Source organism: Equus przewalskii, chromosome 2 (assembly GCF_037783145.1).
Source record: "Equus przewalskii isolate Varuska chromosome 2, EquPr2, whole genome shotgun sequence".
Taxonomy (NCBI): Eukaryota; Metazoa; Chordata; class Mammalia; order Perissodactyla; family Equidae; genus Equus; species Equus przewalskii.
This window is the reverse complement of record NC_091832.1, coordinates 75,640,299-75,878,805: the sequence shown is the minus strand read 5'-3', so window position 1 is coordinate 75,878,805 and position 238,507 is coordinate 75,640,299. Positions and strand designations below refer to the sequence as shown.

Below are 238,507 nucleotides of genomic sequence, written 5' to 3'. Positions count from 1 at the left end.
GAAACTAAGAAAAGGAAGAAAAGTTGTGTGCTATTGTGACAGTCAGAGGAAAAGAAGGAAGCCCTAGCATCAGATTGAAGAGAAGGCATGGAAAAGAGAAAACCAATTCTTGGGCACCTTGCAGACTAAAATCTTCAGAATGTGGATTTGAGGGAGAAAGAAAAGCCTAGAAGTCTAATATGACTGAAATCTTGATTGTTGAGAGGATGGTAAAAGTGTAGTTAAGGAAGAGATAAGGAAGACCTGGTTTAGGGAGGAGAATAATTTGGATCCGGACATGCTGAATTTAGGTCCCGGGGGGACCAGTATAAACCAGTATAAACAGTATAAACTCTCCAGCCAAGCGATCAAAATACTGATTCAGAACATGAAGAGAAACATACTCAGTTATATAGTATAATTTTCAAACAGAAGAACAAATTGAATTGTTCACAGATAATAAGAACTCGGGTAATACTAATTCAGGTAATGGCTTTTGAGATTCGGAAGATGTTTCCGTGTTTTGTGCTCCTCCTCTGAACAGGCTTGTAAATGCCTTTGTCTTCCCAGGCTGTACCCCTAGACTAGGCTTGAAGGGTGCTTCATGTAGGCAACAGATAAAAACATTGAGCAATTTGCTGGATGCAGTGTGCCTTAAAAAAAACTTTTTCATGCCTGAAATCTTTTCCATTTGTAGTATTTTCTTAAAGCTATTTTTTCTTTTAAACATAGCAAATATTCAAAGTAATGATATTAGCTCTGAACAAATAACAAGGCACTAGATAGAAAAAATGTATTCATACGTCTCTATAAAAAGTACCTCTATCAAACATTGCCTTCATGAACTGAGAAGTAATTAAACAGCATGTTGGCTTCTGTATTACAGACAAATGTGAAAATAATTCACCATCCTGCTGTAGATTAGTGGTTGGGAAAATGGCAAAATCATAAGAAAGTATGTGAAAGCTCTTTATTGCACTGCAGATGTGAGATCTAAGTGTGAACAAAAGTGCCAGCATTACTGAACTTCATTTCTTCTCAATGGTGTGATTATCATGGCACTGGGGGAAAAGTCCTTCAAGATGCATCCTTGACCAGGACAAATGAGTACAGTGAGGCGAAATATCGTGACCCCTATCCAAGTCTTTTTTCTCTAGGGGCTTACGCTGTCATAGAGAAAAATGAATGTACATTTCTCATGAATTACAAACATATCTTGTATTCCATGAGACATAAAAGAAGCAAGCAGTATTTCTTTGTTTAGTTGAAATTGTAGACTGATCATTATCATCTTTTCATGTATTGTAGTATTCAAAGGGATAACTATACTTTCTTTGTAAAAAAAATATGGAACAAGAAAAAAATTACCCACTGTGACTGTGTAATAGTTTCGCCACTTTTAAGTAACTGTTGAAGTAGGTCATGGAACTAGGAGGAAATGGAGGAAGCAGATAACTGGTAAATGTAATCTATTTTGTTTGATATAGGGTTATTCATGAGAAAAATTAAATCACTAAAACATAAAAAGTTTTTGCAATTTTACACTTAACACTGGGGGTGTGATTTTTTTTGTTTTATTTTTATTTACTTACAATTTACATATAATAAATTATACAGGTTTTAAGTTTGTTGAGTTCTGAGAAATGTGTACATTCATGTAACTGAAACATATACACATGTAACTACGCCCAAAAGAGCCTGATATTTAGTCTTGTGCTCTGCTGTTATTGTTTTCTTGAATTCTCTCTTTTAATAATTAATAATTTTCTCTTTGAACTTGTGTTTTATAAATTGAGTCTGATTAGACAATGGGAGGATAGGTGTGTCTGCTGTTCCTGTCACCCATTCACAAAGGGACTTTGCAGTGCCTCACTGCGGCGTCTAGTGCAGTGTCTAGAGGACAGAATTCCGGGGCAAGAAAAATGAGTGGGATTTCTGTGAGACTCAGAGAGGTAAGCACATTTGTACCTCTAGGAATGAGTAAGTACAGGCACCCACAGCCTCAGAGGCCATGCTTTCCATTCCAACCAGAGCTTGCTTCAAACACAGAAAGAAAGCAATGGTGTTCTAAGAAACACCAATGACCACGGAACCCTATCATATCCCTTCCTTTCACGTCACTTCCTTGTATTGGCCAACCAAAATGATGACATAAAAGGAAAGGAAAGACAGGGCAGAGTGAAACCCATAGTTCCTTGACCCTCAGACCTTACTCATGGTTAAGATGAAGGTACAGAGTGTTAATAGGATGTTCATGTATCAAGAAGTGAAATAAAAATGGTTAAATTAGTTTTGTCCAGCATTTCCAGTGTTGGGTAGAACAAAATACATATGCATGTGTGAATTACAAAATATGAATTGTATAATTTCAGTTTCTCAGCACAAGAGATAAATGTTCTTATATTTGCATTTAAAACTGGCAGTACATGATATAAAGATGAACAATAAATTTTAATATTTAGTATGAATTTAAACTATTTTAATTTTAGTTTTTCTTTACTTAGAATAACATTACATGCCAAATAAAATGCCATGACAATACAAAAGACTGTCAAAGAGAAAGCTTTATATCTTAGTACTTTTAATGGCACTTTTCTCCTGCTTTTTGAGCTCTGGCCTCACATTTCCATTTTGCATTGGGCTGTACAGATTGTGTAGGCAATCCTGCTGCATATAAACAGAATCTTACAGTGTTGCTTTTGTGTCTTGTTTTTAGTTCAACATAAAGCTTTTACGAGACTCGTCCATGTTGTTAAGTGTAGCAGCAGTTCAGTTCTTTTTGTTGTTGAGTAGCACTCCATCGTATGAGCAGACCATTTCCCCGTTGATGGACATTTTGTATTATTTCAAGTTTAGCGGAATTAAGAATACAGCTGCTATGAACATGCTTGTATAAGTCTTTCATTTCTCACGGTAAACGTCTTTCAACCTCATTGTAAAAGTCCTTCAATCTCCTAGGTAAATACGTAGGAGTAGAACTTCTGGAGTATAAAAAATAAATATATGACAGATACAGAAGGAAAGCATTCTATAAAATGCTAGAAAAGATTATTTATACTCATATCCCTACCATCCTGATTTTTAAAACATTGACATTTTCCCCTTTTTGCTTCGGATTCCTTCTTTCAAGGAATAAAACATTTGATACAACTAAGACTCCACCTCAAGCTAGTTTCCCAGCTTCCCCAGATGTAACATGAAACTGTAGTTGGTTTGTGTCATTTTAAGCATATTTTATGCTGGTAGACATCTGCAGACTACATATACACTGAAGTGTTGTAGAATTCACATAGGCACGGTATCCCTCCATATGTCATTCTGTAGCTATTGTTATTGAGATTTAGCCATTTTGATAACTTTCTTCTTTATTTCATGTTTTCCTTCAGCAAAATCTTTACTTGTAAGACTAAACCAGAGCGTTCTTAGTCATTTCTCTACTGACAAACAATTTGGCTGATCCCACATTTATCATTTTCACAATTACACAACATTGAAATACTCATCCTCGCACCTATCACATCGTCCGTGTATGAGAGTCTATTTAACTTCAATAGAAGGAAGTAAATTCCTGATTTGCAGAGTATGTGCATCTTTGACTTTATTGAGAATCATGAAATCATCCTCCAAAACATTGTGCTAATTTACATTCCCATAAGCAATGTGGGAATTCTCATTCACCCCACATTCTCACCAACAGGTGGTATAATCGGACTTTAAATTTTTGCTGATTTATGGGTGCACTTCCCAGATTACTGGAATTTTGAAAATCTTTGCATATGGTTATTGGCTAGATACGTTTCCTCTTTTGTGAATTGTCTATTCATATCCTATACCTATTTTTTTCTATTTCTGGCGTTTTTCCAATTCATTTGTATCTGTTATTTATTTATTCTGGACACAAAATTTTTTGTCCATTATGAGCGTTAAAAATAGAATCTTCCAGTAAGGAGTTTAGCTCTTAATTTTGTTTATAATTTCTTGAGTCATACAGAAATTTTTCATTTTAGTGTAGTCAAAAACTTCCAATTTTTCTCGAACTTGTGCTTCATTTGTCTTAAGAAATCTTTTCCTATCTCAATGTCATGTAGATATTCTCCCATATTTTCTTTTAAAGTTTTAAGGTTTCGATTTTCACAATCTAGGTCTATAATCTACTAGAACATTATTTATTTTATAGAGAATGTGAAGTTGGTATCTAATTGTATTGTTTCCCATTTGGTTAACAATTGTCCACCCCATTTAATAGTCTTTTTCCCCCAATGGTCTACAATGTTATCTCTGTTATATTCCAATTTCTGTGTGTGTGGTGATGTGTGTATGTGTGTGTGCGCGTGTGTGGAGTCTGTCTGCATCTCCTGATATCAAAAGCACACTGATTTAGTCACCATTATTTTATGAGAAGTCCTGAAATCTAGTGAGACAAATTAATCTTTTCTATAAGTTCTTTCATGTTTAGAATAGTTTCTAATTAATTGTTCCAAAGGGAGAATTTTGTAACTATTCAGTACTCTCTTTTGACTATATTAAATTTACTGTTGTCCCAGCCCTACACATGGAAACCAGTTTTTCATAACTCGTTCTCAGAATTCCCATTAGTAACATATTCTTCTGTCATAGAAGATATTGCAGCAAATAAAAATATACTTGCAGGTCACTGTAAACTTTACAAAGCATTTTTCAAAATATCTTCTTAAGATTTATATTAGGTCTGCAAAATAGATTTTACCCCATTTTACAATGAGAAATCTCCAGAACACTTAAGTAAATTGCCCAAGCTCACACTAATTTGCTGCTAATTAGCAGCAAGTCCACATGTCTAATCCTAAATTATGACCTTTCCGATGCATCCTATTGTCCTTTTACAATGACCATCATGGACTTTGCTATCACTTTTTATAAGTTCACTTTCATGTGTGTATCTCTTGCCTCTCAATTATATTATAAGATTATAAAGCCCAGGAAGTTAATACAGTGCCTTCCATATAAAATGTACATAATAAACATTTGCGGATTAATTACCCGTAACATATAGTCATGCACCGCATAATGATGTTTTGGTCAATGATGAACCACATACCTGATGGTGGTCCCATAAGATTAGTACCATATAGCCTAGGTGTGTTGTAGGCTACACCATCCAGGTTTGTGTAAGTGCACTCCATCATGCTCACACAACAATGAAATTGCCTAATGATGCATTTCTCAGAACATATCTCAGTTGTGAAGTGAGGTGTGGCTGTATAGACATAACCCTTAAGTTATTGATTTTTTAAAAAATAAGCTCTATAAATAATAGAAATGAGAGCATTCCAAGTCTGTGTTATGTGGTGTCATAGTGGAGTGGAGACAATGAAGATCTTGAAATGGAAAGGAATATGGAGGGCATTTTAAGAGAGCCACGCCCACAGTGTCCTTGAAGTAAAATGAATAAACTTCTTGGCCTCCAGTGGGTATTTCTCAAGAAGATCAATTTACAGGCCAGCTGGCTAGAGCTGGACTGTACAGGATAATCCCAAACTTTGAAGTTTACCCTGTAAGTAACTGTATGATATGAAGTCATAGGTGAAAAAGAAGTAAGTCATGAAGAAACGAAAAGTTGCGGTCTAATTTAGTCCTAATATATTGTCATGTCCACATACCACTTGTACTACTGTGTAATATTTATCTTTAAAATTGATTCACGTTTAAAACTTGGCAATAATGTATGTGAAATCACAAGCTAGAGGCACTTGTCATAGCTTTTGCAACATATTAAAATAAATATAGTACAAGAAAAATAAAAAGGACTACCATCCTTTGCATCACGTATGAGGTACACAACCATCTATAGTGAAAAGCTTTGCCTTGCCACTCACTAGTTATGTGATCTGTGCCGATTACCTAATGTTCCGAAGCTTCAGTTTCCTCATCTGTGAAATGGGGATAACACCGACCGTCAAAGCTGCTTGATGTTTACATGATTACAAAATTGCAGGCCCAATGCTGGGCACGTGGTAAGCACGAGCAAATGCTACATTCTGCCTTCACACTCACTTAGTTCCTTCAATTGCGGATTAAGTATTGAGGCACATACATGTGCACACGTGTTCTCTATCTTGTCTTTATAATATCTGTTTGGTGCCATATCTACTATTTTGTCTATTTGCTATACATTTTAAAGAGAAAATAATTTTCAAGGCAGGTTTACAAAGGGAGAAGTATTAACATTACATCAAATATTTTTTCAATGCATTGTACTCAAGTACAGGTATAATTTGCTTTATTTCAGAAGTGCGTTTTATTTACGGTAATGGCATTCAGAAGCAATTGTTGCAGCCAAATGTATTTCCTTAATTTATTCAGCAGAGGAACAATGGCTAGGCCATTTTTATGGTGCTGTATGCCATTTTAATTCTCAGTTGCACTGATAATTCCATAGATGGCAGATAATCCTTCATTTTAATGCACAATTTTGGGGTAGACTACAGAAGGAAACTCTCGGAAAGAAGCTAGAAGAAGAAAGTGAATTAAAGCCCCATGGTTTATTGTATGATTTTTAGCATGTATATACAAATTCAAGAAAAGAGACTTTTTAATAATCTTGATCTAATGAATTGTATGTTATTAAGAAAGTAATATAGATATTTTCCTATTGATTACTCTCATAGAAATTATATAAACAAAATTTGTTGTTAGTTAGCCCAATAAGCCAGGAATGATGCTAACAGAGGAACCACAGGTAAGGAAAGATTAAACTACACTCTTCTTTGGGAATCATTCTCATACTTTGGACATTTATGAGGTACAATATAGTTTTGTTTTGTTTTGAAACGTTGTCTTGACTCAGTTTTGATGCCCTGGTTAGAGGCCCATCAGTTCCCCCTTTTGAACAGCTGATTAAGTCCACATCCCAAACACTTCCCTTACCTTCCAGAGCTTTCACACTCCAGGGCCAAAATGCACCTGCCCTAATCTTCCCAGGGCCTGCTGCCAGGCCGCTAGGGCAGCCCCTATGCCAGCAGCCCTGGAAACTATTCAAATTAGCCAAGCCACACAGAGCCCATGAAACCTAGCTAACCTCACCTTACTTAAGTCACTTCCTGCGGCTCCATCTCGCTGTGACCATGTCCCTGTGTGGCCCAGTGTTACAGCTCCTCTCATTTGGAGCTGTATGTAACAACGAGCTCCGCATTTCGTTTATCCCTGTGCCTTTGTGTCGTGTTTCGCTATCCAAAAATCCTCCGATCCCACCTAATATTTTATCATTATAAAACATGAGGTAACAACAAACAGTGTTGTATTTTTTCCCTCATTTGTTAGTCTGCAGTGGCTATTTCCTCTCTAAGGCAGACTTCATTTGAATTTTTTGTGTGTGTGAGAAAGATTGGCCCTGAGCAAATGTTTGTTGCCAATCTTCCTCTCTTTGCTTGAGGAAGATTGTTCCTGAGCTAACATCTATGCCAATCTTCTCTATTTTGTATGTGGGATGCTGCCACAGCATGGCTTGATGAGTGGTGCATAGGTCCACGCCCAGGATCCAAACCTACGAACCCTAGGCCACCAAAGCAGAGTGTGCCAATCCAACTACTATGCCACTCAGCAAGCCCCTGAATTATTTTTATAATTGTAATTCCCAGAGACTTAAAGCCCTCAACTGGAAAACATCCAAGAGATGAACTCTGGACACAAATGCAGCAGCTAATATTTTCTCAAATAAACAAAAATAATTCATATGATCTTAAAACCCCAGATCCTAAGAAAAAAAAGGTGAAGAAAGTGATAAGTGTAAAAATACAATCAATAAGAACTCTCTCATACCTACCACTGATAGCAACCTTACTTAATAGGGGAAAGGCAGGTGAAATTTTTAAATGAAGGTTAAATTTTATTTTTTAAGTTCCTCCAGAATCAGAGCATTCCACTACTGTGCCCAATCTTTCGACTGACCAAAAAATAACATATTTGTTGATATCTCTGACCATATTTGTAAACAAAGAAAGCCTGGAATAGTGGAAAGAACTAGAGCTGTGACAACAGACAATCTGAGTTCCAATCTTGATTTAGGTATTATCTACCTTATGATGTTGGGCACATCATTCAAGTTACTTTTTAAGTTTTATGTATTTCTAATTTTACATAAATGCATGAATGTGATGATATCATTCACACATATTTAAAACACTCTTTTTTTTAATCTTTTCCTTTTGGGTGTGCTCCTCTATTATCCCCAGGCTCCAACCAATGTCACCTGCCCCTCAACCACCTGCACACCTCCAGGTACTAGCATTAGTTAGAATTTATCATCTATAGTTTTTCAGGTTTATACAAGACATACAAATATACACACATACACATGTAACATATATATATATATTAGCACATAGACTATATATATAAAACCCCTGTGTAAAATAATAACCATCTCAATAACACACACACACACGTTTCTTACTTTTTTCACTCATCTCACAAAAATTCCAGTATGTTTAGTAGTATAGTTGTAATTATTTTTAATTGTGTGTCTATATTGTAACTTATTCAGCCATTCTTCTATTGATGAGTATTTACTTTGCTTTATTTATTTACTCATGTATTCATTTATTCCTTTATTCACTTGCTTATTCATTTATTTTTGCCATGACAAGCAATGCAGCAATAGACATCTTTGAAAATATATTCTTTTGTACTGAGACTCATGGGATGAGCTCTGCCTGTGTCATTTTTATCTTATTCTTACAAAAACATACTCAAATCCCTTCCAATATGTAATCAGGAATTCCATATACATGATGAAATAATGTAAAGGAGAGGAAATCATCTATTTTCATTACTTCAGACTTCCAGAAAGCAGGGGGTGGGGGTAAGGGGGCAGAAAAACATGAAGATGTAGAACTAATTCTGAAAGGCTCATGTTACAATTGATAGCTGGGTCAGTTAGAAATGAAGTTAACTGCAAGCAGCAAGAAGCCTGAGTATAAGTGGCTTAAACACATAGGGGTCTGTTTGTTTCCCATCACATGAAGTTTGGAGCCCAATACACATTCATGCAATCGTGGACCCAGTCTCTCCATCTTTCTACTTTGCATTCCTTTGCATGTGATTTTCATCCTTTCCTCATGCTCATAAGGTGGTAGCTCCACCTTCAGCCTCACATCCATGTTCCAGGCAAGAAAAAAAGTGGGGAGGAGGAAGTGCTGGCACCAGATCTGAGACGCAACAGCTTTTCCAGGAACCCTCAGCAGACTGTTATTTATTTCTCATTGGCCAAAATTATATCACTTTGCTATCCATAGCTGCAAGGGAATCTGAGAAAACTAGAATTTTTTTTTTAGTGAGGCACATTTTCCCTGAATCAAATAGCAGTTTAGTTACTAAAGCAAAGGGAGAAAAACTGTTGCTTGTGTAAAATCCCAAGTCTTTCACAAGTGCTTGAACTTCCAGTTCTATTTAGTGATAGCCAACAATCCACTCACCAATTCATCCTTCTTCCGTATTCCCTGCTCAGGAAGGAAGAGCAGTCTCTGAATCTCAGCATTTCTTCAATATATCCTTGGAAAGGATCCTTACTAGAAAGAGTCAAGGATAAGTTCTGAAAACATATCCCCTTTATGTTGCCCTCAGGACCAGATAGTTTGAGCCTGCCTTAAGCCTTAAAAGACTTAGTGACAATTCATACATGTGGAATGCATGTCTGAGCTGGATGCCACTACGCATGTCACCACCATACCCTGTACTTCCCCTCCATCACAGTGAATACGCTGAATTCTAGTACAGTTCACTCTAGCCACCTGTTTCCTTTTCTCTCGCCTCCTAAAGATTGCAAGTTCCATGAGTTCACTGAAAAAAAATATAAAAGGAGTTTGATAAATATTTATTGAATGGGTACATAAATGTGTCCATTCAATAGAATATAAGACACAGCCCTTTCCTCAGGAAATCTATGTTCCAAAGAAGGGGACTGACATGTGAATTACTAAGTATAATGCTGGCATGATGAATTAAGTGCTTTGGCTGAGGTAAAAGCAGAGGACTGTGAGAGTCAAGAAGAAAGGACAGCTCACTTTCATTGAGACAGAAAAAGAAAAGGCTTCGTGCAGAAAACGGCATTGGAGTTAATCCCAAACAATTAATAGGTGAAAGAAGGTAGAGGGGAATTCCAAAGTGACAGAATAATGCTGGCAAGTCACAGAGGTGTTAAAAGCTTTGAAAAGATTAACCATTTACCTAAACTCTCTTGACTCAGAGTCGAGAAAGAACAAACATCTCAGCCAGTGACTTCCCTCAGATCACCTACAACAGCCTTCACCAAGAGTTACTCCAGGCCGCCTTGCCCTGTAACAAGCTTTGGAGAAATGATGAGTCTGCATATGGACAAAAGATGAGACTGACAACATGATGTAAGCTCTTCCAAGGAGCATGGTTAGCTTTCATTTGAAGCATCGCTTATTGAAACCTAAAATTTATTAGCTCTCTCTTTCTTGGAATACACCTGGCCAGGGTGGTTGTAATGGTCCTTTATATATATAGTTCAGTCACCCACAATGCAAATTGCGGAACCTGCTTGGAAATGCTAGATGGAACACACTAATCAATTGGTGCAACTGTGCACCAGGTGATCTGGAAATGGATTTCTAAAATCACCCTAAGACCAAAATTGTACACTGAGAGAAGACATTAAGATATGTGGTTAATTGTTTGTGGGTAGCTGTGTGCTGAAACAGCTTGAGGAATCCCTGTTGTGTACAAAGGAGAGAAACATCAGGAAGGAACTGATAGCAAATAATGGGTGTGAAGGCCATTGGACCCATCCTTCATTCCTCTTTGTCAACCAGGGATTATACCAGAATTAGCATTTTCCTTTACAAATTTGGCCCATAAACCTGTCTCATGGCCATTTCTCACAGCAGAAAACTCAGAGTGGTTGACAGAGCTAACAGAGACCTAGAAAGAGTAAAGGACCCAGCAAACACACACACAAACACACACACACACAAACACACAACGGTGCCCTACACCAAGTAAACATCGTTTAGTTAGTATGCTTGGTTGATTATGCATTCTTAAAGGTAAATATTTTTTGAGATAGCTAAATCTCTTGGTATTTTGCCCCATATTGTGAATTACATATGACAAATAAGTATGCAATAGGAAAAACTCTGTTGTAACACCCAAGTGGCAGAGAGTTTACATCTTGGTAACTAGAAGACTCTATTTTGCTGGATCTCCATATTAGTATGCAAGTGAATAGGTAATAACCGAGGAAGAGGCTAGATTGCTTCCTCAATAAAATAAAATTTGAAGGTCCCGAAAAAATATGGAAGGAATGAGACTAAAGTTATAAATTTGAGCGCTAAATCAGGGAAGGAGGCAAGCAACAGGACACTTGATAGTTTTGTGGCAAAGAAAAGGACTTCAGAGAAAATAAATGTTTAAGGAGTACTTCAGACTTTTGGCTATAGTCATAATGCAATATGACTCCGCTCTTCCAAATCAAATGTGAAATAACCAATAAATTCTGTATAGCTCACTAATGTTGTTTTCTGAAGCAAATTCTTTTGGGGGAACTTCACAGAAGGCAATGAAGGAACAGCTGACATCTGAGTCAACACTGAATTGAAAACTGCAGGAATTAGAGTCTCAACTGGAGGTCGTCTCAAAATGGAAGAAATAACCGGGGAGCCTGAGTCTTTTGGGAGAGAGGAAATCTAGACAGAGTATCACAGGTGGGTACTGTGGATATCCAGAAGGCAGCATGAGGACACTGATTATTTAAAACCTGAGTGAGGGGCACAAAAAGGAGGAAGAGATGTGATCAGAAAATAAGTATGTTGGGTCTTGACATACCATCATTTACAAGATGGCTTGGCCAAAAATCTAGGAATCATTCCTTATTCCTCTCTTTCTTTTACCCCTACAATCCATCTTTCACCCCATCCAATCCAACTGCAACTTCTGGAAACTCTGCCTTCCAAGCATTTTCTCAATCTCACTACTTCTCACAGCCACTGCTGCTGCCACACCAGTCGAGGCCACCATCAGTTGCCCTCTCTAATGAACCCTTCAATGGCTTCCTAACTTATCCACTCCTTCCCTCTCACCTCACTCTAGTCGGAGGTGTTCGCCTCCCTCCTATTGTGGAAGAGCCTTAAAGGCAAGGATTTCGTCCTGCTCGCCTCTGCCTCTCCAGTGTCTAGACCAGAGCCTGGCATACAGTAGGTGCTCAATAGTTATTGAGTAAATGAGTCAGCACTACATTGCAAGTTCAGGACTAGAGCATTCTACACATCAGACTAATCCCTGAGTTTCTAAGAAACGACTGAAGTTGTAAAACTATGAACGCAGAGCTATGGGTTTTTTTTCTCCCAAGAAGATGAGTTAATAGACTGCACTTTCTCAATTTAGGTTTTTCTTCTGTAAGCTTTTCTTAACCAATTGTGCCTGCTATCACTGGACACTACAAGGTGTCTGTGGGTTATTTTACCACAAAATGATTTGTTTGGTTTTTATTTGATGTATCAGCTTTCACGGTACTGGAAAAAAAAATACTTTCAGGCATTCCACCAGCGGAAGAGATATGAGAACTGCTAGTTTACACTCATCTTTTAATTCTCAAAATACTCCTGTGAAATGGATAGTATTGTCTCCATTTTACAGACAAGAAAACTCGAGTGTCAAAGATGTCACGATCTCACAGCTGTGAGCTGGTGAAGCTGGGATTCAAGCCCAGACTCTCTGATCCCAAAGTCCAAGGGGAAAAAGAAAGGGAAAAGAAAGGGGCATCAAAGTACTCTTTACCAAATTGACCTTGAGCCTTGGCCAGATAGAAATCACTTATGCAAGCTTAAAAGCACTGGGGCCCCCTTTGCCGTAATGTTATAGCTTGTCTCCACCTACAATGCCATGAGTATGTGTGAGTTATCACTAATTACACTTTTTAAATATATATAAATAAACATTATACTTCTATAATTTGAGGTCTGACTGTAAAAGGAGGCTTATATGAGCTAAAAAGACTATTCTTGGCAGGTCCTTTTCTGACCCTAACAACACCTCTGTACTATTTAGCAAAGACTCCTACTCTTCAAGACAATTTACTACCATCGTAAAATATGATTTTGTTAAAACAAGACACTGTACTGCCATCCACCAGGGAACTGTCACGCACACATACAAATTTGCAATGCCTTTGGTGCTCATCCCTCCTCTCTCCTGATTTACTCAATGGCATAACCTGTGCTCCTGACTCAGGGCACCAGGAGTATGTAAATTAGGTAAATGTTTCCTCTGATAAAAGTGAGTATTTACCAAGTACCATTTTCATCTAAGATTTACAGGTAAAGTGCTCAGAACATTGCCAAGAACACAGTAAGTGGTGGTGATATCAGAGATTATTACAGTATTAACACATTTGATCCACAAACAAATTCTATGAAGTAGATGTACTAAATACTAAATAGATACAAAAATGCGATACATATGTTCCTGAAAACATCCCATTCTATAAAATTTTTCGCTAGACCTAGCAGGGCTTATGGTGGAGACAGAGTTAAAAGAAGACCATTCAAAATATATGCAACTTTCTAAGCACAACATTAATAAAAATTAATTTAAAATAGCACATTTTTAGAACCAGCCCTGATTGCCTAGTGGGTAGAGTTCGGTGCGCTCTGCTTTGGCAACCCTGGTTCCATTCTCAGCCGTGAAACCACACCACTTGCCTTGTCAGTAGCCACGCTGTGGTGGTGGCTCACATAGAAGAACTAGAATGATGTACAACTAGAACATACAACTATGTACTGAGGCTTTGGGGAGGAAAAAAAAGAGAGAGAGGAAGATTGGTTACAGATGTTAGCTCAGGGTGAATCTTTCCCAGCAAAAAAATAAAACAAAATACATTTTTAAAAGGTGATAAATAGGGGCTGGCCCAGTGGCACAGCAGTTAAGTGCGCATGTTCCACCTCTCGGCAGCCCAGGGTTCGCCGGTTCGGATCCCAGGTTCGGACATGGCACCGCTTGGCACACCATGCCGTGGTAGGCGTCCCACATATGAAGTAGAGGAAGATGGGCACGGATGTTAGCTCAGGGCCAGTCTTCCTCAGCAAAAAAGAGGAGGACTGGCAGTAGCTTCCTTAAAAAAAAAGGTGATAAATACCTAATAATTAAAGAAATGATAGTTTATGTGTAGCTTGCCTCCTTCTCAATAACGTAGAAGAAATGCTATAGAAAACACAGGAGTTTGCCTTTCTGAAAGTGTGGAGTTTGCTGGACTGACAGGAGTATAAGAAGGGATGGAGGCTGCCTACAGAGCTGGTATGCACCACAGGCACGAAGAGGCATTCAAACAATGATGGCCCGCCTGATCGTGTGGTCAAACTGACCCAAGAGGAAGATGGGTCACCGGTCTGCACCATTCACAGCCCTACGTTCCTCCACAGCTCACTGCATCCGGGGTCTTCATACACTTCGTGTTCAGCTGCTGATAGTTAGTGATGCAAAACATGAACGTGCAGGGAAAAATCTCATGTGAGCCAACTCTGCATTATACTGACACTATTCTCTCATTTATGAATCAACTGCATTACATAAACTCATGTTGTAGCAGAACAAAGGTATTATCCTCATTTTGCAAATGAGGAAACTGAGGTATAGAAAGGTTGAGAAACTTACCTAAGAGTAACAACCAGTAAGTACTGGAAACAAAATTTGAACCTAAACTGTTAGGTCCAACACCTTAATCACTAGGCCAACCCAATGCAGGCGAACCCAAACTCTTAATCACTTTGGTAAACTGCCCCTTTCAGATTTCATAAATGATTTCAAGAACAAAACCGTCCCTTATATCAAAGAAGGCAATAGGTACTCAGTAAATAGTAATTGATTGAGTCATTGAAATTTTTCATATGCTGAAGGGATATACATTTCCCTTTCTACCTCCAGGTCCATCACTATAATAATGTACTACAGTAACTCCTAAGGGCTTTGGAGGGTTTTTTTTTTTTGGTTTTTTATGAATTTTTCCATTGACTTCTTTTCTTCAGCTTTATTGAGGTATAATTGACAAATATAATTGTAAGATATTTGAAGTGTACACAATGATGATTTGATATCCATGTACAATGTGAGAAGATTTGCCCCCATGGAGTTAATTAACACATCCATGACCTCACAGATTTACCTTTTATTTTGGCGAGAACATTTACCTTCTACTCTCTTGGCAATTTCAATTTTACAGTACAGCATTATCAACTATAGTCACCATGTAGTACACTAGATCCTCAGGCCTTATTCATCTTATAATGGAGAGTTTGTACCTTTTATCAACCTCTCTCTATTTCCTTAGCCCCCCGGCAACCATTTTTCTACTTTTTGTTTCTACGTTTTGACTTTTTTATTAGATTCCACATATAAGTGACACCATGCAGTATTTGTCTTTCTCTATCTGGCTTATTTTATTTAGCTTAACACCCTCCAAGTTCACCCATGTTGCAAATGACAGGATTTCCTTTCTTTTTTAAGGCTGAATAATATTCCATTGTATTTATATACCACATTTTCTTTATTCATTCATCCTCTGACAGACCCTTAGGTTGTTTTCTTACCTTAGCTATTGTGAATAATGCTGCAATGAACATGGGAGTACAAATATCTCTTCAAGATAGTGATTTCATTTCTTTTGGATATACACTCACATGTCACTTAACAAGGAGGATGTGCTCTGAGAGATGTGTCGTTAGGCGATGTTGTTGTTCTATGAACATCACAGAGCGTACTTACAGAAACCTAGATGGTACGGCCTGCTACACACCTAGGCTGTATGTTACTAACCTTATGAGACCATTTTGTATACGCAGTCTGTCATTGACCAAAACGTCGTTATGCAACACCTCACTGTACACCCCAAAATGGGAGTGCTGCATCATATGGTAGTTCTATTTTTAATTTCCTGAGGAATCTCCATACTATTTTCCATGGTGGCTGCACCAATTTATATTCCCACCAGCAGTGCAGAAGTTTTCCCTTTTCCCCACATCCCCAACTAGCATTTGTTATCTTTTGTCTCTTTGAAAGTAGCCATCCTAACAGGTGTGAGATGATATCTCATTGTGGTTTTGATTTGCATTTCCCTGATGATTAGTGATGTTGAGCACCTTTTCGTGTACCTGTTGGTTATTTATCTGTCTTCTTTGAAAAAATGTCTATTAAGGTCCCTAAGGGTCTTGTTTATAACAGTTAGTTAGGATAGGCGAAAACCCTGCGTGGATTGCCTCTGTACATTCTGAATGCAGAGGGAGCATTCATTACAGTCAAGAGTTTTACCCGGCTTGGAAAACTAATCCAGTAATATTATTGTAGATCCAAGAGCGAAATTCAGTCATTACAGCAGATCTGAAAGAGAGCTTAATAATTCTCCTGTAAATTGGTACTCCAATTTATTCCACATACTTATATGTAGAAATATCTTCTGGTCTAATTTTAGTAGGTTTTATACTATCTTATTCATTTCATTGGTGTTCTTTGAAATGAAGTACCCGCTTTACCGTCAGCAGCAAGAGTTGCTGTTTATTCTCTGCCCCAAGGATGACTCCTGGGAGACAGGAAATCACCTATCTTTCTCACAGTGGCTTACCACGCACCCAAAGTATTGTGAAGCTTTGATCTGAAGGCAAGATGTGCTGCAATAGCCTATGCTCTGCTCCCTCCACCTCCTTCAGTTTCTCTCCCTTTCTTTTCTGTTTAGGCATAACATAAATTTGTAGAGTACAAAGAAGAAGAAGCGGTACACACAGAGTCATTCATTATAGCTCATGTGTTTGTTTATTTTTTTTTAAGAAAATGTATTATAGGCCTGGCCTGGTGAAGTAATGGTTAAGTTCACGTGCTCCGCTTCTTCAGCAGCCTGGGTTTGCAGGTTCAGATCCCGGGAACAGACCTACGTACCACTCATCAAGCCATGCTGTGGCAGGCGTCCCACATATAAAGTAGAGGAAGATGGGCACAGATGTTAGCTCAGGGCCAATCTTCCTCTGCAAAGAGGGGAGGATTGGCAAAGGATGTTAGCTCAGGACTAATTTTCCTCAAAAACATAAACAAATAATTTTACATTCCTTGTTACAAATATAAACATATAAACCAATATCTTCCCTCCCACAAACAACTGCACCATTTATAACTCTGAATCTCTCTATTTATTGGCACTTACAAAACAAAAGAGATAAAGAAACATGTAATATTATGCCTTGCCTTTCAGTTTTGAACTAAGCAATTTTTAGTGTTTTTATTAAAATTAGAGACTTTCACAAAATACACGCACATATACAAAAACTATGCCCAGCAAAATAACTTTGTTGCTGTGAGATGTTCTCCACCTTGTTGCTCTCTCCAGCCTCACATCACCATTCTGACCGATGTCAGATGAGGCAGAAAAAGAGGTCATGGAAGGCCATACTACTGAAGCTTCTTCCAATTTTAAACATCCTCAGCCATTTCACAAGGGATTGGAATTTTAAGCACACAAGTCAGATGAGTTTGAGACTGGCTCCATGATGCTCTGCATAGTAATTGAAAAGTTCTGTTAAGTTGTATCACTTGCCAAGAAACCTCTGAGTCTCACTAGATCTGACTTTGAGTCTGCATAAGCAGAACCAGAGTATTATCAAACAATTGTTTACCTGTTTGAGTCAAATTCAGTAGCTATTTTTCATTTATCTTTTATGGAGCTGCAATAGTATAGTGGCTAAGAATATAAGCTCTCAGGTTACACTGTCGTTCAGCCACTGGCCAGTTGAGTGAGGTTAAGCATGTTACTTAAGCTCCCCAAGTTTTAGTTTTATCAATAAAATAGGGAATCAGAGTTGATCATTTGTGTAAAGCATTTAACACAGTGCCTGTCAATAGTAAGCATTCAACAAATTTTATTTGTTAAAATAACAAAGCAAATCACACTTACATTCTTTGCTAATATACACAGTATGATCAGATCATAGTCATCAAAACATTGGAAAGTAACTCCTAGAATTATTCTGCAAGTGATCATTTGCCATGAGTTAGACACAGCCTGGGGAAATATATTGTAGTCCAAGCTGAATAAAACTAAAATTCCTCAGATTGATTGAAAAATTCATGAAGGGCAAGCAATGAAAGTTTTACACATTGTGATTTTACTCTCTATAACTCTTTTTAAAATATAATTTTTGCACAGAATGGGCAAAAAGTCTCTCAATAAATGCAACCTGTTTTTATAACTACAATATTTGTAACAATATTAAATATTCTAGGTATTTAAATCATGAAAACTATAAACGTACACAGATATTTTAAATATCACTACAAAAATTTAAACTAATACATTGAAAACTTTTGCACTAGCCATTGTCAAACTCCTAAGGCATCCATCAAGCCAGGATATTTAGTGCTATAAAAAAGGAAGAACATGATTCCATGAAGTGTACAAACCTTAATAAGAATTCAATGTATCTCAAGTTGTGTGCTGGAAAGTGAAAATCATAAGATTGAATCCTAGTCTTCACAGAATTCACAATCTAAAAAAAGGCAATAGACAAACAAATAATAATTTAAATGGACCTTTTAAGTCCTATAATAAAGACATGCTTAAACACCTAAGGTAAGCAAAAAGAGAGACAGGAGGAATCAAAGCGGAATGAGGAGATGGTATGAACCTAGAAAGCTAGAGAAAACTGATCATCTTTGAACTGTACCTTAAAGAATGAGACAGAATGTTCCAGGCTGTATTTTCCAGGCTGTAGGGTAAATATGGGACAGAGAAATGAAAGTACATGGCATGCTTCTTTCCTCCTGACACACCGTCCTTTAAACCAGACCAAACACCCACACGCAATTTTACCACATGGCTCAGAAATGCAAGTTTAAAGATGAACGGAGCTTCTCGACTTCATCTCTCCTCCCACACCAATACTAATTCCTTCCTGACTTGCTTATCCGTGGACTTCTGTTCCACATCCTGACTGTTGTATCTACATCTTTCCAAATTTGGTATCTGTCACCTGATAGATGATTAGCAAATTCTTAGAAGCTGGTACACCTACAAAGTTTTGGACATCATTGGTTCCTTGCATGCATAGATAATTACAATCAATGTTTTAGAATTTTCCCTTCCAGTTTATTTTTTAAATAAAATTACATATATATATAGATAGATTTAGATATGTATACACATATATGATGAGGAGAAAAGAAGTTTGCTGCTTAAAAACACACTACCCTTCAACCTGGGCAGACCATGGGAAAATTAAGACACTTTTGTTCTGCTAAGCACCTTAATCGATTGGGATATATAAATTTGAGGCTGAAAGAACTTCAGATTTAATCATAGTGAAATAAGTTAAATGTTGCCCCTTCTATAAGTAATATGAGATAGAAACAAAAATCTGTCTTTAATTAAACTAGAGAAATCTGAAGCTCCGAATCATAAAACAAAAGAAGGGATAGAAAAAGTTGTGACGGTCAAAGAGAAAGTACAGGAAGATATGAAGAGAGGACAATCACAGCTGAAAAGGCCAAAAGGCCAGCAGAGCATACGTCTCTAAAGCAAGTGCCATGCCGTAAGGTATTTTAAAGAATTATTTCATACTTAAAACAAGATAAATGAGGTGTATAAGCTAATAGTGGAAGCCTCTTTGGATCCTATTGCCATCAAGTCTAAAATAGCTGAGGGAGTGGAGCTAATTTAGGAAACACATAGACAAGCTGTATTTTGGCAATGATCTGAGTGGGAGACAAAGAAGAAGATTAAAACAGCCTATAGTGCCATTTTTAATGGACTAGAGAGGAATAAAAGCCAAAAGAATTTATACAGCCCATGTCATAAATAGAATTCCTATTAGTCTGGATCATAACACTGCCCTCTCTTTATCAAACTCTTCTGCAAGTAGATTATCCTCATTCAAAAAAGAAGAAGAAGAAAAAGGAAACTGCATAAGATCTATTTTTTAAAAAGGAGAAAACCAGCAAGGAAAATAAAAGGTGTGTAGACCAATTACCCAAGAAATAATGACATAGAGCAAATAAAAATTGTAGTCAGATATAGTGTACTACATATAAAAAGCATAATGAAGCAAGTGCCTCTTTAAAACAAAAACACAAATCAGAGATACTAGAGTCAGAGCAGCCATGGTAAAACAATAATAGAAGGTGGAAGATAAGCAAGATCAGCTCAAGAAAGAAGTAGAAGATAAAAAAAAAAGCCATCACAGAAATGAGAATCAAACTGGAAGCAGCACAGAGAAAAATAAACTCACTGAAAGAAAGCACAGAAGGAAACAGAACCCAGCTATACAAAAATTGAGTAAAACGAAAGAAGCAAAGATTTTAAAACATTAGAAAAGAAGTGGGGGTTTAGGAAGATAGAGAAAGGAGATCCAACATTTGCATAAATAGTGTTAACAAAGAAGAAAATCAAAGGACTAGAAAAGAAAAAAAATAAGATGTAAATTAAGGAAATGTCTCAGAAATAAGAGAATTAAATCACAGATGGAAAAGAACATTTCCATAAGAAAATGGGACCAGATTAATAAATTATGATAATAATAACAGTAATCATTCACGTTTGTTTTATATGTGACACCTCATTTAATCCTCACAACCCTGAGATAGTCACTATTATTATCTGCATTTTACAATTGTAATGAGACAGAGTTAGAGAAAGGTAACTAAGCAAATGCTCAACTAACCTCTATAGTAAAAATTCTAACTAGCTCTGACTTCCCTGGAAAAAACAGTAGACTAACACCAACAAAGTCCTCAAACAAAGAAAGTACAAGCTGAGAATTCTATATCTAGTCAAACTGTCATTCGAGCATAAAGTCAACCAAAAACTACTATATGTTAAAACTCAGAGAACATAATTTACATAAGTCTTTGTTTAAGGAACTACTAGAAGATAAACTTTCACCAAACAAGAAATGAATGGATAAATTACTGCAAACGGATTGGCATTGAATGTTGACTCCACTTAATTATAGGATCAAAAACAAAAACTATATTTTTAGTCTACATTCCCAAGACCTAGCCAAAAGGTAAATTAAAACCTGGCAAAAAATATCAATTCAAAACACAAAGCAATAATTTCTATGTAATATGGAGATTTCTCCTATACCATAATCTAAGTGTGATAAATTGAATTCATTTTCAAAATATTCAATTCTCCTCCTATGGGACAATTAGGCATCCCTGCCCTGTTGAATGTAGGTGGAGCCACCTTTGCTTTGACCAGTGGTATATGGGCAGAATTGACATGTGTCACTTCCATGCAATATGTTCTCTTTTTTGTTTGACTTCTTTTGCTAGACACAAGATTTTTGAGATTTGCTCATGTTGTTACATATATCAGTAGTTTGTTCCTTTTCATTGCTAATTAGTATTCCACTGTATGAGTATGCCACAATGTATGAGTCTGTTTTCCAGTTGATGAACATTTGGATTGTTTCTAGTTTAGGCTGTTATGAATAATGCTGCTTTGGACATTCTTATGCAAGTCTTTTTGTGGACATGTGTCTCAGTTCTCTCGGGTAAATACTTAGGAGTAGAATTACCAGGTCATAAGATAAATTTGTGTTTAATGTTATATGAAACTACCTAACTATTGGAGGAGGTCATCAGGAGGACATGACCTTGATTGATCTTCAAGCTAGACTCAGGCAATCAGAGGTTCCTTATCCCCTCCCCTGTCCTTGGAATGTACGTTCAGCCCACCATTCTCATAACCATTTCAAGGACATAACCTTGAGACAGTAATGTGTTATTGAGATCGTCTGGACTGAATACGTGACTGAACTCCATTAACCTCTCTATATAAACTTTTAAGATTCTGGTGGGTGGATGTGGAGCTCTGCTAGTCTTATGGCCGCCCAAGACAAGCCTATTAAACCTGCCACCTTCCAGTCTGGAGTGGTCTGCCTCTTTCTTCAGTCTTTCCTTGAACTCCGTGTGCAGGAACCACTTTCAAATTTCACCTGAGGAACTCCCAAGGTTGAAAACCAACACTAACAAATTTCCAAGGTGAGAGTTCCTATTGTACTTCTTCGTCATTAATATTTGGTGTTATTGGTCTTTTCAATTTTAACCATTCCAGTGGGAGTTAAGTGGTAATTCTTGTGGCCGTAATTCGCATTTCCCTGATCACTAATGATGTTGAATACCTCTTCTCTTGTTGATTAGCCATTTGAATAACCTCTTCAGTGAGGTGTCTATTCAAGAGCTTTGCTCATTTTCTTTAGGCTGTTTATCTTTTTACTATTGAGTTGTTATTCTTTCTATATTAATTTCAATAAGATAAATTTCTTAATTTTATTTCTATTACAGTTGTTGGATTTATTGTCCTCTCTAAGAAATTTTTGCCTACCTCAAGATCGTGAAGATATTGTAGAGGATTTTATTCTTATGAAAGAAGCTTTTTCCCCTAGAAACTTTACAATTTTAGTTTTTATGTTAGATTCATGCTTCACATTAATTTTGAGTGCAGTGTGAGATGAGAGTCAAGGTTACCTTTTTCTCCGTATATTTACCAGTTATTACCAGCCTCATTTGTTGAGAAGACTTTTCTTTACCCATTGAATTGAATTGGGAACGTTTCCAAAAATCAATTGATGTCTGTGTGTCTACTTGTGGTCTTTGTATTCTGTTCCATTAATCTATTTACCTATCCTTATGTCAATACCACTCTGTCTTGATGATGTAGCTTTATAGTAATTCTTGAAATCAGATGGTGAAAGTCCTCTACCTTTGTTCCCTTGCAATACTCCTTTAACTATTTTAAGTTCTTTTAAAGAATTTTAAGTTCTCTATATGGAGAAAAAATTGATGATTCAAGAGAGGAAACAATTGTCCATGGTATGTATATGAGATTACCCATAATCACTATATTGACTATACTTTCTTATTTTCTGTATTCTTGATGTTCTGGTATCTGGGTACCTGCTGGTGGGGAGGAATTACCCCTCCCAGGGTTAGCTAAATCCTAGAGATAGTAAAGGACTTGCCTGGGAGCTTATCTTTGGTATGCAAACCAATCAATCTGAGTTCATACCCCCATCTGCCTCATTTTATCAGGCTCTTTCAGTCTAGAAACACTGTCCCCCTACCCTGATCACCCCAAGGCCAGTTTCTGAACAACTAGGAACCACCCCTAACAGCCTAGAGTTCACCAAAAGTATTCAAGCTGTCCAATCCTAAACCTACTGAGCTTGCTTACCTTGTCTCACCCAGTCCTTCCCACGAAGAACATAATAAAGGCTCCCACCCCACGGCTCCTCCCTCTCTCTGCCTGCCCATCTTGCCTCGCTGCTTTCCTGTGTGGCCCTGCATGGCATGCCGTACCTCCTGCTTGTAAGCAATTGTGAGTATAAGAAAAACTTCTTCCTTCATGACAATCATTTCTGGGTCTGCATGCCTTACCACAGCTGATTAAAACAAATCCCAGGTACCATTAAAACAATCGCACATCATCAATGCTAGAATTTCTTATTTTAAAATTTTATATCAATATGATATTTGAAATTGATATGTTATTGTTATAATTAGCATGACTTGATTACCAGGTATTTTACAGTTTTCTCTATATTTTTGGGTTTTCATATTTCTTTATTACAAAATTCTTTTAATGTTCTTTGTCCATTATTTTATTATGCTTTTGCATTTTTTCCCTTTTACCTCAGATTGAGAATGCCCAGTCCTCTCCTGGACTCTCTCAAATGGTGCCAGAATTCAAACTTGTTGGGTTACAGTAAATAGTACATTATGGCAGAAAAATTGTGTGTTTGGAGAGCAGATGGAGATGCAGATAGAAATCAATAAATGAAAAATCATATATTGCATGTAAGGAAATTGCCTGAGAGAGTACCAACGTGAAAGCTGAAGGGATGGGCAAGACTGGAATGAAGAAAACAAGTCAGTAAGTAGTTATTACAACACTGAGAGAGACTGAGACTTTTTTAAGGGAACCATATCCAATAACAAAAACAAAAACCATATCAAACAAAACCCAAATCACAGGGATACAAACAAAACTACAAGAGGACTACAGAGACTGGAACAAAGTAACAAAAGATGAAGTCAGAATGAAGAAACAGAGGCATGGAGGCCAATAAAGACTTAGGATGACCCAAGTGAATCAAGCTAATTATGACTGAATTCAGACATGGAGAGGATCCCAGGTCATTAGGACAGAAATGGACAAATCCAACCTCAGGAAATGACTGTAACAAGAAACATGTACCCACGAATTAGTAGCAAAAATAATAATAAATCAGTAAGTAAATAGAACAGGAGGAAACTTTTGGAGGTGATGAATATGTTTATGGCATACATTGTGGGGTTTCACAGATGTATACTTACCTCCAAACTCATCAAGCTGTATACATTAAATAGTAACAGCTTTTTTTTTAATGTCAATCATATCTCAATAAAGTGATTTTAAAAAAAAAGAACTAATGCAGGGATGGGAGGGGGTGAGAAGGAAGTGAGACAGTTGTGAGAAATATGAAAAGAAATTGAAGAGAATTAAGTCAGAGTGTGTTGAAGACAGATGAAGTAGGAATTCATAGATGTGCAATGGAGTCAATCATTACAGTTTTGCAATGTTCTCTACCAACATTCAGAATATCAGGAGGAACAATGAAGAAAGTGGGAAAGTAAATTCCAAGTTAAAACGGAATGAATTCTCTAACTATTGTGAAGTTTTTTTGTCTTTTCTAACCAACCAGACTGTAAGCTCCTTGAGAATGGGGACCTGTATTAGACAACTTCTAATGCTTATATCTCCTTGTTCAGTGCTATGTACAAATGAGTGCTTAATATGTAAATATTAATAAATATGATACTGATATTTCTATCCTATTTCTTTAAGTGCACACTACACTAGCTTTGAAAATGTCTAATGTCACAGGAAGTTCATATGTTCATTCCCGTCATATGAACTATCTTCCTCATCTATTTGCATATATTGTAGTCAAAGTTTTCAACTCCAAACAGAATAAAATTCATCTAACAATAAACACCTCAGATGTATAAAGAGTCAAAAACTACTCTCTGAACTCCTTCCCAAATACATAATAGTAGTTACCCAGGCCCCGGTAAATATGCCAGGCAGAATGGGTATCAGGTAGAGGAAGAATACTAATTCCTGTAGCCCATGACAAAATGGAGGAAGTAAGAGACCCAGATGGATGGGTAGAGAGACCCAGAGACTGGACAAAAGAAACTCAGAGGAGAGAGGAAGAGTAGGGTATTAACACATCGAGGAAAGAAAACACATCAGGTAGAAAGCATCTCTGGCAACTGTTTATCATAAAAGTGTGGTTTCCGGCAAACAGATAGAGTTTTGGGTAAATAGCATGGATTTTTAAATCCTGTGAATTGGGGATCTTGAGCTGGGTTCTGACCATGAGCCATACTATGACCAAGACTCAAAGACAGTTCAATTAAATGGTAGAGTATCAAACTCACGCCACAAACAAGAATAAGTTTTCTGTTCTTCTAATTTAAACTACACAATAATTTTTCTTATTTAAAACACATTCCAATTTGGGATGAATCACATTAACATGTTGTGTGAGGCTTGAATATAAAAAAAGGCACTAATAAAGTTCATGATAAGCATAAGCCAGACATCAAACTTGGAAAATAGAATTTCAGTATCAATAACTATCTGTACCACTCAACCATCAGAGATATTTAAGGTAACATTGTGTGCAGCCTTTGTGTTCACAGACCATCTATTCTTGGCCGTAGTAACTACAGAAATAAGACATAATGAATAGGAAACTTCTGAAGGTCATTTTGACTTCACTCAGCTTTACAAAATCCCCATTCCACATCGTTCAGGGCCTCTTAAGCAAACTATCTTAATGTAAGTGGAGATAGGAAATGACAATATGTGAGATCAGTGCATGGAACAGAGGTGACCAGAGGTTACCTCTATTTTGGATCAAGTTATTATTATAGAAGTTATCAGAATATCAGGAGTAACAATGATGAAAGTGGGAAAGTAAAATTAAATGTTCTACAGAAATAATTAAGAACTGTGCTGTTGTAGTTTTTAAACACCATGTTCATTATAAACAGCGCATGAAGAAATTTTTGTGAGAACTGGCTATATTCTGAGGCAATTAGAAAATACAGAAGTTGGTGCCAATCAGTCTTTTAAGGTAGTTGCTCCTCCCGCTCCTCCTGCTCCTCCTCCTCCTGCTCCTCCTCCAATTCCTTCACCTCCTCTTCCTCCTCCTCTCCCTGCTTCTTATATGTATATCTCTTTTCCTCGGCAAACATAGCAATACTATGCAGTGATTTTTCAACCCTGGCTTTGCATCAAAATTACTTGCAAAACTTTTTTTAAATATCGATTCTGGACCTTTACTGCCAGATATTCTGATTCTGTGGAATATTTATACATTTTTCCATAGGAGAGTCTGTGGCAAACTAGGATAAAAACTCCTGTCTTAATTTTCACATTGAACAATCTGCAGGTACTACATAAATTGAGAGGAACAGATATCCAAATGGTTTATGTGAATATCATTTTAGTCCCAGGAATGGATCAACTGAGATGTATATAACAGTAGTAGTGACAGTATTTGAGAATCGGTGGGTTCACATAAATACAACTCCTCATAAATCCTCAGATCTGATTGATGATGAGGTCTCAGTGAAGAGATTTGATAGCACACTTTGCGTCTACTGAGCCAGTATAGACTGATAGCCAGCCTTCTCAAAGTTCTTGACAAAAGCATTCTCTAAAGATTTAAGGAATTTACTGACCGACCAAGGAGGACACAGAGTAAATTAAGCTCTCCTCCCTCAGACAATGATTTCTGGAGAGTGTGCTTGTCTCTCTTTTCTGAGAATAATGTGAATAATTCCCTGAGAACTAGTGTGTTTTCTCTTTGTAGATGACATTTGTAATATTTTCTTGTTTTCTTTGAAAACCAGGGAGACTAGAGCCAAATTTGCTGTTCAACTTCAGTAGCTATGTAGAACACCATGACCTCATGCTTTCTTCCTCGTCTTGTGTTATTTTATATTTTCCCTCATTCAGATTTTATTTAAAGATTTTTCATTTTATTACATGAATTAATTTAATTTTCCATTGAGTTGGCTCAATATGGAAAGTGTTTGATGTTATTGGAATCATTCCTAAATACTGCTACATAATTAGCAAAATGTTTTAATTCTCAGCCAAAGAAATACTGAAAGGTCATCATAATGAGCCTTCCTGAGTCTCTTCAAAACTAAAGCAATTTAGAGGTAAATTCTGCAATCAGAAGGCGTCAGCATCACCTTCACAGCTAACTTCAGTTGCAGGTCACTCTAAACTCAAATTTCTTCAAATTGGGAACTGGTAGCAATCATGTTACTGGGTTACAAGCAAGAGGCTGGGAGATGAGATGACAGTCAGTCACTCAGGTATACAGAGCACAAAGCACCCAGATCACATTTGTAATTGCATGTGATTTATAAACACTGATTTATGCCAGCTTTCCTATTTTTATTTTCTAGAGTAGCAGCTCTTATTTTTATTAAAGGATGCAATGATTTGACTTATCACTGGCTAGGAATGAACCTGGTGTATTTTATGAATAATTATGCTATGTGAAAGCCACTCCAGCTTTGTTCAGAAATTTTTCAAAATCTTTCTAGAACAAAATTCTCTCAGACTCTTATAAATATTAAAAATTTATGACAAAGAAAGCAAGTTTTTTCATTATACCTAAAAGAAAAACTGCTCTCAAAGATTTCTAAAGAGAAATCACGCTGAAGTCTTAGAAAATGCTTTTATTCTCCCATTATTTTGTGATGCTATTGCCAGAAGACTGTGATTAGAAAAGACCAAAAGTTTATTCCCACCCATTTTACAAAAACACAGAAAACGTACACACCAGGAATTAGATAAACCCTCCAGCAGCCTAGGACGATTTCATCACAGCCAATCCAAGGTTGTATTTTACAAGGTCAAATCTTCTGGATGAGAAGAATAAAGTATAATCTGCCATCTTGAAGCTTCATCTTAGCTGGAAGTGGTGTGGAAAATGTAATGTTTACCCACTCTTTTGTTCCTTATCCTTAGGTACTTTACTCTATTTAATGAAGGTTATTGTTGGGGCTGATGTCTTTTTTATTTTTCTAATTTTAAGAGTTTATTTGAGCAAAAAACAGTTCTAATTGGGCAGCACCAAGCTGCAAGTGGTTAGGAGCACTCTACAAGCAGGAAGTACGGGAAGGATTTTTATAGAGAAAAGATGGGCACAAAGACAGAAAATTATTCATTGACTGTAGCTTAAAGCCTGGTTAGTTAGTGGTGATTGGCTGTCCTTAGGTTTCAATTTTATAACCTGGAGATGTTTACAGGCTCAGATTTTGGTATGTTTATGTAGGCCGCCATGGCATTAGAGCCACATCAGTCTAATGGTCTCCTTGTTTAATTAATTTAATAATTCCCGCCTTTTGGTTGTCCTCTCATACAAGGGAGATTGACCAAAACTTTGGTATTGGTGCCACTCTCAATCACCATCAGAGTTAAGTTGCATTTCTCTGGTCCTAAAACTCATAGGTTATGATGTCAAGAGCTCATGTCTTTTGATTTCCAACCATGTCTTGTCTCTAGACCCATGGCTGCATATTAGAATCACCTGGTGAGCTCTTAAAACTTCCTATACCAAAGCCAAATACAGACTAATTGGATCAGAGTATCTGGAAGAAAGAATTATGCATCAAATTTTAAGCTCCCCAGATGATTCCATTAAGCAGCCAAACTTGACGTCCACCTTCACATAAAACCAATTAATTAAATTATTTTTAAGTTATATGTAATTGGAATCAAGAATCTCACTATGTAATTGGTAAAATAAAACAAAGACTCAACGATTTAATTTAGAGATCACTCTTGGTAATGTGTCCTCTTGTTCTACTGATTTCTCTTTGTCCTGAAGTTACCCAGAGAACATGAATCAGTGTTTTAATGGTAAAATATGAAGCAAATTCTATAAGATATTTTATTACTAATTTTATGCAGGATGATTTTTGAGAAATATTATACTCAGTTTAAATTTTAGAGAAGGATCTCAGAGTCAAATCATTATTCTAAAATAAAGGAAGGACAACAATCTCAATCAAAAAGGAAAAATTTGCTTATAAAATATTAAGAGGGAGGACCTCTTTAAAAACACATAATTTGTTTAGAATAAAAACACAATGAGCAAATTCTTGAAAAATAAATTGAAAGAAGAAGCAGTTTCTGTTTTGTGCAAGAAAACTTGGTATTTTGGAGGAAACAAAGGCAATGGGTACCAAACTTCATTTACCTGCCATGGATCAGTTTCAAAGAAGAAATAAACAGGACTTGCCATTTCTGTGTCTAATTCTTCTGAAATCTGATTGATTTATGAATTCATTTGGAAGACAGACAATGTTATAAGTAAATACAAAATACCTGAAGATGCAGGGATTAGAAACAAGCTCTTATTTGTACTGTGTGTCAACTTAATTTACATTTTCAAAAAGAGGAATTGAGGTACAAAGACATTAAATGACTCATTTAAGGTCATCCAGTAAATTCAATCAGTAGGAGAAAGAGAAATAATGTATCAGTTTACTAATTTAGTATTATGATACTGACATTAACTCAGTAGTCCAGAATCCCAGTAGTTTGTACAATACCCTCTTTTTCCGTGAATGTATCCCAACTTATAGAAATTATAGTTCAAGACCCTTGCCAGAGTTTCAAATATCTTTTAAAAAAAAGAAAGCCCTTGTACCTCTTTTAAAGTTCTGCTCTTTAACATTTCCAAAACTAATGGGAAGATTTAGTTTTCTGACACTGGCAAATGGAAACATTCATCCTTGAAGGAGAAGACTACCATAGCCAATAAACCAAATAAATTTTTCAAGAACGATTCATGTTTATGAAAAGATCCACATGTAGTGTTCCAAAGTCTGCCTTTCTGAGCCATCTGCTGCATCTGTCATCAGACCAGTTGCACAAACCAGCACCTGGCCTTTCCAAAAATTGCCTGTTTTGCATCCATGAATCATATTGCTGACCTCATCAAGTGGTTGGTAACTCTAATCTCACCATCAGAATTGGAGTTTTCTGACACAGCAAGGGTGATGAGTGCTGATTAGGAATGGGTTGTACAGGGAAAATAGACTACTTATTTTCATGAAAACACTAGCCTCAAACTGGAATTTCTATAGTAATTTTATGGTTTCCTCTTTGCTTACTACAGAGATACACTTTAAGATTATTTAAAAGCAAAATCCAATATTGCTATTTAAAAGATGGGCAAATATTTATAGCCGAGACTTCCGATCATGGACAATTTAGCCGGTATGTGGCATCAAAAAGATTAGCACGATGCTTATTTTGCGGCATAATTCCCAAGAAAGCCTTACCTATTATCAATATTATATCACTATTCCCCAGAATATACCAGTCAAGAAGCCAATATCCCAGGAGGAATTAGCCTTCCTCTTACTGAAATGATTTACTGTCATGCCTTTGTCTAGGCTGGAAGTACCACTCAACTTCCAGACATTATCCTTCCCTTTTCCAGAAATGAGGAATTATATCTATATAAGACAACTGCATGGACCCACCAGTTGTTATTGGACTCCAAGACTCATCCTGGTCTCTGCATTCTTGTTCTGTTAAATCCTATTTACTGGTCTCTTGTGCTAATTGTACCACCACCTCCAAATCTCTGCTCCAACTCTTCAATAGCCTTCTCATGACACATTTGACTCTGCTGTTACCACCACTTAACTCCGATGTCAGTTTCGTCCTCTGAATTTATGGTACTTGCTTTTCTCATATACGGTGTTAACCCACTTTGCTTTCTCCAGCTTGTAACCTCGTGCTTCCCTCTCTGTGCCTCATCTACCAAATTCTCTGGGTATTTGTGCCATTTTGTCCTGACAGACCTTCCCTGCAATCCACCACCCAGGACTGACAGCTATACGTGAAAAGCCATGTCATATACAAGCTGGGAATTGTGCGTATTTACCAAGTGGGATGATGGTGATCCTTTAAAAGACAGTAGTCTTTATTTCACATGCAAACATGATTATCTCTATACATAATTAAATGGGCAACTCACTGAAAGACGACTTTAAAAGTAATAAATAAATAAAACCTAGAGAGAAAAACAATGTGTTAAAAACAACAGATGGTCAAATAATACAGTATGTATAAAACGTTTGGCTAAAAACTAATTTGCTGAGTTGAGTGGGTAGAAAAGGCCAAATAAAATGTACTAGAGATCTTTGCAAACAAGAAGAGATGTGCATTTGTCAGAAAATCATTTCATTGAAATAGAAGGACACTCAACCTGCAGTGATTTTAAATAGAATTATTTGACTCCTTGTGGAAATAACTTTTACAAAAATCATATGTTTTCCTCATACTCAATCTTTTAATGAATAATGTAAACCCAAAACATTTTAATGGATGCACTACTCAGTGTGACCTTCTGTAATTAGTTTCACAAGTGACTCTTGATCAATTACTAAAGAAAATGAAGCGATCTTAAGGTTAACAACAATTTATCATGTTTTGTCTTTGCTCCCCCAATGTGTATGCACACACAGGTATGCACACATAAACTCTAAAATCACCCTGGGAATAATAACCAGGGTCATGTAAGTTTATCTCTTTTGTGGGGGTGGGGTCAGGGTAGGTTACGCAGCAATTGCGTAAGGAAACCTCGGATGTCCTTTTATTCTTACGTAGCAGGGATGCTAAGGCAGAAATCACTCCCTCAGGTCAAACCAGTGTTATAACCTTTGAAGGGAACATAGCACAAGGACAGTCAACCTAAAACTGGAAACACTTATAGGAAATGCCTAAGAATGTGAGGCAGAGTTAAATAAATACCCAAGACCAAGCTGGAGAAGGAAACTGAGTCTTTAGAGGCGATTACTGACGGTTGTCTGAGCAATGCTGCTGAGATATTTCCTCGCTGACAGAAGCTGAATGCACCACTTCTCAAACATAACAATAACAAAGAGTATCTCCCTGGTTGCGACCGCATGCTATAAATTTAGATGGACCCAGGTTCAAATACTGACCATTTCAATGCCATTTAAGCTCTGTGACTTTGACCAAGTTGCTTAATTCTTTAAGCCTTAACTTCTTCACCTGAAAATAGAGATAATAATACCTTCCCCATAATTACTGTTAAATGTAAAGCCCTTGGCTCTGGTGTTTGGCACAAAGTAAGTGTTCAACAAATATTAGCTAAAATAATAAACATGAATAACATTCATAACCTCATATTAAGAAGCATTCCATTTGTTTCTCATCAGGTTTCCTTTGGTTCTCAAATCACCTGACTGCCCCCATATTTGTGAGTCAGGTGGGAGAGACCCATTGAACTGCAAGCTGCCTAAGCAACCTCAGTCTAGTTGCCAAACTCTTTAACTGTTTGAACACAACCTGTGTTCAGGCAGTTAATTACACAAACATCATTCTATATTTCTGCAACATCTGCATTGTCTACTGTGTGTCTAGCAATTTGGTAGATCTTTTGGGGGTGACAAAAAGACCTTGCCTCAGAGATTGTAGGCTGAATTCATCAAACAGGCTAAGGCAAGTGGTATTATTATCCAAATAAGAAAGGGAGATACAGGTGAAAAATAGACATAAGTCTACTCCAGGTCAAGAGACTACAAACCAGAAGATCATGGTTTAGTTAGGAAAGCTGTAACTGGTTAACTATGTAACATTACTTAGTGACTTGTTGAATAGCAAAAAGTTCTAGAGAGAAGGAAGCTTCATAGGTTGAGTAGTTGTGATGGTTAATTTTATGAGTCAACTTGACTGGGCCAAGAGATGACCAGATAGCTGGTTAAACATTATTTCTTGATGTGTCTGTGAAGGCATTTCCAGAAGAGATTATCACCAGAATTGATAGACTAAGTAAAGCAGATGGCCCTCCCCAGTGTAGGTGGACATGGTCCAATCTATTGAGGGCCTGAAAAGACAAAAAGGAAGAGGAACGTTGAATTTGCTCTCTGCCTGACAATTAAGTTGGGACATCAATCTTCTCCTGCCCTTGGCACTCCTGGTTCTCAGGGCTTCTAACTCAGATAGGAATCTGCGCCATCAGACCTCGAGCTCTCAGGCCTTTGAAGTATACCATCGGCATTCCCGGGTCTCCAACTTGCAAATGGCAGATTGCAGGAAATAGATAAATATACTGGGACTAACAGTAGTGTAGCATATTTTCCCTTATATTCCATGTTAAAGGATGGGTTTTGGTAGCTCTCCAAGATCTACCAAAGAAGAAACAGGTTTCGATGACTTCCCAGAGCAGGCAAACCATGTTAATTATCTGCACCAACATGAGAAGTTGACACTAGCTCTAAAATTTTCTCATAGATTACCTACCTCCCAGGCTAATGAGCCTGCCATAGGAGTAAACAGGTTAACGCATGTTTTCTGTATGCTCCCTCTGGATGGGAGTCAGTTGTGTGACTTCAAGAGACAATTTTTTTAAGTTAGCTCTATAATACTAGAAACATAATTGCAGTGGAAGAACAGAAACGAGAAATAGGAAGCCTTTTCCAATAAGAAGAACCCAAGCCCAATAAACGGCAGCACCTCCAGGTCACTGAGAATCTAGCATGGGGACTTTCCAAAGCTCAATGAGCACCATGCTGCAGGGTCCACTGGTGTCCCTGAGGCTGTAAAGACACACAAAAGATCCGTTATTCAAAGTTATAACCATAGCGTCCACTCTTCCATAAGTCCGACCTCACCTTGTAAATATTTTCCTATGGGACCAAAATGTAAACATAACATAAGCTACATTTATAACCTAGTATCTTATTTCTTAATATGTTGTTATTTTCAATGACAAGGTAAGGCACTTATCACTTGTTATTCACTTTTACAGATATTGCCTATAAAACACATCTTTGAAACTTAATGACTACATTCTGACATTTATTACCTAGAAGGCATTTGTACTTTTCTCTTGGCTTCTACAATCTATCACCACCTCTGCAAAGCACTTAAGAAGATGTGAAGAAGGACATCGGAAATCATTCACAATGTTATCAAGTTAGACAAAAGGAAAACATACAAAGGATCTATCCAAAAAGAATGCCAAAATTATCAAAGTAGGAATATTAGTATACGTACACATCTTTGTGCTCCTGGCTTGACACCCAACTACTTTGTGGATGCTGGTAGGTTAAAAGAGATCTGCTTGAGTACTTCAAGAACTTGTCAATGAATATGAGATCTAGCACAGCAAAGATAATGAGCATTTTTTATAAAACATCCCCAGCTGCTCACTTTGTTAAAGGTTCACTTTTTCCAATTCCCCTTTAATTCAATTGGATAGGAAAAATGGTTTATCCTTAGCTTGCTCCATCTCATCACTTCTAAACCATTAATTTATCACCTTCCTTCTATCTTCCTTTGAATTTCAAATTTACTATTTTCTCCAAATCATCAACTGAACTCTGTGAACTATTTAGACCCTCTGGGATAACCTAACAAACGATTGAAATTTCTCTTCTTCTGCTCAACCCTGAGAGGCATTTACCCACTTATCCATGCATTTATTTGTTCGTTCATCCATTTGATTCACCATGTATTGACTTCCTACTACCGTGACCAGTTTGTTTGCTTGCTGGGGTTGCCATGATAAAGTATCGCAGACTGAGTGGTTTAAGTCACAGAAATTTATTGCTCATAGTTGTGAAGGCTAGAAGTCCAAAATCCAGATGTCAGGAGGGTTGATTCTCTCTGAGGGCTATAAAGGAAAGATCTGTTCTACTCGTCTCTCCTTGGCTTGTAGATGACCATCTTTTCCCTATGTCTCTTCACATCATTTTTCTTCTACGTGTGACTGTGTCCAAATTTTCCCTTTTGTAAGGACGTCAGTCATATTGGATTAGGGGCCCACCCTACTCCAGCATGACTTCATCTTAACTAAGTACATCTGCAAGTACCCTATTTCCAAATAAAGTCACATTCTGAGGTGCTGGGGATCAGAATTTCAACATATGAATTTGGGTGAGGGCAGGAGACAGTTTAACCCATAATAGGCAGGTGCAGTTCTAAACACAGAGCAGAAAAGATCCTGTGTAGCACCTCCTTCCTCCAGTCTAACCAAAGGCCTTTGCCTCCTGCTTTGTTGTAAAAACAAGGCTCATTCCATGGAAGTTCCATCAACTATCATCTTCTTCTCTTCTTTATTGTGTACAATTCCTTATGTATTCTTTGTCCTTCCATCTTCTCTAAAGTGAATCCCTCCCATGTCTTAGATTCCAAACTTCCCCAGCTCTTAAGAGACCTGAAAACCCACTTAAATCTTCTCTCTCTAGCATTTTCACCTCTCCATTGATTCATCTCCCTATGCTTGTAAAGAAGCAAAGATTTTTCCATCCTGAAAAATCCATTTTGGGGGCTCTCTAGGTACACCAGAAACTACCCAGAAATAAACCTCACTAAGTAGAGGCTTCCAAATGGTTTTGACAGTGATCCCATCATTTTTTTTTCTCAGGCAATGTTCACACTTTTTTGTTTTGTCCTCCACCCTGTTACGTTAATTTCCTGGAGGCCTGCAAATTTAACTGACAAAAGATGGATTAACAGGACAAAAAGAGCACAAATTTTATTAATATTTTACATGCACAGGATTTCACAGAAAATGAGTGAAACTCAAGCACTTAACTCAAGGTTTTATACACCATTTTAGCAAAGGAGAAGGGGTTTGGGCAAAAGGGTTAATAAAGTGTCTAGGAAATACATGGGGAACTAATGGAAGATAAGGATTATTTTAGCAAGGCTTGTTTATGCAGACTCATCTTGTTGCCAATTCTCCATCTCTGGTGATAAGAGTTGCTCTCCTCTTCCTAAAATAGGAGAAGGGGACATCTTCACAAAGGAAAATTTATGCTCTGCTTTTAGGCAGAAAAGAGGAGGGAAAAGAACTCTTCCCTCGTCTGTTGATTGTCAATTGCCTTCAGCTCAAAATAATCCTTATGACAGAGTAGCATATGTTGGAGTGGTATGTCCTGATCCCTTCAGTTTCCACATATTTGATTTTTTTTTTCCTTAGGAAGATTCACCCTGAGATAACATCTGTGCGAATCTTCCTCTGTTTTGTATGTGAGTTGCCAGTAGAGCATGGCCACCCACAAGTGGTGTAGGTCTGTACCTGGGTACCGAACCCAGGCTGCTGAAACACGGTGTGCTGAACTTAACCACTAGGCCAAGGGGCTGACCGCCACGTATCTGATATATTTTAAAGTCATTTCTAAAAGTGACTTTATATACTGTGTTGTTTTGTTGATATTTCCTACTCTGAATGAAATAGTTTTCAGTGTGCACCAGGATATAACTTTTCTAACCTATGTTAAGTGTTGTTACGTTATGCATCTATCATGCCATCACATGTTTATCATTCTGTGTATTAAATTCATGACAGAAAAATTTCTAATTTTAGAAATTAAATATTAAATATTTAGAATATGCTTGATTAAGATAATCATTCAAAGATTCAAAGGTTTACCATAGAATATATCCGAATTTGTCAGGTGTACTTCCAAGGTTTTTAATTTCTATTCAATTATATTTTGCCTGTGTAGATGAACCCTTTACTATACTTCAAATTGAAAATTTATCTTCATGAATTTAAAAAAAAATGACAATTATTACAAAAGAGTACTGAGAAAAGAGGAGGCCCCAGAGAACAGCAAATGATACACATTCACAACCCTGATAAGTAGGAAGTAAAATAAATTTGAAAGTGAGAGATGCTTTTGCAGGCCATGAAAGAAAAACTCCATTCATGAGTGAAATTCAAGTTAATGGGTGTTTAATAACCAAATGAGACATGTATTAGTCAAGGGCTGTCTCTTGGTACATGATTAACCTAATTTGATATTCAGACACTGAAAAGATCAAAATGGGAAAAGAGCTTCCAAAGAAATACTAAACATAACATTCATTCATTTGTTCAATACTCAAAAATATTAAGCCTCTGCTATGTCCTAGACATTGTGCTAGGCACCAAGAACACAATACTGAGTGAGATAGATGCAATTTTAATTATCAATAGAACAGACAAGCAGAGGAAAATTATTCTACAAAGCGAGATACTGCTACAGATAGGAGAGGCTTGAGGTGATGTGGAAATACTTAGCAAGAACACCTAACCTCATATATAGGGTTCTCTTCCATCTTCCTAAAAGAAAACTGCCAGACAGATGAATAGGGATTAGTCAGAGAAAATGGAGGGGGAAATGCATCCCAGGCAGAAGTAATGAAAGTCAAAGAAACCTGTGAGGAAGCTATTGGAATAATTCAGATGGTGGCATCAGTTAAAGTGGTGGCAATGGGGATTAAGAAATGCAAGGAATTTGAGAAAGATTTATGGGATAAATTTGACAGCAATTAATGGTTGTTGAGATCCAGCAGAGTGAAGAAATGGAAGGAGTCAAGAGTGACTCCCAGATCCCTGGCTTGAGGAAATAAACAATGTTTTTTGTTTTTGTTTTTAATTTATAACCCGTTCAACCATTTCTCCCGCCTCCCACTCCCCACCTCTGGCAACCACCAATCTCTTCTCTTTATCTATGAGCTTGGTTTGTTTTCGTTTGTTTGTTTGTTTTTAGAGTCCACATATAAGAGAGATTTTTTACAGTATTTCTCTTTCTCTGTCTGACTTATTTCACTTCGCATAATGCCCTCGAGGTCCGTCAATGTTGTAGCAAATGGCAAGATTTCATTCTTTTTTATGGATGAATTCCACGTATATATATACCACAGTCTCTTTATCCATTCATTTATTGATGGACGCTTGGATTGTTTCAATATCTTGGCTATCATAAATAATGCTGCAGTGAACATGGGGGTGAATGTCTCTTTTCGAGTTAGTGTTTTCATTTTCTTTGGATAAATACCCAAAAGTAGAATTGCTGGATTATATGAGAGTTCTATTTTTAATTTTTTGAGTAACCTCCATACTGTTTTCCATAGTGACTACACCAATTTACATTTCCACCAACGGTACGTAAGAGTTTCCTTTTCTCCACATCCTTTCTGACACTTGTTAGCTTTGATAATAGCTATATAACAGGTGTGAGGTGATGTCTCATCGTGGTTTTGGGTTGCATTTCCCTGATGGTCGATAATGTTGAGCATCTTTTCATGTACATGTTGGCTATCTGTGTACCTCCTTTGGAAAAATGTCTATTCTGATCTTCTGCCCATTTTTTAATCAGATTGCTTTTTTGATATTGAATTGTATGAGTTCTTTATATATTTTGGATATTAGCCCCTTATCAGATATATGATTGCAAATATTTTCTCCCATTGAATAAGTGGCCTTTTCATTTTGTTGATGGTTTCCTTTGCTGTGCAGTGCTTTTCAGTATGATGTAGTCCCACTTATTTATTTTTGCTTTTGTTGCTTTTTCTTTTGGTGTCAGATTCAAAAAATCATTGTCAAGACCTATTTTAAGGACCTTACCATCTATGTATTCTTCTAGGAGTCGTACGACTTCAGGTCTTACATTCAAGTCTTTAATCCATTTTGAGTTAATTTTGTGTATGGTGTAAGATAGTAGTAGAGATTTGTTCTTTTGCATGTGGCTGTCCTGTTTTCCCAACACAATTTATTTTTTATTTATTTAATTGAGGTCATATTGGCTTATAACATTGTGCAAACTCCAGATGTACATTATTATATATCAATTTCTGTAGAGAGCGTATCATGTTTACCACAATAGTCTAGATTTTATCTGTCGCCATGATTGTCCTGTTACCCCTTTCACCCTCCCCCATCCCTGTCCCCTCTGGTAACCACTGATCTTTTCTCCTTATCCCTATGTTTATTTATCTTTCACATATAAGTGAAATCATATGGTGTTTGCCTTTCTCTGTCTGGCTTATTTCACTTAGCATAACATCCTCAAGGTCCATCCATGTTGTTGCAAATGGCACAATTCTGTCTTTTTTGATGGTTGAATACTATTCCGTTGTGTATATATACTACATCTTCTTTATGCATTCATCTGTTGATGGGTACTTGGGTTGCTTCCATGTCTTGGCTATTGTGAATAATTCTGCACTGAACACATGGGCGCATAAATCTCTTTAAATTGTTGATTTCATGTTCTTTGGATAAATACCCCGAACTAGGATAGCTGGATAATATGATATTTCTATTTTTAAATTTTTGAGGAATCTCAATACTGTTTTCGATAGTGGCTGCACCAGTTTACATTCCCACCAGCAGTGTATGAGTGTTCCCTTTTCTCCACATCCTCTCCAACATTTCTTATTTCTTGTGCCAGTTAGCCAAGTTGTGAATGCAAAGGAAAAGTTCTTAAAGGAAATTAAAAGTGCTACTCCAGTGAACATATGAATGATAAGGAAGCAAAATAGTCTATTGCTGATATGGAGAAAGTTTTAGGGGTCTGGATAGAAGACCAAACCAGCCACAACATTCCCTTAAACTAAAGCTTAATGCAGAGCAGGTCCTAACCCTCTTCAATTCTCTGAAGGCTGAGAGAGGTGAGGAAGCTGCAGAAGAAAAGTTTGAAGCTAGCACAGGCTGGCTCATGAGGTTTAAGGAAAGAAGCCATCTCCATAACATAAAAATGCAAGGTGAAGAAACAAGTGCTGATGTAGAAGCTGCAGCAAGTTATCCAGAAGATCTAGCAAAGATAATTCATGAAGATGGCTACACTAAATAACAGATTTAGCAATTTTTAACAATAAAGGATTTTTCAACTAAGGTATATATGTGGTCTTTTTAGGCACAATGCTATTGCACACTTAATAGATTACAGTACAGTGTAAACATAACTTTTATATGCACTGGGAAGCTGAAAAATTTGTGTTACTCACTTTATGGTGATATTCACTTTGTTGCAGTGGTTTGGAACTGAACCCACAATATCACCAAGGTATACCTGTGTTTCTGGGCTCTCTCTTCTGTTCCATTGATCTATGTGTCTGTTTTTAAGCTAATATCACACTGCTTTAATTACTATAGCTTTGTAATACAGTTTGAAAACAGGGAACGTGATGCTTTCAGCTTTGTTTTTCTTCCTCAAGATTACTTTGGCTTTTTGGGATCTTTCTGGTTCTATACAAATTTTAGCATTAGTTGTTCTTTTCTTTGAAAAATGCCATTGGAATTTTAATAGAGATTGCATTGAATCTGCAGATTGCTTTGGGTAGTATGGACATTTTAACAATATTGATTCTTCCCATCTATGAACACAGAATATCTTTCCATTTATTTGTGCCATCTTCAATTTTTTTCATTAATATCTTGTAGTTTTCAATAGTCAAGTATTTCACTTCCTTGGTTAAATTTATTTCTAAGTAATTTATTCTTTTGGTATAATTGTAAATAGGATTTTTTTCTTTATTTCTCTTTTGTATAGAATTAGTGTATAGAAACACAACAGATTTTTGTGTACTGATTTTGTATTCTATAACTTTATTCAATTTGTTTATTAGTTCTAACAGTTTTTTGATGGAGTCTTTAGGGTTTTCTATATATAACATCATGTCATCTGCAAATAGTGACAGTTTTACTTCTTCCTTTCCAATTGGATGACTTCTATATCTTTTCTTGCCTAATTACTGACTAGGACTTCTAATACTACATTGAATAGAAGTGGCGAGGGTAGACATTCTTGTCTTGTCCCTGATCTTAAAGGAAAGGCTTTCACCCTTTCATCATTGAATATGATGTTAACTGTGGCTTGTCACATATGGCCTTTATTATATTGAGGTACCTTCTTCTATACCCACTTTGTTGAGAGTTTTTATCATAAATGGCTGTTGAATTTCGTCAAATGCGTTTTCTGCACCTATTGAGATGACCATATGACTTTTATCCTTTGTTTTGTTAATGTGGTGTATCACTTTGACTGATTGGCAGATATTGAACCATCCCTGCATCCTTGGAATAAACCCCACTTGATCATGGTGTATGATCTTTTTGATGTATTGTTGGATTTGATTTGTTAATATTTTGTTGAGGATATTTGCATCTATGTTCATCAGAGATATTGGCTTGTAATTTTTTTTCTTGTGCTGTCTTTGTCTGGCATTGGTATCAAGGCAAGGCTGGCCTTATAAAATGAGTTTGGAAGAGTTCCTTTTTCTTCTATTTTTTTGAAAAGTCTGAGAAATATTGATATTAATTCTTCTTTGAATGTTTAGTAGAATTCACCGATGAAGCCATTTGATCCCGAGCTTTTGTTTCCTGGGAAATTTTTAGCTATTGATTCAATGTCCTTACCAGTCGTCGGTCTGTTCAGATTTTCTATTTCATCATGATTCAGTCTTGGTAGGTTGTACATTTCTAGGAATTTATCCATTTCTTCTAGGTTGTCCAGTTTGTTGACGTACAATTGTTCATAGTAGTCTCTTATGAGCTTTTGAATTTCTGTGCTATCAGTTGTAACATCTTGTCTTTCATTTCTGATTTTATTTGAACCCTCTCTCCTTTTTCCTTGATAAGTCTGGCTAAAGCCTTGTCAATTTTGTAAATAAATGATGGTTCTACTTGATGAGGTCAAGACCACATGAAGAGAAGCAGATTCAGGAGGAAAGATGATGATGGGACTTTGTACATACTGAGGACACGTCTAATAGGCAAGAAAGAAGCTTAAAGGAGATCTCAGCTGGAGATGCTGATGTGGGACTTATCAGCAAATAGATGGTAGCTGAAACTAGGATATGATGAGATTTCCCTGAGACTCTAAAAATAAGATGTGAATAGGCCTAGCAAAGCACCTTGAGAGTGAGAGAGATTTAACTCATTTGGAAACATTTGCATTTTAAAGAGGTGCAAGTTAGGATAGGGATTGGGTAGAAAATGAGTTCTGTTTCATACATACAGTTTTAGGAGACTGAAAAACCAAAGTAAAAGGTAGGTTGGAAGTACCCTCCAGCAAGCATCTTCCTGCTTCAATAAATGTCACACAAGTCCTTATCTTTACTATTCTTCAAGATCCCTTAAATTGTTATAAGGACTAAAATAGGTATAAACTGAGTGCAAAACTTATGGCAGGAAAATACAGGTTTCCAGGAGGAAGCTATCTGGGGAAAATATTTATAGACTTGATATTTTTCTTGAGAAGTTAGTAAGAACTTCAAAATGTTGTAGAAACAGACAATGCAACAAATTAGAAACATGAGTAAAATCTTCAGAAAAAACCAAAAAGATGCCTTAAAAGGAAAATATAATCATACCATAATGGTAACTAGAGCAAACATAGTTACATAGCTATGACATAGTAGATGGTATTTACTGATTTTCAAATTTCAGAATTAATCACTAAAAAAAACCCAGAAGAATTAATTATGATTACTAAACAAAATTTCTTGTCAACCTTAGTAATTTCAAGGGAAAGTGAAATGCCAGAAATTTTATGAAAGGGGGGACAAAAGGTGAAAGAAATTCACATTACTATGTGAGAAGTCGAGATTCATTACCTGTAGTATGGAACAAGAATTAAAAATAAGTTTATTGTTTAAGTTTACCATGAAGAATAAAAGTAGAATAATAACTATATTGGTATGAGGTAAAAAGAAATTGAGCAAGTTATGTAAGTTGGCTGAATTTTGTCTATCATAGAAGAAAGCCAATAAATCATGTCTAAAATTAATAAATCAAGTAATAATGATACATGTATACAATATGCAATATGTTGAAACTGCAAGAAGAAACAGTTTAAAAGTAGCTTCCTCTAGGGAGGAAGAAGTAGAGAATGGAAAGAGGTATGGCTAAGAGATTTTCATTTTGAATCTTTAGCTACTCTTTGATTATCAACCATGTACATGCTTTGTTTTTGAGAAAAATTTAAAATATTCTTTAAAAATGTAATGAGGTCTGTAAAATTCTACCTCCAAACTCCTTGTCTAACTTTCTTTGTCCTCTCTCTCTCAATCTCTTTCTCTCTCACTCTCTTGAACCCTAGATGCAATCAAAATTGACTATCCAACAGAATCGAGTCAGACTCTGTTCCCTGAGGCACACTGTGGAGGAGCACTATGTGGTGCTGAAGAAAATTAAAGCCAGCCAGAATATCATTTATGTTGCCAATAGAATTTTTCTAGTCTTCTTGCTTGTAGCTGCAAAAACACACACACACACACACACACACACACACACACACACAACCCCGCCCCACCACCACCTCCACCCACTATAACAACACATTCGTAAGAATTGGTGCCATTTAGTCTTTGGCTTAGCTTAGACCTATAGCTTTTAAACTCTCTGCTACTTCTCAGCTACTGTGGTTGCTTTTGGTATTCAGCTCTGCGTAACCCTCTTCCCCTGCTTTAGTCATGCTCTCTTCTGCTAACATAACACGCCACTTCACACTCTTGGTCTGCCCCCAGTCCTCAGATTCTGCTAACTTCACATATAGGTCACCATGTGACTTGTTGACTTCTTCCCCATCTGTCAGAATATTGCACATTCTTTAAGACCCACATCACATACCAACTCATAATTTCTTCTCTGTGTTCCATTGAACTTTGCTTCCTATCTATAATAGCAGAGGTCACCATGACTTTTATTACAAATTTATTGTTTATGTATATTTTTACACTTGTTTCAACTTTAAATTCTTTGAAGGTGACTACTACATCTTGCTCATCTCTTATCTAACATAGTAAATGGGATAATTCAATGCATATAATGCTCGTTAGATGAATATTTAACTGCATTTAATTTTAGTCAGTCAATCTCAGATTTTTATGCACTGGGAAATTAAGGGTTATTTTCTGTAGATTTGAGTGGGGAGGCTCTTTCATTTTCTTCACAAGAATTTACTGAATGATACAGTTTTTATATTGAATGGCTGGTGAAATAATAACATAGTTAATGAGGTTAATAAAATTGAAACCAAAATTTTAAGTGTGAAAAGGAATCACACATGCAAAATATATTTTCTGTGATTGAACCTTAACTTTGTTGGGGTTTTTTTTTTCAGCTTTCTAACATCCAGAGCAAAAAGGGAAATACTCTTTAATATCATCCTACATCCTACATCTCTAGATGTGCTCCATTTGGAAACTAGACAGACTTCCCAGAGAAATTTCAAACAGAATGAAGGGCATATCAAAAGGTCCAACATATGGGTAATTGCAATCCCAGAAGCAGAAAATAGGACAGAAAAAAATATTTTATGAAATAATGAATGAATGATCCAAAATTTAATGAAAATCATAAGTTAACAGATTTAAGAAAGTCAGAAAACTCCAAGCAGGATAAATTCAAAATAAATGCACCTAAACATACCTTAGTCAAACTGCAGAACCCAAAAGTAAGGAGAAAATCTTGAAAGTAGTCAGAAGAAACAACGCTTACATACATTTGAACAATGATTTATTTGACTGCTTATTTCTCATCAGAAATGATGGCGATCAAAAGTGAATGGGTCGACATCTCTAAAGTGCTGAAAGAAAAAAACAGAAATCCTAAATTCTAAATCCAATGGAAATATCCTTAAGAATGAAGCTGAAACAAAGACACATCCAAACAAAAATAAAATTAGTAGAATTAATTAGCAGCTACTCTGCACTAAAATAAAAGTTAAAGAGAATTTTTTAGGTTAAAGAGAAATAATACCAGAAGGAAATTCAAATCTTCAGGAAGGAATGAAGAGCATCGAAAATTGTAAATGTCTGTTTCAACATAATAGATAAGTATATTCTCTTAATTTCTTTAAAATGCATATAATTTTAAAGCAAAAACTATAACACTCTTCTTTGAGATTTATAGCATAAGCAGACATAATACATATGACAATTCTAGCACAACAGATGGGAGGGTAATAAATGGATGTATAGAGTTGCAAAGCATCCCCATTTTACATGAAGTCATACAATATTAAATTTAAGTAGACTGTGAAAGTTAGGGATATATATTGTAATCCCAAGAGCAACCACTAAAACTAATGCGAAGAGGTATAACTAAAACCCAATAGATAAATTGAAATGGAATTAATATATATATATATTCAACTAATATAAAAGAAAGCAAGAAAGGAAAAACAGAGGAACAAAAAGAAGGGACAAACAGAAAAAAAAAAATAGTAAAATGGGAAACCTAAATTTAATCATGCCAATAATTGCATTAATGTTATTGAACTAAACACCCCAATTATAAGACAGAGATTATCAGAATGAATATTTAAAAGACCCAGATATACGCTATTTTAAGGAGGTGCACTTTAAATATAAATATGCAAGTAGATTGAAATTAAATAGTTGGAGAAAATATGCTATGCAAACTGCAAGCATGAGAAAGTGTAGGGTGTCTATATTAACATCAGATAAATTAGATTTCAAGACAAGGAGTATTATCAGAGATAAGGAGTGACATTTCATAATGGTAAAAGGACCGGTATATTAGATATAATAATCATAAATGTATATGTGCATAATAACAGAGTTTTAAAATACATGAATAAAAAACTGACAATTAAAGGAGCAATAGAAAATTCTAGAACCAAAGTTGGAGATTTTAACATTCCTCTTTCAACAACTGAGAGAAGAATGATTCAAAAATTTCAGGAAAGAATAAATGACACTATTTCTGCAAAAAAGCTAATAGCTAATTTAGACCATAAAAGATAGTTATACTAATGTTGTTGCTAATATCAATCTATGGAACAATGTTTGCTGATGATCAACAAATGTGCATAATTAGGTCTGTTTAGGCTTTCAATATCAATGTATTGGTGTCTACTTACTGCTATTTTATTCTTAAATCATTGAAGAACCATTAAAGACTTTTGAGCAAGAGAGTAACACGATATAATTAGCATTTAAGAGCAATCATTCAGACTTCAAGACTGAGGTAGGGAGACCAACTTGGTGGCTGTCAGAATAATCCAAACGGATGAGCGTGCCTTCAGTAAAGAAGGGGTGGTAGAGTAAAGAGAAGTAGATAGATTCAACATATTGTTAGGACATAAAACTGACAACTTGGACAAGAGAAAGAGAAGTCACATACCCAATTTCCAGCATAGGCAGTAAGGTGGGTCATGGTGCTATTTCCAGTGTTTCACAGAAGAGGCAGACTGGCACAGAAGATGATGTTCTCACTTCAGGACGTGCTGACTTCGAGGTGCTGTGAGCATATGCATGTAAATATGTAGCTGGTTGCTGGAAATAAAGTCTCTGAAGCTTAGGAGGAAGACAGGACTTGAAGATAAAATTTTGGGAGTTACCAGCATATGGAACAAGCTTATAGCCATGGGAAGAGATGAAGATTATATTACACAGAGAAGAGCCTTGTATAGAACTTTTAGGAACACCAACATTCAAGAAGGGGTAGAGGAATAGAGGTTCTCAAAGGGAATGTGAATGAGAAAGCGAAAAAACAAAGAGAGACCGGGAACGTGGGTTATCACAGAAGCCAAGGGAAGAGCGCACCAAGAGAGAGGGAGGGATCAACACTGCTCAAGTTTAGGGGGTCATGGCGGTGCATAAAGACTGCAGTGGGCTGAAGAATGGGCTGAGTATAGATGCTTGAAGTAACCTTTAAGGAGAATACGAAAGCAAGTTGACTTGAGAAAATAGAAAAATTGTGTAGACTTGAGTACTTATGTGAGGTTGGAGACAATGAATTTGTAGTGATGCAAATATACATAGTTATGCAATATTCTCCAGCAGCCCAGAATAGCAGAGACATCAGCAAAATAGCACATAGTTAGACTAATCCCAATCTGTGATTTTTCCCAGCAGGAGGGAGATAAAGACAAAGGTTCAAGTGGTTCAAGATTAGCAAGACAGAGTTAGCCAAGGAATCAAAACTGAGTACAGAAAAGTGTGAAGAAGGTTGACAGGGGAAGATTAAGGAAATAGATACTTAGTTATTAATAATAATCAGAGCAATACTGGCTGTTATAACAAACACCAATATTTAAATTACTTAATACAATAACTTGCTCACTTGAGTGTTCCTGATTAAGATAGATGAGGGGTTCTGCTTCGACAGTCATTCCAAGCCCTAGGTTAACAGGTAACCTGATATTTTCAACATATGCTTTCCAAGGTCACTTATGGGCATGACATTCAGCCAGCAACCTGGAGAAAGTACATTTTCTTCTTAACCACCTGGACTTGGAATTATCACACATCACTTACACTCAGGGTCTTTGGCAAGAATTAGGACCTCCACCTAAATGCAAGAGGAGCTAAGAAATATAATACTTGGCTGGGCAGCCACTTTCTAGCATAAACCCTGCATTAAGGAAAGAGAACATGAATCTTTGATACATAGCTAGCTGCCTCAGTCACAAATTTCCTATAAGGTTGAAGGGTATAGATTGAAGACCATGTCAATAAGGTATCTAGAAAGACTGGTGGATTGATCCAAAATGGGATGTTTGTTTTTAGTCAGAGGTGGAACAGTTCTAGGTGATGTCTGAGATATATCTATCTACAGAGAGTCGGCTAAAGTGAAGTAGAAAGGAAAGTTAATGGAAGTGAAAAAGTCAAGAAACTTGTAGAAAATGCTATGGGTTGTTCATATAGACCTGGAAGTAACCCAGGATAATGGTAAGACTTAAGGTAGAGAGGAAGAGAATTAGCTAGTTGGTTGGTCTTCATTGAATGAGAGCAAGCAACTGGGAGGGTGATAAATGACAGCAACATAGAGAAGCAGGGAGAGGGGTAGCAGATAGGATAAGCCTCAGAAGGGCAGAGATAAGATGTAATCAGGAGGTACTATGATCAGCAAGTGGCACTAGGAAAAAGAAAGATGTAAGATGGGTTTCCAATGCCTTCCTGAAGTGTATAGTCTTTTAGGTGGCTGCAAGGGAGCAGTAACGACAAAATGAGAGCCACTTCCTATTAAAGAAAAGAAAAAAGGAAAATAGTTATTAAAGAAATAAAAAAATGATGACACCTAGCAAATAAGTAATATATTACCCCCATATTGAAATTGTGGCAATTTAATCAACTGATTTGTTCATATTTGCTGGATGTTAGCAAAGTGTTCAAGATGAGAATACTCAAGCATATTTAATGAAAAATCTATACAATTGTACATGTAAGATCTAATTTCATTGGCACTCATTCTTGGACAAGTCATTTCTCTGAGTCTTGAATATGACATCTGTAAAATGGAGATAATTATAACTTACCCACCAAAGTCAGAAAGGTGGCCCAGACATTGCCTTGGGTTTTCTTTCACCGCTAAAGTCTATGATTCTCCAAAATTACAGCTAGGAAAAATGAAAGAAATTTTTCACTTAAGACTCAAACATTAAAATCTTGTAAACCTTAGAACTCTCAACAGACACATCATAAAGTCATACAGTAAACACAAATAATGCTACCTGGAATAAAATTTTAACATTCTGAATTTTGAGGGAAGGATCCAAACAATCAAAAGAAACATTTTGGGTAGAGAGTTATTTACATCATCCATGACAATGATTTCCCTTTTTTTCTTTCCTGACACTCCACATTTAAATGCAATCTTATAGAGAAGACAAATACGTAAAACAAATGAAACCAGATTGCTCCTGTGGAAGTGAGAGATAAGAGCCCAGATTTCATTCCACTTGGGGGAAAATCAGAGCACAGCTCTTTCCTCAGGGTGCCTCCTCAGAGCGCAGCTCAAGACTAAAGCACAAGTGGAAGCGTCACAGGAAAGGAGTCTTCTCAGGCGGCCATTCTTTTAACAGCCGCAGTAGTTTCCCCTGAAGACTTCCCTGAAACCAGGAATCACTGATCTGCATATAGTCAACCCGTAATCAATAGTTTATCATTGGTCTCACTTTTTTCTACCCATCTCAATGCCAGACATATTGACCATATATTTTTATCAATGTTATTATTAAATTCTCTATTGTATTGCCTTAAATTGTTTTGCCTAATCGTATCATGTGTAATTATAATCAACATTCCCTAACAACCTCCTACCACAAGATTTCCAATTTTTTGAGGGCAAGGAATATATAATTGTTGAATAGATGAAGTTACCAGGATCAACACCTAGTTCTGAATTAAATATTAATATGTATGAGGAAAATATTGAAAGGATTCAAAAGAGAAATACAGATGAAAATATGTGGAAATTAAAAGAAGTGAACCTGTTTTACTGGTCAATGAAAAGACAATGAGAAAACTAATAACTGTCTTTGGGTTGGGGGAAAAAAAACATTATTCATTTATAACTTTGTAACTCTTGCACTTTCATGAAAGGTTTAAGTCAGGAAAAAGGGAGCAAATTCCTTTTTAATGACTCCTGCCTAGACCACCAGTGCTACTCAGCAATCCCAAATCAGCAAACTCCCTCATTTCTCTGAATAGCTTCTATCCTACCCCCACTCTCTGATAGTGTCCAAGAAGGAGATTAAAAGGCATAGATAAAGGCAATGAGAGTAGAATTACAGAGCAAATGTGGCATTGAGAATGAAGAAAGGATGATAGATGCGGCAGCTTCTTGGAACAAGAAAGGATGGTTGATTCAGAATGCACAGGAAGAGGGACAGAAATGCCAGCAGACACCCAGGATTCTAGACCGCACAGCTCAGTGAACAATGTAGCTGTTCATGAAGACACAACATGTAGAAAAAGGCAGAAGGGGGAAGAGGAAGGAAGAAATGGTGGTGACTGGGGGAGAAGTATGTTCCCTGTTAAACATGCTGAGTTGAGACGGCTTGGGACGTGCGGTGGAAATGTCTGGAAGGCAGTCAGATATACAGAGCTGAAGCTGGCCTGAGGACACAGATTTTGGAGTTGTTGGTGTGACTAACACCGTAGCTGTGGTTGAAATTGACCAGGAAGAGCAGGTAAAGGAGAGATTCCCAACTTGGGCTCCAGGTGCCCCTGGAGTTCCCATGCGCATTCTACAGGGAGTTCTTTTAATTTCCTAAAAATTATATAAGATTTTGTGAGCATGTTCCTTTTATCTGGGGACAGGATTTACGTCTTTCTTCAGATTCTCAAAAATCCGTTACCTGAATAGGTAGTGAACCTTTTCAAAGGTGTTAATTAAGAACTAAAGATCTCTACGAAGCATACCCTAAAGAATAAAGTGTTCATGCACAGAAAGAGAATCAGGAGCCGAGATGGAGCCTGAAGAAAGGAGGAGAAGAGAGTAGGAGAAGCAGAAAGATGCAGGGCTGGTTCCAAGAGAAGAAAGGGTGACAAGTATGAAATCGCCCCTTTTGCCATTCAGGGTACAGCTCGAATGTCAACTCTCAGCGAGGCCTTCTCTGACCACTTGCCTCCAGCTCACAGACGTGTTTATTGTGTAGCTCCACTGCGAAAAAGAAAGCTCCCCATGGGCAGGAACCCTGAGTTCCCAGTGCCTGAAACATAAGGAATATAATATAATTATTGAGTGATTATTTGACTGACAGTTATTGGAGACAATCTGCAATTTTTTAAACTTGATTTTTGCCTTTCCTGTACCAAAAATAGATTAGATCCAGTTGGTCCATAAACGGTTTTTGATTGAATGACTCAATAAAAAAGTGAGCAAATGTTTTCCCATTTATGTCCTAACACTACAAATAACAACTCAGGCAGAGTGCCACCACAGAATACAGATAAAAAGGAAGAGGAGAAAAACAAAACAGATAACTAAACAACACAGTAACTAAAGGATTAGTCACTGAAATTTATGCTCATTAGTCAGGTTTCTTTTCCACTAATAAAAATAATGATTATTTATGTGATATACACCTTTTCTTTTAGTCTATAGTCTATAATGCTAGATGGGAACACATGTAGTAGTTGTCAAAAATTGCTGAATCTAAAAAAGCCAACCAAATTAGACAATTCAAAAGGTCTTTATTATGTGCCAAACGCTGTGAAACAAAATGCACTAAGCCGCTTTGACTGTAAATATTTACTGAGGAAAAATGAAGTTGCTTTACTAGCCAATTTGAGTTACAACATTAAAGTCATTAAACAAGATAAGTCATTTCAGCAATTTTAACATGATGCTACACACTCATCTCCAATAAAATATATTATTTCTTAGAATTATTATAGAAAATTACATGATTGAATATAGACATGTTTTCTTCTTTTTAGTGTTTAAGCCATGCTTACTGTTTCCTATAAATAAACTGCAAAATAGGAAGAAACCCCACCTTGGGAAAAGTATTTTACACTTCCAATCTCAGATATTCATAACAATATTTAAGTTAGAGTTTACAATATTAAATTCACCTTCTGAGATGCAGGTGTGACAAACACGTCAACCTGACAACAAGGAAAAGAATTTCTATGTATTAAACAGTGCAGGTAGAAGATGGTCTCTGCAATCAGATGGCGTGTACACTGATGCATTTTTTAAAGATTCATCTTGAATGAATACTGTGGGGGACAGCAGTATTTCCAAAGTGGCTGCCATGTCCTTGTTCACGAACAGACTCGAGAGCCAAGGAAAGAAAAATGAAAGCTGACGTCTGTGCACAGTTTAATGTTGGCGCAGGCACAGGGCCAGCTACATAATTTGCAAAGCCCAATGCAAAATGAAAAGGTAGGACTCTTGAAAAAGTAGGGGAAGCTACCGTTAAAAGGTACAAAAATATAAAGCCTTTTGCTTTCTTCCACTGTCTCTGTCTCTCTGATTTCTCTCTCTCTCGGTCTCTCTCGACTTGACACCGTGTTTTTATTTGTTATTTAATGTTGTTTTAATTAAAGAAAAATCAAAATTTTAAATTATTAGCATGAATTTTGCCATCCATCTTTATATTGGACAATGCTGGCTTTAAATACAAATATAAGAACATTTAACTCATATGTGAAATCACCAAAATTACATGATTTGTGTTTCCTAGCTCATACATTAATACTTAGCAAAACAGTGGAAACATTGTATAAAACTAATTTCACTGTTTTTATTTCACTGCTTGATACATTTTACCAATTTTACCAATACTCTCTGCCTTTGGCTTACTGAAAAATAAGAAATGACTGAAAAGAAAAGGAACTGTGAGTCGCCCTGCTTTCACTTTCCTTCTATGTCATGATGTTCGGGGTAAATGGTTAGTTAGGATATGGAAGTGACAGGAGTAAGAAAGGATATGTTGGTCTCCTAGGACATTGGTGTTTCTTAGAAGCCACTACCTGCTTTCAAAACAAGTTCCGGTTAGAAAGGAAAGTGAGCCTCTGGAGCTGTCAGCACCACATTTCCTCAGTCCTAGATGTGATGCACTCACTTTGTACTCCCTTTGTGACTCACTGAACTCCCTTTTCCTAAAGAATGACCAAATCTTTCTGTTCTCAGTCTTAAATTGATTGGCAGGAGAAGAAAAATTACCTCTTTGTATTTTAGAAAGTTCTCCTTTTAAAATAAAAGCCTTCTTTGGGCCGGCCTCACGGCCTAGTGATTAAGTTCAGTGCACACCGCTTTGGTGGCCCACGTTCCCAGGTTCGGATCCCAGGCAACAGACCTATACCGCTCATCAAGCCATGCTGTGGCCATGTCCCACATACGAAATAGAGGAAGATTGGCAAAGGTGTGAGCTCAGGGCCAATATTCCTCACCAAAACAGAAAAGCCTTTCTGGGCCAATCCAAGAAATGCTGGAGTTCAGTGGCCACTGAGGGAAATGTAGGGAGACCAGCTACTCTAGACCAGAAGAGGGAGAGAATTTGAGGCTCGTGTGAGGCGTTTGGTTTCTGCAAGACGGGGAGGTCCATGGAATGGCAGGCTCTGTAAGTGCTGGGACATGTGCCCAACTCATAAGCAGCATCTCAAGAGGGAAGAGAAGTTCTAACAGAGAAAGTAGAACTGGGTTCTGAGCCTTACTCACTTGGCTTTGAGACCAAGGGCAAATGTCAAACTGACAGAGGAGCTGGGCCCTGAAAGCAGCATCATTGTCTCAAGAAACAGAGCTGCAAAATTGCTGACATTAGAAATCACATAGCAAAAAACCAATGGTAACTATGGTGACCACCCTGGACATCCAGGGTCCAGGATTCCTGTGCTGTTCAGTAAAGGGAAGGATGAAGCCAGGAGAGAGTGGACATAGAAACAGATTTAATTTATTTAGAAAAATAAAGGAAGGTAACATTTCCTGCCTTGGTCTCATAACCACCTCTTATTTGAGCTCAAAAAAAAAAAAAATCCATCTCAGCCTTTTTTTTTTGACTGGGGAAGAGTCACCCTAAGCTAACCTCTGTGCCAATCTTCCTCTGTCTTGTATGTGGGTTGTCATCACAGCATGACCACTGACAAGTTGTGTAAGTGCACGCCCAGGAGCTGAACCCGGGCCACCAAAGTGGACCACACCGAACTTAACCACTAGACCACAGGGCCAGCCCTATTCTTTTTTGATTGAGATATAGTTTACATATAATATTGTATAAATTTAAGGTGCACAACGTGCTGATTTGATACGTTTATAAATCGCAATATGATTACCACCACAGCTCTAGCTTTACCACATCACATAATTACCATTTCTTTTTTGTGTTGAGAACATTTAAGACCTAGTCTCTTAGCAATTTTGAAGTACAGTCGTGCATCGCTTAATGACGGGGATGAATTCTGACAAGTGCATCATTAGGCAATTTCATCATTGTATGAACATCATAGGATGTACTTACACGGTCCTAGATGGTATAGCCCACCACACACCTAGGCTAAGTGGTCTAGCCTGTTGCTCCTGGGCTACAAACCTGGACAGCATGTCACTGTACTAAATACTGTAGACAACTGTAACACGATGGTATTTGTGTATTTAAACATACCCAAACGCAGAAAATGTACAGTAAAAATGCAGTATAAATGGGCCAGCCCAGTGGCACAGTGGTTAAGTTCGCACATTCTGCTTCGGTGACAGAGGTTGGCTGGTTCAGATCCCGAGTGTGAACTTATGCACTGCTTATCAAGCCACGCCGTGGCAGGTGTCCCACATATAAAATAGAGGAAGATGAGCATTGTGTGCGCTTAGGGCCAATCTTCCTCAGCAAAAAGAGGAGGATTGGTGGCGGATGTTAGCTCAGGGCTAATCGTCCTCAAAAAAATAAGTAATAATACAGTATAAAAGATAAAAAATGGTACAACTGAATAGGGCACTTACCACAAACGGAGCTTGCAGAACTGGAAGTTGCTCTGGGTGAGTCAGTGAGTGAGTGGTGAGTGAAAGTGAAGGCCCAGGCCATTACTGTACGCTACTGTAGACCTCATAAACTGTGCACTTAGGCTACACTAAATTTATTTTAAAAATAACTTTCTTTATTCAATAATAAATTAACCTTAGCTTACTGTAACTTTTTTACTTTAAAAATTTTTTAAACTTTTTGACTCTTTTATAATAATATTTAGCTTAAAACAAATACATTGTACTATACAAAAATATTTTCTTGGGGCCAGTCCCATGGCGTACTGGTTGAGTTCAGAGTGCTCCACTTCTGTGGCCTGGGTTTGCAGGTTCGGATCCCAGGCATGGACCTACACCACTCATCAGCCACACTGTGGCAGCAACCTACACACAAAATAGAGGAAGATTGGCACAGATGTTAGCTCACAGCAAATCTTCCTTAGCAAAAAATATAAACATATTTTTCTTTCTTTATATCTTTATTCTATCAGCTATTTTCTATTTTTAAAAAACTTATTTTTTTTTACTTTTTAACAACTTTTGTTAAAAAATAAGACACAAGCACACACATTAGACTAAGCCTACACAGGGTCAGCATCATCAATATCCCTGTCTTCCACCCCCACATCTTGTCCCACTGGAAGGTCTTCAGGGGCAATAACATGTATGGAGCTGTCATCTCCTATGATAACAGCGCCTTCTCCTGGAATGGCTCCTTAAGGACTCGCCTGAGGCTCTTGTTGAGGAAGTATCACTCTTTTCAGATATATGTCCATAGTGATCTGTTTCCTTTTTTCATCATAGATTTGCTTCTAAGCATATAATGCATCATGAAATTCCTCTCTATAAATGAAAGCCTTTTGGTGTTGGGGTCCATGTTTTCAAACTTTTTAAGGAGATGTTGAGGTCTGCAAAGCTTCTGCTAAACCTTTCATTGTGAATTTCCTTGGAGGTTCTTCTTTTTTTCTCCTGCAATTTCCCTTTCTCTTGCCTCTTCTTCAACTATGTGCTCCTGTTCCAGTTCCAACAACTCCTCATTAGTCAGTTCCTCAGGAACCCCTTGTAGGAGCTGCTCAATATCATCCTCACCCACACCCAGGGTAAAGTTGTTTGTCATCTCAACCACAGCCTTGCTGATTTTTGCAACCCCTCATCCTCGGGAAACCCTTGGAAGTTATGGATGAACCTCTTGAGTGCCTTTTTCCAGATGCCATTCATACACTCCTTAGTGACATCACTCCAGACCCAAGCAAGGTACTTGAGGCAGTCACAGATGTTGTAATCCTTCCAGAATTACATCAGTGTCTTCTCAGTGTCTGCCTCAGTTGCAGCAGTAGCCTGGGCAAAGGTCCTCCTCAGGTAGTAAGCTTTAAAAGCTGCTATAACTTGTTAACCTATTGGTTGGATCAAAGAGGTGGTGTTTGGAGGGAGAAACACCACTTTGGTATTGGGATAAAGATCATGAATAAAAGGAGGGTGACCAGGAATATTATCAACAGTAAGCAAAATCTTAAAAGGTATGTTATTCTCCAAATAGTACTTCTCCATTTTGCTGGCCTAGCATTTCAGGAGGGCATCTTGGAAGAGGAGCTGGGTCATCCATGACTTCTTACTGCTCCTGTAGTACACTGAACGTGTATGCTTGTTGATATGTATGAAGGCCATGGGGTTCTCACTGGGCTAGATCAGGAAGGGTTTCAATTTGTAGCCTGCAACATTGCCCCCAAGTGGCTGTTATCCCCTCCTTAAAAGCCTTGAGGTCTAGCGTTGATTTGGCCTCCTTGTGGATGAAAGTCCTTTCATGCATCCATGTTCAGAATAGGGAGGTTTCATCCATATTGAATAATTGCTCTGGCAAGTAATTTTCCTCCACAATCAGCTAATCTAGAGTTTCCAAAAATTCTTCAGCTGCCTTCACATCAGCACTCACAGACCCACCACTCGCTATCACATTATCTGGTGAATAACGATTCTTGAATTGTTTAAACTATCCAGAGCTAGAGGTAAATCCAATGTCATAGTTGCATCCAGCCTTTTCTTTCAACATTGCAAACAAACTATTTGCTTTGGCCACGATCATGATGGTGCTGATCGGGCTACACTTCTGTGTCTGGTCTTCAATCCAGGTCATTAGAATTTTCTCCACATCTGAAATACACCCTTTTCAAATTTTTGTTAGTCTTATTGCCTTTAGTGAAACAGTGAACAGCTTCTGTCACTTTGTTCTTGCCCTTCAAGATGGCAGCTATGGTGGAATGGGACATGCCTGACTGGCAAGCAATAACCATCACTGATTTTCCACCTCCGTAGGCCTTAATCACTTTTCATTTCATTTCCAGGTGAATCACTCTACGTGGCCTCTTACTGGCAACATTAGCAGTGGATTTTGTATGCTTAGGGACAATAATGAAGAAAACAACATGAGATTAAATCAAGCACAAGAGAAAATGATGCAATCAAGAGACGCAGTAAACATGAGATGTATGAGGCTGCTGCTGGCATAACACAGCAAACTGCTTTACAGTGAACTTTTTACAAGAGTACTCACTAAAATAATGATAAAAAGTATAGTATAATAAATACATAAACCAATAACGTAATTGTTTATTATTGTTATCCAATATTATGTACTGTACATAATTGTATGCGCTATAGTTTTATACAACTGGCCGCACAGTAAGTTTGTTTACACCAGTAACCTCACAAACGTGTGAGTAATGAATTGTACTACTGTGTTAAAATGGCTACATCATCACTAGGTGATAGGAATTTTTCAGTTCAATTATAATCTTATGGGACCACCACCGTTTATGCTGTTTGACATTGACTGAAACGTCATCATGCAGCACATGACTATATATAATACGGTATTATTTACTATAATCACCATGCTGTGCATTAGATCTCCAGAACTTATTCATCTTTCAGCTGCAGGTTTGTACCCTTAAACAACATCTCTCCAATTACCCCATGTCCTAGCCCCTGGTGACCACCATTTTACTGTTTCTACGAGTTCAGCTTTTTTAGATTCCGCATATAAGTGATATCATCCAATGCTTGTCTTTTTCTGTCTGTCTGTGTATTCCTACCTTTTCAAATTAGACATTTTCAACTTAAATCCCAAGTCACACAATTTCTTTTAACTGCAAAATTCTGAAACCTCTTTTAAATAGCGTAGGTAGGTATTACCTATAAATTAAAGTTCAGAACTCAGCAAGGACGAACCTCTTTATACACTACACTTTCAGTAACTATTACTTATATCATTTGCTTCTAAACAAAGAAAATCTGTTCAGCCAGTGACCAACGCCTATTTAAACAATTGGAATCACTTTAGCAATTCAGCGGGAGAAGCCATGCAATAACTTGGAGATTCTTTAAGAACTGTGTATATTTTTTCAAATAAAGTAGTTTATGTAAATTAGTTTGGTAAATATTTCACGGAGGTGCAATATGACATTTGGCAATACTCCCTACTCCTATAACTACTCGAGTCCCTCTGCAAGAGATCTTCACAATTGCATTTGCCTCACCGTGCTTAAAATGACAACGTGACCTAAGAACAGATGTTTAACTTGGAATTAAAGATACAGCAGGCCCAGGTTTGTTCCAACAATAGAGCTTGGCTTTAGGTCTTCATAGCAGAACTTTCTAGAATCACTGGGCCTCATGGATTCTGTTCAAAATACAAGATTTTCTTGTTCCCATCCAAAATAGGCAATGTAAAACCAGTCTCTGTCTCTAGTATACAATACATATTTTGCCCTATTGCTCCCTAGTTACTGATTTAACAGAATATTTAACATTCTTGAATTCTTTCATAGATTCTTAAGATGTTTTCCCAAAATAAACAATTAAAAAGACAAATAGCTTTTATTTTAGGTCACTGATCCATCTTCTTCTAGACCACCTTGATTTCTTTCTAGCACCTGGCACAAAGCCCAGTGACCATTTTTAACCATTTTCAAAAATTCATTTTTCTGGAAATTAAATAAATGTGCTTTTTCCCTGCAGTCCTCTTGCCTTATTACTGTGATTTGTCTTCCTAATTGCCAACTTGGAAAGCCACCCTAAGAGGAACTCTCATTGTTTTTGTCTAATGGTCAGTGCTGGTGGATGTTCTTCAGCAACTTGGTTTTACTCATTCAAAGAAACAGGACCGATGCCCAAGGACAAAAATTCTTTATTATTTTTTCCTGTCTCAAGTGAGACAAGAAAGATCTCATTCCTTCTAGACCTCTGGTTCTCAAACTTGAGTGTGTATCAGAATCACCTGGAAGTCTTGTTAAACCGTAGACTGCTGGGCTCCGCTCCTAAGTTTCTGCTTCAGTAGATGCGGCTGGAGCCTGAGAATTTGTATTTCTAACCAGTTCCCAGACCCATACGATGAAAACCACTGTTATAGACTGTCCTCGAGGTCCAATAAGAAACAAAAATTGTTACAAAAATAACGTTAAATTACTACGAAAGAAAATTAAAACACTCATGCTTCTGACTCTGAAATTTATCTTATCATGCTCTCACAATATTTCTTAAAAGAATTTTCATCAGTAATAGTATTACAAATACCTATTTTTCAAACTGTCAGAAACATGTCTAACATTATTATACTGTATCTATTTTTGCCTTCATATTTGTAACTTTCAGCACAGCTCTTTATTTTATTTTAGCTTGCAGACAGTTTTCCAAAGAACATATGTGTCTTTCATTTCAGAATAACACAAAATTAAAGACACTGCATTACCTTTCAAAAAACAACTAAATTAAAATTGACTTCACATATGTTTATAGATTTTCCAAAAATTGCAAAGCGAACTCTGACTACATATCAAGTTAAGTTTTTCTAAAATCAGATGTGATTATATGGGTGTGGTTTGCCACCAATAGCTTGTACCTTCTGTTAAAACAAAGCCACATTTTTTTAAATACCCTATTTGCACTATCTATTATTATATCACCATTTATGTGATAACGTAAGAAATAGCATTTAATCAAAAATAAATTTACTTTTAGAGTCCTAAATACATACTATATTAGAGAAAAAATAAGATTAGCTCTTGTAATAAACTAATGCCTCACATTAGTTTCCTAAATCTTATGATGTAACTTAACATCCAAAGGAAATATTTTTCATTCATTAGTTGAAGATTTGAAATTGCAAATCATTAAACATGTGTGCCTAAGAATTTAATTTTAATTGGTTTTAGGTCCTGTATATTAAAAATGTTTATGTGAAGCACTTTGAAAAATTAGCAACATATATTTGTTTACTGCCTCTCATTGTTCTGCTCTCTCAATACCAGCTCGTCTACTACACGTTGACTAGTGCAAATAAAGGGAACTTTGTGGTAACAAGGATACCTTCGGACAAGGCTACTTTTTGGGACTTTGGGTTGCTTTTCTTATTGCATCATTTAATAATCAAGCATGGTCTTAATAACAATCCTGCTCAGATACTTATTTTAATGAAGCTGGGAACACCAGTTCTCCCAGGCTTTCAAAAGCATATAAATTACTACTGTGATGTGGAGACTTAGAAAGCACTTGGGCAAAATTAACAAAAATGAATAAATTGCTGGAGTTAAAGAATAATTACTATTTATCCTAGAGAAAAAAAAAGACGAATCCAATATTGATCATCAAGGATATGCAAGTAAATAAAGTTTCCCATCAATTGACTAATTTGACATAATACATGTGGATTCATCTTCTCTCCAACTCTACTCTTCCTGATCCTTTAATGCACCACTATCTTCCCAGGCTCCTCTCCTCCAGCCAATCACTGGATATCAGGTACCAGACAGAATGTCTAAGGTGTCCCATCAGTTGGCTAATAATAGTCTCAGAGACAAGAGGTCCAGCACACCAGGTTGACCCATTTCATGTTCACTTCCAGAGCCTCATCCTCCTCCTGCCTGCCCTTTTCCCTCTGTATCAATCATTAGTGCCCAATAGTCCACTAAGCTTTTGTCAAGTCCCTGTTTCATTCTTGGTGTTTCCAATTTGAATTCTCATGATCTCACTTGGCTTTATTCCAGGATTTGCCTCTTTGTGCCTGGTTGAAGCTGCCATTTCTCTAGTACCTCCTCTCTACCTCCCCTTGGTGCCAACACTTGCACATCCCGCAATATTCCACCAAGAAAATTTCTTATCCCCCTATAGCAATCTGGTAAGATATTTGACCTTTATAAATACATGACTACTTGTATTTGATATATTTACAGATTGACAAGTTGTAGAGAAAACTCAACTCCACATTTCAAAAGGTGAATAGCAACCTATAAACGTGATAGGAATGAGGAGCCGCCAAAATCTGTCTTCATTAAGTTTTTACACCCAGACCCACTTGTCTGTTGTGTTTGATCAGTCTCTGGAAGATACAATAGCTGAGAAATCCCCTGGAGCTGTTTCGTGGCATGCTAACATGAGCAATAGCCAGTTATCTGGAACATAATTTAGAAATCTCAGGAACTCAGATGAACTCTAGGAATTCTAAAAGAAGATTAAATGAGAAATGGGAAACACATTTTTGTTTTCACAACTAGGATTTCTTATTCTAACACCTTCTTATGTCACTAGCACAGTCTGAAGAGTGTTATCTCACCAGGAGGAAAGTGAATATGACAAAATCGATCTGCCTTCACATAACAAAATCATAAACTTAATGGCATAATTATATATTACTTTATAATATTTACATTTATGATATTGTGATAATAGCAGTTACTTTTAATGTTCTTCACAAGCTCCACATACACCAACTCATAAAGCCTGACAATATTCTCATTCAACTTATATTCGTTAGTTATCCATTTATCTGTCTTTTCCTTTGCCAATTTTTCTTTTCCTCAGTTCTCACCTCCTCCTCTGCCTATTGCCTGTACTCACTAACTCTGAACATCTCTGAAGACTTTTTCAGCCTTGGTACTATTTCCTTCTATACTCACTGGCATAAGAACTTTGGGGTGGTGGGTGACTGTGGATCTGCCCACCAATCCTCCCCATTCCCCATCTTCTGCTCATGTGGCCTATACTACCTTCTAATCATCAAGATAAATACATAATCTAGTCTCAGATAATTTTAAGACCCTGTTCCCCCAGATACAGTGCTTAATTCAACACTGAGCATGTAGCTTAAAATCATAGACTTGCACGAATAGCTCATTAATTAGACTAGGAGATGTTTCCTTGCTTTGGGGATCGTGGATCACGGACCTGAAAAGATAAGAACCAGGGATTACCAGCAGCCATTATCTCAACCACACAGAGAAAGTCTGTCTGAGGTAATAAAGTAGAGAGAATCAGAGACAAAAAATAAAGAGAGAGTGAAGGAGAAAGAGACAGACAGAAACAGAGACAGATAGATAGAGACTTGATGACCTCAGATGGGTTGTATATTAAGTGGAGAGTGAAAGAGAGAGGCATGGGGGCAGTAAAAGCAGCATAGTAAATCAGGGAATTATGTCCACAAAACTTTTCTAAGAAAAGAACTATAGAGTTGGCTATTAACACATGAAATTAATTAGCACCAAATAAATAAAAACACAACTAAGTCCTTGAGAGAGTTGTACAACTACAAGGACTATTAGCCTGAGCTAAAATAAAATTTTTTTTTTAAAAAAAAACAGTGATTGTTCTATAACCTTGGAGGCCAGTGGTTAAGTTTAGTGTGCTCCACTTCGGTGGCCCAGGTTCGGTTCCCAGGCGTGGACCTACACCACTCCTCTATTGGTGGCCATGCTGTGGCAGCAGCTCACAAACAAAAAGAGGAAGATGGGCAGTGGATATTAGCTCAGGGCAAATCTTCCTCAGCCAAAAAATGAAATCCTTGGGTGCCCAACCAACTGAAGGCAAAAAGGAGTCTGTGAAGTCTGCTTAGCCCCCAACTCTAGACACTGGAGGGCATATTCTCCGGAGTGTCTACTTTAGATGTGGAGAATTCAGATAATGCAAAGGAAGGTCATCCAGAGTGCAGACCAAATGCCAGAGTGGACAACGGACTAGGAAGCCCCTCCCAGGGAGCAGACTCAGCCTAATCAAGGAGCATTCCCCATCCTCAAGGTAAGATGCCTCACCTCATCTGCCCAGCAGGGTTTCAGATCTGCTACACACAACTCTCTGAAGGTTTCTCCTAACCTTCCCCTTTCTGTTGAGAACGGTTATTGCAATTATCTTGTCCCCGTTTCACCATTGCATACTGGGGGCAGATAACTTGTCTTTTTAATTCAGAAATGTTTAGTCAAGAGAACCCACAGCTAGGTATCCTGTCAAAACTACCTACCATACATCATCCAGAGACCCTGAACTATGAACCTGGTACTGTGACTGGATGTAACTCCTGGAATGTCTCTCTTGGAAAAGAGGTTAGTGTATTATGCCTACAGGTGATCAGGAAGGCAGATTGAAGTTGTCATTCATACTGTTCATCAAAATATTTCTGCTCTCCTCCTTCTAGGCACAGGGCTGGACTGTCCTTCCCTTACCGCTTTGAAGTCAAGCCAATAAAATGTGAGGAGACATGATGTGTATTACTTCCAGATAGAATCTTTAAGAGCCAGTGTGCAATTTGCCATATTGTCTTTTTCCTGCCTTGATGATCATGGATGCATGTGTCAATACAGAACCTCCAACAGCCTGGTACCTGAGAGACTATGATGATCAGAGGCCGCTACTGACCCATGATGGTCATGTAAAGGGAGAAAGAAATTTCTGTTGATTCAAATGACTGAGATTCTGTGATTGCATTTTATCGCAGCATAATCCAGCCTATACTGACTGATAGACCTTCTAAAAACAAATGGGAAAAACGACTTTGTTAAGAAAGGCTTTTTCTGCAAAGATTGCTATAAGGCAGATAATGATATTTTTCACATCATTGCAAAAATCCAGCTCTGTACCCAAACCAAAAGTTAGTCCCCTGGCTAGGAAGGGTAATACCTGGAAGAGGCCAAAAGAATGAGGAAACTCTGACTTCCCAACCAACCTTTCTCCAAGATGCCCCACAGGACAACCTCTGAATTACAGAGGTAACAAGGTCCTCCTTCATCAAGTGCCAATCACTGGAATGTATCATGGAGTTGTGTGACATAAACTCTGCCACACGAACCCACCTAGCATTCTCCTGGCCTTGAAGTGAAAACCAAGACAGCAGCCTTTAAACTAAGGGTTAGAGACTCCAGCAGATGCCAAAAGGGAGACCTACAAAGGCAGTGCCTGGACTCATTGAAAAAGACTTCAAAACCTGGTTAATAGCAAACTGAGTGTCCCAAAGTTGAAACCATTGGCAGTCTACCAGGGTTTTAAAGGACTTGTGCTACCAGAGAGGCTTTGAGCCTGGACTGGATCAGTTGTTCCCACATCATGATCCATAGACGGAGTCTGGGGAATTTTTACTCATCTGCAGTGAAATGAGAAAAAATAAAGGCAATGTAATTTTTTCTTTTTTTTTTTTTTCTTTTTTTGCTGAGGAAGAGTCACCCTGAGCTAACCCCATTGCCAATCTTCCCTGTTTTTTTGCTTGAGGAAGATTTGCCCTGAGCTAACATCTGTGCCAGTCTTCCTCTATTTTATATGTGGGTCGCCACCACAACATGGCCACGAATGAGTGGTGTAGATCCACACCCAGGAACCAAACCCCAGCCACTGAAGCAGAGCACACCAAACTTAACCACTAGGCCATAGGGCCAGCCCCTGTAATCATTTTTAATGAAAGTAAATGTATTCAGTTTAGAGAACTGTTCTGTTTCAACATTGTATTTTCCTTCATTTTGTGGTATTCGAATGTCCTTACATTTATGAAATGATGGTGAAAGATAATGGTAAGTAAGCCTTTTATTGCTGTTATTAATGTTTTTACTTGACAAAATTAAGTCTGGCAAACTTATGTTGTCTCCATTGTTTTTATTAAAATTCTACGTAATTATGAAACAATTATTTTTATTTGACCATCAGATCTAAAAACTTCTGAAGGACTATAAATATTTATACATGTAATATCTGATGATTATTTTTAATATAATAAAATGTAACCTGACAGAATCTTAGAGAAACCTTTTGTGCCATACTCTAGAGCTGCACTGTGCAATATGGTAGCCACAAGTGACGTGCGGCTATTGAGCACTTGAAATGTGGCTAGTCCAGATTGAGATGCGCTGCATGTGTAAAATACATACCAGATTTAAAAGACAGTAAAAAGAAAGGAATAAAATATCCCTTTAATAATTTTTATATTGACTACCTGTTGAAATGGTAATAATTTGGATATAATGAGTTAAATAAAACATATTATTAAAATCAATTTCACCTGTTTCTTTTTATTTTTTTAATGTGGCTACTAGAAAATTTTAAATTGCATGTGTGCCATGCCTTGTGTTTTTATTAGACATCCCTCTTCTAAAGTCAAAGTGTGTTCATGATTAACCATGATTAAGACTGTGTTCTTTCCGGCAATAGCTTGTGTTGGCATGCCTTTCCAGTCACACGAAGCCATAAGAGCTGACTTACATCTGTTACACAGCAGTCTCATCTCCCTGACTGAAGTCTCTGCTCTCTCTCATTTTTCGCATCACATGGTCATGAGACTAGTCTTTTTTATTAATCTCCTTTTGATTATATCAATTCATTGTTCAGAAATTAATATCAAATTTTATTTCCTCCTTTCGGATATCTAAATTAATCAACCTAATGTCTGACACCCTCCAACAACTCATTACCCTGTAGCTCTCCAAAACTGTTTCTTGTTATTTTCTGGCATAGACTCAGCCAGACCTACTGTTTGCATGTGCTTATTCTTTGCATGCACTTGTCTTTGAAGGGAAATGTTGTTTCTACTACTGTCTATCAGTCCGTGACCTTCTCTGTCTCCCACACTCATGACACAGATTTTTCTTACCTAAAAAATCTTCCATAGTTGACCCCACCTAGCTCTCTGTACCAGTTTCCTTAATGCCCTCTTGTATCTCCTTTACTAGATTATGTTCATGGCATCAATTTGCAATCACTGAGAGATTTTATAAAAATGTGTTTTAGGTAACTCATATACACGCATTCTGTCTCCATACTAATTTATAAATTACTTTGAAGTAGAGTATTACAGTCATGTGTTGCTTAACAACAGGTATACATTCTGAGAAATGCGTTGTTAGGTGTGTTTCCTTGTGATTTCCTTGCTATGTGAACATCATGGAGTGTACTTACACAAACCTAGATGGTATAGCCTAATATACACCTAAGTTGTATGGCACTAATCTTATGGGATCACCATCGATATGTGGTCCATCATGGACCACAACATCATCATGTGCTGCATGACTGTATTTCATAAAACGACAGAAATATAATGCATCTAAAAGATCAGCTATTTGTTTTACAAGTGAGGCAACTGAGGACCAGAGCATTTAAGTGACTTATCAGAGGTTACATGGCTAATCAGTGGCAAAACTGGGACTAGAACTCCCTACCTTTTACTGGTACTCCTGGAACAAGCCACTCTTACTTTTCTAATTTATTCTTTCATCCAACATGTAGAAGATGCCCCTTGCCTAAATCGGGTAGTCTCAAGTGAGCCACACAGAGGCATTAGCAGCAGACTGAGAGTGGCTAAAGGGGAGAACACTGGGATTGTTAGCATAGGGCTAAGAGCGCTAAACCTCCTGTAGGGTTGACCCCATGGAGTGAAGAACAAGCTAAATCACGCGCAAATGAGCTGGGATTAGAGGCAAGTCTCCTACTGCAGCAGAGGAGCTGAACTGCAATCTATCAACCTGAAGCAGCTGAAGCCTAACTATAATGACTGGTCATGTGCAATGGGTTTGCAAGGAAAGAAAGAAGGAAGATGGCTGCTGGAGAGCATGCAGGTTGCCAGATATGAAACAGCAAGTTTAGTTTCCAGGTCCTATCCACCAGCTCAATCAGCAGACTATATTGCTCTTTTTGTAATGTCTGTCTTGAATGAGGTAGGCTCAATCTAGATAGAATAAATCTGAAACTTGACTATCTTCAGTTACAATGGTTTGAGGGAACTAAGTAAGGCAAGATTAATAATAATGAGCTCTGCGCAGAGTTTGCACTTAACAAATGCTGTCAACTGGTATTTATTGCATAAGATGATGATAATGGTGATAACAGATAGATAGATAGTAGACAGATAGATGGAATTGAGCTTGTTAACCCTGTTCTCGTGTTCTTCATACTGTCAATTTTGCAGAAAATCACTAAATTCAATGTCCCTATTATATCCCTCAAAGGCAACACATGAATCCACATGAGACTAGTTTACCATCTAACGGTTGATGTTCTGCTAAAATGATATAATAGCTTCTGATCACTTCCATCTAGGGTGGAATTGTTAAGATTTTGTATAAATATCTTTCAACATACCTGTACCTATTAATTGCTCTGTCCCAGTTGCACATTATGCTTGATATCATTCCCCAGAAGTAATTTCATCTCAGAATTGTTTAATTAATGCTAAATCAAGACAGCTAAAATTGTCTTTTGGCATGACTTAGAGATGATGAGTATCTCAAGAGTGTTGCCTGATGGACAGCTGTCAATTAGAAATGGATCTGTAGGATGAACAATTTGACAGCGTGCGTTTTAGCCCTTGGATTGCAGTTATTCTTACTTTATGGGTTGGTTTACTGTTATCTGAATATCGCTACATCGTGAGCCTCTGACTGAGATCTTCCCAACCTCTTTCACTGGAACTTTCCCAGGTCTACAATCAAAGAAACATTTAATAAAATGGCTATTTCTACTGTTGAAAATGATGGTGGTAAATAGGTTCAGAAGTATGGACAAAAGCCCTTACGTGTCATTATCTAATTTTAAAATATGATGCTGAAAACAGAGTAGTGTATTTCAGTGGTGGTGGGGTAGAAAAGCCACAAGGTTAGAAACTTGAATCTAAATAGTGCAGAATCTGTATAACGCTTGTCTGGCTTAACTCACTAGGTTGTTTTGAGAAGTAGTTTTCAAATTGAAGCTTTTGTTATTATTCAGAGAGCCTCAATAAGGTTTTAAGAAGAGGTTCCAAGATAAGAAAGGGTGTTAACCTCTATTAGCCTGTGTCAGTAAGAAATCTAGGGTGGAACCCCCTGACGTGCTCAGCCTGGCAGAGGCAGTGACACCGCAGATTCTACAGGGCCCATAGGGCAAGTTTGTAACAGAACAATGTGGGCAGGAAGGGAAGGTTAGGAATACATGATCTGTTTGTTTTTAAAACTCTTTAACGTATGTCTTCAAACTGCAAAACAAGAAAATGAGAAAACATCTTTTAAATTTTAGGTGAGAAAAATTCTTATTTTAATTATCCGGCAAAAATCAATCCTTAAACATTATTCAGGGAAGTCTTTTGCTACAATGCAGCTTTTCTGAACCAAGAGCAAGTTTGCTCCCCAGGGGACATTTGCCAATGTCTGGAGACATTTTTAATTGTCACAACTAGGGAGTGCTATCGACATCTAGTGGGTAGAGGCCAGGAACGCTGCTAAACATCCTGCAGTGGTAAGGACAGCACCTCACAGGAAAGAATTCTCTGACCGAAAATACCAATAGCGCCTGCTGCAGTGTGTTATCGGGTTACTCTATGTTCACTGTTGGGGTTTGTCCACCAATATACTTATATGAAACTAACATTCCAGATTCACTGTCTTTGCCAAAAATAAGAAAGAAGTGGTATCCTGCAAAAACAAGTGTCTAACATTGTTCCTTCTGCTAAATATCTATTTTGGAAATCTAATATAGTCTTAGTGAAATGAGAAATTATTTTCAAGTTTTGCACTGATAATTTCAGATTAAAAGTATGTTGTGTGTATATATGGTTAAAGAGGACCTCCTGCGTACTGGCCCACTAATTGTATATGTCTGTGATATCGGCTCAGGCAAAATATTAAAAGCTAACCAAATAACATCAGGATTACTTTGAAAACCTCTGTATCAACAGCTTGCATTTTGACGGACAATTCCCAAAGCAAGTTCCTCAGCTTTATTGTTGAGAAGCTTCTTATGGGTCCCCCTTCAGATGCTGCCCTTGACATGTCCCACAGCATCCTTCCAGAAAACACTATTTCTAAAATAAATAAAAAGTCATTAACCCCTGAAAACATTTCGAGTACTATTATAAATAATAAACACTTATTGAACATTAAATGAGCGTTCAAATTCAGTTAACTGTAAGCATTTCTATCAAAAGAACCGTGTCTTTATTAAATACATCTACTGATAAATGAATAAGGACTTGTGAAGATTCCTATACCTCATTTCTTCTTTCATGGTATTAATCACTTCTACAGGAAAAAAAAAAAAAGAAAAGCAGTGTTAATATAACCTTTTAGCCACCATTTAAAAATAGACTTCTTATGTTGAAGTCAATGATACAAAGACATGTGATTTAAATAGATTCTACGTGTGGGGTGGTTAGAAGGCATTAACCTCAGAAACAAATTTCTCATGTCAAGGTGCTGCCCATTTGTTCTAGCAATAAATTATCAAGTTGCAAAATAAGAATGATACGGCCTGGTTACAAGAAAATGCATTTCCTGGACATGTTCTTTGCATTTGCAGGCTTTTTCCCCCCTGATAAAAATAATAAAAATCATATGAATAGCTGCCATTTAGTAATCACCTATTATGCGCTAGGACCTCTGCCAGACACTCAGTGTGCACTGTGCTGATCATCACAGCTACCTTGCTAGATAGATGTTTTCCTCCGGAAAGCCCAGGTTCCGCCAAGAATAAAGAACGACGCCACTCCAAAGTAACAGACCGTGGATCAAACCCAGGAAGGCTTTACTCCACAACCAATGGCATGTCGTGGTCTCCACCGTAGTAAAACTCATGAACTCAAGAAACTTTAAGGTTTGATTTTTATTCCTTTGTATTTTCTTTGAACAATAGCCTCTCGTTCAAATGCCTAAACTCAGACAGATCATAAAAGATTGCTGTAATTACACTTCTATTGTTGCCTTATAGTTAATTCCACAAGGCATTTTGTTCTATGTAGTTCTGTTCTTTTCCTCTTCCCAAGTTTTGGGGGGAAAAATATTTCTGTTTGTAATATATCTCTAGTTTAATTTCTTTCTCGTAGCGTGACTTCCATCATTCAGACATTTGTCAGGGATCATACGCACCCTCATTTGTAGACTGTCACAGGACATGGAAACGAGATGTTTACCGTCAGTGAGAAGAGCCTGTGTATCCCTGTCTGAAACTTTCCTTCGCTGCTCAGCTTTGTCTGTGTTCCTGTGGGTGTGTGTGTGCGCGCATGGTGTGTGTGTGGTGTGCGTGTGTGTGTGTGTGTGTGTGTGTAAAGAAGGATATTAAGACTTTCAGAGAAAGAGGGTGGGGAGGAGAGATTCTGAGAGGAAAGGAAGAAAGAAAAGAGGGAATGGAAAGAGAGAGGGAGAGGAAATGAGAGAGGAAGGAGGGAGGATTGCTTTATAGCTGCTAAGATTGCAGACAGAAATAGCACACAACCACCGTGAGCTGTACGCGCCTCGGAAACCAAGACCAAATTGTATTCACTTTTATTAATCAGTTGCTCAGAAAGAAGGAAATGACATCTGGTCCTGTCTTCTTCTACATCTTGATTTTTGGAGAATATTGTAAGTATGTCCGGCATTTAATTCTGTATACCTTAGTATTTTATGAAATAATCACAAGTACAAATGTGTATTACTTACATGTATGCTTTTAAGATAAAAATGTTTTTTCTGATAAAACTAATCTCTCTTCAAAATTATCCTTCTTAATACATTTCTGGTATTTATATTAAAAACTGGAATATATTGTCAGAGTCAATAGTCAAGCAAGACTAAGGTGTCATATAAACCTATGCTTCTTAACAACCAATTTGCCTAATTGATATTAACAATTAATAATTTTATAACATTTCGAAAGGAGTAGTCTGTGAGGGGATTGTGTTCAAGGAATATGCCCATTGAAATATTCTGGGGAAGTCTTTCCATTTGTCCCAGTTTCTGTGTAATTGTAACACTTCGTTGTCCTAGTCCTGTGTGATTACATATCACAGGTGTGCCTCCCCACGGAGACATGCATTCATAAAACTCCTTTTTTATTTAGCAAGGTTTCTCACTGTTCCTTGAAAGAAAAACAAGGGAAAGCACAAAGCAGTGACAAACACAGACACACAAAGAGCCCAAATGGATTTCCTACTTTTGCCATAATGACAATTTTTGCGTTCTCCATGTGTGTCGTGGTTTATCATTCAGAAAATCTGTTTTTTTAATCAAGGGACAGAGTCATTTTGCATTTAGCCCTATTTAAATTGTATTATGTAAATAGAAACAAAATGTTTATGTTCCTTAGGCAATAATGAGAAAGTCAAAGCAAATCAAGACATAAAACTTTCTGGGTACATTTAATGTCTTATGATGCTGGGAATAATTAAACTTTAAAAATTTTAGAATTCAGAAGCATGTTTACATGGCTCTGTCTCTCAAAAATTTGTAAAAGTTTGTTTACACTAAGATATTCTATTGGGGAATGTCTCAGAGTAAAATTCAGCCCTAACTCTCCCAATTCTGATGGCTTGTACTGTACCAAAGTGATTTTCTTTTCCTTTCTCTCTTTCTCTCCTTCTGACCTCTACTGTACCTCACTTTAATGGCCAAATGTGGGAAAGAGCATCAAAACCAAAAAAAAGACTCAGAATCCTGAAGAAACATTCTCGTTCCATCTCTAAACTTGATTAGTGACATTCGCATTTTATAACTAGAGGGGGAAAAGTCAAATTGCAAACCACCACCAAAAAGTGAATGTTTCTAATTATAATCCAAGGGTTTAAGCTATCAGTTTTTGACATTTGCAGCCAACAGTCACATAAATCAACAACATATTTTGCCATTTCCTACTCCATTTCAATGAATAAACCTTCCAAAATAGACACTGTAGAATGAGTAATTCAAGGGTATGCAAAAGGTGTTCAGGGCAAGTCGAGAAGCAACTTCGACTAATGTGTTACCAGTCATTTCAGGTTAGTAAAAAAGTTGCATGTTTACGTGTTCTCTTTTGTTATAAAAAATTATTTTCATGAGCAAAACCTAGATAATAATGATGATTACAATAATGTCAAAATCCTCCAACTTTTTAAATTTATCTTTTGATTTAAAAAAATTTTGATAATGCCATGTAAGTACCTGAGAGCTCAGAGTCTCACTCTTCCATGCTTTCCATTGGGGATGAGGGTTTAAACAGCTGATGCTGAGTTTGGCAAGCAAGGTTCCAGGCTATATTGGTGTCAACTGGGTGGGTGGGGTGGAGGGGCATTTGACAGGGACCCACTGAAACAGCAACTCACACCTGCGACTCACCTTTTAGTTTATCTCATCACCCAGCCCCACCTAAAAGAGGCTTTCCTATACATATAACAAAAGGAGTCAACAACTACATAAAGACAAGGTCTTAAATCTCTATAACCATCCCATGGTTGTTGTGGCTTGTTTGTTTGTTTTTAATCCACTCTCCTGTTGCCTGGGAAAGGCAATATGATATCATGGAAGACAGCTGACCTAAGGTGCTTAGCAGCACTACCGTGTACTAGCTTTATGATTTTTGACAATGACTTACCCTCTCTGAGCCTTAGTTTATAAAATGGCAATAAAATTTTTTACCCTTAGTTTGTAAAACACAAATCTTTTACCCTACCTACCACCCAGAGCCCCTATTTATTACATAAATTACCTCCTTGAATCTTCACAACTCTGCTATGTAGATACAATGAAGCACAAGAGAAAGGCAAGACCCAAGGACACTCAGCACCTCGTCGCAAGACTCAAGCTAATGAACGCCAAGATTTGAATGATCTCAAAGTCTATGCTCTTTCCCCTAGACCAGAACATTCTCTGTAGAGATAACATGTATAAAAGGGCTTTGAAAATGTAAAGCCCTTTATAGAATTAAGCAACTATTAGTCACCCTTTTAACCAAAAATACTTATTGAATGCCAGTTACTTTAATGAGCAATAGGACTAAGGGGTGACTGCACCACAGTCCCTGCTCTGAAAGGATGGAGTGGAGAAGACAGAAAGTTAATCTAAGACTACCAAACAGTGAGACAAGGGCAAAAGCTTAAGTGCACCCAGAGAGGGGACACATTAAGATTCAGAAAAGGTTTCCTATTGGCCTTGATAATTTTTCATTCCTTAAAAGTTCTCCTGTCTGTAGCCTGGTTAGCCATATTGTGCCAGCGTTACTTTCTTAGTTCTGATAGTGTACTATGGTTACATAAGATTTTACCATTAGAGGAAGCTGGGTGAAGGGTATATGGGACCTCTTTGTACTATTTTTGCAACTTCTTGTGAGCCTACAATTATTTCCAAATTAAAAGTTAAAAAACAATCCCCAGGAAGAGTTGTATCACAAGTCGCTATCAGCAAATGCTTTACTCATTACTGCAACAGTATCATTAAGCAAAAACAATCATTTTACATAATACTTTGGACAATCAGGGAACAAGTGAGGAAACAGGAAATAGAAGGGGCCCAAACAGAATGTTGATCCACTTTAGCATTTTGCCAAGGACTAGCCCAGCTGGTAAGGTCCTCACTTTTAGGTTCCAAGTGAATACTTACAAGACCACTTGGTCCTTGCCTTGGATCCTGGCACTGACATATCTTCTAGCAATTCTCTTCTCTAACCATGCAGGGGGGAAGGGAAGAGGCTTTCCCAGAACAAATCACTAATACATGAAAAACAGACCATTCATACATGAAAAAGGAGAATACTGACATATTTCCCACCTCCAAAAAATGGGAGAATAAACTTTCCAATATGCAGACTACAGAAGTATCTAATATCCCACCTTATATTTTTGAAAGTTGCTAACAATTTTGTATTGTTCTTACTATGAATTTGGAATCACACTTTTAAGTTTCACATAGAATTAAAATTGGTGTTTGGGGCCGGCCCAGTGGCGCAGAGGTTAAGTTCGCAGGTTCCGCTTCGGCTGCCCAGGGTTCACCGGTTCAGATCCCAGGTGCAGACATGGCGCCGCTTGGCAAGCGGTAGGCTTCCCACATATAAAAAGTAGAGGAAGATGGGTACAGACATGAGCTCAGGGCCAGTCTTCCTCAACAGAAAGAGGAGGATTGGTGGCAGATGTTAGCTCAGGGCTAACCTTCCTAAAAAAAAAAATCGATGTTTGCATTATCATAATCTGTATAAAGGTAAACTAATTATTATGTTTAAGAGCTAAATCATTTTACAAGCATAATTTCACACCTTAGGACAAACTTGTTAAACTGAAACATCTGGAGTTGGGTATTCTAGTTAGGTTTATTTTTATTTTTTAGTCTGAAAAAACTGTAAGCATTTATACCCTTTTGATCTCAAGCCCTATGTTTGTGGTTATGGGTGTGGTTGTTTTCATATTTACCATTTATCAAGAGCTGTCCATGGACCATGAACTGTGCTAACTGTTTTACAAACATTGTCTAATTTTATCCTTGTAACAACTCTAAGAGATATTCTCATTTTGCAAAATAGGAAACAAAAAATGAGAAATATTAAGTAGCATGAGTGGCATCCTCCTCTAGGAAGTGTTGGAAAAGAGATTTTAATCCAAGTCAGTCTCCTTGAAACGCCTATGCTAGTAAAACATGATGCAGTTCTAACACTTTCTAAAACTATAGTATCTTAGAACTAAAAGGGACCTTAACAGATCCCCTGACCTAGCCTACTGGTCTTTAGGCAAGTTAGACATATCTCCATTTCAGACATAAAGCAATAAAGAAATATTGACCAACCCAAGGTCACAAAACTGGTAAATCCAAAGAAACTTTCCATGAGCTGTAGCGAGGTCCTCCCCATCCCAGAGAAGTTCAGCAAGTCCATGCTCAGTATTTATGGATCTCCTCCTATGGGCTGGTGCCATCTGCTTTCCATACATTTCTCAGTGCACACCAACAAATGATGAATTAGGGTGCACATGTAAATAATTTGAATGTACAGAAAACTAGACTTAACCAGCATTGACCACAGGATTTTGCTTACAAAGCAGTTTTGTTTGCATCACTTGGCACAGAGCTAGATACATAGGAAGTACCGATAAACATTGACTTAATTCCTATATGAGCTTACCTCCCCCCACCTCCTGGATATATTCTCCCCTCATTAACTCCACAACCCGAGTAGCTCTATTTCCTGTCTTATATGTAGTGATCCAACACCCTCTTGTCTTCTTCACTTCTGCTCCTTCACCCATCACCCTGATCAGAACCAAAACCAAAATCACCTTCCTTCTTTGGAGATAAGCTGGGGCAAGTTGTGAATATTTCAAATGTAGATTTCTTTCTCTGTCACCACACAGATAAAGGTCAAATAGAAAAAAGGACAATATAAAGTGAGATCTCCTGTTACTTGTGTTAGAAATTGATATTTTCCTGTTAAACAGCTGTATTTCATAGTAATTTGGACATTTGATTTTTTGTTAAATAGATTCATCTTATAATTATTTTAGTATCACCTGAATTAACTAGAGTCACTTTATTTCTTAAATCTTCTATGATAATGAATATGTCTTTCTAAAATGATCACTGCTCTCAAAAAATTCTCTGAGAATTCTTTTTCGGGAAGGGGACTCTCAGGGCTTTTTCAGGAGCTGCTCCAGGCCACACGGAGCACTTGCCTCCGGTCATTGGGCCAGCTCGTCGCTGCACCTCTCTCTCCCCATCATTCTTCCTCAAATTCCCCTCCCATATCGCCCCAGGAACCCCAGTTCTTATTCTAGAATGAAGAAAAACGCAGCTCTCTCTCCTTAGCCCATGTCTCCAAATTCAATTGTAGGGCCATATTTAGTCAAGGTCTCACTTGAACCAAAATGTCACCCACGTGATTAGCTACAAAGAGGGACAGCAGATAATCTGACATATTCTTTAATAGTAAGATTAACCCTTTTTAAAGGAAGTTGAGATTTTAAATAATTTTTGTATTTTTGTTAGACGATTGAGTATGCACTTGACTGAGCAGCCATACAATTACTGAGCTAATTCATTGATGAAAACATGTAGTTATGCTATTGTCTCCTAATACTCTGTTCTCTTGATTCTCGCCTAATTCATTTAAAGAAAAATAATGCAAAGATTTCTTTCTGCCTCCAGCACTCTGAGTCGCGAGTGAATTGCCATCTAGTTTGACATTTCTCTTTTATGTCTCTCAAGTACTTTTTTCATTTAAGTTTCATAAAATTAGACTTTTTTGAGTTTGAAGGAATCTTAAAGCTTATAGAGTACAATGTCCTCACTTCTTACACAGGAAGAAAACGATGCCACAAAGCAGTGTTCCCTTTTGTTCTCGGTTCTATTGTTCTTTAATCGCTTTAAAAGTGGGCCTCCAAATTTTGTACATAGGAAAAGAAGGGCAGGAAATATCAGAAGGGTAAAACATCACCTTCAAATGGAAAACAAACTAGACTGGGGTTATTAAAATAAGTTTATTATCCACCCAAATTCTAGCCTCAAAGATTAAGACTTTGCCAATACATTAAGCAAGGATAATTGTTTTTCACATAACTGCCTGGTAGATAAACATTTTAAATCCTTCTCACAACCAAGGAGAGAATGGCCAGGGGAAAGAAGGGTTCTGATTACACCTCCCCAGGTCCCTGCTGGCAGTCAGGTCCAAAAGCAACGAAAGGGGCTTTTAAAATTCTCCGAGTAGATTAACATCCAGTGGATGTTTTCACCATCTACATTCCCTCTCCAGTCCGTGCTCCTCTGCTATTCCCCAGACAGCTAAAGTGTTTTTAAAGATACAGCCTTTCCATCACACGCAGATAATGAATCTGGCCCTCGGGGCCATCATCCTTCTATGGAAGGGAGCCTTTATGTGCTGCAGGTTGAAACATGAGACTGAGCGTTGCTTTACAGGTGTGCAGGGAAGCTCCAGTGGAAGAAACTTTGCCAACTTCTCAGGAGTAATTTGTGGACCATCAGAATTTCCCTGACACTTCTAGTTTCCAGACAGATGCTTTCTTTTCTGTGCTTAGCCCCATATACTTTGGGCACCAAATACCTATGTGTTTAACCTCTCCCGTAATCCCTTCCTCCCCCCAGAAAAGAATACCATGTTTTCTGTCTTTCTGCCTGTGCTGAGGCTGCTGCCAGAGAGGAGGGACAGTTGAGACTTTGTTCCTCTTGTGTAGAGTCACCTTAAATTTGCTCTTTCATCCCTCTCCCCACCTCAGCACACATACCATTTCCTGAGGTGGAATAACATGTTTTCCAATTTTGTGGGGATTGAAAGGACACTTAGAGGAGCAATGCAATGCATCTTCACTGTTGTGTAAAACTACCCAAAAGTGTTAACAATTTATGATTTGGTAGCAAATAAGTCCCACACTGGTGGTAAACTATCCATTACCATGCCAGTCTGATTCCCTATTTATCTTGCGGGATGAGACTGTCTTTGCATGTGGGTTCCAGATACTGAGATGAAGTGGGTACATGAAAATTCAGCGAGTCTTCCTGGCCACTTTCCCAGCTCCTTCAAGCTTTCATCCCGCTATGTGCTCAGTTTCTCCTCCTTTTCATCTCTCCCACATAGAGTTTGTTTAGGGCCAAGTGGAATCTCCTTTCCTGGCCTCCGAGTAGCCCAGATATTGATTTCCAACCCTAATCAACCAGTTCCTCTTTCTCCCCTGGCACTGATGTCTCCTTTTTTATCTTGACTGTTCTCTCTATTCCTTAGCCTCACCATGCCTCCTGACAAATACAAAGAGAAACTCTCCTCTCTTGGTCCCAAATCTTACAACCAGAGTTCTTATTTCTACCTACCACTTCTCCCTAATATTCCCTCCTCAAGAGTTAGGACTTTCTTAGAATATAGTTGCCAATGAAACATACTTTATGCAGGTTGAAAACACATACCCAGGGCCACCCCAGTGGCGCAGCAGTTAAGTGTGCACGTTCCGCTTCAGCAGTGCATGGTTTGTCAGTTCAGATCCTGGGTGGGGACCGCTGCACAGCTAGTCAAGCCATGCTGTGGTAGGCAGCCCACATATAAAGTAGAGGAAGATGGCCACCGATGTTAGCTCAGGGCCAGTCTTCCTCAGCCAAAAAGAGGAGGATTGGTGGCGGATGTTAGCTCAGGGCTAATCTTCCTGAAAAAAAATACCCATTTTGCAGTTACCTGCATTCATGGACATTTTGGCTAATTTTTGCATCATTTAGTAAGATGATTGCAATACCTGATCCTCAGAGTGCAAGGAAGTTATGACCCCGCAGGTTTCTGTAGTTGTGGCCACTTTACAGATAAATCTTACGTTATAGATTAGAAATTGAAATGTTCTAGAATAAAATATGCAAATGGACATGAATTGACAAATTTTGAACAAAACTTATAAATGTAAGTGCCTGGATCTACTGAGAGAAATCAGATAAGCTACCCCCATAAAGCTTTTTGGGAGCTTTTATCCAGCCCTCATATTGCGAGTATAAATTAATGAAAACAACTAATGGAGTCCTCAGGTGCCTCAGACCCTGGCTTTGGAGATAGCACAGCATTCACACTGCCTTAACGTTCACTCACAAAACCTCTGCCCCTTGTCTTTCTTTTTCATCCTCTTCTCTCCTCCTCCCTCTCTCACCCCAGCCTTTGGATATTTTAACAGGTTTTTCCCAGAGCGGGCTAGGAGTGTTTGACTCATTTTCAATAGTCTAGAAGATTAGCCATTTTTATTTTCCAAGTTGTGGCTGATTTCTTGGAAATTGCAAAAATGCCTCATGGTTTATAAATGTTTCTACTTTCTCACACATTTCAAACTTAGACAAGACGTCATCAGTCACGCTTTCTGTTAAGCTCTCTTAACCTCCATGTAACCTCCCTCTTTGTGTTCGGATCAAGGGAGGTGGCTCTTTTGGCTAAGTTAAATGTAGATTTGTATTTCTGCCTTTCTGATTGCAGTCTTTGCCCCTGATCTTGTGAGCTTACAGCACAATTTATGATCCCTGGAAAGCGGGATTGTTTTTGTTTGTTGAAATTCAAGAACTTTTCTCGGGAACTGAGCATTCATCCCCAGTGTTGACCTGAAAGGATGTGGTAAATAATTTGTCCATGAAATTCATTTTAATGGGAAAAATCTGTACAAATCTTTCTGTAGTGCTGGCGGCTCGTTGGCATCTTTTTTCAAAGTTTCTATGCCAGCATATGTAGCAAATTCAATATTCTTCTCATAGTCCATTAGAGCCATTACTCAGAAGGAGCTGTGCAAAAGAAATTAAATAGACTTATTCTTTTTCCTCTAGGAGTTCACAGTCTAAGATAGATAGATATGAATAGACACAGGCTAGAATTATTAAATGAAAATGTGAACGGATAGGTCACGGCCAAGCATTTTATCATGATTATATCCCCTCAACGTTTTGCCTATGGTATAGCTATAATGAATGCCTGCACAGATAAATGAAGAAGGAATGAATGAATGCGGTACTGATCAAGAAGAACGGAACTTAATAAGGCAATGTATTATGGAGGAATCAAAGAAAGAATGGTGCTAAACGGTGCTGAATAAAAATAAATAGTGTTCACAGACAGAGAGTAGGCCTTCAGAGATAGAAGAAGAATTCAGTGAAATCACTCAGCAGTCTAAATATAGCTGCAGGCTGAGGAAGGAACTAAGGCATATGTGTGTTGGTGATGATGTTGGTGTAACCCTTATAAAGCCATTATACGCAATCCAGTCCCAGAATGTGTTCACAGGTAAAGGAACTCATCTAGAACAAGGGTATTCATAATCATTCATGCCACTCAAAAGATTTCATATAACGGAATAGTCCATTCTGCATGATCTACACAAGTCTCATTAAAGTTCCCTGCCCTCTCCTCTTCTCTATCGCTCTTCAATCCCCAAGACTCTGACTCTTTCATCCAGAAGAGTTCTCTCTCTTTGATCTCAAGCAGCATGGCCTCTTTATTTACCTCTTGTTTCTCCCATAACTCAGCCCTCACTCCTTTTGCGCTCTTGACACAACACCCTCCTCTGCTGCTCAGTCTTCTTGGGCACAAAGTTTTTTTCTATTCTGACTAATTTTTTCAAGGAGAATTCACCTCTCGGGTGTTGTCCTTTTTTTCCCCTCAGAAAGCACAGGTGAGGGAGGGATTCAGAGAAGAAGGTTAAGAAGGCAATGCCAGCATTCTCTGTCAAGAAATTTGAGAGTGGAAGGAAATGTTGTAAACTATTGCACACGCACACACACACTTTAATATTTTTGTCCCATCGTTAAGTATATCAAAACAAGGTACAGTATATAAAATAGAAATTTTCATATTTTTAGGCCACAAATCTCATGTTAAAAGATAAACTGAGGCATATTAAAAATTTTTAGAGTTGAGCAAAAATGCATTTGAACTGGGCAATGCTAAACCACGAGTGGTTGTGGGTGGGGTAGGGTGTGACATATAGAGAAAGTGCAAAAGCAAAGAAAGGAAATTATTTGGCTACAGCTTAAAGCCTGGTTGACTGTTTGTGATTAATTGTCATTAGCATTTTGATTTTGTAACCTTGAGGCATTTACAGGCTTAGATTTTTGTCTGATTATGTAACTCATCATGGCATTAGAGCCACCTCAGTCTAATGGCCACCTTGTTTAACTTAACACTCAGATGTGCAAAAACGAAATTTTATGTTTCCACGACTAAACTCAGAGCTCATGACTTGCATAAAATGATAACACATTTAAATTTGCTAATTCAAAGTAGCTTGGTTTAAAAATCAGGCACTTCTTTAAAATGCAATCTTAATCACTTAAGGATTCTTACTTGCTCCACCTTCTGCCCAACAGCATCTAGGTTCATTGGCAGCTTCTGAAACATCAAAGTGGAGGGGCAGATAGAGAGATGAACATCTACCGTAACTCTGTCAGCTTCCCATGAGGTTTAGCTCATTCCGGTGGGTGTTTAACTCATTCCAGCACCTACCAAAGCGTGCAAATACTTCCATATTCTCCTGCACCCAGGGCCAGATAAGCCGTAAATTTCTCCCCCAAACAACAATGCCACTCTACATTGCCTGCTCAGAGCCAGCCTTCTCTGGAGAGCAGAGGAAACCCTCCTCACCTGGGAGCCAAGATGGATTTGGAGCTGACTCAGACCCTGTCTCTACCTCACCCCTCGACCATAGCTATCTGGCCCCCCACATCAGGTAAGCCACGTGGCTTCTGCTAGAGACTTGCCCTTTCCTAGGGCTACATATTAGGATTTGAGACGAGAATTAACTCTGCTTCCGCAACCTCCCAAACTCTCTTGGTGATTCTGCTTCCTCCATTCCCCTTAGGAGTTTTAGATTCCAAAGAGAATGTTTCATTCTCATTTATCTCTCACCAAGTTCAGGAAAACCGCTGTGAGAGCATCACATGTGCTTACCCCTCTCTACAGGTTGTGGAAAGACTCGGTGCTCTGTGTCCTTCCATATTTGCTCTTGCTATTCAAAGCCAAGACGATGGAACTCAAAACAAAAAGAAAAAATGTTCTCTCTCTCAAGCGTCTGGCTTTTGCAGTTGAAAGCCATGACTTTTAAGCTTTGGGACTCAGGCAAGAATCTGAATATTCTAGAAAAGTTTTTTTGTGCTCTACCCTCCCTGGGTAATAAAGCACAGTCAAACGGCCTAGTTATAGTGGTGAAAGGGTAAAAAAGGGATAACTAGGAAGGAAGTATATTTGGATATGCAATCCACCTTCAATATCTGCACGTTCCAAATCTGCAGAGTCAACCAACTGCGGATTGTGTAATACTGTGTTTAGGATTCGCAGTTTGTTAAGTCAGAGGATACAAAGGGCCAACAAAGGGACTTGAGCATCTGTAGATTTTGGTGTCCACGGCGGGTCCTGGAACCAACTGAGGGAGGACTGTATCATAAAATCATGAAGCATTTGGTGAGCAGGAATTATGAACTCAAAGACTCAGTAATTTGAAATAATAATTATAATGAAGTACCTTAGTCAAATAATAACTTGAGAATTTCCAGAATGCTTAACATCAAATATTCAGCCGTATTCCCCAAGAGTGTTAAGTGGACATGAGTGAATACACATGTTTACCCTCACTTTCAAGAAACTTCAAAAAGAAAATCAGAATTTTCAAAACTTACAAAATGGTGGATAGTGTTATTCACTTTATCGAAGGAGTATCTTCATTCAGGAGTTTCTTTTAAGTCACACAAAAATGTGCCCAACCTCTTTGGATTCCAACTCAAATATCATAACACAACGTCCTACACTCTTTCCAGCACCATTTCCTCCCACTCTTCTATTTCTAATTCCCAAATTGGTTGCTCTTATTTCACTTCCACCTCCCTCTTGTGTAATTTTATTTTTACTTTCTTTTCCTTACCTTTTACTATATGCTTTCTTTTCCTGTTGTTCCTATCAACACTAATCACAATATTGTATACGAAAACACCAAAATATAAAAGCATTATTCAAATTGCAAAAAAAATCGCAAATCATTGTGTTTATCTGTCAAATTTCTTCCACAAATTTTTTCTAATGGAATGTCTAAAACAATAGAGTCTGTAACGAATATTAGGAAGGAGCAAAGAGTAGTCTGACGTGGTGCTCTCATCCTACTTAGAACCTGCAGATCACAAACACTCTTCTCTAATTAGTCCCCAGGAACCTACCCTATTTTTAAATTCATTCTGGAGAAATTGTTGCAAATTTTTAATATATATTATAATGTGCTTTATTTTGTGTTCTTAGATACACACAACATGCTAGGTCAAAGTAACCATATTCTGAATGTTAACATGAATTAGTTAGAGTGCTAAAGTTGTAATTAGACTCAGTTATGTCACTGAAGTTCTGGTTAGATGATAAATACTTGAAAGTGCTGTCTAATTAAATCCTCACCCGGACCTGGAACACTCATGTGTTCTCACTCTCCTGATAAGGACTGTCTCAGAGAGATTTAAGAATCTGCCAAAATCACAGCCTTCTAAATGCTTAATCCAGGACTTGAACTAAAGTTCATCTGACACCCAAGTCTGAGTTCTTTCCACTCACCATACCAACACCAAAGTCATGATGCCTCATTATAAGTATTATCTCTCATTTTATAGGGCAAATATTCTTATTTCCATTTACAGATGAGCAAACTACCCAAGCAAGTTGAACTCAATTCAGATCTACCACTCTTGCTTCCCAGGGAAAGAAGAGAAGGCACCGCAGGAACAGGGAGCATGTGGGCAAAGCCACAGAAACAGGAGAGGGCCTGGCGGGTTTAGGAAATGATAAGACATTCAGCGTGGTTTAAGAGTAGGACTGAAAGAAATGCTTGAAGAGGAAGAGAAGATCATTGGAACCAGATCATGAAGTCTTTGTAAGCCACACTCAAGAATGTCCTTCAGACGACAGAAAATAAGTAATCGGAATGGCGGTTTCTCACAGAATGACATAAAGAGATTTATTTCTTAGGAAGTAACTCTGGAAACTTACCAAAAATGGAGTAGAGAGTGAGGAACTGAAAGCGAGGCCTAAAGAAGGAATGACCATTGCACCCGAGTCCCTGCAGAGGCAGAGATTCTGACCAAGTCAGCTGCTGCTCTTTACATTGTTTTCCTAGGACCTTAATACATTTCTAATATATTTTCTCCCTGACTTGTACTTATGAAGTACACAAAATATGTGTGGAAGACAATACAAAGCTTTTGTTTAATACCCTGAATATAATCAGACTGGCTTTTTTGACATTACACTGCACAAATATCCAACTGTTATCTCCACTTATTCTAAAAGAGTCTTTTGATCTACTCTGTGCCTGTACTTTCCAGGCTTCCTATTTCTCTTATGTTGTTTTCTAACTCATTCTTTCTTTAACTGTGTAAAGCTTTCTGATCCGATTTGCAAACAGGCAAAAGATTAAACATAAAACATTGTTCATGAAGGCGCATACTATAGCGAACAATAGGTGGACAAAGTGTTTATAGACACGGTCATTTGAATCAAATGAAAGGTCCTGACTATCTAGGAGTACAATCTGTACTCCTTAATCAATGAGTAACTTGGCAACACAAGGCTCTTACTAAGAAAACGTCAAAATTGAGAGATTTTACTCAGCAACTGTAAACTGCAACAACTTTTCACAACAGTGGAAAAACAGCACATATATAAATAATTTAAAATAATGTGTTCATAGGGCCAACGCATAATATCTACAAGAATATAACTTTACTCTCTCTGTTTTAATACGTTTACATTTTAATCAGTAACGTGACCCATGATCAGTTTTATGCACAGTGTACATTCATTACTCTATTTCTTGGAGCTCCTTTATGAAGGGCACAATAAGAGTAAAATGAAATGGTCTGAAAATTTAAGGTGCATCTCTGAAAATACATCAGCACATTTTTAGTCTCCCTAAAAATTGCAGAACTGTGTTCATGCTATCTAAAAAAATAGCTTGCCCAGGGCCAAGCCAGTGGAGTAGTGGCTACACACTGCTCATCAAGCCATGCTGTGGCAGGCGGCCCACATATAAAATAGAGGAAGATGGGCACGGACGTTAGCTGAGGGCCAATCTTCCTCAGCAAAAAGAGGGTTGGTGATGGGTGTTAGCTCAGGGTTAATCCTCCTCAGAAATTTTTTTAAATTTTTAAAATAAATAAATAAAACAGCTTGCCCAGAACATCTTTAAAATAAGAATACATTATATTATTTTTGCAGGTAATTATTAACTCAAGTATTGAACTAAAAGAGATACATGATTGAAAATGGGCTCTTTTAGAAAATACTGTATACATTCTAATGTATTGGCTAATGGCTTCCAACATGATTAGAAATGTTATAACTACAGTCACAAAAAAACTAAAAAATAGGTTCAGTACATTTATGAAAAGACAAGTGATTCCCCTACAGCTGGACTAAGTTATGTTCTTCCACTGGATGAATTACTTTCTAGTGTAAATTAAATGCACATTTGGAAACTGTGTGAACTCTTTAAAAATAGTGCAGTCAGAAAGTCATATACATTCTGGAGTTGCAATATTGGTGTACTAAATAGGGGTTACACTGGTGGGCTGAAAGAATTCTGTACGTATAGAATGCCCAAAGTTTTCCCAAAAAGGCAAATTTCATGCCAATTTGTCAATTTATGGAAACCTCGCTAATCTAGGGAAATAGGCTTTTATTCACTTGACTAATACAGATGTATATTCTAGATTCTAAATCTAAAATCCAACCTCTTTTTAGGATTTTTTACTATCATTTGATGACAAAATACAGCTATGGTAAATACAGTATTATTCCCCCACTAGCATTACTGAAGAGCTGGTCTTAATTTCAAACAGTTCCTTTTTTTATCTCTTTTTTCCCTTAATTTTCTCTTCCTCTCATCCTTTCCTCCCCTTGCCCCCAAAAAACCACTGAATCACCTTAGTCTAGTTGTTCTGTAGACAAAATTTGCGGTCTCTGGAGTTGCTATGAGTCTGATAAAGGGCTTCTGTCCTTTCAGGAAACAAAGACTCGGTGGCTGACTACACTGGGATCAGGCCTAGGATGCCTTTGGGGGATATTTATAGAAATTTTGGCCCCTAACTAGCTGAAGCCAGAGTCTGGAGAGAAGAGCCCCATGCCATAGCCAATAATGAGATCTTCACAGCACCACCACATAAAAATCCTATTTTAAATGTTCCAACACATGGACAATTATTCATTCTCCATTTCCTTCAACTGATATTTTCTTTGGTTCCTATGCCTAGCACCAGTGCAGCCTACACCAATCAGAAATCAATGGTGGACAAAACAAGACAGATCCCTCACCTACAGCAATTTACATCCTGGTGGAGGTATTCAAATAACAATAAAAGTAAACTAATAAATAAAATGTCTCTGATAGTAATAAGTGTTGTGAAGAAGAAAAAAAAGAACGATGTAATAAGATAGTAACTAGAAAAGAATGTGGAGGGACTTTAGAGTGATCCCAGTCTCTCTCAGGGAGGACTCTCAGCTCTCCCTATGCTGAGACCTGAATAATGAGGAACAGCCCTCCATGACCCGGGGGAAGAAACATGCAGGCATTCAGGTGGATGAAACAGCTAACTCAAAGACCCTAAAGTAGGACCAAACTCAGCTCATCCAGAGGATGGTCAGTGTGGCTCCAATTAAGTGAGGCAGGAAATGTGGAAAGAAACCAAGTCAGTGAACAGGAGCAGCTCGTTCATGTGAGGTCAAAAGGTAAGGGTAAAAAGTTTGGATTTTATTCTAAGAACAAGAGAATGAAGATAGAAAATTTCAGAGGACATTTTCATGATCTAATTTATTTTTGAAAGATCTCTCTGGCTGCTGTTTGGAAAACAATTTGAAGAGGCAAGTGTGGAAGCAGGAAGTCTAAGTGAGAGACAATTGCAGCTAAGAAATGACAGTGGCCGACTTGGGGAAAGAAGCAGTGATGAGAAGTTGACACACTCAGGATAACTATAGAGAAAAAGTCACCAGCCCTTGCTGAAGGATCTCAGATGGGAGGTGAGGGGCAAAGAGAAAGAGAATCCTTTATCCCTAAAAGAATGACAGGATGCAAAAGGAATTATAAGAGTCAAAGAGAAGCTAAAGGAATTTTGTTTTAAAGGAGAGGCGAATACGTAGAAAAATGGTCATCTAATCTATGACTTCTTTGCTTAATAATTCAATTCCGGAGGAATGGTGCTTCCTGTTACCTGCCACAGATAAGCATCCAACCCATTTACTGGTCTAATGACCAGGGTACAGAGGGGCAGATCAGCCGGCAGCCACGCAGAGTCAGCCCAGGTGACAACAGCAATAACAGAGTATGACCAAAGAGGAGAGAATGAATCCTTCCTCACTGCTTAACTGGGTGACCTGAATTAGCAACCGCCTCTTATCACAGGCTTCACTCTTAATTTGAGATGGCAGCATGGACAGGAAGTCAGCAGTTAGCAACACAAACTAACCCACGGGTGGCTGTGTTCTTTAGAACTCAATCCTGAAAGGTTATTGAGGGAGGTGCTCTGCAAAAGATTAAGAAGATCATTAACTAGCTGCTGGCAGACATTTACAAGAAAAGAAGGACATAAGCAATATTTACTTGGTATCAGAGAGGGTCTTAGCGTCAAAGTGGACCACATGTGACTCTTGGTGTCTCCGCCAATATTCAGCCCATGGTGCTTACAATTTCCTGGATTGATGATTGACTGGATGGTATAGATTCTATTAAATTTATTTTTAGCACAGTTGTTAGTTACGATAGAAATAATCTGGAAAATTAAGACCAATGGATTTAGAATGAAAGGAAATTCCCAATTAGTCTGTGACTGCTGTGAAAGGCGGTGAGGGACTCTTTCCCATCTGTTAGCTTCATCTAATCGCACCAAAAAACGGGAGAGGGAGATATACTCATCCCTATGTTCTAGAAGAGGAAGCTAAGAAGCTACAAAACCTGCACAGAGACCACAATGACACAACTGGGGACTTCTAAGTGCCTGGAAGCAGCCACACTTAGCCTGTACTCTGAACCTGCAGTGCAGGTGTGTGGAGCATGCCTTTTGGGGACTGCTGTTGTGTGAGGCTGTGGTAATTCCAAGAAAAGGCAAAAGCAGGAAAATGCAGCATTCAGATTTAAATAAGCCTCTTTGATTTTACTGAATAATAAGTAGGTACATGGAAAAGCATTAAAATTAAGCCGGTGGTAGATGTTATTAACAAAACAATAGCCACCTCAGGAATTCTTAAAAAGAAGCAGTGACCCCTTGGCCTGTGTCTTGCAGACTAGCAGTCAGCCAACAGTCACTGCCCTGAGCTGCCCTTCATGACGTTCAGAGTCCTGTTTATTGTCTTTTCCCCCCTGAAAGGTAATATCCTCACTGTGCATCATGAAACATCTATGTCACATCCAAGAAAACCTTGTCCAATTCTCACAGCCTGTAAATGCCTTTGAAATTATCTTTTGGGCTAAAGATGGGGGAAAAAAATCATAGATTTCAAGTCATAAACACACAAATGATATGGAATGATATATCTTATGAATAATATTTCTGGCATTTAAATTTCTTTGTGTCTCACATTCATAATTCTCAGAAATCTTAAAGCACACATACATTACACACACACACACACACACACGCAAGTATATGGTGTCCAGGTAATTTCACACTTACTCAAAACTTGTGTGGATACATGCCCAGATACCACGCAGAGGGAGTTAAATATTCTTCAAATAATAAAAATTTTAAAACCTGGAAACTTTACAAACTGTTTCAGCTACAATAAGTGAAAAAGATTAAAATATTTTCCAAGCTTATTTTTTTAAATATAATATTCTGAAAAATTTCAAACCTACAAAAATGTTCCAAAAGTAGTACAATGAACACTCATGTAGCTTTTACCCGGATTCACCCATTGTTAACATTTTCCCACATTTACTTTCTAGCTCTCACCAAACATACATACACACATACTTTTTCTTGCTGGATGATTTGAGAGTAAGTTGCAGACGTCATGACCCTTCACTCCTAAGTACTTCAGCCTGTGTCTGCTAAAAATTACATTCTCTTAGCCCCCATACGATTACTAAATTTAGGAAATTTAACATTGATAAAATAAAGACTATCTAATATAAAATCCATATTCATATTTCATCAATTGTCCTAATTACGTCCTTTATAGAAAAAAATTATTTTTTTTTCAATCCAGGCTCCAATCCAGGATCACACCTTTCATTCAGCAGCTACAGCTCTCTAGCCTCCTTTAATCTGAAGACAGTGACGTGAGTTTTGAAGAATGTGGGCCAGTTGTTCTGTAGAATGTTCCTCAGTTTGGGTTTGTCTGCTCCAAGAATACTTTTTTACATATATCTAAAAGTACACCTTTTGCAAACACAAGACTGTTACAAAAGTTGTCATCGAAATGTGCTAGAAGAAAGCTACATGCTGTGTTTGGGGGCTAGTCTCCTGTTAAGGTGTCACGTCATAGTTGCATCAATTTTTCTTTAAAATTATGATTCACAGGACTTCCTGTTTTCACATTTCATTTGTTCTTCTAATTGTTCTCAGCCATTCTTCAAGCAAAAACATCAGAGTAATCTATCTTAACTTTCAAAATCATTTTCAAAGCCTTAACCCTACACCCACAGCTTGCCTTCACCTTTTGGCAATCATTTTCAGGGTTTCTTTACCTAGATACACTCATAGATCTGATGTTCACCTCCAGGGTAGGGTATCTGTTGCTATTTTTATCAATCCTCTCTGTATCAATTAGAAATGCATTCTAGATGCAACAAAGAGAAAGACCAAGCAACAGTGGCTTAAAGAAATAAGAATTTCCTTTTCTCACATAAACACAGTCCACAAGTAAGCGCTTGCTGGCATCACATCAGCTGTTCAGCCTTGCCAAGCTCCTAGGCTCTTTCCATCTTTCCACTCCACCATCCTTTGTGCATTTATTATGTTAAATGCTTATCTCCTAATGCATGGAAAGATGGCTACTGTAGCTCCAGGCATTAAGTCCATGTTTAAAGCAGGAAGACAGGGAAGAAGGGCATGAAGCTCTATCTTTCCCCTTTCATCAGGAAAGCAATGGTTTTTCCAGAAATTCCCCAAGAAGACTTCCACTTCGTAGATCAAATTATCTGAATTTGATCACATAGCCATGCCTAACTGCCAAGGCAGTGGGAAAGTGGGAAACAGAAGTACCATTATTGTTGAGACCGGTCCTCTCATCCTCCGGTACTGAACACATTATCACCACAAACAAAATGGGGATTCCATTATTAGAGGGAAAAGGGGAAATGGATAATGGATGGGCAACTAAATGTCTATGACATTTGACGTTGTGGGGAAATATCTTGGAACACCCAGGACAACACAAATATAAAATAGTCTGATGAAGCAGCATCTCATCCTTGTACTGAAAGATTTCAACAGAGGGACAGATACCCAGAACAGAAGTGGTCAGAGAGAAAGTCAGTTCGAAGATATAATAGACCTTGATCTTGAAAGGTAACAAGTGAAAAAGAATATATGCAGGGACACTGCCATAAGCCAAAAAAGAGATGCAGAAGTATGAAGGATTTTTCAGGGGCTCATGAACAGGTTGTTACGGGGAGACTAGTAGAGGCACGATGGTTAAGAACACATGTTCTGAAATCAGATGGACCTGGGCCTGAATCTCAGTTCTGCCACTTACTGGTTCTGGGATCCCCAAGGAGTTTACTCCTCTAAGCCTTACCTTCTAAACTGTAAAATTACAATAGTATTAATAATTATTTAATGTTATGAGGATGAAATGAAATAAGGCACGTAAAGTGCTTGGCCTAGTGCCTAAAGTATAGTCAGTGCTCAAAAATGTAAAAGAAAAACTACTGATCAGAGTGAAATGTTAATGTAACATACTCTTAGGTTTAAAAAAGCAAGTTGAGACCTTTGGGGATGCTTTGACTGTAAGGCTAAAGTGTAATCAAAAGGAAGTCATCAAAAATGTATTACCCAGACGTGAGATAATACAGATTAGAATCACAGTTGAGACAATAAGAATGGAAGTGAGGTGCTGGATGGAAGAGCTATTAAGAAGAAATACAATCGTCCTTGATTTCGGATCTTTATTTCTTGCCTACACTGCCAGCATAATCAATGAAACCAACTGTTATCACACTAGTGAGTAGGAATAAAATGGGGTGGTTGGATAGTCAAGAAAAGAGTTTTGTCATAGTTTAAGACATTTGCTGGAAACATATAAATACAAAATTTAGAAATTTTGGCTACTGTCTGTGTTGGGAAATATGTGCATTCATTCAAGAAATGCATACTGAATGCTTATTGTGACAAAATACTAAGCCCTAAGCAACGTTTGTAATAACATCTCACCCAACTGAAGATCACCTGTCCTAGAACCTCGAAGGCTTTGATTCTTGAAAACCCAGACATTAAAAAAAGAAAAAAATCTTATGCTTTCTCAGGCCCTCATTCGCAGCTCATTTGCTCACTCTTTACACAGAAGTCTGCCAAGTCTGAAGAGCTGCACTTAGCTACAGCAGAGAAAAGCAATGAATTAGAAATGGCAATTAGAATACTGAGACTACAGAGGCAGACAAATTAATGATAGTCAAAGTGACAGCTGGTGAAGAACAGTGAAGTGACACTATAAAATGTTGACAGGACTCCAAAAGCACAGGAGTCTGTGGTCAAATTTATAGGGCACGAGTCCCGTCGAAAGGCCCTGAAGGCATCACTGTCTGTTCAACCTGATGACCCACATTCACACAGGAAGATTAATAGTATTGTATTCAATAGATTTCCAAAACTTTAGAAGTAAAACTAAACAGAAAAATTAAGTCAGAGACACAAGTATAAAATTTCTTTTGGCAAGCTTTCCTAAAAAGAGGAGACAAGAAGTGGGGTTGTAACTGGTGTGGGAAATGAAATTCTTTTTTGTTTGTTTGTTTTCTTCTTTTTAAAAGGGAGACATAACAGCATGTTTTCGGGCTGTCAGGAATGACCCAGGAAAGACGCAAAAATTGATGGTGCTAAGAGAGAAGGGAGAATCATGGGAATGTGTCCTGAGTAGGAGAAAGGGGATGGAACCTGGAGCTCAAGTGAAGCAGTGACAGTAGACAGGAGCAGAGCCGCCTCATCCATCACAAAGGCCAGGAGGCAGAGCATGTGAGGGTGGTCTGTAGGGAGATGCAGTAGGGGGATTTGTGACACTCCTCTGATGACCTCAGCGTTATCACTGAAATAGGAAGATGGGAGTGGAAGTGCTGGAGATTGGAGGAAAGAATGAAAAAAATAATCATCTAGGAGACTAGGAGAGTAAATGGAAGAGGGAACAACTGCTGAGCAGCATTTTGGTCCTGATTTGAAATGGATCATATATTTTTCTCCTGCCAAGTTTAGCCACACAAGTGCAAATCCGGGAAAAACGGAGTTGGATGTCAGTGAGTGTGGCTTTGCCATAAAAGCACATCTGAAAAGGATAAGTTTTAAATGCTGCAAATCAGCAAAAGCCAGATTCATAAATCTCAACTACTCTGTTTGGAGATCTACTTATTCACTCAATAAAGATTTACCAAATGCTTCCCAGGTATAGGCCATCACTGAGGATGCAGGATAAACCAAGCAGCTCTTTGCCCAGTGATGGCAGATGAGCTAATCCTACACACTTAGCTTAAAGTGTTACCTTCCTCCAGAAAGGATTTGCATGGTAGCAGCTTAGTTGCCTTGAGTGGATAAAGGTTGGATTCATCTCAGTGATCTGTAATTCTAGAAAGAACCCATTTAAAACATATTTTGAACTCCACAATGCTTGATTTAAATCTGTTTTTAAAAACGCACACTCACAATAGAATACGCCATTTTTAAAATGTGGCTTCAACTAGTCATATTGAAAAGTAAACGATTTAGACACAAACGAAACAGAGATAGTAAAACTCCTTTTAGGAACTTAGGGGCAAAATCATGGGACTTCCTTTATTTCTCTATAATTAAAGTTAACTTGAATGCCCACTTCTGCATACAGCAGAAAACTTAATCTGCTTTCAGGTAATCCAATCACTTCTGTTTTCTTCTTACTTTTTTCCCTTCAATATCTTTTGGGTTAATAATTTGCCAATTCAAGGCTCTCCACCTCCTACATCTTGTCTTCTCTCTAGGAGTGCTCTAACTTTGACGGTACTTTTGGTGTCATCTGGGCTTTGGTGGGAAAGGCATCTGCTTTTGGTCCTTTTGTCCACTGCTGGGTCATCCACACAGGAAACCACACCACCTGTCCTGAGTTTCTGGTCCTCTGTCCCCGTCACATCTGTGTGGAGCCATCTGCTCCCCCACACTCTTCTGCTGCCTGCTTCGTTTAGTGCAGTCTCCATGTTTCTCCTCCCACTCATGAGTCCTCTCCAGGACTGCTAGCTAGTTCTTGGCTACTTCTGTCCCCTCTGGAAAGCACAGTAACTTCCAGACACTCTTTCACTCTCGTTCAAGATTTTATAAAGAGAGAGTACAAACTGGAGCCCTTGGGTCTCTGTCCTTAAACGCATCGCGTCTCTTTTTCTACCCTACTGTGGCTACACCACGTTTTGGAGGGTGGAGAAGATCCGCCGAGGTTTGCGATCACTGTTTGCTCGCCCAGGGCTGTTTCCTCCAGACTGTCTGTCTGGCCTCAGCCCAGGAGAATGGAGGTTCCCTCTAATCCATTTCCTCCTGCCTTCTAGTGAATTATTACATCTTTGGGGGTGCAAAAAGCTGCCTCATCGTGTGCTGAATCAGTCAAGTTCCTACCAGAGAAACAGAACCAGTAGGAACTATATATGAAATAAATCACCATATATATATACACACACATATAAAAAGTGATTTTTATGTTTAGATTTTTAACCTATATTTTTATATGTATGTATGTGTATATGCATATTTATATATAGATAAATGTAGATATAGATATAGAATGATCTATTTCAAGGAATCGGCTTACTCGACTGTGAGGTCTAACTGGGCAAGTCTGAAATCCATGGAAACTCCTGGGAAGGGCTGATACTGTGGTCCACAGGTAGAATTTCCTCTTCCTCAGAGAAACCTCAATTTTTGCTCTTAGGGCTTTCAGCTAATTGGGTGAAGCCCATGACATTATTGAGGGTAATCTCCTTTACTTAAACAGAACTGATTGTAGATGCTAACAGCATTTACAAAATGCCATCACAGTAATACCTAGATTCCTGTTAGATTGAATAACTGGGTACTATAGCCCAGACAAATTGACACATAAAATTATCCATCGCATATGCATTCTTCTCACTCTGTGGTTTATGTATAAACTCTATGTTCTAAGTCCTCCAGACAAGTCAACCTTTTTGAGCTTAAAGAAAAAGAAACTATTTCTCTCCTGAAAAGCTTGGCTCTTGCAATGGAAATCTAGACCTTCAATAACACTAAAAACTTATAAGTTAATTCAGGTAGTAATATAGTTCTTGTTTCTCAACTATAATTAGCCTCCCCATGAAACAAAGAGTATCACTGAATAAACTAGCAAAGGGCTCTGGCAACAAAAAAAATTAGAGAAAGAAAAAAGTTCAGTCATTATCATCAAATGTTATCCCACCAACTTATAAGACCCCCACAAATGAGCTAAGATTTTTTTAAAAATAAGATCAGATTTAATGGAAAGATATGAAAGATATGAACTTACTAAAAATTTAACATATTCTGCCTGGTTTTTCTAGGTTCTTTTGGCTTGGTCTTCATGGGAAGTTATTTGTAACGGGCACATCCCTATGTTGTCCTAGACTGACGATATAGGGAGAACATGAGTGGAATGCGGAATGGCCCTAGAGGTCTAGTGGTTAAGATTCACCGCTCTCATCCTGGGGCCCGGGTTCGTTTCCTGAAGAAAGTATAGGATATTGGCAGATAAATAAGGAAACCACACTGTCCACCCAACTGCCATTTCATTGGTAGGAGGCAGCAATACACCTGGCACATTTGGGGACTGCACACTCGTCTGTCCTGGGGTTAGTTCTGTGTGAGGCCTTAAGTCAGAATGGAATTGGGACAGGCATTGAGAGCTACATAATTCTTGGGAAACTAAGTGTCCAGTTTATCTGGAACAGCATAAGTTATGAGAAAGAACATAATAGAAGGTTTAAAATGAAAAGCTGTTCTGAGGTAACATCATGAAGAGATTTTGAGTACCTGGATTTTGTCAAGACAACTCAATTTTCCTTTTTTTCTTTAAAGATTGGCACCTGAGCTAAGAACTGTTGCCAATCTTCTTTTTTTTGTTTCTGCTTTTTCTCCCCAAACCTCCCCAGTACATAGTTGTATATTTTAGTTGTGGGTCCTTCTAGTTGTGGCATGTGGGATGCCGCCTCAGCATGGCCTAATCAGCAGTGCCATGTCCGCGCCCAGGATCCGAACCAGCGAAACCCTGGGCTGCTGAAGCGGAGCGCACTTGACCACTCGGCCACGGGGACAGTCCCCTCGATTTTCTTGTTTTGCTTTTTAATTTTTTTCAATTTTATTGAAGTACAAACAATTGAATTTTTTCAAAGTTTTTTTTTTTTTGTACACGGAGCACACACATCTCAAAATCTCAAATTTGAAGTCCAAATCCTCCTTTAAATGATAGCTTCTTTTAAACATCTGTTTATGTTATTCATAGATTTATGGAACTAGTTGAAGCAGCCTGAAAATATTTTGTGGCTGATTTCTTTACTTTTGGCAGAATATACTTAAATTATCTATCCAATTTTTCGAAACCTCCAGAGATTGTCTTAGTAACCTAATGCATTGTTTAACAATCCTTGTAGTTAAGAAATTATTCCTTGTAACTGGCATGAATAGCCTCCCTGGCTTTAGTGGACATAACAAACTGCAGCCTCTTTCCCAAGTTATTTGTCCAAAACAACAGCAATCACAACCCTCAAGAGCTACAGCAGCTGCCCTGGTCCCTCTGTTTGGTAATGTCTATCTGCTCCGGAAATCTCTTGAAATCAATTAGAAGATCTCCACTAGAAGATAAACAGCCGCAGAAGTAATTAACTGGTCCACCCGAGAGCTCACGTGTTAGTAGTCTGCGCCATGGAGCGTGTGCCCATTGATTCTTCACCAATGCCTAGTCCAGGGTCACTCAACCTGGGCACTACTAGCATTTTAGGACAGATAAATCTTCATTTTGGAGAGCGCTCCTGTGCATCGTGGGATGTTTAGCAGCATCCCTGAACTCTACCTGTTAGATACTAGTCGCACCCTCCAAGTCACGACAATAAAAAATGTCTCCAGACTTTGCCACACATCCGCTAGGCTGCCAAATTATCCCAGACTGAGAAGCAGTGGCCTGTTCCTACTTTGTTTCAAAAGGTCTAAAGAAAACTAATATTACAAATCAGTGTTTTTCTATCTATAACTAAGAAACCAAATTTTCACACATTTGAATTATCTGTAAAAAGCTTCAGATTATTTTTTATTGTTAAAGGAATATTCACTTTAAAAAAAAAGAGCCCAAATTTTCCTAAAGCTATAAATTGAAGAGTAAAATCTCCCCTTTTTCTTGTTGTTATTGATCCCACTTCCCAAAGATGACCGCTGTTAACAGTTTCTTGTAAATATATCAGAATTTTATAAACATAGGTATTATATATCCTTTATTACATATACGTGAGATCAAACTAGATAGACTGTTGTTCAAGATGCTTTCTGTAACGATGTGCCTTGAATATCTTATTATATCAGTAGATGTGTATCTACCTCATTTTTCAAATTGTTGAACTGAATATATCTGTATATGTATGAATATTTAGTTCTGTAATTGCACCATATAATTTATTTAAGAATTCTCTATTACTATTGATATCGCTGTTTCATTTTTAGATATCTGAAACAGTTATTGATAGTCATCATTTAAGATAGAAATTATCTTCAAAAATGGATGAATTGAAAGGAAAAGTTCGTCTTTGTGTTTGGGTTTTTGTGTTTTGTTTTTAAAATTTTAGTTCCTAATAAGGTATTTTAGCAAACTACCTCCACGCTTTTGATGCTGTAGGTAATTAAGAAAATAAGAATATTGCACACTTTCCGTAGATTGTAAAAAGGATTTCGAATGCTAGAAATAAGACAAGAATCCAATGAAACTCTTATCTTAGGGCTTGCACATGTCATAGCTTTATAAAAACATTACAAACATTTTAATTAAATGGCAATTACACTCACCTACTTTATTTTAAATTTAAATAAGCAGAACTCTTTAATGCAGTGACTCTATTGATTTCAGAGAAACTATGTTAAAATTTTCCACATTAACGTTTAATGCTGTTACAGAATGAGGGATATAATTTCACTGAGTTGGTGTTTTCATGAGTTCCCTAGACACAATTGCAAGTGCTTGTGCATTTCTGTCAAGCTCTGTCAAAAAGTAAAAGCTAAGTTTTATTCCATTAATGATAAATCACTGGGAACTTAGCTTCTAAGAAATGTTTATTGAAACCCTTAAGATTTTAGTTCTGTGAGAAGGAGTCAAGATTTGGATGTAACCCAGATTAAATCATGTCTCCCCCCAAAAATGACAGCCAGCCACAGAATAATCACCTTACTGTATGGAAACTGGTGAAATTTCCTCAAAACTACATTATAAAAATACTTCACTGTACTTGCTCTCTGACTTTGGCCCTTGAAATGATGGACCCAATTAAGTCAATGAGAAAGCTACAATACCTACACCAAGGCAAGACCATCTTTTCCTTCTCTGTGCACTAGAGTTCATGCAGACCCCAGGAAATGTGTACAAGGCTTATACATATTTTTCGGTCATAAGGGAATGACAATAATTCATTCTCTGGCAGGGAAAAAAAAAGTCACTAATATTGATTCTACTTGTGTATCGCTTGGCAATCAGCATACGTTACTGTTGCTCTGTTTTTCCATCCACTTAATTTCAAAGGATTTCCAGGAGAAGGAAGAGATTTAAGTGCTTCATCCAAAATGTTTCTGCTGTTGCTATTAAAATTGTTAAGCATTTTTTCCAAGTTGCCTCAAATTGTGACTGTAATATTTGAGTTCTTATGCATTAGAGTAATTTTTCAATGAGGGTGCTTTTTTAAATAATTGATAAACTTCCTAAATTCTGAGTGACTTTTATATGAGGTGAGAATATTCAAATTAAAAACTATAATCACAGAAATTTAATTTCAAGTACCACTAAAAGGAAGAGGCATTTATATCAACATTAAGTGTTAATTTTTATCTTACTAACAGACCCAAATGCCTCATCATTGCCACGTGGTCACCTTCCTCGACTGTCCACTGCATCACTGGAGATCTGCTAAGTGCTTTAATTCAGATCTGAGACCACTTTGCTACCCAGTCTCTGTTGAAATTGTTAATTTCCTGATCCCAGTGTCTTACAAACTCCTAGTGCATAAATACATGCAGATATATTTAATACTTTATTTATTTTAGTTAGAAATCCTCCAAAAACTTATTTAGAAATATGTCAACTTCTAAGCTACATATTTTCCCTGTGAGGTGAGCCTAACAACATTGACACTAAATCCCATTTTCTTAAACTTTTCTGTCCCATCTATTCATTCCTTATCTGAAAAGAGCTTGAAATCACCTTTAGGACTAAAGCTTAACGTAAAAATAAGCAAAAAATGATTCAAATGAAGCCATTGTCTTCCTATTGCTATCCTTATCTTTTGTGATTTAATACTAGGTGTGTATGTTTTTGTAAACACACACACACCCAAGAGGAACATGGACAGCAGGATTAAAAAGTATTTGCATCCTCCGTTTAGGGTTCACATCATTGAATCTTTTTTATTTTATAGCCAAATGACATGGAACCGTCTAAATAGAGATTCTCAATGAAGAGTAGCCTACCAGAATTGACGAATAGTTAAGGTAAGGTAGGTATGGTTTAGCATAGCATAGCTAATATTTTAATATAAGTTTATATTTGGAAAAGCCATTCCTTATTCCTTTTTTAACTACAAAAAATAGATCTGGACCAAATTTTCCTTGTCAGTGGGGAACCACAAAAGATACATAATCTTAAGCAAGGTATATATTCACCCCATGGGAAAAATATCAGAATCTGAGCAAAGGTGTGTAAAATATATTTTGTCCTCAAAACTGGGCATAGATTTTAAAAGTTTGTGAAACCTTGAGTTTATATGAATTCCACAATAGGCTGCTGCGGGTCGTGTGTAGAAAAATGAGGTTTTGGGTGCAGAAAAGCCATAGGCATCTAAGAGAGCAATTGAAGAAGCAAGCTAAGTGATCACTGGTATTAAAACTTCTTATTAAATTATCAAATATATCTATTATAGACTTAATCAATAAGAATAATGAGACCAAGCTGATGAACACAAAAATTTTGAACTAGTGGTTATGAGTATAATATCACAACTGCAATACTAGCCTCATCGGAATTTATATATTCAGCATCAAGACAAATACTGTGCACACATAAAGAGTTGCAAATGGTCCTAGTTTATTTTTTTCCTTTTTCTCCCCAAAGCCCCCTGGTACATAGTTGTGTATTCTTCGTTGTGGGTTCTTCTAGTTGTGGCATGTGGGACGCTGCCTCAGCGTGGTCTGATGAGCAGTGCCATGTCCGCGCCCAGGATTCGAACTAAGGAAACACTGGGCCGCCTGCTGCGGAGTGCGCGAACTTAACCACTCGGCCACGGGGCCAGCCCCCACAAATGGTCCTAGTTTAAAAACAAAAACTCACATTGCAATATGGCTCCTCATTTAAACAGAACCTGAAGGATTGTTATTCAAGGTCTGTGTAAAAATAAGTTAACCTCATTACATAAGTTAACATGCTGACAATTTACAGTGTTAAAAATTTTTATATGGTTATCACAGTTGTGTGCTTTTATCATGTTTTTAGCTTAAAATGTATTTTTAAAAATAAAATTCTACTCAAGGTCTTACAGAACGTCTGATGCACTTTCCCCAAACCCTAATTCTGTAAAACCACTGAAGTAATGTAACACTCACTTCCCAGATGATGGAACTTAAGCTCAAAAAATTTGCCCAAGGTCACAGATCTAGGGAGGTGACAAACAAAGGCTAGAACCTCCAATGCGTGATTTCCAATACTGACCTATTTTGGCTATACCAGAAATGGATGTGCTTTAAAAATAATCTCATATACCAATTGCACATCCAATATTAAAACAAGTGTTTGTGAATTCTAGTCCCATGGTTTGTACATTAACAACAAAAAGAAAGGCTGTTTTTTTTTTTCTACTTTAATATGAAGTGCAAGACTACATCATGCCAACTAGGAAGGCAAGAATCCATTCATGGAAATATATAGAGTTGTCTTTCCAATGGTAAATTAATATTCTTGCAAAATTCTACAATAATTTTTCTAAATACTTCTGTTGTTGTATTGATATTAGTGAATTGCAATAAACTTGGTAAATGAAATTAAATTACTTACTGTCAGCTTAGAGAAACCTCAGAACTATGGACATACGTGAATGCAAAACCAAGTTATTTTAGTCATTAAGGACTTCATTTCCCAAGAGTAAAGACAGGCTCTATTCCTCTATTCCAGGAAAGTTAAAATAATCTCTTTGGGAAGCAAATGAAGGTAAAGCTTTTCTCTGGTTTTCTCTCCTTCACTTGTACGGATGTAACTAACCCAGGTGACTGCAGGTGACAAAGCGGCAAGATTGCCAGAGACCATCCTGCCAAACTGAGCACATCACACAAAATATCTGTCTGCATGTCAGTCCCAACAATCTCTCCATACCCTAAACCATCTTCTTACTCCCCAGACATTTCCCTTGGGGCTTGCAGTAGGCTGGGTACCGAAGAAAGATTTGATAGCTCCATGATGCTTTTATTCCCACTTGATCTAAAGGGCCCAACAGAGATGGCTAATCCCACCAACTCTGAAGGAATGTGTAGGCAATTCCTACCTGAAGCTCAGGGATCACGGTCTCCTGCCACTGCTGTCCCAGCAAACCCCATCAGTCTTTCACTTACTCATTTCATCATTCACTCAAATAAATAGCCAATGTGGGATTTTTTCCTATCTGGAAACAGACTGTGTGCACGGAAAAGACACTTTGGGTTTGTGAGTATGTCAGTTAGGAACGCATTTTCTTGCAAATAAAGAAAACCTGACCCACCATGGCCTAAACAGAGAGGGGTTTGGTTTTCCCATGTAAAGAGGAGTCTAAGTAGGCTAATGATGTCAGGGCCGGCATTTCTCTGATTGCTGAGATGTTTCTTGGCCTTGCCAGCATGCTTCTTACCTCATAGTTGCAAGACCTTTGCTGCAATTCCACGTATTACATCATGTTCAAGGCAGGATGAAAGTGGAAAGCATGGCAACAACTCTATCTGCATCTTATATTGGGAAAGCTAACACCTCCAGGACTTCCTCAGCAGGTTGCTACCCATGTCTCATTGGCCAGAACTGTGCCTCTTAGCCACCTAGAAATTAGGGAGCTGGGAAAGAAGATATTTTGCTTTTCCAACCTCTATAATGGAAGGGCAGCAAGAGGACGGGTTTTGAGAATTACTATTAAGTAAGCAAATCAACAGTGTCTACAATACTTGAGTTTTAAATTAATACTAGTTTCTTATAGTAACAAATGCAAAAACCTAGTTTCCATTAAGCCTTTAACTTCAATTTACAAACCTTATATTCTATTTATGAATCTTGTAAAATAAAAACAATCACCTTCATTTTTTACTTTATTAATATTTAACTCAAGTTGAATAAACTGAATTCCTTTAACAACCAATCCCATTCAAGGCTAAGTTAGTTAAATATACTGAACTATTTTAAACAGCATTTTAAATGTAATGATTGAATTTTATTTTACATACTTAAATGCTTGCTTAAAAACTCTAGAAAATCCAATAAAATATATTTTAAATATAGTAAACGTAAAGTTCGCTTAAATATTCCTATGCTGCTTATTAACTTGGTCAAATTTTCTAACATAAAATTACAAGTTTAAACTCAGTATCTATTTTACATTGCAGTTACTAAGTTAACGTTATTCTTTAATTGCCTAATTCTCTTAAACTTTAAAAATACTTTAAATTTCATTAGTATAGATTATTCCTACATTAAAATACAGTACCATTACTATACATATTATCAATTTTATTACTTCTATATTTAATTCTAAAATTTATCACTGTTGAAAAAACATGTATCCATTAAGGGGAAAATTTTGCCAGACCAGATGAACAGAGGTTTTGTTTCAAACAAGCTGAAGCTGCTTTTGAGCCAGGATCTCTTTACTACAACACCGTATGTGGAGTTTCTTATGTCCGTGATAATTCTACCTGAAGCTCTAACAGTAGAGAACTCCAAGTGCACACCCATCAGAGCAGTTGGTCTGAAAGTCCACATCTTCTGTATTCAAGTTAGACCTGTGTAAGAAAGGAAAAACTTTTCCTCTGCCCCTCTTAGGTTCAGCCCTTGGGGACCTGTAAATTAAACTGGCAAAGGGCAGATTAACAAGGGAAAAAGTTTATTTGTGTGCATACCAACTGGAGCTAACAAAAGACGCTAGCTTTCTAAATGGTTAAAGTTAGGAGCTTTTATACCTGAGTTGGTAGGGAAATGGGAACCGGAAGAAAAGGCCTCTAGGGAAGAACAAATAAGTTTCTTTAGAAAAGACAAATGCGTTTTTAGGAGCATTTAAATGTGAGAGTAGATAGGTTGTGACAATGCTTGTTTATGCAGATACAACTGGTCTTTTCCTCTTCTTCTCGGCCATGAAACTTCCCCAGAGAGGGGATTTATGGTAGGTTTGTTCTTGGTCTCTTTCCTGGGGCTAGAGTCTTCCCAACAACCTCATTTCCCAGAAGTTCCTGCTTTTAGTCAGATAGGGGAAGATCCAAGAAGGCTTCTTTCTACATCTGTTGACTCTCAAATGTCTTTAGCCTAAAATAACCTGCATACCAACTCTGGGGTTCCAAATGAGTCCCCACACCTGTTAAATGATACTATAAAAAGAAGTAGAACGAGGAGGAGTAGGGGGAGAAGGGCATAAAATAATGACTCTCATACAAATAGAAACTGAAAATGTCTCAAAGACTTTATTTAACTCATTTACTAATGAGAGAATCAGTAAGATATTAGTCAATTCAAAGGAGAATTCAAAACACACACACACACACACACGTGTGTGTATATATAGACTAATAGAGTGCAGAAGTCAATTTGCTTAATAGATGTGAAAATGACCAAAGATCAATAATCTCTCAAAATCTGCATTTCTGTCTGTCACACACAATCTATACTTCTTTGGACAAAAGTCATTTGCATCACTACAAATTTTCCACAACTTACAGCGTTGTAAAATAGCTCAAAGACAATGTAAGATGGAGACAACCTGGCCCAGTGATCCTTAGGTTTTTTTGCCCATTTCAAAGTCTTTCACAGTTTTTTCTGTCATATCATTACCTCCTTTATCCATCACTTCTTTCACTTTCAGTAGGCAGAGTTCTGTGCCCCAACAAAGTTGAGGCCAACTTCCTTCACTAATCTCTTCAGTGTCATGTTCAGTTCTTATTCTTTTCTTATTCCTTCTGTCTAACAGGGCCACAACCCTTGTAAATATTTTAACGGATTTTGAGTATATCTTCCGCTTTCGTTCTGACTCTGCCTGCATTCACATCCCTGGAGACACACTAAAGACAAGTGCAAAGAACAACACAGAAACTTCACGGGCTTAGATTCTTCTCTCTCTTTTGTCTTGTGATTCTTGGTTATATAATAGATTTTCAGCTCCCAGCGTATAATATGTGGTTACTTAGAATTCTGCACCAGAACATGGGACTCTCCCAGGGGTTGTTAAGCGCTACATACTGGCTAGTCAGTAAACAATGACATTTTCTCAGCACTGCACAGTCTGTTCCAACCTTAGTTATCAAATACAGTCACTAAACTATCAAGATTCAATGCCCTGAGGAAGTTAGCGGTCTGGTCTTACCAATTTTCTTACTAGTTTGTCCAACTGGCAGCCGTTATAGGCCCATATGTGAGCCGATTCAAATACAAAACTATTCAAAAGTTAGCATTTCAACCTCACTTAAACAATCCTATCCAATGCAGCCAGCGATCCCTCACATTCAAATGACAGTAGCTTTTTGAGAAAGAAATCCTGCCATATGCAACATGAATGAACCTTGAGGACATTATGCTGAGTGAAATAAGCCAATCATGGAAGAACAACACTGCATGATTCCACTTATATGATGTGTCTAAAATAGTGAAACTCATAGAAGCAGAGAGTAGAATTGTGGTTTCCCAGGGGCTGCAGGAAGAGGGAAATGCGGAGTTGCTAACCAAAAGTATTAATAAGCTTCAGTTACGCAAGATGTATAAGTTCTAGAGGTCTGCTGTACAACATCGTGCCTGTAGATCACAATACTGTATCATACACTTAAAAATATGTTAAGAGGGTAGATCTCATGTTACATGGTCTTGCCAGAATAAAATAGAATTTTTTTTAAGTGGGAGAACTATAAAGACTCAGCAAAATAGAACTTGCTCAGTTAGATGGTCATATGAGAACAGCTATTTTCCTGTTTATTTAATGTATGAATACATCTTTTAAAGTGAAGTCGCAATAACCATGGCAGCTTTGGATCTAGACAAATAATTTGGGCATTATGTCATTCAAGAGGGTTTTCTAGATTTTTATGGAAGGACAGAAGGTTATCACTCCCCTTGACAAGGATGGAAGAGGCCCTCAGGTCTGCACAACATGTATATGGTTAAGGCATTGCCACCAACTTCATGGCATCTAACCATTTTTTTCAGTTTGAGATGATGGAAAAGTTCTGGAGATGGATGGTGCTGATGGCTGCACAACAATGTAAATGTACTTAATGTCACTAAAGTGTACACTCCAAAAGGGTTAAAATGGTAAATTTTATGTTATGTACATTTTGCCACAAAAAGTTTAATTTCAATAACAGTACTGTCAATGCAAAATAACCAATAACCATTCTAGAGATAAGAGAGAAAAGGTGCGTTTTACTTGAGCCAGGGTGAGGATTATGACCCAGGAAGACAGTTTGCACAAAAGAAGAAAGCGTCCTGGAGAAGCATGGTTTAGTACAGTCTTATACCTTTTTAGAAAAAAGAACATACATTAAACTTGCCCAAGATACATAGTCTTCAGTTTCAAAGAGGTATTCAGTTGCAAATCAGCAGGTCAACGTGACCCTGATGTTGAGAAAGGCACCGACATGGGCATTACCAGTAATGCATAAGAGAAGTAGTAAGCGTCTTATCTTAAGACGGCGCATTCTTTAATGTTTAAAGCAGATGTACAGTGTATGCTTGACAGACAATAAGGCAAGCTTCTTTAGTTCAAGCCAAATCAGTTTTGAACCAGAAGTCACCCCATATACCGCAATATGTAAAAATCTCTTGTCGATACTTGTTTGCGTTCCATTCCATATCCCAACAGTGCCAGGCATAGTGATCTTTTGGAAGCTTACAGAGGGTAGGGGGGATTTCTTAGTTGTTCTTTATAATCTCTACTGCCTGATAAGTAGACGTGGGCTCCTGGGTATGGCTATACATGTTTGGAAGAAGGCTAAGTTCCTCTGAGACACTCTACATGAGAAAGATCTAAGAGATATAGAGGTTGCAGGACATCCAAACCCCAAGAAGGCTACAGCCAGGGAGGCTGGAAGCTACTCAGCGGTGGAAAAGGTGACTCCTCCTTAGCACCCAAGGCTCAGAGACTTTCTGAGAAATGTCAGTCCAAAGAGGATAGTTCAGATAATTCACACTGAAATATAAACTCTCTTTTCTCTCATCCCTTTAAAATTGTCAACCACTGAAATATTTAGGCTAGAGCAGGGCAAAAACAGCACTCAGGGCAGCAGGATAGCTATGTTACGTGCCTGTAGCATGTTTACTTGCTCCACTGAACTATTACTTCTGTAACTCTGTGGGTATACTCTTCCAGAGAAATTCAATATCATTTAATCCAGATATTCCTGCTATTACAGTATGACTTGTTGTTGTTCTTAAAGACACGGTTCCACGACGAAACATAGTACAAAGGAAAAAAAATTTTTTCCACTTCTTTAGATTTTGCTTTTGACTTTGTAGGGAAAGAAAAATTTCCCTCTATCCTCTTATATTCTATAACGAAGACCTGAAAATTAAGCTGACAAAGGCAGATTAACAGAAAAAAAATTTACAAACTTTATTGATGTTAAGATTTTTAATTTCACATACATTAAGACTCTACAGAAAAGAAGAGAAAACTCAAAGAAGTAGTTAGACTTGAGGGCTTATATACCATCTTAACAAAGGGTGACAAATTGTGGAGAAGTGACTAGACAAAGAAAAGGGGGGTGGAGCTTCTAGCATGGCAAATTGTGGGAAGGTGTATATGTATGTGTAAACCAATGGAAGAAAAATGTTATTTTAGTAAGGTTTGTTTGTGCAGACTCATCTCTGTGCTGACTTTGCATCTCCAGTGATGAGATTGTTCTCCTGGTGTGGGAGAAAGGAGGGAAAGGGGAATCTATGCCTTGCTTTTAGGCAGATGGGGGAGGGTAGAGAGCTCTTCCTGTGTTTACTTTTTCTCAATTGCATTCAGCTCAAAATAATCCTATGCCAAAGTGGCATGTTTTGGGATAGCATATTCTGATCCCCTTCCCCTCCCCAAAATTTTCCTATAAACGTCACTTAGAGCCCCTTACTCTGCCACTTCTCTTCCTGAACAATTGAGTCCTAAAGCAATTTGGTAAATCAGAGAAAGGTATTCATCTGTGCTGGGAGTGATAGAGGAGCTGTGATAGCCCAGAGAGGAATTCTGGAGCCCCACTGGCATGAGGAGGTGTCACAGGTGGAGAGGGTGCCTGGCACCATGTATCAGATCCCAAACAGGGCAATGCTCATGTAGGAAAGATGGCCATGATAGGGGTCAGAGCTGAATGGGGTTGAGGAGGGCATCCATGTGGGAAGATTTGTCAAAATAACAACTGTATTAAAGATAGAGAGAAAGGAGTTCAGATATGTAAAGGGTGAAAACTAGATGGAATCCTACAGTGTTGGTTAGGATTTAGAAATGAAATCATAGATTTCTTTTCTTTCTTTCTTTTTATTTTCTGCGGAAGATTGTCCCTGAGCTAACATCTGTTGCCAATCTTCCTCTTTTTGCTTGAGGAATATTGTCACTGAGCTAACATGTGTGCCAGTCTTCCTCTGTTTTATGTGGGATGCCACCACAGTGTGGCTTGACACAGTGATAGATCCACACCCAGGATCTGAACCTGTGAACCCCAGGCTAGCAAAGCGGAGCATGCAAATTTAACCACTATGCCACCAGGTCAGCACCAAATCAGAGTTTTCTTATTCAGAGATAATATCAAGAAATAAATATAGATGTAACTGTGTGTATATATGACTAACTATACATAGATTTCCTAGTCTGTCTCCTGAGAGGGCCTGGTAGCAGTGATACTCCAGTATCAATGGGCATACCTAGGGCCTACGTCTTGGCTTCTATGTATCATTCTACTGTACAAGGAACCAGAGCTCCTTAGAGAAAAGGCTGATTACAGGGCTGTGACAGGGAAAGTACAAAAAGATCTTGAAACTTCTTATTGTGCAAAAAGCAAGGGCATGCACAAAGAACGATGGGTAAATGTCAAAAAGACACCAAAGCTAAGTTAAAGGAGTCCCCATTGGCCGAATCTTGGACAATGTGTACATCAAAGTAAATTATGATAATTAATGGATTTTACCACATTGAGTGAAGTACAAAACTATAAGTCTATCTGATAGAAATAAATAAATGAATCAATTACAATTTTGATGAATGAAGGGATTTGTACACAATCGCAAAGTACGCCTGTACAAAATGCTTATTAATTACAAAGGCTAGCTTTACAATTGAGAAGTTTGGGGCACATCACCTTAATCAGGTGGCTAAAGTGATCATCAGTAACAGGACAACTAAAAATCTTGCACTACCTGACAGGTTGAAATGAGCATCACTTCCGTGAATTTCTTGCCAAAGGTGCATAACCTAAATTTGTTTACGATGAAACATCAGACAACCCAAATTCAGGAATATTCTACAAAACAATTAATCCTCAATTTTCAAAAGTGTCAAGGTCCTGAAAGATGGGGAAAGTCTGAGAAACTGTTCCAGATCAAAAGAAATTAAAGAAATGTGACAATTAAATGCAGAGAGTGGTGTGAACTAGATCCTTTTACTATGAAGGACATTTTGCAGCCAATAAGTGACAGTTGAATGGATTCTGAGGTTTAAATGGTACTAAAGTGTCAGTGTTAATTTCCTGATTCCGGTGGTTCTAGTGTGATTATGTAGAAGAATGTCCTTTTTTAAGTAGGAAATGCACACCAAAGTTTTTAGGAGTGATTGAACATCTGATCAAGAACTTACTCTCAAATGGTTCAGATGGAGAGAAAAAAGTTCTTTATACTATATTTGCAACTTTATTTGAAATCAGCTCATTATTACATAAATTTGACTATTTACTGAATCAAATTATGTGCTCTGAAACAACTAAGTACAGTTGAAACCTGACACAGACAGATTGCTTCTCTTTGAGAATGTCACTTGCCCTGTTATTAAAATGTCCCACTATACCTTACAAAGGAAATAGTCACTTTTATTCTTTTCATGTTTTGATGATAGACCACAAATACATTTTTACATAATAAGCCTCATCAACTGCTCAAATTATTCTGTTTTTATCTCTTTGTAACTGACAATTATTCTAGAAAGTGTCAAAGATGTACAAACTTGGTAAGGATAATAAGCAAGAGAATTATACTTGGAGTCTACCATAGTCTGTGAAATTATATAAGTCTGAGATTTTAAAATAGCATAGTTAACTCATGTCCACACAAAAACTTGCACATGGATGTTTATAGCAGCTTTATTCATAATTGCCAAGACTTGGAGACAACCAAGACGTCCCTCAGGACATTCAGACAATGGAATATTATTCAGCACTAAAAATAATGAGTTATTAAATCAGAAAAAGACATGGAGGAACTCTTACTTCCTCCATGTTACTAAGTGAAAGAAGCCTATCTGAAAAGGGCGGGAACTCCGTTTTATTCAATGTTGTACACACAAAATCTTGCACAGGGCCTCACCTTTAGGAAGGAGCCTACATGTGAAAGAGCACGTGGCACATGCTTTCCTGATGTCCTCTATGTCTTCTTCCTCCTCTAGTACAAGAACAGCCTTGATTCTGAGCTAACAGTAAGAATGCAATAAATTCCTGATTTGTAAAGTTGGCAGAAAAATTTTCGAAAAAGAAGAGGGGAATTGAGCTAAATTGTAAAATACAGGCAGATACTTCATAGTAAAAGAGGCATGAGGAAGACATTCCAGGCAGGAAACAGCATGAGCAAAGGCAAAGAGAGGAGAATTCTGGCACCTTCTAAGGACATGAGAAAGAACATCCTATTGCAATGGAGGTTCTTGGAAAATAGTTGGCATCTGGCTAGTAAGCAGGGTGAAGCTGCCATACATAGGGTTGTACACGCCAGAATGAGAAGAGCAAATGTTGATAGGATATGGGGGGAAACCACTTTTTGCAATGCCTTTGTTTTAACTCTCTCCCGTCTTTCTTCATCACAGTTGCTCATGGGAGTGGGCAGCACGTCAAGTGCTCCCTCGGCTATTTCCCCTGTGGGAACATGACCAAGTGCTTGCCCCAGTTTCTTCATTGTAACGGTGTGGACGACTGTGGGAACCAGGCCGATGAGTACAACTGTGGTGAGTGAATGCCTGTAGTCACAGCAAGAAGCAGGGACGGAAGGACTGAAGGTGAAGTCGCTGAGAACGCTCATAACCGAAAGAGAAATAGGAGAAGAGAAAACTAAGTTCAAATACAAACTACATGCCGCTGAAGGAAATCTTACATTTGTTTCAATAACTTAAAATACCCATTCTTTTCTATGTATTTACATCACAGCCAATATTTCAGGAAAATAGTGATTGTGCACATAGTAAATTTTTTAACCCACAAATCTACCCAGTTAATGTCTTAGAGCAGAATGGTATAGAAATTGAGAATATGGGCTCCGAAACCAGACTGCCTGGTTTGAACCCTGGTGCAACAGTAACCAATTATGTAAACTTAAAAGTGTTTCTTAACTCTCTTTGCCTCAGTTTCCTCATGTTGCAGAAGGGTTTGAAAATTGTACCTCCACTAAGAGAATTGGGGGAAATTAAATGTAATGGGTTAGAAGAGTACAAGCATACAGCAGGTACTATTTAAGTGTTAGCTGCTATTACTTTCTTATCTTTTGCTTACTATAGTTATGACAGGAAAACGAGACCTAGAAAAGAAAAAAACAAAGTCCAGCTTACCTATTATATAACTGACAACCATATTTATGACTTTATGAAGGGCTTCTGGCCAATTAGAATACCTGGGGAAACTTGACTTTCAGTTAGGATATTGTTCAAATTTCCAAAGCCTCAAAAACACAGATTTATAAAAGGACTTGAATTGGCTGCGTCTGACTCATTGGAAAAAAAATAGCTTTGGTTAACAACGTAAAACTATGAGATTCTTCACTCACGGGGAAACAAGGTACTCTTTTTGGAGGACAAAGACACGTGCAACCATTCTAAGTATTGCATAAACAACTGATACACTGGAGACACCTTGCTGTTATCACTCTCTCAAGTATTACAGACCTTATAAGGCATCCTCTTGAAGATACTAACCTTCTCAGTTTGGAACATTGTCCCTAGGTGGTGGGGGTAACTAAACATTAAGCATGCTGTCTAAACTGGTGAGCTTAAGCCACAATTACCTTCGATTTGGATGCCTATACATATGTGTTTTCTTCTTTAAAAGAATACATACCATCTTGTTAAAATAACTGAAGACTACACAAGTGTTTTTAACCAAGATAAAAGTGTTCCGCCATTGTCAACCACTTCCCCCTCAAGCTGCCAGCAATTTTAGACAGGGAGAGTGACATGAGAGCTCCCTGCCAACTGACATGGTGGCAGGAAGCAGGAAAAGGAATCTGGTAGGAGCAGCAAATTCATCACCAAAAGTAGTCTCTCAGTGAAAAAGTTTTGCAAACTTGTGCCTTCATGCTAAAGTCAAAGAGACCAAGTAATAATTCGTAGTAATAATCCTTAAATTTATACAAGTTTCTTGGGATTCACCAACCAGAAAATTCAGACAGAGGCAATACACCATAGGAGTTTAAAGATCAGGTTTGGGACACCTGGCATAAATTCTAGCTATGAAGAGGTTAAAAGAGATGTTTTCTTTTCTGTGAAATGTGAATAATAAGCGCATCTGTGTCCGTGGGCTGTTGAGAAGATTCAGTGAGAAGTTATCTAAGATGCTTAGCAGAGGACCTGACATAGAATTCGCACTCAATAAATGTTAGCTGGGGTATCAGTCAGCTGTAGCTATGTTCAAACTTAGTGGCTTAAGAAGTAACCATTTGTTTAGCTCAGATTCTCTGGATCAGCAGCTCAGGCTGGGCTCAGCTGAGATCAGCTGCACAGTTCTTCTGGGCTGAGTTGGACTTTCTCATGCATCTGCAGTCATCTGTGGATCAGCTTTGTCATCATGCCTGGGACCTTGGCTGAGACAACGAGCATGACTCAGCTCTGGTTCTCCAGCAGGCTAAGCCAGGCATGGTAGAGACAGGGCACCCAAGAGCGAAGTGGAAGTGTGCAAGGCCTCTTGAAGTGTGGGCTCAGAAATGGCACACTGGCACTTCCACCACATCTTTGCCAAAGGAAGTCACCAGACCAGCCCTGTTTCAAGAGATGAAACAGACCCCTCCTCCTGCTGAGAGGAGCTGCAAAGTCACACTGCAAGGGGCTTGGAGAGAGGGTCACTGCGTGATTTTAGGGAGTCCTATCTGTAAACAATCTAAATATTTCTAGGAACAACTGTGATTTGTCTATTTACTTATCTTATTGAAACAGCAGCTGATAATTGAAGGAATGATATTTTTCTACACTCTTGATTTGGTAGTTATATGTATATGTAGGTACATGTGTGTGTATCCTATTGATTCTGGGATTGTTAGTCAGGGGTGGGTAAGCTTTCCCACAACTCCTGAAAATGTAACGATAGTTTATTTTGGCAAGAGACAAATTATGTAGATTGGTATATTTGGCCCTTAATTATATTCATTACTCTCAATCCTGGTAAATTTTAATAGAGAGAATGTAACACTAGGAAAAACATTAAGGCCTGTTTCTTTATACTTAGAATTGAATTCTGGTGACAAGTATGGGCTTAACTCTTGTGAAAACCATACATAATCGGAACAAACATCAGCTTAGAAATGTATCTATCCATAATGGCTTCTTCTTTTTCCACCTCTTTCACTTTCTCTTCCTCCCCGTGGTTTTTCCACTCTCTGTGGGTCTGTGAACCATTCTCTCTCTTTCTACTTCATTGTTTTCATGTCTCCCCATTTCCATTCTGCCTTTCTAACTGTCCCCTACCCCTTCCTTTACTCTCTCAACTTCTCTATTTCATGCTTGTCTTCTCTTCCCTTCTTTTCTCTTTCAAACCAAATCTACAACAAGAATCATAAATTAGATTCTAATTATTATTTGGCTCACTTTATTAAGTTTATAAGCTGGTTGTTATAAAGATTTTAACATCTTTACCTCCAAAGAAAAACTCCAAGCAGTTGCTTTTAGTTTCTATGTATTTGTAAAAAGATTCCTGCCACCAATACTCTACCCTTGAGCTGAGGATCCCAGAATGGAGGTTTTTATCTTACGGTCAGTGAACCCTTTGTGACTCAAGAAAATCTTCAGGGGGTCTGTGAATCCTCTGAAAACTATGAAATGTTCTGTATTTGTGTACCTGTGCATTTTTAATGAGAGAAGTGTCCATAATTTATCAGCTCTGCAAAAGGGTTTGTAGTTTTTAAAAGGCAAAGCTTACTAATCACTGTCATTGGCTAAAACAGAAATTTCCTAAAAAACTATTTAATCCTGAGTTGGAATCGATTTCTCACAATTAAGACTCCAAATTTATTAATATAAAATCATTATATTGTCAATAGTTTACCAAAATAATCACAACAAGAGTAAGAACTTTTCCTTACCTTCTTTGATTTCTTTTTAAAATAGAAACAGAGTTGTAGGAAGATTCCTCAACCAGGAGTCGGAAGGTTCAGGCTCCAATCCCAGAAGCGCCTCTTTCTATCTGTTGTTATTTGGGCAAGTCAGTTCTTTCGGCAAAGTCCCATTTTCCTTATTTGTGAAATTGCAATAATAAATTTATTATGAGGATTAAGTGAATTACATACATAAAAATGCTTGTCATATAATAGTCACTTAAGAACTCTGTGCAGATCAGATTTTTGACTACTCTACTTGGCAGTTCACATCTGGAGTTCACATCTTTTTAATTCTATCCCAGGAATTGTTTGCATTTGATTGGACTCCAAACCAGGGAAGTCCTGGTTTGTGTGGATGAAGGGAAATAGGAAGCAAGTCGAGTCAAGGTGGTATAAGCAACCTGTTCCCACAGTCCTGCTAATTTGTCATCGTAGGGCTCTCCCACATGAGCAGGGAATGGTGTGTACCACTAACTTTTATGAAAATGAAATATTCAGGTCATGGATGGAATAACTCAAGTTCTAGCTATATGTGCATATAAATACTTTAAACATTGACATATGAAAATGAATAGCATTTTGTTTAATCAACTATCACTAACTATTAAAAAAGCAGTTGACATTTGAAAAGCAATTAATATTAAAATATTGTTATTAAACAAAAAAAGAGTATGCTATTTTAAAACTTCCTTTATCCACCATTGTCAACATTTGAAAACCCAAAAGTCTAGTCTTGGAAATATGGGAAAATCGTAATCCACTCTTATGAAGATGTCTATATAACAAATACTGTATTAAACTCTTCCTCATCTTCTTATACCAGAATCACATAACTCTTGAAATTCACCTCAACCAGTGGACCTCCAAATGTAATTCTGGACCAAACTCATCAGCATCATCCACGAAGTTGGTAGAAATGTAGGTTCTCAGGCCACATGCCAGCCCTATGGAATCAGAAACTCTGCCAGTGGCTCGGCAATGTTTCTATAAGCTCTTCATGTCATTCTGATGAACACTAGATTTGGAGAACCACCAAACCAAGCCAGGTGAGCAGAAAATAAGGAATACATGCAAAATAGTAGCAACAGTAGAAATAAAGTAGAATCAAGTTTTCTGTATGGTATGCAAGCATTCTAACTCGCTAACAAACTCCATTATTACCACTGTTATCAAATTTTTTAGTTTCTATAAGAAAAACTGACACTCAACTAGTTGCAGGCATTAGAAATACAAAAAAATTGAACTTTACTAAAAACCTCAAAAATGGCCAATTGGCATCCTGCATGAGTAGGTTGGAACTTCCCAGGAAGGAGGGCAGAATTTCACCCCAATCTTTAGGATCCAGGTGACAAAAATTATGAGATGTAGTTATTTCTTCTAGTTTCTCCTTACATTAATTTCTTTCACCAGCTGTTCTTTTACCTTCATCTTATGGTATCTGGATAATTTATGCTCCCCAGGCTGTTCATTTTTAAGACATCCATATTTAAATTCTGTTTAATGCTAATTAAATTAAGTCAAAAAGTTGGTTCTTTTCAGAATGTATAAATCTCATGCATATTGGAATAAGCAGCATTAAATATATTTGCAATCACATAAAATACAATGACTTAACATACAAACAAAAAAAAAACCCACAGCTAAAAGTCACTTGTAGAGTGACCATTTACAACTTAATAGTACATTATCAAATAAAAAATCTTTTTCTAATGGAAGGGGGGGGACTTTTTCTTTAATTGGTCCTTTTAAGATACATCCTAAAAAATAGGTCCACAATCCTCTCCCTTATTCTATTAAGCTATTTAAACATTGACCCCAATAACAATTATTCAAGTGGAGAAATAAGTCAAATCGAACTAGTGGTAATAAGATCTAGGGCCATCACAAAGAAAAGAAACACCGTTCAATAAATTAAACTCATTCCTCAAGTATTGAACGAAGATATGAACTAATTATATTTATAAATACTGTTACTTTTTGTATTATCACAGGCATTTTAAACACTTATTTTAAATAAACACATTTCAAATACTCTTATTTGGCTATTAAGTTTCCAGTTTTCTTAGAAAACCCATAATTTCTCTGTAACAGAACAGCTTACTAAATGTAGAAAAATAAAATATCTCAGTCCAAAAAGCATAAGACATCATATCACTGAACATTTTTCATGAACACAATGCAAGCAAAAGTAAAAGGTTTAAAGTTTTCAGTTGAATTCACAGGAATCCCTTTCTTCCTAAAATATTTGGACAATACAGAATTTATATACAACTATAGACAAACATGTCAAAACTGATTGCACCATTTTTATAATAGCTTTGATCCTTACTGATAAACTTCAATATGCAAATGTACAAATTGTTTTCCCTGAGTTATGCCACTTGGTATAATTCCCATATAATTTCCATAGGTTTTTACCATGTATCGCTAACCCACTTTGCATCTCTACTCAGAACCGTCACAGGTACAATCACAACAGAGGCCAAAATAAGTCTTAAAGAGTCATTAGAGAAGTGTTTAGTGTGACGATGACAAACCAAAAAAGAAACGACCTTTCACTTTTGCAGCTAAAACTCTCAGACACTGGGGGGAATACGCCTGCGTATATATCAAGGAAACCTGATTACGGAAAGGTGATTCCTCATTCAGGAATATTTATGTCCATTTTAAACTGAGCGCTAACTCAGTAGTAAAAGTGAAACACTAAAGTAGCATCAAATTCTCAGATGCTATGGAATTTACTTACTACATGTAGATTTTTATTTAAAAGGAACTTGCATTTTCAGATTAGAATTTGCTAGGATTCCTTGTTTCATATTATAAACAAAAGGCTGTACCAAGAGGGCTCCCCCTCGCGGTTGCACTAACCCAACCCCGTCTCCCTGTTGGAGGCAGGTTTAATTACCCTACCGTGAAGACCTGAGTAATGAGGCCTCTTCTCTGCAGACTCGGAAGACCCCTTACCTGCTCGGTTAGCAGCCTGATCTGCAGGAAAAGGGTGAAGACACTAGTCACCCCGTTTCCATATTAATATTTCTATAATGTATAGGGGAAATGGAAAGCTCTTCAAATACGTTTTGAGTGGCGTAGTAGGTTAGTATCTGCCAAAAACTCACGCCCACCCAGAACCTCAGAATGCGACCTTATTTGAGAATAGGGTCTTTGCAGATGTACTGAAGGTAAAGTTTCTGGTTTCCCCCAGATTCAGCCCAGGGAGGAGGGCGGGAAAGAAGGCCCTTCCACTCTCCCTCTCTGGTCCAAGTCTCTTGTCCAGCCTAGAAACAGCAAAGCCTGGCTCTTCCTTCTTGTTTTTCCAAATCTATTTCCAATGCTCAAAGCTAGGCTTTTGAAAATCAAATACTAAGAATTTGACTCCTTTGTTATCTGCGCACTTCTGCGTCATTCCTTCCCCAAGGCAATGAAAGTGGAAAATTCTAGCTGCCTACTGTAGAAAAAAGGGCAGAGAGTGCAGAGAAGTCAAGAGAAGAATAACTGAGTTAATCCCCAGAATATTTTCCTGTCCCTGGCTTGGCGTTTACTCATCTATGAGAATTAGATAAACAGTATTTATTCGTAAGTGTGATGGTGATGATATATATTTTTAAATAGAATTATAAGAATGTTTGAAGTCTATTCAAGAACTCTTTTAATTTTTAATTGGGCCTGCATTGAAAATTCTGGAAACCTAAATATTCCTTCATTTCCTAAGTACAGCTTTTTATACAGCTGTCAGAATGATGGCAATGCCAAGCAGTTCAATGCAGAACTTAGCTATTCTCATTTTAGAATATTCCGTTAAAGTTAGTGGTTTGCCTTTTTTTTACTTTTTATTTTTATTCTTTTTACTGAGGAAGATTCGTCCTGAGCTAACATCCATGCCAATCTTCCTCTGCGTTTTAGTACGTGGCTCACCAGCACAGCATGGCCACTAACAGAGCAGTGTAGGTCCATGCCCAGGAACCGAACTGGGGCGGCCAAAGCGGAGAGTACTGAAGTTAACCACTAGGCCACTGGAGCTGGCTCTGATTTGTCTTTTTTAAGGTTAAAAACACAGGATGAGAAATGACATGAGTCACAAATATTTGTATTGATACAACCATGCATTGAATGTTCAAAAATGACTGGTTTTCTATTTATTATTCTCAAAGTAGCATCGGAAATGCCTAAGTAGCGGAACCCTTGACTTCTATAATTTCAAACTTCATTTTAACCTCAAATATGTTTATCTATGTTCATCCAACAATGCTTAAAGGATGTTTGGGTTAACTCCACAAAGACTTTCATCTCAGAACTCTTCCTACTAGATAGGACACAAAAGGTGATTTTTTTTAGTGGCCTTAATGTCCTTTAAAATAGGCCCTGGATAAGGTCACACCCCTTCATTTCTTCAAAGAGTTGCCTCCAAAGTTACTATGAGTCCAAAAAGAGATGTAAGCATTCTGTCTAACAAATTGCTATTGTCATTCAAATTCAAAGAGATTCCACACAACTAGTTTGATGAATTGCTCTGCCTGGCCAGGCTGCATCCCAAGGTTTATTCCAATGACCTAGGGCATCTCTACTCTGGGGATCTTTACTTTATGAGAAAAAGATGCTCCACTGGTCGGAAGAATGGGTGCTGAGAGTTGAGTAAATACGTGACAATCGGGAATGCTCCACTTTGCATAAATCTGATCTTTATAAATTAACCACTTATTCATTCATTAATCAATACTATGTATACTCTGTCACCAATAGGATTTATGTCTTCATTTTAATAAAAGAGGAGACCATTTAACACACAAGATCACCACACTCTCCTTTGTTCTGGCCTCCTCTCTGACAGAAGCACAAGTCCCTAAACTTTCGGTTATTCAAAATCCAAACATCCAGGGAACTTGAGAGTGGCTCCCAAAAATCTGTCAGCATGTTTGACAAATGTGCTCTGAGGACCCAGTTACAGCAGAGTCCCCCGGGGCTGTTGAAAGGTGCTGATCCTGAGCCCCATCCCCAGAAATGCTGATCCAGTAGGTAGGAGTGGAGGCCAGAAATCTGTATTTTTAACAAACACCACAGGTGAATATCACCCTATTAAGGTGTTGAAATGATTCACTTCCCAATGCAGACAATTTTATTACCCAGTTGAGAACACCTGATATTAATTAGCCTGGAGCAGTGGTTTTCAAGCACTGGCACACATCAGATCAGCTAGAGGGCGTGTTAAAACAGATTGCTGGGCCCTGACTACAGAGTTTCTGATTCAGTGCCTGTGGAGTGAGGCCCAAGAATTTGCTTTCCTTTGAAGTTCTCAAATGATGCTGATACTGCTGGTCCTGGTTCTACCCTTTGAAAACCACAGATCTCTGCATATTCTTTCTTGTGCAAATGTAAAAGCAAACACTTTCCAAAATGTATAGTACCTTATAAAAAAGGTTAAACAAAATTATAGATATTTCTTTAATGCCTGAGTTCTCCTTTCATCATACCAGCATGTATTATGAATTCCAAGTGGGGATATGGGATGCAGATTTTCCCAAACATATTTGACCACAGAACTCTTCTCAAGGAGAATCCTGGGAAACTAGTTGAGGAAAGCCTAATATAACACCATGACAAATTAGCTCATTCAGGAAACTCAGACCTTTCCATTCCCTTTCAGACCTCGTCTCTTAAACCCCACCACCACCGCTACCACCATGACAATGCCAGGGGCATCTGAGAGGATGGGAGATGGAGACGCATTGTCTAGAATTCAAATTGGTGTGTCTAATCTACTTTTCCATTAAACTAAATTATAATTAATGCTTCTTGCAAATGAAGTAATGTTTCAGTATTTTATATGCTTTATACACTTTATCAGAGCTAGTAAGAGCCATGTCTTAACTATATTAAAAGCACCTTAGTAGTCGCTGAAAGATGTAAAAGATATGTAGGCTAAGGGGCAGACCTGGCAACAAAGAGGTTAAGTTCACACACTCTGCTTCGGCAACACAGAGTTTGCCGGTTTGGATCCCAGGTGCAAACATACACACCACTCATCAAGCCATGCTGTGGCAGGTGTCCCACATATAAAATAGAGGAAAATGGGCACGGATGTTAGTTCAGGGCCAATCTTCCTCAAAAAAAAGAAAAACAAAGAAATACATAGGCTAAGAAGATTATTTCCTACCATACTCTTGTAACAAGATAAAATACATGTACAAATAAGCATAGTATGAAATGGATTATAGTAAGTGTAATAAGAAAGATCTAAGCAAAGTGCCCTTAAATTAGGGACCACTTGCATTCATCTTATTTGAGTGTTTTGGACTACCTGATTGTTAACAATCAGCAACTTTGCTAAAGAAAAGAAATATAGCTTCTTCTGATTGACAGGATTTTTCTGTTACTAACTCTAGCTGTCCTCCACTGCGCTGTGAGAGGGTCTCCAGCTGACTGGGGCAAATCTCACAATGCACTTCTTCCAAAACTTGTCCTAAGACTCACCTAGGGCACTTATGGAAAATGTAGATCCTCAGACCCCAGATATAAATCAAAATAGATCCAAATCTCCCCTAGAGGGGCCTGGAAACCTGTGCATTTGATAAGTGCTCCAGTTTCCAAATTTTGTTGTAGCGTAAGAGAGACTGGGTTTTCTCTGAAGTATCTTTGAGGACAGAGCCTCATTCATTCATTCAACTCTTAAATATTTACTGAGCTCATGCAACATGCAAGACCAGGCTTTTCTTGATCTATGTCATTAATTTTTATTCACAGTATTGTTACATCATTTTTTAACTAAAAAATATCTTTTTTATTAATTTTTTTTAATCAATGCTGTTTTGACAGTACTGCGAATACGTAATGGAAAACATATCCCCTTACACAATACTCCCTTAGTACAGAGCTCTTTACCCTCTGGTGACTCAAGAAAAATCAGAGAATCAAATTTCAATGGGCTCATTACTGAAGTATGAAAAACCGTTCTCACTGCCCCATACATAAAATATGAAGGCTACAGGATTTAAAATATAGAAACACGTATACCAAAAGCTGTTTTCTTTAAAAAGGTTAACTTTCCAACTTTGTGATTTTTGGCTACATTTTCTGTATTCTATATTCCTGCCTTCTGGTAGAAGGAAGTAATGAGTGAGAAGAAGAAAATGCTTTGGGAAGGCAGAAAGGAAGGTAAAAACTAATTACTGAAACGCTTGTTTGTTTGAAGATGCTGCTATTTAAAAAGAGATCTCCTCCACAAAATATATGCTCTGACTTGGAGAAATATAAACAGATTTGTCCTGTTTCTTTCTGCATCGTAAAATTCCCCACTTCCTTCCCAACATCACCTCTCTTTCTCCACCTTTCCGTCTTTCATGTGTGTGTGTTTGCATGTGTGTGTGTGGTGAGACACAACGAAGTAGAAAGGAGACAAAAGGAATAGGATTCAGAAAGAGACAGAGACGAGAAGCAGCATAAATAACTACATCATTTGAATTTCTTGGACTAAAAGATTACAACTCAGGCCATATATAGTGAATCCCTTAAAATAGAAGAAGGGCAAGAGAGCAATGGTGAGGGACAAAGAATTATTAGGAAAAGGCACAAAGCCCATGATTTTAAGCACTGTGCTATTAATGGTAAAAATGCAGCCAATTGAAACAGTTCATCTGTAAAAGCTCAGTTAAATATAGAGCCTGCTAAAGAACCAGAGTGAAAAGAAAATCAACATCTTCTGGCAGTTGCTCAACCTCCTTATCTCATAAATTTCATAGCGGCAGTGAAACACTACCCACAGAAATAACCCTGTGTTCTGGAATGTTGTCACCTCACCTAATTTCCATTGCTGTTTTCTGAGGTCTAGGTGGATGTGGCAGGAACATGAGCATGAACATGAAGTGTGCAATTCCTCCTCCCACAAAGTGCAACAAGACACTGCAGCCTGGAATGTTAAATCCTTCAGACACTTGCAAGCCCACCCTGGCTCTGTAGATACACAAAAAATTTGTTCATAAAAATAGTCAATATCACATCATATCCAGAGTCAAATGACTTATCTTATATGTTTTATCTATAACACTTATAAACATATAAAAATTTGTAACATTAATATGAAAATGATTTTGTTTCTTAAAATTAATATTTTTAGTAGTATCTTAATGATATTTAATACTTTCATTGATTTAGTGAATAACAACAATAGTGAACATAAATTCCAGTTAACAACTACTTCTGGTTCTTCTTTAAATGAATTTTTGTATAACTCACACAATTCTGCTGTAAGAGTCTCAGTAACAGATATGAAACAGAAAACAGAAAATAAGTAACAGAGCTTCCAGGTTGGTGAGCAAGTGGAGATTTGGGACGAGTGGCACCTGCAGGGGGCAAGGAAGCTCTGAACACTTCCCACATACCTTGCCCTATGCATCTCTTCAATCTGGCTATTCTTGCCTTATAGCCTTTTGCAATAAGCCAGTGATCTAAGTGACATCTGCAACATGGCAGAATGAGCTGTTCCCTTATCTCTCCTGCTTCAAACTACCATTAAATGGACACTCATTGATCAACAGAGATACCCACACAGCACAACAGGATGCCTGAGAGACCAATGCAGTTACACAGCTGAAGGTGGATGGACTGCCCCCAGGGAGGTGGCAGAGATAGGTGAGAATCTCCAGCCCCCTTGGAATCCCTCTGCGTGCATTTGACTGCTCTCCCAGCTGGAGCACCCATATGACCACTGCAGCCCTGATGGTGACTGTGGGAACAGGTGACAGGAGCCCTGAGCTTCAGCATGATCCCTTTCCCATCTGGTGGGAGAGCCCACAGTGCTGCTGCAGTCCCCGGGGAGTGGCCCAGGCTCAAACCCAGTGGGGAGGCCCCTCCCATCAAGCACAATGGCTAGTGCGATGTGGGAAGAGACAGCAATGGATCTTCCCACCCAGGCAAATGAGTTCCCAGCTGCCACAAATGCCTACAGTACCACTGCAGCCCTGAAGGTGGGGAGTGTGTCTCAGTGGGATTGTGGGAGCAGGCAGTGACAGCCCTGAGCCCCTGTGTGATCGCTTTTCCATTTGAGGGAACACCCACAGGGTTGCTGTGATCCCAAGGAGTAGCCTAGACTCAGACAGGCACAGCTGACAGGCATTGCAGCTGGCTCAGAATACACAGCTCCTGCATGCCACCCCCCCACCATGGCACTAGGTGGCAGTAGGTGGAATCTGCCACCAGAAGGCACAAATTCACCCCATCAAATAGTATGAAGAGATATATTAATACTCAAGACCAGAAGGGAAAAGACAAACACCAGAAATGAACCCTGAAGGCACAGAAATTTACAATATAAATGACAGAGAATTCAAAATAGTTATCATAAAAAAACTCAACAAGTTACAAAAGAACTCAGAAAGACAGTTCAATGAAATCAGGAATAAAATTAATGAATAGAGGGAAGTCTTCACAAAAGAGATTGAAACTATAAAGAAAATCCAATCAGAAATGTTGGAGATGAAAAACACAATGAATGAGACAAAGAAAAATCTGAAGTCCTTAAATAACAGAGCGGATATTATAGAGGACAGAATTAGCAATTTAGAGACTAGAAATATAGGAATGTTTCAGATCAAGGAGGAGAGAGAACTAAGACTAAAAAGAAATAAAGAAATTGTCTGAGAAGTATCCAATTCAATTAGGAAATGTGACAAGGATTTCAGGTATTCCAGAGGGAGAAGAGAGGGAGAAAAGAGTAAACAGCTTGTTCAAACAAATAATAGCTGAGGACTTCCCAAACCTGAGGAAGGAGCTGGAATTACAAGTAAAAGAAGCTAATAGAACTCCTAATTACATCAATGTAAAAAGACCTTCTGAAAGGCACATATTAATAAAACTGGCAAAAGTCAATGACAAAGAAAAAATATTAAGGGCAGCAAGGCAGAAGAAAATAACCTACGAAGGAACCCCTATCAGGCCTTCAGTGGATTTCTCAGCAGAAACCTTACAGGCTAGGAGAGAGTGGAATGATATATTGAAAACTCTGAAAGACCAAAAACCATCAGCCAAGAATACTCTATCCAGCAAAAATATTCTTCAAATATGATGGAGAAATAAAAACTTTCCCAGATAATTGAAAGCTGAGGGAGAACATCACCACAAGATTCCCCCTTTAGCCCTTTACAAAAAATGATCAAGACATCCCTCAAATCTAAGAAAAAGAAAGGGTTTACAAAGCCCTGAGCAAGGAGATAAATAGGCAGATAATATCCGAAAATTGCAACTCTCTGTCAGAACAGTTATCAAATACTTAATTGCAACGTTAAACATAAAGGGAAGGAAAACATCAAGAATAAATATAATCACTTCATTTTAGCCACAAAATGGAACAAGCTGTGATAACCATAACTTAGATGGCAAAGAGAAAAGGGGTGGAATCTGCTTAGACTAAGGAAATGAGAGGCTATCAGAAAATGGACTATCTCATCTATGAGATCTTTTATATAAACTTCATGGTAATCACTAAACAAAAAGTCAGAACAGAGACACAAATGATAAATAAAGAGAAAACTGAGAAAACCATCATAGAGAGCCACCAAACTGAATTGGCAGTCCAAGATACATGGAACGAGAAACAAGGGAAATACAGAACAATCGGAAAACAAGTGATGAAATGGCAGCCTTAAGCCCCCGTATATCAATAATCACTCTAAATGTAAATGGATTGAAATCTCCAATAAAAAGACACAGAGTGGCTGGAGGGATTAAAAAACAGGAGCCAACAATATGCTGAATCCAGAAAACATGTCTCAGCTCTAAAGACAAACACAGGCTTAGAGTGAAGGGGTAGAAGACAATACTCCAAGCTAATGGTGAGCAAAAGAAAGCAGATGTTGCTATACTTACATCAGATAAAGTAGGCTTCAAGATAAAAAAGGCAATGAGAGACAAACAGGGGTGGTATATAATGATAAAAGGGACACTCCACCAAGAGGACATAAAACTTATAAATACATATGTGCTTAAAACGGGAGCATCTAAATATATAAAGCAATGATTAACGGACCTATAAGGAGATATTGACAGGAACACAATAATAGTAGGGGACCTTAATACCACACTTACATCAATGGATAGATCATCCAGACAGAAAGGCAACAAGGAAATAGTGGAACTAAATGAAAAACTAGACCAGATGGACTTAATAGAGATATATATGTAGAATACTCCATCCAAAATCAGGAAAATACACATTCTTCTCAAGTGCACATGGAACATTCTCAAAGATAACCTATATGTTAGGAAACAAGGCAAGTCTCAATAAACTTAAGAAGATTGAAATCATCTCTTTGATTGAAGTCATCTTTTCCAACCATAATGCTATGAAACAAGAAATCAACTACAAGGAAAAAGCTGGAAAAGTGGCAAATATGTGGAGACTAAACAACATGCTACTGAACAAACAATGGATCATTGAAGAAATTAATGGAGAAATCCAAGAATATCTGGACACAAATGAAAATGAAAATATACCATACCAACTTATATGGGATGCAGCAAAAGCAGTCCTAAGACGGAAATTCATAGAAATACAGGCCCACCTTAACAAACAAGAAAAATCTGAAATAAGCAATCTTAAACAACACCTAACAGAATTAGAAAAAGAACAAACAAAGCCCAAGTCAGCAGAGGAGGGAACTAGCAAAAATTAGAGCAGAAACAAATGAAATTGAAGCCAAAAAACAGTAGAAACAACCAATGAAATGAAGAGCTGGTTCTTTGAGAAGACAAACAAAATTGACAAACCCTAAGCCAGACTCACTAAGAAAAAAAGAGAGAAGGCTCAAATAAATAAAATTATAAAGGAAAGAGGAGAAATTACAACAGATAACACAGAAATACAAAGGATTATAAGAAAATACTATGAAAAACCATATGCCAACAAATAGACAATCTAGAAGGAATGGATAAATTCTTAGACTCATACAACCTCCCAAAACTGAACCAATAAGAAATAGAGAACCTGAATAGACTGATCACAAGTAAAGAGATTGAAACAGTAATCAAAAACCTCCCAAAAATATACATCCAAGACCAGATGGCTTCCCTGGAGAATTCTACCAAACATTTAAAGAAAATTTAGTACCTATTCTTCTCAAACTATTCCAAAAAATTGAAGAAGATGGAACACTTCCTAACACGTTTTATGAGGCCGACATCACCCTGATCCCAAAGTCAGACAAGGACAACACAAAGAAGGAAAATTACAGGCCAATATCGCTGATGAAGATGGATGCAAAAATCCTCTGCAAAATATTGGCAAACTGAATACAGCAACACATTAAAAGGATCATACAGCATGATCAAGCAGGATTTATACCAGGGCCACAGGGATGGTTCAACATCTGCAAATCAATCAATGTGATCCATCACATTAACAAAATGAGGAATGAAAACCACATGATCATCTCAATAGACACAGAGAAAGCATTTGAGGAGATCCAACATTCATTCATGATAAAAACCCTGAATAAAATGGATATAGAAGGAAAGTACCTCACCATATTAAAGGCCATATATGACAAATCCACTGCCAACATCATACTCAATGGGGAAAAACCGAAAGCCATCCCTCTGAGAACAGGAACAAGACAAGAGTGCCCACTCTTGCCACTCTTATTCAATATAGTATGGAGGTTTGGGCCAGAGCAATTAGGCAAGAAAAAGAAATAAAAGGGATCCAAATTGTCAAGGAAGAAGTGAAACTCTTGTTAGCTTCGGATGACATGATTTTATATATATAAAACCCTAAAGAATCCATCAGAAAACTATTAGAAATAATTAACAACTACAGCAAAGTTGCAGGGTAGAAAATCAACTTACAAAAATCAGTTGCATTTCTATACTCCAATAATGAACTAACAGAAAGACAACTCAAGAATACAATCTCATTTATAATTGCAACAAAAAGAATCAAATATGTAGGAATAAATTTAACCAAGGTGAAAGACCTATACAATGAAAACCAAAGGACATTATTGAAAGAAATCGATGATGATGTAAAGAAATGGAAAGATATTCTATGCACTTGGATTGGAAGAATAAACATATTTAAAATGTCCATACTAACTAAAGCAATCTACAAATTCAATACAATCCCAATCAGAATCCCAATGACATTCTTCTTGGAAATAGAGCGAAAAATCCTAAATTCATATGGGGCAACAGAAGACCCCCAAAAGCTAAAGTAATCCTGAGAAAAAAGAACAAAGCTGGGGGCATCACAATCCCTGACTTCAAAATACACTACCAAGCTATAGTAATCAAAATAGCATGGTACCAGTACAAAAACAGACACACAGATCAATGGAACAAAATCAAAAGCCCAGAAATAAAACAACACATATAGAGACAGCTAATCTTCAACAAAGAAGCTAAGAATATACAATGGAAAAAGGAAAGTCTCTTCAATAAATGGTGTTGGGAAAACTGGACAGCTACATGCAAAAGAATGAAAGTAGACCATTATCTTTTGCCGTACACAAAAATTAACTCAAATGGATTAAAGACTTGATGGTAAGACGTGAACCCATAAAACTCCTAGAAGAAAATATAGGCAGTAAACTCTTTGACAGCAGTCTCAGAGGGATCTTTTCAAATACCGTGTCTACTCAGGCAAGGGAAAGAGAAGAAAAAATAAACAAATGGGATTTCATCAGACTAAAGAGCTTCTGCAAGGCAAAGGAAATGAGGAACAAAACAAAAAGGCAACCCATCAACTTGGAGAAAATATTTGCAAATCATATATCCAACAAGAGGTTAATCTCCAAAATCTATAAAGAACTCACACAACTCAACAACAACAACAAAAATCAACCTGATCAAAAAATGGGCAGAGGATGTGAACAGACATTTTTCCAAAGAAGATATACAGATGGCCAATGAAAAGATGTTCAACATCACTTAATCATTAGGGAAATGCAAATCAAAACTACAATGAGACATCACCTTACTCCTGTTAGAATGGCTATAATTACCAAGACAAAAAACAACAAATGTTGGAGAGGATGTGGAGAAAAGGAAACCCTCACACACTGCTGGTGGGAATGCAGGTTGGTGCGGCCACTATGGAAAACAGTATGGAGGTTTCTCAAAAAATTAAAAATAGAAATACCATATGACCCAGCTATCCCACTACTGGATATCTATCCAAAGAACTTGAAATCAACAATTCAAAGAGACTTATGCAGTCCTGTGTTGATTGTAGCATTATTCACAATAGCCAAGATGTGGAAGCAACCCAAGTACCATCGACTGATGAATGGATAAAGAAGGTGTGGTGTATATATATATATACACAATGGAATACTACTCGGCCATAAAAAAAGACAAAATTGTCCCTTTTGCAACAACATGGATGAACCTTGAGAGTATTACATTAAGTGAAATAAGCCAGACAGAGAAAGACAAACAGAGTATGATTTCACTCACGTGTGAAAGATAAAGAAACATGTGGAAAAAGAGAACAGATTAGTGGTTACCAGAGGAGAAGGGGAATGGGAGGGGGACATAAGGGGCAACGGGGTACATATATATGGTGACAGACAAATAATAATGTACAACTGACATTTCACAATGTTATAAACTATTATGCCCTCCATTTAAAAAAGTAACAAATAGTAATAGCTAAATATTTAAAGCCAATGTCACACAAAAGTTAGAATTCTATAGGTAGACTATAAACTGATTAAATCATTTCTTTGGCCTAGAAAAGAAAATATTAAAATAATTTTAACATTTTAATTCTTTAGTAATTTTTAATATTCTCTTTCTTAGTCAAATCACTTGAACTTCTCAGAATCAGTTTTTCCCTCTGTAAGTGGAGATGACAATAATGACCCAAAGAGTTATTATGAGGATAAAATAAAGTACCTAGTACAGTGTAGGTCGTACCTGCTAAATATCAGTTGTCTCAGCACTAAGTGCTAATATTCAATTTCTCTGTTAAAATGGGGGAGTTAAAACCTGGCATAGAATTCTTCTCTCTTATATCTAAAGATATGAACCAAGTTTTTGAAAGTAAAAACATGCCAAAAAGTCAACAAACTCAGCCAAATCAGGAAAGTGGGACAATCCAACGCCATAAATTTCAAAGCCTGCCAACCAAGGAAACAAACAACCAGTAGAACAGAACATTTCATATTGCTCCTGACCTATCCCTATTCCCATATGGAAATGAAGGAAAATGCTGAGAAGTGTCACCAACTTTCCTGTAGCGAGACCACAAAATTCAATTACACTGAAGCTGACGAGTTCAGGAAAAATGCACTGCTCTGTTCTCACTCATGAAATCCCACTTGAGCTCCCCAAATTAACTAAATGTCCAATCACATGTAAGCCATATTTTAATCCAGTAATTCAGTTAGTCTCTGTATCTATCATGATTTAATGCAAGAAACAGAACTCACTCTAGGTATGTTAAATAAAAAGTAGATACTTATAAAATTCTCAGAAGGGTGGGAAAAGTGAGAGTCAGCAAGGCCCCTATTGGTCCACTGAATCTACATGAACCACCCTGCAGGTATGGTGCACACCACCATAGCTACAATCCAGATACTAAGACAGGTGCTGCCACCACCACTGTCAGCCCTGCCACCCCCAGAACCAACATAACATCCACAAATCTGGTAATATCAGAAATGCCCTGCCACTGCCACAATTGCATCTTAACACCATGTCTCTGTTTTAGACATAGCAGCGGGAAAATGACCTCCAACTCTTCTACCAATCAAAATACATGTGAGTGCACTCGAAATCCTAGCTCTAAAGGAGATGTGAAATGTTGTACACTTTTCGGCCTCTGCTCTACAGGAGCACACCAATGAAGTGGGAGTTGAATAGAGGTTGGGTGAGTCAGTCAACAGTACCCACTCATGATCTGTTGCATGCGTACAATACAATGGCGATGTCCCTCATAATCTATCCCTTTGGTGACTCAACATCCACATGCATTTGCCTCTCAACTTCATTGAACCTAGGGCAACAGAGTCCAGATTTCAGTCAACAGTCTAACAAACTACTGCTTTAGCTAGCACACTGAATCCAGAAACCTGTATTAATTAGCTTTGCCCAAGCTAAAGTGACAGTCCCTCCTGGTCTAGTACTCTTAGAAACAAATTCCTTAGGTTTCTGCTTATATAAAATAACAAAATCTTTGGGTATGTCAATGTTCTCTTTCTAAATCCAACTGGTACTTGTCTTGTGGGGCATGCTGGAATCTGACTCCAGTTATAATAGGTTGGGAGGCAAAGAAGCATGATCATGAACGGGCCCGGAGAGAGTTAACAAGTTATTTACCCCAAGGAAAGTAACTGACATGTCTCCAACAACTACAACTAACCTCATCAGGCAGGGAAAGACAGCTGTTTCTGCTGCCAAGAGGGGTTCAGTGGGATGGGGATTTAGGGTGATCAAATTCAGCTAAACACACTCAAATGCCCCATTGAAATTCACAGGATCCCTCTCTATCCAAATTAGTGTCCTAATCTTCACTTAAAATATACGTCAAAATGTGAATTCTGCTTATACTGCAATCTCAGCAACCCATTGCATCAGATTTTATCTGATTTGAGGCTACATCAGTCCTGAGGTCATAAGAGATAAAAGATTATCTTAGAGAGTCTTGGAAGCTTCCTGGTTCTCTGAACTTTTTTGAGCTGATAATGTCAAACTCTAAGTTTGTCATTTTCTTTCTTTAATCTCTCCAGGGCACCTCCATAGTGTACTCGTTCCACAACCCCTGAAATTTCTCATTTTCATTCTAATGATTTATCATAGCAACCACCTTGCCAGAGTCTAGCTTTCTAAGAGGCACATCATCCCAGGAAGCCAAAAGTGGTAATTTAAGTAACTTTTTTGTCACTGTGAGACATAAACTTTGAATCTCATTTTCTCATGGTAACAGGATTGCCATTATCTTCAGAACCAACCAGTTCGGATAACCAATACAATGTTTCTATTCTTGAGAGTCTATTATCTGCAAACTCCTCTGGAAAGTAGAAACAGAAACCACTCTAGTTTTTTGGGGCTTTGTTTGAGGTGGGGGGCGGGGGGGGGGGGGCAGTGCTTAAGTAAGAAGAGATTTCATACACCGAAGAATGTCTTTGTAGAATCGTGGTAAAGGCTACAGAAGCAGGAGTCAGGGGTGGGAAACACACCGCCATAGTTGTAAGCCCAAGATCAAGCAGCATCTGCTGCTGCCACCACTATTACTGCTAATCATCTCTTTACCCGTGAAGCTGGAACCCTGAGGCTGGCTATTGGAACTGCCCCACTTCCACTAGATACCCACAAGACTGGTGTCTACAAACTTCCAATCTCACAAGAGTGAGACTCACAAGATAGAAACTTGTCTATAAGAAGAACCTTAGATGCTTGGGGACTGGAAAACATAGGTTTAACTTATCAACTTCTAAAGAACAAGAAAGCACTGTAAACTGAAGATTGAGTGGAGAAGGAGCGGACAGACACAAAATCCACCATGTTCTCAATAAGTTATAGTGTCTATTAGGCTACACAAACTCAGTCTTTTAAATTTCCTTCCCTTCCTCCTTTTTGTCTGCCTAAAATGTCATCCGCATGATATCAGGGGCTGGGCAGGCACCTTGGACCGGTTCCTGGGTGTTCAATGGATATTTGCTCACATTCGCTGTTTCTAGGGCACTGTCCTTTGTCCATCTAGTTAGTGGTGCCCAGCAGGAGTCTCATGCTGAAGTCCATAGCTGGTAAACTTAAAGTCCTTCAGTTGTTGCCCTCTGAATTGAGATGTCATTATACTACTTTGCTCCCTTTGCTTATTTTGAAATCTTCTGTAATAAAGAAATTTTAAAACTAATGAGTCATGCTAAAAGAAGGAGAATGCTATAAATATAATGTTTAAATAATCTGTCGTCTTTCCAATTTTTCACTTTTACTAGGACTTCTAAAAAGAAGTCTAATATTACAAGTATATACAGCATTTATGTTAGAATACTTTTCCTTTCCCAAATACAATCTTCATGGAGGAGTTAATGAGTTGTGGAAAAATAAGAAAATAACCTGCAGAAGGGGGAAATCATATAAGTTATATTTAATCAAGTATGAGCATAACCCAACAAACTTAACCTTTCTGTTCTGGGCATTTTTATAGATTGTGGAGACTATTCACCAATCCAGAGGATTTAGAAAGAGTAGCAAGTTTATACAGGGAAAGATAAGTTCCTTTTTGGGAACATTAAGTTTCAGGTGCCTGTATTAACTGACTGCCTGTTACACAGTAGATAAAGTGTGGCTGGACATATAATTTGGAAGTCCTCTGATAGGAGTTGAAACCATGCCTGTGGTAAAGTCAATTTCACCAAATCCATGCAACTGAACAAAATTGTAATACCTGAACTCTAGTTTCAGATTTGAATTGCAGTCATGTGCTGCATAACGATGTTTTGGTCAATGACAGACCACATATATGATGGTGGTCTCATAAGATTAGTACCATAAAGCCTATGTGTATAGTAGGCTATATCATTTAGGTTTGCATAAGTACACTCTACGATGTTCACACAACGACGAAATCACCTAAAGATACATTTCACAGAACGTTATCTCCATCGTTAAGGGACACTTGACTGTATGCATTCATGGCAAAAATAATTTATAAAATCAATGCTAGATTTAATACTAACTTATGGAAATAGAATAAACTTTTATAATTCTATCATCTGTCTATATGTTTATGCATCCTTAAAGAGTCCTGGCGGCATTCTGAAAAAAATTTAGAAACTCTGGAAAGGATCACACTCAACACCCCCCTGCCCAGTAGGATGAAGGCTTGTACCATCTGCAATGACGTCCAGAGAAGCTGCTCCTAAATCCCCATTCTATCATATGACTGGCTTCATTGACTCTTATGTTTAAAAATAACTAAAAGGTGAAGAATTTTGTGAGGAAAAATTATTTTCTTTTTCTCCCCCAAATGAAGGCTTTTACTATTTTTGCTTTTTTAAAATGATACAGGAGTTTAATATCAAAACTAGAAAATGTATATGAGAAAATATGTAAGCACGCAGAGGATAATCATTCTTAACAACACCGGTGACACCATAATGCCTTTGGGGAAAAAAAAAGGAATGAGATCGTGCTGGTCATGTTATTTTCTTCTCTTTTTAATTTAACTATCACTACCATTTAGCTATGTTAATAATCTCCAATATCAGCTTAAATATTTGAAGAAGATTGAGAGAATCATAATTAATATGCTAAGAACAGTGTGCTGTGTTTCAGTGCATCTAAAGTCCTGTTTCTTAAAGTGTGGTCCAAACACTACTTGCTGAAGAATGACTATAGTGCCCATCAAAGATGGAGACTAGGAAACCCATCTCAGACTGTGAAATCAGGATCTCTAAGTGGGGGGGCCCCGAAATACAGATTTGTAACAAGCTCCCAGATGATATTTCTCTCACTAAGTTTGAGAATCATGCATTTATTTTAAAGAGAGGATCTACTTTCCTCAACACTCCAGAATATTTCTGTTTTCTTGATCTTTTCTGCTCTCTGATTTTTATTTTAGGAGACAACAATGGATGGTCTTTGCAATTTGACAAATATTTTACCACTAACTACAGAATGACTTCACCATATTCCTCTGAGGCAGGAGCATCTGAATGCCGTAAGTAATCAGAGCGATTGAGTCTCCTTTTCTGTGAGTTCATAATAAGACACCATGTTTTTAAAACTTGGATCCAACATATACCTTTTTTTAAGTTAATTATAGTTTTCTAATTGCAAATTCTATTAGACATGCAGCCTCAATTTGAGAATTTTGTTTAAAAATGACTCAGGGGGCTGGCCCCGTGGCCGAGTGGTTAAGTTCGCGCGCTCCGCTGCAGGCGGCCCAGTGTTTCGTTGGTTCGAATCCTGGGCGCGGACATGGCACTGCTCATCAGACCACGCTGAGGCGGCGTCCCACGTGCCACAACTAGAAGAACCCACAACGAAGAATACACAACTATGTACCGGGGGGTTTTGGGGAGAAAAAGGAAAAAATAAAATCTTTAAAATAAATAAATAAATAAATAAAATAAATAAAAATGACTCAGGGATCTTAAGTGTAAAGGTAATAAATCATGCCAGGTGTTGCTGTGAATGAAATCTATATCAATCAGTCATTAGGGTTGCTATTTTATATGTCCACTTTTCACAATCACTATAAACTCTGATAGAAAGGAAAGTAAGAAAATAGAAGAGCAGAGAAGCTGTTCAGATTTTAACATTCGCGAGCGAAAAATCTTCTGAGGTTTAAACTATACTTTAGACCCACAAAAAAGCCTTAGTAATTATAACTTGCTATGTTTAGTCATAAACTGAAAACTTGCAAACACACTAGAGAGGGTGTGGGAGGGTATAACCTCGAGGATTAAGTCTATAATATTTTAGATCAGGAAGATCTATATAAATGATGCTTTTTAAATAAATTTTGTCTATTCTAATTAATTCTTCAAATGTAAATTTGTGTCTTGGAGTTATAATTTTGATCCTAGCTTTTCAAAACCTTGGTTAAAAGCAGGCATTGGGGGAGGGGGAAGAATATATAACTTTCCCTTATGTTCTACCACAAATTGTAAAGTACAGCTTTTTAAAAAAGTTTGAAAATGTTTTGGCTTCACTACTTTCAAATAAGATTAATAACAAACTACTAACAATCCCCAGTTGAAGGGGGTGTACATTCCTACTGTAAGTGTCACAGGATATTCAGCAATCTGTCTCAGCCTCCCATTGCTTCATTGTTAGAATAAGGGGATCAAATTACTTGATCATTAAAAAGTTATAATCATTTCAGAAGGAAAAAGTGAATAGGTATAATTTAACTGCTAATATAATGCAAAAAATTAATGTATTAAGCCATATTATCACAAAATGTAGTTTTCATTTTCATTTTACTGTATGTCTTTTTATTTCCTAAATGTTAATTGAATCTCTTTATATCTCACCTTGTTCTCAAAAGTATTTTAAGCTGTTTACAATAAAAACATGGCTACTAACAGACAAACCATTAACATGACAAAAATTCAGTGGTGAATGAGAAAGGGAATGGAAAAGAAAAGTTCTACTAGGAAATCCTCGCTGAGGAAAGTTCAGTCACTGCACCCAAAGCTTAGTTCTGAATTTTGAGATCATTATGTCAAAGAGGGAAAATAATGGGCTACGTAACTTTCATAGTCTGGTTTATAAAGCAAAAATAAATAAATGGGGGAAAAACAAATTGAGTCAGCAAGAGAAGTAAATTTCTTCCTGGTCCTGAGGACTAAGTATAATTGCATAAGAGAAATAGAGCCTACACAATAAATGATGTATCAAAAAGAGGTAATTTTTATCAGTTCTTAGTAGAGAACAAATATATAATTTTTAATTAGAGTTCTTTAAAGACAATTCAAGGAGGGGTGGTAATTATTAATTAAATGTCTTTTTCAAGCTTAACAGCAGTGTATAAACAGAATGGAAAGTGCAGTATAAAATTTGGTGGTGAAATGTAAATTAAGCTTCCTCTTCTGCCACTTCGTTTAAATCAGATTATTATAAGGATTTATTGGAAATTAAACTGAGAATGGCTTATGCTTTGGGGCTGGATGAAAGGATGTGAGGAATTCACATTTATAAAGTCACCTCTCAAAAACAATACCTTGAAAGATATGTCTACCGTTAACCAATATATTAATAAAGTTTAAATTTGAGGGATTTGGAAAGAATTGTTTACTCAAACATAATTTCACCATTCAGAGGCAACCAGCATTAACTTGCTGGTGCGTTACTGATCTTTTTTTACTTTAACATAGATGAAATTTCCTGTGCAAACCATTTTTATCATATTTTCAATTAACATTATAGCATAATCAGGTATCCATATTATTATAAACTTGTTAAATATACTTCATAATACATTTTAAATGACATAATTTGCCTAATCATTCTTTTGTTGTTGGATATCTGGTGTTCTTTTTTCAGCTTTCCCTATTACAGGTAACCCTGTAATCAACACACGCAGCGTATCTTAACTTGGTCTATATAAATAGAAAAAACACACCAGAATTAATGTTATTTTCACCATCCTCCTTTTTACCCTTCTTACTCTCACTCTCAGGATCTTCATCTTCCTTTCCAACCGTCACCATCCCTTCCCCACAACACTCATGTTAGACATCGCTTTCACTTAAAGAGAGAGAATCAGTTTTCAGAGATCCATAGCCAAAATTGTTACGTACAACCATAACACTGTTTAAAAGTCTTGGCAGAGATTGTTTACAAAAAACTCAAAAGTAAGTTATGATCTTGATCTCTCATGATCCTGTAAAGGAGTCTGCAGAGTTATTTGGGAGAAAAAAAAAGAACACCTGTCACCCCATATCTGAGCAAAGGGGCACCTTACTATTTCAAAAGCTGCAGTCACCTGTGCTCACTAGCAGTCATCCACCAGCTTTGTCACAGGATTCTCTACTTTGCCATTAAGACGCCCTTCTAGTCCCTGGAAGCTTTTGTAGAGGTAAAACTGGAAGCTTGCAAGTAGAAAATTCTGAAAGAAAGTTTTGTTTGTGCTATGATGTTTTAAAATGTTTCATTAGCTACTGCCATTTTTTATATATGTAATTATATATAAAGCATTGTGTTTCTGGCTTCTTTGAGGAAGCTGGTTGACTTGGCTGCACATGTTCTTATTCTAATATGACAACAGTGAGGAGAAGCTGTTCCACTGGGACATCTGGACACAGTCTAGACCTCCTCTGCCTGTCCCCTGTAGAGATTCCAGTCAGTAACTCTGCTATACACTGTAGGGTTTCAAGCTAGTTGTAAAAGGGAGGCACTCCTCATTGCTCTCGGTAATCGTCCATTCCGCATCAAGGCGGGGAGCAGTTTAGATTTATTATCCTGAATAATAATCCCATTTTACTGTTTAGCTACATGAACACATCACTGCAAGTCTCTAATAGACTTTAGAAATGTTGGATCACATGTTTAAGATTGTCACTATAGCCCCACAAGATGGCCAAAGGGATACAACCCATTCTCCTTCTCTTTGCAACCCCCATAAATGAGAAAAGAATGACTATGCATAAAAAATATTCACTTCCATAAGTGATGTTTTAGACATCCTTACATCCCTACATAAGCCAAAAGAACATCATTAAAAATCCTTTGAAGAACTCCTGAATTTTCCAAAACAAAATTCTACCAATGCTATAGTTTGGTGTTTAGTTCCCTTTCTCTCTAGCTAAAAAAGACGTAGTATTCCATTAAAGGTTTGATTATGCTATTAATAAATACTTTATTCTTAAGTAGCAGCTTTAACATGGACATTAAAGCCCATCACACACTATCACGTCACTCTTGGATGTAACAACTCTGCTAGGGTGAGAAAAAGCAGATGACTTCATTCATTTAGCATCAAATGGAGAAAAGCAATCTACTGTTTAAAAAAATGCATGGGCTGGTAAATGTGTGTGCTTTCCTATCTTAATGTTCTAGCATCATTTTAACATTAAATTAAAAGTAAACTTTGGTAACTTAATTTAAAGCATTGCCCAAATTGCATAGGTAAAACATGACATACTTTCGTACTAAATAATTTTCTCATAGCTTTTCATTTCTTTCTTTTCATTTCCCTCCTCTTCCCGGTCCCTCACCATCTCTATTCCTCACTATTTCCTCCTTATTCAGTGCTCGGTTCTGTTCCTGTGCAATGTCTTTGCCACGATTTAGAGCTCGACTGTGATAAGACCAATTTACGAGATGTTCCATCAGTTTCTTCAAATGTCACTAAAATGTAAGTAGAAAAGAATGGCTTCATCCTGACAACCAGAATAGCAACTGTAGAATTGTATCATAATTAAGGACTTGTCATTATTAATAATGCATTTTTTATTCAAAGATGATGTCATTGTTCCTTGGTCGAATATAATAATTGTTGATATTTATTTTGCATTTATTAAATGCTAGACTCTACCCTAAATTATTCTATATATTAATTTATTTAGTCCCTCATAATAATCCTATGAAGTATTTAGTATCATCATATTTTATCTAAACAAAACATGCCATCAGTTGTAATGTGCTACTAAAGAAAAAAGGTTACTAATTAAACTATTATATAGAATTTTGGTATTACAGAAACAACATTTATTGAAAGAGCTCTTTTAGACTTTACTGGAAATAAGTTTTCATACTTCATATGTATTAGTGAAAAAAAGGAAAACAAGTGAAGCAAATTGGATAAAATATTCCCAGAACTTCACATTTAAAATCTGACTCTTGTGAATCACATTTGACTCAGAGATGTTGATGTTGTTTTCTCCCTCAGTAACTCAAACTTATGTCTGTAAAAGAAAATTATCCTCATAATAAGCGATTTCTTGATCTAGTACTAATTTGAATTCAACAAATTCAGCAACACAAACACACACATTTGTATGAAACCTTTCAAAAGAAATCAGTGGAGGATGACATTTTAATCCAATATTTTTGCTGAGTTTTTTGTTTCATCCAGATATTTTAGTGCCTTATGCCTGACCTTCGGTATATGAGGACAAAATAAGAGTAACTCTTAGGTTTACAAATGTTGACAATTCCTGCCTTTTTCAACCCAAACCATACAACACAGCAACTCATATGCTTGACATATATAGGAGGTAGGGAAGAGCTATATCTTAGCGTTCCTGTAGATAGTGGTACCATCAAATTAACAGAATCTGGGGAGTTTACCCAACTGATAGTGACCTGAGGAGTTTAACTGAATAGAAAATGAGCTAAGAACATCAGGTAGGTTGAGCCACACAGTCTTTTCCAAGGGAGGTAACATTCTCCCCTGAACTCAGAATAACATTTTATCCTAGGCTCAATTCAATATAGCTCTCTTTCATAGTAATTAGTCCTACTAGAAAAAATAATAATGCCCCCCAAAAACCTGAGATTCTGTGAAGAGTTTCCATGACTTAAATTCTGACTGGAACTGCTGGGTATAAAAATTTATGATGATTTCATTCTATTTTCAAAGAAAGAAATTATCACCCCCACTGCTTGTATCAAATTACTAGAAAATCCAAGTCCAAGAATACTCTGATGTTGCCAATCTCATTTTTCCTTTTCCCACAAATAAGACTTGATTCCGTTCTTAAACAGCTCAACTAACCTTGTAAAAGAAAGGAACAGAAGGAGAGAACTGGAGGAATGGAGGAGAATTAGGCAGTGATTAACTAGAAAATACATACCCCACCTAAAGGTATTCTGATTCAATTTTTTAAAAAGCTGTTCAATACATACACACATATGTGCACGTATTCATACATCCATCCATCCATAAAGAGATGCGTGCAGGCACATGGGCCACAAGTTTTCAACACTTGATGTAAAGGAAAACACTGGGATCAGATCTTCATGAATGATCAGCTACAGGAAAGCAAGAGAGAAGGAGGGATCCAAGATGATTCCAAGGTTTCTATCCTAAGTAATAGAGTGATCCAGGAATGGGGAGACCTGATGACAGTAAGTGGGGAAGGTTAGGACTCCAACTTTAGATGTTCCTTTCAATTTATGGTAAACAAACCACTCAGCGGAAATTTCCAACAGGCGTTTGGAGATGTAGGAATGAAGCTCAAGCGTTTATTCCTACAACACTTTATTTTATTTTTTGTTAAAAAAAAATAGCATTTTCTTGTGCTTTGGGTGAGCAGATTGATTCAGGTTGTCCGTTCCTACTTTTCTTTGCAGAACACTGACTCAGCATCACACCTCATCCCAGTCTTTGCTCAATTCCGTAGAGAAAAGGAACTTTAGCCTTTATAGCAAATGCATTAAAAGAGTAAATATCATATTTTATTACTAAGCTCATTCCATATTTTGACCTGGAACTATCATAAGGAAATGTCAGAAATAGACTAAATCATATGTAAGTAAAGCATCAAAGAAGCCAATAATCCAACCAATATTTATTGAAGTTGAGATTTTTTTAAAGATGTTTCATATAAATGCTAATGAACAAAAGAGACAAACAGACAAATATGATTGTTTTTACATTGTTCTTGCTGCTAAATATTAACTTTGACTGAGAGCTGACTTTAAGATCCTGGAATTTAATCACTGACACTACGTAATCCAACAGTAAGTGCTTTCTTTATAAAAACTAGAACTAGCTTTGACAATAATAATAAAACTAGGTAGTTTCTCTCTTTCATACACACACTTCACTTTGTGAAGAGTCAAACTTGAAATATTAAATTTTAAAATACAGGAATCTATTTATGATAAAGTATTTTGGCTTGTCTAATTAAGTGAAAATAATAATACCTACCTCTTTCCATTTCAATAGGGTATTATGAAAGTATAGAGAATGCTATTTGTGAAAATATTTGGCATCATTTAGAAAGAAGTAGACTATAAATCCTAGGCACTATTAATAAAAATCCAACTTTCTAAGAAATGTTATTTAGGAGAACTTTAATGAGTCTTCCTTCCCTCTAGAGCAACCCTACACTCAGATGCAATTAACCTCTTCTCTTGGGGTCTCTCATAGAACCTCACTTGTGTCTTTTAAGTATAGTGAGCATTCTTCCTGGCAGGATAGTGATTGAGGTCCTAATCTTCTCTAACAGAAAAAGGGAAAAGGCATACGCTCCATGAGGACCTTCAACATGGTTTTTCTATATATCCTCCAAAGTTTTTAGGAATATAATAAACTTTAAACAATGTTTTTGAATTGAATTTACAAGTAAATACAATAAAAAATAGAACAAGCTGATTGCCTTTTTTAGCCCTGAGCTACAAGACTGAAGTTATTATCCAAAGAAATATTTCTATTTATAAATAAAGTATGTTATTTGTTATTCAAGTAGAGTATAAGCTTCTTAAGGGCAGGGATATTATCTTTTTGTCTAAAATGTACATAGAGGCATTCAGCACATGTTTCTTGAGAAAGTGAATGACTGAATGAACACATTTTTGAGAATAAGCACAATAAACTTTCATCAATATCCTTAAGTCAAACTCAAATATTTATCAGTTTATCTTTATACAACACAAATATTTAAACAGAATAGAAAGCAGAATTGAGGATCTATGCCAAGTGATAATCTTTAGATGAGAAGGGATTCTCAATCCTTCCCTAATATAGGAAAGGAAAGAAGATTTGGTGATAACCCAGCGACTAAGAGTGATTTCAAGACAGAGTTACTAGTTCATCAACTTTTGCTATTCATTTGTTTGAAAAAGTCATTAAGTGACTGGTGTGTATAGTCCAGAACAGTGTTTCTTAACCTTTTTACTTTTCATTATTGTCCCCCTCTGGACCCTTTTTAGGCATTTTTTTAAATTTGTCCCCCCCGTGAAATTTTAATACTACAAATACAGTTATATCTATTTATGTATAACTGTTGTTTATCCATTAAAAAAGTGAGATTTTTTTTCTCTCCCGAATAACCAATTTTGACCCCCTTGGCGCAATAACACCTCCGTTGAGAATGCATGGTCTTCTAGACTCTAGAACAGTGTTTCTCAAATTAGATTCCAAAACTGTGTGCTGGGGAGTCTAAGAAACTATTTTTCTTTAAGGAGGCGTCATTACCAAGTTTAAGCAACACTGGTCCAAAACCTAAGCATTATTAGTGCCTATCGTATGACAGTCTTAACCTGAGTCCTTTAGGTCAGTCAAGTATTTACAAGTGTTTATCCCACAGCAGTGAACCTCCAGACAATGCAGTCTATTGCTCACTTATGGATGAGTATCTATCTGCTCCATTAGATCTTATAATGGTAGTGGTAATAATAATAGTGTCATATTATTAGAGATCATCTAGTCCAAATCCATTCTTTCACAATTAAAGAGATTGACATGGAAAGATTTTGTATGATTCATGCAAGGAACCCCAGCTGCAATGTTTTTGGAGTTTTTTGCTTGTTTTATTTTGTGCCAACTACATTACATTGATTTTTTTTAAGAAAATTAAAGGTTTAGGTCCTTTCGAATACAACCACAATTATGCAGACATGGGTCTGTGTCAAGCTGCTTATCAAATTGTGATACAAGGAGAAATCTTTATGTACAATTTATTAGAAATTGAAATGAGATCACTTATTGAATAAAGTTTAATTGTACATACTGATTGACAGTTTCCTTCCTAACTAATTTTAAAAGGAAACAAAGGTAGTGGGATGTGAGCATTGAAATATTGAAGAATATAAAACTATTTAAGTTTCTGAACATGTTTTAAACAAGAAAACATTATTTTTATTGTCACTCAGAATCTGAGATGCTTTCTAATGTTTGTTAAAATGGAAAAGAAGAACATAACTGAAAATTATTTCCAAGTTTTATTATTTTAACAATTTTTTTGTCAGAATTACAATGTTGGAAACTAAATTTAAGAAAAGATAAATATATATAATAATATGAAGTCAACAGTAAGACCTAGTTCAAATGATGCTATGAATATGCAAGTGACATCGTGAAACAAAATGTTTCCTGAAAGTTGGTGCTAAAGTAGATAAAGTTTATCATTATCTGTATTGTTGTAGTTTAAAAGTAAAGAAAGAAACTTTAAGTAAGAACTAAAATTTACATTTATTTCAGGTCACTTCAGTGGAACTTAATAAGAAAGCTTCCTCCTGATGGCTTCAGAAAGTACCATGATCTTCAGAAGCTGTAAGAAAAAAATTAATTCCTGGTATTAAAATTGACTAACATTTTTTGGCATACTTGTTTCTTCTCACTTCTGCAGAGACCAACACTGTGTCACTTTTTAAGTCTAATCCCTCTTTGGGGAATTATTTAGGTGTTAGCTGGAGACTACCAGGTAGCACTTTTTTTCTGAGTAAGTCTAGAAGCCATTCTAGAAAAATCTCAGATATCTATCTCCAAAGAAACTGGAGCATGTGTGCTATGAATTCTCCTACCACACCCTCCTAGAATGAAGATACCCGGAAGATTTTACTCTCTGCATTATTCTACCATGGTTCACCTCAATGTCCACCTTAGAGAAAGATGTAATGACCTTTTACCAGACCTGTCATCAAGATTAGATAGTGAAGAATTTTCCTCCTTATGTTTGCAAATTCAGTCTTCCCCTACGATAGCAAGCCCTTGCGGTTTGAAACCTCCAAGTATGTTGTTTTGGGGACTTAATTCCATTTTTACATTTGCTGTGTGGGTTGAGTTTTATTTTGGCCTTGGATAGTGTCTGACATACGAGATTCCCTTCAGTTTAAGGTTACATACGGACTGTCAAAATCCATAATGGCCCAGGTGATGTTTACCTGTTATTTACGTCAATTTTTTGGTTAAAACATATTGTTATTTGCTTAAACTATTGGGTTTAAATATTCTGTGCCAGAATCACACTATCTAGAAAATGTCTCAGAATTCCTGGTTTCATTTTTACACCTGTATTGGTTTTGGTTTTGGCTTTACACCAGAGAAACCTGGTTCCTAGACATAATCTGTCTGCACATTTTTCTTTAAGATAACAGAAATAGAGCAGAATCAGAAGAAAAATGTATCCACCTCATTAGATGAAATGTTCTCAAAACCCAGATAATCTACAGAAAAATGTTTCATATTTGAAAATTAAAATTCCAGTAGAAATGACTTTTAAGAACTTTATTCTAGACATTTATCAATCAGTGAAGAGGAGTTTTCAAAATTAGGCCTGATACAAAAACTTCAAGAGGATGCTTCCCTTTCTATTTTCTGATTTCTGGAGTAGGAAGAATTTTTCTGATCTGTAGCACCACCTTATGTCCACATGTTTAAGAGGAGTTAGGACTTCAAATCTAACTAACAAAATTCAGGTTTATCTGACACAGTAGTTTAGCATTTTTACACAATAAACATTGGCTTAATTCTTGAACGGCCAATTTATTACAGGTAATAGATAAAAATAGCCTAATTCCAAAAAATCTCTGATTGGTTATTAGAGATGTAGCTTGGCTCAAACTCCAGGCAATACAGTCTATTGCTTAGTAGATCATTGCAATCATTAGAAACAAATAAATAAGTGCATGTCAAAGTCTGTCTGTGCATTAATGAGACAGATGCATTATCTACTACATGATTGGGTCCACAATGCATTCTGTGAAACTGTTAGACACACAATAAATTTAATAATAACATTTTACAATCTAAGTTAGGTTTTCTTGCATGTTGGAGAAATGGGGAATCTCTTTTAGTCAAAATTTCTAATTAACTGAGAATTTGTTCATCTTGATTTATTCCTTATAGCTCCTAAAATCTATTTTTAAAAATGCATAAAACTCAGAAAATCCTAAAGGACAATGGTTACCTCCACTCAGAACAAGAAATCAGGCTTGAAGCCCTCACTTTGTCATTCCCGCAATCTGGGGCCAGTATACATAGAAATGCAAAGCTTTATAGGGGTGCACGTGATGCAATTGCTTGTGTTCTGGTATCTGTTTCCTTTGACATCCAGTAAACTCAAGGCCCAACTTCCAGTGTGACTTTAGTTAACTATGTAAGCCTGCATTCTTGCTTGACATTTCCAATCTAATGTATATCCTTCTAGTCCTGATTTTTGAATCTCTGTTTTTCTCTTTTGTCATATGTACTCTTTGTAAGTTTCCTCAAACACTTTTTGGAGCAAGGCTTGGGCTGTCAAATTAATAAAATTAAAGTTGACTTGCCTGGCAGATTTATGATTACCATGGAATAAGGTTTGGACCTTAAAGATGTCACATACTTGTGGTTTTGCCAGCACTGTGTTGAACCCTGAATTATAGATGAATTATAGGTTAATTAACGGGTTAAAGAATTATAGCAGAAAATGTTAAAAAGTCTGGCTTCTAGGCCTATTCAATAGTGAGTGCCTTTCTATGCATTAAAGTTTCACTCACAGAAAATTCAAATATTAAATTTTAGCTATTATATGTTCACCTTTATGACTAGAATTTCTAAACAAAAGCTAGCCTAATCCTACATGAATTTAATAACCAAACAAAATAGCATGATATCCAGCTTCACTAAATTATTTTATGTTTACCTTTTTTAATTAAAAAAAATTTTTAATTGTAGCAAGATACACATGACATGAAATGCACCATCTTAACCATTTTTAAGTGTACACTCAGAGGCGTTAAGTACATTCACATTCTTGCACTACCATCACCACCATCCATCCACAGAACTCTATGCATCTTGCAAAACTGAAACTCTGTTTCACTGTGTTTTCCTTTTAATAATCCTTTTCACAGATGCCTGCAAAACAATAAGATTAGATCCGTATCCATCTATGCTTTCAGAGGACTGTACAGTCTTACTAAACTGTAAGTACCAGCGCCAATTATTTTGTCTGTCTCATGGTGGCCTGTCAGCCTAACACGTTCCACTACCCACCAGCCCTCCTGCCCACAGCAGTGCCTAGGAGATGTGCGAACTGAAGGTGCAGCGTGAGAGCATTGTGCTAAGTGCATGGAGTTCAGAGTTAGACGGGTGTCAGTGCGAGTCCCAACTTCACCACTCGCTAGGTGTGTGAACCTGAGCAACTTATTTTTCTTTCTAAGCATCAATTCTCTCTACTTTAAAATATAAATTATAACAGCACCTACCTCAGGGTTGTTGTGAAAAAGCAAATGCGAAAATCCCTAGGAAGAATTAGGCACACTGTGCCTGGCACCCAGTAAGAACTCACTATCCATTAGCTGTGGTGACAGGAATGACGATTGAATGAACTTAATCAAAGTAAGAAAGGCTGGTGATCATTAAAAGTTCTGAAGGAGAAAGTCCGAAGACTTCCCCAGTTATTCTCTTTCCACTTATTCTGCTTTTATGAATATGTAAAGTACTATGAGTTTTAAAGAACAAAGCTTTTTTTATTGTGGTAAAATATATATAACAAAATTTACTGTTTTAACTATTTTTAAGTATATAGTTTAGTGGCATGAAGTGCATTCATATTGTTGTGTAACCATCCATCTCCAGAACTTTTGCATCTTCCCCAACTAAGACCACAAACCCATTAAAGGTTAACTCCCCATTCCCTTCTCCCCTCCCCCTGGCAACCACCACTCTACTTCCTGTGTCTATGAATCTCACTACTCTGAGTACTTTGTATAAGCAGAATCATAAAATACTTGCCCTTTTGTGTTAGGCTTATCTCACTTAGCACGTGTTAAAGGTTCATCCATGTTGTAGCATATGTCAAAAACTCCTTCCTTTTTAAGGCTGAGTAATATTCCACGGTGTGTATATACCACAGTTCATTTATCCATTTATCCATCAACGGACATTTAGGTTGTTTCTACCTTTGGGCTATTGTGAATAATGCTGCCCTGAACACTGGTATACAGATGTATGTTTGAGTCTTTGCATTCAGTTCTTTTGTATATATACCCAGAGGTAGAATTGCTGGGTCAGATAGCAATTCTATGTTTGATTTTTTGAGGAACCACCATATTGTTTTCCACCACATCTGCACCACTGTACATTCCCACCAGCAACGCACAATGATTACAATTCCTCCACATCCTCATCAACTCTTAATATTTTCTGAGATTCTGTTGTTGTTTGGGGTTTTTTTTAATAACAGTCATCCTTACCGGTTGCATCTCATTAGGTTAAGAGCAAAGATTTTTAAAATAGTCTTTCTCAAATTTCCATTTCATTGAATTCTACCAAGGAGCTAAAGCTTTCCTCCTAGAAGAAGTTATTGCATGGAAACATAATCAAAAATCACATAAATAAACAACTTCCTATATTTCCTTTTCTGTTCTCTTGTTTCCTATCCTATCCCGCTTTTCATCCTTAACCCAAGAAACTCTTTCCAGTCAGATTCCTGGCTGGCAGGAACAGAGTTTGAGATTGAGTCAAGAGGGCCACTTAATCATTTGCTAGCAAAATGGAAGAAGGCCACTGGAGACTCAAAGCCTTAACAGTAACCACTTTAGCCACGTCCTCGTCCCTTCTATCCCATCCCTGCTCTTTTTTATCTTAGCAAATACTCAAAGTTAGTGTTGGACTCATCCTCATCAGCCTCCTGACTATCTTTCCTTCCAACCTTCCATGAATCTATTCAAAACTTACTAAACAGCATCTGCTTGGTTTAATGGTCAATGGATATGGAGGGAGGTCTTGAAAGATAGTACAGAACTGGAGAGTAAATTTAGAAGTGTCTTCCATTTCGTTCCATGGTTTTTTCATAGCACTGGACTATTGTTTGCGTGTTAAAGATGTCACATACTTCTGGTTTTTCGTAGATAACCATTAGATACTTGCTCTTCATTTGTCCATAAATATTCATTAGCCCTCATAGTATGCAAGTTCTTCAACAGGACACCATGGAGGGCATAGAAAGATAAGTCAGACATGCTGTCTTCCAGCAGCTTACACCTCAGTATTTCAGGCAGAGTACTATGCTACCACTGGGGAGGAGTGGGCCTTTCGCTCTCCAGAAGCTTATAGTCTATGGTGTGGAAACAATGCCAACATACACACAACAACTAGAGAATGATGAAAGAGATTACTTAATTAAGACCTAAACCGTGTTGTTCAGACCGCAACTGCTATTATGATTCACTGAAAGGAGTGACTATTTTGGGTCCAGAGCAGTGAAGGATGGCTCTGAAAAATAAAGAGGACTGGCTAAAAGATGAACATAGGGTACCAGGGTGGATCAAATGCCTTTACCTGGGGGATTTTTATTGGCCTTTAAGGGAGCCCCAGAGGTGTTCAGGGGATGTGTTGAAGCTGTTCTTAACCTCTTCCTGTGCCCAACTCGGGCTCCAGGTTTGCAAGGAAGGGAAGGGAGTGGCTCTAGTATGGGGCACCATCCCTTGCTACCCCTAAGCAGAAGTCAAACCTGGTGGGGAAGGGAAGATCCCTGGAAGGAGAAATTTTACAGGATGTCAGCTCTAAGATCTGTCAGAGTAGAGAAAAGAGAGAAATCAGTGTGGTCTATGTATCAGTGGATGTGAAATTTGAACTAATACTTGCCTAAGAATCATAGGCAGAGAGGAAAAAGAAGAGAAAAGAAATTAGCGTGAGAAGCATGAGATATTGTTATAATCAATAATACGTACTGAGTGCTTATGACATGCATTGCCTTACATGTTACAACAACCCAATAAAGTAGGTACTAATATTATCTCCATTTTAGAGTTGGGAAAACTGAAGTTTTCAGAAGTTAGTTGCTTTCTTAAGGTCATACCATTAATAAGTACCAAAGCTAGCAATCAAACTGTCTGACAGCAGATTCAGAGCAGTGAATTGCCTCTCTAAAGAGATTGAGATAGGAATAAACACAGCAAGAGGAGGAGATCAAATAGAAGAACAGAGTTGGCTCACTTTGCAGAACACTAAGAAGTGAAGTTGGGTAGGTAAGGCGGGGTCACACTCTTCAGCAAGGCATGCAATGTCCTTTTTTCCAGAACAAGCCCCTGCCTGCCCCCCAACTTCATCTCCTGTCTCTCCTCACAGCCCCTTTGTGGTGAGATCACTCTGATTTTTCTGGTGATCCCTGAACTTGTTACTCTCTCTTACCTCTCTTGCTTTTGCATAAGTGATCTCCTCTGCCTAGAATAACTCCTATTCATTCTTTGCTTTGTGAATGACGTGTCTTCAACCAAGACTCTTCTCAATGGTTCCTCCTTGAGTAAAAGCTTCCTGTCTCCTCGCTCCTCCATGCCCTGCAGTTCCCACCCCCAGCAAAGCCAGGCGCTTTCTTCTCTGCAGCATCAGAGTAGCCATACGTTATACACTTCTCTCTTCTCCCCATGTTGCTCTGCTACCCTGTTCACATGCGGTCTTCCTTCTAGATTCAAAACCCCTCAAAGAAGGGATGATATACCTAGTACAGCGCATTGGGTAGGTACTCAAAAGAATGTGATGAATAAATGAATTCACAAATAGTGACTAATTAATTATTAATTAAGGGGAAATTAAAAGCTAGACATGGAAAGGTAAGTGATAAAGAACTTTCAGAGAATCAAAGGCAGGGAAACGGCATGATGAGAATAGTATATAAGAAAGTTTAACATGGATGATTATTGCTTTTCTTTTCCTTATTGTAAGATACCAAGAAGGGATAAATTTATTATAGTCCTTCCTCCTTTTTCAGGTATCTCAGTCATAACAGAATAACCTTCTTGAAGCCGGGTGTTTTTGAAGATCTCCACAGACTAGAATGGCTGTATGTTTAATTTATGTGGCATTTTATAATATTACTTTCTATTTTCTAAAATTATAGAAGTGAATCAATGTTTTTCTTCTGGCTGGCAGGATAATTGAAGATAATCACCTCAGTCGAATTTCTCCACTAACGTTTTATGGACTGAATTCTCTTATTCTCTTGTAAGTATGAAACATTAAAGCAAATATTTCAATTGAGAGAAAGGTATTAATAAAAATGACTGCTTTCAGTTTAACAGCATTAAATGTGGAATTGCTAAAACCCTAAAGAGTCCTTTTCAAGTAAAAACCATCTCTTAATCATAATCTATGAGGCTATTTTGTAGTTCCAGCAATTTCATAAGATCTGTCTTCTAGAATGTCAGCCTATCAAAACTGAATACAGCCTTACTATCAGATTTTATTGAAATGTTCTTAAGCACACTATTACTGCCCAATATTAATCTTGGTAAGGAAAAATAGCATTCATTTAAAATCACCTCCTTTTCACTATTTCACTAATCAACCACTATTGAAAGTTTCAAGCTTTTTTTCAGTTACTAACATTACTGCTCCCTCCATATATTAGCTATCATTTGTTGAATTTTATTACTGACAAGCACTTAAATACAACAAGACCTACAGGAAAAATTAGAAATTTAAAAATTAGAGAAAGAAGGCAACTAAGAATAAATTTTCATGGTTTTATAAGAATAATGATAATACCCTGTTCGACGTTAGTTGGGAAAATAACAAGAACAATGTGACTGCTTTTGTTTCTCTTCTTTTTCAGAGCACTGATGGATAATGTTCTCACCTGTTTGCCTGATAAACCTCTTTGTCAGCACATGCCAAGACTGCGTTGGCTGTAAGTTGCTGTATCTTCTCTTAAAGAATTTCTAATTCATTTTGGATATTAGGTTTTTTTACGATAGGTTGTTAATATCATATCACATTTCCTCAAACTACTTTAGCATGATTTTGCTATTAAACATCCCTATTATCTAAACTAACCCCTCTAAACTCTCAACAAAATAAAACATGTCAAAAAAAGATACTTTGGAGGCAGGAAGAAGGAAGACAGAGGGATGTCATGGTATCTATATAACATCTCCCCCTTCGCCCTGTGGATCTATTCACTGATTAATTTGGTACAGAAAGACTAAGTTACTTTAGTTTCATTCTTAAATTCTGCATGATGAGAATATGATATTTAGAATTTATTTTTGATGTCTAATCACAATAGAATACGTTCCATGGGATTTGTTACGTACCAGCTTTGCTTGTGGTGATAAGTATCACTCTACCTATTCAGAACTCAATTATGCAGTAAATTTGCCTGTTTAAAATACAGGTAAGAGCCAGCCCTGATGGCCTAGTGGTTAAAGTCCAGCATGCTTCAGTCGATTTGGTGGCCCAGGTTCTGTTCCCAGGCACGGAACCACACCACTCATCTGTCAGTAGCCATGCTGTGGTGGCAGCTCACATAGAAGAACCAGAAGGACTTACAACTAGAATATACTGCTATGCACTGGGGCTTTGGAAAGGAAAAAAAAGAGAGAAAGAGAGGAAGATTGGCAATGGATGTTAGCTCAGGTCGAATCTTTCCCAGCAAAAAAATTAAATTAAATTAAATACAGGTAAAAATGAAGAAATAAATAACCAAAATAACTAATAAAAAGTTTACTCAATAAACTACATATATGATATCATATGAAAACTCCTTCCATCTCTTATTTTGTGGGAAATTCTCAAAAGTTTTGTTGTTTAATTTCCAGGTGCACAGCAGATTAAAAGTGGGGAAAGTTAGAGTCAGAAATGTTGATTTTAGTGAGAAGTGGTAACTATCAACCTGATAATAAAGGAGGAGTGAGAAATGCTATAAAAAGCAGACATAGTGGGGCCAGCCCAGTGGCATAGTGGTTAAGTTCACGTGTTCTGCTTTGGCGACCTGGGGTTCATGGGTTCGGATCCTGGGCACACATCCAGCACTGCTCATCAAGCCAAGCTGTGGCATCATCCCAACTACAAAATAGAGGAAGACTGGCACAGATGTTAGCTCAGCAACAATCTTTCTCAAGCAAAAAGAGGAAGATTGGCAATAGATGTCAGCTCAGGGCCAAACTTCCTCACAAAAAAAAAAAAAGAAAATACAGTAATTCAAAACATACTAGTTTGGAACCATTTAGGGGAAGACAAACATCGCAAAAATCATTACTAAATCAAGAAGCATCTTGGTATGACAGTGCAGAACCATTGCTGATGACAAGCTAAAGTCGTTAAGGAAAGGGCAAATTAAGTTCGGTATCTTTTGTTGTAATTAAATTTTGGTTCAAATGAATACATTAACAGTTATGACATGCTCAGTCATCCAAACTTAGTAATAAAGCAAAATTGATCAATACTTCCATAAGCAAATTAACAATTTAAAAATTCATGCATTGAGACTAGAAGCAAATGTGAGAGATATTATGCACATATAATAATAAACCTTTCCTTTGCTTTTAAAAAGGCAGCCAAATCTACATTTCAGATAAAAATAAAAATCATTAAGATTTATTACTGGAGGTGGACTTTTTAAACTTTCATTAGTAAAACTATCACCTTTAAGTTTCAGCTATCCAAAACAATTCGTTCCATATGCATTCCTGATAGTGAATGTTATCCCAATTTTAATGCCAGTAATAATAATTCTTGCTTTATAAGTGTCCATTTCTTTTAAAACTAATTATAATATCTTTACCTTGCAAATGAACTTTCATTTAGCAAGTATAAACTAGAAAATTTGATAAATGTGTTGGCAAAAAAAAAAATTTTAACTCTGATTTAGTGGAAAAACACACATAAAATAAAAAGATGTTTGACAGCCCAGGATAATATGTTTGCAAGATAGATGACAGACAACAGATTAAAACCTTTAATATAGTTCTTTCAAAGGAATTTAAAAAACTGTAAACACCACAATAAAAGTTGGGAAATTTAAATAAGTATTAAATAAGCATATGAACAGATGGGGCAATAGCCAAAGGTGAACTAAAGGTCAAGAGAGTAAAGTAAACTTTTATTGTGAGATGAGACTAAGCAAGTTTATACATGGGCAGAGGCAGCTAACATGAAGAATCTGAAAATATAGAAAACAATGAGGATACATTATGGAGCAAGGTACTGGAAGACGTAGAAAGGGTGGGGGGGGCCAGCCCAGAGGCGTAGTGCTTCCATTTTCACACTCTGCCTCAGCAGCTTGGTGTTCCCAGGTTCAGATCCCAGGGGCAGACCTCTGCACCGCTCATCAAGCCATACTGTGGGGGCGTCCCAGATAAAAAATAGAAGAAGATGGGCCCAGATGTTAGCTCAGCAACAATATTCCTCAAGCAAAAAGAGGAAGATTGGCAACAAATGTTAGCTCAGGGCCAATCCTCCTCACAAAAAAAATGGGTGGAAAAATAAAATGTGATACACACACACAGCAGTGAAAATGAATGAACTAGAACTACTTCAAACAACATGGCTCAATTTCAAGAACATCATATGAAGTATAAAGAAAAAGTCACAGAAGAGTACATATATTACAATTCCATTCCAACAACGTTTTGCTTGGGCTACAGAAAGCCACAAGACAATATTGCTCCCTCTCTACCAATGAGAAACAACTTTATAATCTAAAAAATCATGATTTTCATTCTCAAGCCCATCAGAGAGCTACAGTCATAAGGCAACCAAGTAAATGGAATTCTAAGGAGTGGCTGTGAGAGATGAGACATATACAGTACGTCACTTTGGCAGAGCACAGGGCGAAGAGTTGGCTGTCATAGTGCAGGTACAAAGAAAACTGCTTAAATTTTAGTCAACTTATAAAGATCAAGTGCGGGCTAGTGTAGCACCTTAGAATAACTGGGAACCTCATACTCAGGGGAGTCAGCTCTTTTCCACTGGCCTCCGGAGCTCACAAGAAAAACCAGGAGCAGGCAAGGAAACCAGAGACAGTCCTCTTTGGTGGCACACAGGCACAAAAGCCCACCTTCTTCCCTAGACTCTTTCTGCTTATGAAGCAGAAGCTTCAAGCCACTGGGAGAGTGACAGAAAACCCTCCCACAGCCAGGGACCAGGCACAGAGCCACTGCTTCCAAAGGAGGGGTGGAAGCAAAAGCACTCTGCTCCAGGGGTAAGGGCAGAAAAACCTCTTGAGCCCAGGATCTGCACTGTTACATGCGGTGGGTAGTGCTCACTTGGGTTGGGGCAAGAAACTGTCATGCAAGTTTGGCTTCTGGGGAAAGGGGGACAGCAACACAGAAAAATCTCCACCCCTGAAAGAGCAAGAAAAAAAAGATCTGTTGTCAAATTAGAAAGCCATCAACAGCGCCAGAACCAGAGATAACTCAAATGTTACAACTACCAAACAGGGAAATTAAAATACTTATGATTAATAAGCTAAATGATATCATGGAAAAGGTGGACAATATATACACAAGGACATGGGAAATGTCAGCAGAGATGGAAGCTGTTAAAGAGAATCAAAGAATTACTTCAAGAGGCTTAGCAGCAGACAGAACACAGTGGAGGAAAGAATCAATGACCTTGAAGATGGGTCAATAGAAAGCTTTCAGTTTGAATCAAAAAGAGAAAGGACAGCAAAATAAAGACAGAACAGAGAATTCAAAAATTGTAAGATAATATAAAATTGTCTAACAAAGGTGTAAATGGAATCGCAGAAAAAAACAAGAGGGAGAAGAGGACAGAAGAAATATCTGAAGGGATAATGATGAATTTTCTAAAATTAATATAACACAGCAAACCAGATATCAAGAACCTCAGGAAAACCCAAGCAGAAGTAGAAAAAAAAAACCTGACAGATCATAGTCAAACTGCTGAAAACCAAAGATAAAGAAAAAACCTTAAGGCAACCAGAGAAAATAGAGATATTACATACTGTGAAACAAAGATAAGAAATGCAACACCAATTTTTTTTTAAAAAAGCTGGAGGGGCTCTGTTAATATTAGAAAAAATAGACTTCAGAACAGACACTATCACCAAGGATAAAGAGAGAGATCACATAATGATGAGGGAGTCAATTCAGCAAGAATACATCATAATCTTAATTGAGTATGCAGTTTCAAAATGAGTAAAGTGAAAACCATAGAACTACAAAGAAAAATAGCTAGGAGTCAAGAAATGACATTTAAAACCAACAAATCCACCAACATGTAGATATTTGATGTTCCTAAGGTGAACATTATTTTAAAGTATATAACTGATCAAAATCATATGGTGGGAGAGAGAAAAGCAGAAAGGAAGACAATATATACTAATTACATCACTCCTTATAAAAGGAAATTAGTAAGTATTGTCATTCTCTAGGAAAGAGAACTATAGTATATTGGGTAAAGTTTTAATTATAAAGGTACCCAATAGAATATATAAACCTTTCTAAATATTATAAAAAAATTTTAAAAACATTTATTGAAAGTTTTTTTAACTTATAAAATCATATAATATTTTTAAATAGCAGACTAAAGTCAGATATATTTGTTATATGAATAAACATAAGTGGGCTAAACTTACTTATTAAAAAGAAAATAAGATTTTCAAATTGGCTTGCAAGGCAAAACCTAACTCAGTACTATTTACAAAATAATGCAACTATAACTAAATGGCTAAGAAAGATTAAAAATAAAAGACTGGTCAAAAGTATGCACACAGATGCAAACTAAAAAAAAGCAGGTGTCATATTTTTTATGTAAGTGGGTAGAATTCTGAGCAATTTGCATTAAGAAACACAGGAAAGAACATTTAAATGCTATCAGTGTGCAATTTCCAATGAAAGATATATATGTACCAAATAGATTCGTATAGCACCCATACAAAAGGGAAAACATACATACACAATAAGAGATAATAATCTACTTCTCTCAATCCATGAAAGAACAAGTAAAACATATGGAGAACTAACATAATTAATGTTGACTCTAATTGATGTATATCAAACTGCAGTGTCCCTTCTCAATATCGGAACTGATTTATTTGGGACAGCAATGTGCCCGGCTGAAATACTACATTCCCAGACCTCCCCGCATCTAGACACAGCCACATGACTAAGCTCCAAGCAGTGAGGCGGAAGATGAAGTATCGTTTGGAACTTCTGAGAAATCTTTTTAAAGAGAAAAAGGCACATCCTTCCTTTTCGTCCCTATCCAGAAAACAATGGATATGATGGCTGAGCTTGAGCATCGTCTTGGACCCTGAAGACAAGGACATGTGAACGGCGAATATGAAAGATCTTGGGTCTCTAACAACTTTGTAAACCTACCATGCTAGCCCTGGACTACCTAACTCTAGATTATTTTTCTTTTGCCAAAAAAATTCTTGTGTCGTTATGCTGTTATAGTTGGGTCTCTGTTATACGTACCTGCGTCTAATCCAAATAGATATGCACCTGAAAACAAAGAGTGCCCAAAGAACGTTCACCGAAATGGACCATAGATTTTAGGACATACACATACACAAACCAAACTCGAGAAAACAGCTGGAGGGACTAGCCTAAAGCAGGAGAAGGGTCATCTCCTCCTCTGAGACTAGAAGGAGACCAGGTGCACACACAGGTAAGTTTATAGATGTCGGGCAGAAAGTCAAGGGCTTTTTCCCTCCTTGATCACCTCAATTTTCTCTGTGAAATAGGGGCCATAAATGTTCAAAAGGCAGGGGAGGGAGTAGTGACTAAGCAGGTTTGTGCAGTTAGAATGCCACTAGGGGATAAGAGAGGAAGTTGAGAAGGGACAGGCTAGTCGATTATTGGTGTTTTGGTTTTTGTTATTATCCTTCTTTGGATCCAAGAACAAAATTTTCATTTTCAGCAGTTCTGCCGTGTATAAAGGGAAAAATAAAATGGTTAGGTTCAGAGGCTCATTAAGTTGGAAAAGTGGTCTAGACATGAAATAAGAGAAACAGCCCTTGTCGGCTCCCTTAAAGCTGAGGGCTGGGGAACAAGAAGCAAATTTGTACGCCTCAGCTAATACATATGCAGCAGACCAGATCCCAGCGTATCAAGGAATAAAGTCTCTTATTTTAGGAAGAAAGCCTAAGCAAATTTATAACTCAAGGTTAAAATAAACTTAAAATTAAACAAAACTAACAATTTAACCCAAAGTCCCTAATTTATGCCTTGATGTGCGCCTCTTACTGATTTTTACAAATTAATAAGTTAATACTAACTTAAATATTTTGCTAGCTTAATAGAAAAAAGTTACATAAGTAGCCAATAAGAAAAGAAGATCAACTCACCAAAGGATATTTTGCGAGGCTTAAGAGAGCATCACCACCTGGTGGTAGATTCATGGTAAAAGCAATAAAACAGGAAAAGGAAATGGTCAGTCTCTGTCATTGACAACATTCATTATGAGACGTCAAAAACCTTGGCCAACCCTAATGACCAAAAAAAGTAGTGCTATTATAAGTGCTTAGTTTTCAATGCAATAGAATAATAGAAATTTTTCTTTAGAAGCACGATCAAGATTTAAGATTTTCACACAATATTCCACGTTGTACATAAATTCTGCCTACAAAATTCTTGAGTTATGGTATATTGCCTCTGCTAAATATCTGTAATGATAAAAGGCTTATTCTCTGAACACCATAGATTGTGAACTTAAATTTGAAATGTTTCGGGGCCTTCAACCAGTAAATCTAATTTTGCAATCTGATGCAAACAGAAAAACCCTATGATATCTTCCACAGCCTGGCTTCAAATATCTCTCTTATTTTGCTCTTCTCTGTTATAAATACATCCTTTTCTTCAACTGACTTGACTTCCAGACTCTTTACATCCAGATCTTCCAGATATACTTTGATTTGTTGACGTCTATTTTTATTGCAGTGCCCAAAATAAAACTGAGTTATCTCAGATGTAGTCTAGCCAGTAGAACATAGACACTTCTGTTAATGATACCCATGTTTCCCTTACAGATTTTAGTAGCTGTTTCACGGTTCAGCTCATATATTTTAGTCATTACTATTCCTGAATAGCTCTATATTGTATGGTGACCAGTAATCTAAGTGTTGGGGTAGACTGAGTAGATTTAAGGACCAGCGTTTACTTTTGAAAGTAAATTTTTAACCTCAGCTAACTCTCTGTTCTACAAACTTCCACCATAAACCTAACGATACGATAAAAGAGAGTCAATAAAAGAATACCTTCATGATAACCACGGAGAAGAGACAATAAAACATAAATTTTCTGACTAATTTTGCTGCTCAGCCCAGACTCCTATTAATGATGGAGCATCTCACAGCCTGGGGGCTCAAGCGGGGTCTAGATGCATCTCCCTGAATTGGGAGTGGAAACCCAAGGACGGCCTGAGGATCTCCCTCTGCACTGGCCTTTGTGGCAATATAATAAAGCAAACAAGGGTGTTCTCAGTGGTAAAAGGCTATTGAGAATTTTTTCTGGGGAGACTTTAGGCAAGAGAGGTAGAGGCTAAATGTTGTTTTGGCAGTAGCAGCTTCTGCAGCAATAACAGAATCTTCTGCAGGCTCTAGCAAAACAGGATCACACTGCTTAGAGAAATGCCATCAGTAACTCTGGACAGATGCTTGATACAGTTCTCTTGTAAATATCTGTTAGTAAGGTAAGTATTTACCATAACAAAGGTTTTCACTTTGACTTCTCATTCTCTTCATATTTCTCAGGATGACATATGTGCCCATATGAACACATGATACAGATGTGACTCAAAAGTTTTTTACTTTTGACCCAGAAAAAGAAACATTATATATATAATTTCAGCTATTACGTGTGTGGCTGTATGTAAGAATCTATATGAAATAAACAGTATGTGAAAAAAGATTTTATTAGAAAGCAAGTAATTCTCAATCAATTTATTTCTGTCTATGATTAAAATTTAGCCTTATCTTTTATCTTTGTGTTCCAGGGACTTTGAAGGCAACCATTTTCATAATTTGAGAAATTTGACTTTTATTTCCTGCAGTAATTTAACTGTTTTGTAAGTAATGTTCTATCCTTTTCAAATAATGTTATACCTCTTTATAAACAAAATGAATCATTTATGTGAACAGAAGCTAGCATAAACATGCATAGTCATTAAGGCAAGTGTTCGCTCTTGACTTGAAGTTTTTTGAAATCAAAGCATGTGGGCAAAATTATTGAAGTTCAAACAAAGGGTAACCACAGATTCATACCATATATGAACCGTCACAGTGGCACTGTATCAGCTAAGACCTGTTTTTCTCAAACTTAAATAATACCCATTTTATTGGAAAGAAATTCCCATGGACCGCCTAGAATCTGTCCTTGGATCTCAACTTGAAAAACACTAAGGTAAAGTCCTAATCTATAAGAATGTTTGCCCTTTTCAAATTACTACTGTAAAGATTGTGGGAAAAAATCTAATTACAATCAAAGTGAAAGAAAAAATCTGCGGAATGTCCGCACCCCTGAGTATATAATTGTGGTCACCAGGATAAGCCTTAGAATATTACTGAGTGTAATTTCTCTTTATGCCTCTCTGGCCTATTTTTTTTTTTTTTTTTTTTTTTTGATTCTTCTCCCCAGAGCCCCCTAGTACATAGTTGTATATTCTAGTTGTAGGTCCTTTTGTTTGTGGCACATGGGACGCCACCTCAACATGGCCTGACAAGCAGTGCCATGTCTGCACCCAGGATCTGAAGCGGAGAAACCCTGGGCCCCCGCAGCAGAGCACTCGAATTTAACCACTCGGCCACAGGGCCGGCCCCTTCCCTGGCCTATTTTAAATTTCCATTGTCTCTTCCACAAAAGTGAAGGATGCTGGGCCTTCCTTCAATATAAAAATACAGCCGCCTCATTCACAGTTTATTTTTCCAGAACAGTATTTTTCAAACTGTGGGTTGCAACTCACAAGTGAGTAATAAAAGCAATGTAGTATGCCCTGACTAGCATTTTTTAAATGAAATGGAATTTAGCTAAATTGAATAAAAATATCAGAGTGCAATTGAGATAATGTATTGTTTCATGAATCTTAGGTTGTGTGGGTGTATTTTATGTCCCAATGTAAAATGCATTTTTTTTACTATAGGTTAACATGGGAAAAGTTTGAAAACCATTATACTAGAACACATAGGACCCCTTTGTTTAGGCAGTGCAATAGCTACCATGGATACAACAATAATTTTTCTCCAATTATGCCCCCCACTGCAATAGGTTCAAAGCCACTGAAATATGTGAACTCTTCTGCAGAGAGTTCCGCAGTCTTCAGATGCAGGATGCTCTGTATCAGTCGTGCAAAACAGTTCACACTAATTACCCAAAGGAAATCAAATTGCGCCTAAAGGACATATACCAAGTAGATAGCCAAAAAACTTAGAACTTCTTTTCTATTCTACTTGTATTTGTTTTCAAAGGAACCTTTGGATGAAGAAATCATTTGTGAGTTTCCTCTTGGCAAGGGCTTGTGCTTTTCTGGTCCAGGGATATTGGGAAAATGTAGTAATGGTTTGGAGTGCTGGGAGGAAATAAATATTTAAGGATGGTACAAGGCCAACTTCCAGACATGTCACACAATGTTTAAAGAATTGGAAATCCTTTAAGACTTTTCTATGAGTTAGTCCTTTATGCTTGCTCATAACACGTGACTTTAGCGCAGAAATGAATTGTCGAGAGTGAAAGTCTGATTCAACATCCCAAACTAGAGATAATCTGAATTGGTCCAATTTAGATTAGACTTCTTAGGCAACTCCACCCTAAATCACATCAACTACCAAATGTGTATGAGTGAGTGATATCGTGTCGGGGGTATTTGTTAGACAGACGTGCTACACAGACTGAAGAGGCAACTCAAAAACATCTTCCTGTGCTCTGGGTTGTATGATACTTAGTCTCTGTTCTCAAGAGTTGAGGTTTTCACTATTTCTCTTTTCTATTTCACTTAAAATTTTGAATAATATTTTATTTTTATCGTCATTAAAGGATTTGGGAAATTTAAGATTAAAATTAGATTGGGTAATTTATCATACGACTTCAAAATATCTTGGTGTGAAAAATGCACTATGTATAATTATCTGTGCTTTTGCAGGCTGTTAATCTCCTCTCTAATAGCACATTTATCAGTTACCTCAAGAAGCTACAACATATTTTTGTTTTACTTTCAGGGTAATGAGGAAAAACAAAATTAATCAGCTAAATGAGAACACTTTTGCACCTCTCCAGAAACTAGATGAATTGTAAGTTTGATTAAACATATATTGATAAGAACTTCCTTTCCACTGTTTTAGTTCATAGTTGTTTCACATATGTGCTTTTATACATTTAAGGAATATTTCTTTTCTCTTTACCTAGCATTATTTATATACACCCTGAGCCACAAAGGAATCCTGATAGCTTACAAAAATACACATAAAAGAAAAAACATATAATAAATATTTGAGAAAAGTGAGATAAAGGAAATATAGCTGCAGAGAAAAAATAAAGTCAGGGTAAAAGTAATCTATAAAATACATCCTACATCCCTCTGTCCCTCTGCTAGTGAGGGACAGAAAATTTGTCTTTAAGTTTCCTAGGGGGTTAGGATTCAGAGACCATAAGGGTAAAAAGACACCAGTTTGCTGGTTCTAAAACCAAAGGATAATCTTGGATTTATAAGGAAATTGGATACTTCCTTGGATAACATTCCAACCTATGATAACAGAAGAGGGAGAGAAGTTGACAACTACTTATAATGTCCCTTTTTAAGATAAATGACACAATTCCAAAGAGCATTAAGACAACTCTGTGATGAACCAAAACCTTGTGGTCCAAGTACATAGTGACTTATTGTAACAATAAAATGTATGTAGAACAATGGATGAAGTGCATGTTCCTCAAAGAATTTTTTATTTTTTTAGTATTAATTTTATCAATTGGGTTTTTGCTAAAGTTTGGACTAGCAACTTGTTCGATTTTGTGTTTCTGGGAAGAATATAGACTGTGGACAGATCTACGTGTTTTGACAATTAGCTGGGCTGGCCATTGATTTATTAGAACTTTACCATAAAAATTAAGGAATATAACTAGAATGTTTCTCTGGACACCTTACCTGTGTACTGAAATAAGTGGAGGGAATACATATGTCACAAGCAGGAACACTCCTCAAGAAACAATCCTGCTTTCTGCTCTGAAACATTTAATAAACCAGCCATTGAAACTGCAGCATTTTTTCTGTAACCATTAACCTCAAACATTTTTCGGTAGGCAGTACCAATCATTCAGAAAATGTGTGAAAAAATCTCAAGAGACCTTAGAACCAAGCATCTGTTTTAACAATTCCTGGTATCTGGCAATTGAACCATATCGTCAGCATATAGGAAATTATTTTATTCTCATTAGTAGGGAAAGGTTCACGCAGGTGATCCAAAGGTATTATCTAGCCATCAAAATACAAGTTAGTCTAGGGGTCCATAGTTTTCCTTGTGTTATCCTACTTGCAACTACTCTCTGAATATAAGAAGGCAATTCCTCCAAATTCTAACCTTCTTGGTGGTGGTAAGGTACAGGTTTTACGCAAGTATCAGTAACCAGCAGTGAACATGGAACACAAACAGCTTAGTCCATAACCAGTGCTAATCCAGGTTCAGGGGTAAAGAAAAGGGCAACAATAACTACAGAGAAGGTAATGAAGGCCAATAATTAGTTTTACCTAAAGCCTGCCTTATCCCATATTAACCACTGGCCTGAAAAATCAGATTTACAAGGATAAAAATGGCATGGTTTCTAAGAGGTGATGGTTTTAAATGGCTGGGTTTAGATCTAAAATAAGAGGATGAATCTCCTTTTGAAAGAGGATTGACTATACTCTGTGCCGCCTCAGGCTTGATCACACCAAAAGAGTTAATGAGGGCAAATAAATTGGCAGCAATCAGGATTCACTTGTCACAGTAGACTTTAAGTAGCTCTGGTGGCAGGAAATCTTTGCCACGTGCTTGATTTAACTTGTGCTTTTAACATCAACTACTCTAGGTGATAATGTGTTTCCTCAGCGAATTCAGAAATGGACCTGGAGTCCAGTTAAGTTTAGACCAACTTTCCTAAACAGAAACTGAGAAAATGGTCCTTTTACGTGTCACTTAGGATCTAGGCCATTACGCGATTCATGCTGTAAGAACCATATGTCAGAATTATCTCCAACAGCCAAAACCAGCGCTCCCACCAGAAACTATTGAATGTGACATTTGGAGTTTTAATATGCTAGTGGACTACTCTAAATCTGTTTTTCACATCACCTTGCTAATATGACCAATATTTTACTTGGCTTCTCATACAAGGAACTGAAATTGTGCTCCCTCTTTTACCTAAATGTGAAACAGACAGATTCGTCTGTTAATAGTCTTCTAATTGGGGATAGAAAGAATAGCTAAAACTAAAACTAAGCTAGAAACTGGATAACCCAAGATGAATAGGTATAGTTCTCTTACTCAAAGAACTCACAGCCTTCAGAAGGGAAGCACATACGTACAGAAATAGTTTCAATATAACGTTATGCATGATGTATGTATCATATGCGCTACTGTTCCCACCCAAGGCAGGGGGGGTCATCTGCCCATCACAAAACATGCCAATAGTCAAGAGGCAAGGTGTAGGAGAGAAAGGGTTTTATTACGGCTTGCTAGCAAAGAGGAAGATGGCTAACTAATGTCCAAAAGAACCAACTTACACAACAATGACTACAAGCCAGTTATATAGGGGGCAGGCCTCCAGACAGGGGAGGCATCTGGTCTGCAGATGGTGGGGCAGACATCTGGTCTTAGTTCCTGTAATCTTTTATTTTACTGGATATGCATCAGAGATCGGAGCAACATCCTATACACTGATCTTTCACTTGTCATAGATGGTCTCTATCAGCATAGGGGTCATGATAATGACCAGGGGTTATCACATTCCTAAGGAACTCAAAAGGACAAAGTTATCAACTTATTGTAGCTGAGAGGGGCCGTAAAATCTACAGAGCATGTATATCTCCTGGAGAGTGCATGTCCAGCTGTGTAGTTAATCAGAGGTCATTCAAAGTTACAATATGGTTTCTTTGCTGTGATTTGGCTTCCCTTATGTCAACCTTGTGTTGAGCCGGTATCACTGTGATAGAAGTGTGCACAAGGAGTATATGAGAGAACAGACAAAAGAATGCCTAACCTCTCTGGTCACAGGGGAGTGACATTTGAGCAGAATCTTGAAGGACAAATAGAAATTCACCAGGACAAGAAGAAAATCTTATTACAGGCAGAAGGAAGCACCCAGGCAAAAACATGAAGGTTAGAACACTGAAGTGCATTCAGGCCATGGTGAAAGTCATTGTGACTGAGTAGAAAGCGGTAGGAAATGAAGCTGGAAAGATAGAGTGGCTAGATATTTAGATAATTAATGATATTTTATGATACACTAAACAGTTTTGATTTTATCTTCTAGGCAACAGGGAGCTATTGAAGGATTTCAAGAAAGGGATGAAATTTTAGAAAGATTCCTGTGATTGTCAAATCAGAACAATCTATCTTAGACAATTCACGTATAAATATGTAAATAACAAAAATAATCTCAAAGTTCAGTTTGCAATATGAAAATAAAACATTTACAGCAAAGACATTTATAATACGTATTAGGTTATATTAGCTACTTATTTTTAGTTTTAAAAACTCAGTCTAGGGACCGGCCCCATGGCTGAGTGGTTAAGTTCATGCGCTCTGCTTCACTGGCCCTAGGCTCATCAGGCCACGCTCAGGAGTGTCCCACATGTCACAACTAGAAGGACCCACACTAAAAAATATACAAGTATGTACTGGGGGGATTTGGGGAGAAAAAGCGGAAAAAAAAAAGAAAGATTGGCAACAGTTGTTAGCTCAGGTGCCAATCTTTAAAAAAAAAAAACGAAAAAAACTCAGTCTAAAACTATCCTGCCCTTCAAAGTTGAACAATCTAACTTTTGACTTATAAACACTCCAATTTACATAACAAATAGGTCTATTCTCCTAACTCTCCCTGTGGCATCTAAGAGGATTTGGAGATGGATAGGGAAAGAGGTTAGGTTTTCTCTTAGTATCTCTTGATCACATTGGAGAACTCAAGCCTATTGAAACACTATCTCGTTTAGAAGAATCTGAGGCTTTTCTCATGAGAGCTGCCACTGTCAAAACTACCACAATAGCTGCTACTGTCAAAAACCTTCTTACTGCTAAGCTACAAGGTCATACCATACTAGGCAGCCCAACCTCCATATATACATAAGGAAACACGCAAAATATCCTGCCCCAGGAATGTATGAGATCCTGTGTATACCAGCTGTGAAAGAAACTTACATCTGAAATAATCCACTTCCATTTGAAAATCATAGTGAACCCAAGCAAAAGAAAAAATTAAGGCTCCAAACCTTAATCCTCCTCTAACATGGAAGAAAGGAAAGAAGGAAAAGAGAGAAGGAGGGAAAGGAAAAAGGGGCACAACACACATATTAATTGAATTAGAAAATTGTATTGTTAGAACCAGATCAAATACTGTTGATGCAAAATAACCAATAACCATTCTATAAGTAAGAGAGATAAGGTGAATTTTACTTGAGCCAAGGTGAGGATTATAACCTGAGAAGACAGTTTCCACAAAGGAAGAAAATTATCTGGAGAAGTATGTTTTCAGTACATTCTTATACCTTTTTAGAACAAAGAACATACATTAAACATGCTCAGGACATATATTCATCAAAGTTCCAAAGAGGCATTCAGTTACAAATTAGCAGGTCAATATGACCCTGATGTCGAGAAAGGGACTAATAGGGGCATTATCAATAGGGCATTACCAATAAGATGTAGAAGGGGAAGTATGCATTCTTAAGAGAGTGCATTCTATAGTGGTTAAAGCAATATGTGTCTGATAGGCCATACGTAAGGCTTTAGCTGCAGCCGAATGGGTTTTGAGCCAGAAGTTACCCCACATACTTCAATATGCGAAAACTTCTTGTAAATACCATCAAGTATTTGTCTCTGAGTGAGTGATGGAAGGGGACAAAATATTATTGTCTTTTGCCATTTCACTCCCTTTTTAAAAAATTTAGACTTCTGGTAATTAATATAACTCATTAATAGCATTGTTAAAAAGTTGTATAATAGTTTCCTAATAAGTTACAGATTAATGAATAAAGTCTGAAGAAATAATATAACATGTTTGCATTTATTTCCCTAGGGATTTAGGAAGTAATAAGATTGAAAATCTTTCACCGAATGTATTTAAGGATCTAAAGGAGCTCTCACAATTGTAAGACTGATATTAATTTTGTCATTTCATTTATTTTTTAAATTGTGATAGAATATACGTAACATAAAATTTACCATTTCAACAATTTTTAAGTGTACAGTTCAGTGACATTAAGTACATTCACATTGTTGTGCAACCATCACCCATCATCCATCTCTACAACTTTCTCATCTTCCCAAACTGAAACTCCATACGTATTAAGCAATAACTCTCCATCATCCCTGCGCACACCAGCATCCCCCACTCCATGTTCTGTCTCTATGAATGTGACTACCCTAGGTACACTATATAGGTGGAATCACTCAATCTTTGTCCTATTCTGACTGGCTTATTTCCCTTAGCATAATGTCTTCAAGCTTCATCCATGTTGTAGCATGTGTCAGAATTTCTGAATATTATTATCCTGAATAATAATATTATTTCAATTAATTATTAATATTTATTTATTTTTAATTATTCATTTTACATATTTTATATTATATAAATATTATATAAATTTTATATTATAAGTCAAAATATTTTATATTATATATTATTTATATTATATAATATATAATACATATGTAACTATATTATATATTAATATATAAAATATATATAGATATTTATATATAAAATATGATATAACATATAATAAAATATATAAAATAATATATAAATTATAAAATATATAAATATAAGTATACATTATTTAAATATAAATATATATTATAAATTATTAATAATTAATTGAAATATTATTCTAAATCATAATCCACTGTCTGTATATACTACATTGTGTTTATTCATTCATTCATTGATGAACACTTGGGTTGCTTCTACCTTTCAACTATTGGAGTGGCACTGCTATGAATATGGGTGTACAAATATCTGTTTGAGATCTTGCTTTCAATTCTTTTTTGGTGTATAGCCCCAGAAGTAAAATTGCTGGATCATACAGTAATTCTATTTTTAATTTTTTGAGGAAATACCATACTGCTTTCCATAACAGCTACATCATTTTGCATTCCCACCAGAAGTGCACAAGGATCCCAATTTCTTTACATCTTCGACAACACTCATTTTCTGTTTTTTTGGTAATAGACACGCTAATGGATATGAAATGGTATCTCATTGTGTTTTTGATTTGCATTTCCCTAATGTTTAATGATGTTGAGCATCTTTTTCACGGGCTTATTAATCATTTGTATATCTTCTTTGAGAATGTCTAGTCTTTTGCCCATTTTTTAATTGGGTTGTTTGTTTTTACATATTTTTGTATATATTTTATTATATATATAATATATTTTACATTATATTTTTATATATTTTTTATATATTTTTGTCTTCATATATTTTAGATATTAAATCCTTTTTAAATATATGATTTTCAAATATTTTCTCCCATTCTTCAGGTTGTCTTTTCACTCTGTTGATAGTGTTCTTCAATGCAAAAAAGTTTTTAATTTAGATGTAGCCCAATCTTTCAATTTTTTCTGTTGTTGCCTGTGCTTTTGGTGTCATATACAAGAAATCATTGCCTAAACCAATGTCATGAAGATTTTCCCCTATGTTTTATTCTAACAGTGTTATAGTTTTAGCTTTTATATTTAGGTCTTCAATCTATTTTGAGTTAATTTTGTACATAGTTTAAGCTAAGGGTCTAAGTTCATTTTTTTGCATGTGGATATCTATCTGGTTTTCCCAGCACCGTTTGTTGAAGAGACTGTCCTTTCCCCATTGAATGGTCTTGACACCTTTGTTGAAAATTATTTGACCATATAAACAAGAATTTATTCCTGAGTTCTCTCTCCTATTCCATTGGTCTACATGTCTGTCTTTATGCCAGTACCACACAGTTTTGATTACTGTAGCTTTATAGTAAGTTTTAAATTCAGGAAGTGTGAGACCTCCAAATTTGTTCTTCTTTTTCAAGATTGTTTTAGCAATTTAGGCTCCCTTGAGATTCCATATAAATTTTAGGATAGATTTTCCTATTTCAGCAAAAAATATCATTGGGACTTTAATAGAGATTGCACTGAATCTGTAGATTGCTTTGTAGTATTGACACATAGAATCTGTAGTATTGACATCTTATTGATATTAAGTCTGCCAATCTGTAAACACAGAATGTCTTTCCATTTATTGTGTTCTTTAATTTCTTTCAGCAGCATTTTGTTTTCAAAGTACAAGTCTTTCACCTTTAGTTTACTCCCAAGTATTTTTTTCTTTTGATACCATCATAAAATGGAATCAATTTCCTTTTTTTTTTCAGATTGTTCATTGTTAGTGTATAGAAATGAATTTGATTTTTGTGTGTTGCTTTTGTATTTGGAAACTTTGCTGAATTTGTTTATTAGTTCTAACAGTTTTGTGTGTGTGTGCATGAAATCTTAAAGATTTTCTACGCGTGAGATTGTGTCATCAGTGAACAGAGATAATTTTGTCTTCCTTTCCAATTTGAATGCCTTTTATTTCTTTTTCTTGCCTAATTACTCTGGCTAGGACTTTCAGTACTACGTTGAATAGAAGTGGTGAAAGCAGGCATCCCTGTCTTAGCATTGATTTTAGAAGAAAGGCTCTAGGTCTTTTACTGTTGAATATGACGTTAGCTGTGGGCTTTCACATATGGCCTTTATTATGTTAAGATAGTTCTCTTCCATTCCTAGATTGTTGAGTCCACTTTGTTTCTTTTATACAATTCATTTTTTATTGTCATTCTTCCTCTCTTTCCTGCTTCCTGTAATTACCACCCTCCAACAACTCCTCCCTCACCCACCTAACTAATGGTCTAATCTAGAATAAATTTCTTAAAGAGAGATCTTGCCCTGAGAAGCTCCTTTTAACCAATGATTCTTGTTTCAAGGTGTTGTTTTACAAAGATTCTGAAATTTTCTCTGTTTAAATTCACATGTACTGTCACTGTTCTATGTGTCTTTGTTCTTAGCTCTAGCCTTCTACTTTTCATTTAATGCTTCACAAATCCCTAGTACAATATGCCACCTTTGACATAAGATTTATTGTAAAAAGTATTCAATGTGACTCCATTAATTCAAATTGTGACTAAATGAGATTTTTTAAGAGAATTTAAACCACCTCTGCTCCTAGGCATGTGAAGTAGGTGTGATTTCTCTCTGGGTACCCTACCACTTCTCTGGTGGGAGCCATTTCTTGACAACTCCACCTTTATGCCCATGTTGTCTTCCCTCTCTCTCTATCATGAACACAATCATAGAGTCCTTACTAACAGCTAGGCATTGTTCTAAGTGTTTTATCTCCATTAATTCATTTAAATGTCCAATGAACCCTGTGAGGCAAGTGTTGTTACTGTACTTTTGTTGCTAATGTTTAAAAGTAACCCAAAGTCAACAGACATACTTTCTCTTTACTCAAGCAGTTTCTAGAAGTGACCTACTGTTGCTTTTTTTAAAAAAACAGGAATCTTTCCTATAATCCAATCCAGAAAATTCAAGAAAACCAATTTGATCACCTTGTCAAACTCAAGTCTCTGTAAGTATACACCTGTGGGGATAGTTTTATGATAAAATTTTTATTTATATATTACTAGCTAATAAATTCTATAAAATAAGATTTATGGAATATTTCAAATCGGAAGCTTTATTCCCAGGATATTAATTAAGTTCCACAAAAACATATAAGATGAGTGCTTGCTGGACTATAAACAAACAGCTATTAGCTTTATCTTACATGTTTATAAACTAAAAATTAGATAATGATGAATCATTTTATGTTTTCCTATAATCACCAGGAGCTTATATTGGATTGTTTGCTTTGATCTTCTGAAGGCATCTATGCATGTTCATTCCTCCATTAGCACTGGATATCTAAGAATTCATTATAGCCATCTTTACTCCAAGATGGAATATTATAGATTATATAAATCTTTACTTGCACAACACACACATACAAAAAAATTCTTTTAGGATCTAATAATTGCCTTAAAAAGATAAGCTTCAGTTCATTTAAATGTTCCCTCAGTAAAATGGCATTTTATTAGAAAAACATATTTAAAAATTATTAGAAAAATTTCAAAAATGTAAAACTCCTCTGCTACTGTAATATTGTCTAAAGGATAATGCTTGTTCCTTTATTCCACAAATATTTATTGAGTAGTTACTGTGCACAAAGCATTGTGCCATGATCTATGAGGATCTAAAAATTTCAAACAGGGGAGATATATATGTATAAATAACAGAATCCAAAAGAAATTGAGGAAGTACCTAGAGCAGGCTGAGTATGAATGTTTGGTTCAGAATAAGTATTAACTAACAGCATTTTATTAAATTGTCCTTCACAAAAACTCATTTTATTATACCCTGTATAATATATGTTATTTTGACAATTAATTTGATATTTTTAGCAGCCTAGAAGGAATTGAAATTTCAAATATCCAACAAAGGATGTTTAGACCTCTTATGAATCTCTCTCACATGTAAGCAGATATTTTTCTTGTTCTTCACCTTGATTTTAAATTTTTATGTGTCCACACCTATTGTGCTAATACATCCATACCCAATGCAGCCAATCTATTAACATTTTCTACTGACTGATTTGCCTAAACAATAATTAACTCTTAAAGTGTTTATACTGGGCAGGATTACTTTTAGTTTTCCATGGTTTGGTAAAATCAAAGGAGAGCTTTTGAACGTCAGAGAACACGAGTGTGGAGGGAACCCACTGAGTCCTGTAAGTTCTCCTCAGCTCTGTTACCATTTATACACTTTGATGTTTGCCTAATGAGCTAGTAATTTGTACACATGGTGTAAGCGCTACCAGAAGAAGTAGGAATTTAGATAAACAACATAAGATAATTATAAATAAATAATTCCTGTAAATGGAGGAAGGTAAGGAGAAATCCTCCTTAGTGAAAATTGCCCCAAGGTCAGGGCACGATTGGAGCAAGTGTGTACGGATAAGACAGAAACTTTGAAAAATCTTTTATTCTAACAGTGTGTCTCATTGTACCATCGATTACATGCTTTAGAAACATTTTCTTTAATTGAATGCAATCCTATAGCAGGTATTAGAATGACCTCCAGGGTAATTAATTCTCAATAATCTAGAAAGTGTTGAGTCAGCCACCACCACTCTGTGATCTTGCTTATATTTTAAGTCTAACACAGTACACTCTACTTTTGTTCTTTATAATTCCTTAGAGAGAATGCTTATAAAAGTTTCCTTGGTTCTACACAACACTCTGACTAAATTAAACAAAAGATTTTATTGAAAGGAAATGGCGAAGCTCACAAACTCCAAGGAACAGACTTGAACTGGGCAGAAACCATGGCAGACCTAGGCATCTGGGCAGCAGGAGTTAATCAACAGGACAATATCCTGTAATTGCCGAGCTTTTATCTTGTATTACTACACCTCTTTACACTATGAAGATCATTCATATTTTTTGCCAGAGTACATGGCTTTAGAGATAAATAGATCTAATTTGAATCTCAATTACTACATTTATTAGAAAATTTCCTAGCAAATAATTTGCCTCTATTAAAGATTCATCTCCTCCTATGGTGATACTAATACCTACCTCATGGAGTTCATTTGAGAATTTATTCCTGGTACCTAGAAGATGCTCAATAAATGGTGTTGGTGTTGCCGGTAAAATAGTAGTAATTATTGATTAACCAGATGGTGTCTTTATCAACAAGGGGAGGGAGTCTCTCTATTGGTGAAAGAATTCACTCAACAAATATTTACTGAACACTTTATTACTTACCAAAATCTAATGTAAGAGGAAGGCATGTTAAGAAGTAATTATAGATACATAATAACTTCTATAATAGAAAAGCCATGGAAACACAGAGGAGAAAGCACTTCACTCTTCTCCTGAGGTTAAAAGCAAGATCAGTTGCAGCAACAATAAGAGCCGTGTAACAGTGTATTTACATATGCCAAATACTAAAAACCCAGTAAAAGTTTCCTTGGATGGATTCCTTTGATCCCATGCTAACAGTTTATTTATACAGTCGTGCATTGCTTAACGGCAAGGATACATTCTGAGAAATGTGTCGTTGGGCAAATGTGTCATTGTGCAAACATCAGAGTGTACTTAAATCAAGCACAAGAGAAAATAATGCAATAAAGAGAGGTGGTAAACACAAGATGTAGCAGGCTGTTGCTGGCATAACATGGCATAGTCTTTTACAGTAAACTTTTTTTAAGTAAAAGGAGTAGAAGAGATCTAAAATAATGATTAAGAATATAGAATAGTAAATACATAAACCAGTAACATAGTGTTTATTATCATGTATTATGTACTGTACATAATTGTATGTCCTATATTTTTATATGACTGGCAGTGCAATAGGTCATTTACACCAGCATCACCACAAACACATGAGTAAGGCGTTGTGCTACATTATGATGGCTACGTCATTGGGTAATAGAAATTTTTCAGCTCTATTATAATCTGATGGGACCGCCATCATATGTGTAGTCCCTTGTTGACAGAAAACTCATTATGCAGCACATGACTGTATTCGAAGACATGTCTAACACTGGTATATTCATTATGCCTATTCATTGTTCTCACCCACACATTCTTTTACAGTAAAATCAAGTTAATGAGAATTAAACAAGTTTAAAGCTTCTGGATCCCTAACGTTTGACATTCGTCTGCATCCTACATATAAGACATTTTCTTTCTACTGCGAAAATGTAGAAAATAAATATTAATGTATAGTGACACTGAGTTAAATTTAAAATCTTATTTCACTTTCTCTTTGTGCATCAGATATTTTAAGAAATTCCAGTATTGTAGATATGCACCACATGTTCGCAGCTGTAAACCAAACACGGATGGAATCTCATCCCTAGAGAATCTCTTGGCGAGCATTATTCAGAGAGTCTTCGTCTGGGTTGTATCTGCAGTTACATGCTTCGGAAACATCTTTGTCATTTGCATGCGACCTTACATCAGGTCTGAGAACAAGCTGCATGCCATGTCAATCATTTCTCTCTGCTGTGAGTACTTCCTAGTTGAAGAGGAATTATAGTTTTGAAATATACAAAAGCATTGCTATTAGAAAATAACTAAACAGAGTGGTAGAATTACGAGATTTTTAAAATTTCTCTTTATTGCTTATATGTTGTTTTCACATTCACTCCAATGAAAATAAAATTACTTTAGTGATCAGAAAGAAAATAAGTTTTTAGAACCAGCCCTGATGGTTTAGTGGTTAAAGTTCGGCACTGTCCTTACCTCGGTGGCCCAGGTTTATTTCCCCTTCCCAGAACCACGCTACTCATCTGTCAGTTGCCATGGCTGGCCGCGGCTCACATAGAAGAACTAGAAGGACTTACAACTAGGATATAGAACCATGCACTGAGGCTTTGGGGAGGAAAACAAAAAAGAAAGAAAAAGAGGAATATTGACAACAGATGTTAGCTCAGGGTGAATCTTTCCCTGCAAAAAAAACACAAAAGTATATTTAAAAAAAAGAAAATAAGCTTTTAAAACGAGGAAATTCAATCACCTTACATAGATTAACGAAGCTCTCATTCATTAGTTTTGTCTCATAGAGAAGCTCTCATTTGTTAGTTTTCTTCTCTGAAGTCATAATATTTTATTAAAGCAAATCTTTTACTATGTAGGTAAACTCTTTTACTGTGAATACAATTGCAACGTTTCATAATCACATTTTTATGTCTAGAGCTGTATTTACTTTTTGTTTGCAGATCCAGTTCATAGATATTGACAACAAATAGTTGTTTCTCTGGTCTCTGAGCTACTAGAATCTTTTCCCTTCATAATTTTAAGCATTTAAATAAGAAAATGTTTTTAGGTAGTGTTAAATTTTTTCAAAAGTTTTTGAAATGTGTTGCAAGGTATTATACTAAATGAGGACTACAAAAAAAATAAGCAAGAGGGGCCGGCCTCGTAGCCGAGTGGTTGGGTTCGCGCACTCCACTGCAGGCGGCCCAGTGCTCCAGCGGTTCGAATCCTGGGCATGGACACGGTACCCACTCGTCGGGCCACGCTGAGGCGGCGTCCCACATGCCACAACTAGAAGGACCCACACAACTAAGAATATACAACTATGTACCGGGGGCTTTGGGGAGAAAAAGGAAAAAATAAAATCTTAAAAAAAATAAGCAAGAAACCAGTCCTCAGGGTGTTTATAGTGTGGGTCAAGTGGCCTGTAATTTATCTACACTTCCTCAAGCGAGCATTAACCCACGTGATGTTCTACTTTTTTATGTGTGCTGTTCCATGTCTCACCCCTACCCTCATTCAAAGTCTAATGTCTAATTGTTTTTTTCAAGCCACCTAAGAAATAGAACTCAGAAATTATTTACTACTTTGTATTGTTAGCTACAAAATTTTGAGTATGCTCAATTTCCCTGGTGAAGGCTAGACTATAATTTCAGCGTTTAAGGATAAGAGTCAGCTTTATGATTTATACAGTGATGTGATTTTAGGCACTTTGTGTAGAAAGCTTGCACAGTGAAAAAATCTCATTTGCTTTCTAATATGTAATGTGTGCTTAAAAAGCAAATATACTGGGGCCAGCCTGGTGGCATAGTGGTTAAGTTTGCACATTCCACTTTGGTGGCCCAGGGTTCACCAGTTTGGCTCCCGGGCACAAATCTATTTTTTTTTTCTTTTCTTTTCTTTTATTTGAGGAAGATTAGCCCTGAGCTAACATCCACTGCCAATACTCCTCCTTTTGCTGAGGAAGACTGGCCCTGAGCTAACATTTGTGCGCATCTTCCTCCACTTTATATGTGGGTTGCCTGTCACAGCACAGCTTGACAAGTGATGTGTAGGTCCACACCCAGGATCTGAACCAGCAAATTCTGGACCACCAAAGCAGAATATGCGAATTTAACCGCTGTGCCACTGGGCTGGCCCCCGGGCACAGATCTACACACCACTCATCAAGCTATGCTGTGGCCACATGACACATACAAAATAGAGGAAGATTGGCACAGATTTAGCTCAGCAACAATCTTTCTCAAGCAAAAAAAGGAAGATTGGCAAGAGATGTTAGCTCAGGGCCAATCTTCCTCACCAAAAAAAAAAAAAAAAAAAAGCAACTATACTAAGTAGCGTATCTCACTTACAGCTGATATGAAGGAAGAGAATGCCTAAAAAGAGACAGAGAATGCTGTAAAATTAGGAAAAAAGAATCAGACGGAACAGGTTTGCTTAGGCCAGCTCTGGGTAAATTCAAGCCCCTCAAAATTGTACTGACTACAAAGTGCTTCATCATTATTCATACCTTCTAAATTATAGACTTCAAAATTCATAGTCATTAGTCTATCACAACAACTTCTGAATTACTTCCTCTGGGATTTTGCATGACGTCCTTATCTTGTTAATTGGGAGAATTTCATTGGAAGTGGTGAACTAAATAATAATATCTCTAATTGAATGCTCAACATAATTGCATTTTATTCATTTATTCAACACTCCTAGGTGATAGGACTAGAATGGAAAACACAACAGACAAGATTCCTGCTTAGTCTAGCGTATTAGAGGAAAACAGACGAGAAATGATTTTATAATTAGCTGTAGAGGGTGCTATAAGAGTGGCTATCAAAGAGAGTTGATGAAGAGGTCCTTACTCATAAATGAATTCTTAGAATAAAAATTACCTCCTCCCAAGATAGAGGAAATTTGGCTTATTTTTTGCCAATATTAAAAATATAACTGCTTATGATAATTTCATTATACCTACTTATTTCTCAAATTTGTGCAATTTACTGTTCCTATAGGTGCTGACTGCCTAATGGGAATATATCTATTTGTGATTGGAGCCTTTGACCTGAAGTTTCGTGGAGAATACAATAAGTATGCACAGCTGTGGATGGAGAGCATTCATTGTCAGCTTGTGGGATCTTTGGCCATTCTGTCCACAGAAGTATCAGTGTTACTTTTAACATTTCTGACACTGGAAAAATATATCTGCATTGTGTATCCTTTTAGATGTTTAAGACCTGGAAAATGCAGAACAATTACAGTTCTGATTCTCATTTGGATTATTGGGTTTATAGTGGCTCTCATTCCATTGAGCAATAAGGAATTTTTTAAAAACTACTATGGCACCAATGGAGTATGTTTCCCTCTTCATTCAGAAGACACAGAAAGTATTGGAGCCCAGATTTACTCAGTGGCAATTTTTCTTGGTAAGAAATTCTGTATTATAAGCCCTTTCATTCAAATGTTAGACTAAATCACAGTATGAACCTCATTATGCCTTCTAATGCTTACAAATTTTTATTTCAGCTCTAATTGGTTTTTCTCATTGACATTGGGGGTAGATTCTATCAGAATTCCCTGAGGGGAATTTTTTCCTAAATTACCCCTTTATCATATAAATTCCAACATGATGCACCTTAATAAGACAAGACATTAAACATTTGTATTTCATGCATTCACCCTAAAAATACTAAGCAAAATATATTTTAACTCTTTGCCTTTAGAACTTGAACAAACTCAAAGTAGCCACACAAGTCTTTGGCTTGAGAGTAGATATACAAGCGTTTTCTCTTATAAAAAATATTCTCAAAGTATAACTTAAAGTAATTGAATTAGGAAAAAAAATAATACTAGAGAGATTAATTTAATAGACTCAGGATATTCATTGAATCACTATAATCTCATTTTAAGATGCCATTTTTAAATTAAACATGTCATAATCCTTCATTACTTCACTACTTCAAATTTTTAAAAATGTATGATTTTTGAGTACCTTAGTAATTCTTATGAAGAACAAAAAACATGCTATGTTGTTTGCATCTTCTCCTTAATAACAGCTAAGGGTAAGTTTTCTTTGTTTGTTTTAAAAAAATGTGCATATACATTAACAATAATCTTTGTGTTCTAAACAGGTATTAACTTGGCAGCATTTATCATCATAGTTTTTTCCTATGGAAGCATGTTTTACAGCGTTCATCAAAGTGCTATAACAGCAACTGAAATACGGAATCAAGTCAAAAAAGAGATGATCCTTGCCAAACGGTTTTTCTTTATTGTATTTACCGATGCATTATGCTGGATACCCATTTTTGTACTGAAATTTCTTTCATTGCTTCAGGTAGAAATACCAGGTACAGCTTTCTCTTTTCTTTCTATAAAGAAACAATAAATCTGTTCCTGCAATGTTCCTCTAAGAAAGAAAATTAAGATCCTTAACACTAACTCATTAAGAATTATAAGTCAGAGTTAAATGAACTTCAAGCTTTGTTCATCAATGAAATGTTTACTGGGAGGAAGCTGTTCGGTTCTTTCCATAAATGCCTAAAAACACAATTACTATTGAAACCAAGGAACAATGACTCAAACAAATTACACTTAATGTGTTGAAATTCTGGTAATGCCATGCTTAAGATGACCGGAAAGGAAAACAGGTCAAAACAATTATCAGATAATTACTTCGCTTTTTTCAGAATATACGAAATTTTTCTTCCCGGAATACATAGCAGTTTAGAGAACAGTACTCCAGGCTGTGAGAGATGACAGAAGAAAACATCCTTGATATTTAAAATCATGTGCATCACACTCATTAACATGGCTATTATCAAAAAAAACGAAAATAAGTCTTGGTGAGGATGTGGAGAAGCTGGAACTCTTGTGAATCGCTGGTGGGAATGTAAAATGGCGCAGCTGCTATAGAAAACAGTATGATGTTCCTCAAAAAATTAAGCATAGAATTTTATATGACCCAGCACTTCCACTTCTGGATTTATACCCAAAAGAATTGAAAGCAGGAACTCAGACATTTGTACACCCATGTTCATTGTAGCATTATTTACAATAGCCAAAAGAGGGAAACAACCCAAGTGTCCATCAACGGATGAATGGATAAACAAAATGTGTTGTATACACACAATGGATTATTATTCAGCCTGATAAAGGGAGCAAATTCTCATACATGTTTCAATACGGATGGACCTTGAAGACATTATGCTAAGTGAAATAAGCAAGTCACAAAAGGACAAATATTGTATGATTCCACCTATATGAAGTAACTAGAGTAGTCAAATTCATAAACAGAGCGTTTGTGAATGGTATTGTCAGGGGTCGGGGGGAGGAGGGAATGGAGAGTCATTGTTTAACCCAGTTTCATTTCGGGAAGAAGAAAAAGTTCTGGAGATGGATGATGGTGATGGTTGCACGACAATGTGAATGTACTTAATGCCCCTGAACTGTATACCTAAAAATGGTTAAAATAGTACATTTTAAGTTATGTTTTCTACCACAATAAAAAAATATGCAAAATCCTGTTAACTGTATGTATAATGCAGTACATATTCACATTTTAAAAATTTACAAACATACAATTTTAATTTTACTTTTTCCCGTGGTTGGGGGTGACAGTATCTTACATTTTATAAGCAACAAGGAAGGAAGATAGCATCAGTTAAATTATAATAAAAATCTCAATATTTGGTAGTTGCATATACACTACAGTGATTTTTAAGATAAGGTTAGCAAAGATGTTTTTACTGAAATAAATATCTAGTCAAAAGCCTAAAAATGCATACCTATTTTTAAAACCAAATAAATAGCAGAAAAGAAATTTATCAAAGATAAGTCTATATATTCTGAGAAATGCTATATGTACTATCCAGTAATCAAAACATTTGAAAAGTGATATACAATCACTTGGTGGAAAATATTTCTACCTAATCGAATACTTTTGTTGATGTATTCAAGAAAAACTGCTTAGCAAAGAGCCCTGTTTTTTTGCAGCACCAGCACTCCCCTCAAACACTGGCACCCTGGAAAGACAGCCTGGAAACACATATAGCCTTGGTATTTAATTATGTGACATCAAAGGGAAAACATTAAGACTCAAAAGGGGGCTGGAGGAGAAACAAGGAAAAGGGGGTTTCTATACTTTGTAAACATCCATAAACATTAAAATTATTTCATTTTTCTTTTCCAGGTACCATAAACTCTTGGGTGGTGATTTTTATTTTGCCTATCAACAGTGCTTTAAACCCAATTCTCTATACTCTGACTACAAGACCATTCAAAGAAATGATCCATCAGTTTTGGTACAACTACAGACAAAGAAGATCTATTGACAGCAAAGGAAGTCAGAAAACATATACTCCATCGTTCATCTGGGTAGAAATGTGGCCACTGCAGGAGATGCAATCTGAGTTAATGAAGCCGGCTCTTTTCTCAGACCCCTGTGAATTATCACTAATTTCTCAATCAACTAGACTCAATTCCTATTCATAACTGACTCTGAAATCCATTTCTACAGAGAATACTGTAGGATGCTTTAGGATTGATTAGTATAAAATGAATGCCACAAAATTAATAATATATAATAATGGCTAAAATAAATTAGTTTACAAGGACATGAGGTTATTTGGGAAAAATCAAAGTGACGGATGCCCATGTAAGAGAAATAAATTATATTGAGAATGTGTATATATTAGGACATATTTTGCATAGGAAATTAAGAGAAATCTACTTCAGAAAGATTCATTCATTCTTTTACCACGCATTTATTGAGTACCGACAAGGCAGATGCTACTGCAGTAAATTCCTGGAAGTAACAGTATAGAACCTTTTCAATTTGCAATGTTAAATTGTGTTTAACTACAACAAAATATACAAAGTCCACCCGCAATTCCTAGTTTAAGGTACAGCTTTGTTTGTTACACATACCAGAAAACATAAGAATCAAGGGCACTTTTAAATAAGGGCTTAAGGTTTTGTAATAATATAATAGTTTCAGAGAAAATGTCTAATTGTTTGCAAAATACAGATATTCTGTTTTCAGAATTCATCTCACCTCTCTTCAAGTCTCCGTACACTTGAGAGCCAATATAACAACTTATTCCTATGAAAAAAGATGCTCTGATATAAACTCAAAACAGCACTGCTCTGTCACCCTGCCCAGTTGTCTGGTTGCTTTAAATGAGCACCATCATATGGGATTGGGACAGGAGAATAAAAGTAGTGCAAAGGAGTGAATCAGCAAAGATAGGATGAGGATAGACATTTAGACCAATGGAAGTTGGATTGCTACCTTCCACCATATACAAAAATTAACTCAAAATGAATCAATAATCTAAACATAAGACATAAAACTCTTAGAAGAAAACATATGGGTCATCCTCAAGACCGTGAACTTGGTCATGGATTCTTATATATGACAACAAAAGAATAAGTGACAAAAGGAAAAACATAGATAAATTAGACTTCATCTAAATTAAATTTTTGTGCATCAAAGGACATTATCAAAAAAAAGTGAAAAGACAACCTACAGAATGAAAGAAAATATTTGGAAATCATGCACCTGAGAAGGGTTTAATATCCAGAATATATAAAGAACTCCCACAACTCAACAAAAAAGACAAGCAATTCAATTAAAAAAATAGGCAAAAGACTTGAATAGACATTTCTCCAAAGAAGATATACAAATGGCCAATAAGCACATGAAAAGATGCTCATCACCACTAATCATTAGGAAAATGCAAATTAAAATCAAAATGAGATAATACTTCACACCTACTAGGAAGGCTGTAATTTAAAAAAAAAAAACAAACAGAAAATAAGTGTTGGCAAGAATGTGGAGATTGGAACCCTTCTATATTGCTGGTGGAAATGTATAATAGTGCAGTTGCTGTAGAAAACAGTTTGGTGGTTCCTCAAAAGCTTATCATAGAATTATGACATGATCCAGCAATTTCACTCCTGGGTATAAACTCAAAAGAAGAGAAAACAGGACTCAAACAGATACTTGTATTCAAATGTTCATTGCAGCATTATTCACAGTAGCCAAAAGATGGAAACAACTCAAGCGCCCATCAACTGATGAACAGATAAACAAAATGTGATATATCCATACAATGGAATATGATTCAGCCATAAAAAGGAATGAAGTTCTGACACATGCTACAATACAATGAATGTGAAATAAGCCAGACACAAAAGGACAAATACTGTATGATTCCACTTTAAAGAAATATCTAGAATAAGTAAATCCACAGAGACAGGAAGTAGATGATAGGTTACTGGGGGTGGGAGGGTTATGCCTAAGAAGCAGAGTATCTTCTCGGGCAAAAAAATTCTAAAATTGATTGTGGTGATTATACTAAAAGCCACTGAATTATACACTTTAGATGGGTGAATTTTATGGTATGTGAACTATATCTCAATAAAGCAGGTAAGAGGGGGGAAAAAAAGACCTGGAATGCACTGATTGAGGAAGGAAAGATCTGTATGTGTACAAGCTTTACTCTAAAGAGAAAGTAGTTGTCATCAAAAGAAGGATTCACCTTCTGTTTGCAGTCGGCCAGTTCATAAGATAGTAACTTTTTTAGCTAGTTAGTTATTCTTCTGGTCTCTCACTTAGCTATTGGAATTTTTTGCTTTCATAATTTGAAACCTTTAAACAGGAATAAAATATTTTCAGGTAGTTTCAAATACAACAAAAATGTCTGAAACATGAAAATACTGGAATCAAAAATATATTTATTGAGTATATAATTGTATAAATTTCTTTTGAAAATAAATTACCTGAAATTTAATTCTATTAAAAATAAGACTGCTTTGAGTCTTTTCTCTTCTTACTTGGAGTGACACCAATAATTTTCTACTTGAGGAATGTGGTATCCTTTCAACAAAAATCAGAAAATAGTAGAAAGCCATAGTTCTGCTTATAATATTCAATTCCCTAACTGCTTACAGCATAATTTTTAAAAAGCCTACAAAAATGAAAATACATTTAAATTCTTTTATAAGGATATTTATTATTTTTAAGAAGTCTTATTACTAATATTAAATAATAGAATAGGAAAATATTTTTTCTTAAAAAGAATATCTAAAAAATAAAAAGCAGTAATTATGAAGACAGAAGAGATAAAATGTAATTCTGCAAAAATCATGATCGTAACCTTTGTCTAAGAGTCTTAGACATACATTGAATTTACAGAATATACATCTTTTTTTTTTTTTTTCCTGAGGAAGATCAGCCCTGAGCTAACTGCTGCCAATCCTCCTCTTTTTGCTGAGGAAGGCTGGCCCTGAGCTAACATCTGTGCCCATGTTCCTCTGCTTTATAGGACGCCTGCCACAGCATGGCTTGACGGAGTGCCATGTCCGCACCCAGAATCCCAACTGGGGAACACTGGGCCGCCGAAGCGGAACATGCACACCTAACCGCTGCGCCACTCGGCCACCCCAGAATATACATCTGAAACTACTTTTTAGTATTTAGAATATTTTCAAATGATTTTCTAGAAGCCATTGGTTTTCTGTCTACTCAATCCACTCACTCTTCTATCCTTCTACCTTCCCAAAAGGGGTAACTTCTACTTAATTTAATTTGACAATTATTAACATTCCGCATAATAGTTCCTACTAGCTTCAATGGGAGGTGCAATAGAAGCCCTAAGTTAACCCAGATACAAATCAAGGTTTTCTCTCTCACAAATATAACTCTGGTCCAAAACTCATGGACCATGCGCTAGGTCAAATCAATCCTCTAAGTCAAGTCAAAGTTGTTTTAAAATTTAAAAATACACATCAAGAAAACTTCAACTTTTATTTTCTCACCATTTTTAAAGAGCTCCTAATTCATCATGCTAGTACGTGACCTCTCCCAAAGCAATTACCGGCTTTTAGCAATTTAGACTGCTAAAGTCGAAGGCAAAGAACAAAGGGGAAAGGGGAATGAATATTCAGCTGGAATTGTGAAGTCTATGCATTTTACTGCTTAACAAACTAAGTAGTAAGTGAATTGATACTTGAATGAGATGGAATGACCCCCTCTAGCTAAGAGATTTCAAAAATAGTTATTTAATTTTTACTAAGGTGCTCCTCTTTTAAAGAGAAAATCTTTCACTAGAAGCCTCATTTACTCTCACTGTTTTAACTCTTTCTCTTATCTATAGACTGTGGCAATCTCACCCACTTCCATGGATCAGTTACTATGTTTATACTGCTGGTTCTCACATTTTTGCCTTTAGCCAGTTCTGTCTCCTGAATTGGTCACTTACGCACACAACTGTCTACTAGACATTTCTACTTGCTCTTTAACATCATTATTATGTATGGACTCTGACGCCTGAGTCTCCTTCTCTAGACCCTATCTTGGAGAACAGCACCAATGGCCAAACCTAGAAAACTGGGTGTCGTCCTTTGACCCTTCTCTCTTCCTTATCCATCCTATCAAATCACCCAGTCCCTTCTCAGTTCTATGTAATAAACATCTCTTAAACGTGTGCACTTTTCTTTATCCCAATTCCCAATATCCTAGTTTGGGCCAGTATCATGTCTCATTGTGATACTGGGAATCATCTTCAAGAAGTTTTGGTACCTCCTGTTCTAACTTGCTCAGTTGATCTTTATAGGAATTTAGACCCTTCAAAAAGATGTAACCTCGGGGGAAAAAATGTAATATTTTACAGTTACTAGCACAAATAATCTATGATGGGTAACTGAATGAACAAGTTCCACTTTTGGTGTATCAGGGTTCTCCATAGAAACAGAATCCATCCATACATATATACATAGAGAGAGAGAGAAATTTCTTATAAGAAATTGGCTCATGTGATTATGGAGGCTGGCAAGTCCAAAATCTGCAGAGCCAAGGTCCCAGTTCAAGACTGAACGCTGGAATTTGCTGTAGAACAAGGAAAAGCCAATGTCCCAGTTCAAGGGTCATCAGGCAGGAAGAGTCAATGTTCCAAGGCCATCAGGAAGAAGAATACCCTTATTACTCAGGAGAGGGTCTGCCTTTTGTTCTATTCAACTGATTGAACAAGACCCATCACATTACAGAAGGCAATCTGCTTTACTCAATCTACCCATTTAATTGATAATCTCATCCAAAAACACTCACAGAAACATGCAGAATGTTTGACCAAATGTCTGGGTACTCTGTGGCCCAGTCAAGTTGACACATAAGCCATCACAAATGGGAAGAATAAATAAAATGATTAAGTCGAATATTAATGTCTAACCATGAGCTGGTGGCTAGGTTTAGTGCAGACAAGCATACTAATTTTGGTGTCACAGACACACAGGCAAATTATTTCATCTCAGCCTGTTTCCTATTCTGTAGATGGCAATAATATCGCTTTCTTCAAAGAGCTAATATGGTTACATGAACTAATGTTAATAAAGCTCCTAGTATAGTGCCTGACATATTTCATACTCAGAATTTTTGAAACCAAACATTTTTTAATGCTAAAACTTCCATCCTATTAACTTTAGCTTCTTGAGGCTTTTAAAAATTTACATCGGTCGGAACATTAAGTTTTCCTCTGAGGTTTTGTGTAGAGCTGGTTAATGAGCTACTAAGTTAAAAAAAAAAAATTCCTCAAATCTTTAAGAAAATGTTTATGCTTTGACCTCTTCCCCAACCTCTCCCAAGAAGCAGACCAAAAAGAAATATAAAAAGGGATGATTTTTTTAAAGCCACTCTTAAAAATAAGATGAACTTCTCTGTGGACCACACACGCAACAGAAACTGAAAGCAGAGCTGAGCTATGGGCCTACCCGACACTAGCAGCTCCGAGTTTTGGGACAGAGGAATAAACTAAAAATGTCCACAGAAGGCTCACCGCCTAAAACCAGGGGTTAACCTAAACTGACCGCAATTCAATAAAATTAGAAATTGGTAACATGTTTTTTCTTTTCTAACTTAAAAAAGTAGATGGGGTGGGGGGGGAAGTCACACACACAAAAATAATAGTACAGATCACATGATACAGCTAAAAAAAGGGAAGTTATAGAAAATCTTACCATGGGGTTAAGCAAATAGATCAAAAGAACAAAATAGAGAACTCAGAACCAGGCATTAATTGATACGGTAAGTGAATGACAGATGCAGCATTTGAAACAGCGGTACTTGGAGGAACAGCTACACACATACAAAAACAAACAAAAGATCCCCAAATCACACCATAAGCAAAAATAAATTCAGGTGGATTAAAACACCTAAATATTAAAAATAACATTTTTTAACTTTTAGAAAGACGTATACGACAGTATCTTTATGACATTTCCTACACACGACCCAGAAAGCACTAAGAAATATTGGTAAAATTACATTAAAATTAAAAACCTTTATTCAAGGAGGCTCCATAATCAAATACAAGATAAACCACAGACTACAAAAGACAGCTGAGACACACACAACAGATCATTAGTTAGTATTCAAGATACATAATACCCACAAATCAATAAGGAAGAGACAAAACATAATAGAAAAATAGGCAAAAGATATGGCCTCAGAAATCACATTTCCTCAACATCCTGGTAGTTACACAATTCAGCACTATTCAACGCGGGAGACCGTACAAGGGCAGGAACACCAGGAGGCAGGAGACCAGTGGGCCCATCTGGAGGCCAGCTACCACACACACAAAATAGTATTTTGCAGGGCTTTGAAAACACGTGTATGTATTAAAAATATAAAAACACAAACTAGAATATACCCCCCCTCTAGGACAGTGGTTACCTCTAGGGAGAGAAGAAGCGGATGGGATCAAAGAGGTAAAAAAGCAAGCTTCAAACATATCCAACACTTACATACACACATAGATCTGAAGAAAAATATAGCCAAATGCTAACGTTTATTAAATCTGCATGGGGAACACGAGTGTTCATTAAATCATTCACCTTTCCTATTATGTTTGAAATATGGCAATAAAATGCTTAAAAATAATGAACCTAAAGAAACGGAAACAAAATTTGCTTTTAACAAGAATTTATTTTCATACATTTTAAAAATTACAATCTTCACAACACATGAAAAATATTTTTCTAATATCAAAATACACGTCTTTGGTATAGGAACATACTATAGGTTCTATCTTTAACTTAAAAAGATTAAGAACTATGACCTAACATGCTAAACAAAACTATTCTTTGCCCATCCATTTGTCCCCTGTCACAGCCCGTTTGTGGGACTTTAAAATATAGCTCTGTACACATCTCCATATCTACAAAGAATTAAGATGCCATATCAAAGATGAACAGAAGTTATACAGTAGAGAACTAGCTGGCTTAATCATTGACAAACCACTAAAAAAAAAGAAAAAGAGAGAGAGCAATGTAAGATATAGGACAAGTAAAATACAACATCGTCATTCAGGTCAAATAATATGAAAACAATCACATTATTTAAATTTGATGAATTAAAAACAAAGTAACGTCATTTTGTGTGAGTGTCTGTGTATGTGAGAGGAAGAATGGCCCTGAACTAACACCGTTTGCCAATTTTCCTCTTTTTGCTTGAGGAAGACTGTCCCTGAGCTAACATCCATGCCAAACTTCTCTATTTTGCATACAGGACTCCGCCAAAGCAAGGCTTGATAAGCAGTGTGTAGGTCCATGCCTGGGATCGGGGCGCACAAACCCCGGGGCCACTGAAGCAGAGCACGAGAACTTAACCACTACATAATCCGGCCAGCCCCCAAAGTAACTTCTTTACAAGTATTATATTTAGAATTTAGAATTACTACTTGCAAAGCTCCAAAAGTAACAGTACAGAGCCATAATTTTGATAAGCTGCTTTAAAGAGAGGAATCAAACATGTAACAATGTCAAATACAAGCAATACTATCTGTAAAAGCAATTAACCTTAGAAATAGGGGGGAAAATATGCATTTTTTTCATTTTCTGAAGTAAAAGCTTTTCTAAAAAGCATCATAGAAGGGCAAAAAATATTTATTATATTTTAAAAAGCTGCCATCAAAATTCAAATTGCTGTAAAAAAAGAGAACATTTTCCTTTAAGTCAGTGAGGTTCTCATTCAAATATTTTTTAGAGAAACAATTATAATCTTCATGGTAAAGAAAGGAAGGAAGGAAAAAATAGCTTTTAATTGTGTTGTCAACTCTTTTCTTCAACAAATATTTAGTGATTGCTATGGGACACTGTTCTGGGTGTTGGGGATAGAGAAATAAAGACACAATCATAGGTTCCGGGCAACTCAGCCTAATGGAGCTGGACCTAACATTGGTAACCTTCAAGTCACTTCCGTTGGTCCATAAAATCAAGCTCAACTTCAAACTCTGCCATTCCTGGCATCTTCTGGCACAGCAAATAGAATGATGTCTACCTAGTTTGCTACCTAACACTGTGGCATTATTAATATTATCTACTGATGAAATTAACTTTCATAAATTATTCTATGAAAGTTTAGAGGACACAAAGTATTTAAAGATAAACAAATACGGGCCAGCATCAAAAATAACATCAGTATTCTGCTTTCACAAAAGTGAAGAAAACCAAGAAAAATTTCATTCCGAGCATAGAGAACTGCTGGAGCTTATCCTACACATATGGGACATATGCAAAAATCATAAATGAAGAAGCATAAATTATTACACAGCCAAATCAGTTGTCAGGCTTCAAAGAATCATAGCCTTCTTTCAAGAGGTCCCGCCACGTTTTAAGGAAACGTGCATTTTCTGTACATTTGAAGGCAAGCTCTTCCAGTTGAGCTGATACTGCAGATGTGGCTTCAAGAAGTTTGGTTAATGAAAACGCTGCCTGAAATTTAAAAAAAAAAAAAAGTCAAACAAGAGAAGTTTATTTTTAAAATTTTCATCTCATTTTATAAATGGTCTAAAAATAGCTTAAAACCGAGAATCCAATGCCCAAGCATTTTTCCTCAAAAGTAAAAAATCTTCAAACTAAAACACTGGCTCTTTCTGAGAACTTAAGAAATTGTTTAATACAAAGTGAGCTTTAAGGAACAATGCATTATGTATGAGACATGCCAAGTATTTTTTTTCAATTGAAAATACACTGGATTCTCATTTAGTTCAACAAGACGACTTGGAGCCCTTGACACTAAGTACCAGAAGCACTGAAGGACTTCATCATATACAATCTTTACTATTATTTGGGTTACAAGCGGATTGTTCCACTAGTTTTACCTGTGAACTCTTTAGACCATGAAAAGGTATAGACCAAATAGACACTCTGAGCTGACAAACATCAACAAAATCAAAACACATGCAGAAAACATCCAACTCTTGATGGCAAACTCAATGAAATATTTTCTTCCTCTGTTATATAAAATAACCCTGTTCCAAGGTAACACATCAGCGCTCCACTCTATATATTCACTTGAAACCAGTCTTGTTCAGCAAAAAGAGAAGCTGTATCAGCACTTCAGTCATCCTTTACACAAAGAAATTCTTGACCAATGAGATAATCGAGTTCATTCTCCAGTTTCCAATCTGCACAGGAGGGTGTATTCCACAAAGTTCTCCCAGGAAGATTACACCCTACATCCCAATCACCTGACCCACCCAACAGTCCTTAAACACTGAAACTGTAACCTTCTCCGGCGTCTGTGTGTGCGTCCGCGCGTGCGCGCGCGCTTGTTTCTGGGAATTCTAGACTCAGCAGAAACCATCCATCGCTATGCATTTTAGCAAGCACAGGGAGGGGTCTTTGACTCAACCGTCAATGAAACCAATCTGGACTACAGGGGCCGTGACTAAATCCTCTAAACTGGGTCCAGCACAAAGCAAGCCTGACAATGGCATTGTCAGCTGGCTCTGGGCAGGTGGCCAACCAGAACAGCGGGCTCTTAAGTCCCGCGGAGAGAAATCACCGCCTGCTTCGAAGCACCAACAGACAGCAAGGGCGGCGGATGAGAGGGCAGACGGAGCCAGCACGCGTCCGCACAGCAGAGCTGCGTGGTTTCGGGTTACAGCGCATGACCGAAACCAGAAGGCGAGGCAAAAAGAAAACAGGGATGGGGCGGGTGGAGGCATAACCCCTAACTCCTCCATGCTAAATCTAAAGACGGAATCCTCAGGGCTCGGGGCAAGGGACCTTTGGTCGCCGACCCCCCCCCCACCCCCCCCCCCGGCCTCTTGGGGGCCAAAGGCGAGACGCGCCAGCCAGGGTGCGTGCACCGCCTGTCCCTCCCTCCCTGGACCCGCCGCGGTCTGTCTCCAGACAGGTGCCGAGTGGGGACGAGGCCCCGGGACCAGTCGGGACACACTCACGTCTCCGATCTGCAGCTCCACCTCCTCCAGCGGGTCCACCGTTTGGCCGCTGCTCCTGCTCGGAACTGGCCAGCCCAAACTCACTGGGACGCCGGGGGAAGATGCTGAAGAGGCGTCTGAAGACGAAGGAGAGAAGGGAGGTGGCGGGGGCGGCGAAGAGACCCGCACCTCCTCGGGGTCTGCCATGGAGAAGGCCTGGGACGGGGGGACCGGACCTTAGCAGCCGAACCGACACCAACTATCTTTCAACCGCTCGCGCCCGAAGCCCGGAGGCCCCGCCTCTTCGTGAGCTTCTGCCCTAGACCGTGAAGACCTCTCCTTCTCTCGGGACAGCCAATCAGATGTAAGTCAATTCACCTCGGGCAGCTCACGGCTCCTGCGCAAAGCTCCAGTCAAGTTCAGAGGACACTTGAGCAGAAGACTACAACTCCCAGGATGCCGTACGCGTCGCTCGGCCTCCCACTACCATTTGCTGCGTGGGCGTCGCGCTGTGGGTTTGCGGGTCCCTCCTATGGCGCTCCGGCGCCAGGACCATACCTGGGTGGGAAGGCGGCACAGATCCGAACTCGCTGGTCGCGCTGGGGCTTGAAGTCCCTTTCTTTTTCTCCCATGGATACGTGACCCGGAAGCCTCTGCTGGCCATGGCGTCATGCGTGGCGCCGGCGCAGAGCGAGAGAGAGTCGGGAGCGCTGTGAAGACAGAGCGGTCGGCTGATCAGAGACGAACTTCAGTGGAGGTGATGGCGCCCCCCGCGGCCTAGAGGTCCAGAGCGTGCCGCGAGCTGCAGACAGTACGCCTCCCATTGTATCCGACGGAGACTCCTCGTTGCAGGGAACATGTTGCTGCCGCTAGCCAAGCTGTCCTGTCCGGGTGAGAGGGAACTCCAGGCGGGGATAAGTGGTCGAGGAGTTAGGGCGAAATGGGGAGGGCTACATATGAGGGCTGTACGCATCTCTCTCCTCTCTGTTCTCCTTTTGTCGACGTTCTCAGGCTAACCTGGGACAAAGATCACGCTGTCTGCGCCTGGTGGTGGACCCTAGATTTCTCCCCCTGGGACTGTCTCAATTGGAAGGATTGACAACTAGGCTAAAGGTCATGGGCAGAGGAAACTTGTCAACACGGCCCCCGGGTGGATTCCTGAACTGAATCTTCCCAAATCTTGGTCCTAACCCTCATCCCAAAGCTCAGGTGGGATCTGTTGCCTTTTCGGAAATGGATAAAGTAATCATTTGCAGTTTTTCTCCTTGGTCCTGACCTGACTTGCGTCTTTGCAACCATGCTAGTCCGTTCTTAAGAATTTGAAGTCTGATCTGTCACATCCCGATTAGCATTCGTATACTGCCCAACTCACCAGGGATTTTTGTACATTGTCTAAAATTAACTCTAGGGGTTATCGTGTTATGGGTGCTCCTAGAACCATCATGATGACTCGTGAAAATGCCTCATTACCTCCCCTTTCACTTTAAACACACACACACAAAAAACGGTTGAAGCAGTTGGATAGTGTTTTGTTTTACTTAAAAAAAAGCTTAAAATTCAAAAAAGTTCACTACAGGATCTTGAATTTTCTCACAACTGGCTTATTTTTTATCTTTAGTTTAAGTTAATTTTAGGTTATAGAATAAAAAAGTATACATATTGCAAATTCAAGGATATTCTTATTATGTAAGCTTAATGACAGAATTTTGTCAAATTTGGCCGCCATGTATTAAATAATTAGAATTCTGTGTAAGTTCCTGTGACTCATGCATGTATTACTACACCTAATGTGTAGGTAGACTTTATGTTTTTTGGGATATCATAGCAGTCAGATGCTATCTGCCCTACTGTCTAATTTAGTTGAATTCATTCTTGGGCCAAGTGCTAATCAAATGCCACCAAAATTACCATTTCGATTTTCCTTGGATGCTTAAATCGTTGCCATTTTCATAACCTAGTGTTAGCACTACTGGCAAGAAGGAGTTGGACACAAATACGCCGTCAGTGTGACTTTAATGTGGTGATGTTATGAGTTCAATGGACTTTTTGACCTGACTTCTCTACCAAAATACAGCCAAGGTCCCTAAGTGTACATATCTCGTGAATGAAATGTCAGATTTGTTTTCAGAAAAGGGGTAAAGGTTGTGACTTGTTTTTTACTCCCTAGAGGAAATAAAACTGCCCAGTTCCAAATATTCTTGAGAAAATCACTAGCTGTATAAGCAAAAGAATGACACATTTGTCTGATACCAAGTCATCAGTTTTCAGAAGCAAATGTTAACGTCCATACACTAGACTACAATGCGTCATAAAACAAGTATTTTTAATATCTTTTAATCATAAATAATATAAATAATGAACATTCTTTTGAATGATGATAGTACTACATTTCAACTCTGAAACTGAGCTCTCCTATAATATCTTTCTTTATGTATCTTATATACATTTTTTCAGGATTTAGGATAGGTGAAGAGTTATCTAAGGTTTAAAAAAATTATTCCCAATAATATAGTTTTTAATATGCATTTGCAAGTACAGAAAATTAGTTTCCTTACCACTTGTTAGAAAAAGTGATTGTCAAAAACAGATTTTTAGTGTTTCAAAGGCTTTAGAGTTCAGCCACTCCAAATCTCTTCCCCTCCTGCATTCCTATAATCTTTATTGATTGTCTGATGTCAGGGGGTTTTTTTTAATCATTTTATTGGAAAGAAACATGAAAATATAGTAGTTTTGCAATTGAGTGCTAAAGAATAAAACTAGTTAGCCTATGCTAGGCCGTCATCTCTCCATTTAATCAGAAAAGAAAGAGACAGAGAAAACAACTTGTTTTAACCACAGCTCAGGTTTTGTTATTTCAGACGTCATTTCAGATCCACTTGTAGTCTCAGAACTTAACTGATGTTGGAAGGATTGAGGCTGAGCTTGGCTGGGATCATCTGAATTTCTGTTTATCTACTGTGAATGGGGACTGTAGCTGCCCCACGTTTCTCGTAAGGTCATTAAGGATAAGATGTGGTATTAAAATTGAAAATTCTTAACTGTTCAGTATGTCCATGAAAATGTAAATTTTATTATATGTTCCAAATCCATGCAAAAGTCTTTGTTGATCTTTACTATTTATTTATTATAGTCCATATTTAGAAACTTGTTAATTTGCAGATAGATGCTTCATTATAAGAGACCAGTTAAAAACTAGGAAAGGCCTCATTATTATTATTGCTCTATAACCCAGGAATTAGTTTTAGGAAATTAGCCCAGATTTGCAGGTTCCTGGATGACAGTTGAAATTGTAACTAGGAAGGTACCTATCCAGTTAACAAATATGTATTAGCAGTGTGCTTTATGTTAAGACATATACTACATCCTACACCATAGTATTTCCAAGGCAAAGACTGACCATAAAATTTAGAGCTGATGGGGTGGGAAGAGTTAAATAACTTGCTGAAGGTTATGTTGCTATTAATGTATTCAGACACAAAGTAGACGGACTCCAAAGCCTGGGCACTTAACCACTGCCTTTTTCCATGTTGCCTTTTTTGTTTGTTTGTTTTGTTTTTAATTAATAAACTTTAAAATTTTTTTGGCAGTTTTAGGTTTAAAGAAAAATTGAGCAGAAGATACATAGTTTGCATTTAACTTCCCCCATTCCCCATTAACACCTTGCATTGGTGTGGTACATTTGTTACAGTTGGTGAGCCAGTGTTGGTACATGATTGTTAAAGTCTAGAGTTTACGTTAGAGTTCACTCTTGGTGTTGCACATTCCATGGGTTTTGACAGATGTATAATGACTTTAATTACATTAGCACACAGAATAGTTTCATTGCCCCTCATATCTCCTGTATTCCACTTATTCGTCCCTTCCTCTCTCTTCCTGAGCTCCTGGCAGGCAACCATTGATCTTTTCACTGTCTCTATAGTTTTGCCTTTTCCAGAATGTCACAGTTGTAATCACACAGTATGTTGCCTTTTCAGATTGTCTTCTTTCGCTTAGTAATATGCACTTAAGTTTCCTCCATGTCTTTTCATGGCTAATAGTTTGTTTCTCTGTAGTGCTGAATAATATTCCATTGTATGAATACACCAGTCTGTTTATCCATTTACCTATTGAAGGACATCTTAGGTTTTGATAATAATGAATGAAGCTGCTATAAACATTCATGTGAAGGGTTTTTTAAAAAAATCTTGGATATTTTTTCTTTTTATTTTATAGTGATAAGAACACAACACGAGATATACCCTCTTGACAAATGTTTAAATGTACAATACACTATTATTGACCATAGGTACAATTTTGTACAGCAGATCTCCAGAGCTTATCATGCTTGACTGCAGGTTTTTGTGTGGACATTAATTTTTAATCATTTGGGTAAATACTAGAGAATCCAATTGCTGGATCATATGTTAAGAGTATGTTTAGCTTTGTAAGAAACTGCCAAACTTTCTTCCAAAGGGGCTGTGCCATTTTGCCCTTCCACCAGCAGTGAATGAGAGTTCCTGTTGCTCCATATCCTTGTCGACATTTGATGTTGTCAGTGTTTTGGATTTTGCCATTCTAATAGGTGTGTAGTGGTATCTCTTTGTTTTAATTTGCAAGTCCCTAATGACGTAAGATGTTCAGAATCTTTTCATAGGCGTATTTTCCATCTGTATATCTTCTTTGATAAGGTGTCTGTCCAGATCTTTGGCCTGTTTTTTAGGTGGTTTGTTTTTTTGTTGAGTTTTGAGTTCTTTCTATATTTTGGATACCAGCCCTTTATCAGCTATGTGTTTTGCAAATATTTTCTCCCAGTCTGTTGCTTATCTTTTTATTCCCTCATATTGGCCTTTTAATGTTTCTCATTTATAGCTCTAGCTTGCCTTTTCATGGAGAATGACACTGAAAACGCATTAGCTTGTTTTATAATACCATGGGTCAATCATAAATGAGTACCCTAATGAAAGAGACTATAAAAAGAACTATCTAATATTCAATCAACAAATATTTATACCTATATAGGCCAACACTGGGATTTAGCATACAGCAAGGAAAAACCAAATACTTTAGGAGTATGCTGTCTACTGGGGAATACAGACAACTAAATGGGACTTTGATGTTTATGTCATTTTTTTGGTCATATAGTCATAAATGGTCATAATGGTCATAAATTTTAGTCAAATGATTTTATGATTTTTGAGATATTTGCCATACTCAGAAAAACCTTTTCAAATCCAAGATTCTAAAAAAGGTTGCCAGTGTTTTCCCTGTAATCTTTTGTGTGTGTGTAATTGTAAATGTTCTTTTTTTAGTAACAGTTTTATTGAGATATAAGTCACATACCATACAATTCACACCATCTAAAGTGTCCATTTTAACTGCTTTTACTGTATTCACAGAGTTGTGCAACCATCACCACAATCTATTTTAGAATATTTTCAGCACCCCAAAAAGAAACCTCATACCCATTAGTAGTCACTCCCCAACCCCTCCAGCCCTAGGTAACAACTAATCTACTTTCTGTCTCTATTCTTGATATTTCATATAGATGGAATATTTCGTATACATGAAATCATGTCTATTCTAGGTAGCTCATATATGTGGAATCATGTAATATGTGGTCTTTGTGGCTGGCTTCTTTCACTTAGCATAATGTTTTAAAGTTTCATCCATGTTATAGCATATATCACTACTTAATTTCTTTTTATTGCAGAATAATATTCCATTGTATGGATATATCACTTTTTAATTATTCACTCACTAATAGACATTTGGGTTGTTTCCACTTTCTGGCTGTTATGAATAACGTAGCTATGAACATCGTGTACAAGTTTTTGTGTGGACATAGGTTTTCATTTATCCTATGAGCGAGTCACGTGGAAACTCTATGTGTAACATTTTGAGGAACTGCCAGACTGTTTACCAAAGTGGCTGTACTATTTTACATTCCCACCAGCAGTGTGTGAGGGTTCCAATATCTCCACATGCTGGTCAACACTTGTTATTATCTGTACTATTGATTATAGCCATCCTAGTGGATATAAAGTGATATCTCCCTTGTGGTTTTAATTTGTATTTCTCTGACGGTTAGTGATGTTGAGCATCTTTTCATGCACTTATTGGCTATTTGTATATCTCCTTTGGAGAAATGTCTATTCAGATCTTTTGCCTGTTTTTTAATTTGGTTGGTTGTCTTTTTATTATTAGAAATGAGTTCTATCTAGTGGTAGATACAGGTCCTTTATCAGATATACAATTTGCAAATGTTTTCTCCCATTCCATGGGTTATCTTTTCACTTTCTTGATAGTATCCTTTGAAGCACAAAAGATTTTAATTTTGATGAAATACAGTTTATTTTCTCTTTTGGTGTCATAGCTAAGAAACCATTGCGTAAGCCAAGGTCACAAAGATTCACACCCATGTGTTTTTTTGAAAAATTTTATAGTTTTACCTCTTACCTTTAGGTCTTTGGTCCCTTTTGAGTTAACTTTTATATTACCATAATCTTTATTTTTTAACTTTATTTTGAAATAATTTTAGACTTATGGAAGAGTTGCAAAGATAGCACAGAGAGTCCCCATATACCTTCCACCCAGCTTAACTTCTTACATAACCATGGTATAATTATCAAAACTAAGAAATTAACATTGATGCAATACCATTAGTTAAACTACAGATTTATTCATACTTCCTTTTTCTGTTCCAGTATCCAATCCAAGGCACCACATTGCTTTTAGCTCTCATGCCTCCTTAGTCTACTTCAGTGTGACATTTCCTCTGTCTTGTCTTGTCTCTCATGACCTTCACACTTTAGATGTGTACTAGCCAGGCATTTTGTAGAATGTCCCTCAATCTGAGTTTGTCTCACGATTTCTCATGATTCGACTGAGGTTATAGATTTGGGGGTTATAGATTTGTGAAGAGCCCTGCTCATTACATCATATGAGGGAATATGTGATACTAACATGTCTTATTGCTGGTAATGTTAAACATGATCACTTAGTTAAAGTGTCTGTCATATTTCTCCACTCTAAAGTTAATATTTTTCCCCTTCCGTACTCTACTTATTGGAAGCTAGTCACAAGTCCAGCCTACACTCAAAAGCAGGAGAATCAAATTATTTGTGGATCACCATAACCTTATGTACTCTGACTGTCTTTGTTAAAAATCATTGACCAAATGAAATTCATTTTGATATAAGGAGAGAAGTATGCTTTTTTCCAAATGACTTTCTACCTATCTCTGCACCATTTAATGAGTAACCATCTCTTCTCCTTGATTTGAAATAGCATTTTTATTCTATTCCAGATCCTTATGTGTATTCTGTCTATTTCTGAACTCTTTATTCTGTTCATTTGATTATTCTATTCTTCTCCTGTAACAGACTTTTAATTATTATAGCTCTAAGTATAAGATTTTGTATCTGTCAGGGCTAGGGAGGATTCTCTGTCCTTTTTTCATGATGGAAAGGCTTATCGAGAATAGTACTAGAGAAGGGTACCAAAAATTGAAGATATAGGAGGAAGTGAGGGTATCAGATGGAGGAATGTCCCTAAGAAGATGAGAGGGATAAGCCTCATCATCCATGTGGGAGGATTAATCTAAGTGAGGAGAAGAGATGCATCTTCTATTATAACCTGAGAGAATGAACAAAGGATGGACACAAATACACATTACATTAGAGGTTGTTGCCGAAGAACTGAGAAAGTTCGCCACTAGTTGCTTCTGTCTTTCTATGAGGTTTGATGTGCTAGGGTATCTGCTCCAGGTGAGGATCGGGGGAGGTAGAGGTGAAGGTTTAAGGACAACAGAGGTTTAATGAACAGTCTTGCAGATAAATCTTTGCACACTTTTATTTTCATAAAATGCTATCTACTAACTCAAAGAATATATAATTTTTAAGCTCTCAGAAGATATTGCCATTTGGGAGAGTCAACATAATTTAAAAAGAAGCTGACCATAAAACCCAGTTTGTCCACCTTGTCGCAGGGTAATCATTAACACTGCCCCTTATTACTCTCAAAACTATCCAGTTTGGATAATAAATTATATAGTCATCCTGCTTAGAGGTTAGGCTTGACATAAGCTAACTTGAATAAATTTGTTTATTAGATACTTTAAAAATATAATTTGAAAACATTGCTTTATGAGAAAAAGTTAACTGAATTGTTCATCTAGGAGAGTACAATCTTTTTCAGTTTATGTCACAACTAATGGATGGCTCTACAGCACAGAAGTAACTATTCACTGAATGTCTGCAGTGTTGATATTGTCAGAATATGAACAAGTTTCCAAATGTATTTCCAAAGGCATCACGTGGAATCATGCAATTTCAGGTCAAGAAGGTACCTTAGAGATCATCTAGTGACTTTTTTCTTTTTTGGATGAGGAAACTGAAATCTAGAGAAGTTCAGTGATTTGTTTAAGGTCTTAAGGCTAATTAATAGAAAACTGACCAGAAACCAGATCTGATCCCCAATCCTAGATTTTTTTTCTTTTAAAAAAATGTTCTTGGGGCCGACCCGGTGGCGCAGCAGTTAGTGCACACATTCCACTTTGGTGGCCTGGGGTTCGCCAGTTCGGATCCCAGGTGTGGACCTACCCACCACTTGGCAAGCCATGCTGTGGCAGGCATCCCGCATATAAAGTGGAGGAAGATGAGCATGGATGTTAGCTCAGGGCCAGTCTTCCTCAGCAAAAAGAAGAGGATTGGTGGCAGATTTTAGCTCAGGGCTAATCTTCCTAAAAAAAAAAAAAATTTCAGTCTATTCCTGAGGAAAACTAGTTGAAAACAATAATAATCATGTTCATAATTTTTGTGCAGCATATCAGTGCTTTCATGCCTTAAAAATTAAGAAAGATTATCTACCTCTGTGTGCTACAAGATGGTCTTCAACTTCTGTTGTACCTCGAATTACTACCCATTATACTGTTTGTCCTCGGGATAAGGACAAGCGATGGGAAGGTAAGAATTTGTGTAGAATTGTTGAGACTTTTCTAGATACTTTGTATCATTTTGTGGAGGGAAATATATTTTTCACGATAGTATAAAATCATCTAATAATATTTTATATTTTTTACCAAATCTATTACATATTAATATTTACATAAGCAAATATTTGCTAAATTTATAATAATCTCAAAGCAAAGACAAAGTTGGTTTATGGAAGCTAAAATAAGATATGCGCTGGAACAGAACCTAAGAGAACATCCAACTAATACAATAATATACTTTGTATGATTCTCATGCAAAGCAGAGGTGCAAGTTCTGCAAATAGTGCTCTAAAACATATACGTATTTGTACCTAGCATGTGATTTTATCAGGTCGTATTCACCCCAGAATTTTTACGTATTTTTTTAACCATGTTTTTCCTCCCAGGAGTCAACATGGAGAGGTTCGCGGAAGAAGCAGATGTAGTAATAGTGGGTGCAGGCCCTGCAGGGCTCTCTGCAGCTATTCGTCTAAAGCAGTTGGCTACTAAACAGGAAAAGGACATCCGTGTGTGTCTAGTGGAGAAGGCTGCTCAGATAGGAGCTCATACTCTCTCAGGGGCTTGCCTTGATCCATGTGGTTTTGAAGAACTGTTCCCAGACTGGAAAGAGAAGGGAGTATGAAAAATTGTTCTTTATACAAAGTCTAATCTTTACTCTCTCTGTTTCCAAATTACCGAAACAAGGAAAACCCTTTTCATGTAATTCTCTCTCTTAAAGGTAATTAGAGACTTTTTTAATTTAAAAAGGGCTAAAAAAGATTAAATCCTATCAAATATAGTTATAATTTTAAGATATTAACTCATATTTCTATATAATGCCTTCTACATGTTGTATTTATGTGCTGGATTTATAAGAAGGCATTATCTTGAGAAGCCCTTTGAATATTTGTACCAAATAAAATACAGCATTTTGATTTTGAAGGTATTTCCTAACTTATTCCATAGGTGTTTATATCATTATTCTTAATAAAGTGTTATATAAAATTTCCTGGCATTGCGATATGTAAAACCAAAATGGATAATCTAATTTAATTTTCTAAAGAAATAATTTAATATGGCCTCCCATAACCTAAGCAGAAAAGGCACTGGTATGATATGCAGAGGACCAAATGCTAGTTTTACTGCTCTCATAATTTGTATGACCTTGGTCAAAAATCTCACACTCTGTATATTTCAGTTTTTTCTTCTTTTAAAATGGGTTATATTACACCTGTCCTATCTTCAAGGTTGGAGTATTCACTGTCTGTGAATATATGTTGTAAGGGGCAAAAAATTATGTAACTATCTTCTGTATTCTTTCCAAATGGAGTAAATTGAATTCCAAAAATTTCATCTATGCTTTTGTTTCTAAAATATCATACTCCTTTAAGCTAGAAATAATTTAATTGTGCCTAACTAACTTTCTCTTTTAATATGTCAGAAATAGGTATCATGGAATTATTATTGTCATAATATCAGTTCTAATAGAAAAAGTTTTTCAAATCAGAGCCCTATATAGGCAGATACAGTCCATTACACACATGTTAATTGTCTTTATCCAAGGGAAAATAAAACTTGTCTTATGTTTTCCTCGAGCAGGAAGTTACAATTTGAGGGAGGGACCTAGGCTAAACTCCCAGAGAGACAAGGAGACAGGGTGCCATCCTCCTTGATGTTCACATTTCAAAGATGTCTCCAGTGCCCTCAAGAGAGACATTCCTGGGGAACAAAACTGGCTTATTTAGCTTTTTAAAAGATTCCCATACATCTAATCATGACAGATAAAAACTAGACTTTTGGTGGTGAGCACAATGCAGTCTATACAGAAACTGATATATAATAGTGTACACCTGAAATTACACAATGTTATAAACCACTATGACCTCAATAAAATAATTTAAAAATAACTCCCATACCTCTCAAAGAGACAAAGAAAGGATTTACAGTTCCAAATTTTCTAAAGGAAATGTTGAAAGAAAAGTGAGGGGAGTAGTTCCCTTACCCTTTGATACAGTTTTTTTATTATTTGTATTTAACCTTACAAATATGGACTAAAACGTTTTTCTTTTCTTTCCTTCTTTTGTTTCTAGGCTCCACTTAACACTCCTGTAACAGAAGACAGATTTGGAATTTTAACAGAGAAATACAGAATTCCTGTGCCAATTCTTCCAGGTAAGGTACCATAAATATTCGTAGAATCATGGTATTCCACAGCCAGAAAGAACTATATTTCATCTGGTGAAATCCCTTCCTCTTACAGATGAGAAAACTGAGGCCTAGAGATTTGAAGAACTTACCCAAAGTTATGCAGCTAGCTTGTGGGAAAGCAGAACTAAAGCCAGTTCTTTTATCTTCCAGTCTAGAAGATTTGAGATAGCCTTGTAAGCCAACAAGGAATTTTTAATTTAGTTCTGTAATGTTGTTTTTAGTTGAATAATTAGAACTTTAGACCAAAATTGTGGAAAATAAATTGAAATTTTGGCTATAAGATAATGTGTATACTTATGCAGAAATTATACATTGATTTGAATTTTTAAACTAAATGTTTATGTTTTTGAGATTTTTTATCAATAAAAAGTCAGATTTATAAATTAAGCATATATTTGTAGGTCTTCCAATGAATAATCATGGCAATTACATTGTGCGCTTGGGACATTTAGTAAGCTGGATGGGAGAGCAAGCAGAATCCCTTGGTGTTGAAGTTTACCCTGGTTACGCTGCTGCTGAGGTTTGTAAATTTTTGTTTTTAATATTTATAGGAAGTCACCTGTTTTTCTTTTGAATATAAACCAAGAATGGTACAGAGATAAATAAATATTTTAGAAAGGCCATAGGATTTTAGAATTGCAAAGTTAGAAGGAATCTTGAAAAGATTAATCCAAAGACAACTTGAATTCCTTGTATGGTACCCACATCAGGTGACTGTCCAGTCTATGATTGAACACTGTCCGGGATCGAAAATTCTCTGTCTGATGTTTGAACTGTTGGTAGTACTCTCCTCCTTCTATTGAACAGAAATTTATCTACAGTTTTATACTATACAGAACAAACCTAAGCCCTCTTCCAAGGACAACTGTCCACTTAAAATTATGCCCTGCTCTCTCTCTTCCCCACCTTCACTCTGGAGTTTTTCTTTCCCAGGTTAAATATTCTCAATTCTTTCAACCATCGCGTTACATAGTTTGAGTTCCTCCAGTATTCTCATCGTCCTCCTCTGAATGCGTTCCATTTTTATCCCCTTTATAAAGTGGCACCCAGAATGAATAAACTACTTCAAGCCTAGAGTAGAACAGGGCTATTACCTTCGTTAGTCTAGAAACTGTCCATTAATTCTCTCACAATAACTTCTGGCAACTGTATCACGCTGTTGGTTCTCATTAAGTATTATTGGGGAAATTAATAAAAATAAAATCTCCTGTCAACCCAGAAAAATCACCTCTACAAAATATTAAAAAATAATAGTGATAAAAGTTTTCTTATTGAATTAACATTAAACCAAGACTGCAATGCAAATTGCAGGCAATCTGGTAAGGAGATTGCCAAGAAAGAAATCGCACCCTTTTACATAGCCAGGCAGATAGCATCCGTTACATACCTCTTAACTGTCTTTATCCAATGGAATAATAAGACTTCTTGTTTCTGTTTGACAGCAAGAAGTTAGAGGTTGGAGCCAAGCACCTAGCCCAGATTCCCACAGAGATGGGGAGACAGGATGTCTTCCTCCTTGATGTTCACATTCCAAAGATGTCTCCAAGGCCCCCAAGAAACACGTTTCTGGGATGCAGATTCTAGCAAGAATCTTATTTTGCTTTTAAAAAGATTCCCATATATCTCAGAGACAGAAAAAGAGTTCATAGTTAAAAGTTTTCCAGGGGGCCGAGCCCCATGGCCAAGTGGTTAAAGTTCCATGCACTCCACTTCGGTGGCCCAGAGTTTGCAGGTTTGGATCCTGGGTGCAGACCTACTCCTCTCATCAGCCATGTTTTGGAGGCATCCCAAGTACAAAGTAGGGGAAGATTGGCACAGATGTTAGCTCAGGGCTGTCTTGCTCAAGCAAAAAAAAGCAAAGAGGAGGATTGGCAACAGATGTTAGCAGAGCCAATCTTCTTCACCAAAAAAAAAAGTTTTCTAAAAGAAATGCTGAAAGAACCTTGAAGGGAGGGAGAGTTATCTTGTTTTTGTTACCAGGGAAAATTCAAAAATTTTTGTTTTTACCCTTACAGTAATTTTTTTTTTTTTAGATTGGCACCTGAGCTAACATCTATTGCCAATCTTCTTTTTCTTTTCTCTTTTCCTTCTCCCCAAAGCCCCCAAGTACTTAGTTGTATATTCTAGTTGTAGGTCCTTCTGGTTGTGCTGTGTGGGATGCTGCCTCAGCATGGCTTGATGAGCAGTGCCATGTCTGCACCCAGGATCTGAACCAGCAAAATCCTGGGCCACCGAAGCAGAGCACATGAACTTAACCACTCGGCCTTGGGGCCAACCCCACCCTCACAGTATTGGGTTAGAAAAAATAACCCAATCTTTCCTTCCTCTAAATTTATATTTATTATAAACCACAGTATCACAAGTATGTAAGTCAAATAAAACATATTTTTATGGTACTTGCTATATTATACTTGCTGTTACTCATTTCTGTTTTCCCAGCCCATACATATGCATTTGGTTTTTGGACCCAAATATGGAATCATTGTCAAAGTCACAAGTTGGTGGTTGTGGAATCCATGATCTTTCACTTTTGGAGTACACACACACACACACTCACACTTACAGTCTCTTACACCTCTCCTCTTTTTCCTCCGTTCCTTAAAGATCATTTTCAATAGATTAACCAGGTTTTGGCAGGTTTTTTGGTACTCTGAACCAGACTTCAGGTCTAGTTCATAGCCACATTATACTGTTGATTCGTTTTAGGGTCTCAAAACGTTTATCTCTTTTTTTTCATACTTGTTGCTGCTAATCCTTGTTTTCCTTTGCACTCCCTCACTTTCGTGTAGTCTGTTGTGTGATTCCAGTGTGCATTTTGTACTTTCCTATCCAAAGAGCATTTTCCTCCAGAGAGGAATCAGAAACCAAGTAAGCGTTACAGATTTATTGTTATTTCTCATCCTCAGAGTTATACTTTTGACCCATTTTCCCCATTTCCTCCTTGCTCCAAAAATAAATCACCTTTGCTCTGTCTTCAGCCACTCTCTGTTTTGTTTTGTTTTGTTTTCTTTAATTTTTGGTCTTAACTGATTTGGGATAGAGGCTTTGCTGACGTTCTTTCTTCTCTGTCCACCCACCCAGCTGTTCTTTATTTGTGATAGGCCCTGATCACAGGTTCTGTACACCTTTGCTTTGGTATCTGAACTCTTTAGAGCACTCCTTGTTTAACTTTACTGGTTTCTGTAGTAACCTCCTTAGTCTTTCTCAACAAGGTTGTGGCATGTCTTTCCTTTCCAACTGTTTAACCTGTGTTCTTTTGTACTCTAGAAGTCTCTTAAAAAACACACTCTGTTTTACCTGAACATTTTAAAGCCTGTATTTCTATCGTCTAGAGAACATGTTCACTTTCTAAAAAATCTAAAGCTATTTATTGTTTCTTTTTAAGGTGATTATGAATTCTAAGGTGATAACAAATATGTTTTCATTTTAGGTCCTTTTTCATGAAGATGGTAGTGTAAAAGGAGTTGCCACTAACGATGTAGGGATACAAAAGGATGGAGCACCAAAGGTAAATGTTTTAATAGTTATCTGCTTAACAAACTGGCTAATAAAAACAAGAAAGAATCAACTTAAACTCAATAATTAAGTCTTACTACAAACTGTACATCTATTAAGTGTATTTTAGAATGTAATTGTTAATGGGAAATTTTTCTCTTAATGTTTAAAAAATATAGAAGCATCTTTGAACTAAACAGATTTAAGCAAGTAAATATAACATGTTTAAGAAAGTTAATTTAAAAGATAAAAACATGACTCATACCAATATAAAACAAACACCTTTCAAAGATTTTATTTCACTTATTAATTAATGAGAGAATCAGTAAGATGTTACAACAGGTTCTGAATGAAAAAACATACACCTATGTAGGTCATCAATCATTGCCACCGACATTGCCACTTCTACAATTTTAATTTCTATGAATAGGAATTATTTGCGTTACTATCAGTAATACTGAGTCTCTGACCTGATAGGCCCTCAGTAAGTACTTGTTAACTCAGAGTTCCCCTCCTCTCCACCATTCTTGAACAGATTTGGGAATCTATTCTAGAATCTCCTCCAGCACATCTTCCTGCTTCTCACTACTTCCTGCTTAGGAAGCAAGTGGCAAAGCTTTTGCGTCTTACCTTCTACATTATTGTTCCTTCTGGTGGTTTGATTGGCTCCATCAGATTCACATGAGGTCTTGGGACTCAGCCTGTCCTATAGTAGAGCCCAAGAAGCTGTTTAAACGGCCCTAGGGATTCTGGTGCATAGTCAGGTTTGCAAAAAATCTCTTACTGCTTCTCATAATGATAAAGAATAGGGGCCAACCCGGTGGCATAGTGGTTAAGTTTGTGCAGCCTGGGGTTCGTGGCTTTATATCCCAGGCAAAGACCTACACATTGCTCATCAAGCCATGCTGTGGTGGCATCCCACATACAAAATAGAGGAAGATTGGCACAGATGTTAGCTCAGGGACAGTCTTCCTCAAGAAAAAGAAGAAAATTGGCAGCAATGTTAGCACAGAGCCAATCTTCCTCACCAAAAAGAAAGAAAGAATATTGTTTTTCCTGTATCCTTTCCTAAGTTATGATTATTCTTTTCTATATTGTGATAATTTAATTATAAAATGTTTTATTCTTTTAAAATTTTTATATGTAATGTTAGAAAATTTAAGCACACAGATTCTGATATTTCATTTTTTGTGTCTTCTCATGATATTTGTTCAAATATATATTTTTTGTTCTGTGCTCTGTATTTGTAAAAATATATTTTAAATATTGTATTTATTTAGATATAAAAGCATAGAAGAGTACAGTGAAGTCTTAGTAATTTGAGCTCCAAAGTCTAAATTTTTTTTTTTTTTAAAGATTTTATTTTTTTTTTTCCTTTTTCTCCCCAAAGCCCCCCAGTACATAGTTGTATATTCTTCGTTGTGGGTCCTTCTAGTTGTGGCATATGGGACGCTGTCTCAGCGTGGTTTGATGAGCAGTGCCATGTCCGCGCCCAGGATTCGAACCAACGAAACACTGGGCCGCCTGCAGCGGAGCGCGCGAACTTAACCACTCGACCACGGGGCCAGCCCCTCCAAAGTCTAAATTTTTAAAATAATTATTTTAGTGCCACAAGTTTGGACTGGGGAGAACCAAGGATTCTGTTTACTCTTTTGTTCCATGCTCTATTTAACCCTCCATAGTTAGGCTTTCTTACTGCCGTTTCTCTGAAACATCTCTCGTCACAGTCACAAATACTGCCACCTTGCCAAACCAGTATAGTCTGTTCTCTGTCTTGTCTTACTTTTTTTTTTTCCTTAAAGATTGGCACCTGAGCTAACAAGTGTTGCCAATCTTCTTTTTTTTTTTTTCTGCTTTATCTCCTCAAACCCCCACATACATAGTTGTATATGTTAGTTGCAGGTCCTTCTAGTTGTGGGATGTGGGACGCCACTTCAACGTGGCCTGAGGAGCGGTGCCATGTCCGCGCCCAGAATCCGAACCCTGGGCCGCCGCAACAGAGCACGTGAACTTAACCACTCGGCCACGGAGCCAGCCCTCTGTCTTGTCTTACTTGACCTCCTGGTGGGCAGCACTGACGCTTGAATAACTTCTTCCTTCTTGAAACACTTTCTTGCCTTGGCTCTTCACACCACCTTCTCTTGGTGTTACCAAACCAAAGTGAGTTCGCTTCCTCACAAGTTAAAATCAGATTCTCCACCGGAAGTAGTTATCAAACAAAGTATATTTGCAGCAAATAGAGACCATGCGGAACAGTTTCCAAAATCATGGCTCTCCCTGAGCTCAGGACAGCAGGGGCCTTTTATTTTGGATGGGGAGTGACTATTCAACAGGGAGAGGTGGGTATTCGCTTGCACTGGAAAACATGCTTCCACGTTCATTGCCAGTTATGGTAATAAGGCCTAAGCTCCTCCTGGAGTGGGAGATCTTAGCATTAAAAACAAGGCAAAGGTCATCTCTTGGGCATTTTTCTGCCCATCTCCAGAGCACGGCTCTTGTGGTAGGGTTTAGATTGGTTCACGGTGGTTGGTGATTGCATCTCTTAACATAACAAAAAGAAAAAGAAAACAATTTGGAAAAACAATTAGATGCTTCTGAAACCTCTCTTGAGTCCCTCGGGGGCAATTAGTGGGTGACATTGGTTTTCCTTTTGTTTCACTGGCCCGTCCTGTCACCTTTGCTTGCTTTTCCATGTCCTCCTGTCCTCTGTTGAGGCTCTAGGTCTCAGTGTTGAGTCCTCTGTCTGCATTTTCTCCATAGTGACCAGATCCGGTCACATGGCTTTAACACCTCTTCCCTGAGTCCCAGAATCATATGTCCTACTGCTTATTCCGTGGTTCTGCTCATTTCTAAGAGGATCTGATTGTAAGTTTCAGAGGGTAAGAAACTTGCCCAAGGTCTGACTCTGTTAAGTATTGGGACTGGGATTTGAATAGTACAGGCACTGTAGCTCCAGGGCCTTTCCTTGAACACTAAGGGGCATGTTGCCTCTAAGAGGAAACCTCTAAGCGGTACTGGGAAAACTCTATGTCCATCTGCAAACAGTAGATTTAAACCTTCATTTTTTAAAAAATTCTGATTATTTCTTAAAACAATAAAAAAATCAGAAAGAAATGTAGATTCGTACAATCTAGGGGTAGGGTAAGCCATCCTACTGAGGAAGAAAAAGCTATAAGAGATAGAGGCTTTTTAACTATATAAAAATTAAATACTTCTGTATACCAAAAGAAACACTATAAAGTCTGTGGATAAACAGTAGATTGGGGGGAAAAATGTTTGACCATTTATAATATCAAAGAGCATTTATTAGGGGCCAGCCCCGTGGCCGAGTGGTTAAGTTCACACGCTCCGCTTCAGTGGCCCAGGGTTTCGCTAGTTCAAATCCTGAGTGCAGACGTGGCACTACTCGTCAAGCCATGCTGAGGCGGCGTCCCACATGCCACAACTAGAAGGACCCACAACTAAAAATACACAACTATGTACTGGGGGGCTTTGGGAGAAAAAGGAAAACTAAAATCTTTAAAAAAAAGGAGTACTTATTAATTGATGAGAGAAAAAGACAACATGTTAGGAAAATGGGCAGAATCGAAAGAATTGACGGTTCACAGAAGGGCCAATCCAGGTGGTCACTAATCGTAAGGAAAGACTCTTAAATACCCTTCTTCAGAATCCACAGCTTAAATGTAATTTCTTTAAACAGGCCTTTTCTCTCCACTCAATCCAGAATTGCTCCCTTCTACTATTCTCTCTCGTAGCAGCCTGTGCTTTCTTTCATAGCACTGAATCGTAATTTGTAATTATATACTCATGTATTTTATTTACTGTCTGCCTGAGGGAAAGGAACACGTCTTATTTATTCATCTCTGTATTCCCACTGCCTAGCACAGAACCTAGCACACTGTTGGTATTCATTTAATATTTCTTGAATCAAAAAGAAGATGCTGAAAACTGGAAAGCCACATGTAAAAGAATGAAAATTGACCATTCTTTTTCACCATTCACCAAAATAAACTCAAAATGGATTAAAGACCTAAAGGTGAGACCTGAAACCATAAGGCTTCTGGAAGAAAACGTAGGCAGTACACTCTTTGACATCAGTATTAAAAGGATCTTTTCAGACACCATGCCTTCTCAGAGAAGGGAAACAATAGAAAGAATAAACAAATGGGACTTCATCAGATTAAAGAGCTTCTTCAAGGCAAATGAAAACAGGATTGAAACAAAAAAACAACCCACTAACTGGGAAAAAATATTTGCAAGTCATATATCTGACAAAGGCTTAATATCCTTAATATATAAAGAACTCTCACAACTCAATCACAAAACATCAAACAACCCAATCAAAAAATGGGCTGGAGACATGAACAGACATTTCTCCAAAGAAGATATAGTGATGGCCAATAGGCACATGAAAAGATGCTCATCTTCGCTGATCATCAGGGAAATGCAAATCAAAACTACACTAAGATATCACCTTACACCCGTTAGAATGACAAAAATATCTAAAACCAATAGCAACAAATGTTGGAGAGGTTGCGGAGAAAAAGGAACCCTCAAGCAATCCCAAAAAGTCCTGTGCACCCCAATGTTTATTGCAGCACTGTTTACAATAGCCAAGACGTGGAAGCAACCTAAGTGCCCATCAACAGACGAATGGATAAAGAAGATGTGGTACATATATACAATGGAATACTACTCAGCTGCAAAACAGAACAAAATCATTCCATTTGCAATAACATGGATGGACCTTGAGAGAATTATGTTAAGTGAAATAAGCCAGCAAGAGAAAGATAATCTGTGTATGACTCCACTCATATGAGGAATTTAAAACTATGGACCAAGAACAGTTTAGTGGATACCAGGGGAAAGGTGGGGTGGGGGGTGGGCACAAAGGGTGAAGTGGTGCACCTACAACATGACTGACAAACATTAATGTACAATTGAAATTTCACAAGATTGTAACCTATCAATAACTCAATAAAAAAAAAAAAAGAAGATGCTGAGAACAGTAGTCAGGGAAATGCAAATTAAAATAGCAGTCAGTTATCACTACACTTAGCAAAATGTAAAAGGAACAGTTATATCTATCACTAGCTGAACTATAGGGAAAAGGGTCTTCTTATACACTGCTGGTGGAATTATTAATTGCTTCAGGCTTTTTGGAAGGCAATCTCGTAATATCTAGTAAGATAAAAATTGATGTGCCCTTTTATCCAACAGTGCCACTCCTGGGAATCTATCTTACAGGAATAAAAGCACCACTATTATAGGGATATATATAGAAGGGTGTATGTTTTGTAACATTGTTTATAGTTGCAAATAAACTGGAAACACAGTGAATGGCTATTATCCATTCGCAGAATGGCTGAATAACCTATGGTATTTCCACATGGACTACTACCCAGCCCTTAAAGAGAAGATTTGAGCTATACAGTGACTTCAAAAGATTTCCATGAAGTGTTATTAAGTGAGAAAAGTAAGATACAGAAGAGTTTGTTATATTATCCTTTTTTTGTAAAATAAACTAAGACCCAAAAAAGTTTGAGTATATGTGAATATCTCAGTATGTATGTGTGTATATATATTTGGGTAAAACTGTATATACTATGCTCTTAACATGGTTTGTGGATGAGTGACGTGTAATAAGAGGAAGGAGACAAGAACAAAATAAAAATGTACTGAGGATATGTGAGGATTTTTCTAGGATATGTGTGCACGTGCAATATACATGTATGCATATATATGACATGAATAAGCATTTCACAAGAAAAAATAGAAGTTACTAATAAACATGTGAAAGATGTTCAATTCTAGAACAAAGATATTGAATTAATAATGAAACAATTTTTACCATTCAGACTGAGGATATTTAGCATCAAGGATATTCATCCAAGCAATGCTTACAATAGTGAAACACTGGAACAACCTAAATGTCCAACTATTGAGAATTTGTTGAAAAATTAGCAGAATCTATGCAAGCATTAAAAATGAATGCTTTATTTGGTATAAATTGCCTTAGGCAAATCACTTTATAATATAATGTGAAAACAGTCATAAAACAGTTTTCATTGTAAACCTATTTTTTTAATGAATGTGTCTGCATACACACATACATGCAAATATATGAAAAGAGAAATATCAGGAAAGGTATATTTCATAGAGACTTTCTTGATTATTCTGTATTCCTTTATTCAGTAATTTTCTTGAATACCTACCATGTGCCAAACATAAGTGCAAAATACAGACAGCAAAAGAAAGAGAAAGACTTTGTGACTTTTTTTCTTTGGAAAAAGCATTTCAGTTTTACAGAATACGTTCAGCAATAGAGTACAAGTAAAATTAAAGGGAAAAAAGCAAGTAGCTAAAGAGTATATTTAGTATGATCCTATTTGTGTTAGAAGGATTTAAATAGGCTCTACTGTAGTTTTTTATTCATGAAATTGTCTGGCGTGATTCACGAGAAAGCTGTTAATGGTGTTTTCCGATTCAAATGATAGGTCTGGAAAATAACGAATAGTGGGGACATGGCCTTTCCCTTTTCACTTTATTTGTAGAGAATATTTTTAGCATGAGCATGCTTTATTTGCTTTGTTAATTCTTAAAACTTAACCATTCAGTCAAGTACTTTTGAAGTGAAAAAGAAAAATATAACAGACACAAAATATATAATAAAATTTAAATTGGATTCTACTTACAACAGTACTCTCAGTTTTACTTCTGAGATTATATATTTGCACTGTCTATACCTGAATCATAGTTCTATTCAAAACTGACCAGGGGGCTGGCCCGGTGGCACAGCAGTTAAGTGCACACGTTCCACTTCTAGGCGGCCCGGGGTTCACCGGTTCGGATCCCAGGTGCGGACATGGCACCGCTTGGCACACCATACTATGGTAGGCGTCCCACGTATAAAGTAGAGGAAGATAGGCATGGATGTTAGCTTAGGGCCAGTCTTCCTCAGCAAAAAGAGGAGGATTGGCAGTAGTTAGCTCAGGGCTAATCTTCCTCAAAAAAAAATGACCAGAATCTGAATATTTTTTGACTTGTCAAATGTTATAATTTAACATGTTTTGTTTTTTAGACAACATTTGAGAGAGGGCTAGAACTACATGCCAAAGTCACAATTTTTGCAGAGGGTTGCCACGGACATCTAGCCAAGCAACTGTATAAGAAGTTTGATTTGAGGGCCAATTGTGAACCCCAAACCTATGGAATTGGACTGAAGGAGGTATCGTGGTTTGTTTTTGCAATTTTAATTTTGAAAGAGGGAGCTTAAATTCATTTGTATTATCATATGTACTTTATAATATTGATCTAATTTTACAGTTGTTATATTTCTCATTGACTTGAGATGTTCATTATGACTGAAAATATTTGGGATATTTTTCAAGGGGCTAGAAAATATTACTAATCAAATTCATTAACTAAATTGTGTCTACATGTTGTAATTGTTTTATCAAATGTTGCTTGAAATAAGTGTTGAACTTGAAAAAATTTGTAACATTGATTTTTTTTTCATTGTAATGCCATCTGCCCTAATAGGATTTGACCTCTTACCCATATGCTGTTTGTAGGATGACCACATCCTACAAGAATTATTTATTTAAAATTGTAATGTGAGATTTAGCTTATGAAATACACACTCAGCCATAGTATATTGATCTGTAACCTAAAATTTAATTAGGCTTAAGTGTTGTATATTTTCTCAGTTTACCCAATTTCTAGTCTATTTTCCCAAACCTTAGGCTTATTAGAGTGTAAAAGTGTCATTATAACCCTTTTGTTTAAATATTTAGGGCAAAGCTCGGAAAAATTCAAATTCTCTATATAACTAGATTCATTATATTGTGAATAAGGGCTTAATAGTTTTGGTAGATTGCACATAATATTATCTGACTGCAAATAGTGTGTGATTTTTAGATAATATTTCAGATAGAAATTGTTTAAAATTTAAAACTTAGCATTATGAAAATAGGATGAACAATTTGCTTCAATTGGGGAGGGAGGAGTACAGGGGGGAGGAAACTGTTTTATTGAAGAATGACATATGTGGTGTAAAGTGACAGATCTTAAGTGTACAGCTCACTTTTTATAAGGTGAACACATCCGTATAACCAAAATATGGAACATCACCAGCCCCCCACAAGTTTCCCTCATCTCTTCAGCGGTGTTTCCTGTAATCCCATGGAAAGTCTTACCAATTTGAGAATCTAATTATTGTTTTAAAGAGTGTATAACTTTTTTGACCTGTTTCTTTACTCTGATTCCCCAAGCTGCAATTTGATGTAATTTTCTTTAATATTTGAAGTACTTTTTTTGTGTTTCTCTTGTTACAGTTTTTCACTTGTCATTTTCATAAACAAGACGTAAAACTTGGAAGGTTTTATACATTCTAGTGACATAAAAAATTTAAATAACACTCTAGGACCTTTTTTCTTTTAGTTATGGCTTATTGATGAAAAGAAGTGGAAACCCGGGAGAGTAGATCACACTGTTGGTTGGCCCTTGGACAGACATACTTATGGAGGCTCTTTCCTCTATCATTTAAATGAAGGTGAACCCTTGATAGCTCTTGGTTTTGTGGTAAGTTATATCCCTATTATGAAAAGTTCTACTCTTAGAGTCATTGGGCCATCAGTGTTATAAAACGACAGTTTTGAATCTGGAGAATGTCAAATGCTTTTCATTTAAAGCTTACTTTCTAATTTTATCAATATGTAAAGTGCTTATGGCTATTATACACATTCGTTTACTTAAACTCATAGCGTTAGCAATAGTGGCTACTCCATGCTAGGCACTGTGCTAGATGCTTTGCTGAGAATTCTAAGTTTCCTAACAATCCTATGAAGTAGGGGAATCCTTATTTTACTGATGGGAAACTGAAGTCCAAACAAGTTAAGCTTTACCACATATGCACATTAAACAATGGAGGCAGGGTTCATGCCTGAACCTGTCTGACTTTAAAACCCACTTCTGCTATGGCATGCTTCTGCTGAAAATAAAATCAGCACTGGGTTTGAATGTATAACTTTTAAAAAGCATGAAACATTTTCTCCTTTTTTGGCCACCTGCATCTTTGCAGTAAATTATGTCTTGAACATTAGAAGGAATGGAAAAATAACATGAGTTTCTGCACTTTGCAGTGGTGGCAGCTTTATGGTTTAGTGTCATGATTAGACTTGTGTATGACACATTGTTAAGTGTTTGCATCACTGGTGTGTTATGACATCCAGCCAAGTGTTCCGTGCATCACCTTTGTGTAGTTATTCCAGTAACTTAATCTTCTCAAAGCAAAAAAGGTTTGGGTATTAGTTTCAGCACTGGGATAATGCCTCATAAAGTGTCATCTTCTGTATTTCTCTAACCCTCTTTTTCTCGAAGTGCGATTACATCCTGTTTCTTCATTTTTGCCTCAGTAGTACAGCATGTAGATTAGTTTATATTTAGAGTTGGTATTGATAAATGAATAATAAATAATTACAACTCCTTTTGTAGAAACATAATGTGAGATGCTTACCTACAAATATTTTTTAATTTGGACTTCTATTTACAAACCACAATGGTTTGTTAATATATTCTAAATTTTTAAAGTTTTGCCAATTATAAACACATGGTATCTTTTTGTTTACCCTTTCTTTTTCAAACAGATTTTATTTAGTTAGTTATTTAAATTTGGGTTACTGCATATATTTATCCAAATACTTTTGAGTACATGTTTTCTGATAAATATTGCTCACATTTTAGTTTGATTTAATTTGAAATAAAAATGTCTCATTGCATAAATATATCATATTTAAATATAAAAATTTTAAGGTTGGTCTAGACTATCAAAATCCATACCTGAGTCCATTTAGAGAGTTCCAGAGGTGGAAACACCATCCCAGCATTCAGCCAACATTGGAAGGTGGAAAAAGGATTGCATATGGAGCCAGAGCTCTCAATGAAGGTGGCCTTCAGGTAACTCTTCCAACTTTTTTATTCTTTATTTCTGTGTTATAAATTCAGCATTGAAAATATAATGTAACAAATTTAGATAAAGATTAGAAAATTAGCCCATAGGAAGAAAAGCTGAAGAATTAAGGAAAGCACCTAGTGTTTATAAATCTATGTCACATAATAGCTAAATAAATTATACCATGAGTTTAGTTTTAAGAATATATTGATCTCTAAAGATAAATTCATCAGCTTTTTTTTTGTTTGTTGGTTTGTTTTTAATCAGAAAATAAAATCTATGTGATCCAAAATATATTTCCCTTTATTCCGTAGCTGCCAGGAAACTCAAAGGCAAATTCAGTTTTCAGCAAAGATAATTAATTCATCCCAACTACCCAGTAACATCCATGCCTTTAATTGTCCTACTTTAGTATATGTTCAAAATAAATCTTATCAAATGCAGATAATATGTTCAGTATATACTAATTAAACAAAGAAATAAGACCTAGATAGCTAACTATGATAAAAGCTGTTGGTACTGTTATGGAAATAGTATCAGACAGGTAGGAAGATCTAAAAATGAGCTCTAAACCTTCTCCCAAATGATTTGCAGCAAGTTACTCAACTTCTCTTGCCGTAAGGGATCATCTGTAAAATAAAGGTGGTCCCTTCTGTCTCTAATATTCTAGGGATCTAGAACTATTTTAGAAATTGGTTATCTTTTTTTTAAATAAAATCTATGGTAAAAAGAACCGATAATAGAAAAATTGAGGGGGGTAACTGACTTAACCTTTAAAGTGAAGTTCTAAATGCTTTATTACTATAACAGTAATTCATAAAGTCAAGTAAAATTATAGCTAAATTATAAACATAGTCACTGGAACCTTAAAATAACACTGTCCCTAAATTCTGTTGTGATGGGATTACTTCTCATGAGGTTGTTTTTGTTTCTAGAGTAGTAATTCATTTGCAACAAAAATTTGTTGCATTGCACAACTATGTTCAAGCCCATTAAACTCCTTAATGGGCTTAATGTTCGTAATACCTGCTGTCAGTCTAATTCTGCTCTTTTTAATTTCTAACACAAAGGTTTCAGTATACTCAGTAGTACACACAGATTTGTATTTTGAAACATCTGCTTTGTGTGCTTCAGCATCTCAGGATTTGCAGATTGGCAGGAAGAGATAACCACACACACACACTTTTTACCTAAATTTTCTGATTTAATTAGTCAAAGATTTGGAAATTTATTTCCAGTAAGTTTTTGACGACCTTAAGAGGCAATAATTTTGAACATTTCCATTTTCTTTTTTTTGAGCTAACAAATACTACATGACTTTGTTTCTCTCTTCAGTCTATACCAAAACTCACCTTTCCTAATGAGTTTCCAGTTATTTGTAGCCCTAGTTTAATGAATGTCCCAGAGTACAACATTTCTCAGTGCAACTTTTCCTTGGTTCCAAGTTCCTTAACAAGACGCCCAGCTGCCAGTATCACATCCCACACAAAGATCCTCCTGGAACTTAAAAACACACCAGATCACGTCTCTCACAGCTGATAGCTGTAGTTTCCCTGTTAACCCGCTCTTCTCAGAGGCCCTCTCAGAACCATCAGCCAAACTCATACCACCCCCCACTTTCTCAGCAAAGGCCCATGACATACTTTAGGAAGCACTTAAAGAAGAAAAAATACAGAAGGAGGAAAGAACAACTCTGCACTGGCTTTCTCTTCTTTCCTTTTCAAAAAATATAGAATAGAGTACATTTTCCCATGCAAACAATCTATATAGTTCAGCTGCTACCTTGTGGGGTATATATAGGCTTTTATTGGCTAAACTGAAAAATATCACCACCCTTTATCACGTTTTTCAGCAGAAATGTATGCTGAGGCCCATACAACTGTCTTAAAGTTTATCTTGGAAATTCAACTTATTCTTAAGTTAATTAAAATATATTATTTAAGGTAATAGCTAATTGTAGTGATGCCATGATTAGAACCTAGGTTTCCATCCCTAGATGTCCAAGTAAAATAAAAAGTGTATAGAATTGAGAGAACATCCTTTGTAAATCCTGTGTTACCCAGAATGCATGTAAAAGCAGATCACAATTCAGATAATAGTTGTTCAGGTTTAGAGAATATTTTTAACTATAAATGGATATGTATAAATAAATTTTATTTAAATATGTTAACACTCCGGTCTTAAATCTGTCTCTTGTAGGTCAGTTATGGGGAGGGAGAAGAAAAGTCTTAATAAAAAATAGTAATAGTCCTAATCCTCATTCTTAGGGGAGGGGGAGAAAAACTGACCTTGATCTGGTTTTTCCTTACCATATTCATGTTTTGTTTTTTTCAATTTTCCTCTGTAGCTTTAGAAGATTTTTAAGAAGCTATAATTTGGAGTATTTAGTTTTGCTTGTTTAATTTGAGCTAACAAATGCACTCTGAATGTTTTTTTCTTCAGTCTATACCAAAACTCACCTTTCCTGGCGGTTTACTAATTGGTTGTAGCCCTGGTTTCATGAATGTTCCCAAGATCAAAGGTACCCACACAGCAATGAAAAGTGGAATTTTGGCAGCAGAATCTATTTTCAATCAACTAACTAGTGAAAACCTCCAATCAAAGACAACAGGTAAGAACTTCCTATTTAAAGTATAGAAAATTGTCAGGTTATTCTTGAAACATTAAAAAAAGAAGCACATACTCAGTATATAGATAGAGGGTGATAATAAATACAATTAAAAATCTTCAGGTCTTTTTTATGTATATTTCAACTGACATTAAAAGATATATATTGGAGCTGGCCTGGTGGTGGAGTGGTTAAGTTCACATGCTCCCCTTCAGCAGCCCAAGGTTCACAGGTTGATCCCAGACACAGACCTAGCCCTGCTAGTCAAGCTGCACTGTGGCAGCGTCCCACATAAAACAGAGGAAGATTGGCACAGATGTTAGCTCAGCATCAATCTTCCTCAAGCAAAATGAGGAGGATTGGCAACGGATGTTAGCTCAGGGCCAATCTTCCTCACCAAAAAAAAAAAAAAAAAAAAAAAGGAGAGCAAGAGAGTGTATCTGTCCCTTTACACAAAGCATTAAGATGTGTGCTGTGCAAAGAAAACTACATGACCCTACTGTCAATAATAGATTTTTATAGCAATGTTCTGTTTTATTCACATCAAAAGTAGAATACCACTGGTGTCCCACCTACTTAGAAATGATTTCAAGTTTGACAGTGCTGCATGTATGTTGCATACATGTAACATACATGCTAAGATACCTCACTAGTACTGTAGTATCTTCAGCCTGAAAACAGACTAGCTTTGCAGAACGCAGAATCCAGCAGCACCTGTTCCTTAGCAGGCTTTGCAAGCACAGGCATATATCTGACCCTTCTCCTGGAGAGGGACAGCTAGCACTACACCTCAGTAAACCCTTAATCTACAAAGACCCTCTAGTGACTCTCGAAAGCCAAAGTTCCCTCACCCCTCCACTTCATCTCTTTTTACTCTCTATTTTAGCCACACTGGCTGCTTCACTGCTTCTGGAACGTGCCAGGCATGCTCCCATCTCATGGTCCTTGCTCATGCCCGACTCCTTTGCTCCCTTCACCTTTGCTTAACTATCACTTCCTCACAGTGGTCTTCCCTTGACCATATCAGTTATTTTGCAACACGCACACACAGAGCACTCCTAACCGACATCTCCCACCCACGCACTTTTTTTTTCCATAGTATATTCCACATTTTGGCACACTGTATAATTTACTTATCAACTTTGTCTTTGTTTCTTGTTTCTTGGATAGAAAACTCCACGACAGCAGGGACTTTAGGTTCACTACAAATCCCAAACACTTGGCACGTTATAGTAACTCAGTAGATATTTGATAAATAAGCCTTGTTCCTTGGAATCCCAGATAACAAATGTTCCTCCAGTTAGAAGTATGCAACCTGATGATGCCTTCAAATGTTGTTGTAGAAATGGAGGCATAGGGTATAAGAGAGGAAGATAAGGTAGAACATAGAAAAGGCAAAAGGATACTTCAGGGAGGACAGAATGGGCAAGATGGTGTATAATAGTTGAGTGGCAGAACGTTTTTTCAAATTTTCTTGCCAAGCATCTTTCCTTGTTGGACCACCAGCCATACTTTCACTGTATCTTGTACACACAGTACCACACAAATAACACTGGAGCTAGTAGATCACCAAAGACTAGATTGAGGGTTAAAGACTGCAGGAAAGGGAAGTGGAGCCAGAACAGGAAACAATGACCGGAAATAGTAGTCAGTGTGGCATTCACGAAAGTTAAGAAGAACCAAGTTGTCCCATTAAATATTAAATGCATGCACCAAGTTTTAGGTCTTGTTATAATTCCCTAGGCTGCCACAACAAAGTACCACAGAAATTTCCTCTCACTTCTGCAGGCTAGCAGTTCAAAGTCAAGGTGTTGGCAGGACCATACTCTCTCTGAAGTCTCTAGGGGTGCATCCTTTCTTGCCTCTCCCAGCTTCTGATAGACCCAGGCATTCCCTTGGCTTGTAGCAGAATAACTCCAATCTCTGCCTCCGTCTTCACCTGGTTGTTTTCTGTCTCATAGGGACACCAGTCATTAGATTAAGGACCCAGTCTACTCCAGTATGAACTCATCTTGACTAATTACATCTCCAGTGACCTTATTCTGAACCATTCTGAGATACTGGGGATTAGGGCTTCGAAACATCTTTTTAGGGGGACACAACTCAACTCGAACAGATAAAGTGTTTCATTGATCAATTATAAAAATTTTCACTTTTATAGATAGCATCAACTTTTTATCTTAAACTTCCCTTTCAGGTTCACTGAATTTTGAAACTAATTTTCCGTGCTACCAGTATAAGAAATCAAATGCCTTATTGCCTGTTAACAACATATATCAAGTGGTTATCTTTTTGGAAGATGCCAACATTTATTCATGAAAGATTCTTCAGTGTGGTCTTATATGACCACTTGTTTTTTTAAAATTACCTAAGATTCACTCATCAGATATTTCAGGAGCAAAATACCTTGATGATAAAGTATTTTATACTCCTTGAGGCAATTTCATACTTAACATCTCATGTTTTTAATAAAAGGACTCCATGTAACTGAGTATGAGGACAATTTGAAGAAATCCTGGGTGTGGAAAGAGCTGTACACTGTTAGAAATATAAGGCCATCCTGCCATGGGATACTGGGTGTGTATGGAGGGATGATTTACACTGGAATTTTTTACTGGATATTTAGAGGAATGGAGCCATGGACTCTAAAACATAAAGGTAATCCAAACACATTTGATAATATGAATGTTATAATCATTAAAAATTCATGAATGGAATTCATTAATTTGTGGAGAAAGCGAACTTTTTTGTTTTAAACTTTATTAGAGAAATGATAAATTCAGTATCTTTAAGAGAGCAGCATATTGTTATTTTAAGAGGGCTCAGGTCTTATTTCTTTGGTATATTTCTAAGTTTTTAGAAAAATGTTTAAGAAACTAAAGCTAGTATTATATTTTAATTAAGAATCTTCAAAACTTTTGAAGGGTCTGACTCTGATCAGCTTAAACCAGCCAAGGATTGCACACCTATTGAGTATCCAAAACCCGATGGACAGATCAGCTTTGACCTTTTGTCATCTGTGGCTCTGAGTGGTACTAATCATGAACATGACCAGCCAGCACATTTAACCTTAAAGGATGACAGTATACCTGTAAACAGAAATCTGTCAATATATGATGGGCCCGAGCAGCGATTCTGCCCTGCAGGTCAGTAATGTGATTTCCATCGATTCTTAAAATAACAAATACTTGTTTTAAACATGTTAGAAATATGCTTCCATTATTTTAAGGCATTTCTATATCTCCGTCCCTTGCTTATAAATTTTAAATGACTCATATCCAGCTTCCTTTAGAAACTCATTATTTTTTTTTTTAAAGATTTTATTTTTCCTTTTTCTCCCAAAGCCCCCTAGTACATAGTTGTGGATTTTTAGTTGTGGGTCCTCCTAGTTGTGGCATGTGGGATGCCACCTCAGCATGGCCTGATGAGTAGTGCCACGTCCGTACCCAGGATTCGAACTGGCGAAACTCTGGGCCGCCGCAGTGGAGCATGCGAACTTAACCACTCGGCCACAGGGCCAGCCCCCCTACAAACTGATTATTTTTATAGTTCTTTAGCAATGTTAAAATAGAGAATTTTTGTTAAGCCTAGTTCAGATGACATTTCTCAAAAAAAGCCTTTCTGTCTACCCTTGGACCAAGCTAAGGATTATGAAACACCAAAGAATACCTTTCAATGTTTACATGACTTTAAAAATTCATTTCTGTCATGGCTGCTCATATATATAAACACACACAGATATAAATATATGGTATGTATGTATATATACTAAAATACTAGGCTATAGCCACGGTTAGCTCAAGGAAATGGTCCAAAACTTTAAATTCATCATGAATACTGTATCTTGTGATGCTAAGCTTTCAACTAGAATCAGAATAAGAACCAGGTCTCAAATGATATGGTAGAATAATATTCAGAAATGTGAAAATTAGTACATTCTGGAGAAGGACGAGAACGTAAGCTCTTGGACAGCAGGGACTTGACTGTCTTTGACTTTTTTTAATCGTTTCTGTCATCACAGTAGGTTACAAACTCCCGAGGGTAAGGACTGGATCTAATTTGTGTGTTCAGCTATAATACACATCTGCATATAAAACTGGAACTCAGACTGCTAAATGTTGAGTTCCCTTGTTAGTAAGACTAACTCAGCCAAATAGTGCTATACCTTCTGCTTTTATCTGTATTTAATTTATACTAACAGCAATAGCACACACTAAAACCTTCATAATATTCTTTATGGGTAAACATTCAGAAAACAAACCTTCAGGATTTCTGTAGCTACTGTTTCCAGAACTTCAGTTATTCTTTTGAATTTAAAAAGTTAGGTGCTTCACAATATTGTATATCTTTCCTTACAGGAGTTTATGAATTTGTACCTTTGGAACAAGGTGATGGATTTCGGTTACAGATAAATGCTCAGAACTGTGTGCATTGTAAAACATGTGATATTAAAGATCCAAGCCAGAATATTAACTGGGTGGTACCCGAAGGTGGTGGAGGACCTGCTTACAATGGAATGTAAACTGCAACTGATTTCATCTGCAGGCACATTTGATAGCCAGTTTCTTTAAAATGTATGGTAAGCTCACTTTAAAATTTAGAAGTTAACAAGTGTCAAAATATCTTACAGCACATTATTGATCAGAATGTTAATAAAATAATCAGTGAAATAAAAATTTTATACTATACCTAAAACTGTCCCATAAAAACTTATGAATATTTCTCTTAAAACTTTATATGTGATGTAGCATATATTTCCCTCTTCAATTCTTCAGACATTTAGTATGAAGAGCAAAATGCACTTTTGGGCCTTAATTGTATATGTTGGCTCATCAAATTCAACACTTTAAGTATAAAAATAAATGTATATTCTAAACCAGAGGTTGGCATCCAGCCCACCACTTATTATTTATTGGAACACAGCAATGCCTGTTGGTTTACATATTGTCTGTGGCTACCTCTGAGCTACAAGTGCAGAACTGAGTAGTTATGACAGATTATAATGGTCCACAAAGCCCAACGTATTTACTCTCTAGCCTTTTAGAAAAAGTTTGCCGACCCCAGAACATGTGTATCTGTAATATCTGTAGGTACACAACACCAGCACAAACCAAAAACAGAAAAATACATCAAAGAGTTGAGGGAAACAACACAAACTTATGCTTTCATCTGTTTATTCAACAAGATGTCTTTAGGAGTTTAAAAATAGGTTGGACACCATTCTTCTTTGTGAATAATACAGACAGCCATTTAAAAAAAATCAACTTCACTGTATTTTGTAACACTGTTTAATAAGAGTGAACCCATATCAGTATTCCTAAGATGTAAACAACAGGGAACTGAAGTAGCAAAGGAAACACATTAGGGATCGTTTATATAATAGACAAAACCCTTACATTTTCTTATTGCCTTTATACAATCAATGCATAATATTTAAGCAAAGCTGAATCCTTACTAAGCAAACATTTTTGCATATGCTGCCTTCTCTTTATCTTTCTGTGCCTTTATCTTTTGTTTGACTTTCAGCAATTCTGCCTGGATAGCTGCAAAATAAATATGTAATATGAGTTATTTCTCAAAACATCCAAAAAATTAGGTTGACCAACAAATGTCTAAGTATGATAGTTCTCTACCCCTTGATAAAACTTTTCTTCTCCAGAGAGTAACTCAGCCCTATTAACAGAAAACTTAACTGAGAAAACAACTGCACAAACACAAAAATCATGAAGCATAATTTTAGAAGACTGTCAATTCAGAGAACTCTAATTGAATTAAACAGATTTGCCTTTTCCCTCTTCCATCAGAAAGGGCAGTTAAGTGCCTCCCTTGTTTGACCAGCAATAAGAGAGCAAAAATATATTTTAATATCTAGATCTAGTATCACTACTCGTAGTTGGTTTATTTGAAAAACAAACTTATTTTTGTCACAGCTTTCCAAAGCTTTCCTTACACAGTAGCTAGAATACTTAGGTTATGGCCAGATTCATCTTAAAGAATGGTCCCAAATATTAAATTCACCATAAATACTGTATCTTTTAGTGCTGTGCTTTCAACTAGAATTATGGTAATAAGAACCAGATCTCAAGTGATACAACAGAACAAATAGTATTCAGTTATGTGAAAATTAGTATTCTGGAGAAGGACTAGAATGTAAGCTCTTTGAGGGCAGGGACCTTGACTATCTTGTTCACTGTAGTATGATCAGTGCCTGGCCCAATAACAGGCATTCTGTAACATCTGTTAATCAGTAGGGTACAATGATTCATAAGAATAAATTCTTAAAGGACAAAATGAACTTTCACCTCAAAAACTGCCAACTTACCTTTATCTTCTGGTGCTATCTCCTGAGCTTTCTTAAGATCAGCCTTTAATTGTAAAAAAATATTTAATGAAATATTAGATGTATGATTTATGAAGGTAGTTGTCCATTTAAAAAAATTAAAATTTAAAACAAAATTTTACCAATGCTTGATCGTATTCTTTTAATCCTTGCCATCCTTGAGCTCTACGGTACAGTGCTTTGGTATTTGATGGGTCTATTTTAAGAGCCTACAAAAAGTTACAAAATTAGTATTTTTATCTAAATATTAAGTATTAAATATATATGCTAGATCTCAACATATTGCCTGTCAGCTCCAAATCAACTCTTCACCACTGTGATAATGGAGCTGGACCCTGTAAAATCTCTCCTCTGCCAGCCAGCACAATGTTTTGTCAGTAGAGGGCACTAAATGGATATAGAAGAGAAAGATGTCTCTTCCAGGTTCCAGTGTGCTCCTCTCATCAGGCTCCTGCAGTGAGCCTGGTCAACAGCACAAAGCATCTCCCAGCAGGCAACTTCCCCAGGCACTCCAGTGAATCCCACAAGGATGGTACCCAATGAACTTCTCTACCACCCAGTGAGTCACAGCCACGCCTTCTCCAATGAGGCCTGGATCTCAGTCCAGGGGCCGGGAGAGGTGCCTCTTCCCTTGGGGTTCCATGTCAGCCTAGAGGGAGCAGCTGCCCCTGTATTTTATATATCTGCTATTCCCATATTCTTTAGACTTCTCTTACCAGCCAATCCCTCATTATTCCAATCCAATCTTAGATATTCTTTTATAGTAAACTGTGTTGAAATTACTGTGTGGTTTCTATCTCCTGACTGGGTCCTAACTGATGATAAACATTTTGAATAAAAATTAGTATACACTCTTACTTGAAATCTAAGAGTTTTTTTAAGGAGCCTGAGTAACTTTTAACAGGTCTCTGTTCGGAAACAAACATTCTAAAAATAATATATTTTGTTAACATGTTTTAAAGATCAATACTCAGATTTTACTGAAAAGGGTATACTGTCTGGCTCACAAAGGGCAAAAAGAGATCTAGAGTGAAGACCAATCTTCTCCTTTGATAACATTTTCCCTCTGTTGTATGCTCCCTTCTAAATATATTCACATCCCTTATTCCACCTACCCTACCAAATTAGGACCTCATTTTATTTCTACTTGCTCTGGGCTAGCTGATCCATGCACATAGCTTACTAAGCAATACCCATAAAAATTACTGGGGGTGGTCTAAAATATATTGTTTAATTTGGAAATTTTTTCAAACTATACAATAGCACGAGAGTGATAATTGCTCTATCTGAGGAAGGTTTATCAGTGAGTATTCTAGCTTTATCAGTGAGTATTCCTGGATGCCCCCATAAAGACAGGTGACCTTTCCGTATGTTCCAACAGTACCCAATCTCCCTATATAAGTCCTGGTGACCCTAAATTAAAATTGACTCCCTCTTCCACCAAATAAAAAGTTCCTTGAAGGCATGAGTCTGTCTTTTAATTAAAATACCTAGTCTCTATTGGGTGTTTAACATGTGCCCAACACTGGGTTAAATGCTTTACAGATGTTATATAATCCCTATAATAACCCGATGAGGCAAGTAGTAGTATTTCCATTTAACATAGAAACAAATTAAGACTCTAAAATTAGGAACTTGCCCAAGATCACAAAGCTAGTAAGTGACAGAAGTCTAATTAAAAAACATGTCTGACTCCACAACCCACATTCTTAATCAGTCCTGGCTTTGTCTTCCAATGCCTAGCACATAACAGATGCTCAATATGTTAAATGAATAAATGAGCTGATATATGTGCTTGGAGGAAAAAAGAAAAAGTATCTTCATAGATAATAAGTGACAAAATGTTGTAAATAGAGAAATAAGATGACTTAAATTATGTTTCATCTAGTCTTGTTAGGTCCTATGTCATAAGATATATTAATGCATATAATATATACATTTTGTTCAAGTTGATAAATCATAACCCAACTCCTTTAGAAAGTTCAACATCAAACAGACTCACCTCCAAACAACTGTCGATAGCTCCCTGCCAATTTGACATCTTCAGTTTACAAGCACCAATGTTCAATACACAGCTTAAAGCTACTGGTTGCAGCCTGGATCCATCTGCTTTCTCAATAACAGCCTTTGAACATTCTACATATCTGGAGAACACATTAATAAAAGTAATATGGAATGCAACATAAACAAGACTCTACTTCTTCAACTTTGTCAAAAAGTGTTATGTCATTTCTGGTACAAAAAGCTCATCAAATGCTAATATTAATATTCTTAATGGACACAATCTTTTTATTAAATACTTATTTTTCTTTGGAAGATTTATTTTTCCCCCAAAGTGTTCAAAGAGGCCAATTTAAGAATAATCCCAAATTTAAAGATAATTATGCACTATTAACACTTTTCTATCTTTAAACTCAGGTCCCCATTATGTACTTTCCAGTGTAACTATGTCTGAAACCAGGGTTCTCATCGTGGGAAGAGGGCACAGGTGAAGAGCCCTGTAGCGCTGGTTTTGAATTGTGTTTTAATAGTCAGTCATGTGCCGCATAACAAAGTTTTGGTCAGTGATGGACCGCATATACAACACCGGTCCCATTAAGATAAGCACCATATAGCCTAGACGTGTAGTAGATTATACTATCTAGGTTTGCGTAAGTATACTCTATGATGTTCACTCAATTGACGAAATCAGCTAACGATGCATTTCTCAGAACGTATCCCCGTTTTAATTGACGCAAGACTGTAGTTTCTGGCTCTGTGCATTGAAAAGGTCCCAGAAACAATGAGCACATTTGGCACCCAGAATTTGGTTTCTAAAGTCTATCCTCACTGAAAAGAATCAAGACTCCTTAGTGAAGTTGCTGATACCAGATCTGGAAACAAGGTGAAGTATAAGATGAGCCTGGAACATCTTGTGCCAGAAAGCAAGTGCTCACAGATAATAGGAATATGTCAAAAGGATATAAGGGGGCTTCTACTGGACAAATCTGGAACCCTTTGAGCATCAAAAAGAATGATGGTAACGGTATAATAGGTTAAACTGAAAAAAATGCACAGGTCTATAATGATAGTAAAAGAGGAAAGGAGTGTGGGGAGGCTCTTTCAAACAAGAATGCCTGCTAGTAACTGCAGAATGAGTGATAAAATTAGAAAACCACAGTTCTGTAACCATCAATGTAATAACTAATTCAGGCAAGGGTCTTCAATGATGCTGAAACCACTGAGTGTAAGGTTAGAAACTGGATATTCGCATAATCTCACAGTATCATCTCACAGAGTACTTCTTAATTATTTACAAAGGGGAAAAGGTGCTTTGACAACAGAGACATCTGGCTGACACCACTTTACCGAGTGCCAAAACTCAAAACAGGCCAAAGTGACATGTGCCTTCAGGATATGATATTGTAGGAAATATAAAAGATCACCTACCTAGGTCCTCTTGCCAAAATATTTAATCTCAAACTAATCTTAAGAAAGCAATCAAACAAATACAGATGGTATTCTATATACCTGATTTAGACTCCACAAAATGCAAGTGACTATAAAAAACATAGAGTAGGGACTGTTAAAAATTAGAGACTAGAGACATAAAACCAAATGATACCATGCATGATCTTGGTTTGGACTCTAAAGCAAAAAATTGAAACAACTGGCGAAATTCAATTATAGATTACATATTAGATAATATTGTATCAATGTTATTTTGGGAGTATTTTATTTATTTATTTTGGTGAGGAAGATCGGCCCTGAGCTAACATCTGTTGCCAATCTCCCTCTTTTTGCTTGAGGAAGACTGTGTCAATCTTCTTCTATTTTATATCTGGGACGCCACCATAGCATTGATGATTGGTGTGTAGGTCTGCACCCAGGATCCAAACCTGCAAACCCTGGGCCGCTGAAGCGGAGTGTACAAACTTAACCACTACACCACCAGGCCAGCCCCCTGGGAGTATTTTAATGGTACTGAAGTTATCCAGAAGTATGTCCTTGTTTCTTAGGAAATACTTGCTAAAATATCTAGGGGTAAAGTGTCAAGGTATCTGCAACTTCCTTTCAAGACAATTCTGCAAAAACAAATATAACAAATGTTAAAAATAGGTGAATGCAGGTAAAAGTACATGAGTGTTCATTTACTATTCTTTCAACTTTTCTGTATTTTGAAATTTTTCAAAATAAAAAGGTGGAAGCAACTAAAGAAATGCAACTATTTCAATACACCTGGTTACTCTGCAAGTAATTTGCAAAAAATAGAATAAACAACTCTGAATTTCACTTTATAATTCAATTTGTAAGTTCTTAAAAGTAATTTACTAAAAATATTTTATTACCTTAAAACTTTTGTGTATTTTTTAATGGCCATCTCCCAGTTCTGGGATTTGAAAAAAGTATTTCCAATGTTTTTTAAGTCTTCTGTTATTAATAAAATTTTATCTATCTGTATAAAAGAAAGAATACAAATACGTTGAATTTTAGTAAGTAATATACTTTAGTGCTAAGTTCTAGCATTAAGACAGACATAAGAAGCTCAAAATTCAGTATTAATTATTTTTAGTAATTTAAGTAATTAAAGTTTGATTAATCTGAAAGTACTCACATCTTTTAAGTCTATATCTGCATCCTCAGGGAAATCTGGATGACTGTCACCAGAACCATCTTTTGGGAATATTCCCCAATCATCCCCTTCCTTTAATTCTCCGCATTCTGCAATAACGCACAACTGTAAAAATAATCCCAAACTGTAGAAGTGCACTACCATGTTGAGAGATTAAAAAAAAAGTCTAGGTTTAAAATTCAGCTGCCAAGTCACTTCTAAACTGACAGACTGATATTAGGAGCCTCAGCTATCTGCTCTAATGACAATAATGCCCTTTATATACATTCCAAATAATACAATGTCACTATTTTACAAAAGTATATTATTGCTACTCAGCAGCTCAATGGGCAGAGAGTAAAGTGAAAACTGCATCATTCTCTATATAATTTTCTTTAGGTGGGACATGTGCTGTCGATTTACTACTGTCCTTCCTACGCTGAGTGACAGCCTACCTCCCGCAGGTATTTGAGTTCCAGTCCCACTCACAACCCTGCCGATTAGGCTGAGGAGTAGTACAGTCATTCTGATTCACAGACATTTAACACAAGGATCTTTAGTTATATAATCTGGCCTAAACTCTTAAGCAATTTATATATGGATGAGGAAACAGGCCAAGAAAAATTAAATAACAAGATCAAGGCCAAACCACCAGTTAAATGGCAGAGTCTGGACAGGATTCTTGGTTTTCTGTCCTCTTTCTACCATGTACATACTGACTCAGTTTTGCAGGTACAGGAAGATTTAAGCAACTTACCAAAAATCACCAAGAATGAAGTTGAGATAATAAATATCTCCTTTTAAATTGCCCTAATCTTCCCCATTGCGGAAAACAGTTTCAAAGAAAAAGTGGTAGAAAAAAATTATCCTAACGTTTTCCAGATAATAATATGATCTTTTTACTTACATTTCTTTAAGTGTATTAAAGATAATAAGACAAAAAGTGCATTTCAGTATAACTTTTTACTTACTTTGGCAGGTTTTTCACCTTTCACTTCTACATTTTCCAGTATCCTTGCCACACCCATTCCTTTAATTACTTGGCCAAACACCACATGTTTCCCATCCAAATGAGGAGTTGGAACCGTTGTGATAAAGAACTGAGAACCATTTGTATTGCGGCCTGCATTTGCCATGCTCAATAAACCCTCCTGATCATGCTGTAGAAATAAAAATTATTAAGACAACCAAGGTTACAGGTACTGGTCTGAACTGTTCTTTTACTGACCATTCACATAAAACTAGGGTGGACTGCAATACCATTTAGGTCAAACAATGTAGTGTAATTTTACTTTGTATAAACTGCAGCCTTTAATTCACAAAACGTGAGGTACTTAATCACTTTTAGACTTTAAGAAAAGCTTATGAAACCAAATAAAATAACAAAAACAGCAGAGCGGTGGTGTTATTTCTAAATTGACCATATTGAGAAAATGCTCATAGTTCATATTTAAGGTGAAGATGCTGCATTAAGGAAATGTAGTAATTAATGTTGTTAGTGCCGTCAAGTTGATTCCAACTCCTAGTGACCCTGTGTAGAGCAGAGTGGAACCCTGCCCAGTCTTTCTGCACCATCTTATCTGCCAGCGCTGTATCAGACAATGCTCTGCTGCTATTCAGACGGTTTTCATGGCCAATTTTTTTGAAAGTGAGCAGCCAGGTCCTTCTTGTTAGTTTGTCTTAATCTGGAAGCTCGCTGAAACCTGTCCACCATGGATGACCCTGCTGGTACTTAAATACCAGTGGCACAGCTTTCAGCATCACAGCAACAGACAGCCACCACAGCATGACGGCCCACAGATGGGCAGCGTGGCTCCCTGCCCAGGAAACAAATGCAGCCATAGGGGTGAAAGCACCGAATCTTAACCAGCTAGTAATTATACTTTGCCCTTTTTTATAATGGATGCTCTTTTTTCTGAGAAGACCTGAACAGTCTTCCCATTTTTATGGGCCTACATTATGATTCTTCCTTTACATACTGATAACTGGAAACAGTGACTGGGTATTTAATTTAGACAGGCCATTCAGTTAGATACTTTCCTAATCTCAAAAGAATCCAAATATTATGGCTTTCATCTCAAGTAAATCAATTCTTCAGAGAATGTCCAGAGAAAGCACTGCATACATCGTGAAATCAAATTTTGATGTTGGCATCAACCTGTTCAAAGGTTCTGTGAAATCCAATTTCTTCATCTTTCCACTTTATCCTCAGGCTTTCTAAATTTACTCCTCCCTGAGACATGCATTCTAACTCTATGTTAGTCTTCCCACTTAAAATGCCTTTTACCCCTCCAATCTAAGTCTAATTCAGCTTTCAAGGCCACCAAGTTTGTAGAAGGCAAGAACTATGTGTCCTTTCTTTTGATCAATGGGATCATCACATAATGTTAATTTTCAATCCTTCTGGTAGCTTCCCTTTTTCCTTTCTAAAAGTTTGCTGCTTTTCCCACAATATTAAATAGAATATTAACTTTATTTCCTCAGCCTCCTACTGCCTTTGTCTTTCCTCATTCACATTCCTCCTTCAAAACGGCATTTGTAATTTAGTTCCTGTCTAACCAAATCTCAGCCACCTTGTGAGGCCCAGTGTGCCCAGCTTAAGTATGCATTCTTCCTCAATGTCTTCCCCAATAATCTGAACCATATAAAGCAAACCTTTCTGCTATAGTATATACAGAAATTATCAATCAATTTAGCAGTTATTTGAATACTCTTCTTCTTCACTTGTCCCATGTGTTTTAATCTTCTCTTCCCAGGTAAGATCATAAATTCCTTGTCAAGAAAGCTTTTCATTTTTAAAAACCCTTTGGTGCCAGTGACAGTACTAAATATATACTTGTAATCAATAAATGCTGTTTAAAAGACTGATAATATTTTCCTTTCAAATTATCCTAATTACTTTGCTCATATTCCTCATTTCCAAAGATTATCACTTTACTTTTGTCCTTACATGTCCATTTGACATGTAACTTGAATGATGCAATATAACCCAATTACATCTTGGGAGAACGAAGGTACAAAGGCACAGGCTACTAATGTCCTTCAGGAGCCTGAACATTAACTATATCTACTAGTTTGCAAATGCCCTGACATCCTGCATATTAGTGATGGTTTTGTTGTTCTCCAAATTCAAGTATAAAGATTCACAAGTTACCAAATTTCTGATGAGAACACTTTTCCTGGAAACAATTTGCCACATGGTGACTGCACTTAAAAACTCATTGGCTTTCCTAAAGCATGTAAACCTGGATCACACTGAAATAATTATCATATTTTTGCCAAATAAAATCCTTACTGAAATTTTTCCATATTAAAGATGCATATTTACAAATATGATACCTTCTAAAAGCAAAGGAGAATCTAAGCAAACTTGAGACATTTACTGGTGTTTTAATCCAACAAGTATCCCAGGCATATAACAACCTTTTTTAATCAGCAATAAGCATGCATTTTGGTCTACTTTACCTTGTAATAGAAATTTTCATCTTCAAATTTTTCACCATAAATACTTTCTCCACCTGTCCCATTCTGATTTGAGAAGTCTCCACCCTGAATCATAAATTTCTTAATAACTAAAAAACAGGAAAATAGCTATTAAAAACTAAGATATGGATGACTTCAGCAATGTTAACTTATCAATACGTAATAAGAAAGACAACTTCCTAAAACATGAGTCCAGTCATGTCACTCTCCCGTCTCTCCCCACCTGTCACCACAACAATGCCAAACTCTTCAAAGGCTTTTCACAATCTGAGTCCAAACTACTTTTACTGCCTGATCTCCCACTAACACTCAAACAATTAGTTCAAATGGCATCTTGCCTACAAAACTGTCAGAGACTCCAAAGTTGGATCTCCTAATTTTTCTCCCATAGTATCTCGATTCTACCTCCATTTTCTAACATATGAATGTATTATCATAATGATCCATCTCTTAACAATTAACTCCTTATGTAGAGCACTCTGTTTTTCATCCTGTAACCATGGGCATGGCTGGGCACATATTAGTTACTCAATAATGTCTATTGAATAAAGGTCAATTATTCCCAGTACATTCGTTATACCCTAGGAAGTACTTCAGCAAATATTATCACTTGGTGTCAAGGGTTCCAAAGACCACTCCCAAGTTCAGAAATTCCCTAGGATACCAGGACTCAACATTTAATTGTCTTACAGTGATAGAATAAGGATACACAGCTGGGTGATAAAGGAAAAAGAGGCAGAGTCTGGAAGAATCCATGTGCAGGCTTCCTTATGCTCTCTCCCTCCCATGAAAGGTCACAGAGCACACCCTTCTCCCAGCAAAGCAGCAGCAACATGTCTATGATAATTCTGCCCAGGAAAGCCCATTAGAGACTCGGCACCCAAGGTTTTTATTGGGCCTGATCGTACAGGCACTCTGCCTAGCATGTACCAAAATTCCAGACTCCCAAAAGGAAAGCAGGTGTTCAGCATAAATCAAACTGTTTGTACAAATAGTCTGGGCATAGTAAACCACCCTTCTGATTTAGGGAATGGTTCAAGGGCCACGTTCCCAGATTCCAGCTAATGGCCACCCCTGCAAGCAGATCTTTCTAATGAGCAGGCTCAGGCCTGCTATGCTAACTCTTTTCCACATACACTATTAGAATATTTTGGTATTTTATTAAACATGAAAGTAAATCAATAGTTTAAATATTCAGAAATCAATGTTAATTTTTTTCCTTTTTTTTTAAAGATTGCACCTGAGCTAACATCTGTTACCAATCTTCCTTTTTTTCTTCTTCTCCCCAAAACCCCCCAGTACATAGTTGTATATTCTAGTTGTAGGTCCTTCTGGTTCTCTGATGTGGGACACCATCTCAGCATGGCTGGATGAGAGGTGTGTAGGTGCACACCTAGGATCCAAACCATCGAAACCCTGGACTGCCAAAGTGAAGTGCGTGAACCCAACCACCTGGCCATGATGCCAACCCTTGTTAATTTTTTCTTAAGTTTTTTTTAATGTTAACTATTCATACGATTATAGTTTAGATTATTAGTTTATTCCCTAAAAAAATTTATTGAGTGCCTATTAATAACTATATTAGATGCTCAAGACAAAATACTAAGAAGATATAGTTCCTGAACTCATGGAGCCTGCAGTCTATCGAAGGAACCATCAAATCACTAAAAAAAGGTATGATTACAAAGTGCAATACGTAGTATGACATGTCATCTTTTAATCACACATCACACAACGGTGTCCAAGACTCTGAATCTTTAAATAGGCAGCAATCTTCCCAAACAATCCTGTCCAAGTAGTAGATATAACTTTATTGTCACCTGGCAGTCAAGTTACCCAAGGTCTACTTAACTATCCCGGCCACAGCCTTCTTTCTCAATCTAATCATATTAGACTGAAGAGTTAGAGGACTGGTGAAACTAGGGTGGTCCATTTCTCTATAAATATACCTTAGGACCTTCCCATAATTAATTCCACTTTTCACAGCCCAACTTTTATGAAACTGAGCTATCACCTCAGATGTCAAAGCATCCTCTTAGAAACTAATACAAATTTTTAACTTTCATCCCTTGCTTAGTGTTTTCTTCTCTAACTCCTACAGAACAGGATTTGATTATCTATATTAATCAGATTCAAAAAATTTACACATACTTCGATGGAAAGGGCATCCTTTGAAATGGAGAGGTTTCCCAGTGGTGGGTCCAATGCCTTTTTCTCCCGTACACAATGCACGAAAATTTTCTGCAGTTTTGGGTACAATATCTGCAAACAATTCTAAGACAATTCGACCAACTAAAAGAAAAAATGAAACTGTGTCAGTATGCAAAACAAGCCACCAAACAGGCAAATGATAAAAGGACAGTTGGTAAAATTATAGTGACTGAGATAACCAAGTTCCCTTTTTTGTCATTTTTCTAATATTCAAATTTAGTCTACCTAAGGTAAAGTATCACGTATCTAAATGAATTTGAAACAATTACTTTTCTACATGTTACAAAGGATCATAAATACAGTAGCCAGCAGATTAGCATCATATAAGGGAAACCATGAAGTACAAATGGCTTTCAAATTCTGAGTAATTTCTTTGACATGTATTCAGCATTTCCAATCACCAAGGAACTAATAGAAGAATATTAAATATCCTTTCAGTGGTCAGGTTGCCCGAGTTTTACATATAGCTGTAGCCTCTGTGCTCTGTGGAACCTGCCTAGAGCTGCCTCTGAAGCAAAAGCTGAAAAAGTTCCCATTCTAAACAATTCTCAAGTCAAGTAAAAATAAACCTGGCACTAGTTTCAAAATAAACTGAAGGTACATATGTGTGTGTGTGTGTATCCATAACCATCCACGGGGTCCCGGAATCCCGATGTGTCCGGTAGTGTATACAATCTAACACACTGCCTGGCCAGCCATTCAAACACGTTACAGAATAAGAGCAATTCAGTTGCAAAGCAACATGCTAATTCACAAGACTTTATCGGCTTCTGAGCTGCGACTGTAACCTAGGTAACCGCATTGCTACATCAAGCTCATTTTCCCCAAGGCCAAAACAGAGACAATGTTCACCAATCTGACTTGACCTCTAAGTTAAGAATGAATAACAAGGAAAAAGCAATAAGCAAAAGCCGCTTTCATTTATAACTAACATAGCAATTGCTGATGTAGCTCGCATGGCAAAAAACATGGCATGACTACAGCCCAACAGACGCATATCCCCGGGGGTTTCTGAATGTCCTACTGCAAACGTAAAATTATCTTATTTTAGGTCAACTTGATGGTGCAAGGTGGCGAAGAGGTGCAACCAAATCAGGAAAGAGAAACCTAAAGGCCGTCACAATTCCCCGTACCAGAAATTTCCAGAAACTTCCGCGCGACCGACAGCATTGGTACAAGGGCGGGGGCTCGACCCAGCCCCGGAGGTCTGGGCTTGTCCCCGCGATCCAGTCTGGGCAGCCATCCCCCTCCGCGTCACTGAGCAGCCCATGGGCCGAACCGCGCCCCACCCTCAGGGTCCCCCGAATCCCGAGAAGCCCAGCCTCCTCCGGGCCACTCCGCGAGCACCAGACTCCGCTCACCTCGCTCCCCTCCGATGTCCACGTCAAAGAAGACTCGGGGGTTACCGGGGTTGGAGGGCTTCGCTTGGGGGGACGGGTGCGACATCTTGACTCGCACACGCGTTTGCAAACCGGCTCAGAAAACCTCGTGGCCTCGCCGCCCGGCAGCTCAAACCCGGGAGCGCTTTTCTCCCAGAAGAGCAGGCGGCGGCGCTGGCGAGCCACTTCCGGCGCCAGGGCCCAGGGCCGCAGCCCGACTTCCGGCGCCGCAGACCCGCGGGTTTCCACGCGCGGCCGCTTCTCCTCGCGTCTTCAAGCGCTGGCTATTTTGTGGTTCACTGAAGTTACGGCCCCGGATCTTTGTATTTTCGCTGTATTTCATGGCTTTTTCGACCATCGTGGTGTAGAAGAGCACTGGAAGCAATCATCCCCATTCCAGTCTCAGGTCAGCCACCAACTGGCGTGTGACTACTTCTCTGAATCTCAGTGTGCTTGTCTTGAAAATGGGAATAAAGATGCTTACCTCGGAGGGGCCTTTGGAGGATTAAGGACGTCAATCACTTAAGCACAATGCCTGACACAGCCTGGTGGTCGCTGTCAATAGTTGCATATTATTGTTGCCATGTTATTATAATTTGATCTTCATGTTAACAGTAGAAGTGAGAGCGGTGAGGCTAAATGCTCCGGACAGCTGAAGCGGAGAGTCCAGCAGAGAGCGCAGTTTCCTGATGAAACTGCCTTATTATAGTCCACTTTTCCTTTAAGGGAATTCGTGTCAACATTTTACCTATTTATATGAGAACATAGTCTCACCTCTTGAGAAAGTCTAATTTTGGAGAAAAGTGGTATGTTCCTGTGTAGATCCCTTGGGCGCCAGTTATGTTGGGGCCCAGCAATTTGGATTCAGCCTGCTGCTTACCTTACCCGTAAGGCATAAGGTATCTTTAGATGATTAAGTTTCTGTTTTTTTCTTATCACTGGGTAAAAAGACATGGTATTTGAATGCAGCACGAATAGAGTATGTGTCTGAAGCCAGGAGCTGTGTGTCCCTAGCTGCAGCCACTGGCTTTTTGGAAGGGAAGACCGGTGCTGATTATCCGCTATGGGAACTGCCACCATGGAGGGGGCTAAAGACTCGTGTCCTGCTTGCTGCCTGGTCTCAGGAGATGTAAAAATTAGGAGTATGGTTAAAGGGCAACCAGTTTCCTACTCTCAGCTTGAAGTGGCCTTAATATGCACTGGGCTAAGCATTAAAGTTGATGTTAACAAAGAAAAAAAGGAATGAGTTCAATATACACTACATACTAGGAGTGTGACCAAAGAACAGTCATTTAATTCCGAAACCTTCCTTTTCAGAGAAGTGGAAGAGTGGGGTATGAGAATTGGAAGAGATAATGTGCATATATTTGCTTTGTAAATTCTAAAGTATTGTTACGCAAAGATTATTTTTAAAATCCTTGTGACAATGAAATACTATGGGGTCTGGATTCATTTTAAAACACCCTACTCTGTGCCCCCTCTTTGTTGAGCAGCAGCCCTGGGATCGCAGCCATGGAAGAGACCACCTTGCAGCTTACTGCTTTTCTGTACTGTTGGTTTCCAAAGTTAGGAGGAAGGAAGCAGGGAGCAGTGCCCCAAGCATTGGCTCCCCCAAGACCTGTTTTTTTCCTTGTTTGTGTTGATGTTGGGCAGGTCCTCGCTTGTCCCTTCCAGGCACCTTGGAGGGGCAAGGAGCTGAGGACAACCACACCCGGGGTCCAGGGGCACAGGCAGTGCAGTGCAGCTTTTGGCTGTGTACATAGAGTGCTTTATTCTCCACAGAGTGATACACACGTCGGTGGGTACCAGTGTCCCCATATGTGCAGAACTGAATAAAGTGGGTCTCTGAGAAAAAAAGTACGTCCACACAAAGCTCACGGGTCCCTACCAGTGGAGTCACATCACTGTCCCACTCCTGGCCACTAGGGTGACCCATAGCTAGGGTCAGACGAGTGGGTGGTGTCGTGGATGAAACAAAATTGGCCATGTTGGATTCTTGAGGGCAGATGATAGCTGCATTGGGGATTATTATTATTATTCCCTTTACTTATGCCTGTTTGAAATTTTCCATAATAAAAGATCTTTTAAAAGAAAAAAATCACTTGTCCAATTTTTTCTGTGTATTACTTACTAGGTGCTCATTATAAAACTAACTTGTAAAGTAGTTGTTAATTAAAATAGCAACATACCTTTTGCAAAGAAAGATGCTGCTAAAATTTTAGGGCAAATCAATAAGAACATCATACTGATTAAATTTTTTTTAAAGATTTTATTTTTCCTTTTTCTCCCCAAAGCCCCCCTGTACATAGTTGTGTGTTTTTAGTTGTGGACCCGACTAGCTGTGGCATGTGGGATGCCGCCTCAGCATGGCCTGATGAGCAGTGCCATGTCTGCGCCAAGGATCCAAACCGGCGAAACCCTGGGCCACTGAAGCAGAGCATGCAAACTTAACCACTCGACCACAGGGCCAGCCCCTGATTAAATTTTTCTGTGTAATCACAAAGTTCTGTCTTTACCAAAATGTATATATATGTACGCAGGCCTACATAGATACTTAGCAAAAGTCGATTCATTTATATGACAAATATTTAGTGATCTCTTACTACTATTCCAGGCACTGTTCTGAGTGCAGATGATACAATGATGAAAAAAAGCACAGTCTTTTGGGATTGCCTGGTGGCATAGGAGTTAAGTTTGCTCACTCTGCTTTGGCAGCCCAGGGTTCGCAGGCCCAGACCCCAGGCACAGACCTACACACAGCTCATCAAACCATGCTGTGGGAGTGTCCCACATACAAAATAAGGGAAGATTGGCACAGATGTTAGCTCAGTGACAATCTTCCTCACCAAAAAAAAGATACAGTGCTTATACTTAGCTATATAAATCTTACAGTCTAATGGGAGGGGAAAACTATTGAATAAAGCTCTACAGTGCAGTGGGATCAGTGCTTTAATAGGGAAAATGCAATTACATTCAACACAGCAGGGTTACTGAACATAGGGGTCTTTTCTGAGATTAGAAACGTGAATAAGGTCAGTCAGCAGAGTGTATGTGGCATGTAAGAGGGGTAAGGCGGGAGCAGGTGAAGAGCATGTTCTAAGGAGCGGGAACCATATGTACTTGAAAAATGAAAATGTGCAAAAAAACCATGAGGACTTGGGAGGCTTTCTAGCTATAAGTCTTCACTCTACCTCCCCCTGACAAGCCAGTTTTTCAGGTAGTGCTTTCACATCAGCTGGGTCTGGACCAGTGGCTTTAGTACTTGGATCAGAAGTCATAGTTTGGTGTCTATTTCTGTCCAGATTTTCTTCATACTGAGTATTCAGGATGAGAAACAGTTTTGTAGCTTAGCCCATTTTATCCCTGAAGTAAAAAGGAAAAGGAACAATGAGGAGAAGTCAGAGGTGTCCCTTTGGCAACTCACTGATTTATTTTTCTATAGCACTACCACTTTGTAATATTCTAATTTATTACATACTCATTTATTTATTTCATCTATCTCCTCCCATTAGAATTAACTCCACAAGGGAAAGAATCTTTGGTTTGGTTTGTTTTTTTTCGTTACTCTATCCCCACTACTTCCAAACAGTGTCTGGCACACAGTGCTCAATAAATATTTTTTAATGAATGAATGAGTTATATAGAACGCTAATGGCCTTGAGAACGTTCATAAAAGAATGTTAACAAGAAATTTCATTATGTGAAATTATTACCATGTATCTTTATGTATAATTTGAGAAGATTCTCTGTATCAGCTGTCCATACTGATCCTTTCAAATTCCAGCACATTAAAATTAATATAAAATGTTAATTTCTTATGAGTTGATATCCTTCAATCCCATGATGTTTATTCATTGTGGTTTCCTGAAGATCTAGGACAGCTCAGCACATAACTTCTCTGTCCCTTGATAAACAAGAGAGAAAAAATAAACCATTCTCTAACACAGTCTCATGTCTGGGCTGCAGACTGATAACTTACACTTTGTCTCACAAATATCAAATGATGAATTCACATTAAAATTTTTATTTTGATCCACTAGCTTAAAATCAAGCTTTAGCTTATTATTCCAAGAATTGTTACTTTTATGCCATAACCTTCTAACCATTATCATGATGAGTATCATTATGATTAACTAGGCCGCATAATTAAGCACTTCTACTCTGCCATCAGACTTCTGGGGCTCAAATTCAGTCTCTAATCGATACTAACTTGTGACTTTGGACAAGTTACTTACCCTCTCTATGCCTCAGTTTCCTCATCTGTAAATTAGGATAATAATATATATCTCTTAAGGTTTTTATAAGGATTAAATGAAGAATTATTTAGCTACAATAGTATCCAGCACATAGTAAGTACTCAATAAGTGTAAGCAAATTTTATTAATCATAAATAGCTAATACCATATTATAATAATTACTAATATTAACGTATTTCAAAATGAAAGTTAAAACTGCAAAGGTGCTTTGAGGCTGCCTCTATATTCTCAGAATAATAACGTGATTCTTCCTGTTGTACAGGTTTCTAGGTGTAAGAGGCTAATCCAAATGTTACTCTCACTGTGTCTAGAGTTTTCACAGTAAAGTAACAGCTTTGTATAAACTGTCATATTCCTAGAACCAACCCGAATAACAGAATCATACCTTTCAAAACCACTCCAGAACTGATCCCTAGTGAAAAGATAAATCCTTCTTCCAGAAGACAACCTGTCCCATTGTTGGTCTGCTGACTTAAAACAGGGCTTCTAAGTTCTGAAGTCTTCTTGCCTGTGTTTAACAAGGAACAGAGCCAAGACCATGCACTATGACTTAGGGCTAAGGACAAAATTTCATCTGGATGAAAGGAGGAATATTTTCTCTAAGAGCCTTATTATTATTATTATTTCTGTCTGTTCCTAATAAGTGTGGTGGGATAATATTAATACATTGCCTCCCCCACTCAATATTCTCTTTTCTCTTTGCCTATCACTCCACCCCAAACAAGCAGCTAGGCAGTCTGTGCTCATTGCTTTAAGAGAAAGATGATATGACAGCAAAAAATTAACAAGACAAGAAATAACAAGTATTGGAGAGGATGTGGAGAAAAGGGAACTCTCATACACTGCTGGCGGGAGTACAAACTAGTGCAGCCACCATGGAAAACAGTGTGGAGATTCCTCAAAAAATTAAGAATAGAACTACCATAGGATCCAGCTATTCCACTGCTGGGTATTTATCCAAAGAACATGAAAACACGAATGCATAAAGATACATGCACCCCTATGTTTTTTGCAGTGTTATTCACAATAGCCAAGACTTGGAAGCAACCTATGTGCCCATCAAGGGACAAATGGATAAAGAAGATGTAGTATATATAAACAATAGAATACTACTCAGCCATAAAAAGAAAAAAGATGAAATCTTACCATTTGCAACAACATGGATGGACCTTGAGGGTATTACGCTAAGTGAGGTAAGTTGGAGGGAGAAGGTCAAATACCATATGATCTCACTCATAAATAGAAGATAAAAACAATAACAAACAAACACATGGTGACAGAGATTAGATATGGTGGTTACCAGAGGGGAAAGGGGGAGGGTGGAGGGTGAAAGGGGTGATTAGGCACATTTCTGTGGTGATGGATCTCAATTGGTCTTTGGGTGGTGAACATGGTGTAATCTACACAGAAATCGAAATATTATGTTGTACACCTGAAATTTATATAATGTTATAAACCAATGTTACTGCAATAAAAAAAAAAAAAAGAAAGCAGAGGGGAAAAAAGGAGTCTCTTCCTGGCTTTGGTGTTGCAAAAGGCTTGGCTTTACAGGAACAAAAAGAAAGTCCTGGCATAGCAAGAGATTCAGATAAAACATCTTTTTTTTAAGAGCATGGCCTTCCACTCACAGAAAAAAAAACCCTCAAACAAACCCATCAGCCGTGCTGGAAAATAAGGAGGTTGTGGATGGTGGAGAGAGGAGAGTAGAAGGGGAAGTAATGGCAGGGCAGATTTCCACTGTTCCAGAGGTTGGGAGTCTGTATCATCCTTGGTCACATCCCTGGGAAGCCAGCAAACCTCCACTGATGAGTTTGTGTGACCTGAAGGCAGAGGAAACATGTGCTCTGATTCCTGAATATAGCCCCAGAGAGAGAATATGGATTCATGGTGTGAGTAGGTAGATAGGAACCAGACAGACTTTCAAAGATTCCTTATGCCCTAACTTGGAGTGGGAACAAAACAACATCCGTGTATACCCCAGTGTGTGATAGAAGAGGAAAGACAGTCTCGAGACTTAAAGGGAGCTTGCAGAAGGGAATTCTGACCTCAGTGGAGACCTGAGAAGTGGTGACTGAGTGAATTTCTCATTGAATGCCACTGTGGAGAGATGACACTGAGAACCAGAGTCTTCCAACCAAAAAACTTGCCTCCATCCTAAACATTCTCAAGTTTAGATCCAACCCCAGGGGGGAAAAGGTGAAATACCAGAAACTGGCAAAGATTATGGTATTACCAACCCTCTGGAATAGGCAATTCAAAGTTGAATTTAAGGTGAGTTATAGAAAAATAAACTTGTGTTTCATATACATCTGAGTTTATACCTCTACTTGGACATACGTTGTGCACCATTGAGTTCCTCAGTAGGACCCAGACAAGTTTGAAGTAACAATCCCTTTGTCAAAGGTAAGAAGTTAGGAAGGACACCAGAGTTTAGAAAGTTTCAGGACCCTGTCTGTAAAGAGTCAGGCTCCAACGGCAACATTGGAACGCCAAGAAGAGGTTAACATGTAACTCTTGTAATCATGTAAGGAGACAAAATGACTCTGCTCCTACAGGGAGCATTGGTGTTGACCAAGTACTAAGGTGTGGGAGAGCTTCCTAACTAAGGATCCCTGCTCTGAACTGTATAAAGTGTTGCTTCCACTATAGATCAGTAATTATAGTTTCAGTGGAAAAGCAACTCTCAGGTTCTGCCTGCTAAATTTACGGCCATCTAAGGATAAATTGCAGTTTTTCTGAGCTAGAACATTGAACCAGTAGAAGACAGCAGATGCCACCAGGGGACAGTAGAGTCTCTGCCACCAGCAGAAACCATCCCACAGACAGAAATGGTGCAATAGACTTTGTGCCTGGGGACTCCCAATATGACAAGGTTCTTTTTCTGGGAGCTGGAAGTGATATGACAAAAAAGCATATTGATAATCAGCTTATAATAACACAGGTAAGTGAGAGTTTATGTGTATTCCTTTTCTGAGGAGTACTAATAAGATTAACTGTTTTCAGTTGCAAAATGTGTATTTATCTTTATCCGATAGAATAAAACCAATGATACAGTGATCTAA

The 238,507-nt window shown here is 37.2% G+C and overlaps 4 protein-coding genes, 1 long non-coding RNA gene and 1 other non-coding gene across 16 annotated transcripts; 3 read left to right on the top strand and 3 right to left on the bottom strand.

The window, feature by feature from the left end:
- Positions 1-44,352: 44,352 nt before the first annotated feature.
- Positions 44,353-82,784, bottom strand: LOC139081777 (uncharacterized). 3 transcript variants are annotated; one of them, XR_011537070.1, is made up of 6 exons: positions 82,518-82,784; positions 54,048-54,452; positions 50,233-50,316; positions 48,139-48,219; positions 46,002-47,842; positions 44,353-44,439 (listed from the first exon to the last, which is right to left on the bottom strand). It is a non-coding gene; the product is annotated as an uncharacterized lncRNA (long non-coding RNA). The 3 variants fall into 3 exon arrangements; XR_011537072.1 differs by having other exon boundaries at positions 54,354-54,452; positions 82,518-82,780; XR_011537071.1 differs by lacking the exon at positions 54,048-54,452 and having other exon boundaries at positions 82,518-82,777.
- On the top strand, positions 69,120-178,550 carry RXFP1 (relaxin family peptide receptor 1). 9 transcript variants are annotated; one of them, XM_070608794.1, is made up of 19 exons: positions 69,120-69,673; positions 80,042-80,226; positions 108,157-108,294; positions 131,194-131,292; positions 135,333-135,438; positions 140,233-140,304; positions 142,866-142,937; positions 146,726-146,797; positions 146,887-146,958; positions 147,569-147,643; positions 155,698-155,769; positions 157,913-157,984; positions 162,960-163,031; positions 166,449-166,520; positions 167,392-167,463; positions 169,774-170,003; positions 172,761-173,171; positions 173,877-174,095; positions 175,937-178,550. In XM_070608794.1, the coding sequence occupies exons 2-19, from the start codon at positions 80,154-80,156 to the stop codon at positions 176,236-176,238; spliced, it is 2,301 nt and encodes a 766-aa protein (XP_070464895.1). In that variant the 5' UTR covers positions 69,120-69,673; positions 80,042-80,153; the 3' UTR covers positions 176,239-178,550. The 9 variants fall into 9 exon arrangements, with proteins under 9 accessions (XP_070464895.1, XP_070464896.1, XP_070464900.1 ...); XM_070608799.1 differs by lacking the exon at positions 80,042-80,226 and adding an exon at positions 87,726-87,798 and having other exon boundaries at positions 69,124-69,673; XM_070608795.1 differs by lacking the exon at positions 80,042-80,226 and having other exon boundaries at positions 69,123-69,673.
- LOC139082101 (U6atac minor spliceosomal RNA) lies at positions 103,198-103,324 on the top strand. Its single transcript, XR_011537833.1, has one exon. It is a non-coding gene; the product is annotated as a U6atac minor spliceosomal RNA (small nuclear RNA).
- Positions 178,551-182,711: 4,161 nt separating the features above from the next.
- C2H4orf46 (chromosome 2 C4orf46 homolog) lies at positions 182,712-186,729 on the bottom strand. The gene is made up of 2 exons (XM_008522687.2): positions 185,994-186,729; positions 182,712-184,518 (listed from the first exon to the last, which is right to left on the bottom strand). Exons 1-2 carry the CDS (start codon positions 186,177-186,179, stop codon positions 184,363-184,365), a joined length of 342 nt encoding a protein of 113 aa, XP_008520909.1. The 5' UTR covers positions 186,180-186,729; the 3' UTR covers positions 182,712-184,362.
- Positions 186,492-219,646, top strand: ETFDH (electron transfer flavoprotein dehydrogenase). Its single transcript, XM_008522686.2, has 13 exons — positions 186,492-186,863; positions 194,774-194,914; positions 195,330-195,559; positions 197,013-197,094; positions 197,532-197,650; positions 200,561-200,638; positions 207,707-207,853; positions 209,068-209,208; positions 210,439-210,582; positions 213,020-213,188; positions 215,661-215,843; positions 216,110-216,331; positions 217,544-219,646. Exons 1-13 carry the CDS (start codon positions 186,830-186,832, stop codon positions 217,705-217,707), a joined length of 1,854 nt encoding a protein of 617 aa, XP_008520908.1. The 5' UTR covers positions 186,492-186,829; the 3' UTR covers positions 217,708-219,646.
- PPID (peptidylprolyl isomerase D) lies at positions 218,343-231,857 on the bottom strand. Its single transcript, XM_008522688.2, has 10 exons — positions 231,172-231,857; positions 229,751-229,891; positions 227,582-227,688; positions 225,088-225,276; positions 224,120-224,242; positions 223,854-223,960; positions 221,528-221,669; positions 219,648-219,734; positions 219,508-219,550; positions 218,343-218,728 (listed from the first exon to the last, which is right to left on the bottom strand). Exons 1-10 carry the CDS (start codon positions 231,254-231,256, stop codon positions 218,640-218,642), a joined length of 1,113 nt encoding a protein of 370 aa, XP_008520910.1. The 5' UTR covers positions 231,257-231,857; the 3' UTR covers positions 218,343-218,639.
- Between the last annotated feature and the right edge of the window lie 6,650 nt (positions 231,858-238,507).

Coding starts and splice junctions, on each gene's coding strand:
- RXFP1 (XM_070608794.1), top strand. CDS start 80,154: ATGGATTTGGAGCTGACTCAGACCCTGTCTCTACCTCACCCCTCGACC. Junction 80,227..108,156: donor TATCTGGCCCCCCACATCAG/GTAAGCCACGTG, acceptor TCTTCATCACAG/TTGCTCATGGGAGTGGGCAG. Junction 135,439..140,232: donor TCTTCAAATGTCACTAAAAT/GTAAGTAGAAAA, acceptor CATTTATTTCAG/GTCACTTCAGTGGAACTTAA.
- C2H4orf46 (XM_008522687.2), bottom strand. CDS start 186,179: ATGGCAGACCCCGAGGAGGTGCGGGTCTCTTCGCCGCCCCCGCCACCT. Junction 184,519..185,993: donor TGGAGCTGCAGATCGGAGAC/GTGAGTGTGTCC, acceptor TTTAAATTTCAG/GCAGCGTTTTCATTAACCAA.
- ETFDH (XM_008522686.2), top strand. CDS start 186,830: ATGTTGCTGCCGCTAGCCAAGCTGTCCTGTCCGG. Junction 186,864..194,773: donor AGCCAAGCTGTCCTGTCCGG/GTGAGAGGGAAC, acceptor ATTTTTGTGCAG/CATATCAGTGCTTTCATGCC. Junction 197,095..197,531: donor TCCTGTGCCAATTCTTCCAG/GTAAGGTACCAT, acceptor ATATATTTGTAG/GTCTTCCAATGAATAATCAT.
- PPID (XM_008522688.2), bottom strand. CDS start 231,256: ATGTCGCACCCGTCCCCCCAAGCGAAGCCCTCCAACCCCGGTAACCCC. Junction 223,961..224,119: donor CAGATATAGACTTAAAAGAT/GTGAGTACTTTC, acceptor TCTTTTATACAG/ATAGATAAAATTTTATTAAT. Junction 218,729..219,507: donor GATAGCACCAGAAGATAAAG/GTAAGTTGGCAG, acceptor TTTATTTTGCAG/CTATCCAGGCAGAATTGCTG.